At 50.8% G+C, this 262,946-nt stretch overlaps 4 protein-coding genes and 1 pseudogene across 9 annotated transcripts; 4 read left to right on the top strand and 1 right to left on the bottom strand.

The window, feature by feature from the left end:
* Positions 1-33,530: 33,530 nt before the first annotated feature.
* Positions 33,531-37,662, bottom strand: INMT (indolethylamine N-methyltransferase). The gene is made up of 3 exons (NM_001192648.1): positions 37,509-37,662; positions 35,885-36,092; positions 33,531-33,960 (listed from the first exon to the last, which is right to left on the bottom strand). The coding sequence occupies exons 1-3, from the start codon at positions 37,660-37,662 to the stop codon at positions 33,531-33,533; spliced, it is 792 nt and encodes a 263-aa protein (NP_001179577.1).
* A 17,932-nt stretch (positions 37,663-55,594) lies between these two features.
* On the top strand, positions 55,595-174,050 carry MINDY4 (MINDY lysine 48 deubiquitinase 4). The gene is given in 19 exon segments (NM_001080319.3): positions 55,595-55,719; positions 61,775-61,894; positions 67,881-68,116; positions 71,559-71,805; positions 75,992-76,419; positions 110,891-110,949; positions 117,069-117,175; positions 120,190-120,306; positions 121,474-121,562; positions 131,359-131,457; positions 133,043-133,106; positions 134,180-134,245; positions 140,629-140,696; positions 151,349-151,412; positions 154,785-154,936; positions 154,938-154,947; positions 161,237-161,417; positions 162,013-162,085; positions 173,651-174,050. Coding segments are annotated over 19 exon segments (2,292 nt in total). The 5' UTR covers positions 55,595-55,656; the 3' UTR covers positions 173,700-174,050.
* Positions 162,107-173,644, top strand: LOC132345105 (oxysterol-binding protein-related protein 9-like; annotated as a pseudogene).
* A 19,672-nt stretch (positions 174,051-193,722) lies between the features above and the next one.
* AQP1 (aquaporin 1) lies at positions 193,723-207,921 on the top strand. Its single transcript, NM_174702.3, has 4 exons — positions 193,723-194,128; positions 204,901-205,065; positions 205,363-205,443; positions 205,902-207,921. Exons 1-4 carry the CDS (start codon positions 193,739-193,741, stop codon positions 206,079-206,081), a joined length of 816 nt encoding a protein of 271 aa, NP_777127.1. The 5' UTR covers positions 193,723-193,738; the 3' UTR covers positions 206,082-207,921.
* A 21,947-nt stretch (positions 207,922-229,868) lies between these two features.
* GHRHR (growth hormone releasing hormone receptor) lies at positions 229,869-245,864 on the top strand. 6 transcript variants are annotated; one of them, XM_010804289.4, is made up of 14 exons: positions 229,869-230,037; positions 233,930-234,032; positions 234,161-234,268; positions 235,015-235,112; positions 236,263-236,360; positions 236,873-237,005; positions 238,416-238,569; positions 238,870-238,930; positions 239,500-239,569; positions 240,435-240,526; positions 240,983-241,112; positions 241,826-241,867; positions 243,889-243,993; positions 244,720-245,864. In XM_010804289.4, exons 1-14 carry the CDS (start codon positions 229,981-229,983, stop codon positions 244,786-244,788), a joined length of 1,320 nt encoding a protein of 439 aa, XP_010802591.1. In that variant the 5' UTR covers positions 229,869-229,980; the 3' UTR covers positions 244,789-245,864. The 6 variants fall into 6 exon arrangements, with proteins under 6 accessions (XP_010802591.1, XP_059741385.1, XP_010802595.1 ...); NM_181020.3 differs by having other exon boundaries at positions 229,879-230,037; positions 236,873-237,011; positions 244,720-245,781; XM_059885404.1 differs by lacking the exon at positions 229,869-230,037 and adding an exon at positions 230,530-230,600.
* The last annotated feature ends 17,082 nt before the right edge of the window (positions 245,865-262,946 follow it).

Here is a 262,946-nt window from a genome sequence, read left to right as displayed (position 1 = left end):
GCTCTAAGGATCGGAAGTGCCGGTGGCCCGAGTCCTGGTCCTGACGCAGCTCCCCAGAGAACATCAGGGCTAGAAGGACCTTAACAGTCACTCAGTTCCCACCCCACTTTGCAGATGAGAAGCCAAGACCAGTGAAGGCAGTGCGGGAAGGCCTCCCTCCTGAAGGCTGCTCCCAGGCTGCACCTCTCGCTGGTCCCTCCCTTCTCCTGGGCCAGACTCCCTCTGCTTTGGGGTAACATGTGGGTACCCCAGATGGCAAGAGCCCAAGACATAGCTCAATAAAAGGTGAGTATTCTGTGAGGCTGGTGGGGCCTGGATTCAGCCCTTTGATGGCAAAATATCAGGCCCAGTGACTGGCAGCTTGGCAGCATAACTTACCAGCTGTCAGCCCTTGGCAAAAAGCTTAACCCCCTGGGCCTCAGTCTTCTCATCTGTCAAATGGGGATAAGGATGTCTGTGATTAGACTGCCTTACATCATACCCCGGGTCATGGAAGAGGCTGGAGAAGTTCAGATTCCCAGGGGCCTGGTCTCCCTGTCAGGGTCCCTGGTCTCTGCTCGGGCCCTCTCCATGTGGGATTTGTTTGATGGCCTTCTGGGCAGACACTCTCCTGGCCCGGGGTACAGTTGAGGTGGGGTGGTGGTTCTGCCTTGTTTCATCCACCAGCGCCAGTCTGTCAGTGCTGTGGGGTAAAGTGTGCTTCCTTCCGTTTTGAGCTCTTTTCCACAGTCCTCAGCCCTTGCTGGAACATAACCTGACAATGACAAATTACAGGCCATGAAGGTTATGACAGCTGAAGACTTACACCTCCTAATTCACCCCCTTTAATCTTCCCAAGATACACAGAAAAATCAGCTGTACCGAAGGCTAGAGCTAGGCCAGAAACAAGAAACATTTAGTCAGAGCTCTAAGAAAGTCCTGAACCAGGATTCTGGGTCTCCCTGGGCCCTGCCTTCCGGTCAATATGCTTGCGTCCCAACAGTGGAGGGGCAGGGGACTGCTTTCCCCTGGGCCTTGCCCATCCATAGCTCTTTCCGTGTGACAACAGCTGTCCTTGGAGGTTTAGCTCAAGTTGGTGTAAGCACGTTATCCCACATCCCAGGGGAGGTTCAGTGACCTCTCTGGGGGGTCGTGAATTCCAGGGAGCTCATGTTCTCATGGTCACCTCTGGTCAGAGTCCCAGCTTCTGCTGGCCTCTTGTCTTGCCCTTGTCTCTCTGTTTGGCTTACATAGACCCACACATGCATTCCCCCTGGGCCCTTGACCATGGACTCGGGTGCCGCTACTCCAGCTATGTGGAAGGTCGACCATGAGACCCTTCTTCCTCTTGCTAAGTCAAGACCCTCCTGCTCCCGCTGGCTGTGCCTGGATCCGCTGCCTTGAAACTCACCCCTGCCAGGCCCTGGCCCCACTCACCCCTGCCTGGGGACAGAGGATGTGCAGAGCCCAGTGCATTGTCTGCTGGGAAATAGGGAGGGAGAGTAGTCTTCTGTTAGAAGCCCCAAAGGAGGTGCTGTGAAGAAGAACTAAAGAGCCTCTTGATGAAAGTGAAAGAGGAGAGTGAAAAAGTTGGCTTAAAACTCAGCATTCAGAAAACTAAGATCATGGCATCTGGTCCCATCACTTCATGGCAAATAGATGGGGAAACAGTGGAAACAGTGGCACACTTTATTTTGGGGGGCTCCAAAATCACTGCAGATGGTGACTACAGCCATGAAATTAAAAGATGCTTGCTCCTTGGAAGAAAAGTTATGACCAAACTAAACAGCATATGAAAAGGCAGAGACATTACTTGGCAACAAAAGTCCATATAGTCAAAGCTATGGTTTTTCCAGTAGTCATGTATGGATGTTAGAGTTGGACTATAAAGAAAGCTCAGCACCGAATAATTGATGCTTTTGAACTGTGGTGTTAGAGAAGACTCTTGAGCATCCCTTGGACAGCAAGGAGATCCAACCAGTCCATCCTAAAGGAAATCAGTCCTGAATATTCACTGGAAGGACTGATGCTGAAGCTCCAATACTTTAGCCACCTAATGTGAAGAGCTGCCTCATTGCAAAAGACCCCAACGCTAGGAAAGAATGAAGGTGGGAGGAGAAGGGGATGACAGAGGATGAGATGGTTGGATGGCATCACCAACTCAATGGATATGAGTGAGTAAACTCCAGGAGTTGGTGATGGACAGGGAGGCCTGCTGTGCTGTGGTTTATGGGGTCGCAAGGAGTCGGACACGACTGAGCAACTGAATGACTGACTGACTGCCTGGGTGTGTGTAGTGGACAGTGCCCTTCATGGGTGGGTGTGCCCAGAAGCCACCAGAGAGGCGAGACTGAGACCAGCATGGTGCATTCAGGGTACTCCTTCCCTCTGGCCTCTGGTCTACCCTGACATACCCCCATGGGTCTCAGAGCTACTCTGCTACCTGACTTTGCCTGTGTTCATCAGGGCTTTCTAGGGAAACAGAACCAGTAAGATAGGTATACACAAAAAGAGATTCATTTTGAAAAATTGGCTCACACAGACGTGGAAGCTAGAAAGTCTGAAATCCATAGATGAACTGGCAGGTTGGAAATTCAGGGGAGAGTTTGTATTGCAGTCTTGAGTCTGAAATATGCCAGGCAAGGCAGATAGACCGGAAATGCAGGCAGGGTTTCCAGGTGGCAGTCTTGAGGCCGAATTCTTTCATCTTTGGGGAAGAGTTCTTTCATCACCCCCACTTGGGGAAATTCTTTCATCTTAGTTGCTGCACGCAGGTTTTCTCTAGCTGTGGTGAGTGGGGGCTACCCTCTATCTGCCATGTGCGGGCTTATTGTGGTGGCTTCTGCTGTGGAGCTCAGGCTCTGGGGCACAGGCTTCAGGAGTTGTGCCTGGGCTCAGTAGTTGCAGCTCACAAGCTCCAGAGCATGGGCTTAAATGGTTGTGGCACACGGGCTTAGTTGCTCTGCAGCATGTGGGGTCTTCCTGGACCAGGGTTTGAACCGATGTCTCCTGCATTGTAAGTGGATTCTTAACCACTGGGCCACCAGGGAAGCCCAGTCCTTTTTAATACTAAGAAAAATTTATTTTAAAATGTAGGAATTTGTTATGCTTGTTCTGGGGAATGAGAAAGGGTTTCTCTCGACCTCTCAGGTTGGGTGGGTTCATGTGGGCATTTAAGCAAGGCTACTGTGGAGGAGACCCCAGGGGTCCTGAACCCTAGGCTTGAGTCTTCCCCCATCACACTGAACAGGCTCATGGTTTCTGGCTCTAGTTGGAAATTTGGGGGCCAAGGGCTGCAAGGAGGGTGCGACCCCTGGGTTAATTCAAGGCCTGGAGCCTGGGGTGTCTAGTTTCCCCCTCTGTATTGTTGTTCGGTTGCTGAGTCGTTTCTGACTCTTTGCGACCCCATGGACTGCAGCACACAGGCTTCCCTGACCTTCCACCTACCCCACATACAAACCCCCAGGGAGTGGTGGGTGAGGGAATACTGAGAGAGCTGCTTTTGGGTCAGACGAGGACACAGTGCACAAATAAACTCCAGCCAGGCGTTGCAGAGTCCTGGTGGGAGTCAGAGAAGAGACCAGCCCCTTAGGACTACTGAAGGCCATGCTGTATAGATAGCTTGCAGATGAGCTTGTGGCCAGCATTTCACCTCAGACTGTCTTCTCAGCAACCTCTACCCCGTGGTCACTTGGTATGAGTTAGTCCTTCCCCAGTCCTTTCTGTGGACCCAGCCCTCTGTCACCCTTTCTCTGGGAGGATGGGAAGAGGTGAACCAGGCTGATCCAGGGGGATGAGAGGAGAAGCAGAGGAAAAATTCAGGCCCCATTTTCTGGGGCTTTGAGTCCGCCCCAGTCAAGGAACAGCCCAGAATGGGGTATTGGAGGCTGCGAATATGTTGAGGAAGGGTGGAGGCCATGGGTGCTGGAACAGTCAGAGGAGAGGAGATGAGAACCCAAGGATGCATGCACTTAGTCGGTGGAGAGAAGAAGGGAAAGAGTCATTCCTATTGGCTTCAGGGAAGGTAATCACACTTTTCTTATAAGGAAGTATTTTCATGAGGAAGTGAAATCCCACATTTAAATTCTTGACTTCTGCATTTCCAAGTAGTCGACTTTGTGAGTTACCAGAAATTAAAATAATAGCAACTGAGGCATACATAGCTGAGTTCCCTGCTAGGCAAGACTCTAATCCCTTCACATAGACAGTATGATGCTGCTGCTGCTGCTGCTAAGTCACTTCAGTCGTGTCCGACTCTGTGTGACCCCATAGATGGCAGCCCACCCAGGCAAGAACACTGGAGTGGGTTGCCATTTCCTTCTCCAATGCATGAAAGTGAAAAGTGAAAGTGAAGCCGCTCAGTCATGTCCGATTCTTAGCAACCTCATGGACTGCAGCCTACCAAGCTCCTCCGTCCATGGGATTTTCCAGGCAAGAGTACTGGAGTGGGGTGCCATTGCCTTCTCCGCATAGACAGTATAGACTTACATAATTCTCACAAAACCTTACTGTTGTCTCTGTTTTAAGCATGGAGAAACTGAAGCACAGAGAGATTAAGCAGTGGGCCCAGGGTCACAGGGCCAATAGGTAATGGCCCGAGGATTCGTATCCAAGCAGTGAGGGTCAGGAAGCCATGATCTTAGCTACCATGCTAAGGTGTCTTTCTGCAGGTAGGGCCACCTAAGGTCTGTAGGTTTTTAGAAACGTCACTCTTGTTTTCTATGAAGTGAGAACTCTCCCCGTACCCAGCTCTCCTGCATTTCAGGGCCCACCTGGGCATCAATGACCTGGCCCCTTGGCTGGTCCAACCAGGAGGCTGCTTGTAAAGGGAGAACTGGAATTTCACTCAAAAGCCTTTTCTTCCCTTAAGGATGGTGCTCTCAAACTGAGCACTGGAGCCATTTATTCAGTGATAATAGGAGGTGTTTGTTCGGAGAACTGCGTCTCCTGGCACAATCTGCTAATGTTCTCTTTGGCGTGTATATAGAATGTTGACAAAGGAAATTCATATTTGTCCTGCATTTCCCTTGGCTGCTCAGGAAGGAGGAGAAATTGATTTTTGAACATAACATAAATACCATCAGAGGCTGCCCCATACTTTCATTCTGTGCAAGGTCTTATGTGTGCCTCAAAGGGGCTCAGTAGACACTGATTAAAGCTGGACAGTCCACTGTATTTATTCTAGCTGTGTGACCGTGGGTGTGTTGCTTCAGTACTCTGGGTCACAATTCTCTTTGTATAGTGGAGCTAGGCAATGGCACCCCACTCCAGTACTCTTGCCTGGAAAATCCCATGGACGAAGGAGCCTGGTAGGCTGTAGTTCATGGGGTCGCTAAGAGTCGGACATGACTGAGCGGCTTCACTTTCACTTTTCACTTTCCTGCATTGGAGAAGGAAATGGCAACCCACTCCAGTGTTCTTGCCTGGAGAATCCCAGGGTGGGCTGCCATCTATGGGGTCGCACAGAGTCGGACACGACTGAAGTGACTTAGCAGCAGCAGCAGTGGAGCTCAGAATAGGACCTATTAGAGTCTCTGCCTCCTGGGATGGCTCAGAGGGTGACATGGATTAATCAAAGCAGAAGATACTTCAGTGCCTGAACTGTGGTATACTCTCAACGAGTCTAGCTGCTATGACAGGCTTTACATAGGAAAGTGAACTCGAATGTGATCAAGATGGAGGAGGTCACCCAGGTGATCCAGACCAGAAGTGACATTGATCTTTTACAAAGACTCCTGTTATGATGAAAGTCTAGTGATAACTGGAAAATTCATATACAAAATAGAGAGGCTAACCTGGTGGTTCAGATTGTAAAGAATCTGCCTGCAATGCTTGATCCCTGGATCAGAAAGATCCCTTGGAGAAGCAAATGTCTACCCACTCCAGTATTCTTGCCTGGAGAATCCCATGGACAGAAGAGCCTGGTGGACTACAGTCCATGGGGCCGAAAAGAGTCGGACATGACTGAGCGACTAACACTTTCAACACTTCAGAGAACATCTACTTTGATTCCCTTCCTCGTAGATGTGGAACCTGAGGCTCAATGAGGGGTGAGGTGTGCTCAGCCTCCTCAGTGAAGCTCTGCTAGAGACAGAACTTGTGTCCCCCTGGATGGGGGGCTGCACTGCTTCTCCAGATTCACTTCTCTGTCCATGACTCTGAACTGATCAGAGGTTTGAAGGTCAAAGAATTGGCAGATTGCCTTTGGGAAAGGGCAAACACAAGTTAGCATGTTTGGCACTGTAGTGGTGTCAGGATTCACCTAGGGAGGGACCGAGGCCATTGGTTTAATAAGACCTATTACCCGTGTGTGTGACTAGTTAACCAGAGACTTCTTTCCAAGAGGGTCTCACCATGATTTCTGTCCTGTCCATTGAGGTCTGAACCTATGGGGCCATATGCATTTTCTAGATCATTGCAACCACAGTGGTGACATTGTAGGGTCCAGAGATGCCTTTCTGTCCAGCTCATGGGGGTGGGGGAGAAGGTGACACCAAGAGAAATATTATTTGCCTCTTAGCTAGTTGGTGATAGGTTGAAGACCAGAACCCAGAATTTCTAACTTCCCAACCAGGAATCTGGCTGCAAGAAAATAGTGCTTCTTAGCAAGCCCCCTCTAAGTGATAGTTCCAGTAATGATGCTTTAAAAAATATTGCAGAAAATCTCCCAGTTCTGGCCCTTATCAAAGATAGAGTCTGTAGACAGAGGAAAGAGGATATGATGCTCATCCAGGTTTAAAAACTATAGACACAGTGAGGAGAGAGAGATGACTCTCCAGGGGAAGGTAGCATTAGGCTGTTGGTCATCTTTGTCTGACTGGGACTGGCCCTTAGAGTTAGACGGTGTATCTTAGGCCTTCTCAAAGTGGGGAGGGGGTCCATGGATGCTGTCAGCTTGTAAACTTTGGACTATCGTCTTGCAGTGAGTACAGAAATTGAGAGTAAGCGTATGGAAATTTTTTCAGCAATTAACAGAGTAATTTTATGGTTGCTAAATCTGATAATGAAAATGTGAATGTGTATTTTGTGTATCTTTATGGTTTATTTCATTTTTTCTCAAAGTCTATTTTTATTTTATTTTAAAAATATATTATTTATTTATTTGGGTGTGCCAGGTCTCAGTTGTGGCTCTGTGGGGTCCTTCATCGCAGTGCACAGGCTCCAGCCATACTGCGTGGGCTTAATTGCTCTGCAACAAGTGGGATCCTAGTTCCCTGACCAGGAATCAAATCCCCATCACCAGCATTACAAGACAGACTCTTAACCACCTTCCACCAGGGAAGTCCCCGAAGTCTATTTTTACTGTACAGCCTTTGGGGGCACCCTCCTCCTAGCTGCCTTCCTTGACCATCCTGGGCCTAGTGATCTCCCCACTCCTGTGCTCCCCCTGAGTTTGAGCCTCAGACTGCAGCCCTGGCTCTTCTCCCCAGCTTCGTTTCTTCTAATTTGCACCCATGGGTATTCATAGACACTAATTTTAAAAAGTGTTTCATAACATAAGAAACACTCAAATATATTATCATTATTAAAAAATAAAACCAAAAGAGACAAACAGCTACTTTGGCTGTCCCAGGTCACGTCCCCAGAGAACACATTTTGTCAGTTTTCTGAGTTCCTTTTCACATCTTAAATTCTGCATTTACGTTTGAATTTTTGTATTATCTTTTGAAGTTGTTTACACAAAAGTCGTACTGCAAAGATGCACTCTCATTTAACCACGTGTCTTAGAGGTCTTTCGGTGTCAGCACTGATGTAGTAAATGTCACTTGTGTATGTCATATATGTGTGTAATCAATCCTATGGCAGAAAAATGGCAGGAAATACCATTCCTGGTAATGGTGGCCTTGTGTGCCAGAGTGGGGTACAGTGCCTTGTTAATAGAGGCATTCTCCCTTTCCGGAGGTTCACAGTTTTTGACTACACCGCAGAGAACATTTTTGCACACGCCTCTTCGTGTAACATGTGCTAGTATTTCACTGGGGCACAAACTCCAACGTGGGAATACTGAATTGGAGGATAGACATTTTCTATTTTAATAGATGCTGTTAAATTGTCCTCTACATCGCTGGCTTCCCGCTGCCTAAGACCCCTAATATCTCCACTCAGGTCTAGAGCCTTTATATCCGTCTTCATTTTGCCAATCTGATAAACAGGAAGGTGAATCTCATTCTTGCTTTAATTTGCATTTCCTTGATTACTCATGAGGCTGAGCATACTTCCATATGGTTATTAGCCACTCATAGAGGAAACGCTCACTGAATCTATTAGGTGCCGAGTAAAGATACTGTGAAAGGAGGAGAAGAGTACCTCGGCTCAGGGTGGATTGTTCTGTGAGGTCCAGGTCACGGGCTGGGTCCAGGAGGGATGCTCACAGGACCTGGTGGGGTACAGGGTGAGGAACGCATTTGTGACTCTTAGAACAATGGAGTCATACTCGAACAGAGAAAAGTGCATGCATGCTCAGTCATGTCCACCTCTTTGCAATCCCATGGACTGTAGCCTGCCAGGCTCCTCTGTCCATGGGATTTTTCCAGGCAAGAATTCTGGAGTGGGTTGTCATTTCTTCCTCCGGGGGCTCTTCCTGATGCAGGACAAGGCTGGGACTTGAACTCGAGTTCTTCTCAGCTTATAAGGTGCCACCCTAACTTGATGTCCCTGATGATGGGATCTGTCATTGTCTGGACTCTAGGGAAGATTGCAGTCTTTTGGCTGCAATTTATTTGTTATCCATTATTGCAAACTACCTCAAAAGAAATGGTTAAGACAATAGCATCATTGGTTTGCTCACACTTCTGCAGTTTGCAGAGAGCTCAACAGGGACAGATCAGTTGTTAATGGCCAGCTCTTTGAGTTGTCTATTGGGGCTGGATCACGCAAGAAGGTTTCTAAATTCGCAAAGCTGAAACCTGGGCCAAGGTGGCTGAACCAGCTGGGGCCTGGGTGGGCATTGTGCCTCATGGCCTTTCCAGGGGGCTTAGCTGAGCTTTACTGATGGCATGGTGATTTTTTACCTGGCCATTGGCTGCATAAGTAAAAGCTACCAGGTCTTCTTAATGCCCAAACTGGAAGCCCTGGAACGTCACTGATGCCTCGTTCCACCAGCTAGACCAGTCGCAGGGCCAGGGGAGGGGACATAGATTTCACTCTAGTGGAGGAGTGGCAAGGGCCAATTGCAAAAGAGCATGTGGGCTGAGAGAGACTGTTGTAACCTTTGCAAACCCCAATTTGGAACAATTAAAATCCTCTCGAAACAGACTGAAGAAAAGAGGAGAATTTATAAGGACTTGGGGTGTCTCAGAGAAGCTTAGGCCAGAAAATGCAGCAGAGGGAAGGTCTGGGTTGAAAAACCCCAGCAATCACTCACGCTGCATCCCCCTTAGCTCCCTGGGGGTGCCAAGGCCTCCCCTGCACACCCCTTTTCTCTGCTCCCCATGTTCATGGGCTCTATGAGGCTGCCTTCAGCAAGTGCCCTCAGCCCCCTGGTCCTCAACGTTCCCAGGTTGTTGTGAATCTCTGTTCCAAACCCCAGAGAGTCAGGGCATCTTTTGTTATAAATTTGGAAAATAAGGAGCTAGAGAGCGGCAAAGCCAGGTTCCCAGTCCTGGAGGCTCCATCTGATTCAGAGCCAAGGCTCATTCCAGGAGGCCCTGGATTTTGCGCCCCTCTCCCCCACAGCTCTTGCCTAGCTGAAACTTCAGGGGAGCAGAGCAGGGCGAACCCTGACAGCTGGGTCTCCTGCTAATCAGCAGCCCCCTCTGGTCCCTGCTTGCTTAGAAGGGGCAACATCCTGCCACACAGGGTGGGTGGGGGCCACTTAGAGGTGTGATTCATCTGGAGTGAAGGGTTTCAATCACCCCAGCAGGCTTTCTGTCTTCCCACTCCAGCTCCAGCGTGGGCTGGGAATACAGGGCTTCTGAGGCTAGGTGCAAAAGCGGCAGACGATAATGATCACTTTGGAGCCCCATTGGGGAAGGCAGTCCATGTTTTTGGAACTCTGATGAGAAGGCTTGTATCTCTCAGGGTGAAGCTGCCTGGCTGGGTGAGACTCCCCTGGGCTACCTCTGACCTCACATCTTCCCCCACAGTCTACACAAAAGCCTGGCTTCTAGCCTCACAGTCACACCGGCCCTACCCAGGGGCAGCTCTGCTCTAGGTTTCCAGACTCTTCCTCTTCTCTGCGGGTCCTTAGCTGATTCCTACAGCCTGGAATAGCCCCTTTGCTCAACTCTGTTCCTAAGTGTATCCTCTCCACCCTTCATGGGCTTGCAGCAAAGGTTACCTCCTCACCAATGCCTTTTTCAGATTCTCAGGAGAACTGTTCCTACCTCCCTTTGGACATCTGTCTCCTTTCAACATGGATCACAGGGATTTGGGGCACAGGCAGCAAGGCCTGGAACAATCTCATAACATCTTGTTTATACACTCAGCTACTATTTATCGAGTGCCTATTCTGTGCCAGGCACCGTTGTAGCCCTGGGGAACGGAAGAGATGAGAATCGCTGCCTTTGTGGCTGTGAGACTCTATTGTGGGAGGCAGGCCATAAACCGATGATTAAATCAAGTCATGGTAAGTCACATAGTAATCACATAGTAGGTGCTATGGGGTGAAATGAAGGAGAGGAGGGAAGATTAGAGTGCCAGGGATGGGGCAGGATGGCATAAGGATTATATTCTAATGTAAGCACGTCACTTGCCAGCTGTGTGAGTTTCAGCCAATGTCTTGATTTCACCAACTTTTAGTTGCCTTGATGGTAAAATCCAAAAAGGGCACCTAGCTCAAGTAGAAGGTCGTAGGTGAGAGGACGCCAGTGCCTGGCACATAGTAGGTGCTTCATAACTGACAACTGTCACTACTACCACCACCACCACTGCCAACAAGACTTGACAGCAAAGTTTGCCCAGATAAGCCTGCCCAGGGCAGGCAGAGGGAAAATACCTCCATCTGCTCAGATTCCAGCTCCCTGGCAGGGCACAGACTTCTCGGGGGTTCTGTTGCTTTAAGCAGATGGAAAGGGGGCTAAATCTGCTTCTGCAGCATCCCCCCTCCAACTCAGAATGCTTAACCTGACTCCCCTTCATGATTTCAGGCAGGCCTTAGTGCATCCCTGCCACTCTACGTGGGAGCTCAGTGTCTGGGAGGAGTTAATTCATCGGGTGCCAGCAGTTGGTTTTGGCTGCGGGACTGGGGAGGTCACAGATTCTGGGAGATAGAGTGCTCTGCGTGCAGCTGTGTGCACCAAGGTGACTGGAGCCCTGAGCTGGGAGGGAGGCATGTCTTTCCTGTGTGTGTGTGCGTGTGTGTATGTGTGTCAGAGAGACAGAGACAGAGAGACAGAGGTATGGGAGGAGGGGGAGATCCCATTTCTCCTCCCTGGGCCTCTGCCAGGACAAAATGAGGTGCACTGGTTTTCACCAAGGCGGACCATCACCTGGACAGCCTGTGGGTGAGGCGGGGCACATCCTCCTGGTAGGTAGAACTTGACCTTCTAGGCTCCAAGCGCCCCCCGGGCCTCTTCCACCTACAAGGTGTCTCGGGGCGGGTTAGCCAGCAGTTGGGCCAGACCGCTGCCACCTGCGGGCCTGGGGCAGTGACCACGGGGTCCAGCTCCAAGGTGGGGCCCAGATCCCACGGCCTCTCTCAGGCCCACCTGGGCCAGGACTCAATTAAGACTCACCAGACAGTCCCTTTCCCTGAGGAACATTGCTGCCAAGTTGGGGACATGGCACCTGATTTAGGGCTTCAGCTGAGTTCTCAGCCATGCAGAAGCCTGTTGCTATTCTTCAGTTAAATGATACAATTCTAACTTGATTTACACAGCCTTTTTCTTTGCTTTTTGAAATCGTGTTCCATCAACACCAGCAGCTCTTCCCACAGTCGTCTTCTTGCCCTCAAATGGTCATTGGAGGCCCCTTAGCAAGTCAAAGGACACTGGGCCCAACCTGCCACACCAGAAAACCATCGCAATATGGATGGTTTTCTTTGGGGGTCTAGTGATCCCCATTCCCCCTCGCCCATCCTGTGAACAGTGCTCTGGGCTCAGAAATAGGAAGCCCAGGGTGCTGGACTCTGGGACCAGAAGCTGGGACGCCCACGAGGGCTGAGCTGAGCAGCTGAGTTGAACCGCTCCTGGTGCTCAGGCATCTTCCGGGGTCCCAGTGGTTCACACAGAGCCTGAGTGTGGGAGTCATGCAGATGCTGGTTTCCGTTTTAATTATTTGCAGGTGAACATCCCTCTCCAGAGGCAGGAAGAGGAGGATACGGTCTCTTTTTAATTATTCAGAGCATTATTTACAAGGCCCTCTGAGCTGCAGCCCTGACCCAGGGAGATGCTGGGCTTTTCTTTTACAATTACTTGCCCAGACTGATCCTAGCAGCATCACCCTGCCCCAGCTCTGCTGCACCCCCTCCCCTCTGCTTGCATCCCCTGCTTCCTGCCTTGTGAGCAGAGCTTTGCCTAGTCCTAGGCCTGGGTGGGAGTGGCCTCGGGGCGGCAGCCAGGACCCCAGGCAGAGATGGTCCCCTCGGTGGGCCTTGAAGCCAAGTCTGATCCTGTCACGCCTCTGCTCAAGTGCAGGAAATGACTCTCACCTCCCTGAGAAGAAGGGCCTGGGCCTTACAGGGGCCCTCGAGGCTCTCCACACATGGGCATGCGTTCACACACACACACACACACACACAGACCTGCACGAACAGCATACCCTTCACACCAGGTGTGCAGGCATGTGTCCCCTGTGTGCACAAACACAGACCCTGAGTGAAAAACACACAGATATGTACACACATGCACAGACACACATGCATGCACTTGCATAAATCTGCACCTGGAACTTGCCAGCCACTCACGCTCCCCTCTCAGGGTCATTACCCCCGCTCTTCCCTCTGCCTGGGAGGCACCTGCCTAGACACCTGCCTGGCTCCCTCCCTCACCTCCTGACTTGAAGGTCACCGAGGCCCTCCCTGGCGGCCCTCCAGTGGACACCACTGTACCCCACCAGGCCCCTTGCCTTTAGTCTGGGGTGCCACCAAGATGAGATGGAGAAGGAGCCCATGCAACACGTTCCCTCCACCACCTCAATCAGGGAGCGTGCAACCCACTACACTCAAGGCCACAGAGCTGATGAGAGGTTCAGCTGTGCCTGGAATCCAGGCTTCCCAACTCCAGGGCACTGGGTCACCATTCAGCTTCAAGCCCAGAGGCTGCTCCCCCTCTTCTGGAATCTCAGTTTTCCCTGCTGTGAATTGGGTGGTTGATTCCAAGGCCTTCAAGGGGCCTGGCTGCACTGGGACTCCCCTTTCCCGCCAGCTCTTGGGAAGGCTGACAGCAGGCAAGTCCATCCATGGTGGCCTCTCCCAACCACTTTGGGATTCTGTTCCCCTTCCCCCAACCCCATCCCCAGCACCGCAATGCAGGTGTGAGGCTGTCTGAAAGCCAAATGCTGGGCTCTCTTAATGGATTTCAGAAGCTTCCTGCCTTTGCTGCCACAGTAGAAAAGATTTCTTTCTTTGTGATATTTAAAGAAAAACAAGCAGTTATGCTTTTTGAGGTATAAAAATGGACTATAACTCGGCGAGGGGAGAGATGGGTGGGTAATTTACTACTGGCAGAATTGAGAGTGCACCTCTTTCTCAGATCCAGAAGTTATCATTACAAAGAGAAGCTCGTTGTTTAATTTTCCACATTTCAGGTAGCCTACCAAGAGTGGGAAATGGATTTCTCCCTTCCTTACAGATGTGTCCCCTGATTGTCTGTAACCCTGTGGGTCGTGTCGGGTCTCAGCTGGGCTGACCTCTCCAGCGGGCATGGCTGTGTCTGCAGAGTAAGGATTTCCTGACCCTGGTCCTTCTGGGAAAGCCTCTGACCCCTACCTCCACCATAGCCATGGAGAAGCACCCTCCTTTGCTTCTGGCCCTCCCGTTCCCAAGAAAGGGGCATCAACCATCCTGACATGCCAGACCCTATTTATTCAGACCTTTCCTGCTACTCCATCTTCTTATCCGCTGAGTTAACACCCACCAGCCACCCAGTCTTTCTGATCTGGGCACCCCACCCCTGCCCATCTTCCCTCTGCCTTAGATCATACCAATCTCTTTGCCGGGATGATCAGCCCCTTCCCCACGGCCCCAACTCCAGGCCTTAACCCCTAGTCTACCTGTGGAAACCCCTCCGCGCCCACACCAGCTCCTGCAGGAGACCTTGATGACCCTCCCAGGGGCCCCAGCTCTTTCCCCTCTTTCCTGATGTTCACCCTCGCTGGGCCCCATCTCAGGGCAGCCAGCCACACCCCTGTCACACTTGCACCTTCAGCCTGGGGACTAAAGGGAGGGCCAGAAGGTACTTCCTCTAGACTAAGCTCCCCCTGGGTGCTGGGCTACTGAGGCCCCTCTTGTCCATCTGTAGGAGCGCTCAACCTCTGCTTACATAGCCCCTGGTGAGGGGGAGCTCACTGTCTTCTCCCACACCCATGCACGCACTCCCCCACCAGCCTCTCCAGTGAAAGAATGCCTGTCTCTCCTTGTGTCTAGCCCCAGCTGCCCTCCTTCAGGGAGGATTCCTGCCGCCTGAGCCCTTCCTGCTTCCCCAGACACCTTCTGATGTCTGCCATCATGAACTGAAAACTCCGTGTTTCAGCTATGTTTTGTGTGATAACAACTTCCCCCAAAACTAGAAACCAGAAACAAGAAACGTTTATTATTATTTTGTGATCCTGTGCTTTGGCTGCTCAGGGCTCCTGGCCAGTGTGGGTTTGGCTACTCTGCGATCCGCTGGTGCCTTGACATGGCCAATGAGGCCCTCACTCAGGTGTCTGGCAGTTGCTCCATATTGGCCTGGGCAATGGCAATGGCATGGCCACCAGGATCCAGAGGCCACCGGGCTTTTGCACACACTCCAAACTGCAGGGTCCCCAGAGCAGCCAGACAGGAAACAAGCTCCGGTGTCTGAGCACATTGTTTTAAAAAAGACTTTATTGTTTAGCACAGTTTTCTGTCCATCCACAGTGAAATTGAACAGAAAATAGAGAAGGTTCCCGTAGACCTCTGTCCCTGCTAGCCTCCCCTGCTGTCAACAGCCCCTGCTAGATAGGTACGTTTTTTGCAATCAGTGAATGTAGACTGGTGTGTCATTACCACTCAAATTCACAGTTTTCTTTGGGTTACTCTCGGGGTACATTCTATGGGTTTTGACAGCTGCGTATAAAGACACATCCACCATTACAGTGTCATACAGGGCAGTTTCACCGTCCTAAGTGTCTTCTGTGCTCACCCCATTAACACCTCCTTTCCCCCATCTCTGCAAAAGCTGATCCTTCTACTATCTCCATGGTTTTGCCTTCTCCAGGAAGTCATCGTAGGGTTGGAATCCTGCAGTATGTAGTCTTCTCTGGTGTGCGTTTTGTACTCCATAACATTGTTTAAGGTTCCTCCATGACTTTTAGGGCTTGAGAGATCATTATTTTTTGGCACCTCATCAATTCAGTTCAGTTCAGCCACTCAGTCGTGTCCGACTCTTTGCAATCCAGTGAATCACAGCATGCCAGGCCTCCCTGTCCATCACCAACTCCCGGAGTTCACTCAGACTCATGTCCATCAAGTCGGTGATGCCATCCAGCCATCTCATCCTCTGTCGTCCCATTCTCCTCCTGTTCCCAATCCCTCCCAGCATCAGGGTCTTTTCAAATGAGTCAACTCTTTGCATGAGGTGGCCAAAGTACTAGTTTCAGCTTTAGCATCATTCCTTCCAAAGAACACCCAGGGCTGATCTCCCTTAGAATGGACTGGTTGGATCTCCTTGCAGTCCAAGGGACTCTCAAGAGTCTTCTCCAACACCACAGTTCAAAAGCATCAATTCTTCGGCACTCGGCTTTCTTCACAGTCCAACTCTCACATCCATACATGACCACAGGAAAAACCATAGACTTGACTAGCTGGACCTTTGTTGGCAAAGTAATATCTCTGGTTTTGAATATGCTACCTAGGTTGGTCATAACTTTCCTTCCAAGGAGTAAGCGTCTTTTAATTTCATGGCCGCAATCACCATCTGCAGTGATTTTGGAGCCCCCCAAAATAAAGTCTGACACTGTTTCCACTGTTTCCCCATCTATTTCCCATGAAGTGATGGGACCAGATGCCACGATCTTAGTTTTCTGAATGTTGAGCTTTAAGCCAACTTCTTCACTCTCCTCTTTCACTTTCATCAAGGGGCTTTTTAGTTCCTCTTCACTTTCTGCCATAAGGGTGGTGTATTCGCACCTCATAGTATTCTGTTGGACCAGCTTATCTATCCCTTTACTGATGGGACATCTTGATTGCTCCCGAGTTTTGACAATTATGAATAAAGCTGGTGTATACCTCTGTGTACAGATGTTGGTTTGGACATAACATTTTTCAAGTTTCTTGGGTAAATACCAAGGAGCATGAGATGGAACAAGCCTCATGTGTAAGTTTTTTCAAGCCCCTCCTGGCACTGTATTTGCTGATGTTGTGTCAATCAAAGCAAGACATGTGACCGAGTCAACTGGTGGCGGGGAGGTGACAGGGAGAAATGGACTTACCTTCTCAATGGGAGAGAAAGCAAAGTCATTTGATGAGACAGATTGTCTGCTGGGAAGGGAAGATGTTTGGTCAGCTTTGCAGTCTATCCCGCTCATGCACACAGTTTTTGATATCTCACTCTTCTACCTGAAGCCCCAAGTTATTGAACTGGGGCCTATTTCACATGTAGAGGGAATGAGACAAAACTGCTGGATTAGATGGCTTTAGCAGCTTTGAAGACCAGAGGGCGAAGATGGCAGCAACAGTAATAGTCACTTTCACACAGGCAAGATCTTTACTCAGCAATACTCATGCATTCATACTATGAGGTGGGCACTGGGTGTGCTGCAGCGAAACAAATGTCCTCTCCAGGGTGGGAAGGGATGGACACAGAAGCAGAACAACAGGTGCAATGAAGGAGCAAGTGATGTGGTGGGGATGGAGGGTGAGGAGGGAACATGTGCTCCATTCTGGGGGGCAGGAACCCCAACCCTTGAGCTGAGCTGTGAGTGAGGGGAGGGCTGGAGAGGAGACCACTGGGAAGGAGCCCAGCTCCCCCTCTGTGACCCTTCCTCCCGCTCTGTGTCCTGTCTTCATCTCTGCATGACTATAGCAGAGCTTTGCAGCAATCTTGTTCAAGTGCAGCTCTGCTCCTGCAGGTCTGGGCTGGGACCTGAGCATCTGAATTTCTAACGAGTTCCCTGGGATGCCCATTCTGCAGCCAGAGTCCAGGGCTGTGGTAACCCCGACCCTTCTCAGGCTGGGATGTCCAGGATGAGGGCCGGGCTTGGCTGGAAGTGAGAGAGGAAGAGATCAAAGGGTCATTCTGAGCTTAGGAGGGATCACCGCTATGGGAGCATGGGAAGAAGAGCAGAGATGGGGGGTGGGGAGTCTGCGTTTGGAGCTGCTGAGTCAGAGGAGCCCAGGACAGGCAAGTGGAGGCAGCCAGACACTGTTGTCAGTAAGGTGGGAGAGCAAGTAAGGCTAAAATTCAGTTTACTTCTAGAAGGAATGAGTGGCTCTTGAACTGTCCCAATGACATATTAGTAGAGGCTGGGTGGAATGATATGTCTTTGGTGATTCAGAAGGCTTTTGTAAGTCATTCAAGACTCCAGATCTGAAGAATGTGGTCCATCAGGGGTCATGCTTTGCACTCAGAACACTCTATTATGTTCCTTGGTACCATCCTCCAACTAGTGTGCGCCCGGGCTGGAGGCTGAGAGGAGGGTCCCTTCTCTATAGTCTTGTTTCCCAGACTGGCTCTGGGCTCAGCCACAGAGGTATCATTGGAGACAGGTTAGAGATGCAAATTCTGGGCCCACCTCAGACCTAAGAACTCAGACTCTGGGTTTTATCAGAGCCCCAGTAGTTCATGAGCAAAAGAGCATTTCAGAAGCACTGGCCCAGGTGAGTAGTTCTCCAGTGGGGTTACACACTCGGATCCCCAGGAGAGTGTGATGAAATGCTGCTGCCTGCATCCCCTACCTCCAAGAGCTTCTAATGTAGTTGGTCTGGGGGAGGCCCAGGCTGCCCGAAGGTTCCAGCTCCCTGGGTGACTCTCCTGTATATCCAGGGTGGGACCCCTAGCCCAGCCCCTCCTCAGTCCTCTTTGAGGGGCTAGAGCTGGGAATGTTGGAGGGCAGGCCCTTTGGGGAAGTCACTTTGCATCTTTGGGCCTCAAGTGAAACCACCCTGTGCCCTCTGCTTTGTAGGAGCTCAGAGGAGGGCAGGTGATGTGGGGGTGGGGATGGAGGAGAGGTCAAGAGCCATGAAGGTCTGGCTGAGATTTATCTAGTTGTTTGAAACACACAGCAGCGTCAGGAGTGGCAGAATCTGTCAGGCCAGACAGGAAAACTGCTGAGTGAGGAGTTGGAGGCTCCCTCAGTTCATACCCTGAGGGCTTCCATGGGTGGTGTTATAGTCATCAAGGAGCAAGGGGAGGAGAGCCCACCAACCAGGGGTAAGAGAAGGGGGAAGGGGATGTTTCCTGGGAGGAATGCTGGACATCCGCCCTCTTTTTCCTAAAGACAGGAGTTAGGAAGTTAGGGGTGCCAACTCAAAGGTTGCCCAGAAGCCCTGGGTTTTCAGAGAGAAATCAGAAATCAGGATACATTCCTTAATGCCTCGTGCTTCAAAGTACGGCCCTTGGACCAGCAGCATCCAGATAGCCTGAGGCTTGCTGGGAATAGTGTCTCAGGCCCTGCTGCGTTGGACCTATTTGCTCAGAATCCATGGTTTGTCATGACTCCCAGATGACTCACTTCCCCTGTGATGCATATTCCTTTGCAAAGCCCTAGTCTCCTGGTTCCCAGCTGAAATGCAGTGTCCAGGACACACAGAGACAGGAGGGTTCTGGCTTCATGGAGGTTCTGCCTGTCCAAGGGGTTTCCCGGCTCCTCTGAGTGGTCTTGTCATGGGTTCAGGTCTCAGTGAGGCCTGGAAGGGCCCCAGTGAGCCAAAAAGTGGCCCAACTATGGAGTTTTCTTTCCTAAGGAGGCCCTGACAGCTGTCCTTCCTACACTTTGCCTGCCGCTTTCTGCCCTGCAGTGCCCTCTGGTGGCCATTGGGAGCCACGGCCACTGCATTGCCCCTTCCCTGCTGCCTGAACCCCAAAACCCAACTGAGGTTGGAAAGAAGACGACTTTCCTGTTGCTGCCCTCTGCCACAAGGGTCAGGGACCCCCCTGAACACGGTGGAACCCATTGGGAAAACCCTGGGCTTTAGCAGCAGGCTGGCAAATGGGTAAAGGGTCCTGGCTCAGCTCTTCCCCCTGTCACTGCCCTTTCCTTGTAGGAAGCTGTTCAGAGCTGGAACATGGGCTGGAGGAGACAGAATGAACCTGTGTAGGGAGGATGTGCAGGCTGGACTGGTTCGGGGAGCCCTGCGTGGTGACCTCAGGACAGGAGGTGGCCGCCAGGTGCTGGAGGGACTTGCAGGCTCTTACCTGTTGGGACCTGGTCCTGTGTCCAGAGGCTTGACTACATTTGCTCAGGGGGTCTGCTGTGTGGGGCATGGACTACGGTGGACAGTGGAAGCTGTGAGGGGCCCATGCCCCAGGTCAGAGAGCATTAAGGGCTTCACAAGGGAGCCAGGCTTGGTGGTGGAAGGCCAATACTCTCCCACATGTCAGAGAGAACATGTCAGCCCAGGGTCAGCAGCTGGCTGGGCTGCGAGCTGGCCGGCTGTGTGGACAAGGAGTGTCTTGAGAGACACATGACCCCGTGAAGGTGCTTCTAGAGATGTGACTCAGGTCTTCCCAAAGCTCCAGTTCTTGGTCATGTGGAGGGGGCAGCCTGACTCCCTGCTCTACCTCCCCTGGTTCCGATGACAACTCCCTGAGGCTCCATCACCTTCTTGGTCCCTAGTGACTTCACCTCACAGATATTCTGGGGGAGCACGTTTGGTTTTCCTCCTAAGCCCAGGGTGCTGGGCTGATGGGGTGACCTCAAGCAGAAAAAACAAGGGGCACAGGGTCCATGGGCTGATTGCAGACCCCTGCTCCACTTGGGTCTTCCAGGTCCCACCTGTGCCCACTCCCAGCAGCTCCATCTCCCACCCAGGTCCATCCTCACCTGGACTTTGGTGCCAGCTCTGACTCTGCAGTGGACTCCATGAGCGCCCGGGGACCAGTCACCTTTCCTCCCATGTGTCGGCTTCCCACCCAAGGGTAATAGGAGTTTCTCCTAGAAATCAACCAGATCTTATGGATGCTGTTGTCCCTGAGAACCTGCAGTTCTGTTCCTCCAGCTGAAAGGCCAGACTTCGCAGAACCAGCCCCACACTTCAGCTCATGGGTGTGCGTGTGAGCGGCACATGCTCTTGCAGGCTCTTCCCCATCCCTTCGGACTGCGCTCAACTTCCAGGGACCAGCCCCTCAGGTCTTTGCCTGAGCCTGTCTTCTCCTCAAATGCACGAATTGGCAGGCTGAAAATGCTGTCCAGTTAATACGGTACCCCTGAACAACCCCTCTGGGTATTGCTGAATAAATGTCTCAGCTCCCTGAGGATGGGTGACTTCCCAACAGGTGATTCCAGTTCCCACCATGGGGATGGCCTTGGTGACCCATCTTCATTTCTTACCCACTTGCCTGCCTTCTTTCCTTCCTTATTTCCTGTTGGTGTCTCAGTTTCTGGCTGGGGTTTATCTGTTTGGTATTATCAAAACACAGAAACGCAACAGGATGTTCAACAAATGCTCCTGGGGAGGGGGGTCTCCGTATTTCACTTCTGAGAGTAATGTTTTGAATGTAGATACTGCTGGCAGGGGTTAGATTTGGGAGAGAATGAAGCAGAGGGTCTGGGCCACAGAACAAAGAGAGAGACACGGTTGGGCAAAGAGAGACAGACAAAGACAAAGGCACAGAGAGGCCAAGCATGTGGAATAGGTCTCTCTTTGGGTTTGCTGAGAAAATGAAACCCAGAGAGGAAAACTCTGTAACATGGAAAACAGAATGCAGAAATGGCTAAAATTTCACTGACTGAGGTCAGTGAGTTTGCTGTTTATAATTGTTAGTCCTGAACTTGGTTGAATATTCCCTCCTATCTTCAATCCTGTTTCCTCTTATTTTTTAATCAATCCTTTATTGTGTGAGGATAAAAGTAAACTTAACCAGGGCCACCCAAAAGGTTGAGAAGCCTCTGTTTGCACAAATCATTTTAAAAGTGTTGACATTCATAAACAGAACACATGATTAAATTTTGTGGAATTTGCTTGCATGCACACTCACAGACACAAACACACACAGAAACTCACACACACATAACTACCAGTAAAATGCAGAAAAGATGAATGAGGGCAGTGGGTTGTATCAAAAGGACAAAGCCTGGACTACTAGTAGGTTTCAGATTGACTTCCTGGTGGGAGCCGGTCTATTTCCGACGGTATTCTGGCTGTGACAATGTTCTGGTTGTGATACTGTGTTTTGAAAGATGCTACCATTATGGGGTCATTGAAACATACACATCTCTCGGTATTATTTCCTATAGCTGCATGTGAATCTACAAAATAAAAAGTTTATGTTACAAAAAGTGTTTCCAAAGGAAAATGAAAAAAAAATGTGTCTGCAAATCTGTTCCCCAAATTTAGCTAAGCTCAGAGATTTCAGGTAGCAAACTCTGCTGTGTTTTGCAAATGGGCAAGTCTGGGGCCCTGGTCTGTAAAGCGTGCCGGGTGTGTCCCTCACCCTCATCCGCTGCCTTCTTTGTGACGAAGTGTGGAGTAGATGCTGAGACCTACTCACTCCTTGGAGATTAAGAGGCTGAAGGTGACGAGCCTTTTCCCAAGAGGGTCCTGGCAGCAAGTGACGGGGTCTAGGGGTAGATTCAAGGCCAGCGTCCAAAGCTGAAATAAAGACTCGCTTAATTTACTGTCTCCTCATCACACAATGCAGTCTAGCAGGGTCCCTGGCTGTGCTGCTCAAACTAGTGAGCCCAGGAATCACCCGGGGATCCCCCTAGATGCAGATCGTGGTTCTTGAGTTTCTACAGCTATGATACCCCACAAAATTCTCAGGAAAAGTGTTCCTACCTCCCTTTGGACATCTGTCTCCTTTCAACATGGATCACAGGGATTTGGGGCACAGGCACAAGGCCTGGAACATTCTTATAACATCTTGTTTATACACTCAGCTACTATTTATCGAGTGCCTATTCTGTGCCAGGCACCGTTGTAGCCCTGGGGAACGGAAGAGATGAGAATCGCTGCCTTTGTGGCTGTGAGACTCTGTTGTGGGAGGCAGGCCATAAACCGATGACTAAATCAAGCCATAGTAAGTCACATAGTAATCACATAGTAGGTGCTATGGGGTGAAATGAAGAAGAGGAGGGAAGATTAGAGTGCCAGGTATGGGGCAGGATGGCATAAGGATTATATTCTAATGTAAGCACGTCACTTGCCAGCTGTGTGAGTTTCAGCCAATGTCTTGATTTCACCAACTTTTAGTTGCCTTGATGGTAAAATCCAACAAGGGCACCTAGCTCAAGTAGAAGGTTGTAGGTGAGAGGACGCCAGTGCCTGGCACATAGTAGGTGCTTCATAACTGACAACTGTCACTACTACCACCACCACCACTGCCAACAAGACTTGACAGCAAAGTTTGCCCAGATAAGCCTGCCCAGGGCAGGCAGAGGGAGAATACCTCCATCTGCTCAGATTCCAGCTCCCTGGCAGGGCACAGACTTCTCGGGGGTTCTGTTGCTTTAAGCAGATGGAAAGGGGGCTAAACCTGCTTCTGCAGCATCCCCCCTCCAACTCAGAATGCTTAACCTGATTCCCTTTCATGATTTCAGGCAGGCCTTAGTGCATCCCTGCCACTCTACGTGGGAGTTCAGTGTCTGGGAGGAGTTAATTCATCGGGTGCCAGCAGTTGGTTTTGGCTGCGGGACTGGGAGGTCACAGATTCTGGGAGACAGAGTGCTCTGCGTGCAGCTGTGTGCAGCAAGGTGACTGGAGCCCTGAGCTGGGAGGGAGGCATGTCCTCTTTCCTGTGTGTGTGTGTGCGTGTGTGTATGTGTGTCAGAGAGAGAGACAGAGAGACAGAGGTATGGGAGGAGGGGGAGATCCCATTTCTCCTCCCTGGGCCTCTGCCAGGACAAAATGAGGTGCACTGGTTTTCACCAAGGCGGACCATCACCTGGACAGCCTGTGGGTGAGGCGGGGCACATCCTCCTGGTAGGTAGAACTTGACCTTCTAGGCTCCAAGCGCCCCCCGGGCCTCTTCCACCTACAAGGTGTCTCGGGGCGGGTTAGCCAGCAGTTGGGCCAGACCGCTGCCACCTGCGGGCCTGGGGCAGTGACCACGGGGTCCAGCTCCAAGGTGGGGCCCAGATCCCACGGCCTCTCTCAGGCCCACCTCTTACCAGGACTCCAATTAAGGTTTACCAGAACAGCCCCTTTTCCTGAGGAAAATTGCGCCAAGTGGGGACATGGCACCTGATTTAGGGCTTCAGCTGACTTCTCAGCCATGCAGAAGCCTGTTGCTATTCTTCAGTTACATGACATAATTCTACCTGGAATTTGCACAGCCTTTTGCTATTCTTTTTGAAAACCTGTTCCATCCACACCAGCAGCCCTTCCCGCAGTCTATCAGCCTGAGTCCTCTTCTTGCCACCAATGGTTAGTGGAGGCCCCTTGTTAAGTCAGAAGAGACTGGACCTACTGAGCTGTCCACACAGACAGCCTTGACCTTCCAGAAACCCATCTCATTGTGGAGGGGGCCTAGTGATCCCCATTCCCCCTCGCCCATCCTGTGGACAGTGTTCTGGGTTCAGAAATAGGAAGCCCAGGGTGGACTCTGGGGCCAGAAGCTGGGACCCCCACCAGGTCTGAGCTGAGTAGCTGAGGTGAACCACTCCTGGTGCTCAGGTATCTTCTGGGGTTCCAGTTGTTCACATAGAGCCTGAGTGTTGGAGTCATGCAGATGCCGGTTTCGGTTTCAATTATTTGCAGGTGAACATCCCTCTCCAGAGGCAGGAGGAGGGGAATGCAGTCTGTTTTTAATTATTCAGAGTATTATTTACAAGGCCCTCTGAGATGCAGCCCTGACCCAGGGAGACATTGGGCTTTTCTTCTACAATTACTTGCCCAGACTGATCCCAGCAGCATCACCCTGCCCCAGCTCTGCTGCACCCCCTCCCCTCTTCTCGCACCCCCTGCTTCCTGCCTTGTGAGCAGAGCTTTGCCTAGTCCTAGGCCTGGGTGGGAGTGGCCTCGGGGTGGCAGCCAGGGCCCCAGGCAGAGATGGCCCCCTCAGTGGGCCTGAAGCCAAGTCTGATCCTGTCACGCCTCTGCTCAAGTGCAGGAAATGACTCTCAACTCCTTGAGAAGAAGGGCCTGGGCCTTACAGGGGCCCTGGAGGCTCTCCACACACGGACATGCGTACACACACACACACTCATACACACATACATATGCACGTGGACCTGCACAAACGGCATACCCTTCACACTCAGGTGTGCAAGCATGTGTCTCCTGTGTACACAAACACAGAACTTAGTGTGAACAACACACAGATATGTACACACATGCACGCACACACACACACACACGCATGCACTTGCATAACCCTGAGCCAGGACCTTGCCAGCCACTCACTCTCCCCTCTCAGGGTCATTACCCCCGCTCTTCCCTCTGCCTGGGAGGCACCTGCCTAGACACCTGCCTGGCTCCCTCCCTCACCTCCTGACTTGAAGGTCACCGAGGCCCTCCCTGGCAGTCCTCCAGTGGACACCACTGTGCCCCACCAGGCCCCTTGCCTTTAGTCTGGGGTGCCACCAAGATGAGATGGAGAAGGAGCCCATGCAACACGATCCCTCCACCACCTCACATCAGGGAGCGCGCGACCCACTACACTCGAGGCCACAGAGCTGATGAGAGGCTCAGCTGTGCCTGGAATCCAGGCTTCCCAACTCCAGGGCACTGGGTCACCATTCAGCTTCAAGCCCAAAGGCTGCTCCCCCTCTTCTGGAATCTCAGTTTTCCCTGCTGTGAATTGGGTGGTTGATTCCAAGGCCTTCAAGGGGCCTGGCTGCACTGGGACTCTCCTTTCCCGCCAGCTCTTGGGAAGGCTGACAGCAGGCGGGTCCGTCCATGGGAAGGCTGACAGCAGGCGGGTCCGTCCATGGTGGCCTCTCCCAACCACTTTGGGATTCTGTCCCCCTTCCCCCCACCCCATCCCCAGCACCGCAGTGCAAGTGTGAGGGGATTATTTGGCTGTCTGAAAGCCAAATGCTGGGCTCTCTTAATGGATTTCAGAAGCTTCCTGCCTTTGCTGCCACAGTAGAAAAGATTTCCTTCTTTGTGATATTTAAAGAAAAACAAGCAGTTCTGCCTTTTGAGGTCTGAAAGGGGACTATAACTGGTAGGGAGAAAGGTGGGTGGGTAATTTACTACTGGCAGAATTGACAGCGGACCTCTTTCTCAGATCCAGAAGTTATCATTACAAAGAGAAGCTCGTTTAATTTTCCGCATTTCAGGTAGTCTACCAACAGCATGAAATGGATTTCTCCCTTCCTTACAGATTTGTCCCCTGATCGTCTGTAACTCTGTGGGTCCTGTCGGGTCTCAGCTGGGCTGACCTCTCCAGCGCGCACGTCTGTGTCTGCAGAGTAAGACTTTCCTGACCCTGGTCCTTCTGGGAAAGCCTCTGACCCCCACCTCCACCATAGCCATGGAGAAGCACCCTCCTTTGCTGCTAGCCCTCCCCTTCCCAAGGAAGGGGCATCAACCATCCTGACATGCCAGACTCTATTTATTCAGACCTTTCCTGCTACTCCATCTTCTTATCTGCTGAGTTAACACCCACCAGCCACCCAGTCTTTCTGATCTGGGCACCCCACCCCTGCCCATCTTCCCTCTGCCTTAGATCATACCAATCTCTTTGCCGGGATGATCAGCCCCTTCCCCACGGCCCCACCTCCAGGCCTTAACCCTAGTCTACCTGTGGAAACCCCTCCATGCCCACACCAGCTCCTGCAGGAGACCTTGATGACCCTCCCAGGGGCCCCAGCTCTTTCCCCTCTTTCCTGATGCTCACCCTTGCTGGGCCTCATCTCAGGGCCACCAGCCACACCCATGCCAGACTTGCATTTTCAGCCTCTGGGAGGGCTAGAAGGCACTTCCTCTAGACCAAGTTCCCCCTGGGTGCTGGGCTGCAGCGGCCCTTCTTGTCCTTCTGCAGGAGCACTCAACCTCTGCTTACATAGCCCCTGGTGATGGGGAGCTCACTCCCTTCTCCCACACCATGCACGCACTCCCCTGCCAGCCTCCTCAGTGGAAGAATGCCTGTCTTTCCTTGTGTCAAGCCCTGATCATCCTCCTCCAGGGAGGATTCCTGCCGCCTGAGCCCTTCCTGCTTCCCCAGACACCTTCTGATGTCTGCCATCATGAACTGAAAACTCCGTGTTTCAGCTATGTTTTGTGTGATAACAACTTCCCCCAAAACCAGAGACCAAAAACAAGAAATATTTATTATTATTTTGTGATCCTGTGCTTTGGCTGCTCAGGGCTCCTGGCCAGGGTGGGTTTGGCTACTCCGCATTCTGCTGGCGGCGGTTGCTCTATACTTGCTGGGGCAATGGCAATGCCATGGCCACCAGGATCCAAGGCCACTGGGCTTTTGCACATGTTCCAAACTGCAGGGTTCCCCAGAGCAGCCAGACAGGAAACAAGCTCCGGTGTATGAGCACTTTTTTTTTTTTAAAGACTTTATTGTTTAGCGCAGTTTTATGTCCACAGTGAAACTGAACAGAAAATAGAGAGGGTTCCCATAGACCTCCGTCCCTGCTGAGCCTCCAATACTATCAACAGCCCCGATACTGCTGCTAAGTCACTTCAGTCGTGTCCGACTCTGTGTGACCCCATAGATAGGTATACTTGTTGCAATCAGTGAATCTAGATTGGTGTGTCATTACCACTCAAAGTCCACAGTTTTCATTGGGTTACTCTCTGGGTATATTCTATGGGTTTTGACAGCTGCATATAAAGACACATCCACCATTACAGTGTCATACAGGGGAGTTTCACTGTCCTAAGTGTCTCCTGTGTTCACCCCATTAACACCTCCTTTCCCTCATCTCTGCAAAAGCTGATCCTTCTACCATCTGCATGGTTTTGCCTTTTCCAGGAAGTCATCATAGAGTTGGAATCCTGCAGAATGTAGCTTTTCCGATGGGCTCTTTGCACTCAGTAACATTGTTTAAGGTTCTTCCATGACTTTTAGGGCTTGAGAGATCATTCGCTGTGATTCATGGGGTCGCAAAGAGTTGGACACGACTGAGCGACTGATTTGATCTGATTATTCTCTTATTAGATGGATCAGTTTATTTATCTCTTAACCTATGGGACAAGCAATCCCTTGATTGCTTCTGAGTTTTGACAATTATGAATAAAGCTGGTGTATACCTCTGTGTACAGGTGTTGGTTTGGACATACGTTTTCAAGTTTCTTGGGTAAATACCAAGGAGCAAGAAATGGAACAAGCCCTTTGTGCAAGTTTGTTTCAAGGCCCTCCTGGCATTGTATTTGCTGATGTTCTATCCACCATGGTCCCACCACTTCATGGGAAATAGATGGGGAAACAGTGGAAACAGTGTCAGACTTTATTTTTCTGGGCTCCAAAATCACTACAGATGGTGACTGCAGCCATGAAATTAAAAGACTCTTATTCCTTGGAAGGAAAGTTATGACCAACCTAGATAGCATATTCAAAAGCAGAGACATTACTTTGCCAATAAAGGTTTATTTAGTCAAGGCTATGGTTTTTTCTGTGGTCATGTATGGATGTGAGAGTTGGACTGTGAAGAAGGCTGAGCGCCAAAGAATTGATGCTTTTGAACTGTGGTGTTGGAGAAGACTCTTGAGAGTCCCTTGGACTGCAAGGAGATCCAACCAGTCCTTTCTGGAGATCAGCCCTGGGATTTCTTTGGAAGGAATGATGCTAAAGCTGAAACTCCAGTACTTTGGCCACCTCATGTGAAGAGTTGACTCATTGGAAAAGACTCTGATGCTGGGAGGGATTGGGGGCAGGAGGAAAAGGGGACGACAGAGGATGAGATGGCTGGATGGCATCACTGACTCGATGGACATGAGTCTCAGTGAACTCTGGGAGTTGGTGATGGACAGGGAGACCTGGCGTGCTGTGATTCATGGGGTGGCAAAGAGTCGGACACGACTGAGCGACTGACCTGACCTGACCTATCCACCAAACCAAGACACCTGACTGAGTCAGACTGGGAGGAGGGAGGTGACGGGGAGAAATGGACTTGTCCTCTCAGTGGGAGGAAAAGCAAAGTCATTTGATGAGACAGATTGTCTGCTGGGAAGGGAAGATTTTTTGGTCAGCTGTAGAGTCTTCCCCGCTCATGCACACACTTTTTGATATCTCACTCTTCCACCTGAAGCACCAAATTGTTGGAGTGGGGCCCATTTGACATGTAGAGGGAATGAGACAAAACTTCTGGATTAGATGGCTTTAGTAGCTTTGAAGAGGGTGAAGTTGACAGCAACAATAAATCCATAATTGTCACTTTCACACAGGCAGGGTCTTTATTCAGCAATAGCTATGCAGTCACACTGCGTGCTGGGCACTAGGCGTGCTGCAGGGAAACAAATGTCCTCTCCAGGGTGGGAAGGAAGGGACATAGAAGCAGAATAACGGGTGCATGAAGGAACAGGTGATGTGGTGGGGGTGGATGGGTGAGGAGGGGGCATGTGCTCCATGGGAGCGGGCAGCAACCCCAACCCTTGAGCTGAGCTGTGAGTGTGAGGAGGGCTGGAGAGGAGACTACTGGGAAGGAGCCCAGCTCCCCCTCCGTGGCCTCTCTTCCCCTGTGTGTCTTGTCTTCATCTCTGCATGTCCATAGCAGAGCTTTGCAGGCTTTCATGTGTGTGAGAAGCCCCTGGGGATCTTGTTAAAGTGCAGCTCTGTTCCTGCAGGTCTGGGCTGGGACCTGTGCATCTGAATTTCTAACAAGTGCCCTGGGAGGCCCATCCTGCTGCCAGAGTCCAGGGGTGTGGGAACCCTGACCCTTCTTAGGCTGGGATGTCCATGTTCAGGGCTGGGCTCGGATGGCAGTGAGGAGAGAGGGAGACAGGAAACCCCATGGTTGTTTTCTCCTGGGACACTCAGCTGACCCCTCTGGCTACTGGAGGATGAATAAGATACAGAGTATGACAGCCCACTCACAGGGATCTCAGAACTGATGTTTAAGCATCTTTGGGTACCATTTCAAATGAGGGGAGTGATGCTAGGGGGAAAGAAAGTTCTTGCCAAATGTTAGTGAGTGAGTGAACAGAGCTAAGACTGGACACCAGGGCCCCTGACTCTTTCTTTCAGGCAGACGTCATTTATCAAATGTCTCCTGTGTGCATGCCTGTGTGCTCCAAGGAGTTCATTGGCTGGTAGAAAAGATGAAACAGACACAAACTTGGAGATATGGACATAGGACTGCTCAGGAAACCATGGCAGAATTGACGTGCGGATAATACAGCCGGGCTCAGGCAGTGACAGAGATCCGCGCAGTGGGTGGATGTCACAGCTGTTTAGGAGGTAACATCAAGAGGTCCAGGTGAGCCAGAGCGCTGACCAAGGGTGAGAGGAAGGAGGCTGGGATGGGCGAGGGCATGGCCGGAAGTATCCTCACTAGGGTGGGGACATGAGAGAGGAGCGAGGATGGGGAATGGGGCCTCTGCCTTTGGATCTGCTGAGTTAGAGGGGCTGAGGTCAGGAAAGTGAAGGCAGCTGGACACTGTAGTCGGGAGGGCAGAGAGTAGGTAAGGCTAAAATACACATAGCTGTTCTGTGGATGAACTTCTAGAAGGAATGATACTCCTAAGGACTTAGTAGTAGAGTCTGTGCAGAGAGATACATCTTTGGTGATTCAGAGGCCTTTGTGAATCGTCCAAGACCCCAGGTCTGAAGGATATGGCGGTCCATCAGGAGATGTTGCTTTGCACTTGGATCATTTTATCAAATGTTCCTCGGTGTGTGTGGTCTGTGCTTAATCACTCAGTCGTGTCAGACTCTTTGTGACCCCATAGACTATAGCCTGCCAGGCTCGTCTATCCATGGGGATTCTCCAGGCAAGAATACTGGAATGGCTTGCCATGCCCTTCTCCAAGGGATCTTCCCAACCCAGGGATCGAACTTAGGTCTCCCTCATTGCAGGTGGATTCTTTACTGTATGAGCAACCAGGGAAGCCCTATTCCTCAGTACGCCTCCCCCAAACCTAAAAAGCATATTAAAAAACAGAGACATCACTTTGCCAAAAAAGATCTGTCTAGTTAAAGCCATGGTTTTTCCCGAAGTCATGTATGGATGTGAGAGTTGGACCATAAAGAAAGCTGAGTGCCGAAGAACTGATGCTTTTGAAATGGGGTGTTGGAGAAGACTCTTGAGAGTCCCTTGGACTGCGAGGAGATCAAACCAGTTGATCCTAAAGGAAATCAATCCTGAATATTCATTGGAAGGACTGATTGCTAAAGCTGAAGCTCCAATACTTTGGCCACCTGATGCAAAGGGCTGACTCATGAGAAAAGGCCCTGATGCTGGGAAAGATTGAAGGCAGGAGGAGAGGCTGACAGAGGATGAGAAGGTTGGATGGTATCACCGACTTGATGGACACGAGTTTGAGCAAGCTCTGGGAGTTGACTGTGGATAGGGAAGCCTGGCGTGCTGCAGTCCATGGGGTCACAAACAGTTGGACACGACTGAGCAGCTGAACTGAACTCCCCCCAACTAGTGTGCGCCTAGGCTGGAGGCTGAGAGGAGGGTCCCTTCTCTATAGTCTTGTTTCCCAGACTGGCTCTGGGCTCAGCAGCAGAGATATCACCTGGGGACAGGTTAGAGATGCAAATTCTCAGCCCACCTCAGACCTACGGACTCAGACTCTGGGTTTTATCAGAGCCCTGGTGGTTCATGAGCAAAAGAGCATTTCAGAAGCACTGGCCCAGGTGAGTAGTTCTCCAATGGGGTTACACATTCGGATCTCCAGGAGAGTGTGATGAAATGCTGCTTCCTGGGTCCCTACCCCCAAACTGGAGCTTCTGATGCAGTTGGGGGAGGCCCAGGCTGCCCGAAGTTTCCAGCTCCCTGGGTGACTCTCTTGTATATCCAGGGTGGGACCCCAACCCCAGTCCCTACCCAGTCCTCTTTGAGGGTCTAGAGCTGGGAATGTTGGAGGCAGCCCCTTTGTGGAAGTCACTTTGCATCTTTGTGCCTCACGTGAAACTACCCTGTGCCCTCTGCTTTGCAGGAGCTCAGAGGAGGGCAGGTGATGTGTGGGTGGGGATGGAGCGGAGGTCCAGAGCTGTCAAGGGCTGGCTGGGGCAGGCATGTAGTTTGAAACACACACCAGCATCAGGAGCGGAAGAATCTACCAGGCCAGACAGGGAACTGCTGAGCAAGGAGTCGGAGGCTCCCTCAGTTCATACCCTGAGGGGTTCCATCTGTGGGGGAAGGTCATCAAGGAGCAGGGGGAGGAGAGCCCGCCACACCAGGGGTAACAGAAGGCAGAAGGGGTGGGGGTGTCTTCCAGGAAGAGTGCTAGGCTTCGCCCTCTCTCACCTGGAGATAGGAACCAGGAAGTTAGGGGTGCCAGCTGCAAGGAGTGCCCAGGAGTCCTGTTATTCAGGGAGAAGCAGAACAAGAGGCACTCCTTGCTGCCTACTCAAAATAATGGCCCTAAAATTAGCTGCCTAGGATAGCTTCAGGCTTGATTCTGAGAAGACAGGATCTCAGGCTCTATTACACTGGACCTACTGGATCAGATTACATTCTTTAACCAGCTTCCCAGCCGTATCACATGCACATTCTTCTGCAAAGCCCTGGTCTCCTGGGCCTCAGCTGAGATGCAGGGTCAAGGACCCACACTGACCGGAAGTTCTAGTTTCATGGAGGTGCTCACTGTCCAAGGGTTTTTGGGTTTCTCTGAGCATGCGGGTCATGGCTTCTCTGCTGGGTGAGTTTTCTAAGGAGGCCCCTGACATCTGTCTTTCCTGCACTTTGCCTGCCGTTTTCTGCCTTGCAGTGCCCTCTGGTGGCCATGGGAGCCATGGCCACCACATTGCTCCTCTGTTGCCTGAACCCCAAGACCCAACTGAGGTTGGAAGGAAGAGGACTTTCCTGTTGCTGCCCTCTGCCACAAGGCTCAGGGACTCCCCAGAACACAATGAAAGCCGTTGGGAAAACACTGGGCTTTAGCAGCAGGCTAGCAAATGGGTAAAGATTTGCTCAGGGGGTCTGCTGTGTGGGGCATGGACTACGGTGGACAGTGGGAGCTGTGAGGGGCCCATGCCCCAGTTCAGAGAGCATTATGGGCTTCACAAGGGAGCCAGGTCTGGGTGGTGGAAGGCCGGCACTCTCCTACATGCCAGAGAAAACATGTCTGCCCAGGGTCAGCAGCTGGCTGGGCTGCGAGCTGGCCAGCTGTGTGGACAAGGAGTGTCTTGAGAGACACATGACCTCATGAAGGTTCTTCTAGAGACGTGAGTCAGGTCTTCCCAAAGCTCCAATTCTTGGTCATGTGGATGGAGCTGCCTGACTCCCTGCCCTGCCTGGCCTGCTTCAGCTGACCATTCTCTGAGGTTCTATCATGATACTGGTGACAAAGTCCCAGATCCCTGAGGATGGGTGACTCTGAGGCCTCCCAACTGATGAACTGTTGCCACTCTGGTGATGAACTTGATGACCCACCTTCATCACCTGCCTGCCCTCTTTTCTTCTTTTCATTCCTGTTAGTGTTTCCTGGGATCTTTTTTCAGGTAAACTGCTGCTGCTGCTGCTAAGTCGCTTCGGTCGTGTCCGACTCTGTGCGACCCCATAGACGGCAGCCCACCAGGCTCCCCCGTCCCTGGGATTCTCCAGGCAAGAACACTGGAGTGGGTTGCCATTTCCTTCTCCAATGCATGAAAGTGAAAAGTGAAAGTGAAGTCGCTCAGTCGTGTCTGACTCTTAGTGACCCCATGGACTGCAGCCTACCAGGCTCCTCCGTCCAAGGAATTCTCCAGGCAAGAATACTAGAGTGGGTTGCCATTTCCTTCTCCAATCAGGTTAGTAGCTGCTAAGTCACTTCAGTCGTGTCCATAAAGTGAAGTCACTCAGTTGTGTCCGACTCCTAGCGACCCCATGGACTGCAGCCCACCAGGCCCCTCTGTCCATGGGATTTTCCAGGCAAGAGTACTGGAGTGGGGTGCCATCGCCTTCGCCATCTCAGGTAAACTGTTTGCTCTCAGATCCTTGTTTCAAGGTCTGCATTGGGGGGGTGTGTGACCCAAATCAAGACAGCGTCTGGCTGGGCCACTGTATTTTCCTGACTTATGGTATAGGATGAAATGGAAAGGGGTGTGGCGGATGGCCCCCTGGGCTGGGGGCAGGGAGAACTTGCTTTTCACTTGTGACCTGGGGACGTAGTACAAGATGAAGTTATGGTGTTCAGGCTGACTCTGCAGCAGGGGGCTCCAGACTTACTAGACTTTGGGACCCTGACTTCCCCCTCTGGGCAGGCCCTGTCTGCCAGACTGGCCTCAGGCCCCAGGGCCCTTGCGGGCAACCACAAAACAGAAGCCCTCGTTGAGGCAGAAGGCCTCTGAGTACTTGATGGGGCTGTACTGGCACTTTAGCACCTGGCAGCCGGCCTCCTGCAAGGCCTTCTCCACTGTCTCCTGCTCTAGCGAGAGGACAAAGAACTTCCTGGAGCCCACCATGTATTCACAGCAGCGCAGGGCCACCAAGGTGACCAGATGCCCGCCTGGCTTCAGCAGGCCAACCAGGTTCTGGATGGCTGCCCGGTAGGCGTCCACGTCACGGCAGGCGCACTCCAGGGCCAGCAGGCTCAGCACGCAGTCCGCTGCGGGCACCTGGGCAGACCCCAGAGGACGGGGCTGGTTCACATCACATGTCAGTAACCGCTTGACTGTCCTTCGGACCCGGGCCTCCTTCTCCTGCCACTTGCTCCTGTGGGGGAGGGTCAATGAGGTGACAACGACAATTAGGACGACATCCCCCATACCCTAGGGAGGGCTTCCTATGGGCCTATGGGGAAGATCATATTTCTCCCATTATATAGATGAGTAAACTGAAGCATACAGAGGTTGAGTGATTTGTTCAAGGCCACACAGCTGATAGGTGGCAGTGCATTTGACATCTGATTCCTCCTTCTCCTCTTCCTCCTCCTCCTCCTCCTTTTTTCTCTCTTTCTTTTGAATAACTCAATTTTAGCATATTGCATTATTAATTTTAAGGTGTAAAAGACATATAACAAACATTTGCCATTTCAGTCACTCTGTGCAATCCAGGGGCATTAACTGCATTCACAATGTGCGCGACTATCACTATTTCCTGCTTCCAAAACTTGTTATCCCCCCATGCTGAAACTTTGCCCCCATTATGCAATATCCCCCCATTCCTCCTCCCTGCAGCCCCTGACTGTAAATATCCTCCTTTAAACCAGCTCTTTCCCACAGCTGGGCCTTTGCTTTTGCCATCCCCTCTGCCTGGCTCTCTCTTTCTCCAGATCCTCTCATCCTTTTTCCCTCACATCTCCCAGGGAGCTGCTCAAAGTGCTCTTTCTTAGAGGAGAGGCTTTCTCTTGCCGTCTGCTGGGGACTGAATTGTATCCCCATCATATTCATATGCTGAAACCCTAACGTGTATGTGGATGTATGTGGAGATGGAGCCTTTGGCAGGTAAATAGAGGTAAATGAGATCATGAGGGGGGCCACTCATGATGGGATTTGTGCCTTTTACAAGAAGACAGACTAGAGAGCTAGCTCACTCTCCCTCTCCTTCTTCAGAGGGCATGGGAAGAATGCATCTAAAGGCCAGGAAGAGCACCCTCATCAAGTTCAAGGACTGATCCTGAGCTCCCAGCCTCCAGAACGTGAGAAATGAGTGTTTTTCAAGCCGTTGCATCTATGACATTTCGTATGACTGCTCAAGGTGAGTAAGACACCCTCCCACCTAACACAGCACCCGTACTTCTCTAGGCCCCTGCAGCTGGAGAGTCTTTTCTACAACACTGGTTTTTCCCTGAATCCCTACCTCCATCAACTTTGGGCACGTTGTGCTTTCTACTAGAATGTGAGGTCCGTGGGGCAGAGACTTTATTCACTGTGCTATTGCCAGTATCTGGAAGCGACCTGACTCTCAGAATGCTCTCTGTGAATGATGACAAGAATGTATGAAGCCCAGGCTTAGTTGATGCAGAGACCCTGTGCTCAGAGAACCTGAGGCCCTGTTCCATTTCAGGCTGCCCCTGTCTGTAATTGGGTCAGGCCCCCATGGCCCAAAGATGGGACAGGAATTTAAAATCTGTTCTTTGTCCTGCTCTAAGGTGGCCTCAAGGTCACTCTCCACATCTGGGCCTTGGTTTCCTGGACTCTGATTGATGGATTCCCCCTCTGTGAACTGGGTGGGGAAGGTGCCTGGAGGGGGTGAGTGCTGTTGGTCTCTGGGACTTGGTAGAAGTGCTGAGGAGATAGATGCGGGCAATTCCAAGAAGCCCATGTCTTCCCATAACAAGTGCCCCTCCAACACTAGGTAAAGTGGAAGCTGAACCACTAGTTTTGAGAGGAAAGAGATCTGCGTGTGCTGGAGCAATCAGGGGAGCTTCCAGGAGGAGGAGGGACTGAAAAAGATCCCACAGGATGGAAGGGATGCAAAACATGGAGGGCAAATCAGGTAACTGAAGATTAGAGCCCAGGCAACTCTGAGGCTGAAGGTGGGACTCACTCAAAGGGAGGGAAGTGCTCTGGGCCAGAGACCCAAGTGGGTTAGGAACAAGCTATAGGGAGCTGGCCAGTGATACAGGGTGGCAGGCTCAGGCTCAGGCCTGTGAGGATGGGAGACCTCTTGTGAGAAGGATGGTGACTGTGGCTACCTGTCTCCCTCGAGTTCACACACGTATTGCACGGCTGGGGACCAGTCATAGGCCCCCAGCTCCTTCTTCAGCCACTTGTCCACCTCCCGGAGGTTGAGCTCCGTGTAGTCTGACATGATGATCTCCCGGAAGACCTCGCAGGCCGAGAGCAGCTGGTAGATGGTGGGGCCTGAGCCGATGTCAATCAGGATGTCGCCTCCCATGCCTCCTGCAAGAGAAAGCGTGTTCCAGGTGTTGGGGGCAGACACCCAACTCCATGCCAGTTGTGGTGGATGGAGATGCCAGGCTGTGCCCTTTCCCCAGGGTGACTCCCAGGAGATCCGACCCTGCCTTGGGCAGTACCTGGACTGTGTGAGGATTCCAGACCCTACGCCTGGGGCTCAGAAGGGTGAGAGGGGGTTGGGGTGCAGGCTGGTACATACTGGGTCCCCCTGCTGCCTCAAGGGTTGCTATTGGAGCCCCGATAGGACAAGTCCTGCCCTTCTGGGCAGCTTTCAGATTGACTTCTTGGTAGAAGCTGTATTATTGGCAAGTCTTCTGACTCTGGGTTTAAAGCAATGGTGAGAGTGACCCCACAGCGCCCCTCCCACCTCTTTGCTGCAAGGACAGAGCTTCTGATAAAGGATGAGAGCTGAGCCAGTGGGTTCAAAACTGGCTCAACCAATCACAGAAGGCAAGAGGATCTTGTGGTGAGTTGGGGGAAGAGCAATATAAGTACATCACCTTCCTCTCCCTGCTTCCTCCCTCCATCCTCCTCCATTGAAACCAGTCCATTTTCCAAGGCTTAATCCCAGTCCTTCCTCCAGAGTCTCCTCAGATTTCTCTGTGAGCCTTAAGCTTTCATTCATCTGTATTTCTGTGGACCTTGCTTGATCCCTTTCTTGGCATCAAATACATAGAGCAAGGTTTGTTGAATGACTGAGTAACCCCCTAGTTGTTCAGTGCACTCCCTGAGCAACTGTGCAAGGCAGCCCTGCATGAACTGATTTTGAGATTTTCTACTGCCAGTGACAGGTGGTCTGACCTGGGCTGGACACCCTGGTGTCTTGCACCTCAGCCTCCTTGTGTGCATGGAGAACTTGGGTGATAATCTCTGCTGGTCCCCCCAGCCTGACAACTCAGAGCAGAAATTTGTAAACTGAGCTCTGTGGTTTGGCTTTGGGTATCCATGAACCCTCTTAATTTTGTGTAAAAGATCAAGAGTGTTTCCGTGTTGTGTATATACCAGATCTTTCATCAGGTTTTCAACGGGGCTCTTGAGCCCAGGCTATAAAGCCGCTTTTATGTTACTGAAGGGGAGGCAAGCAATATGTTCATATCTATTGTCTCCTATCCCTTCTAGCATGGGTCTCTGAACCCCACAGTTCAGGAGGTACCTTTCCATTTCACAGGGCAAGAAACTGAGATGGACTGTTAAAGATTCAGGCTTGGTTCCTGGGCTGCAAATGTCAGTGCTTGGGTTCCAGAGTGGCCAACCAGCGACAGTCCTCGTGGGTTCACAGCTGGGCTGGCTTTGCAGCATCCTAGGTGAGCAGTGTCCCAGAGGACGGGTCCCCTGCCACCAAGAGCACTTCCTGTAAGGCGCAGCCCCATCGTCTCCCTGAGATGGAGACCAGACACTCACCTGGAGAGAAAGTTTCAAAGAGATTATTCAGGTTGAATTTCAAGACTTCGTTTTCCGCTATGGTGCCTGAATCGAAGGCATAGTAGGTCTTTAAGTAGTTCTGGGGTTGGAACTCTGTCTTGTAGTCCTCTCCTTTGTACAGCTCGCCCTCCATTCTGGCTGTGGACCTTTCTGCTTCTCCCCTGCTGCGGTTACCCATTTTATCTACCCTCTCTTCCCAGGCCCTTCCTATGGGGAGTTTCATAATCTCATCGAACAGACCCTCCCTCCCAGGGAGGAGCTGGAATTACACATCACAGAGTCAGGCCATATGTTAGCTTTCTGGCTGGGGTTTATCTGTTTGGTAGTCGTCAAAACACAGAAACACCAACCGGATGGTCAACAAATGCTCCTGGCAGGGGGAGCAGGGGTGGGGGGGGTGGGGGGGTGGGGGGGTGGGGGGGGTGGGGGGTGGGGGGTGGGGGGGTGGGGGGGTGGGGGGGGTGGGGGGTGGGGGTGGGGGGGGTGGGGTGGGGGGGTGGGGGTTGGGGGGGGGTCGGTCTCAGTATTTCGCTTCTGAGAGGTGATGTTTTGAATGTAGATGATGCTGACAGGGGTTAGATTTGGGAGAGAATGAAGCAGAGGGCCTGGGCCACAGAACAAAGAGAGAGACACAAATGGGCAAAGAGAGACAGACAAAAACAAAGGCATAGAGAGGCCCAGCATCTGGAATAGGTCAAGTATCCTCTCTTTGGTTTGCTGGGAAAATGAAACCCAGAAAGGAAAACCCTGTAGCATGGAAAACAGAATGCAGAAATGGCTAAAATTTCACTGACTGAGGTCAGTGAGTTTGCTGTTTAGAACTGTTTGTCCTGAACTTGGTTAAATATTTCCTACTATCTTCAGTCCCGTTAACTCTATTTGCTTAATCAATCCTTTATTTTTCTGGGGATAAAACTAAACGTAACCAGGGCCACCCAAAAGGTTGAGAAGCCTCTGTTTGCACAATCATTTTAAAAGTGTTGGCATTCATAAACAGAACGTGATTAAGTTTTGTGGAATTTGCTTGCATGCACTCTCACACACAAACACACACAGAAACGCACACACACATAACTACTAGTAAACGTGTAAAAGATGAATGAGGGCAGTGGGTTGTATCAAAAGGGTTGCCTGCACTTCTGAGTAGGTTTCAGATTGACTTCCTGGTAGGAGCTGGTCTGTTTCTGACAGTCTCTGGTTGTGACAACTTTCTGGTTCTGATACTGTGTTTTGAAAGATGCTACCATTATCCTATCATTGAAATGTACTCAAATCTTGCTCTATTATTTCCTGCACTGCATGTGAATCTACAAAATAAAAAGTTATGTTAAAAAAAAAAGTGTTTCCAAAAGGATAAAAAACAGAAAAAAAAAAGTGTTTCCAAATCTCTTCCCAAAATTCACCTAAGATCAGAGATTTCAGGTAGCAAACTCTAATAAGTTTTGCAAATGGACAAGTCTGGAGCCCTGGTCTGAAAAGTGCTGGGTGTGTCCCTCACACTCATCCTCTGCCTTCTTTGTGACAAACTATAGAGATGTTGAGACCTATTCACTCCTTGGAGATTAGGAAGCTGAAGGTGACGAGCCTTTTCCCAAGAGGGTTCTGGCAGCAAGTGACGGGGTCTAGGAGTAGATTTAAGGCCAGCGTCCAAAGCCAAAATAAAGAATCACTCCAAATTTATTGTCTCCTCATCACACTATCGGAGAAGGCAATGGCACCCCACTCCAGCACTCTTGCCTGGAAAATCCCATGGATGGAGGAGCCTGGTAGGCTGCAGTCCATGGGGTCGTTAAGAGTCGGATGACTGAGCGACTTCACTTTCACTTTTCACTTTCCTGCATTGGAGAAGGAAATGGCAACCCACTCCAGTGTTCTTGCCTGGAGAATCCCAGGGACGGGGGAGCCTGGTGGGGTGCCGTCTATGGGGTCGCACGGAGTCGGACACGACTGAAGCGACTTAGCAGCATCACACTATGCAGTCTAGCAGGGTCCCTTGGCTGTGCTGCTCAAACTAGTGTGCCCAGGAATCACCCGGGGATCCCGGGAGATGCAGATTGTGGTTCTTGAGATTCTACAGCCTTAATAATCCCAGGTAATACTGAGGCCCCCGTGATGTGAACAGCACAGCCCTGGGTCCTACTGCCCAGAATCAACATTTATGTTTCAGTATTTGGAGTTCCCACAGAATAGAACCTCTCATTTTATTTATTGCAATTACTAAACCTGTACTCTGTGCTATTTCCACTCAGTGGGAACAGGTTGGATTACGTAATAGATGATGATAGCACAGCTTCCTGTCCCGTTGGAAGAAAATACAGTTAGACTTCTCTCCAATTTGTGAGAAAAGAATTTTATACTCAAATTAAAAAAAAAAAAAAAAGAATTTTATACTCAAATTCAATTAACATAAAATCTGGGAGGATCACAGTGATTGGTGAAACTGAGTGTATCATGTTGTCCCCAGCGGTTCTTATTATCGATGTGCCTGCAGACACGTGAACTGGCAGTGGCTTGGCAGGACTGTCGTGTCACCGTGTGTGACCCCCGTGCCTGCTCGGTGGTCCTGGCACGGGGTCAGCATCGCTTCTCCATGTCTCTTTAAACGTGCGAGAAATGTCCATTTTCCGTGCCGCCTAATACACAGTACACAGAAGTTCAAGTTAACTTGAGCTACCTGCTCCTCAAGTGGTTGACAGGTAAGAGGCTTACAGACATTCATCATTATAAATAACCTTGTAATCAATACCCCTATGTAGTCAGTTTTTTCTGTATTTTAGAGTCAGGCTTTGGGTTGGATTCCTAAACATGTGATGAATGGGTCCATGCTTTAAAGCTTCCCTGGTGGCTCAGATGGTAAATTGTCTGCCCGCAATGCGGGAGACCCGGGTTCGATTCCTGGGTCGGGAAGATCCCCTGGAGAAGGAAATGGCAATCCACTCCAGCACTCTTGCCTGGAAAATCCCATGGATGGAGGAGCCAGATAGGCTACAGTCCATGGGGTCGCAAAGAGTCAGACACAACTGAGCGACTTCACTTTCACTTTAAAGCTTTTAGTATAAATAAATTAGGTAAACACTTGCCAAATTATGTTTCTAAGAAAAACAATGCTTTTTACTTTTTAACTGTTTCAGGACAAATATTTATTTTTTCTTTAATAAAATGTGTTAAATTTTATTTTTTCCTTTGGGTTTGTTTCTACCTAAGCTTTGAAAATCCTTCCCTGTTCAGAGTTCTAAAGCTGTCTGATTGTGATAGCTTCTGTGATTGCTTATTTAAAAAAATATTTACCCATTATTTTGGTGTTTGGTGTGAGATGAGGTTCTGTGTGGCTGCTGACAATTCACTAGAGAAAAGTATGTTTACATATGCAAGCTCTGGACTATTTCTTCACCCCACAGGCTCATGTGGGAAAAAAGATAACGGGATGCTGAGATGGTAGCTTTCCTAATATGGAGAATGAGATTGATTTTTTTCTCATCTGGTTGACACTTAAGCAATTTGTTTTCTTGATAGTTACCTTGAAAATGTTCTCCTGTGTTAAATTAAGGGAGAAGTCCCCTTGAATGGAAATTTCTCTGAGTTATTCAGAAGTCACTATATAGAAAGATGTTTAAGATGAGGCAGATATTCTTAAAAGAGTCTGAGACAACCCTGGCATGAACAAAATGCTGTCAAATTGATGAAGGCAAACCTTAGGATAGTGGATCTCTACTGGGGTGGGGGATGGGGGTGTACTTTGCTGCCCTGGGGTCATCTGTCCATATCTGGAGATGTTTGATTTTTCACAGTTGGAGATGAATTATCTGGCCTGAAATGTCAGTGTTGCTGACATGGAGACACCTTTTTTTAGAACATATCCATAAAAGATTTGATTTTGAGCACATCACCCTAGCTCTGTGAAGACCCTTGGCTAGGCCAGACTCAGAATGTGAGTTGGGATGGAGAGGGCGGGCTGGTGGAGGTCAGAGGGTAGAAGTTTTGCAATGTCGGTGGAGCGGGGGAGGTTGGATCCATTCCACTGGGCAGCAGGAGGCACTGGAGGCCCCGAGTTGGGGTACACCTCGTCTGTCCATCCAGGACATCCATTGTAGCACAGTGAATGGAAGCGTGGTCTCTCTTCACCCAAGCTGGGCAGACCCTGGATGCCGAAGTCCCAATGCTGGGGTTCTGGGTACACAGATGTCCACAGTTCACTTTAGAAATATCAATAGATGCTAAGCCGAGCATCTTCCACACATCTCTCACTATTCACTCTCCATCCTTCTCCATTCTCTTGTGAACCCCAGAAGACTAACTTATGTGGACTATAATAGTGGCTCCCTTGCCCTCTGGAATTTGCTGGATACTGAAGGGAGGTAGGAAAGGGAGGTCTGGGTGTTTACTCTTCAGCATCTTTTCTTTTGGCAGTTGAGGAGGCCCTGTCTGTACAGCTCAGCCTTAGGTCAAGGGCGGACAATGGCTCCTCCTCGCTATTCCCCCTGGAGCACTTGGATGGTTGCTTTTGTGTGTTAATTTAGCTGGGCCCTGGGGCTCAGATCTGTAGTCAAACACTTTTCTGCATGTTTCTGGGAGAGTGTTTTTTGGATGAGATTAACATTTAAATTGGTGGACTTTGAGTAAAACAGACTGTGTTCCATAATGTAGGTGGGCCCCATCCAACCAGCTGAAGTCCTGAATTGAAGGACTGACCTCCCCTGAGCAAGAGTGAATTTTGCCAGCAGATGGTTCTCAGACTTGAACTGGCTGTTGAATTGGCTCTTTCTGGTTCTCCAACCTGCTAGTCTGTCCTGCAGTTTTTGGACTTGTCTGCCTCCATGATACTCCAGAATTGTGTGAGCAAACTCTTTAAATCTTTCTGTATGAATATTTGCATCCATGGTGGCTCAAATGGTAACGAATCTGCCTGCAATGAGGAGACCTGTGTTCAACCCCTGGGTTGGGAAGATCCCCTGGAGAAGGGAGTGGCTACCCACTCCAATATTCTTTCCTGGAGAATTCCATGGACCAAGGAACCTAGTGGGCTACAGTCCACGGGGTCGCAAAGAGCCAACACGACTGAGCAGCTAACACACACACACACACACACACACACACACACACACACACACACACACACACCACAGCCTGTTGATTCTGCTTCTCTGGAGGGCCCTGACTAACTAGACTAATTAGGTTATGAAACTGATTCTGAGAAATATTAAACAATTGTCCCAATACCTTTCAGCCAAGAGCATAACCTCTGCCCTCCTGGACAAAGAACAGGAGCCCCAGGCCTAGATCTGGAGAAGGTTCTGGCTGGAGTGTTCAGAGAGCCCATCCTGGGAGCAAAGCCTTTAAGTTCAAGGCTGACTGGGAGCTTGCGCTGCATGTTTGGTTCTGCCTGGATGACTTCCTCTGGGAAGGCAGATTGGGACAAGTGGCTGGACTGAGAAGGAAAGGACCTGGGAAGATGGCCCAGGGCTGAGTTTAGGGAGGCCTGAAGCCGCAGTGAAGTGTGACTTCCAACAGGTTGTCTGGGGCCAGGCGTGGGGCCATCTGTCAACCTGCAGGGCTAGACTGTTCTCTGACTTCTTCCTCCCTAACCCTCCTGCTCCCCCAGGGCCAGTGTCCTCTTAACCTTCTCCCACTCTCCTCACCAGGACATTCCCCCCACTGTTCCCTGATCAAGTGTGCAGAGTGATGTTATGGCCATGAGAGCCCAGAGGCCACTGCCCAATCACCGTGTCATTGTGATGAGGATACTTATGGTTGAGAGGCAGGCAGATGCCGAGAAACATCTTATAGATGGCTTGACTGAGGCCCTTGGCGGCTGAGGGTCCTGCCAGTGAATCTCTGACAGGACCGAGACCCTACCCAGCACTCCTGACTCCCCATGTAGGGTTTTTCTAGAACCTGGTTACAGCCACACCCCGACTCCACTACAGTACCTGTATTTGACAGAGAGGATCAGGTAGGGCTGGGCTTGGCAAACTTGGTGGCCTTCCTTGCCTCACCCCAAAGTCTTAGGAGCTGACGGAGAGTATTTGGGAACAGGCGCTGTACCTTCCCCAGAACACTTCCTGCTTTCTTGTCCAGCACTCTGCTCCAGAACCCCCTCTTGCATAAGATCTACTCGAAGAGAGGGGTAGGGCCCCACCAGCCTCCCACTTCAACCCTCACTCCCTGAAACCCCAGAGAAGACCAAGTTTCCACCTCAGCTAGCCACCCAGACACCTTCCCCCATCCTGCATCCCAGTTGGTGGAGAGATGATCAAAGGGCTGCAGAGAAGGGGGAAGGAGGGCTCCCTCTGCTCACTGGCCAGAGGTCTTGTAATGAAACTCCAGGTTAAATTTGAACCTCTCAGCCATGGACAAGAGGTCGCAGTCAAAGCCATAGTAGGGAGGGTAAGGTAGTAGATGGCCAGGTAGTCCCTCTGGGTGGGAAGTGGCTTTGGTACCAGTGGTCCCCGTGAGGCTGCCGTCCATGGGGGCCCTGGGTGTGTGCCTCCCATGCAGCTGTACAGCAGCCAGGGACACGGCTTCAGAGTCTTGACGCTGTGTGTTAAAGACAAGGAAGCCTCTGGACAATGGAATATTGGTAAATGTTTCACGTGTGTGTGTGTGCTAAGTTGCTTCAGTCGTGTCTGACTCTTTGTGACCCTATGGACTATAGTCTGCCAGGCTTCTCTGTCCACGGGATTCTCCAGGCAAGAATACTGGAGTGGGTTGCCATGCCCTGCTCCAGGGGATCTTCTCAACCCAGGGATGGAACCTGTGTCTCTTTGTCTCCAGCATTGTCAGGCAGGTTCTTTACCACTAGCACCACTTGGGAAACCCTCCTAAATGTTTCACAGTCAGCTCTAAAAAAAAGAAAAGTGCTGATATGTGGTGACTGACAGATTCCATACTGTGAATACTCCCACCATGGTTGATTTTAAGCTCCCAGTGGCTGAACAACTGGCTCACAAAATTCCCAGAAAATTAACCATTGGCTCTCATGAGCTGGTACAAGTCAGAATGAGTACACCATGGCTTCCAGACTAGGGCTGGCAGATTGAACAAGTAAAAGTATAGGATGCTTAGTTAGTTAAATTTAAGATAAACAAAATACATTTTAAAAGGATAATTGTATTCCCCAAATTGCATAGGACATATTATCTAAGTCTTAATTGTCCCTCTGAAATTCAAATATAACTAAGTGTTCTATATTCCATCTGGCATTACTCCAGCCCCTAATGGAAAGAGGCACAACCCAGGAGTCAGGGCTGCTGCTAACACATAAGGGCCTTTGTGCAAATTAAGGAAAGGTGCTCCCATAGAGAGGCAGACAGACAGACAGACAGAAATTGTAGAAAGGTATCATCTGGGCTGATTTATTGGGAAGAAATGTTCCCTCTGTCTCTGGAAGAACTATGAAAAGAAGGTGTCCCTCTGGGCAGACCGATTAGAGAAAGTTGTCCTTTCCTTCGGGCTGACTTGGTTCTCTCCCTGAGTGCCCTTCAGTCTCCTTTTCCCTGGAGACTACACCTCTGTGTGAGGTAAAACCAGCTTAGCTGGACACAGCAACCCAGACAAGAGTCAGGAGATGCAAATTCGGGTCTTGACTCTGCCATTTGTTGGCTGGGTGAACTTAGGTGAGTCTTTTCCCTTCCCTGGGTCTCATATTTCCTTTCGATGAAGTTGGAGAAATGGGACCTAATCTAATAATCTACAAAGAAGTTCTGGGAGCGGAAAATCATTGATGTGAAAGTGCTTTGAAAAGTAAAATGTTTGGTACAAACTGACTATGGGCTTTATTCCCCCAAATAAGAGTTGGAACATAAAAAAGAAATTAACGCACACACACACAAAAGAAAGTAGGGACATAAGCGGAAAGTTTAAAAAAAATAAAGTGTTGGAACAGCCCTTTGAAATTAGTACGATCTCTTTCTTGTACAGCCAGGGAGGGGGTCCTGAGAGGGTAAGTGGCTTGCCCAGAGACACATGGCAAACTGGTGACAGAGTTGGAGTGAGAATCGGGTTTCCTGACTCCTGGTCCAGTGTATCTTCCACTCCACTAGGGGTTCCCACAGGTTTGGAAGGGCATGGAAACCCCTCTTGGCCTTGGGTCTCTCCCAGTACAGGCTTGGTCAGCAACAGCAGTCCTGGCTCTTTCCGACATGTGTGTCTATTTGAATAGACCCCTCTCTGTACATGCCTCAGCCCCTTTCACATGTTCCTCAGTGGGATCTGCTGGGAATTGGATGAAAGCCTGCTCTTAAAGCTCATCGGCTCTGTCTCTCCCACCCCATTTCTAGATGCTCTGTCCTTAATGTGGCAGCTGCTTCTCAGACACTAACGGGGAAAGCTCAGAGGGGGTGTATACCATATGATGGCTGCAGGTACCCCTGCTCAAGCCCTGAGGAGAAAGGGGCTCCCGACTCTCCTTGGGCTCTCCCTGCTCTGTGAATTCTCTGTCTCACGTTGCACTCACCAGGCTCATCCCGGGTGAGGTTTATCCCTTGCCACCTCTCCTTAGAGGCAGTTTCTGTTTGGAATCTTCCTTGTCTTGTCCTCTAATCCACCTCTATGAGTTGCTCTGCATGAATCGTGCATGTTTAGCCCCTACCCTGCTCTTTATGAGGTGCTCATTATACCAAGACCGAACTCCTTCTGTGCCTGCACTGAAGGAGAGAGATAGATAACACATATACAGATCTTATGCTAATGTTAATAACTAGTACCCTCATAGCTCTTATTAAGTGTCAGCCACTTTAAAAAATATTTATTTTTTATAATTATGGTAAAATACACATGACATGAAATTTATAACTGTTTCAAGTGCACATTTGAGTTGCATCAGGTATACTCACATTGTACAATCATCACCGGCATCTACATTCATAACATGCTTTTTTCAACTTCACAAACTGAAACTCGGTACTCATTAGAAGACAACTCCCCTTGTAACCAAGCAGGACCCTATGGGGCCTTCCGGGCATAGATCACTCTCCCATATCCTCTGCTTAATTTCTTCTTTGAAGTACCCAGATAACAGCATCTGATGAATATCAACTCATTTCGTGAGTTGTTTTGCAGATGCTAAAACCACCACCAAATGGAAGAAATTAGCTACTTGATGACCATGAACATGTAGCCCCCAGACCTGCTGGCCCTAAAGACTGATAATATTAACTCCTGCAACACCGTCCTGTTACCGCACCATCAACCAACCTGAGAATTGTGCACAAGCTGACTTACATATTCTGGGACTCCTTCTTCACCCTCCCTCCCCTGAAACTCTTTAGGGAATTTGAGTGTTTTGAGCACCATCTGCCTTGGACTCATTTGAAAAGACCCTGATGCTGGGAAAGATTGAAGGCAGGAGGAGAAGGGGACCACAAAGGATGACATGGTTGGATGGCATCACCGACTCAATGGACATGAGTTTGGGTAAACTCCAGGAGTTGTGATGGACAGGGAAGCCTGGCAAGCTGCAGTCCATGGGGTCGCAAAGAGTCGGACACGACTGAGCAACTGAACTGAACTGACCCCTTGCTTGGTGCCCTGCAAAAAATGCTGCACTTTTCTTCACCACGTAACCTGGTTTCAGTAGATTGGCTTTACTGCTTGGTTAATGTTGGATCAGTCAACTTTCTTTACTGTAAAGTGACTATTTTCCCCTTGGTAATACAGAAATATCTTACAGACAGATACTTTGAGACTATAAAAAATACCCCATTCCTCACCAAATTTTACCCACTAGTTTTAGCACCCATTAATGATTTTTTTCTTTTTGGCTGTGCTGAGTGGCATGCAGGATCTTTGTTCCGCATGAGGGATTGAACCCGTGCCCCCTGGATTGGAAGCTCAGAGTCTTAACCACTGGATGGCTAGGGAAGTTCCCATTAATGATTCTTTCTTGCCTGAGTGAATTATTATTATGCTAGTTGCCGAATGGTGATTTGTTAATTCTATCATTTTTCTATTCAATACATTTATTAGTTGACATACAAATGTAAAAGGAGCTTTCCTTCTTTCTTTCTCTGCTTTGTTTCCTACTGTAAATATGGACTCATGGATTCTTCTTTTATTCCATAGGTTATGACCTATATTATTGTTATCAATTCCTTTGATGCACAGATTTGGCCAGTAGGAGTCCCTTTAAGCTGGCTGTGTGTTCTCTGACACGTCACCATCATTCTTGGAGCACTTCCTTACTGAGTTGCTCTTGTTTGTCCCTCTCGAATTAACCTAATGCTAACCAATATAATCAGGCACAGGAGTAAACACAAAGAACTGAGGGCTCTTGGCTGCTTCTTTTGCTTTGGTTCCTGAGACCCATCATGAGAAACACTGGGCTGGATGAAGCCCAAGCTGGAATCAAGATTGTGGGGAGAAATATCAATAATCTCAGATACGCAGATGACACCACCCTTATGGCAGAAAGTGAAGAAGAACTAAAGAGCCTCTTGATGAAAGTGAAAGAGGAGAGTGAAAATGTTGGCTTAAAATTCAACATTCAGAAAACTAAGATCATGGCATCTGGTCCCATCACTTCATGGCAAATAGATGGGGAAACAGTGGAAACAGTGACAGACTTTAGTTTTTTGGGCTCCAAAATCACTGCAGATGGTGACTGAAGCCATGAAATTAAAAGATTCTTGCTCCTTGGAAGAAAAGTTATGACCAACCTAGACAGCATAATAAAAAGCAGAGACATTACTTTGCCAACAAAGGTCCATCTAGTCAAAGCTATGGTTTTTCCAGTAGTCATGTATGGAACAGAGAAGGCAATGGGAACCCACTCCAGTACTCTTGCCTGGAAAATCCCATGGATGGAGGAGCCTGGTGGGCTGCCGTCTCTGAGGTCGCACAGAGTCGGACACGACTGAAGCGACTTAGTAGCAGCAGCAGCAGCATGCATGGATGTGAGAGTTGGATTATAAAGAAAGCTGAGGGCCGAAGAGTTGATGCTTTTGAATTGTGGTGTTGGAGGAGACTCTTGAGAGCTCCTTGGACTGCAAGGATATCCAACCAGTCCATCCTAAGGGAAATCAATCTTGAATATTCATTGGAAGGACTGATGCTGAAGTTGAAACTCCAATACTTTGGCCACCTGATGCAAAGAACTGACTCATTGAAAAAGACCCTGATGCTGGGAAAGATTGAAGGCAGAAGGAGAAGGGGCTGACAGAGGATGAGATAGTTGGATGGCATCACTGACTCAGTGGACATGAGTTTGAGTAAACTCTGGGAGTTGGTGATGGACAGTGATGCCTGGTATGTTGCAGTCCATAGAGTCGTAAAGGGTCGGACATGACGGAGCCACTGAACTGAATTTACCTGAGACCCATCACGTTGCCTGCCAGCTCACAAGGTGGTCCCTGAAGCAACCACCCTGAGCCTGAGTTGACCTGGGGAGGCATGGAGAGCCACGTGCTCCAAACAGCCTCCTTTGGAGCAGAAGACTTGGGCAGAGAAACCTGGGAGAAAAGAAATCCTCCAACAACCCCCAAGTACCACCTTAAAACTGAGAAGGGATCACCCTGTCTTTAGGGAGACTGGAGTGGAAGGGAAAATCCTGATGACCATCAGCTTAGAAGCACACTGTTGAAATGTTCAGACAGCCAACCTGGAGCAAGGTGCCCAAATCAGGCCACAGGAGCCAGAGACCCAGGCCTTGCTGTGTACTAAGAGGTCAGAAAACCAGGATAGGGGAGAGCAAAGAAGCAGAAGATGGAATATTGTGCAGAGCAGGAGGTGTCCCCTGGGCAGTGTTCAAGTTAGGGCTCATACAAAAATGACCATGTGTATTGGAGTAAGTGGAGAAGGCTGGTCATGGCTATCCAGGCTGTAGTCTCTGGCCAGGTAGGCTTCCAGCTTCCAGGGGGCCTGAGGAGGTGGTGATCTCAGCACACCCATTCCCAGTTTGCAGCAGGTTGGTATGGATGATCCCCCATGGGGATCATTTGTATTATTTAGACAAGATCAGGCATGTTCAGGGTGGTATAGCCTTAATGGTTTTTATTATTTAGGTTGAAAAGATAAGCTGCTGTAACAAGAGACAGGTCCATCCCCACTTTCAAAAATAAAAACAAACAAATAAATAAATAAACAAAGCCCAAATCACACTGAAGTTTAGTTCTCTTATTTGTAAACTTCTGAATTCCAGGCCACCAGGTGACTCTGTTCCACGCAGTCATTCAGGGAAGGCTGGCATCTTATTTCTGCTAGCCCCGAGGGAAGCATGCTCAAATGGAGGTGAGCACCAGAATTACATAGAGATATGGTTTCGTACCAATTGCTGGCACCAGCCTCAGAACTTCAGTAGATCCAAAGCTAAGGACTGGAAATCTGCATATCTAGCAAGTTCTCAGGTGATACTGGTGTTTTGGTGACCACAGTTTGAGAATCACTGCCCTAGGGTGCCGACTTGTGTTTATGGTCACAGCACACACCCATAGGTGCAGCTGTGCTCAGGCTTACTGGAGAGATAAGAGTATGGAAAAGGTAGGGCCTGATCTTAAAGTGCTGGCCCTCTCACTCTCTTTCCTTGGTGACCACTTAGTCCCATGGCCATGTCCAACCGCAAGAAAAGCTGGAAAATGTAGTCTGAATGGGAAGCCACTTGCTCACCTCCAAATACATTATTGCAAATGAAGGAAAGAATGGATTCTGGGGGCAATCAGTGGATTTTGTCACTGTGCTTTGAGAAAGGTTTCCATTGGCTTACCTGGACCAGCATTTTCATGTAGAATGCTTTTTAAGAGGATATTACATTGTGATTTCCAAAGGATGACATCATCTTGTTTCAATCAGGAACTATTCACTAGTTGGCACTGGCAGCTGTGTCTGAGGGTCTGGGATCTGCACTTGATGGTGAAAGCACCAGAATATGGAGTGACTGTGGAAGACTGAGGTTTTCTCCAGAGAAGGCATCTTTTATATCTGGGCAGTGTCTAAGGAGCTTTGCTCAAGAATTTCTCAGGACTATTGCAGAGTGGGTATGCAGCAAGGTGGGTTGAGGGGGGATGCTTAGTGAGAGTTGTCTGGAGAAACAGAACTAGTAGAACATATACAAATGAAAGAGAGAAATAAGAGAGATAAGCCTGCAGGGCAGGCTGGCAGTTTGGAGACCCTGGGAGGAGTCAATGTTACAGCTTGAGACAAAGGCAGTTTGAAGACAGAATGCCATCTTCCCTGGGTGGCCTCTATCTTTTCCTCTTAAGGCCTTCAGTGGATTGAATGAGTCCCACCCCATTAAGGAGAGTAATACGCTTTGCTGTTGTTCAGTCGCCCAGTCATGTCTGACTCTTTGCGACCCCATGGGTTGCAGCATGCCAGGCTTCCCTGTCCCTCAACATCTCCCGGAGTTTGCCCAAGTTCATGTTCATTGCGTTGGTGACGCCATCCAGCCATTTCATCCTCTGATGCCCTCTTCTGCTTCTGCCCTCAATCTTTCCCAGCATCAGGGACTTTTCCAATGAGTTGTCCGTTAGCATCTCAAAGTCAACTGATTTAAATGGTGATCTTATCTAAAAAAATACCTTCACAGACACATCTAGACTGATGTTTGACCAAATATCTGGGTACCATGGCCTAGCCAAGTCAGCAAGTGAAATTAACCATCACAGATGTGGAAGAGAATTGTACATACTTCTTGGCTAAGGTAGCCACATTGTCAAAATTTCACTGGATGCCTCTGCTTACCCCTCACTCTCTGCCTGGATGGTCCACTACACAGGCCTGCCTGAGTGGCCTTACTGCACATACTTGCACAGCTGGCTGGACCCCATCACTTCTGAGAGTAAGAGGGTCTGGGATGCTGTGAGCATGAAAGCCTGAGAGCCTCATTGGGGCTGTGGCAGCCCCATTTCATCAGGCCAGGTATCTGGAGCCCAGTTCTTCCCTCCCTCTGTGGTCTCATGTTGGTAGACTTGTGGATAGAGATTAGGAGGTGGCCAGTGAGACAGGGCCATGTGGAGAGTGTTTGGATAAACTTTTCCTTCATGTTGCCAAGGACAGTGGCTTGGGCTAGCTCTGACTTCTGGGAGTGGTGGTCAGGACAGTTAGGAAAGACTGAGGGTTATGTCATTAAAGGACTCTCACAATGTTCTTCCAACCCAGCTGGTTCCAACAAGCTTCACCTGGTCAGACCCTTACTCCCACCTCCCTGAGCCTGGAAAGCAGGTCTCTGGGGAGGACATGGTCATGGGGACAATGTGTGCTTCCGTTTTCTGGAACCTTCTGATCCAGGGAAATGCCCTGCCCTACCATGCCTGTTGCTGCTACTGCTGCTGCTAAGTCTCTTCAGTTGTGTCCGACTCTGTGCGATCCCACAGGCGGTAGCCCACCAGGCTCCCCGATCCCTGGGATTCTCCAGGCAAGAACACTGGAGTGGGTTGCCATTTCCTTCTCCAATGCATGAGAGTGAAAAGTGAAAGTGAAGTTGCTCAGTCGTGTCCGACTCTTAGCCACCCCATGGACTGCAGCCTACCAGGCTCCTCTGTCCATGGGATTTTCCAGGCAAGAATACTGGAGTGGGGTGCCATTGCCCCTAAGTTGGAAGGGGATCCATTCATCAGCCCCCTCTCTGGAGTATCCTGGAGGAGGCATCACATAACCTTTAATTCTCACAAACCAGTGCAGCAGTCCTGCCTCCCTGTTCCAAGGCCCTCTCCACAGCTGCTGGACTCTGTTGTCAGAGCACAGCAGGGCACCAGGCAGAGTCAGGGACCCTTTAAACTCCTTTGGTTGACTCATACAGACACAGGAGCTCATGGACTCTCAGATGAATAGAGCCACCGCCGCACATATGTACACATGTGCCTGCAGAACACTTTCTGTGTTATAAGACATCTGACTTGTCCCTCCAATGAAAAGTCCATTGAATTTCCCTCTGCTCCCCTTTCCTCCTCTACTTCCTTTTCTGCATCTCAGAGGCATAGAATTAATTAGAGGCATATTAATTATTAATATGTCTTGGTTCATGACATCCTCTCATCATTGGTCCCTGCAAGGCCATCTTTTATTAACTAACGAATTAATAGAAGTATCATGGCAAGCGCTTCTGAAACCAATATCCCTATGACTCCCAGAACACTGGCAATTACTTATACTTACCGTCATACTTATACTTAAGTATAACCTTGTGACCTTGCCTCCCACTCCCAAGGCAACTGCTGTTCTGAATAATACAGTCTTTACTCTTTACTTTTATTTTTTAAATGCAATGCTGAAGTCATGTTTCTTACAAATTTTATGATTTTTTGGCTTACTTTGTTTTAAGTTTACACAGAGATCTGTTGTATGTAATCTTTTGAGGGTTAACTTTTTCACTCACTATTCTATTGTTAAGCCCACTGAGTAGTTCACTGAATTTCTGCGTAGGCAAATAATATGACTTCTAATCACTAGTGAGGCAATGCTCGTCTTTGCTATGGCTGGTTTTAGGCTAGCAAGTGGCATGGAGAGATTGTGAGTGCATGCTCTATAGCTCTTGTTTATTTATTGGCTCCAGGAGTGGATCCCCATTTATGGAACTTGGAAAAGCATTAAAAATGATTATTATTGGTATTTATAATGATTTCTCTGGAAGAGGAAATAGCAATCACTCCAGTATTCTTGCTTGGAAAATCCCATGGACAGAGGAGCCTGGTGGGCTGCAGCCCATGGGGTTGCAAAAAGTCAGACATGACTTAGCAACTGAGTATAAATGATTAGGTGTTTATTTTGATGATATTCATTATAAGGAGTCATTTTTGAGGACCTCAAACACCACTCACATTCTGGCAGGAGAGCTAAACTCTCTTACAGTGCTTTGTGGGATTCTCCAACTGACAAGAGCACAATGTGAAAAAGTCAGGATGACTGGCTGGAATCAGTTGTAAGAAATGGGATATATGATGCAATCTACTCCCTCCCCCAGATTGCTGGCAGGGCACCCTTCACCCTTCCCCTACTGATTATCCCCTTTTATGTGGCATCTTAAAGTTATTTCACGAGGCTTGGTGGTAAAGAATCCACCTACCAATGCAGGAGACACAGGTTCAACCCCTTGGTCAGGAAAAGCCCCTGGAGCAGGAAATGGCAACTCACTCCAGTATTCTTGCCTGGAAAATTCCATGGACAGAGGAGCCTGGAGGGCTACAGTCTATGGGGTCACAAAGAGTCAGATAAGACTGAGTGATTGAGTATGACTTGCAAAGTTATCTCAAGGTAATTGTATCCCTAGGATCCAGCTACGTGTCTGGAAAAAGAATGTGTTCCTGGGCTTCTCTTGCTTAACCATTCCATTTCGATGTGTTTAAAAAAAAAAGTACCACAGTCGGGAAAATATAATACACACACACACACCAATATGTCTAGCCTAAAATTTACCTGTATTACTGATTGTTGTAATTGCCTCCTAACTCATCTCTCTGTTTCCCCACTGACCCCTCTACAGTTCATTCTCAACATTAAAGCCAGAGAGATCCTGTTAAAGCCTGCTCAAAACCCAATTTAGGAGTCTTTCCTGCTAGTCCAGAGGTTAGGAATCTGTCTGCCAATGCAGGGCACAGGGGTTTGCTCCCTGGTCCAGGAAGATCCTGCATGTGGCACAGCATAAGCCCAGGCACCACAACCATTGAGCCGGCCTGCTGCAACTACCGAAGCAACGAGGGAAGCCACTGCAATGAGAAACTCACGCACCACAAGGAAAAGTAGCCCCTGATTGCCACGATAGAGAAAGCCCAGCACAGCAACCAAGATCCGGTGCAGCCATCAATAAATAAATAATTAAAAAAAAAAAAGAAACCAAGCAAACCCCAATTCAGAGTAAAAGCCCAAGTCCTTCTGAAATCACAGGCTTTCATCATGGATCCTGCTGCCCCATTCCCTCCTGGCCTCCCTGTTTCACAAGCACTCAGGCTTGATGCGCTCTCAGGACATTTACACTTGCTGCTGCTTCTACCTGGAGAGCTCTGCGCTGAGCATCTGTGTGGCTTTTATCCTTTCTTCCGTTTTTTGCTGAAATATTGTTGTTATTATTCAGTTGCTAAGTCATGTCTGTCTCTTTTGGGGACCCCATGTATTGGAGCCCTCCAGGCTCCTCTGTCCACGGGATTTTCCAGGTGAGAATACTAGAGTGGGTTGCCATTTCTTTTTCCGGGGAATCTTCCCGATCCAGGGATTGACCCACATCTCCTGCATTGGCAGGCGGGTTCTTCACCACTGAGCCACCAGGGAAGCCTGTGACCTTTCAGTTCAGTTCAGTTCAGTCGCTCAGTCGTGTCCGACTCTTTGCGACCCCATGAATCGCAGCATGCCAGGCCTCCCTGTCCATCACCAACTCCCAGAGTTCACCCAGACTCACGTCCATCGAGTCAGTGATCCCATCCAGCCATCTCATCCTCTGTTGTCCCCTTCTCCTCCTGCCCCCAATCCCTCCCAGCATCAGAGTCTTTTCCAATGAGTCAACTCTTCGCATAGTCTTAACCTCTCTGAATCTCAGTGTCTTGTTTTTAAAGCATAGGCCAATAGTAACCACCTGGACTGGAGGCTGCAGGATTAAACATGTGATGATGTATGTAAATTCTTGCTGCTTAGTAACTGGCAGTGTCCTTATGGGAAAGCAGGCACCAAGGAGGCCAGGGACTCATCCTTTAAGTTCAGCACCAAGTCAGCAGAAAGCCCTGGGCCTCCTTTTCCCTGCAGCCCGGGCCAGCTGAGGTCAGGCAGCCTGTGGGAACCCAGGAGAAGGCGGAGGTGCTGGGGCTAGATCTCTAGGGGCCACTTCACTGTGGGTTTACTCCTTTAGGAATCAGGAGGCAGGCACTCTCCCCCATTCACACCTTGAGAGATGGGGACTCAGACTGGAACAGTAACTTGATCCAGGAAACCCAGAGGGACAAGGCCAGTGCCAGGACGCACAAGTCGGGAGCCCCTGGCCCGGTCCCTGGGATGCATGGGATTTGTGCCTTCTGGTTTCTGCTTCCCGCTCTCAGAGCAAGTTTAAAGGATGCTCCTCCCCTTTCCTCCCGTCTTCCCAACCCGCTCACTCCCAGGGGAGGGGCGGAGTTCCCGGGCCCTGCTGACACCGTCACCACGGCAACGCGGCCATACTGGCCGCAACGGACCGGGGGTCTGAGTCTTCGGCGCTGCGGCCTCGTGGCTAAAGCGGAGCATGGACACCCTCTTCGTGGAGGAGGTGGCGGCCTCCCTGATTAGGGAGTTCCTCAGCAGGAAGGTACGTGGCGCCACCCTTATAGTTATGGGAAGTTGCTTGATTGTGGGGGTGGGTGAGGGGAGCAGTCTGGAGACTCTCCGGCCCTGGAGACCTTTTGGGAGGGAACCCTTCCCCTGCCCGCTGCCTGCCCTAGAGATGACTGATGTGAGAGCCCCTTTCCCCGGACTTTGGGAACTACATTTCCCAGGAGCCCTTTCTGTGTCCGCTCACTTCCCGTAAGCAGGGACAGGATAGCGGCCGCCCTTAGAGGTATCTCTCCCTTCCCGGCTCGCGAACACCGGGCCTGCGCCCCACTCATTTTCTTAAAGTTCCCGAGGCTCTGGGAGCCCAGCAGGCCGGCATGGGTGCCCAACTCTGATGTAATCAGACTTACATCCCACTAGGCAAGAACTTCCTCCCAAAGGGAACCCAGAGGGCTAAAAAAAGTTCTTGCCAGTCAAACCCTTTAGTCCTGTTCATCAGTGGGAAGGTTCAATCGAGGTCGTTTTAAGTTCTCCTGTTATCTTGTACCGGTGGCTGTATCTTCCCTGGTGGCTCAGCTGGTGAAGAATCCACCTGCAATACAGGAGACCCCCGTTCGATTCCTGGGTCGGGAGGATACCCTGGAGAAGGGATAGGCTACCCACTCCTGTATTCTTGGGCTTCCTTGATAGCTCAGATGGTAAAGAATCCGCCTGCAATGCGGGAGACCTGGATTCGATCCCTGGGTTGGGAAGATCCCCTGGAGGAGGTCATGGCAACCCATTCCAGTATTCTTGCTTGGAGACTCCCATGGACAGAGGAGCCTGGTGGGTGGCAGTCCATGGGGTGGCAAAGAGTCCAACACGACTGAGCTACTAAACACAGCAGAGCACATTATCTTGTACCAGGAGAGTTTTCGGGGAACTCAGAAGTTGGGGCGGTCCTTGGCTGTCACCTGTCCTGACAGTGGAGGTGAAGGCGGGCTGGGGAAGAGGTTGCTGGGAGTTACACCATGTATAGTAGGAGTGTAGGGAGAGTACCCATTGCTCTTACACAAGATCTCCTGGAGAAGGAAATGGCAACCCACTCCAGGATTCTTGCCTGGGAAATCCCTTGGACAGAGGAGCCTGGCAGGCTACAGTCCATGGGGTCGCAAAGAATCTGACAAAACTTAGCGATTAAACAACAACAGAAGAGGAATAATAAGACCTGCCCATGGCAGATTTATCAGAGAAGGCGATGGCACCCCACTCCAGTGTTCTTGCCTAGAGAATCCCAGGGACGGGGGAGCCTGGTGGGCTGCCGTCTATGGGGTCGCACAGAGTTGGACACGACTGAAGCAACTTAGCAGCAGCATGGCAGATTTATAGTGACGATTAATAATGATCTACAGGCAGGTTCCAGCCACTGTATCTGGCACATAGTAGGCATTCAACATCTCTGATGTGCCCCTGTTTTGAAAGTGTCTTTCTTTGCTTTTCGAAAATATATTTTTATTTAAAATGCAACGTGGCCTCAACTGTATCTGCTCTGTTTTTATGACTAATTGACCCACCATCACCTAGTCCTGGCTACACACAGGGTATCAATGATACACCCTGTGAGGATGACCACTGCCATCATTTAAGTCTGGGCTACCGAGCAGAACTCCCTGAATGTCTTCCCTATGCCTATCCTCTCTTGAGTACAAACGAAATCCAAAATTGTCAGCTGCTGTTCGAGGCTCCCCTGTAGCCTGACCCCAGCTTACCAGCCCAGTTTCATTTCCAGCTTCTCTCACATGCTTTCCCCTGTTCCTTCCCAAGTCCCATCTCCTTCAAGAGGTCTCAGGTACCTGTGGCTGGAATAACTGGCTCATTTGTCTGAGGTCTGCTCATGGGCCCTCATGTTATAGTTTATGCATCTGCCTGTCTCACTCACTAGACAGGTTCACATTGCTGACACTGAACTGGGCAGAGCCTTTGCAGTTATCTGGTTCACCTGGCTTCCTCTCTTTCAACTTTTCGTCGGGAGACACTAAACCCCAAGAGGAGAAAGGAGTCTGTTACCCACAGTCACTCAGAAAGGCATGGAGAGCTGGGACTGCAGCCCAGATCGGCCGCTTTCTGCTCTGGGGTGGAGACTGTGGACTCTCCTTGTGGCTTGGTGCAAAGCAGGTACCTACCTACCTAACCAAGAGAGTTCCCATCCTGATGTGAGGTACCTTCCAGGTGCCTGTTTATTTTCTCAAACCCTCATAACAGTGCTGAAACACACGTATAATTATTCCCTTTCACAAAAGACTATGATCAGACTGGGAGGTGAATAAACTTGCCTGGGGTGAGCGGATCAGATCATGCCACTCCTCTGCCCAAAACCCCCGGTATGTTTCTTTTGCAATTAGAATAAATCCCAGGAAAGGCCTTGCCCAGGCCTACCAGGCTCCCTACAACCTGGCTGCCAGCTCCCCTTTGAACCTCACCTTCTACTGCTGCTTTCTTTACCCTCCATCCTACATCATGCCCAGGTATGCTGGCCTCCTCCAAGTGTGATCCCTCCACAGGGAGAATCAAGACAGTCTCCTGGCAATGGCGGCATCCACCAAGCTCGTGCCCCAGCTGCACTCTCCTGCAAGCACGTGTCCTAGCCTGCCTCCACCACCTCTTGCAAGTGGTCATGCCCTAAGCCTGTCGTTTCCATAATCTCAGTTCCAAGCATCCCATCATCCTCACTTCCAGCTCATTCCCATCAGCAGCCCAATATAAACTATTCTTCAGCCTCACTCCCATCTCCATTCCACTGTTCTTGCCAACTTTTCATGGTCCCTCAGCCCTCCTGTGGCCTCTCCCCACGTCTTACCCACACATCACCCCTCAACACCCTGCTCAGCTCCCTTGTCTGTCTCTCCCTTCTTTATATTTGGCCTACTGCTTGCTTGCACTGCTCAGCTGAATGAGGCTGGGGAAAAACACACCGTTATGTTGACGGTTTCACGATCAATTCATGGTCTCTCACTCCTGTGATGTCTCAGAGATGCCTGCCCACCTGGTTATACTTCTCCAGTCTTGTTCTTAGTCACTCAATTGTTTCTGACTCTTTGTGACCCCATGGACTGTAGCCCGCCAGGCTCCTCTGTCCATGGGATTTCCCAGGCAAGAATACTGGAGTGGGTTGCCATTGCCTTCTCCAGTCTCCAATCTTAGATGGACATTTCACACATCTCTCTCCTCAAACTCCAGAGCCCCTTCCCCCTCTTAATTTCACTGAGAAAATAGAAGCATTCATGAGAAAACTCCATCATGCCGGACCACTACAGTAACTAACCCTCTTGGGCCTGAACCATCTGCCCCATTCTCCCTCCTGCTCTTAGGAATGAGTTCTCCATCCTCTGGGTAAGGCCAAGCCCCCGCTGTGTGCCTGTCCTCTCTGTGTGCTCCAGGACACTGGTGCAGTTACCATCCTCTCTCTCTATCGAATCATACATTTTTGCCTTCTCTACTGGGTGGATCCTATCAACATGTAAACATGCTTCTACACATCCCATCTTGACCCCCAAGCCCTTCCAGCTACTAGTCTATTTTTCTTCTCCCTTTTATAGCAAAACTGTATGAAAGGACTATGTATGCCCTGATTCTAATTCTGCTCCCTGTTTTCTCAAACTTTAATCAGGCTTTTGTCCCCATCAATCCATGGAGACAGCTCTTGTCAGGTTCATCAGTGACTTCTTATTTTTAGTCTTTACATTTACTGATCTAACAATCGTGTTGAACTCAGTTGGTTATGCCCTTCTTGGAAAACTCATTCTCCTTGGCTTCTGGAGGTCACCTCCCTTTTGCTTTTCCTTCTGTACCTCTCTGGTCACTCTTTCTTGGGTTCTTGGCAAGTTCCCTGTGGCTTCCGGAGCTGTGCATGTGAAAGTTGCTCAGTTGTGACCGAGTCTTTGCAGCCCCATGGATTGTAGCCTGCCAGGCTTCTCTGTCCATGGAACTCTCCAGGCCAGAGCACTGGAGTGTGTAGCCTATCCCTTCTCCAGGGGATCTTCCCAACCCAGGGATCAAACCCAGGGCTCCCTCATTGCAGGCAGATTCTTCAGCTGAGCCACAAGGGAAGCCCAAGAATACTGGAGTGGGTAGCCTATCCCTTCTCCAGCAAATCTTCCCAACCCTGGAATTGAACTGGGGTTCCCTCATTGCAGGCAGATTCTTTACTGTCTGAGCCCCCAGGGAAGCCATGTGCGTGCCAGTGGATTTAAAGACTTAGTCTCTGACTCTCTTCTCTTCTCATTTTTTCAGCCACTTCCACCACTGTTGTGGGTTCCATTACTGTCGACATGCTGACAGTTTCCAAATGTCTGTCTCTAGCCAAGACCTCTCCTTGAACTCTTACATTCTTTCCAACTGCCTAGTTTACATTTCCACTTAGATATCCAATAAACATCTCAACTTCACACATTCAAAACTCAATTCCTGATTCTTTCTACCTCCTGCAATTTTCCCCACTTCAGTAAGTAGCATCACTAACTGTATGGTTGGCTGGGCCAAAGCCTTTAGAACTATCCCTGGCTCTTTCCTTCTTGTGCAGCTTGCATGCAGTCCATCTGTACACTTGTGGGCTTTACCATCAGAGCACATAAAGAATGTAACTACTATTTACACTTCTGCTACAACTACCCTGGTCCAAGTCACCTCCATCTTTCGTGTGAATTGTTCTATAGCTTCCTAGTCTTAATGCTTAATCCCCTGTCCCATATAGTCTGTCCTCAACCTAGAAGCCAAGCAGTCCTTTGCAAATAAATATGTTAGTTCAGAATGCTCCTTTTTCCCCAGTCCTCCAGTAGGCTTCCCATTTCACAAAAGCCAACAAGGCCTTTGCTTAGCAAGCTCTGGGCAACCTCTCTGACTTTATTTCCTGTCACTTTCCCCTAGTTTTATGGCTCTAGCTATACTGGCCTCCTTGTAGCTGCCACAGGGCCTTTGTACTTGTCATTTGGGTGAGCTCTATGAGGGTCAGGACTTTGGTCTTTTCACTCCTCTGCCTCTAGCAGACAAACTGGTGGACTAGTGGCTTGTTCCTTTCATTTCACAGATCGGAAACTGGAAAACAGGAGTGAGCACATGGATGATGGTCAGTAAATAGCTGACTAGAAACTTCCTTTTTATTCTCTTTGATTCAAGGTGGCATGCATATGTCATTTCACAAATTCTTCTTGGCCCAGCTCATGGCAGGTAGCAGTTTTTTTCTTGTTTTCCCAGCACTGAGAGCCTCTGCAAAATTCTGAACACAAAGCCTGGGGGAGCCTCTGAAGCCTGGCTCACACTGAGGTCTGGATCCATCAAGAGCAAGGGGCTCCCTTAGCGCCAGGCTGATCTGCGTGTGAGGCATCTCCCATTCTTCTGCCTTTCAGTGATCATCACTGTCTGGGGAGGTGGGCAGGCTGCAGCTGCTGTGGTTGTTTTCAAAAGAAGGAGCCAGACTCTTAAGGGGCCCCAAGGGCTGGGCCTTTTGGGAGTTCAGGGCTGGAGGATGGAAAGCAGCTGCGCTGGGACACAGCAGACATGTCCTTTGAGTCACCACGTGCTTCCTGTGAGTCTGGCTCCTGGTGTCATCTCCTCACAGTCCAGGATGGTCAGATCTCCAGCTATGTGAGTCCACTCTGTTACGCTGGACAAATCAACGCTGGCGCCCCATCTGCAAAAAGAAGGGAATGACTGTTGGCCTTTTGCTTATGTATTTCCTCCTGTTTATTTTTAAAGCTTCATATCCCGTGGCCCCAAATCTAAGCCAAACCCTGCGCTCCTGAGCCAGTGGTGGGCAGCGAGACAGTTACCTCCATTTTGCTTTCTTTTTCTCTAAAATGTGCTGACAGCTTCAGCCTGAGCTCCACCCACAGGGTGGCTGTAGGATTCGGAGTAATAATCATGAAGATGATGTCAAGTGTAAAAGTTATGTAAGAGTAAATTCTTAAGTCAGTTTTCAGTCCTCCCAATATACTGTGAGGAAGGTGGGAGAAGATGACGGTAATGAACATCAGCAGTCTTTTTGTTGATCCTCTGCGTCAGAGCTGGGAAGGTTTAGATTTAAAATGGTAAATAGTGATTTAGAGTACTTCCCTCAGGGCTTAAAGAAGACGTATGTGACCATGGACCAGGAACGCCCACGCTCCGATCTCAGCATAAACAGCAGAAACGATCTCCGAAAGGTTTTGCATCTTGAATTCCTCTACAAGGAGAACAAGGTACATACTTTCAAAGTGTGGTGGGGAGTTTTGGAACGGATTTTGGCAATGTCACAGTACTCACGAGCCCTGCCAGGTCACCAGAGACCAGTGGCTAGAGGCTTGCCGCACCTGCGGTCAGGGAGAAACAGACAAATCCCGACTGTGTGCGGGTTTCTAGCTTCTGTCTGCCCCACCCCACTGTCAGCACGCATGCACTGTATGGGGCTCATTTTTGCACCCAGGCCTGAGCCTGTTAACAATTATTCCCTGTGCTCCTTCCCTTCCAGAGAGACTATTTTTAGTAAGACTGTACTGAAGAATATAGCATTCAGTTATGCTAAAATTTTCCATTCTTTGCCTCCTGAAAAAGGAATGGTTTTCCTTCTTCAGCTCGGAGTAATAACTTTTTTCTTAAGGCCACTGTGACATTTAATTCAGGCAGATGGGGGGTTTGGGTTCAGCTAACCCAGATGTGTTGAAGTTGAGATAGCAAATGGAACAGGTACCTCCTTGGGTGGTGATGGGGGTGCTTACTTGACCCCCCTCCTCGATCCCCCCACCGTCTGTTATAAGCCTTCAGAACGCTGCATAGTTTTCTTCTGTTGTGCTTATTACGCTTATAATAGAATATTTGTGTGGGTGTTTACTTAGGATCTGCCTCCCCCACTACTCTGGACGCTTCAGGATACCGGTTGTATCCCCATACTTCACCATGATGCTTGATGATGTGGTAAATAGTGTGTATTTATGAATGAATGAATGAATGAGCAAGTGAATGAAAATATGAATGAATGAATAAAAATACCGTTCTGAATTAATTGCTCTTTCTATTAGAAGAGAGAATCTTATGATTTGACTTTTTGACCAAAAATGAGGCACCATGTGAGAGTTGTGAGTTAAGTTTTATTTGGGGCAAAGTGATGACTGCAGCCTGGGAGGCAGCGCCTCAGCGCTGAGAGACTGCGCCAAAGAGGTAGTGCCGCCGCCACTGCTAAGTCGCTTCAGTTGTGTCCGACTCTGTGCGACCTCATAGACGGCCGCCCACCAGGCTCCCCCGTCCCTGGGATTCTCCAGGCAAGAACACTGGAGTGAATTGCCATTTCCTTCTCCAATGCATGGAAGTGAAACATGAAAGTGAAGTCACTCAGTCGTGTCCCCATGGACTGCAGCCCACCAGGCTCCTCCATCCATGGGATTTTCCAGGCAAGAGTGCTGGAGTGGGTTGCCATTGCCTTCTCCGAAAGAGGTCGTGGGGAAAGGGCAATATATAAGATTTTGGTGAAGCAGGAATTCAGTGCAATCAAGCGCTTACTTTACAAGAGATTTTCTGCTAGTCACAAGGAGCTGATGTCATCATGAAGGGTTTTAATGCTTTTCTACGTATGAGGTACAAGGATTAGGATCCTGAAATCAGTTCCTAAAAATATTTCAGTATCCTGAAAATATCAGTTCCTGAAAACTGTCTTAAGACTTGTTCTACCAGTTTCCCTGGAGCACAGAGTGCCTCACTCTCCACCCTGAACTCCCTCAGGGTGTGCCAAGAGCTGCAGCAGCACAGGGGTCAATCTCCACAGAGGCAGATGGCAAATGCCCTTAGCAAGCACCAATTTATAGTTGACAGATTCAAGAACAGGCTCTCCAGCAGATGTTGCCTTGTGGGAGGGCGTAGTGACAGAGGTGGAAAGAACCTCATGGACATGTTGTTCAGCGTTTATCACAAGTGGCAGCCAGGTGAAGTCTTTCCAGAAGTCCTGGAAAGACCTTTGTGCTCTGGGTCCTGTGGTGACACGCGGGCCCCTCCATCTCCTGTACGCACTTGGTTGAAGTCCTGTAGACAGAAGACTACTGCCCAGGTAGCAGACACTCATCAGTCATCCACCAGCTCTCTTACAAGGCAGGAGAGTGCTTTGTACATTTTACAAAGATTTTTTTTCCAGAGAGAGTGAGACAGTTAAGCAGAAAATTCAATTAACCATTGTGGCACAGTGAGATTTTTGTGAAGATGCACCTTTAACCTAACTTCCCAGAAGCATCTTTGTCATTCAAGTTATTTTTATTTCTTCACTGTAGTGTGGTCTCCCTAAGGTAGCTATTATCTTAAGATCCTTAAGATATTTTCATTCAGTTCAGTTCAGTTCAGTCACTCAGTCGTGTCCAACTCTTTGAGACCCCATGAACCGCAGCATGCCAGGCCTCCCTGTCCATCACCAACTCCTGGAGTCCACCCAAACCCATGTCCATCTAGTCGGTGATGCCAACCAACCATCTCATCCTCTGTCGTCCCCTTCTCCTCCCGCCCTCAATCTTTCCCAGCATCAGGGTCTTTTCAAATGAGTCAGCTCTTCGCATCAGGTGGCCAAAGTATTGGAGTTTCAGCTTCAACATCAGTCCTTCCAATGAATACCCAGGACTGATCTCCTTTAGAATGGACAGGTTGGATCTCCTTGCAGTCCAGGGAAGAGTCTTCTCCAACACCACAGTTCAAAAATATCAATTCTTCAGCACTCAGCATTCTTTATAGTCCAACTCTCACATCCATACACGACCACTGGAAAAACCATAGCCTTGACTAGACGGACGTTTGTTGACAAAGTGATGTCTCTGCTTCTTAATATGCTGTCTAGGTTGGTCATAACTTTCCTTCCAAGGAGTAAGCGTCTTTTAATTTCATGGTTGCAATCACCGTCTGCAGTGATTTTGGAGCCCAGAAAAATAAAGTCTGTCACTGTTTCCACTGTTTCCCCATCTATCTGCCATGAAGTGATGGGACCAGATGCCATGATCTTAGGTTTCTGGATGTTGAGCTTTAAGCCAACTTTTTCACTCTCCTCTTTCACTTTCATCAAGAGGCCCTTTAGTTCTTCTTCACTTTCTGCCATAAGGGTGGTGTCATCTGCATATCTGAGGTTATTGATATTTCTCCCGGCAATCTTGATTCCAGCTTGTGCTTCCTCCAGCCCAGTGTTTCTCATGATGTACTCTGCATATAAGTTAAATAAGCAGGGTGACAATATACAACCTTGATGTACTCCTTTTCCTATTTGGAACCAGTCTGTTGTTCCATGTCCAGTTCTAACTGTTGCTTCCTGACCTGCATACCGGTTTCTCAAGAGGCAGGTCAAGTGGTCTGGTATGCCCATCTCTTTCAGAATTTTCCACAGTTTATTGTGATCCACACAGTCAAAGGCTTTGGCATAGTCAATAACACAGAAATAGGTGTTTTTCTGGAACTCTCTTGCTTTTTCGATGATCCAATGGATGTTGGGAATTTGATCTCTGGTTCCTCTGCCTTTTTTAAAACCAGCTTAAACATCTGGAAGTTCACAGTTCACGTATTCCTGAAGCCTGGCTTGGAGAATTCTCAGCATTACTTTACTAGCGTGTGAGATGAGTGCAATTGTGCAGTAGTGTGAGCATTCTTTGGCATTGCCTTTCTTTGGGATTGGAATGAAAACTGACCTTTTCCAGTTCCTGTGGCCACTGCTGAGTTTTCCAAATTTGCTGACATATTGAGTGCAGCACTTTTACAGCATCATCTTTTAGGATTTGAAATAGCTCAACTGGAATTCCATCACCTCCACTAGCTTTGTTCATATTGATGCTTCCTAAGGCCCACTTGACTTCACATTCCAGGATGTCTGGCTCTAGGTGAGTGATCACACCATCGTGATTATCTGGGTCTTGACGATATTTTTGGTACAGTTCTCCTATGTATTCTTGCCACCTCTTCTTAATATCTTCTATTTCTGTTATGTCCATACCATTTCTGTCATTTATTGAGCCCATCTTTGCATGAAATGTTCCCTTGGTATCTCTAATTTTCTTGAAGAGATCTCTAGTCTTTTCCATTCTTTATTTTCCTCTGTTTCTTTGCAGTGATCACTGAGGGAGGCTGTCTTATCTCTACTTGCTATTCTTTGGAACTCTGCATTCAAATGGATATATCTTTCCTTTTCTCCTTTGCTTTTGGCTTCTCTTCTTTTCATAGCTATTTGTAAGGCCTCCCAGACAGCCATTTTGCTTTTTTGCATTTCTTTTTCTTGGGGATGGTCTTATTTCCTGTCTCCTGTACAATGTTACGAACCTCCATCCATAGTTCATCAGGCACTCTGTCTATCAGATGTAGTCCCTTAAATCTATTTCTCACTTCCACTGTATAGTCATAAGGGACTTGATTTAGGTCATACCTGAATGGTCTAGTAGTTTTCCCCACTTTCTTCAATTTCAGTCTGAATTTGGCAATAAGGAGTTCATGATCTGAGCCACAGTCAGCTCCTGATTATTTGATTTATCCAGTAGTTATTAGCTGTTATACAATAAATTGGAGCTTATATTTTACAGGAAAATATACTCATTAATCTGTCTATGTCATCACAATTTTCACGTTCACTCAGCTCAAAACTAGAGTGATTCTGGGAAAGCCCTGTGATTTAATGTTAATTCTAGTAATTTGTTTTCCCCTTTAACTGTACCGTAGATAAAATGCCTATATAAAACTACGGTTTTGAAAAATGGTATCCGTAGATTTGTATAAAGGCTGTATCTTTATGAGCAAAATGATACGAAAAACCACAATGTATAATTCAGGTATTTAGGGCCCCAAATCTCTCATACTGAAAGGAAAATAAGAAGGTTGAAGTAAATTATGTAATGTCCCCAACCCCCCAACTCTCTTCCCTGTAAGTTTCGTTTAGACTTAGACAAAATAATTTGGGTCCTATTCTAAAAAATAAAACTGTCCCCTGATTTTGACTGCCTGATAATTCTGTTGAGTTTGGTCATAACCTGTGGGTCTTGGTCCCAGAGTTCTACTACATAGGTCAGGGAAATTGTAAGGGGGAAAGACTGGATACACCCAAGGGTTCCCTCTGTGCTAGGCTCTTTATCAGGCACTTTATCGCTCTGACAGCAAACTCTCCACCTGCCCCATGCCTGGTTGCCTTTCCGAAGGGCCTGAATGTTACCTGGCAGGTGGGGTGCTGACTGCCACATGGTCTAGCTCCTGAGACCAGCTTGGATAACTCTGTCTGTGTATATTACTTAGGTGAATGTCTAAAAGGAATCAGGGTTCTAATCTTGGCGATTCTGGTTTAGTAAGACTCAGCAAGGCCTGAGAATTTGTGTTTGAAAAAAACCTTCAAAGGTAATATTTAGTGCTGTCAGGGTAGGGGAGTACTGACACCACTTGTTTCCAAAATCTACTACCAAAGAGTTTCATTTTATCTTTTTTAAAGATTGGGACATAAACGGAGTCAATCCTGACTGCTCTCTGTGCTCTTGCACTAACCTTCTGCTGTTTGTCTCTGTCGTTCCTGTGTCCAGGGTTAGATGTAGAGTACACAAGCTAAGAAGGGGCTTCCCAGGTGGCTCAGTGGTAAAGAACCCGCCTGCGGCGCAGGAGCCACAGTAGACAAGGGTTAGATCCTCCACGGGAAGATCCCCTGGAGGAGGGCATGGCAACCCACTCCAGTATTTTGCCTGGAGAATGCCATGGACAGAGGAGCCTGGCAGGCTGCAGTCCATAGGGTCATAAAGAGTCGGACAAGACTGGTGACTTAGCACACACACACACGTAGCATACACAAAGAAATCATGCAGGGCCCAAATGTTTATAAACTTGTAGAATTAGTGATCATAAAGACTGAATTGTTTTTTTGAATGAAAGGATATATGTTTTATAAATTTATTTCCAGGCGAAAAAAACCAAGAGGAAATTTGATTAGGGGTGCCTCTGTTCATATCACATTTTATTACATTTGTTCACTGAATCTCCTGTCTCATGCATTGGATACTAGTTCTTTGAAGGTATTGATTTTATTTTCATCTCTGTTGCTCCCTAACACAGAACTTGACATATAATAAGTAGTTAGTGAATGTTTGCGGAGACAATGTATGGATGAGTAAGAAGTTGATAAACTATGTCAAAGAATTGCAGTGGCTGCTTTTCCCACCCTTCCTCTAAAACTGTAAATAAATTAAGGATTTTTTTTTCTTCCAATGATAGGCAAAGGAAAATCCTCTAAAAACAAACCTTGAACTCATTACCAGATACTTTCTGGATCACTTTGGAAATATTGGTAACAATGTTACTCAAGAAACAAGGATCCCCGAACTCTCAGTACCAAAGAAAAGTAACAAATTACCATTGAGAAGCTCAGAGACCACTCTGGTAAACATATACCACCTTGCAGATGAAGATGAGACTTGGAGAACATCATTGTCAGAAATAAGCAAAGCCAGGTATCTCTTCTCATTTATACTGTGGATTAGTTTCTTATTGCTTCTGTAACAAATAATGATAAACTCAGTGGCTGTAAATAGTGGCTGTTTCTCCAGAGAAACAGGACCAGCAGGAACCAATAAGATATATAAATGTGTATAGGTATAAATATACATTGGCTCCCCAGGTGGTGCTAGTGGCAGAGAACTTGCCTGCCAATGCAGCAAACGTTAAGAAATGTGTTCGATCCGTGAGTTGGGACGATCCCCTGGAGGATGGCATGACAACCATCCTCCAGTTTTCTTGCCTGGAGAATCCTATGGAGCCTGGAGAGCTACAGTCCACAGTCTAAAAGAGTCAGACACTACTGAAGTGACTTAGCACGCATGCATAAATATATGTGTGTATAAATGTTATGTATTTAAATAAAGATTTATTTTAAGTAATTGGTTCATGTGGTCGTAGTGGCTGGCAAGTCTGAAATCTATGTGGCAGACTAGTATGCTGGAAGCTCAGGCAGGTTTTCTGTGTTACAGTCTTGAGGCAGAATAACTTCTTTGGGAAACTTCTGTTTTTGTTCTTAAGGTCATCAACTGATTAAATGAAGCCCACTTATATTATCTAGAGTGATATCCTTTACTTAAGCAGCTGATTGTAGATATTAATCACATCTAAAACATATCTTCATAGCAACATCTGGACTAGTGTTTGACCAAACACTTGGGGAGCATAGCCTAAACAAGTTGACCTACAAAACTGAACCATCCTGATGTCCTAAAGCGACACCAATTTATTACCTTACAGTTGAGGTCAGAAGCCGAAAATTGGTCTCACTGGGCTAATGGCAAGGTGTCAGGAGGGTTGGTTCTTCCTAGAAACTTTGAGGGGAGAATCTGTTTCCTTCCCTTTTTTAAATTCTAAAGGCTGCCTCCATTCCTTGGCTTGTGGCCTTTTCCTCTGTCTTCAGAGCACATCATTACAACCCCTGCTTCCTTTGTCACATCTCCTACTGCGGACTCATCCTCCTGTCTCCCTCTAAGAAGGACCCCTGGGACTGCACTGGGCCCACCCAGTCAATCTATGGTAATATGCCCATCTCAGGACTCTTTTGATTTATTTTTTACTGGATATAATTGCTTTACAACATCGTGTGAGTTTCCTCTGTACAACATTTTGAGTCACTTGCGTGTAACATTTATCCCCTCCCTCTTCATCTCAAGAGTCTTAACATAATCATGTCTGCAGAGTCCCTTTCTTTGCCGTGTAAGGTAACATATTCACAGGTTCCAGGGTTTAGGGTGTGAACATCTTCAGGAGGCCGTCACTCAGCCTCCTGTGGCTGAGTTTTCAGAATCCCTGTCATGGAGCTTTGTTGTTTTTCTCTAGAGGCCATGGGAATGGACCACTTTGTGATGGAGGATACTTATGATTCAAAATGTGTAATTTAATTTCCATGGTTCAGGAGGTTCAAGGGCTTCCTTTGTTTGCATTTTCTTAAAGACAGGGGTATAGAATTCTGAGAGGCCACAGAACACTGGAGAGATGAAAAAAATCTGAAAAATAAGGCCTTTTAGAACTCAGAAAAAAAATGAAGTCGCATTCTTTTTTTAAAAAAACTATTTATTTATGTGGTTACACTGTGGAAAATTCTGAGAGAGATGGGCATACCAGACCACCTGTCCTGCCTCTTGAGAAACCTATATGTGGTCAGGAAGCAACAGTTAGAATTGGACATGGAACAACAGACTGGTTCCAAATAGGAAAAGGAGTATGTCAAGGCTGTATATTGTCACCCTGCTTATTTAAGTTATATGCAGGGTACATCATGAGAAACACTGGGCTGGAGGAAGCACAAGCTGGAATCAAGATTGCCGGGAGAAATATCAATAACCTCAGATATGCAGATGACACCACCCTAATGGCAGAAAGTGAAGAAGAACTAAAGGGTCTCTTGATGAAAGTGAAAGAGGAGAGTGAAAAGTTGGCTTAAAGCTCAACATTCAGAAAACTAAGATCATGGCATCTGCCATCTATCTGCCATGACTTCATGGCAGATAGATGGGGAAACAGTGGCTGACTTTATTTTTCTGGGCTCCAAAATGACTGCAGATGGCGATTGCAGCAATGAAATTAAAAGACGCTTACTCCTTGGGAGGAAAGTTATGACCAACCTAGACAGCATATTGAAAAGCAGAGACATTACTTTGCCAACAAAGGTCCGTCTAGTCAAGGCTATGGTTTTTCCAGTGGTCATGTATGGATGTGAGAGTTGGACTATAAAGAAAGCTGAGCGCTGAAGAATTGATACTTTTGAACTGTGGTGTTGGAGAAGACTCTTGAGAGTCCCTTGGACTGGAAGGAGGTCCAACCAGTCCATCCTAAAGGAGATCAGTCCTGGGTGTTCATTGGAAGGACTGATGTTGAAGCTGAAACTCCAATACTTTGGCCACCTGATGTGAAGAGCTGACTCATTTGAAAAGACCCTGATGGTGGGAAAGATTGAAGGCAGGAGAAGGGGACGACAGAGGATAAGATGGCTGGATGGCATTACCGACTCAATGGACATGAGTTTGGGTAAACTCTGGGAGTTGGTGATGGACAGGGAGGGCTGGTGTGCTGCGGTTCATGGGGTCACAAAGAGTCGGATATGACTGAGCGACTGAACTGAACTGAACTGGATCTTATCTGTGGCATGAGAATCTTCGATCTTTGTTGCAGCATGTGGGATCTAGTTCCCCAGCCAGGGATCAAACTTGGGCTCCCTGGATTGGGAGTGCGGAATCTTAGCCACTGGGCCACCAGGGAAGTCCTGCTCTCTTACTCTCTTAAACATACACACACATACACGTGCACCATCTTTTTTTCTTATTCTTTCTCTCTCTCAATGCCAAGCAACCCAGGAAAAGAAGCTGTTTCCATGCCTAACTTTGCTGAACTTTAACTGGGAACACCAAGTTTGCCAAAGGTCTCCATCCACCACCTTCAATAGTGTGCAGTAATGGGGCTCCACCCCTTTCAAGACTATACCATCCTCCCCCTTTATCCATGGGGGATACATTCCAAGCCCCCCAATAAATGCCCAGTACCCTGGTTAGTACTAAACCCTATATATACTATAGTTGGGGTGGGGTGGGGAACTATGGTATTGAAGGGCAACAGTTTTCCTTAATCACTGGGGTCTGGAAGAGACAAGGATGCTCTTTATGTTGACAGTTCAAGGAATCCTATCATCAGTCATCAACCCGGATTTTGTTTCTTGTTTCTGGCCTCATTTTGTAGGCCAGACCTGCCCAGATACAGAAGTCTTTTCTTTCCCTTACCTTTAATGATAAAGCTGGTTAGAAATCACCACAGATTTGTGAATGGGCTTACTGTGAGTGCCTGTGGACTGTGCAATTTATTATTATTGCTAGCAATTTCCTTTGAGGACTCTGTTTTAATGGAAATATCCCTTTTTTGCAGACACGACAGTCTTGATGGGGATGTACTTGGTCATTTTGTATCATCCAAAAGGTCCTCACACAAAAGTAGGCCTATAAAGACTGTCGCAGGTGAAAGCCCCACTGTGGCTTCTGCTTGGGAGAAGACGGACAAGCTTCCAATGTCAGAGCCTTCCTTGGACACGAAGAGGATGGGAGAGAAGGTCAGGCCAAAGTCTGGCCTGATTGTCCGAGGCATGATGGCCGGGCCCATTGCCAGCTCCCCACAGGTGGGCCTGATGCTTGAGCTATGAGCATGATGAGCTATGAGCTATGATGCTTGAGCCTGATGCTCTGAGCATGGAAATTGAGGACAGGCATGGCTTAAGGGGTGCCTGGGTTTATTTAGGGTGCCCCACAAGACAGCTCCAGAAGGGAGGATGTATATCATGGGATGGGCAAGAACAAGGGGCCTTTTATCATTCCCTAGCTCTACTGCCAGCTCTCTGTGGGGCCATGGCCTCATCACCTTCCCTGCCCTCAGTTTACCCATCTTATCAACTAGGTGGTTACCATGGTTCTATGTTCCTTTGCCGAGTGAGAACACATCGACCTAGGTTTATCTTTGCAGTTCAGGAGTGGGGGACCCAGCCAAGTCTACAGAACGTACTTTTTATTTTTAAAAACATGATAGTGAAAAGAGGAAAAAGAAATCCCAATCCTTATAGTTTGGTTTTGCTTAAAAAAAAAATTCTAAAAATTTAACACTGATGTTTTATAGACTCCCTTAAAGAGAGGCGATGGTAGGCTCCTGTCAGGTGGGAAACTAAAGCAAAGGAGAGAATGAATGTAAAAAGAGTTTGTAAAACTTTAAAAGAGAAACAGAACAACAAAGGAAAATCAAACACCAAACTCATAGTGTACTGTCAGTCAAATCAGGGAGCCTAAGCAAACCAAAAACAGGTCATCTGTGTCCACGCTGGTCACCCCACTCTCGGGGCAGCATGTGTACATGCAAGTGAGGCTTCAGGGGCAGCGCTGTTCTTCCAGCTCATCTGGAATTAAAGGCAAAAAGCAGTGGACCCTCTCTCCGCCCCTGCCTACATCTCGTGAGATTTTTGGACAAGGTCTTTAAAGGTCTTTTGGACACGGTCTCTTGGCCATGGTCTTGTTTGTTAGACCAGGTGTCCGACACACCTTTGAGATCTGGAATTTCATGGCTCAGAGGTGATCATGCAATTGGAAAAGGGAAAAGTTTCTTCATTGTCTTTTCAGAAAACTAGGGGTATTCTTTACTATTACATCAAAGCTAGACAAGTTGTTTCTTAATGTGGAATCTGAAACCATCCCAATGAACTTTTTGTGTGTTATCAGTTTTCATTGGTTTGTTTTGCACTTTGAATGAATCTTTTACCACCACATGGCTTAGTAACAGGATGCATTGGTCACCTGAAAGTTATTGTTTTATGAAGTTATATAGATTCTCTGAATGTTGACACATTTCATTATACAAGAAACCATAAAAAAAAGTCACATTTGTTAATGTCATCACTCAACTCATCAGAAAGTTTTTAAGTATCCAGAAGCCCTCAAGTTCATAATGGTAAACATGTTTCTCCAAATTCTGATTTTTAAGGTAACTTGTATTTGATCACTGGCAACAATATATCATTTGTTTCCCTTGAGTTCAATTTATTTTCAAGAAAATGCCTGCCAAAGACCTGTCTGAATTAACCGTAGTTCATCTGTCAGTGGTTCCATGAAACACAGTAGCAAGTTCAGCTCACAGCTCAGATGGCTGCATGTAGGGCTTTGCCTAGTCACAGCCGTCATCATCTGTATCCCACACAATGTTTATATATGTATCTCCTACTTTGTCACACAGACTATTAAAGAGATGTCTAACACAGGATCAAGATCGGAGGCAATTAACATTTTCTGTGCATCAGCAAGGACATTCTTAAGTGAAATTAGCATTTTTATTGTAAGTGCGGTTGAATACCTCGAGCACTGGTATAGTTGGGTGCCGCTGCCTTGATTCGTGCTGAAGGTCAGCAGGTTTTCCCACCAGTGCTTTTGGATCATCACTGCAAGCATCAACATGGTGAAAAACGCACATCATATCTTATTATTATAATGAAAGTAGTTTTGAGCTCTCTGAAAGGGTTTGGGCAGGGACCCCTAAGGTTGATGGGCTATACTTTGAGAACTGGTGGACCAGATGAATGTTAGGGTCCTATCGTACCATGACTTGCTTTTTTATATATGTATTTATTTGTTTGGCAGTGCTGGGTCTTAGTTGCGGCACGAGGGATCTTCGATTTTCATTGTGGCATGAGGGATCTTTAGTTGTGGCATGTGGGATCTAGTTCCCTGACCAAGAATTGAACCTGGGTCCCCTGCATTGGGAGCGCAGAGTCTTAGCCACTGGACCACCAGGCAGGTCCTGCCTACCATGACTTTCGAATCATCAAGTCTGTGCAGTTCAGTCCCCTTCAGTACTGAGGTGTGAGGGCGAGGGCTTGGACCTGCTTTACTACTGAGAGATTGCCACAAACTCCTCCCCAAAGAAGAAGCAGTTCTCCTCTGAGGTGCTTTTTTCCCCTGGGGTATCTGAATCTTGTGAAGGGACACTAAAGTGGCATTTCCCCAGGTTTTCTGGAAGGTGTTCTGTGGGCTTTTGAGTGCTTTGGCCATACAAGAGAAAAGAGCGAGGTTTGCTAGGTATTGCATCATTTTTTACTGCTAGGTCAGCTCTGCACTTTCGAAGGATGAGTAAGAGGCTGGGTTCCCTGCCCTTGGCCGGAAGTTTGGGTCTCCTTGGGAACAATGACTAATGTTTTCTTTGCTCTGTGGCAAGGAATGCCCTGGGTGGCTTTCGGAGGAGGTTTATGGTGCCTAGTAATTTCCACTGGGTGGGAACAGGACAGAATTAGATGTTCTTTTTTTGGCACAGGCTTTACCATTTGGCTCAGGATTATTTCTGGAATTGCTGAGATCCAGAAAAAGCTCAGCAGGTGTATTTTTGTCCCCTCCCTCTACTCCTCCACCTCAGACGGGTAACAACGTGAGTTCCCATTTTACTGGTTAATGATTGATAGAGAGGACACTTCAGTTGACTGCTCTGCAGTTCCTGCATTTTGAAAGTGAGCAAGACTTGATTGCTTACTAGGTATAGGTCACTGAACTGGGAAGCTCTGGGGACACCAGAGAGGAAGGAATAACGGCCTCCATCACTTGGCCTACTGGCAGGAAAGGGTAGGGCCGTGAGTATGCGGGGAGAGGGGCAAAGATACTAAGCAGTGGCGTTGTAACATTTGCTGGCTGCTTCAAGAGGTTGGCTCTGTGCTACTGCCGTACATGGGTCTGGGTCTTTCCTTTAGCCCTCACCGTGGTCTTGTGGGAAGTCAGCACTGCAGGTCCCCAATTGTTTATCCAAAACCTCTGGGCCAAATGTGCTTTGTAATTTAGATTTTTTTTTTTTTAAATTTCAGAAAGGAAATACAGTGCATAAACCACGTACCACAGAACACCTGAAGTAGGGTTTGATGTAGCATCCCATAAACAAAACATATCTGCCACAAAGCATATGAATATTCATGCTTGAAAAAAGACCACAAGGGAATTCCTATAATCCAGTGGTTAAGGTTCCTCACTTTCACTGCTGAGGGCCTGGGTTTGATCCCTGGTCAGGAAACTACGATACGCCAAGCCCCATGGTGTGGTGGGGTAAAAAAAAGACTACAAGTAACTTCATAACAATTAAAAAGAATTTGCCATAGGATTCCAACAGAAATGTTCACTTTTTAGAGGTTTTGGGGTTTAGAAATTACAGATAGCAGATTGTAGACAGATTAGATTACAGGAAGGGCAAGTGAGGAACAAAGAAGTTCAATGACTTGTCACAGGGGACATAGCTAGCAGGTGGTGATTCAGGAATTAGAATACATCTGACCCTGGATGGAGAAGGCAACGGCACCCCACTCCAGTACTCTTGCCTGGAAAATCCCATGGATGGAGGAGCCTGGTAGGCTGCAGTCCATGGGGTCGCTGAGGGTTGGACACGACTGAGCAACTTCACTTTCACGCATTGGAGAAGGAAATGGCAGCCCACTCCAGTGTTCTTGCCTGGAGACTCCCAGGGATGGGGGAGCCTGGTGGGCTGCCGTCTATGGGGTTGCACAGAGTCGGACACGACTAAAGTGACTTAGTAGTAGTAGTAGCTGACCCTGGAGCTCTCCCTAAGGGATGTGGGATGGGGCTGAGGCATGCTCCTGGGGTATATGCTCGTGGGGTGCTAGGAAAGCATGAGAGAAGTGGGGCCCCTGAGAGTCTCCTCAGAGGGTAGGTAGAATTTTAAGAGAAGGACTTGAGGATGGAAAAAGTGGGAAGGGAACATCATAGTCTTGAAGTAGGTTATTTCCCACCTCCTTCCAAGGGGATCCTCACCTCTGCTTTTGTCCTTGTCCCTTTCAGGATTCCCTCCGCAAACGCTCGCTGAGGCGGTCCCCGGCCTTGAGCAGTGCTACCCAGCCTCACAAGGAAGGGAGCCCACAAGAGCCCGAGCTCTCTACTCACACCTCCACCTGTCCCACCCCTCTGGAGGGACCAGCTTCCAGCACCGCCTCCACCTCTAGGAGCCCTCAGGGCCCGCTCAGCGAGCTAACCTGGGAAAAGCAGAGAACCTCGCCTGGCAGCCCGCCTCACCTACCAGGCAAAGGGCTGCTCCCCAGGGGGAGTGGCAGGTGGAGAGACCTTTCTGAAGACAGTCCAGCTGTGGACAGTGGCTCAGAGGCCATCAGAACCCCCCCGAAGTTCTCCCTGTCCAGTGGGAATGTCCCGAAGACGCAGGAGAGGCCGGAGAGAGCGTTCGAACGGCAGGGGAGCCAGCCCGCATCCCTCAGGTGAGCGTGCTATGCTCAGGTGATGGTTTTTCAGAGAACAGTCCAGTCCTGAGTGGCTCCTTGGGCTCTGAGTGCGGCTGGTGAAGTGGGGGAAGTGATGCTAGTCATTCCACCAGGGAGAAAATAGCCCAGAGCCCACACACTAGGAAGCTTTGGGGAGGTTTCTTTGGCTCTTACTTCTTCTCAAGGGTCAGGCTGATATGGTACAAGAGAGGTTGGAAGCTGGAGGTATGATGGTGAATCAGCTCCCACGAGGCTCCTTAAGGGGCAGTTTTTTAAAACCCTATCCCGAGTCCTTCTCTTTTATTCTTTCACAATGAACCTTGAGGATTCCTACACTGATTGATTTTTGAATGTTAAACCAACCTTATATTTCTGGAATAAAACACACTTGGCTATCATATATTAATTTTATATATTGTTTGATTTAATTTATTAGTATTTTGTATCAGGTTTTTGTATATAAATTCATGAAGGAGACTGGCTGGCAAATTTTCTTTCTTGGAACAACAGCCTTGTCAGATTTTTTATCTAGGGTACGATAGAAGTAGTTCCTCTTTTTTTTTTTTTTTTAATAGTCTTGAATAGTTAGTGTAAGATTGGTGTTATTTCTTCCTTAAATATTTGAGAGAATTTTCTGAGCATTGACTTAAAAGGTTTTAAATTATGAATTCAAATACAAATTTTTTAATTAAAATTATCTTTTTTTAATGTTTTTAAAATAACATTTATTTCTTAAAAGTTAGCATGTGCATAATAGGAAACCAAAAAACACAAGAAGCAAAAAAAAGTCATTCATAATCACAAGCAGTTTAGCATTTGTTTGTCTTTCTACGTATCATTTGTGTATTTTCACAACTAAGCATCCGTTTTTATGTATAATTAAACTTTTCTATTTCATTTTGTGTCAGTTTTGGCAAGTTGTATTTTTCCAAGGAATTTAACCATTTAATTTATATTTTAACTTCATGTATATAAAATTGTAATTATAAGATCATGGCATCTGGTCCCATCGCTTCATGGGAAATAGATGGGGAAACAGTGGAAACAGTGTCAGACTTTATTTTTTTTGGACTCCAAAATCACTGCAGATGGTGACTGCGGCCATGAAATTAAAAGACGCTTACTCCTTGGAAGGAAAGTTATGACCAACCTAGATAGCATATTCAAAAGCAGAGACATTACTTTGCCAACAAAGGTCCGTCTAGTCAAAGCTATGGTTTTTCCAGTAGTCATGTATGGATGTGAGAGTTGGACTGTGAAGAAAGCTGAGCGCCGAAGAATTGATGCTTTTGAACTGTGGTGTTGGAGAAGACTCTTGAGAGTCCCTTGGACTACTGCAAGGAGATCCAACCAGTCCATTCTAAAGGAAATCAGCCCTGGGATTTCTTTGGAAGGAATGATGCTAAAGCTGAAATTCCAGTAGTTTGGCCACCTCATGCGAAGAGTTGACTCATTGGAAAAGACTCTGATGCTGGGAGGGATTGGGGGCAGGAGGAAAAGGGGACGACAGAGGATGAGATGGCTGGATGGCATCACTGACTTGATGGACATGAGTTTGAGTGAACTCCAGGAGTTGGTGATGGACAGGGAGGCCTGGCGTGCTGCAATTCATGGGGTCGCAAAGAGTCGGACACGACTGAGCGACTGAACTAAACTGAACTGAACTGATAATGTCTTCTTATTGTCTTCAGTCTTCAAGATTGTCTCTGTTTCCATTCCTGATACTGGTAATTTGTGTTCTGTTTCTCAGCTAGTTTTTTAGTAGGGGGTTGTGAATTATATGCTTTTTCTTTTAAAGAAGTAACTTTTGGCTTTGTAGGTTTCTGTTCAGTTCAGTCGCTCAGTCGTGTCTGACTCTTTGCGACCCCATGAACCGCAGCACACCAGGCTTCCCTGTCCATCATCAACTCCCGGAGTCCACCCAAACCCATGTCCATTGAGTTGGTGATGCCATCCAACCATCTCATCCTCAGTGTTGTAGGTTTGGTTTCTAATTTATTGATTTTCACTCTTTCATTCTGCTTTCTTTGAGTTTAGTTTGCTATTATTTTCTATTTTATTGATATGTATCTTGAATTATTGATTCTCAGCCACTTTTTCTTCTTTATCCCTTCTTCCTCCTCCTCTTCTTTTTGGCATTTCTGATTTTAATTTCTAGGGGGTTTGTTGACTGCTATTCCAGAATTATTTTCAATATTTCTTATGTATATTAACTGCTCCCATTGAGTGTTTACTTAGTGCCTGACACTATACCACTTTTCATATATTATTATATAATTCTTAAACCAGCAAGAAGGTATTCCTCAATTTACAGATGAATCCAAAGCCCATCATACCTGTAAACACCATCTTATACTCTTCAGATTATTGTGTTTTTGTTTGTATGTTGTATATGTTTCAGGAAAGTGCATGTGTGCTCAGTCATATCTGACTCTTTACAACCCCATGGACTGTAGCCTGCCAGGCCTCTCTGTCCATGGAATTTTTCAGGCAAGAATACTGGAGCAGGTTGCCATTTCCTACTCCAGGGGATCTTTCTAATTCAGGGATCAAACCTGTGTCTTCTGAATCTCCTGCATTGGCAGGTGAATTCTTTACCATTGAATCACATAGGAAGCCCCTGTGTATGTTTTAAGCACTAGTAATTTACTTGCAGTGTTTTAAGCACTAGTAATTTCTGCAGGACTGGTATAAGATAGGCATCCTGGTTTGTAGTACTGCTGTTTTAATCATTTGCTGTGCATCTAATATGTGCCAGACATTGGTAGTACAAGGGAAGCTAAACCGATGTAGTCTATTAAGTCTCCTTGTGACCATGGATAAGCTGGGCCTACTTTGCCTAGACATTTTTTTGGCTAGTTTATTTGATACATATACATATAGAATTATTATAACTTTCTGTTGGAGAGACTTCTATTATTATGAAATTTCTCTTCATTTCTAGTAATGCTTATTGCCTTAATGTCTATCTAGGTATAGCTACCTCAGCTTTCCTTCGATTAGTGTTTTTATGGTATATCTTTTCCATATAGTCCATAAATATATATTTTTTCATATTTAAGGGTGCCAACTAAAAGCCTTTGGGGTTTACCAGGCTTTCCCCCTTTAAAAGCTAATTATTTAAACTGAACTAAAACAAAGCAGAACAAAAACAGGTGACCCATTTTTCCCACCTTCTACCCACCTCAGCCTTCTTCTTTTGTAATATCTTTTAAAGTCCAAGTAATGCTTTGTCTGTATCCCACACGTTAATACATTATATAATTATATAATTTAGTTAAATATTTTCTCATTCCTGTTGTGATTTATTCTTTTGACCCATGGGTTATTTAGACATGTATTGACTAATTAAAAGCCTTTGGGCTATTTTTCTGGTTATCTTTTTGTTGTTGATTTTTAGCTTATTTCTACATTGTTCATAATATATTCTCTATGATTTCAGTCCTTTTGATATTTGTTGAGATTTCTTTATGGTCTAGTGTATATTTAAAGTTTATCTCCTATGGGCAGCATGTATTTGGATTTTAAAATCTAGTCTGATAATTTTTTGCTTTAGTTGAAATAATTATTGCATTTGCATTTTCCTTTTGCTTGAAGAACTTAACTTTCTTTAGTATTTCTTTAACAGGTATGTTACATTTTTTTTCAATTTTTGTTTAGTGATGTCTTTATTTTGCCTTTATTTTTGAAGGATATTTCAATGGGTATAGAATTCTAGATTGGTGGTTTATTTTTTCAGGACTTTAAATATTTCATTCCATTGTCTTACCTTTGTATTACTCTTTTGAAGGTAGTGTGTCTTGTTTTTTTACCTCTGGCTGCTTTTTTCCCCCCCTCTTTTAAGATTTTCTCATTCTTTGATTTCAACAGAGTTACTATAATGTGCCTCAGCATGGTTTTCTTTGATGATTCTGCTTGGGATATGTAGTGAAGTGAAGTGAAAGCTGCTCAGTCGTGTGTGACTCTTTGTGACTCTATGGACTACACAGTCCATAGAATTCTCCAGGCCAGGATACTGGAGTGGGTTGCCATTCCCTTCTACAGGGGATCTCCCCATCCCAGGAATCGAACCCAGGTCTCCTTCATTGCAGGTGGGTTCTTTACCAGCTGAGCCACAATGGGATATGTAGAGCTTCCTGCAACTTGGGATTGATATCTTTCATGAGTTTTGGAAATTATTATCTATTATCTTTTCAAATATTACTTTTATCCCATTTTCTCTTTTCTCTCCTGGCCCTCCAGTTACACATAGACTAGATGGGAAAGAATGTTTTCCTATATTTTCCATCTTTTTTTTTCCTTCTCTCTCTACTTTAATCTATATATTTTCTTTTGCTCTACCTTCTGGTTCATGTTTCTTCTCTTTTGCCATGCTATTAAATACATATAATAAATTCTTAATTTAATTATGTGTCAGTTTTATAATTTCTATTTCTTTTTAAAAAATAGCAGTCTTTTGTGAGATTCTCCATCTTTTATTTTCTTGAACATATTATTCACAGTGATATTAAAGTTCTGTTTGGTCACTTCCATATCTGGATCACCTATAGGTTTATTGATACTGTCTGTTTTTCTTTCAGGTTTTGATCGTTTTGTCCTGTTTCTTTGCATTGATGAACTGATTGAATTCCAGACATTGCGTAGAAATAATTGTAGTGATTAATGTTGTCTGATTAATGTTATCTTCCTCCAAGAGAATTTAACTTTCTTTTGGTAGATATTAATCTCTCATTAGTTTTAGATTTTGTAAAATAACTTCTGTCATTTTTATTTGTCCCATAACTTTGTCCATTATCTTCTTTGTTGAACAGAAATTCTTAATTTTGACATAATTAAGAAATTTCTTGTTTGGCCTATGATTTGCATTTTTCTTTATTAAGTTCATTCTTTAGATTTCGCTGGTATTCTCTTATGTTTTTCCATTAACTTTTTAATTTTAGCTTTCACATTTAGGTATTTAATCTTGTGTATTTGTTAGGCTGAAAGACTCACTTTTATTTTTCTCCATATATTCAATAGTAAGACAGTTTTCCTAGCATCACCTACTCTACAATTTGTTCTTTACCCCATAGATTTATGGAGCTGTCTTGATTCTTTTCTAAGTTCCCATAAAGATGTTGTTGTTGTTGCTAAGTTGTGTGCAACTCTTCTGTGACTCCGTGGACCGTAGCCCGCCCAGCCCCTCTGTCCATGAGATTTCCTAGGCAAGAATACTGGAGTGGGTTGCCATTTCCTTCTCCACCCATGTAGACATGGATCTGTCTTTGATCTCTCTGAGTTTCATTTTTTTTTTTTAAATAAAAAAAACACATGACCATAGCTTTTAGTACTATGGCATTGTAGTTATAGCCTATTATCTTAGTAGGGTCAGTTCCCTACTTCTCCTTTCTTTTAGGATTGACAATACAGATCTTTATTCTCTGTTCACCCAACATGTCTAGCTTCTTTCTACATGAGGAAGAACTGGGTCATCCCCTTGCTGTAAAGGTCCTGCTGTCAACCCATCTCATGACTGTCTCTTTCTTGTCAATCAGATGTTCTGAACTCATAGTGGTTTTCTTTGACCAACTTCACCTCCACCCCATCACCTCTAGCCTATTTGATTGTTATTACAGCATCTGGCATTGCCTGAAATGGACTCTGGAGTCTGATGACCTGGACTGGCAAACCACCTCTGCCCTTTATAATAACTGTGGCCTTTGACCAGTAATCGGACCTTTGAAAGATAGTATGAACTTTGTTTTATAGGAAGAGGGAGGTGGCAGGTCAGCATGCTGCCACTGCCCCTCCCTCAGTACCAGGTGAAGCACAACTGCTGCTGCTACCCCTAAGTCACTTCAGTTGTGTCCGACTCTGTGCGACCCCATAGACTGCAGCCCACCAGGCTCCCCCGTCCCTGGGATTCTCCAGGCAAGAACACTGGAGTGGGTTGCCATTTCCTTCTCCAATGCATGAAAGTGAAAAGTGAAAGTGAAAGTGAAGTTGTGTCCGACGTTCAGCAACTCCATGGACTGCAGCCTACCAGGCTCCTCCGTCCATGGGATTTTCCAGGCAAGAGTACTGGAGTGGGGTGCCATTGCCTTCTCTGGAAGCACAACTAGGAGTGTTGAACATGTGATGTGATCACAGCGTTGATCTTTATATCAGTAAACATTTTGGGAGCTTTGTTGTTTACCTTCTACTTACTCCCTGTATGTTGAGCACCATGCTAAACACATGTGTATATTATCTCATTTGCTCTTAAGGATAATCCATTGAGGTGGATATTATTAGTTTTTTTTTCTGGTGGAGAGGGGAGTTTGTCATTAAATAGTATTCTCCTGAGTTTGGAACAAATTGCCCAATAAAACAAAGGGTATTAACTAGATTGGGGTAAAATGCATATCATCTCTGAGATTGATAATGGAAAGATAGAAGACACAGAAGACTACGAGTCCTGGCGTGCCCAGCGTGGGACAGACTTCCTCACCTCATCTCAGGCCCAAGCCACGTGGTGGGAGGGGTGGCCCTGGAAGAGCAGCTCCCTCCCAGAGGAGACAGGGTGCAGCTGATGCTCCTCTTTCCTTTCTTTCCCCAATTAGCCAATCAGACAAGACACACCTCCTTCCTCAGGATGGAGTGAATACAAAGGAGGAGAGGAAAGGTCCATGGGGTAGACCAGTAGAACTTCCTCCAAACACCCAGGACACTGTGGGAGCTGAGAACAAGCATCTTCCTTCCCCAGCAATTATTATTCCATTTTCGGTGAGAAAGCCGAGGCACAGAGGATTAAAGGAGCCTGTCAAGTTTCTGGGGAGATGCAAGTCACCTCCGTTAGGCGGCTTTGTGCTGTTGGCAGCTACGTTGCTCAAAGCTGTAGCACGCTTGGTTTGAAACCAGGGCCAAAGTAATCCCACTTGATAAATCCCAGAGGACAGTGTCTCCTGTCCTTCCCAACCCCTCTCCAGCAGTTCTGTCTGCCCATCACTTGTTTTTTTTTTATTCAATTTAGTAAACATAGGTCTAAGTTCTAGTGTGTATAATATCCTGTGAACTCTTCAGGTAGAGAGTTGTATGCATATGTAGTTCTTGTAAAACTGACAAGGGGCAGTGAGAGGACAGCAGACCTGGCTCATAGGCATGGCACATGCTCCATCACTGAGGCCTAATGAAGCTGGAGGGAAGGTGGCTACTGGGGGCCTTTGCTGGGCTATGCAACATCAGGTTCAGGGATGGCCATGGATGTTATACCTGGGGGCGGGGGAGTTAGCATGTGTCCTGGGAGAGGGGACAGGTGGAGGACAGGACCTGCTGAGATGTCAGGGAACATGCATATCTGTGCAGTCAGGCCCCTTCTGACCCTGGTTCCTGAGATCTGACTCAGTTGCTGAAGGAACTATTTTCTGCTTTGATTTTGTTTCTTTCCAGTGTCCTTTGACTTTAGAAGATACTTTAAAAATGTGTAAATCGTCTGGGCTCTCACAGTGGGGGTTGTGGCTGTTTGGGGCCACCTGTCATTTGTTGCTGGCTTATCAGGACTGCCTTGGTGTGTTTCTCTCACCATCAGTCAGATCTGCTGGGACTCTGGCCCTGACCGAGGTGATCCTGTAACCCTTGCCTCACTCTGCCTCTTCTACATGTTTGCATGTCTTGCTATCACCTACACGCCTGGCCCAGAGTAGGCCCTCTATAAACCTCACGTGCAGTACTAAGAACATATCTTCCAATTCTTTATTTACAAGTCCCAGAGCTCACTGTTTGAAGCCTGCAGTTCCCCAAGTGGCACTTGGGGAAGGTTGATAGTCTGGTTGGGAGCAGCCTCACGCGTGGTGCTCACACCACTCTCTCGGGGTACGGTGGCCGGTCATTTGTCTGAGTCTGTCAGAGTGAACCCCTGGGCCTTCTCATGGCCACTTGTACCATGCTGTGGTTGATTTTCTGCACATTAGTTCAAAGCACAACATGCCGGATGTTTGAAAATAGGAATTGTCTTCCACTTATGTTTTCCAGATGTGTGTGGGCTGTGGAAGCTGCAGCCATGTACTTTTGCCCAGTCTCCTTTGGAACCATGGGTGTAATCAGGGTCAGGAAGTTAAAAAGCACTGTTGGCCTCCCTTGGGAGTTCAACCCATGGCAGTGGCCGCAGCAGCAGTATCTAGGTTCTGAAAGATAGAGATCAGAATCGAGTCTCATTGGGCTAAAGTCAAGGTGATGGCAGGGCTGTGTTCTTTTTGGAGCCTCTAGGGGAAAAGAGGGTGACAGAGATTGGATGGCATACCTGACTCAATGGACATGAGTTTGAGCAAACTCTAGGAGATAGTGAAGGAACAGGGAAGCCAGGCGTGCTATGGTCCATGGGGTTGCAAAGAGTGGACTCGACTGAGTGATTGAACAACAGGTGAGAATCTGTTTCCTTGTCTTTTCCAGATTCAGAAGGTTACCCACCTCCCTTGCTCTGTGGCCCGTTTCTCCATCTTCCCAGCCATCAGTGTTGGCTGCGTCCTTCTCAGGCTCCCATTTCTCTGGTTCTCCCTTTTCTGCCTCCTCCTTCCCCTTTGAAGGATCCCTCTGGTTCCATTGGATTCCATCAGGAATATCCAGAATAGTCTGATCTCAAGATCAGCGGACCAGCAACCTTATCTCCAGCTGGAACCTAATTCCTTTGCCACGTAACCCAACATTTCACAGGTTCCAGAACTTAAGAAATGAGCATTATTAGGGGTGGGCATTAACCTGCCTGCTACAGAGGGCAACTGTTTTTTCTTGCAGTGTTTAAAATCTTTTTTGGTCTCCTTATGATTTTTAAAGTGCTTACTTTTAATCTTTCAGGTATCCCTTTCTACCACTCCCAGAAGAAATTGTGTTGTTTTCACCTTTTCCAGGCATTCTCCCCTGTCTTTATGTCTCTCTCTTTTTCATGTGGGTCACCTGTGGGAAGGGAACCAGGAAAGCCCGGTCAGTCCCTGGGAGCTCCGGGATTAGGCGTGGAGATGATGTCTGGCTCTGGGGCTGCCTTGGTGTGTCCAGTGAGCTCAGGGCAGTTGTGAATTTCCTGAACGCAGATGGATGTCACCTTGGGGATGGTGAATGTTTTCCCAGAAGACAAGCTTAAAGAATGATGGGAATCCATGAAATTCAAGTTTAATTTCATTGGATTTTTTTTTTTTAAAGATATTTTCAATTGAGTGTTTTAAAAGCAGAGGGGAATAGATGCTGCTTTAGGATCTGTCTCAATTCTTAACCTTATAGTTTGTCAGGGGTAGAAAGGTCCTTAGGATCCTAGCCCTTCATCTGGCAGTTGGGGAGCAGGGCTCAGGGAGCACAGGGGAGATGACTCACCTGAGCTCTTGCAAGGGTCCTACAGTCCTTCTATAAGCTCTACTCTCACTGGCTATGTTTAGAGCTTTTGCTCAAAATGTGTATGACCCTTCCTGTTCTCAGTATAAGCCTCCCACACAATTGTCACCAGTCAACACATGACATTCCTATTCCTTATGCAGTGAGTCCCTTGGTTTCAGAGAGACTTGACTTTAGACCCTAGTTCATGGAGTTAGTCCTCAAAAATCCACATCAATTCACAGAAATATTCATTTATTCAGTTAACTTATTAATGACTCTTTAATGAATGCCATAGTGTGTTATAGCCAGCTTGTCCTGGCTCACAGAGCCCACTGATGCCATGTCTGATGTCAAGCTAGTAGCTTGAACTTGGTCATGGTAGGAGTAGTTGAACCATGTTTAGCTATGCGTGCATGCTTAGTCATGTCTGACTCTCTGTGATCCCATGGACTGTAGCCCACCAGGCTCCTCTGTCCATGGAATTTTCCCAGGCAAGAATGCTGGAGTGGGTTGCCATTTTCTTACTCCAGGGGATCTTCCCGACCCAGGGATTGAACCTGTGTCTCCTGTGTCTCCTGCATTGGCACGCAGATTCTTTACCACTGCACCACCTGAGAAGCCCCAGAAAATTGGCAAATGCTGCAAATTAGCATCCCCCTCACTCACCCTGGAGAGCTGATTAACTTCTGCCAGCACTCCACCTGTGATAGGCTCCTGTGTGCCAGACACAGTTCTATCCACTGGTGATTCCATGTGGATGAAACAGACCAAGTCTCTGCTCTCGTGGAGTGTATACTTCTGGTGGGGAGAGGCAGCCAGCATATCCACCCAACAGGCAAATATACAATATACCTGTGTGCTGCAAGGAAAAGTATTAATAAATCAAGGAAGTATGAGAGCCCTGGCTTTGGGGCTGCTATTTTACAAGGGGTAGCTGGGGAAACCTTTTTTGAGAAGATGCATGAGAGGAGACCAGAAGGAAGACAGGGAACCAACTTTTGATCCCTGAAAGCAAATGTAAAGAGAGAGCAGCCATGCATAGGTCCTGGGGTTGCTTGTTCAGGCTGAGCAGAAGAGGCAGAGAGGAGGAGAGGGAGAGGGTGAGGGAGCAGGGGGATCTGGAGGCCTCTGAAGGTGCTGGCTTTACCTCTAGGTGATGGAGGAGCCTTTGGAGGTTAGGCAGAGGCAGGGCATGTGGTGACTTGAGTTAAGTAGGATCCCTCTGGTTGCTGGTTGGGGTTGAGAATAGATTCAGGAGACAAGGCTGAAAACAGGCAGGGGCGATGCAACCGTCTTCAGGAGAGCTGATGGTGGCTTGAATCGGGTAGTGGCAGTGAAGGTGATGAGACATGAGCTAGAGGAAACACACACACACACACACACACACACACGGATCTTCTGCTTTTTGAATTTAGTTTTATTCCAGTTCACTTTTACTAAAGACCTATATTAGTTAAGCAAAATAAATCCAAAGAGGATTTTCACTTTTAAGGCAAAGACAAAAAGTGAAAATAGTGATCAGCGCTTTGCACTGAGTCGTTGCAAAGGCAGCTTTCCCCGGGAACAGCCGCCAGAGCGGCACTACCAAGCCCGTTCCCCCGGAACCACCCTCTGCTCTGTGCCCGTGAGCCTCTAGGCTTGATCTCAGTTTGTTCTGTGCCCCTGTTAACAAGATGTGTCCTAAGGTCATTGCTTCTTGGCTTTGCCCCACTTCAGCCTAGGAAAGCTTTCATGGGAAGGCTTTACTTTTGAGTGGAAGGGGAACCTGTAAGTGGTTGAGTCAACAGGATTTGCCCATGGATTAGATGTGTGCATTAGAGAAAAAGAGAGGCAAGGATGACGCCAAAGTTTTTGGCTGAACAACCGGGAGATAGGGTTGCTGTTCCCTGAAATGAGGAAGACGGTGGAAGGAGCAGGGTTAGGTCATGGACGTTGGGGCACAGTCCATTGCCCACCTGTCGGGATATATTTTATCAAGCCAATTGTGTTTCTTTGTTAACTGGCCTCCCTGTGGCCTGTGAGTCAGGGACCTTGTGTCTGGAATCTGCAGATGTGAGCAGTCAGCTGTCCTGTGGTTCTTATTTCAGGCCCTGTTGATGCTGTTGCGATGCAACTGTGCATCAATTCTCTTCTCTTCTGGCCTCGGGGTCTAAGTGAAGCCGTGAAGAGGTTGTTTCTCACACCAGGACTGTTACTAGAGCCCATGTAATAGGATTGCTCACGGCTATTCTCTGAGGACAGTAAAAGCAGTTGTCTTGCCTTTAAATCGAGCGCTTATTTTTCCTGTGTTTGCAGGTAGAATGTCTGCTTTGGTCAGATCTCCAGCCCTTTCTGGTCCTCTGTGCTCCTGTCTGTAAGGGAAGGGATTGGATGGACTGCTCTTTATGGTTGTCTCCATCTCTGAGGACTTCCCTGGTGGCTCAGTGGTAAAGAATCCGCTTGCCAATGCAGGAGACATGGGTTTGATCCCTGGGTTGGGAAGATCACCTGGAAAAGGAACTGGCAACCCACGCCAGTATTCTTGGACAGAGGAGCCTGGTGGGCTCTCCGTCCTGGGGTTGCAAAGAATCAGACACAACTTAGGGACAAAAACAACCACCACAGTCTCTGTCAGCCCCTCATCCTCCATTTACACATGGCCTTGGATGTGTCCAGATCAAACTTTCACTTTATCTGAGATCCAGCAATCAGTCTTTTTGGCTGACCCCTGATGTTCATCTTGTGTAGAGAATGAGCATTCAAACTGGGTTCCTGTGCCATGGGAGTCCCTCCTGGACTGTGGGCTCCTCTGAGCTCTTGTAGTAAAATGATACAGGCAGGGCTCAGCAACCCAGATTCTCCTCCAGCCCTGAGCACGGGGATCTGTTGCTGGAGGCATGATGATCTCCTGTTCCAGCTGCAGGGTTTTGACTGGGAGGCAGGCTGGGTGCTACATGGCTTAATCCTGACACCTCTGGCCCCTTTGCCTGTTACTTGTGAATGATTTCTATCTTAGGTCAAAGTCCCAAGAACAGCTATTCTCAGACTCTGCTCCCTGGACCAGGAGCACGTGCATTGCCTGGGAATGTGTTAGGAACACAGCTTGCCTGACCTGCGGAATTGGAACTTTGGGGGTGACACCCGGCAGCGTATTTTAACAAGCCTTCCAGGTGATGGGCTGCAGGCCGAGTTTGGAGAAGCAGTGTCCTGGAAGCTCAGCCTGAGATGGAGGGTCAGGCACATGTAATCTGTCGGGGGTGTGCTCTCAGGAGAAAGGCAGTGAGGGACACATGCAAGGGCAGGGGAGGATGTGGGGGGCGGGCAGGCTCCTCCCGCAGGGAGATGAGAGTATGGACTGACCCAGAGCTGCTTCCACCTTTAAGCCAGGAGAGGGCCTATTTTTCTTGTGTCAGCCATGGGCTATGGGGGGCCCATACTGGGGGGCAGTGTGCCACCTCCTGGCTGACTTTTATGGATAGGTCTCTGGCAATGGGTGCAGCTGTGAGCCGTTAGCAGCCAACGCAGACGGCAGCTGGGATGGGGGTGACCAGGCAAGGGACTCCTTGCATGTTCCATGTCAGTCCTCATGATTCCTTCTACACTCCCCCAGCTCCCAGTGGGATAATGGAAATAGACATTTCCAAAGCTTGCTCATGGCTCTCACCTCTGGTGCATAGGATCCCCTGGTGAGGCAGGCCAAACAGGGATCATTTACAGGTGAGGAGACAGACTCCAGAGGGGCAGGCTGGAGTGAAATCTGATATAGGCCTGCAGACAGCCCCTCCCATTGAGACCCCTCAGCTCTCATTGTGAGAACACCGTGACCCATCACTGGCATCATAGCTGAACAATGCTCTGCTGTCTCAGACAGGACGTAGCTTTGAGCTTTCTTGATGTCCAGATCCGGCACTGGGGATGTGAAACGATGAGATGGCTCCCTGCTCTGAAGCCCATGCTCTATGTAATCGGGTGCTAAACTGTGGTCCTTGCAGAAGAGTGGAAGATCCAGGAGCAGATGGGGGCTCTGTTGACAGGGCAGGGCAGCCTTGGGTTGAAGAGGCTGCATTTAATGCAAAAACCTCATGGTGAGCTAGTAACACTGGGTGAGGAATAGCTGTGATTAGTCTGCCTTGTTCTGCATGGGTCTCTGCAGCCTGGGCACAGCCACTGCCTGACCACAGCATCAATGTCCCTGTCTCTGTCAAAGCCAGTAGTCAGTTCCAGGGATTCAATGACTGACATTGGGTGTGCCCCGTCCGATTTTTGGGTTTTGCAGGAGAATGGACAGTAGGTGGCAGCAGACCCGCGTCAGTCTTCAGGACCCCCAGAGACTTTGGGTGGCCCTGTTGTGAGACCCTCCTCAGGCCCCTGCCGACGAGGATGACAGCGCACTTGGGTGGGAGACAGATGAATTCGATCCAGTCCCTCCGGTTCTCACCCTGCCCGGCCTCCAGATCAGGCCTGAGCCCAGGCCTGTTTGCGTCGTGAGAGGGAACAAATGTTTCCATCTGGGGCCTGGCAGAGGCTGAGCAGAGGATGTGGCATTTGCGGTTTATTGACTGTTCCCTCTATCCGAGCATCCCGAGTCTGACAACATCTGTACTGCCTGGGACGAGAATGGAGAGAATCCCATTTTCATTTGTCTCTGCACATTCTTTGGACTTTATGTGGGACTAAGGTTTGAAATTAGCTGACTCTTGAAACATACAACACACACAGTTGCTTTCCTGTGGGCCAGAAGCCCCGTGTAGACAGGCGGCCTGCCTGGGGCTCCTGTGCTGTGCAGCTTCCCCTACATGCTGACCCCGGGGACCAGTCTTCTGGGGTGGCACGGCTGCCTTTCACACCGCCATTGGTCCCTGTGCCCAGCTGGTTGTCCTTCCCACTTCTTGCCCACATTTACACTACACGTGCATCCCCCATCCACAGTGGAATGCCACTTCTGTCTCCTCCGAATGCTGGCCTCTCCCTAGTATTGCCCAGGAGAGTAAACATGAGAACTGACTCCGGCACACATTAAGGGCCACTTGGAGCCCTCCATGAGCGGGATTGACGCTCTCTCCCCTGTGCGGTAATTAAAGCTGCCACATACCTTCAGTTCTGGGGTTTCTGAGTTTCTTTGACCCAAAGCATCCCCCAGGGCAAAGAGACTTCTCCTGACTCAAATTTCCTTTGAGATCAAGAAAGTGTGGCTAAAGAGGGAAGAGAGGTTCCACCCCCCTCCTTGGAAGGAGGAATGGTCTCATTTTGTCCATCTCGACGTCAGAATGGCAGCTCTGAGAGCCTCCCCTGCCCACGCCCGAGCCTTGCCAGCTCTGCTCCAGGCCCAGGTCCATGGCACATAGACGGAAAGATATTCCATGCAGGGGAAGCTGCTGCTGCTAGATGGAAAGAGGCCATTAATGCTCAGGGATAATTTGGGGGAGATGAGTGTCAGCAGAGGAGGTGTATGGAAACTCTTTATTTCCTGGATGCTTTTCCTTCCTCATTCCAAGATGCTTATCAGCTGGGCTATGAGCTAGCTTCCAGCAGACCTTGGCTACCAGACCAGAGAGAGGTCCATATAGAGATCAGCAACAGAGTCAGGATGAGAGTGAAACAAGGGAGGTATCTGAGGTGCGAAATTTAAGGAGGCACCTACTCTTAAGGTGTTTCACCTGTGGTGTAGTCACCTCCATCGACTTGAGACTGAGTGCCTCCTTAAATTTTGCATCCTAGGTACCTAATTCCAGCCTGTCCCATAGTGTGGCTGCTTCTGCTCCTTAGTATCACAGATAATCCTCGATAGAGCACAATGATTGATCATTCATTTTTACTTCCATGAACTCTTTGAGGGTTGGAGTGGGCTGTATTTCTTTGTTGTCATTGTTTTCCTAGCTATATCCCTGGGCCTGGAAATCTATATTGAGCAAAAGAGAGCATGTGCATCATAAGGAGAATGAAAGGGAAAATCATGCTGATATTTTTGGGACAGTGTCGTGAAACTTAAACTGATCATCTTTAATAGAATTGGAACAATCCAAACTTTATCTTCAAGTTCACTTGGTGGCTTTCATTCACTCCTTTATTTCTTATTCATATATTCATGTAACTAACCATCCATCCAACCAACCAACCAACCAACCATCCAACTCACCAACACATCAACCCACCAACCTACCAGCACAGCCCATCACAACTGTGATGTCCCGTATGGAAGTTATCTTGAATGTTGCCTTCTTTAGGAAGCCTTTCTGATCTCTTCCCTTCTCCTATACCTGGATGTGAGCCCCTTCTCGTACCTTTCACAGCACATGTCACACTGGAGAGAGCTGACAGGCTCCATGTTTCTCCTGCTGGGTTGTCAGCCATCTGAATATGGAGGTGAGTTGTCTGTGCCTCCCTCAATTTTGTTCCGAATTGTTCCAAATGTATCGGATGGAGCTAAATGATAGGCTTTGCCTTGGGGAGAGGGGGAAGTGAGTGAGATCTTCCCTTCACTGAAGGGACACATAGGAGAGTGGGACTAGTGGTTTAGCAAGCAGGGAGGTCTCCTAAAAATAGGAGGCAGCATCTGTCCTGGAGCTGGATGAATGATGCCCCTTGAGGTGCCATAGGATCTTAGAGGAGGGGGCTGTACTGGGCCAGGCCTTAGAGGCAGGGCAGGGCTGGGATAGACCAGTTGGGGGCCAGCCAAGGGCCTCACTACTGTGCCTGACATACTCGTCTCTTTTCCGTACCTTCCTCCAAGCCTGAGATTTTAGGGGGAGAAGTTTGCTCATGTCCTTGGGATCTCATTCCCAAAGACTAAAGTGGCTCCCTGGATCTTCCTCAGCCCCTCCTTTTTTTCCCTGGGGCCTGCATTGGATTCTACTGTATTCACGATATTTTTAGATGATGTGCATGTATGGTGGCTCATGGAGAAAGAGCCTAAACTTGGAACTTTCCAAAGGACTGGGAAAGGGCATTGATTTAGGACAAAAATAGGCATCTTTGTTCCCACCCTGAGTATAACTCTGATAGGGTTGGCTGGTACCTGGGGGCCTGGGGAAAAGAGCTGAAGTCTTTCACCTACCAAAGTCCACTCCATCCTGCTGGAGGGGACCTTCCGTGAGCCCTCAGCTGCTTTTCCTAAATGGTGGCTGTGATTCACCTGGGCTGCTGCTTCCACCTTGAAAAGATGGTCTCTGAGGCTGAATTCTATCGGGGGCATTCGAGGCAGAGTTCTTCAAATCACAGAGATGACTCGTCGGGGTGGTTTCCTGTATAGCTGGATTCCGTGTGTGTGCCTCATTCCAGAAAGTTCTATTTTGTTTTCTCTGCTCATTCCACAAGAAGTTACTAAAGCCATGGGATTCCTTCCATTTCCTGTTGAGGCCAGTTTCGAGGCCATGGGTCCCTCAGAAGTAGGGCCGCTTCCCGATAGAGTAAACAGTCCTTGATCTCTGTCGAAATACCTGTTATTTAATTTTATTCAGTTCAACAAAGTCTTTATGGAGCACCTCTTGCTTGTTCGAATAGTGTTGGGGAGAGAGATGCTGAAGATGTGGTTCTTGCTCCAAAGAGACCGAGACATCCAAACACATAACTGTTCCACAGAATTGAAAAAAAAAGAAAGAACGTGAGAAGGGTCTGGAGCTGGAGTGTGGATTGTTTCAGGGATAATTAAGCTGTTGATATCTATCGAATACTCATTCTGTTGTAAGATTGTAAGAGCGTTCGATGTATTACCGCATTTAATTCTGACAGTACTAGGAGGGTTATCAGTCCCATTTTACAGGTTGGAATACTGAAGCACAGAATGGCTAACCAGCCTGAGTACTTGCAGGCGGCCTGGCTCTAGGCACCTCAGTCAACCTCTATCCTGAGGCTGCTGTCTGAGGAAGGGCTGACGGGGAGCCAACCTGGGCAAGGACTGAGAGGGTTGGTCTGGCAATTCAGGGAGTGGATGCATGCCAAGCTGAGAGGCCAGTGTGAGCGAGTGTGAAGAGGTGGGCGAGGTGGTATAGCTGGAACCCAGGGCATGTGTGGGGACCAGGATGAGAGGAGACTGAAAGACTGGATGGTGCTTGAGGGCCAAGCTAAAGAGCAGTAGAGAGAAACAGAAAGTCCTCTGGCGTTTTTAGTTAGGTGGTGGTGGTTTTGTCTTTTTTTTAACTAGTTAGAGCTGTACTTCAGGAAGATTAGCCTGGGGGCGCTGCAGGACTGAGAAGGGTGACCGGGAGCAGGAGCCTGACATAGAAGGTGTGGTGGGCACTGACCCAACTGTACAGAGGGGCGAGGAGCAGGGGATCTGGGAGGAGAGTCCTTGGGACTTGGCATGCAGGGAGGTTGTAGGCCTGGAGGGCCCGGAAGGCCGGGCATGCAGACGGCAGGGAGAGGGGACTCGACGGGGGAGCACTGGGTCAGGAAGCGGAGGAGGAGGCTGTTCCTGGAGTGTCCAGTGGGGCTGTTGTTTCCACAGTCAGGAGTGAGGCAGAAACACAGTTCTGAGAGGTTGCGAGAAGGGTGTCTGGGACGGGCTGAGAGCTGAAGTCCTTAGAGGGGGTGGTCATGTCCAAGGGTCTAGGATAAAGGTGCCAGGGTCAGAGCCCTGCAGTGGGAGAGGCACATGTTTGGTGGGGTAAGGAAGAGGAGCGGTTGGAGTGGAGAAGGATTCCAGAGGTGAGGGAGGAGAGGGTCTACAGGAAGCAGGAGGTGTGGGCAGCTTCGAGCCCTTGGCTGGGAATTTGGGAAGGTCACTGGGACTGGTGATGGAGTGGCTTTGGAGAGAGCACTTTCAGTAGGGACTGGGGACAGGACGTCTCCTGCAACGGGGTGAGGACACACAGGGGGACACGGGGCTTTTTCAAAGAAGTTAGAGGGGATGGGAAGGTAGGGACAGGACGGCCGTTCAAAAGGGGAGAGGGTTAGGGAGCAGAGTCTTTGTCTCCAGGACGGGAGAGATGTGAGCGCGTCTGTAAGCCAAGGGCTGGGTGCCAGCAGCAGAGGGGAGAGGCTGATGGTTCACAGAGACCCCAAAGAGGCAGGAAGCGCGTGCTGGGGCAGGCTGGGAGTGGGCAGCGGCCACAAGAGTCAGATTAATTTTCTGCCACGCTCCACGATGATAATTGATGTCCATAATGACGGGCCCGGGGCATTACAAGTTCCCAGAGTACCTTTGAAATCCTCAGTGAAAGAGCCAATTCTGCTCAGCAGTTTTTGGGTTCTTTGAAATGTATCCCAATTAAGCAAAGCTTTGTTAAGTTACTGAGGACTGCTGTTTGGGAAACATAGCATTTTATTGTATTCTGAGACTGTGCAATGGGGCTCTCCATCTATGATATATTTGGCAACTCAGCATGGTGGATTGAAAGGGCCCAAGATTTAGAACTGGACAGACCTACCTCTTACTAACAGGGTGACCTCGAGCACAGTGTGTGTGTGTGTGTGTGTGTGTGTGTGTGTGTTTAAAAAAAATCATTACAACTTCATTTCTTCATCTAAAAAATGGGATGAGGTACCTACTTTTATGTTTATGTTATTTTTATATTGTGAAGAGTCAGCGAAATAACGTATGTAAAATGTTGGGCTTACAATAATTAATAAATACCTATGTTCTTGCCTACTGTTTAGTTACCCCAAATGCCCTGTGTCTCAAATGGATGGACACATTCCTGAATAAATGGGCATTTTGTAAGAAAGGGATGGGAAGTGAGAGATTAGAGGCAGATTATGCACGATGGTGATGGTCAAAGAGGAATGTTCAGCCCTGTTGTGTGGGTCGCAGTAGAGGACGCTGCGGCTCAGAGTGTGGGCTGGGGTCCCAGACCCGGGCTTAGGGCAGTCCCTGCTCTATAGGGGGTGGCCACCCCGTGCACTGAGGGCCCAGGGGAGGTGCGTATACACCATTCTGTTTTCCAGAAGCTCTCCCGAGGCCAGGCCTGGACAGTGGGCTGGCACAGTGAACTGCCCTTGCTTGGCCCACACAGCTGTGGTCCCTGCTCTCAAGGCTGCTGCTCAGGGCCCTAGGCTTCATTAGATTCTGTAAGGGAGTGAACAGCAACAGGAAGTCCATGATGGAGGTTGGAGCTCCTATCAGTGATGACAATGTTTCCTTTGGTCCCAGTTCACTTTGGCCTTCTCCCTTCTTATTTTGAATAAGGAGGAAAAATGGAGCAAACTCAAAAAGTCACTGATGGAAACCAAACCAAAAAGGACTCTGATGCTGGGAAAGATTGAGGGCGGGAGGAGAAGGGGGCCACAGAGGATGAGATGGTTGGATAGCATCACTGACTTGATGGGCATGAGTTTGAGCAACTCCAGGAGATAGGGAAGGACAGGGAAGCCTGGCATGCTGCAGTCCATGGGGTTGCAAAGAGTCAGATATGACTTAGCAACTGAACAACAGCAACAGCTCATCTGAGGACTGGAGACTCTTTTGCAAGGCGGCCTCATTTTTTTACTCACCTCCTCATGGAGCAATGACACATTGAGTGTTCCTGTTCCAGAAGCTACTATGCAGAGGGCAGATGAACTTATAAGGACATTTCAACAAGTGTCTAGGAACCAGTGCCAGAAGCTGCCAAGGAAATCCATCCACACCACTCTACAACCCAGAGCCTCACCTCCCACAGTGTATTAAAAGAAGAAAAGAGAAGTTGAAAGTATCCATGTTAGACAAAACCCCAAAACAGATCTGGCCTATTAAAGACGTCATGACTAATTTATGATTCTTTTTAAAGAAAATAACTCCAAAAGGATAGACTTATCAGATGCAGGAATCTGGGAGAGCTTAAACAAAGATCCTGGTTTTAAAAAGTGTTGTCATACAAATAAACCCCATGTGGATTTTGCAGGAGACTGTTCTTGTTCTTACAAATTAAGGCTATAGTAACATCTGCAACTTGCTTTCAGACAGTCCAGCAAAAAAAAAAAAAAAAAAAATGTGTGCGTATGTGTGTGTGTTTGGAGAGAGAGAGAGGGAGATGTAGAGAGGGAAAGCAAATACCGCAAAATATCAACAATTTGTCACTGTTAGTGAAGCATATACTGATGTTATTGTATTCATTCTTTCAATTTTCCCGTAGGTTTAACATTTTTCAAAATAAAAAGGGAAAATATATATGGAACAAATAGGAAAAATGAATGGTCAGTAGGATCTATTTTTTATCTCTCAGTAAAGATCACGAAGAATGTAATAGGGTCATTAAATGCTGGAATCTGGGTGAGGTGATAGTATAGACCCCAAGGCGAGCCCAGGAGCCACTGAGGGAACACCCTAACTCAGCCTCTTCTTGTTTTATGTGGGCACCCTCAAGTCCTTTGATCTCCAAGGAACCAGTGACTGTGACAGAAGCGAGAACTTGAATGTGTTTTGCGGATGCACAAAAAGCAGCCTTCATTGGTGTTGTCCTGGGGGGCACTGGGAAGCCCACTCTTACCTCCCTTCTCATATCCATCTTCCCCCACCCACGCTGCTGGGCCTGGAGTCTGCACGCCCACAGTACAAGCTGGCCGCATCTTCCCTGTCCGGACATTCTGGATGTTTTCTCGAAACTCACAGTCCTTTGATTACACCCACACCATGAGGCTCAACGTGACATTTCCAACAGGAGACTGCCCGACGTGGGTCCAGCTGCTTCATCTGGTTTTTCTATTTGTCCTGGAAAAGGCTCCAGATACATTTGGTCAACGCTCTTCCTGTTGGCCGTGCTCTGGGACCATTTCTTACCCACGCAGTCCAGCAGAGGCTGCAGTCTGTAAGTCCCTGCACGTCCACCCTGCTGGGGGCCAGGTCACCCCTGCAGAAGGGTGTGGCTGCCTGGAGAAGCAGGACTCCGGAGGGTTTTGCAGGGCGTGTGTTTTCAGTCTCCTGCGTGGTATGTTATTCACGTTTAGATCCCTAGAAACCAAGGGAGCCAGAACCTTGCCAAAGGGCTTCTTCATTCCACTTCTGCAGAAGTTTCATTATCAAGGAGAAAAGAGAATGTGCTTTGATTTTTTTTTCCTTCTTGCAAACTCTCACAGAATATTGTTACTGCATAAGGATCTGAGAAGGAATACTTGCTCTGTGCTAAAATCCAAAACCTGTACTTCCTGACTTCTGTGTGAGGAGGGTCCTTTGCACCCCCTACTTTGGGGCTCATGGAAAGTTCCAGCACAGATTCCCCACCTTTGAGCAGCTGTGTTTATCAGCGTCCCAGCTCCCACTGAATGCCTATACCTCCCAGGTTCTCCACCTGTGAGCCCCCCATGATGAGTTCCTGGGAATCCTCCTGGGAGGCAGGGGTGGGAACCCCAAGAGGGGTTAGTAAGGGCTGTCTGTCACACTCTTGTTGGTACCTGAGGACCCTCACCCCCCATGTCAAGTTCAGACACTGCCTGGAGAGGCACAGGGAGGCGGCCGAGCTGGCTGAGGGACATGGCTAATTTTAGTCCAAGGTGTGCATGTCCTGATGGGGACTGGCTCACCTAGGGAAATTCCACAGCTCTCCAGTTTTGTGTGTTTGAGTGGTATAATGCTCTAAGTTTGCAAAGCTCCCTTGGATCTAAAGCAGCGTCCCTTTCTCCTTTTTCTAAGAAAGACCCATGAAACAATAAGTCTTCTGTGTTTTTGGAGTAGGTCAAAATTTCCTGGAGATTCCTTTTGTGTGTGTGTGTGATGGGACAGTGTGCGGTGGAAGAAAGAGGGGCTCCAGGAGCCAGTCTTGGCTGGGTACAGAACTCTCTGTATGAACTTGGACAAGACAAGCACAGGGTGCCTGGGGTGGAGGAGACGCTGGGCATCTATTGGTAGGATGGGTCATCTCTGGGTGGGAATTCATGGATGAGCAAAATACAAACAAAAATGCCAAAACAAACTGCCTGGAATCAGGTTCAGATCCAGACGTTGTGGGCCTGAAACTTACACAGTTTGGGTGTCTCTTAAAGATAAAGAACTTACACCTACCACATGTTTGCAAATCTGACAAAAATAGAAGACTGTGCCAACACTAGGGCCTCGTGACAGGGCCTGTGCAAGAGGATCCCTGAAGCTTAAGTCCCATTAACTTCATGGTAAATCAGACACATTACTTTGCCAACAAACGTCTGTCTAGTCAAAGCTATGGTTTTTCCAATAGTCATGTATGGATGTGAGAGTTGGACTTTAAAGAAACCTGAGCACCGAAAAACTGATGCTTTTGAACTCTGGTGTTGGAGAAGAATCTTGAAAGTCCCTTGAGAGACTCTTGCAGACTCTTGAGAGACTGCGAGGAGATTAAACCAGTCCATGCTAAAGGAAATCAGCCCTGAATATTCATTGGAAGGACTGATGCTGAAGCTGAATCTCCAATACTTTGGCCACCTGGTGCGAAGAACTGACTCATTGGAAAAGACCCTGATGCTGGGAAAGATTGAAAGCAGGAGGAGAAGGGGATGACAGAAGATGAGACGGTTGGATGGCATCACGGACTCAATGGACATGAGTTTGAGCAAGCTCCAGGAGTTGGTGACGGACAGGGAAGCCTGGTGAGCTGCAATCCATGGGGTCGCAAAGAGTTGGACATGAGTGAGTGACTGAACTGAACTGAAATCAGATACTCTTCGGGTTGTTATTATTATTTAGTTTTCTTGCTAAGTAAGAACATTAGAACAATTCTGTAAAATTTAAATATATATCCAATCTTGAAAGAAAAGTCCCAGCTTTGAAATGAACAAATTAAGCCTAAGGAAAGATTCACTGTATTGTTACCTATGGCCCCCATTTGGTCATAGACTTGTGTGCCAAGGACTGGTCTGTGTTGGAATATTTCTGACTTTCCAAAGCTCAGTGTCCTCATTTTTGAAAATAGGGCTAAAACGTCCCTTTGCTGCTTCCCTGCAGCAAAGCTGCTTGTGAGAAATAAATAAAAAACTGGATGCTTGGGGCTGGTGCACTGGGACGACCCAGAGGGATGGTATGGGGAGGGAGGAGGGAGGAGGGTTCAGGACGGGGAACACATGTATACCTGTGGCGGATTCATTTCGATATTTGGCAAAACTAATACAATATTGTAAAGTTTAAAAATAAAATTAAAAAAAAATAATAAAATAACAGTAAAAAAAACCCAAAAAACAAAAAACTGTGCTTTCAAAGTGCTTGGTAAAGTAGAAATAAGCACCCAAATAAACACTTCTTATTGTAAGGACAAAAATTAGAACCCTTAGATTGTCACAGAAAGGACAGTGGAAGCTCAGGGCATGGGAGGATTCATCCACATCTGCTTGGAGAAAGACAAGAGCTTCAGAAAAAAGGTGTTATTCAAGTGTACACCTCCTCGCCTTTTCAAAAAGTAAGTGAACCCCAGTTTCTTTATTTTCAAATTGATATGAAGTTAACCTTGGACCCAGACAGTGTTGTTTCAAACTTGCTACTTTAGGCGCTTTTATTAATGCTTAATGCAGGGAAACGTTTTCTGAGTTCAAAATGAAAATATTTCACCCCAGAAGTTTTTTTAAGCCACCCTTTGGCTTATTTTATCAAACAGAGCTCAAGTGGGTTTAACATTTAATGGGACTCGGAAAAAGTCCCATTTTCATTGGGACAGCTCCTTCCCGGGGTGTGTTGTCCTTTATTTGGACAGTAAAGAGCAATCGTGGTGCCGAAAAGCAGCTTCTCCTAGCAGCTAAGTAAACATCTCGGCACAGCTTTCCAATCCACGATGGAGACCAGCGGCAGCTCTTATGTAATGCCTTTCAGACACCCTTTGGAACCTTCCCTTTTATAACTCCAAGTGTGACTTTGGACTTCCTGGGACAGGGCCAAGGCTGTAGAGGCCATCCTTTCCATCCTGGGCTGTCACAGGAGACTTGGGGAGGACGGAGCTGGGGGAATCTTTGTCTCTGACAGAATCATCCCCTTAGGTCTTCACTCCACTGTCGGGAGCCCTAATCAGACAGCCTTAGTAATCCCACCTGCTGGGTGTGCAGGCTGGGGCTCCTGGTGGGAGGGGGCGAGGCCCCTGTTGTGGGCCAGGTACCACCTCATGCCTCTCGCTCCAGCCCTGGTGATTGGGCTCTTCCAGCATCCCACAGGGTCTTCCCAGGTGGCTCAGAGGTAAAGAACCTGCCTGCCAATGCAGGAAACACGGATTTGCTCTCTGGGTCGGGAAGATCCCCTGGAGAAGGAAATGGCAATCCACTCTGGTATTCTTGCCTGGAGAATCAATCCCATGAACAAAGGAGCCTGGAGGGCTGTAGTCCATGGGGTCGCAAAAATTAAACAACAACAACAACAAGCGTTCCACAATGGCTGGGCTTGGCTGAGCCACACAGCCACGTGCTGGTGGACGGAGGGGAGGAGGTGAGACGAAGGGGAAGGAGGATCGTGGGCTGGCAGCATTCTGCCTGGTGAGCTGCACAGTGCGGGTGGTGAATGAGTGATTACTCAGTGATCTGGCCGCATCCCAGAGCTGTACTCCAGGGAGACCACTTGTCCTTCAAGAGGATATTTTTCTTCCCCTGGAGCCACCTCCTCTCTACCCACGTTTTCATTGCCTGTTGAGCAATGCCTGCCGCTCGGCACCAGTCACCTTGTGGAGCTGAGTTCAGCCACACCCAGGAAAGTGCAGCCTGCGAGAAGGGCAGAAAGATAGGAGTTGGGAGAGCCACAAATCCTGCTAGTGTGCATTCATTAAGGGGAGAGCGACCACCCTGACCCAGTGCATTTTGGGTCTTTAGAAAACACAGTTGGTGCCTCCAACATCCAACATGGGATAGATGAAAATGAACTGTGGTGAGAGTCTGGAGCCTAAAGTTCTGTTTTTGGCTTTGCCCCCTACACAGGGGTTCTAGGTATTAGTAAAAGCTCTCCCTCCCCTTCCCACCCCTGACAGAGTGGCAGGATTAGATTAGATGGTCTGAGTTAGCGTTTCCAACCCTTACAGAGGCATGAGCCTTATCTGGGTGAGGCTTCCCTGGTAAAGAATTCAAACGATAGAGAATCTGCCTGTAATGCGGGAGACCTCGGTTCAATCCCTGGGTCTGGAATATCCCCTGGACAAGGCACTGGCTACTCCGGACACCCCCTCAGCTTCCAGAGGGAGCATCCGTTGAATACTAGCTGTATGCCAAGGCCTTGTGCCAAATTGGGAGAATAACATGAAGGAAGGTCACAGCTAGTACAGTTTTGTTTTGCGAATTGTGTGCCCTTGAGGAACCCTCCTAGTCTGATGCTTTGGTGACCCGGGGTAAATTTCTTCTCTGTTCCTGGAATGTGCCAGAATCCAGCCCAGCTCAGGGAGGGAGAATTGTCAGACTTGGTTTTGGATCTTGCTCTGGCTCTGCACGCTTCTGGCCAAGGATGTGTGTGCCAGAGCCTGTGGGGAGGGGCGCACACAGAAAGATAGTTGAACTGAGAGATCTTCACCCCCAAAGAACAATGGTTCAGGAGGTGAGAGTACGTGTGTTCTCTCCAGCTCAATGGGCCAAGCCGATGGCTTTTCCAGGAGGATGCAGGGTCATTGGGGACCCCCCTCCCAGTCCGTTCTCACCAGGCGATCCCTATCTTTGTCCCACCTTTGTCCAGCCCGGATGAGAGAGTCTTGGGTATGCAGCCCAATTCCCAATTAAAGTCATTCACTCGTTTCAGGAAGATAATTTATTTGGGCTGAATTGTTAAGGCAGATTGCTTTCACAGTATCCAAGCAGAGTGCTTTCTCACAGGAAATGTCAGACCAGGCAGTTCTAGTCAGGTTTTCCACATCCGTAAGAGAAAAGAGAGGGGAAAAAAAAAAAAAAAGATTCCTTTCATATGTTGAAGGTCAACAGTTGGAGAACTGACAACTGCCGGGTATAAAACTGAGATGTGTACACATGATGACTTCTTGATAACCCAGCCCTTGATGAGACCTCCTGTTCTTTGACGGCTTAATTTTAAAAACGCCTGTGGATGTGGCGGCCCAGGAAGGTGGAGCTCTTCCCGAGGCTGGGACGTGGATCCCCCGGGCTGAGCACCCGGAAGGTGGAGACACTGGCGGAGCCCTCTTTCTTACTCCAGAGCACGGTTTCCTCATCTGTAAGCACAAAGGTTATGCCAGGTGACTATCCAAATGCCTTCCAAGTCTAACTCACCGTGATTCTGCACCTTGGGCCTTCTTCTGGGGGAACTTGGCTGAGCCTCTCTGGGAAGCCAGAGAGAAACGGAGAACAGGAAAATCGAAAGAAGAAATCTTTTCTTCTATGGAGAACTTTTTTTTTAAAGTTCTTTTTTTATATTAGCTTGCCCTCAGGGATCCCTCTCACTTAAGGCTAACCCCTTCTGAAGTTCAGTCTTTAATAAAAGCCTTTAAGGCCAGGTCTGTGCAGAGTCACTGTTGGGAGGACCGGAATACCGGAGTGGGTAGCCTTTCCCTTCTCCAGGGGATCTTCCCAGCCCAGGGATCAAAACCAGGTCTCCTGCATTGCAGGCGGATTCTTAACAAGAGGTGGTGGTTACACAGATTTGTGAATGCGTTATATGCCACTGGATTGTTCTCTTTAAAATGGCTATTTTTTTTTTTAAAGAAGAAAACAAAGAAAGTAAAAGTCTGGCAAAAGCAAAGTGTAAAATATAAAAGGACAAATAACTTCAAGTATATCAATAATTATATTAAAGATGAACAAATTAAACTCGCCAGTTAAAAGACAAAGACACTCAAATCAATTTTTAAAATTAGCACCATGGTATTTCATACAATACATGTGGAGAGAAGGAGAACAACTAAGCACAGGGAAACGGGGAAATAATATATCACTTGCATGCCAACCATGTAAAAGTTAATGTAGCTAAACGCTATTGGATAAAAATCAAAATAGGATAAAAAACATTATGAGTGATAAACCTACTTGTTACAGAATAACAAAAGGAGGAATTCGACATGAAAATTTAGCCCAACATGAACCTCTGTGAAATGGTTAATAATTGTCCTGCCTCAAACATTTGTGGTGAGAACTCAAGTTAATACATCAAGTGCTGAGAATAGTATCTGGCGAAGTAATTGCTATGTGTTAGCTGCAGTCCATGGGGTCACTAAGAGTCAGACATGACTGAATGACTTCACTTTCACTTTTCACTTTCATGCACTGGGGAAGGAAATGGCAGCCCACTCCAGTGTTCTTGCCTGGAGAATCCCAGGGACGGGGGAGCCTGGTGGGCTTCCATCTATGGGGTCGCACAGAGTCAGACACGACTGAAGCGACTTAGCAGCAGCACCAGCAGCAGCTGAGATGACTTAAAAGTTTTCAGTTTAATTAGTATCTCCACTCCCTCAAAAAAATGCAAGGATTTTAGAAAGCTTTAATTTGGATCATTTCCCCCTCCCAGGTTCCCTGTTTCTTACTGTCTAGTATTATCCCTTTGTTTTCAAAAACTTTCTCTAGATTAGTTGTTGTTGCCAGCTCTCATTTAGGTTTATCCAAATGTTCACAGATTTCTGTTCTGCCGTTGCTTGCATCCTGCTCTTTCCCTCTGGGTTCAATTTTCTTCTTCTGCAGTTAGTCTCTTAGTGGTTCATTCAGTGAAGGTCTGTGATGGTTCACATTTTTGGTCTTTGTCTGAAAATGTTTTCATTTTGTCCTTACCTTTAATATTTTTAATACTAAAGATGTTTTTTTGTTAAAGTAACTGCTGTGTCTAGATAATCTACCTTTCTCTAAGGTTTTTCTCATTGTCTTTAGTGTTCTGGTCGTTTCAAGATGACGTGTCTAGGTGTGCATTTTCTTACACGTGTACTGTTTGAAATTTATTATGTTTCTCTGAGGATTCATGTCTGGTATATTCTTAGCAATTATCTTTTTAATAATTTCCCCTCTCATATTCTCTTTATCCTTTCTTTCTGGAACTCCTTTTATTTTTTTTTAGCTAATTTGTTTTTTGGCTGCACCACGAAGCAAGTGGGATCTTAGGTCCCCAACCAGGGACTGAACTTGTGCCCCTGCAGTGGAGGTATAGAGTCTTAACCACTGTACCACCAGGGAAGTCCTTGGATCTCCTTTTAGATGTATATTAGGCTTAAATTTTTTCCCTGCATGTCTCTTATTTGTTCTTTCATATATTTGATCTCTGAGCTGCATTCTGAATAAATGTCATCTCATTGTTCCTAGTGAATTTATTATCTCTTCACTGTATCTAATCTCCTTTATTAAGTTTTCCAACAGTTTTCCCCCAACTTTAAAAATGTTCTAACCCATAAAAAAGTTGAAAGAATAGTACATGGAACCTACCTTCTGTAATTCTAAGATTTTTTTGGATTTGTTTTCTCTCTCCTCTACTTCCGTCGTCCACAAATACTTTTTATGGTTGATTTGAAACTAAAATTCAGATATTAAGGCTCAGTTTGCACCTCCTAAGGACAAGAATATAACCATAGCACCAGTATCACAACCAAGAAATTTCAGTAACATCCACTAATGTAAAGCCCATGATCAAATTTCTCCCAAATGGCTTCAAAATGTTCTTTGGGCTTTAGTTTTTCAACCCAGGATCCATTTAAGGTTCACTTGTATTTGGTTCCACTGTATAATCATAAGGGATTTGATTTAGGTCATACCTGAATGGTCTAGTGATTTTCCCTACTTTCTTCAATTTAAGTCTGAATTTGGCAATAAGGAGTTCATGGTCTGAGCCACAGTCAGCTCCTGGTCTTGTTTTTGCTGACTGTATAGAGCTTCTCCATCTTTGGCTGCAAAGAATATAATCAATCTTATTTCGGTGTTGACCATCTGGTGATGTCCAAGTCTTCTCTTGTGTTGTTGGAAGAGGGTGTTTGTTATGACCAGTGCATTTTCTTGGCAAAACTCTATTAGTCTTTGCCCTGCTTCATTCCGTATTGAGGCCTGGCGTGCTGCAATTCATGGGGTCACAAAGAGTCGGACACGACTGAGCGACTGATCTGATCTGATCTGTATTTGGTTACCATGTCTCTCTGATGTCTTTCAGTCTCAAATAATTTCGCTCTCGTCTCATAGAATGACCACATTCTAGACATGTCTGTTTCATTATTGGGTTTACGTTAGACAGTTTTGGTTAAGGACAATACTTACGTGATGCTGTGTACCTCCCATTGCTTCGTGTCAGGAGCACGTGATGTAAGTATTTTTGGTGATGTGGTGCTAAGTTGTGTCAGCCCTCTAGGGTTTCTGCCAATCTCTCTGTTACCATAAAGGCAATCTTCCCCTTTGGAATTAATAAGGACTCTGTAACTTTTAGGCCATGTGAATATTCTGTGCCTCAAAAACCTCTTAACCTGTGGTTTGAATATCCATTGATATTAGAAATGTAAAAAATGGCGATTTCCTAATTTTTGTCATTTTATCATTCATTTACTAGGTGGCATGTTTCATAGAGAAGAGCCTTCTGTTACCTGCCCCTGCCCCTCCTTCCTCCTCTATTAGCAGACTCATGGATTTAAAACAAAATATGTGTTTATATGGTATTATCCATCACCATCATTGTATGCCCCAAGTTTTTTCATTTTTCATGACTATATTTGCTTGTCAGAGCAGTGCATCCTTTTCTCATAGTGTCTGTTTCTTTTTGTACAATTTCCATTCCTTTGTAAAATGTTCTCTCTAATTACAGCCTCTAATCCCTATTCTCTCTAATTACAGCCTCTTTTAGATTGCTGTTCTGTTATCTCAAGTCCTTGAGAGTCCTACTTGTTGTGTCCGTTGACTTTCACTTATGGTGGATCATCTCATATATTTAACAGGGTTTTTGTTTGTTTGTTTGTTTTAAGCATATTTTTAGTTGGGACTTAAAAAAAAAAAAATCTCTCCGTCCTGGGGAAGCTAGATTGTAGAGCTCCTACTTGCTTTGTAGAAGTGTCTCTCCAGATAATTTTACATTGCTTCAGTGAGGTGTACTGGGAAATTTTATGTAAATTTCTTATATCCTGGATTCTTGTGCAACATGTTGTTGTGTTAGTCGCTTGTCCAACTCTTTGCAATCCCATGTTCTATCCATGGAATTCTCTAGGCAAGAACACTGGAGTGGGTTGCCATTGCCTTCACCAGGGGATCTTCCTGACCCAGGGATTGAACCAAGGTCTCCTGCATTGCAGGCAGATTCTTTACCATCTGAGCTAACAGGGAAGCAACATGAGTGGGATCAATTCACACTGGGTTCAGGGTTTTCATCAAATAGACTATATAGTAAGTGATCAATGTCTTTCCTCTCATGGGACAGCTTTCCTTTGTAATCATAACTAGTTTAGTCAAGTATCCAGTACTAAACACAGGGGAAAGAACAGCTCCTCGTCTGTTTTTATGCCAAGAGCTGGTGAACTATTCTGAGTGTTCGGTGCAAAAGCAGTTGAACATCTTAAAGAATAGCACAAGCCGGGTATATCAGTCCTCTCAGAGCCCGCCCACCTGGTCATGTTCCACAGCTGTGCTCAGGCTTTCTCCAAGGTATAGCTGAGGCATCTGATGCCCGCAGAGGTGGGTGTCTTGCCTAGGGGCACTCAGAGTTGGGGGATCAAGGGCAAAAACTCTGGTCTCTGAGTGGCTCTTTCTACCTACCCAAGACCCAGTTATCCAGGGACTGAGTCCTGGCTCTGTGTAACCCTGAATACCTGCAGGGCCCTAGCCTTTGCCCCTCCTAGGGGTGGGGTGTAGAGCCCACAGAGGGTCTTGGCTGGAAAACGGAGGCCTTGGTCCCAGCAGGCAAGTGGGTGTTTCCAGCCTGGCTCCCCTAGATTTATTAGATGCACACTTTGACACATGACTCTAGGTTATCTGTACAATCGCATTTTGAAAAAGTGTTTTGAATCCTTGATTTATCTTTTTGTCGTTGTTGCTCATAATAGTTTTCACTCAAAGGCAAGAACATGCTTTTAAACTGACCTTTTCAACTGTGTAATGCTTGGGCCACAAAGGGACACATGAAAGGAACAATAGCACATTCCCTAAGTGTGAGCATGACTGAAGTCTCCTCTGGTGAAGAGATTTATGGGAAGCGGCGCACAGCATCTGAGCCGGACTCTCGTGGCTGATGAATAGCCTCAGGGTGGAAGTCTCATGACCGGGAAGAGGCCCAGCTGTACCCTGCACAGCGGGAACATCATCCCTGCCCTCTCCCCGCGGCTCCTGCCAGTCTGCGTGCTCCTGCGGCTTCGCCCTGGGGAGCCAAGGGGACCACTTGGGAGGTGTAGGTTTTGTCTTCTGGTCCACAGGCAGCCATGGAGAGTTCTGGGCAGGGAAAGGAAGCATCAAATACAAGAAAGAGCAGAACAGCATTTGGAGCAGCGGCCTGGGTTTGAGCCCTGGTCTGGCACCTCTAAGTTGAGTGACCTATGTGAGCCGCCTAGCTTGTGTGAGGGTCATTCTGGTATTTGGCACCCATTTTTGGAGCAGCGACTAGGTGCTGCGCAAAAATGGACACAGGACACAGGACACAGAGGCCATCGAGAGAATCCTGTAGTCCAGTGCTCCTCCTTGGTGTTTCTCTGTCTGTACGTATTAGTTTCCCATGGCTGCTCCAGCAAATCACCCAGTAATTTGGTGGCTTAAAGCAACATGAATTTATTGTCTTGCTGTTCTGGAAGACTGAAGTCTGAAATCAGTTCCACTGTGCTAAAGCCAAGGTGTTGGCAGGGCTAGCTGTTGAACAGCTAGAATCTGTTTCCTTGCCCTTTTCCGCTCCTCATGGCCACCCTCATTTCTTGGCTTGTGGCCCCTTCCTCTGTCTTGAAAGTGCATCATTTCAACCTCTGTTTCCATTATCATCCTACCTGTTCTCTGCTGTGTCCGATCTCTTTTTCCCTCCCTCTCATAAGGACACTTGTGAGTAGGTTGGCCCCATCTGGATAATCCAGGATGCTTTCTTCCATTTCAAGATCTTTAATCTCTTTGGCAAGTTTTTTTTGCCATATCAGTTACCATTTTCCATTTCCAGGGATTAGGATGTGAACATCTTTGGGGGCATTATTATATCATTATTCAGCCTACCATGCCATGTCATATTGTAATTTGCGTCTATTTATTGTACACAGCTGGGTCTCAATGGGGCAGGGAGATAGACCTACTGGATAACTGCCACACGCTGGCTAGATGACTGAGTGAAGAAACGAATAAACGCACGCTTTGGAGTTGAGAAGAAGGTAGCATTCCAACTGGGCTGAAAAGGACGAGTGTGAGTTTGCCAAAAGATATTTGAATGGGAATGAACAGCTTGTGAAAAGGTGTAGAGGCGTGGGCTGAGAAGTTAGCATGGAGGACATGCAGGTGGAGCGGGAGGGTGCAGAGGGAGGTGGTGCTGGGGTGGTAGGTGGCCAGGTCACGGGCAGCCCCGCGCACACACTAATGGGCTTGGGTTTTGTTTTATGAGGAAACAGTATATGTCGTGTTTGCTGCCATTATCTTTGGCATTGTCAACCATGAATTGGAACTTAGCGTGGGTGCTTGGCATCTAATTCTACAAGGATTAAATCGTGTGCTGCTGCAGCTGCTGACTTATAACACCTCCCCTAAAGGAGTTCAGGAGAAAGGGTGAGGCACTCTGTGCTCTGAGAAACTGGCAGGACAGGTCTTTAGATAGTTAGATATTCTCAGGGTGGAGTTTATGAACCCAATTCTTGTCAGACTTTCTTTATAGAAAGATGCCTTTGACACTTGTGAAGAGGTAGGGCCAGCACCAAGTAGGGCATCACCCTGGGGTCAGGAAACCAGTTAGAGGGCTGTGAGAATGATCTGGGTGACAGACGAAGGGGCAGAGAGCAGAGATCGGTACCAGAGAGATGTTGGCAGTGGGATGTGCCAGAGGCATCTTTACTCCTGATATTTCCAGCTCAAAGTGGTTCAAGGTGGCTCTTACAGGCCATCTAGCACCTGCACCCAAGTCCTTGCTTTTCAGACTGGGACACAGGCGCAGCAAGGAGAGGGCCCTTTGCCTTAGTATCCAGATGAAATAGTGACAGAGGGGATAGAAGAAGTGGGACTTCGGTCCTTGTCTTCCCTTGCAGCGTGGGTCGGGGGGGGAGAGGTGGGGTCGGCGGAGGTGTCTGAGAAAGCACAGTTCTCCATTGCTGGGGACTGTCGGGGGGCACAGCCTCTCTTTTAACCACCCACCCCCACCTCCTTCTGCTGCCCCTCCATGCCTTAGATCTTCTTTCCAAGTTAACTTGTTCTTTCACCATTCCCAAGAAGGCTTGCAGAACCCTGGTAGCATAGGAATTTTGTGGTTTCGAATTGAGGAAAGTGGGCTTGGCGGAGTGGAGGAGGACACGGAAGGCTTAGGGCTGCCTGGGAGGAAGGGGGAGGCGCTCTGTATTCCAGCACCAGAGGCAGGAACCCTGGGGTCCGAAGCGATACATGCGGGGGAATTCAGTACTGTGCGTCCTCCGTGGTCTTCCACTCACGCCCCTTCATACGTCTTCAGGAGGAAGCCAATTCAATAGAACCTACTGTGGCAAGATTACAATTGTTACTTCAATCATATCTTATCCTGCAAGGATGTTGGAGGAAAATACATTTCAATGCTACGTTCAAAAGAGCTGTCATTTTTAACATAGTAAATGGAGTTTTCAAGAGGGTGATGTAATGTTGTTATTTTTTAATACATTAAAAAAAATGATGTTACTTTAGTTCAGATGAAGCATGCTGAAGGAAAAGAAAATCTAAAGAGAGCTGAAGTACAGGTGGGCTGTTTAAAGAAAGCTCTGTGTGCACATCCGTAAATCTACTAGTCAGAATCACAGAAGGTATTCTGTCTGGTGCATTCTAGAGATTTCTGAGAAACGGCTGCTGATAGCTTCACAAGAAAGCTGGGAGAAAGGAAACCAACAAAAAAATGAGATAAGAAAATCTGTGCAGTGATCGCAGGAACCTGATTCGCGTGTGTGCGTGTGTGCCTGTGCACGTGCAAGCGTTTCCCAGCAGTGCTACAGTGGCATCAGCAAAAGAGCCTGCGTTCAGTTCTTGGCAAGTGTCAAACTACAGGGTCTCTAATCCTGCGCTGGCTGGGGTGTGCTTGTGTGTGTACACAATGGAAAAGCGCCCCAGAAGTGATCTGATCCCATCTGACATGGAACCTGTGGCTCAGCGAGGGAGAGTGCTGGTACACGGCACACACAGAGCGGCAGGGCCGGGTCTGGAGAGGAGCTCCCTCCTGGAGGCCCAGCCAGTGCTCCTCCCATTCTTCTCTGTTGTTTGCATTTCTCTGGTATTCTCCTATGGTACATTGACATTTCCCTTTATTTTTTTTTTCCTCTAGGAAAAATCAGTTGTCAGTGTCCAACAAGCTCGAGGGTGATCTGGATGTGCTGCAGCTTGGTAGGTACCCTGGGGCCTCTGTGCTTGCCCCACAGGGTCCAGCGGTCTTCATTTGGTCTGTCTGGGAGGTAGTGGGTGGTGGGGCTTTCTGCTGGCTGGGACAGGGCTCCTTTTCTCCCACCTGGCCTTGGGAAGGAGGGTCTGGCCCAGAGAGTAGAGCAGGTTTCTCTCTTTTTTGGTTGATGTCCAAATCCATCTTCCACTGCCTGTCTCACCTGGAGAAATATAGAAATCTACACTTCTAGATCTACACTGGGGGAGAGGGGGCAGAGTAGCATTTTCTGCATTTAGGGGTTCTTTTAGGGTTTCTCAGAACCTATAGAAGTCTCTAGAAGACAGTGCTTATCAAAATATTAGTATGTCTCTGCTTGAAGAAGCCCATCCTTTAAAAGTTTTTACCCACATATCCTTGGGGCTTCCCTGGTGGCTCAGATGGTAAAGAATCTTCCTGCAATGCAGGAGACCTGGGTTCAATCCCTGGGTTTGGGAGATCCCCTGGAGAAGGGAAAGGCTACCCACTCCAATATTCTGGCCTGGAGAATTCCATGGGCAGAGGAGCCCGGGGAGCCATAGTCCATTGGGTCGCAAAGAGTTGTACACGACTTTGTGACTAACACACACCACCTCAGTTCAGTTCAGTTGCTCAGTCATGTCCGACTCTTTGCGACCCAATGAATTGCAGCATGCCAGGCCTCCCTGTCCATCACCAACTCCCGGAGTTCACCCAAACCCACATCCATCGAGTTGGTGACGCCATCCAGCCATCTCATCCTCCGTCGTCCCCTTTTCCTCCTGCCCCCAGTCCCTCGCAGCATCAGAGTCTTTTCCAATGAGTCAGCTCTTCTCATGAGGTGGCCAAAGTACTGGAGTTTCAGCTTTAGCATCAGTCCTTCCAAAGAACACCCAGGACTGATCTCCTTTAGAATGGACTGGTTGGATCTCTTTGCAGTCCAAGGGACTCTCAAGAGTCTTCTCCAACACCACAGTTCAAAAGCATCAGTTCTTCGGCACTCAGCCTTCTTAACAGTCCAACTTTCACATCCATACATGACCTCAGGAAAAACCATAGCCTTGACTAGACGGACCTTTGTTGGCAAAGTAATGTCTCTGCTTTTGAATATGCTATCTAGGTTGGTCATAACTTTCCTTCCAAGGAGTAAGTGTCTTTTAATTGCATGGCTGCAATCACCATCTGCAGTGATTTTGGAGCCCCAAAAAATAAAGTCTGACACTGTTTCCACTGTTTCCCCATCTATTTCCCATGAAGTGATGGGACCAGATGCCATGATCTTAGGTTTCTGAATGTTGAGCTTTAAGCCAACTTTTCCACTCTCCTCTTTCACTTTCATCAAGAGCCTTTTTAGTTCCTCTTCTCTTTCTGCCATAAGGGTGGTGTCATCTGCATATCTGAGGTTATTGATATTTCTCCTGGCAATCTTGATTCCAGCTTGTGCTTCCTCCAGCCCAGCGTTTCTCATGATGTACTCTGCCTATAAGTTAAATAAGCAGGGTGACAATATACAGCCTTGACGTACTCCTTTTCCTATTTGGAACCAGTCTGTTGTTCCATGTCCAGTTCTAACTGTTGTTTCCTGACCTGCGTACCGGTTTCTCAAGAGGCAGGTCAGGTGGTCTGGTATTCCCATCTCTTTCAGAATTTTCCACAGTTTATAGTGATCCAGACAGTCAAAGGCTTTGACATAGTCAATAACGCAGAAATAGATGTTTTTCTGGAACTCTCTTGCTTTTTCGATGATCCAGCGGATGTTGGTAATTTGATCTCTGGTTCCTCTGCCTTTTCTAAAACCAGCTTGAACATCTGGAAGTTCACGGTTCACCACCTCACTGAGGTGTAAAACACAAATCGTGAGGTGCGTCAGCTCATGCCCTTCCACCTGCGTGTGCATCTGTGTACCTCCTCTGTAGGATCTAGCCAGGAACTTGTCCATCCACTCTTTCTCTTTGAAGCCACCTTTTTCCCTCTTTCTGGAATTCTGTATCCCTCCAAGACTAATATGTTTGCAGGCCTTGGCAAAAGCCAGGAATAGAATAAAGGATGACAACCAAGGACCAGACATGAAAGGACGAGGCTTGAGTGCCATTGACCTTTGCTGTTCTCCTGGAAGCCAGCAATGTATTGATACCTTTTGGACCATTTTGGCATGCAAGAGCTGGGAGCTACTCACATCCTTTTCCTCTCCTTTTAAGCACTCCCTTTTACATGAAGGAAGAAAGCAGCTTGCCCTTTAGAAGTGACTGGCGTGAGACAGGCTGTCTGACGGTTTGCTTTGATGAAGTTGAAAGGCAGGGACTGAGCTCCGAGTGATGGAAGCAGGGGTTTGTTTATTCTACTTTGTTTTCTTCAGAGGTGACCGTTCCTCACAGGGATGGCCGGTGGGATCATTGGCCCACCCAGGAAGGGGCAGATTTCACTGGGCACATGGCTCTGCAGAGTGAAGCATGGAGCCAGAAAACGCTGGCATCTGAAACCTTTCTGTAAAGCGTTCTAAGGTTTTCTAATGAAAGCCACTCCTGTCTGGATGTAAAGTGAAGCGGTTCCCGGCCCTCAGAACCCAGAGGGCTTCTGCTGGGAGGAAGGCTTTTAGCAATTCTCTCAGAACCCAGCTCTTTGAAGTGTGTGTACTTTTCCAGAGGGAGCCCAGCCTCTCTTTGCTGGTGGCTCAGCTAACGATTTAGAGAAGGACACTGAGATAAAAGATCAGAGGTCCAGAGTCCTCTCATGGAACCCAGTTACCCTGAGAGAGTGGAGGAGAAGTTTGGGGTGGGAGAATCAGAAACAAGGAATGCAGTTTGTTTAGAGGGATAGCATTCCCTTCCTCACCCCAGTTCATCTTTCTTGGGTTCACTTCTGCCCACTTTGGTTAGCTCTTACATGCCCCGGCACAAACAGGACTGTTGAACGTGGACGGAGGTGATGAAAAGTGGTCTTGCTTTCCTGGAGGGTGGGGTTGGGTAGGATGAAGGAAGAGAGGTGTTTTCTGAAAACCACACCAAAGTAAATGACCTTCAGCTCTTCACTGCTTCAGGAGGCGATTTAGCCAAGTCTGTGGTGGGTTCCACAGTGGAGTATCATTTAGACTGGGCTTTGAAGGATGGACAAGATCTTATCAAGTAGAGATGTGAAACAAATGATGTTTGAGGCCGTCTCTGGATGTGGGTGGAGGATGAGTTTTAGGGGTAAGAGCCTGGATTTTGGGAGACTGGTGGGGGGGCTCTTGGAATAGTCTAGAAAAGAGGTGACTGGGCCCCTATCCTATCTGGGGAAATCCTCTGGGTATTTCAAGACCCTGCTCAAATATTTACCATTTATGTGAAGCTTTTCTGACCCTGTAGGCAGGATTACTTGCCTCTTCCTCTCTGCTCTTAGAACCTTTGCCCTACTCTCCATTTTAGCACTGACCTCATGTTGTATGTTTAGGGCTCTGTCTCCGTCTTTAGTTAGTGAGCTCCTTGAAGGCAAGGATGATGTTTTCATCATCTCTGGACCTCTTCTGTCCCACATACCCAGTCGCACATCACGGGTCTTCAGTAAAGTGCTTGATGAGCAAATAGAAAAATAATGACACATTGCTATAAAAGTGGAGAGGGAAAATGTGGGAGGTGGGCAGCGTTATGAGGCATTCTGGGGGCAGGATAACCTGGAGGGTAGAGCAGCATGCTGTGTGGGAGAGGGTTGAGGTTTTGGCCTGGGTCCCTGGTGGAGGGCTGGGGAGATGGATTCTATAATCAAAATAGAAGCCTGGAGGGGTTCAGTGCTGAGATTCCTGAGTCTGGGGCATTGGGGCGCTTCCAGCAGAAGACATCTTATAGTCAATGGGAACTACTGAGTGGGGACCTGGAAAAAGAGATAGACAGGCCTCTATTAAGTATTTCCAAGGTTATGTATATGTTTTCTTCCTCCAAAGGGTAAGTTAAATGGTATAGGATATAAAATCCCTGGCTTTTTTTCAACCAGACATTTGCACTGGGCCTTAAAAATAGCAACTGAAAACCATCAGCATTTGCAGCTGGGTTTGTCTGCTTGGCCAACATGTCACGCCAGAGAGCTTTGTTTTCCCCTGCGTGGCGATCCCGCCACATCTGCGCCTGCCTAACTGTCCTGAACCAGTTCTCTGTGCAGGCGCCAACCGCCTCCTGGCAGAGGCCGAGAGAGGCTGCCTTCTCCTGGGGGCTCCACCCAGTCAGCTTCCCATGGGTCCCAGCCTCCATCCTTAGACTTAGTTCATGGGCTTGAGCAGAGCACGTTTCAGCCCCGGTTCCCTTCGGGACATCCCAGATTAAACAGCAGCCTCCAAATAGGCTTAAATCCTGCCCTCTCTGGGCCTCCCAGAAGCAGTCTGGGCTGAGGCATTGCTGAGGCTTGGTGGAATCGCTCAGTTCCTCTCCCGCTCTGTTTCTGGGCCTCAGATGCCTAGGGTTGAATTAATCACACATCTCCATACCTTAATGAACATTCTCAGTTTTGATCTTTGCAAAGCTTCCCATTGTCCGCCCTCTTACTTTTCCTTCCTGATTTCATTTGAGCCCCACCCCACACTCCCATGACCCTCCTCACTATCAACCACTCCACCCTCTTGTATTTAGTGATTTCTTTTCGCTTGTGTGTGTTCTTGCAAAAATGTTTAGAGTTGCGTGCATGTGTTTATACTGGATGTAAATTGTGTTGTGTTATAAATTGCATTTTTTTTCTTACTTTTTCTATCCAGTGGCATGCTTTCAAGACCTGTGTATGTTACTGTGTGAACATCTGGTCTTTATTTCAGGTGTTTTTGTAAGACCATGGTCACAGGGTGGCTTTTCTCTAAGACCCTCACTAAAAAAGTTTCTCATTTAAATTCCAGACTTACTGGAAACTTTTGTTTCAGCCTAAAGGTAGAATCTGTCTCCTTTTCAGTGGACTGAGCCTCTAGGAGTGGGCCTCATGCTGTGCCTGGTCCTCCTCCAGGGAAGAAAAGGAGGCTGTAGAGTAAGATGTAAGGCACGTGTCCTGGGGATGTTGACCTTTGAACAGTATCTCAGAAGATGCGCGGCAGGGACCGTGACATTTCTATGGTCCTACGCACACAGGCTTATGGCAGATAATGTTGAGGTCTATACAGTGTGGTGTGCTTTTTAAGTAATCATTTAGTCTTGGGAAAAGGGTGGGAGGAAGTCTCCAGAGGCTCTCTGGAGACCAGCCTGCTGAGCTCTGCCAGCATCACTGCCTTGGGCTGTTTTCATGTGGGTCCCGCATCTGAGGGTTCTGGTAAGTGGTGCCACAGCAGGCGTAATGGCGAGAGGGAGCCTCGCCTGCCAGGAAAGGCACAGGCTGGTGTTGCCAGCACTCACTCTGGGATCTTCTCTGGGCCTCCATCACTCCAGCTGTGAGGTTGTATTTGGAATGTGACTTGGTGTCCCTTTTGGCTGGAGATCCGTGGAGGTCTGATTGGCAGGATGGCAGAGCTGTTGGGAGCTGGCCTGGGTTTATATTCTATCTCTGTAACTTTCCACCTGGGTGACTTTAGGTCAGTGACGTAACTTGTCTCAATCTCAGTTTCCTTATCTGTAAATGGGTGTGATGATAATTACTCTCTTGAGGAGAGAGTGGTGCTTGGATGATAAACATAGGTAGTGAAAACCACAATAGTGATAATCTATTATAACTGTCATTATTCTCTCAGGAAGGGCAGCACTCTCTTTCCTACTTTTGCCCTTTTCATGTTTATCCTCGGGGGGACAGATCTGTGGGTCATGTCCGCCTCTTGGAGGAATCACATCTGGGCCAGGCTTTTCCGGGACTGAGTCAACAGCTTAGGCCTAGGCCTTTGTTTCTGAATGTCCACAAGCAGAGCCTTCTAGTGGACTGAGAGCCATGTCCCAGCTGCCAGTATCCTTGGACCAGCATGGGGTGACAAGGAGCAAGGGCTCTTGGTCTGCCTTCTCCTTTCTGATGGGGGCTTGGGAGCCCCAGAGGGTCCACAGGTGGGTGGATGGTAGAGGACCCCTCCTCTCATCCCAACCCTCTCAGCACTCATCAGTGTCCTGGGTGTTAAATGGCCTCCTAATCTGTTCTCTGTGCATCATAACAAAGAGCTCACATGGCCATGGTTTTCTTTCAGAGGATGTGGGAGATGAATTGGTAAGGGAAGAAATCATCCTGTCTCCAGTCTCATCAGTGCTCAAACTGCAAGTAGTATCCAAGCCCATCGACCTCTCGGTGGCGAAGGTAGGTGTCAACTGCAAAGTGTGAGGTGATGTGTTTCTTGATTTGAACTGGTGTGAATTGGTGTGGTGTGACTTGAAGGCGTCTTGATTTGGGTTGGTGGGAGGAGATGATCTTCCTCTCTCTGCCTTCATTCATCTCGTTATAATCTCCCAGTCATTGTTGAAATGGAAATTTGCATGTGATGTGGAAATAAACATGAACGGAGAGTCAGGGAAATGGGGACCTAGTGCTGGCAGCTCCCACTCCCTCTCCGAGAGTAAAGGTGAGGATACAACATCTCTTCACTGAAACATTCCAGGATCCAGCTTTTCTTTTGGCCCAGAGCTGCTTCACCATGTCTGCACCCGCTAACTCCAGAGTTGAGCTGGGAACAGAATAATCATCCTCATTGGCACGACTCTGCTCCTGCACTGGTCCCCTGAGCGTTGCTCAGGCTGGGCAGCGGTGAGGGGAGGACAGGGGAGTGTGGCTAATGTCTCAGTGCCATCTAGGGTCATGCTAGTGGGCTCCTGGAGTCGATTCCAGGAGCTGGTCCCTGGCCTTAGCAGCCTCCTCTGCGGGGATGTCCTGAGAGTCACAGGACTTGGGGAGTTGGTTCCTGGCCTTAGCAGCCCCCTCTGCAGGGATGTCCTGAAAGTCACAGGACTCTGGGTTTCTGGCCTTAGACGCCTCCTCTGCGGGGATGTCCTGAGGCTCACAGGACTTGGGGAGCCAGTCCCTGGCCTTAGCAGCCTCCTCTGCAGGGATGTCCTGAGAGTCACAGGACTTAGGGAGTCGGTTCCTGGCCTTAGCAGCCCCCTCTGCAGGGATGTCCTGAGAGTCACAGGACTCTGGGAGCAGGTTTCTGGCCTTAGCAGCCTCCTCTGCGGGGATGTCCTGGCCTCCTCTCCATCTCCACTGCCAGAAGGCCTCACCCTTCCCTGTGGCCAGCAGTTCCTGCAAGATGGAATGAGGCTCCTGCTGTCCTCCACTGGCTTTTCAGCCAGGATTCAGGAAGAGAAAATAAAACTCCTGGGGACACAGCTGACCCTCTTCTCTTCCTACTTAGCAAGTATTTGCTGAGCACACAGGTGAAAAGTCAAAGGTTTTTCTAGAGGTTTTGTCCCTCTTCATCCCTCCCCTCTCTTTCCCTTCCTTCTTTTGAGACCACAGGGAGGGGGTCAGGCAAGGGGTCTTAAGTACTCCCACGCCTGGGAGTAAGTGCTCTGGCTGTCCTTAGCCACAGACATAGCCACAGGCTATGATTCTTTGTAGTGGGTACTATCATTTTGGGAGGGGCCCTCAGAGGCCCCTAAAGACCACCCAGTAGTAGCATCTCAAAAAACAGCAGAAAGAACTGAGACCCCCACAGAGAAAGGACAACCCAGGACACACGGCACCCACAGCAAGTGGAACCCAGGTTTCCAGGCTCGTAGCCCTGTGACCTGGCAACTGTACTATGCCTAGATGAGAGCTGTCATCCTGTGGATGAGAGAACAGACATAGGCTTCAGCCAGAAAACTCAAGTTCCTATAGTTTCTAGGCTCCCGGGAAACTCAGTCCAAATACATGGATGACTGTAGTTGGTGCAAGAAGGGGACCCAAGCCCTGATTTAGCCACCCCTCTCTCCTATGTGGTGTCAGCCCACATTTGATGACATGGGGGAAAGTGCTCGGTCACAGAGTTTTCCCCTGTACTTAACGAAAAGAAGGGCTTCCCAAGTGGCACAGCTGGTAAAGGATCTGCCTGCCAATGCAGAAGTTGTAAGAGACGTGGGTTTGATCCCTGGGTTAGGAAGATCCCTTGGAGAAGGAAATGGCAACCCACTCCAGTACTCTTGCCTGGGAAGTCCCATGGACAGAGGAACCTGGCAGGCTACAGTGTGTGGCGTCGATAAAAGTTGGACACCGTTGAGCATGCATGCACGAGAAGAAAGAACTGACCTTAGAGGGGAAAATGAGTCTGTAGGAAAGATATGACCTGGAAAGGGGCTCTGAGCATGTAGTGACAGAATCCACACGTTGGCCCCTCAGATCCTCTGGAGTGTAAAATCACGACAGAGAGAGGAGAGGCAGCCAGCATAGGGAGGGATGTCTGGGGAGAGGCTCCGCTTTCCCGTCCGAGGGCTGGTCAGTGGGGAAGTGTTGGCGCTTTCTGGGGCTCTGGAGGGTGGGGCTTGGTTTGATGGGAGAGCAATGTCAGCCAGAAGTCTGAAGAAGATAGAGCTGCGAAAAAATGGAGGGGCTGCCTTGAGAAATAGTGGGAACCCCTTCACTTGGTGGTTGGGGTGTTCAAGTTTTGGGGGCACCGGCACCACTCTCTGGCGATGTTGAGATTCTTACATGTAGGAAGGGGTTGTACCGGTGTTGGGTTGGCAAACTTTTTCCATAGAGGGCTAGATCCTGTATTTTTGGCTCTCGATCACAACCACACAACTCTGCCATTGTAATCTAAAAGTAAACACAGATAATATGTAAACACACGGGTATTGCTGTGTTTCAGTAAAACACTATTTACAAAGGAAGTAGAGGGTTGGATTTGGCCTGTGGGTCATAGTTTGCTAGAGGTTCTCAAACTTGGCTGTGCACTGGACTCATTTACAACTAAGGATCACAGCCTCTGACGCCCAGGTTGCACTTCAGTTGGTCCAGCATGGGGTCTGAGCATCAGGATTGTTCGGAGATCTGTAGGTAGTTATAATGTGCAGTCAAAAATCCCCAAGGTCCCATGTAAGACTAAAATTTTGTGTATCGAGGAACGTCTGAGGAACCTAAAAGGATTTTGGTTTGGATCAGCACAGGCTGGTTGGGTTTACAGATGTTCCAGAGGTAAGACCCTTAGGGTCAATTTTCTCTTTCCTCAAATATGATAAAAATGGGTTTGTAAAACAAAAAGGGAGTAGATGACCCTGCTGGAAAACAGACTACCCTGCTAGATAGAATTCAAGACCAGCTCCTGTGGGAACGCAAACACCCAGCCGTGTGTTGTTGTTTGCTTTTAAAACAACCAATAAAATTCTTTCTTCTTTTGACAGGACATAAAGACCATTCTGTTTGGTTCCAGCTTTTGCTGTTTCAGCGATGAGTGGAAACTTCAGAGTTTTTCCTTTAATGACTCAGTATCCTTAAAATATGGCATTGTGCAGAACAAGGCAGGTTGTTTTTAAGGGCCCCCCCGGGACCCTTCTCTGGGCCCAGCAGGGACATTGTCACCCAGGACAGAAACTTCACTGTGGCTGGCAAAGCAGGCCCGGGGAACATGACCCCTAATATAAGTGATGCGTGATGTGGGAATCCTCACTGCGAGGGAATGGGGTAGGGGCCCCTGTGTCTACTTGGGGTTACCAGAGAGGGTCCTTTAGCTGAGTACCTCGAGTGGTGATTTTACTGGAGAGCTGGAGAAAGGATGCTGGAAACAGGTGGCAGCTTGAACAAAGGGAGGCTTGTGAATACCTAGGAACTGCAGAAGGGGGCAGAAGTATCTGGTGTGAGAACCAGGAGAAGTGAGGAGGAGAGGACACAGGCAGGGAAACGTAAGTAGCTTGTGGCAGGATCTGAATGTGGCTTAAATACATTTCCCAAAAGGTGTATCTTCAGGGCCAGAAGATACTATAAAATCCAGCATCTCATCCAGATTCCATTTCTCAAGCCCCAAGAGCCTCCCCCTGCCCCACACTGCCCCAAGGAAGTGCTTCTGTCCCTACCTTGGGCAAGTCGGCACATTTTCTCGCACCCTGAGTTCAAGAGCACCTGTGGGCCCTGCTCTGACAATCCTTGTACTTGTTGATGGCTGCAGGGCTGAGCTCCTCAAGGAGCCCCCTCTCTCTGAGGCACACCTACTGGGTGCCGAGGCAGGCTACGGGCCAGGGACAATGTTGCTCACACAAGTGGAGGTGGCCCAAGGGGATCGCGTTTAGCTGAGGTGGTCAGGGAAGCCTTCCTGGAGGAGGAGGGCTTTAGGATGGGTAGATAATTGACACCCTCAGCCTGTGGACATGGAAACGTGTCTCTGGATGACTGGACATCTGTGACGATGGCCTCTGGTGGGTTGTGAAGAGTTGCTTTCCTCCCATCACACACCTCACATTCACACATCACACATACATTCCTCTAGCAATGGGTGCCAGGGTCTTTGCCATCTTCTCCCTGTGACTGAGAGTCGGCACTTCACGGAAGTAGACACCATGACAGAGACCCCTGTTTGAGGGGCCTGGGCTCCCCGTGTTCTATAACCTGTGGGCGGAGGTTGGTTCTGGAGGAACAGAAGGCTGAGCCCTGGGTCAGTTCTCACAGGCACTCAAGCGTGTCCTTCCTTGCAGGGTGGTCCCTGTGGGGTCCTGGCGGCTGTCCAGGGCTGTGTCCTGCAGAAACTCCTGTTTGAAGGAGATAGCAGTACTGACTGTGCTCGGTAAGTCAGTGCTCATTCCGGCAATATCTTCTTTTCCCAAGGCTTCTCCTCACTGTCCAGAACAAATAAGCAAGGAAACGTGTGTTTGTTCCCTGATATTTCCCGTCTTCTGGAAAGGGAAATGGAGGCTGGCTAGCAGGGCCAGCATGGGCCTGTTTAAATGACCTGCATGTGTTTGTGTCTTGTGAGCGGGCAGGCTATTTAGGTCCTGTTCCACATGAGAATCAGCAGCTGGAACAGCAGTGAAACTCAGGCCACCCTCACTGCACCCCCCCGTCACCCCCCAGCACCCCCCACCCCCCGCCAACCCAGGAATGGAGCAGCAGCTGCCTGAATCCTGTCCACACCCAGGTCACTGACCCCTGCACTGAGCCCAGGCCTCCCCTCCCTCCCCTTGTTAGCCCATCTCTGCCAGCAGCCATCTCCCCACACATGGTCCAACCAGCCCCACAGGACATGGCTTCCACCCTCGGCCATTCATTCTCCACCTCACACGCTGAGTTTCTGCACACAGCTCATTCTCACGCTCACTCTCTCAACAGATGTTTCTGGAACATTCTGTGCAGGCACAAGTGATATAGAGAGGAATAGATGCATTCTCTGTTTTCCAGGGTGCTCTGTGAGGTTGAGGGACAGAGAGAAAACCTTGATCCTACCCTGTGGTCGGTGCTCAGTTAGAAGGATTATTGAGGGGCTGGCCAGGGGCAGACCAGCTTGGCCAATTTGAAGAGGCAGCTCTCTTAACCTATAACTGCATTCCCAATTGTTTTGAGTAACCCTCAGAGTTACAGAACTTCTGGCACTTGTTCTTTTTTTTTTTTTTTTCCAGTTGAAATCTAGCATATATACTGGAGAAGGAAGTGGCAACCCATTCCAGTATTCTTGCCTGGGAAATCCCATGGTCAGAGAAGCCTGGCAGGCTATCGTCCATGGGGTCACAAGAATTGGACATGACTTAACAACTAAACCACCACCACAACATACATACAGAAGAGTACACAACTCAAGAAAGTGCACAACTCCTGTATGTTCTGTTTAATAAATTATTGCAAAATCACACACCCATGAACACATCCCCAGATGACGAAAGAAAATATTCCCAGCATTGTGGACGCATCCTACCCAGTAGACACTTCCATTCTCTTCTCCAAAGTTGTAATTAACCAGATTTGAAAATCACAGTTTAGTTCTGCCAGTTCCTGAACGCTAATTAAAGGGACTCGCTCTTGACCTAGGCATTTTGGTAGCTTTTTTTTTTTCAAAGACAACAAGGCCCATACCCCTCATTTATTCATGTTTGGTTTACTGGGAAAGATACTAGTTCTCCAGGTACCCTGTCAAGCTTGGTACAAATGAAACATGTTTTGCCAGCCTAAAGGATGTGGCCTTAGACAGGGTCCAAGTGAAGGTATCTTTTCATGCTTGGAATTTTATAATTTGTCCAATAAGATGATTTGTATAATTACTTTACGAAGTAATAATCAAGGTGTTTGATTTCAAGCTGAAAGATGCCATCCAGAGGCATAGCGTGTCTGTCAGCAGAAGCCCAGTGACATAGCATTTCCACAGCAAGGTCGGACTTTGTCCTGTTCTTCTCCCCTCTGCCTGCTCTGGGGTCCAGTCCAGTGAAGTGCTACCCATGCTGTGGTCGGGAGAGGCCCATGTAGTGCGTGATGGTCCCGGATGATCCCGACTGGCTGGGTGGGACTGGCTGAGTGAGGGGCCTCTGGCTGCCCGCTCTCAAAGGGTACAGGGACCTTCTCCAAGCACATATGCACCCCTTGTCCCCTTTCCCTCCTCGCACAGGAGAGAAACACACAGAGAGGACTTAGTAGGCATTTGGAGGGGGTGCGGGGCCAGCATGGTAACTGTGGACTTGCCCTCATGGGACCTACACCTGAATACAAGAGCCAAGACGAGTGGGAGGTCGCGGGACAGGCCAGGTGCTCAGGGCCCACCTGGGCGTGAAGAGGGTTGGGGGGTGGTGCTTGCTGGAGACGCATGGCACTTTAATCTTACTGAGATCTGGATTGTGAGCAGGACTCCCAATGGGCTTCACACACGTCCTTGCATGAACTTGTTCCTCGCTTGGTTTCTCCTTTCCCAGCAAATCCCTCAGACTCCTCCCCGGCTCCTCACTGTGCAGAAGTTGTGACTCAGGGCGGCCTTCCCCGAGCTCCCCAGATGCTGCCTGCAGGCCCCCTACCACGAGATGCCCTTTTTATCCAAGTCATCACCTGCCCATCGCCTGCACCCCGGAACTCAAGACCCCTGAGAACAGGAGTCTTCTTGGACTTCCTGATCCATAGCTCGTTCCTGGCATCCAGCCCCAGACCTAGTCCACAGAAGAGGCCCTCAGAATTTTTACTGAATGAAGGCATGGACAAATGCATTAATTATCCAGGCTGATTGGGAGGGGAGGGGATGGTATTCCAGTAAAGAGAACAGCATGTGCAGAGGCCCCAGGGCAGGGAGAGGAGCTGAGAGTTGCCTGGGGTGACCAGGGCAGAGTTGCAGAGGGGCAGGGTGAGGCCCCGGGCTGGTGGGTGGGTAAAGGCCGGGCTGCCAGAGGGCCCTCAGGGCCCAGCAGCCTGCTCAGGTCAAACCTTGGCTTTGGCCATTGTGGGAGATGTTTTATAATTCATTTCAGCCCCATCCCCTTCAGAGCTGCTTTTGAACTTGGACTTTGGGCTTCTCAGGGGAAGTTGTGGATCATTTCCCAACAGTTAGGAAGTTGGTTCCCCGAAGGGCTGTGTGTGCGCATGGCAGACTTGGTTTCTCGTCTCCCACATTACAGCCCCACTGAGGGGCTGTGACAGCCTCTGGATCCCCAGGCATGTCCTTGGGGAGGAGTTCTGCTTTCCTTCCACACCCGAGAGGGAAGCCAGGGTTTGGGAGGCAGAAAGCCATTCCGGCTAGAGGCCCAAGACAGGCTCTGGGTGGAAAGAAACACGTACCAGCTGAGAGAGGAGTTGGGGCCAGCCTTGACTGAAGGCCCTTCAGGGCCAGCTGGTGGTGCATAGCGGGAGGAGGTCGGAAGGAGCTGCTGGCTGCTGGGGTTTATGTATGGGGTGTGCCTAGTGGGAGGGAACCCCGCTCTGGGGGATGGAGGCCTGGCCAGGCTGAAGGAGGCCTGTGCAGATTGGCCAGGAGAGCTCGGCCGGCTGGCCAGACAGGGTCCCCTCCCCCAGGAGGCATGGAGGGATTCACGCTACAAAAGAGTGATTCACCTTTTTTTGGAGCCCCACAACTGAGGTGCTCCTGGTAAGTCCCTTCCCTGTTGCCTGGGGCCCTGTACTGAGAGCTGCTCTCCCCGCAGGCCTAGCAGAGTGGGCTCCCTTCTTGCTCGCCTTGATGGCCAAGTAGACGCAAGAGTGGGTGTTCTTCATGACCAGCCTAGAGGGAGGGACAGAGACCTTGGCCTAGTGACCCAGGCTCCCTTGTCTAACCAGAGCCGCTGCAAGTGCCTGAAGGGACTCAGGAAAATGTGGCTCTATGGGGCACCAGCTCGGGGAGGTCCCAGTGGTGACAGGTTGTGGGCAAGGGACACCAGCTGCCTCTACATCTTCCTCCCGTGTCTCCTCCTCCTACTGCCATGCAGTGGGCCTGACTTTGCTGAGGCATGAACCTGCCTTGGGGCTGGAAGGCGATTGAGGATCAGAGGAGAGTCCTCCTGGGTTCAGGCTAGGACTTAGGTCAGGCAAAGGCCAGGGGAGTGCAGGGCTGGCGGCTGAGGCTGGCAGCAGAGGGATGGAAGGGTGAAAGTCAGGGTTTGCTTGCAGAAGTGAGGCCTTCCAGATAAGAGGCCATAGAAAGTTGTCCATGCCAAGTGGGTGTCGGTGCACCCTGTCGGTGCCTGTGCTGAGGCTGGGGCAGTGCTCAGCTCTGGGCACTGAAACAGGTTAGCCTGTTTCAGGATGGGGGCTGCTAAAGAGAGTACTAGACTGGCCAGAGACCTGGATCACAGCCCATGGGCCAGCAAGGTTTCACTTTCTCCATTTGGGAATCTCTGTCCTGCCCAAGTCTGACTTAGTAAGGAAATGCAACCTAGTCCTTCATAAATGAAGGGCTGTGCAAGTGGGTGGGACCTGGGAATCACCTACTAAGGTATATACAGGGAAACTGAGGCTCAGAGACAGAAAGATGCTGGCCCAGGTTCACACCTGGCCTCCAAGGTAGAGCCAAGCTTGGGACGTGACACCCTGTGTCACACCATGCTGTGCCCCGCAGGAGACGCAGAGTACCAGGACAGCCAGAGAGGCCAGGAAGGGGCTGGCGCCAGGAGGCCAAGTGTCATGGGCTTAAAACACCCGAGGGCTGGGCCCCAGACAGACTCAGTGATGAAGGTATGGCTCTGTAGGTGCTGTAGTTCACAAAGGGCTTCTGGGCAGAACTCCCCTTTTTTCCTAATTTGGAAAAAAAAATGCAGAAGAGTCCAGTGAACTCCTAGGGATCTGCTGCCTCATGTGAGGAAAGTGTGACATTAGACGTCCTGCAGGAACCTCTCGCAGCCCCAGCCCCTCTGGCTGCATGGATTCATTTGTATGATCTCGACATTGATTGGGTTATTGATGTTGCTGCATGAGCTGTGTGCACTGAGCTGGGTTTGAAACTTCAGTCCTCCCTTTTGACTCTGAAATCCGAGATTTCAGAAATGATCCGGCTTAAAAAAAAAAAAAGCAGGCAAGCTCCTCTGTTCCCTCTAGGAACACCGCAGAGGCCCTCATGTCACACAGGGACAGGGACAGCATCCGCAGCTGCCACACTGGGCCCTTGGGGGTCTCTTGGACCGAGGTTGGTGGGCCTTCCTGCACTGGGTCTGCAGGTCTGGTGGGGATGCCCCCCTGCTCGCTGCCTCCCCAGCAAATGATGGGGAAACGGTTCTGTGAAAGCCGCACAAGGATGTGACTGCACCCTCCAGGGAAATCATGCTGAAGTAAAGGCTTCTTGGCAGCGGTCATGTTTTTTCTGCGGGACTGTCTGCCTTCATTAAGACTCATTCCATCAGGCCGGCAGCCGGCCTCTGCTCAATCGGGGAGGATGGAGCCGGACGGCAGGACTTGGTGTTTTTCCACTCCAGGAGGGGCCGTGCCGGCCGGCTCAGCTCGTGGGAAGCAATGGTGAGCCTCGTTCCCCTGAAGGCCTGGGACACACCATGGGCTAGGGAGCTGTCCTTCTGCCTCCACTTCCCTTCTCAACTGGGGAAGTTGAGGCCCAGAGAAGGAGGGGCGCTTGTCCAAGGCCCCTCCAGACAGTCAGTGGATCCAGGCTCAGATTCCAGATCCAGTGGTCCCCAGGCCTGCGCTGGCAGCATGTAACCCTGAAAGGGGGAAGAAAGACCCGCAGTTGCTTGCCAGCTTTCCTCTGATTCTTCTGTAGGCTCAGACTGGCGGGCATGTCAGAGTGGACAAGCGAGCCTGCTTTGAGTTAATGAGGGTGGGAGAACCATCTTTTTAATCTGAAAGACCTGGATAATTAAGCCAAACTGAGGACGTATTCCTCCCTGACCCCCATTGCCATCCCCAGACAAATCCTGCCCTTCTCCTGCGAGGAATTAGACTCTTTTAAAGAAACTTCCCTGGTGGCTTAGCTGTAAAGAATCTGCCTGCAATGCAAGAAACCCTGGGTTCAATCCCTGGGTTGGGAAGATCCCCTGGAGGAGGGCATGGCAACCCACTCTAGTACTCTTGCCTAGAAAATCCCATGGACAGAGAAGCCTGGTGGGCTACAGTCCATAGGGTCGCACAAGAGTCGGACAGGACTGAGTGACTGAGCAGCAGCAAAGAAACTTCTTTTGGTTTAGGAGCCCGGCCAGGTGCTGGGTTCGTGGTCGGGGTTGGAAGAAGGCAGTTCAGCCCCAGCCTTGCCAACAAGGTGAAGGCAGAGACTGAGTTCCCCCGGGGAAGGCGGAGGCCCAGTGATTCACCACAGCACCTCCCCACTTCCTCTGGTCATCTGCACCCACCACAGCCCTGGACACCCTGCGGCTGGTTACATGGCACAGGGCAAGGCTGGGAGGATGCTCGGGACATCTGGTCCGGTGTCTGCGTTTCTGGGTGGGGAGGTGAAGGCCAGCGACGGCAGGGGGCTTCCCCAAGTGAGCCAGGAATGGAACGCAGTCCCCACCACTGCACTTGCCCCCATGCTGCCATCTTTTGGAAAGCTTGTCTCAAAAGAAAGAGCCAGAGGAGGCCCAGGGAAGGATGGAGAGGCTAAATGGAAGCCAATGGAAAGAACCAAGACTTTGTGCAGAAACATGGACATTCAGGGGGTCTGTAACTAAAGCCTGTGAGACCAGGAAGATAGGCCCCTCCCAGGAGCCAGGTCTCTTGATGGCAATGCAGGCACAGGAGAGACAGGCTCAGAGGCAGAGGGATGCTGTGCCTGATGCCGGGGGCTCCAAACGGCGGATTCCACCTCCCATCCTCTCCTGCTTCCCTCACTGTCGTTTCACTTTGTCCAGTTTTTACTAACTGTGTGACCTTCAGTTCAGTTCAGTTCAGTCGCTCAGTCGTGTCCGACTCTTTGCGACCCCATGAATTGCAGCATGCCAGGCCTTCCTGTCCATCACCAACTCCCGGAGTTCACCCAAACTCATGTCCATTGAGTCCGTGATGCCATCCAGCCATCTCATCCTCTGTCGTCCCCTTCTCCTCTTGCCCTCAATTCCTCCCAGCATCAGAGTCTTTTCCAATGAGTCAGCTCTTCGCATGAGGTGGCCAAAGTACTGGAGTTTCAGCTTTAGCATCATTCCTTCCAAAGAACACCCAGGACTGATCTCCTTTAGAATGGACTGGTTGGATCTCCTTGCAGTCCAAGGGACTCTCAAGAGGCTTCTCCAACACCACAGTTCAAAAGCATCAATTTTTCGGCGCTCAGCTTTCTTCACAGTCCAACCCTCACATCCATACATGATTACTGGAAAAACCGTGGCCTTGACTAGACCGACCTTTGTAGGCAATGTAATGTCTCTGCTTTTCAATATGCTATCTAGGTTGGTCATAACTTTTCTTCCAAGGAGTAACCTTAGGTAAATCATTTAGGCTCTGTGCCTCAGTTTCCCCATTGTAAAAGCGGACAATAATAGTATCTCCTTCATAGGGTGGCTTTGATGATTCATGCAGTAATACGTGTGAAGTGCTCCTAACAGCTTCTAACATGATGAGTACTTATAATATATGCTGGTTTTTAAAGTCTTATTTGTGGCCACCCTGAGAAGCTCTCAATGAAGGGTTACCTGCTTCAGCGTTAGTGTGAGTGAATGTTTGGAAGCTGACCCAGTAGCTCCGTTTGGGGGTTTTCCAGCATAGACGCTCTGGGCAGAGTATACCATCTGGGCATAACTTTGCAGCACTCTTGGCTGTGTTGCAGGATTTAGGTGTGTGTGTGGTGTGTGTGCGGGATGGCCGGGGGTCCCCTGGTCACACCTGTGCTGCAGGAGGAACCTGCAGTGAGTGTGTTCAGTGAGGGTTGGAGGGAGGGCAAGGCAGAGCAGCAGTGCGGGCCAGCTCGGCTGAGGAGCAGGGGCAGGAAGAGGTGAACGTGGGTGCTCAGGAGCTGGGACTGCTGGGACTGACTGTCACCTGGATGGGGGCAGGGCCAGAAACAGGAGCTGTGGGGATGATGGAGGCCACATCCATGGGCTCTGATTCCAAAGAGATGAACGTCCAGCCCTTTCCCCTTTGTCTGACAAGCCCAGTGTTCCCGGCCCTCCGCGGTCCTTGGCGGTCGCTCCTGAGTCCCAGAGCGATGTTTCCTCACCTTTGTTTCCATAGTTGACAGTGGCCCGCAGCCAGTGCTTCCCAAGTGTCGGGTGCTGATGGCGGGGTAACTGTTTCCAGAGGAGCAGGCAGGCTTCCTGAGGCTGCAGACACCCCAGGCACTCTGAGTCTCATTTCCCAAGTGGTTGAGCGCTCGCTTGTCTCGTTGAAAGATTGCCTGGTGTCGGTGGCTTGTCGTCACTTTCACACCAGATGTCGGGGGCTCTCCGTCCTGTCAACTCTTTGGCCACAGCCAAATGTCAAGTGGGGACACTTCCATAAAGACAACAATCAAAAGGTACCATTTAACGAAGCATCCTCCACACTCCAGGCACTGGCCGTGGACCTGACGCACATCATCTCATGTAAATCGCCCAAAACGATGCAGGAGGTACGACTGCCACGGCCAGTTTAGGAAGTGGGACATGGAGGAACCCTATGTCACGTTGCCTCCCACTTTAAAGACACGGCACCACAACAGCCTAGGTGCAGACGGCCGGCTCCATGTGCCAGGTTCTAGGTTGTGAACATGTGCTGCCCCCCATGGTGACCTGCGTCCTGGTCTCCAGGTTCTCCTTTCCTACCCTGGGGAGGAAGTACAAACAGCAGTTTCCTCCCAACAGCTCAGCCTGGAGCTTAGGGTACTTGGTAACTGAACACATGGGAACTCCCTCCGTACTCCTGGGAGCCCCGGCATCAAGCCCCTTTTGTTCCTTCAGTAGCGGAACACTCAGACACTCAGCCTGCCTCTGTAGGAATTTAGCCAGGATCCAGGGCTGGGCAAGAAGCACAGTTCTGTGGAGCCCTGGAGACAGAAAGAGCGTCTGTATTTGACTGCTGCTCCTTCTCCCTTATTGACTTCATGCACTAGGGGCCTCTTGTGTGTGTGTAAGTGACTTCAGTCACGTACAACTCTTTACGACGCTATAGACGGTAGCCCACCAGGCTTCTATGTCTATGGGATTCTCCAGGCAAGAATACTGGAGTGGGTTGCCATTTCCTTCTCCAAGGGATCTTCCCAACCCAGGGATCGAACCCACATCTCTCATGTCTCCTGCATTGGCAGGCGGGTTCTTTACCACCAGCACCACCAGAGATCTCTCTGCCATTGTTGACACCACTGAGTACCTGTCCTTCTTAAACCCTTTTGGTCCTAAGATAGTACTGGCCCCTCTCCGAGATCTGCCCTTCCTGCCTCCCTCCCTGCCTCTCTCATATACTGGAGTTCCACCAGGCTCCAGCCTTGGCCCCGCCTCTGCCTGGTTCATCCTCTCTCTGGGAAATCATAGCCACTCAGAGTGCCCAGGACACCTCACAGGCTGGTGGTCCATAAACCTCTACTCAGCCCAAGCTGCTCTCCTGGGCTTTAGAGTGACAGCTTCACCTGGATGGGGGGGTGGGCATGGGGGTCCCTCGGGGGGAGGTCCCACATGCATCTCCTGTCGCCCCACTCCCCGCCCTGTGCCCACATTTCAGCTCCACCATACACTCACCCCAAACCCTGCAGTCATCATGAATCCTCCCTTTCCCACGTCTCCACACCCTGTGTCTAAGTAATTAGCAAGTCAGGCCACTTCCTGTCCACACTTTGGGTCTCATCCCCTATCAGCTGGAGGAGCACAGGGCACCTCTTTGCTTGCATGAGCCGCTGTCTCCGGGGCCCGGGTGTCAGGACTGGCCCAGCTGGGGTGGTCAGGGCGTGCCTCTGTGTGGGGTGGCAGCAGTTCTGGGCCCAGTCTTCCAGGCTCTGTCAGAACTCGCAGCCTTTTCTTGCACGCACCTCTGGGCCCTGCCAAGTCTCCAGAAGCCCCTTTGCTCCCGTGGGTGATTTTCTCAGCCTGCTCCTCCTCCAGCCCTGCTGGGGCCCCCTTCCTCTCGGCTCTTTTCTTGGTCCTCATCTGCGGAGGCCCCAGTCCCAGGTTCTGTCTGAGTCCTCTGGGTGGCAGAGGAAAAAGGACAGGCCCTCTGCCTCACGGCTGTGTCGTCTGTAACTTCTGCCACTACAGGCCTAAGCTCGCTTCCCTTTCTGTCCTCAGGCTGCAGCCTTCAAACGCTCGCAGGACCCATTGCCTGGCCTTGGCCATTGCAGACATTGTGTGGAGGGCTGGCGGCTGCGAGAGAGCCGTGGTCACACTGTAAGTGCTTCCCAGGGCTGTGTTGCTACTCTCCTACCTCGGGCGGGCTGGGCTGCAGGCGAGCTGGCTGTGTGCCTTCTCGTCATTGTGGAAATTGTCTTCTCATGCAGGCGGTCTGGGGTGAAGGACTGTGTCTGTGCTCCAGGTCAGGGGGAGCCCAGAGAGTTGCCCTGATGTGCTGGGCAGCCCTGCCCTGGGAGAGGGCCAGCCCTCCGCATGGCCCCAGTTGAGAAGGTGTCAGATCCAGGAATCCCGACCCTAGGGAGCGCTGGGGGCTATAACCCACCAGGGAAGACCCCTGGGCCCTGGCAGCCTGTTCCTCTGTATTTCTCTGATCTGAAGGCCCTGGAAAACAGCCTCTAGGCCGAGCCAGTCCCCAAAGTACCCTCCCATTTGCTGTGTCTCTCGGGCCCGTGTTCAGATGAGGAGACTCAGAGAAGTGAGAAGGCGGTGGTGGAGCCAGCACAGTCTTCTCCCTGCTTGTCCTGCTAATGGAGGACCCCACCCCCATAATCCACAGAGATGGTCTGCCGGTTCCTCAGCCTGACCCTTGAGAGTGGAAGCCTCACTTCATTCCAGCTGTGTGGCTAAGCTTTAGACAAGGGGGTCAGCCCGCTAGGGCGCAGTGGTCAGGAGAGCACAGCACTTAAGAGACTCTAAAGGCTGACTCCCAGTGCTGTTGCTTATGGGCTGTGTGACCTTGATGAATTGACTTGACTTCTCTGTGCCTAACTTGTTTACTCATCTGGGAAATAGAGGTGATAGCAATGATTGCTTAATGGAGTGATTGTGAGAATTGAATTGAGTCAGTATAAATGATATATAATAAATTGTAGTATCATTGATCAGTTTAATCATTTGTTCATATAAATAAGTGGTAAAGAGTCAGATGAAGTGCCCAGGATAAGTTCTGGCACATACTAAGCATCAGGTCAGTGTTAGGGATTATCGTCGTCACCACTGTTGTTCTCATCGAGGGCTTGTCCTTGGTACCCATGTTCCAGTTAACCTGCAAACCCTGGCCCTTAGGATATGCATGGAGAAAAATTCAATTTCTCCTCACTTTACAGATTAAGAAACAAGCCCAGAGAGGGGCAGTCCAAGGCTGCCCAGCAGGCTCATGTCATAGTGGCTCCAAACCCAAATGCCACTTCCAGTCCATGCCGCTTTTGGCTCCACGTACAGAGGCTGTGTAAACAGATGACCTCCAAAAGAGGCTGGACTTCCTCAGGTCCCTAAAAACCACGGGCAAGTGAGCATTCCTGTCTGGAAATATGCTCGTCAGTGGGTGAGAGGCAGACTTTTGGCTGCCAGGATCTGGGTTTGGTTATCCCAGGCTCTCCTTCAGCTGTCCTTTTTTTCCACTCTATATCAACCCCCTCGCCCCCCACTCCCGCCTGTTAGTGGAGTTCTCTGGACCAGCTTCGTGGGTGACTTCAAAGCGGCGAAAGCAGCACTTGGCTCCCTTCTTTCCTCTGGGCCACCTTTCTGTTTGTCCTCCCTGAGTGGCTGTGTGGTTTCACCCTGGCTCTAGGGCATGTCTTCTCTGCGAGCAGAGACTCACGCATCTTCTTTTCCTTTTTAGGGCTTCGGGAACACAGCACTTCAGTCCAACAGGGAAATACAAAGCAGATGGAGTCTTAGAAACAGTACGGCTTTCTGGAAAATTATCACGCGAACTTTGGCTTTGTTTGGGGACAGTCTCCTTTCATATAAGTAAATCCCTTGGGGCTGGGCAAGCCCTCCCTGTGCCCAGGCCAGCAGAATCCTCCACCTGGGGTTGAGGTGGGGGGCTTTCCAGTGGACTCCAGCCAGAACTGGCTTGATGGCTAAAAGGCTGACAGGAGCTCTGTCACACAGGTTGTACAGAATCTGAAGTCCCTACAGCACTCTTTTGGCTCAACCCAGCCTTCCCTGTGCCCTCTTATGTCATAGAATCCTCTCTGGGATTGCAGTGAGAGGATGCTGGGGGTGGGAGGGAGGGGAAGTGGAGAGCAGAGAAGAGCTTTGATGGACAAAGCCAGACTCGAGAAGACAAGGATGGGAAACTGTGCGACGTGTGGACATGCAGAAACTGTGACACTTTCCCACACATTAACTGCTTCACTGAGAGTTTCTCGTTTACTTTGTTTATTTCCTTTTGGACATATGTGTCCTGGGATCCTATCTGAGGATCTCACTTTGTCGAATGTTTTCTAGAAAAGTGTTTTTTTCTGACCTGCCTGAGAAAGCCCAGGAGACTCATGATCATTGCTTTGCACTGAACTCAGGACACTGCCTGCTGGGCTTAGAACTGGCTGGCGGTGGTGATCTGGTACAGGGTCACTCACCCTCTACCCGCCTGGACACCCTGCCCTCAAGGTGCTTCTCAGAAATCTGAGACTAGCCCTCAGGGTTCAGCCCTACCCATCAGCCTCACATGATATGCGGACTCCTGGGCTTTTGTCCCACGGTGTCTTGAATCCTCAGATCTCTAAAGGCAGGTCCAGTGTTGCAGCAAGGTGGCAGCCCCAGAGACCCCAAATGGACCCTGCAGCCCTTAAGTCACACATAGCTGCGGGAGCCCCTCTGCACTCCTGCTCCTGAGGTCACCGCTCTCTGATTGTAGAGTCATTCCCCGTGGGGTCCGCTAGCTACGGGAGTCAGGGCCACAGAAGCTCATCCAGCATGGGGTCCATCCACCGGGCCTGGCTAGTTCACCCTGTGTGTTTGTGTTTCTCAGCTCATCCTCCACAGTTTGACCTGCTATGAGGAGCTGGTGACTTTTCTTCAGCAGAGCATCCATCAGGTACGAACCATGGTTTAGTGTGTGGGATGTGCATTGCTCAGCTTCTGCTTTCTTTGCGGAAGAGATGCTGGTGAGCTGGGGTTGTTCCCCATTCATCCCCAGCCTGGGGCGGTGGGGTGATGCCAGCTGGGAGGCCAAGGATCTGACCTCTGTCACTGAGTCCTAGAAGTTGGGCCACAGCTACAGATAAAGGGAGCTGCCACAGCGAGGGCTGCAGAAGCAGAGCAAGGATGGAGTGGGATCAGACTAAGGGAAGCTGTGATCAGACTGTGATTATGAGAGCCTTCCCTTTGAGGGCGAGCAGCTACCTCTGCAGGTAAAAACCCCTTTGTCAGTGGGTGGGGCCCCGTATCAGCTGGGGAGGTGCCTAGGACGTGGATCCCTGGGCTGGGTTGGAGGTATGAGCACTCTTGTTGGAGACCCTAATAGTAGAGGACCTTGTGTGGTGTCTTGGGAGGCAGGGCTGGGCTGGCCAGGGCCACTAGAACATCCGTCTACTGGAGGAGAGCCATACGTCTGCTCCTAACTATGAGATGGGGCAGAACCCAGCCAGCGTTCAGAGAGCCGAGGGAACTGAGAGTGTGGCTATAGCCATGGGGCTCCAGTAGTGAAGAACATTGTCTCTGGAGCCATCTCCCTGTGTTTGCATCTAGGTTACACCCCTTGGTAGCTCTGTGACTTTGGGCACCCTAACGCACCCACTGTGCCTCAGTTTCCTCCTATGGAGCGTGAGGACGGTGACGGAGCCAGCCCCAGAGCTCCGTGCGCAGAGCGCCTGGAGCACTGGGTCCTGCGCCGAATTTCCAGTGGTCGTTAGCTTTCACTGTGGGTGTTTATCACCCTGGTTGTGATCTCTTAAGGCAACCTTGAGACAGGTTAGTTATAGTCAGGTAGAAATGGGAGGGAAGCATGGCTGAGAGGAAGCAGCCTGAGGCAAGGTTAGGGATGGACGCCCTCTGAGATTCCCAACCACCAGGCCACACAGTTCTAATGTCTATGTGCTGGGGCTGCAGGAGAGAAAGGCAACGAGGCCACGCTCTTCTGGGGCACAGGCCAATCTCCTGCTGTCCCCTCTGCCCTCGCTTCAGCTGTCCAGGCTGTGGGATCGGCCCTTTCAGGCTCCAGAGAAGGCATGAGAGCATTTGGTGGTGAGCGCAGAGGGCGGGAGGACTCATTGGTTATGGGACCAGGCTGAACACGCCTGCTGTCAGAACACCCTCCTCTGGCACAATTCCTGGAAGACGCTGAGGGTCCAGGCATAGCCCGGGGAGTGTTCTGGCCCTGACAGCACAGATGGCCCTTGGGTAGAAAAAGGGGGCCTGTACTGAGACCTGCACAGGGAGGGTGCCGTCCCTGAGGTGCCGAGCCACCTGCAGTCCACTCCCCCAGAGCTGATGCCTTGGGCATGACTTTCCCTGAGGAGAGGCCCAGAGCCTGGCCTGACCCGGAGTTAGGTGGGAGGGGGCTCTGATGTAGGAGGGGTCCTGGCCTTGGCGTTGGGAGTCCTGGGTAGGCTGTCACTTGCTGCCTGTCCCTGGCTTTCTCTGTTTCTTCATGGGCATCACCCAGTGGGCAGTCTGTCAACACAGCGCGCTCACCTCCGGCCTGGAGCAGGGGCCCTGGGACCTTCTCTGTTTTATTCCTTGGTCACGTGTGGCCTCAGGAACGTCACCAGGTTTCAGTGGCCTCATCTGGAAAATAGAAGATGGAGCAGTTGGGGGGTAACTTTTGGCTCTTTGTTGTCCAACTGTGATTCTTAAAGAAGAACCTTAAATGCATGGGAAGGAATGTCTTCCAAATTACATACGAGGCAAGCTAAACAGGCAGAAAGGACGCCTTGTATTAAACACACCAGAGCAGTGTGAGCTTACAGCAATGCATCTGAGAGACGAGCAACTCCGGACAGCATCATGTGCCTTTAGGAAAGCCAGGACCGAGGCCACCTATGTCCACACTGTCAGGTGAAGCAGAGCTGGAAGAGGGGAGCTCTGTGGAGCTACTGTGGGTCATAGTAGGGCGTGACTGCTCACATTGTCCAAAGATCTGAGGCCCTGTCATTGCCCTGATGGCCCTGGGGTGATCCTTCAGCATGAAGATCGTCTACATCCTTGTCTATAAATGGGGTCTCCCTCCTCCCTTGGCCTGTACCCCCAGGAGTTTTGATGAAGCCCAAGCCAGACAGTGAATGTGAAAGAGGTTCTGCAAGTGGGGTCCTCACAGCAGTGGGAGCTGCCTTCTTCCTGCCACACGTCTGGGCTCAGGGCAATTCTCCGTCCTCTCCTGGCATTGATCTCTGGGTGCGAGCAGTCAATATTTGGCCCTTGCTCTGGAAGGCGGTGTTTCCCGCCTGCAGTTGAATTTGTGTTTTTGCTGGAAACTGTTGAGCCATCTCAGCACTCCCCTCACCAAATTCATTTTTCATGGCCTGGGCCTAAGAGGGATTCCTCGTGCCAGGCCTGGAAATTAACACGGAGCCACGTCTGCCCAAAATAAATAGCCTCCTTACTGTGTTTTCATTACAGCTCACCCTCCTGGTGAGATGTCTGGCCACCGCCCCCTGCGAGCTGGGGGATGGTCCCGCCCCTGCCTCCTCCTGGGGTTCTCAGTGGACTCAGGTCTCTCCAGAGCCCCAACGGCTCAGGGGAATGGCCCCTTCTTCCCAAGCAGTACCAGACATTTTTCCAGACCCTGCTGGTGCGTTCCAGCCCATTTGCCTGCCTGGGCTCTCCTTTCAATGCAGGCACTTTGCCCTGTGGCCGTTCATGGCTTGGCAGCTAGAATTCGATGAGATAATTTTAATAAATGTTTTTTAAAACCAAATGGGATATTTGGTGTCATTCAGTCGTGTTCCAGCAAAGGCCAGATGCTCCGGGTGGGGGTCATGTCCAGTCTCACCTAACCTGTCCACACAGACAGGCATATCCTTGGCTCGGTGAGTGCTGCTTGGAGATGTCCCCAGGACAGTGGAAAAGGCTGGCCTGAGGATAATAATAGTTCTCTACATTTGCAGAGAGAGTTAGGCTTACAACGGGCATCTGTGTTCATTACTTCATTGCAGTCCTGCAAGTAGGGGGAAATAGGCCCTGGGAGTGCCGTGGCCTCCCCAGACAATTGGCAGAAGTATGTAGGCATTTCAGAAGGGGAAGCTGAGATCCAGAGAGCTTTGTCACTCCCTAAGGCAACAGGCAAGCCTGTAGTAGAGCCATGACAAGGGTAATCGTGGCCTGAATCCTCCCGGACCTCTGTCCCCCCCGCCCCACCCCCGTCCCCATGCAAGGATATTAGCATTACTCTTTGCAATTGTCAGAACATTTCCACCGACCTGGCCTCATAGGATGTGCCCTGTAACCCAAGGAAACATGCGACAGAGATACTCGTTATCCCCATTTTGCAAATGGGAAACTGAAGATGACAGAAGTGAAGTGACTAGCCTGAGGTCACAGAATTAGATGACACTGATTTAAGATTGTTGTTAATTCATTCACTCCATTTCTCCACACCCCCCCAAAACAAACAAACAAACAAACAAACTTAAAGTTACTTAGGAGATGCAGGAGACGCAAGTTTGAGCCTTGGGTCGGGAAGATCCCCTAGAATTGGAAATGGCAACCCACTCCAATATTCTTGCCTGGAAAATCTCATGGACACAGGATCCTGGTGGGCTTCAGTTCATGGGGTCGCAAAGAGTCAGACACTACTGAGCTCACACAGAGATAAAAAGTGATGTCCTTGGTTTTTTGTTTGTTTGTTTTTTCGGTACTTCAACTGTAATAAACCTGCCCTGTCTTGCCTCTGAGCCTTTGCATATGCTTTTCCTCTCACCTGGAACAAAGTTCCCTTCTCTTCTGATTCCTCCTTGTCCCTTGGGTTTCTGTCCAGACATTGCTTCCTAAAGAAAGCTTTCCTTGACACTCCCTCCTTCCCAAAGCCTCAGGTCTGTATTGACAGCCCTTCCTATGAGTTTCCAGAGAACCTTGTATTTCCCATCAGCATAGAGCCCCTTCCCCACCCCCCTTTTTTCAAGTTGCTTGTGATTCTTTGTTTCCTGAGTTACTTCTTGTGAGGGCAGGCCTATGTCCACCTTGTTCCCAACTTCCCAAGTAGAGCTTTAGCAGGCACATCCTCTTGGCACAAAAAGTTCATCCAGTAATTGTTTTTTTTTGGAATGACTGACGAATTAAATAGGTGAAAATAAAGATTTTATGTGTATGTAATATTTAGAAAATGCTATGCTATGCTAAGTCACTTCAGTCGTGTCCGACTCCGTGCGACCCCATAGACGGCAGCCCACCAGGCTCCCCCGTCCCTGGGATTCTCCAGGCAAGAACACTGGAGTGGGTTGCCATTTCCTCCTCCAATGCATGAAAGTGAAAAGTGAAAGTGAAGTCACTCAGTCGTGTCTGACTCTTAGCGACCCCGTGGACTGCAGCCCGCCAGGCTCCTCCATCCAATTGAACTATAGTTGATTTACAAGGTAGTTCAAGTATATGACATAGCAATTGAATATTTTTATAGATTATACTCTATTTAAAGGTATAAAATAGTGACTGTATTTCCCTGTGTTGTACAATATATTTGTGTGATATACATGATGGTTTGTGGGCTTCCCTGGTGGCTCAGATGGAAAAGAATGTGCCTGTAATGCGGGAGACCCAGGTTTGATCCCTGGATCGGGAAGATCCCCTGGAGAAGGGCATGACTACTCCGTATTCTTGCCTGGAGAATTCCATGGACATAGGAGCCTGGCAGGCTGCAGTCCACATGGGATTGCAGAGTCAGACCCGACCGAGCGACTAACACTTTCACTTTCACAAGATAGTTTGTACCTCTTAATCTCCGACCCCTTTCTTGCCCTTCCCCCTTTCCCTCTCCTCACTGATATATATCTGTGAGTCTGTTTCTGTTTTATTATTTAATTCATTTATTTTTAGATCCCACATAAAAGTGATAACATATAGTATTTGTCTTCCCCTGATAAACTCTGTATTTTGACGAAAAGAAAATATTATCAGAAGTTTGAGCTAAAATAGTTTGAGTAGTTGAATATCATATTTGGCTCTGAGCTTCCTAGCAGCCAAGGCAAAACCAAAATGGAAATACAGTAAGTTATATAATTCTCATTCTTCCAGGAAAGTAAACTTTTTTTTCAGTTTTAAGTTCAAAAAGAAACTGATCACCCATTAATAACAATGACTATTATTACAGGCAGCATCTCCAACAATAACTCACAGAAGTGGTATTGTCCCCATAGGAGGATGAGTAAGGCCTTCACACCCATTTGCAGCTGGGAGAGCGTTCCTCTAGGAAGCAAAAGTGACATAGTCCATCCTAGTCACTCATGGCCTCTGGGCCTGCCGGGCTCACTGGACAGGTGGGCCTTGAGGACCCGCACCAGACTGACTGTTAACGCAGGTGTCAGGCCCTGTTTGAAGTACTTTACCAGGGCGGTCTCACTTAATCTTCACAACAACCTCATGAGGATGGCTCCTGTTTGTATGATCCTTGTTTTACAGATGAGAAGACTGGAGACGAAAAATTAAATGTCCCTGTGGTCACATAGCTAGGAGTTGGGGTTCAGAGCCGGAATGTAAACCCAGGCAGCAGACCTCCGGCTCCAGACCAGGGTTTGAGACTAGGGGAAGGCAAGTGGGGCACTCCTCAAATTCAAAGGGGTCCCCTCAAACCTCAGTAATCAGCATAAATGACATTTTAGTGCAATAGTTAAAAACTATTAAAATTAATCTGAAAAAAGTTCATGATGAACAGCAAAAAATTTTGAAAAGACAGGCTCTGCCCTTGCACTTGCCAGGCTCACCTCACTGGCACCTCCCCACCTGACCCTCCTCCATCCTGCTCCCTGCCCAGTGCAGTTCTTAGGACCCCGTAGGAATAAGGGATTTGGAATCGGAGGGAGCCCCCTGGATTCCCAGTGGGCTGCCTGCAAGTTGTGTGACCTTGGGCCAGTTGCTCAATTTTTGAGCCCAAGTTTCCTTGCACAGCAGAGGGCAGTGAATATGGTGTTTATCATATAGGCCTGGGGTAGTTTTAGTTGTTATAATGAGCAGAAGACACTTGCATGGTAGTGGAGGCCAGCACTGTCCACGAGCTTCCAAGACTCTGAGGCTGTGGGTGTTTACTCCCTTCGGGGGCACTGCGTCTGCTCCATTGTCACTCAGGCTTGTGTGTTCCTCATCCCTTTGGGAATCTGGTTTGGGAGACCTGCATGGAGTCTGCTGTGGGGCCATCTGGCAACCTCTGGGACCCAGCTTGAAGCAGCTGGCTGGCTTGGAATCAGCCTGCTCCCCGGGGTATGGTCCCCAAGGAACCCAGAGGAGGGAGGTGCAGACACTTGATGGGTTCTCACTGCTTTCTCCTCTTTCCAGTTTGAAGCAGGCCCTTACGGATGTGTCCTGCTCACCCTGTCGGCCATCCTGTCCAGATCCACAGAGCTGTGAGTATCTTCCCCACTTAGTTCCCAGAGCTGGGCTTATCTGTCTGGTCACTGCAGAGCACACAGTGGGTGCTCAGTGAACCTGGTGGAAAGGATAAATGGGGCAGTGAACTGGGGGATCAGTAGGCTAGTCGGGGAGAGAGCAGTTTCATCCTCTGTACACGTGGGCAGCACTACCTTCTCCTCCATCTCCCCACATGTACTGGGGAGTGCAGGGGACTCAGATCCAAAAGACTCCCCCTACACCCCCTCAAGAGCTCATAGCACCCCTGGGGTCCTAGCAGCACTGCAGTGGGTGAGTACTTGAGGGTGCATGAGGACTCCCCTGGATGTGTGCAGGGCTGGACAGTTGAGGCTGGGAGCTGGGAGATGACCAAGGGCCCTGTGGACATGCTGTAGGCCAAAGCAGTCCCAAAGGCTTCCAGGTTCGTGTCTAGAGCCAACTCTGAGGGGTACACCAGGGCCTTAGAGGCTGGGGGAGCAGGGAGGTTGGGTCCCCGACTGGTACTCTGAGCATCTCTGTCAAACTCAGGCTCCCAGGCTGCCTGAGAGCTGGAGCTCTGCCATCACCCCCATTCCCTGGGTGCTTTCTAGGCCTCTTTTCCACAGTTGTCACCTGAGTGTTGTGTCACCAGGGAGGGTACCAGATTAACAGCACATTAATAGGTTTGTAAAGTAGCATCGATTACCCCATCTACTTTCAAGCAGAGCGCAGACCCCAGAGGACATGGAGAGCTAGGGGGATAAATTTTCACTTGACGGGGTAGCAGGGTGTGTATGTTGTTGGGGAAGATTTGAAAACAGCTCTGAGTAGGAGAGGTGGTAAGAGTAGCTATGGGGTGCCCAGACTGGTGGGGGGCCCGGCAGAAGGAGATGCTTGCTCCCTGATCCTGGGCCTGGGTGGGTCTTGTCCACCTTCCCCAGGCCTTGGGTGCCGGTGGGAGAACAGGGAGGCCAGAGCTCTGTAGCCTCGTGCTGCGGGCTGGCCTGCTGCTCACTGCTACTGACCTTATTAAATGCGTGTGTGTGCACTTTCTAATGGCATTTTTCTTCTAATCCTGCCATAATGATATGATTCATTCCTGGCTGGGCTCACGTGCACGGAGACCGTAAGCCGCTGCTCTGCGTTCTCCCCAGGCCTGGGTTTGCTAATCCCTGGGCTGACCGGTGTGTGGGGGACAATCTTGAGCTTCCTGACGGGAGGACCAGGCCTTTCTGCAGTCCTCTGGGCCCATTTCCCCCTCTGCATGGGGGTCCCCTGACTCTGAGGGTTGAGGTCTCTGTGCTTAGAGTGTCTCTGCTGTTGGTTCCACTTGCCAGCCTGGAAGCTGGGCCCCCTGTTCACGCGCATGCTCCTTAGGGAGCTGCTCGTGCAGCCATGTCCATCTGAGGGGCTTTCGGGGCCCCCCCATCCAGACTCTGCTTCATGTTCTCCAGAGCTCCACCAGTGGGATGGCTTCTGCCACCTCCCCGCCCCATCCAACCAAGTCAGACCCCTAGGTGCCTGCCTCAGCTGTGGTACCTGTGGGGCATCTGTTTTGGGGTAGGCTGCCCCACTGCACCAGCCCAACCTCATGCCCATGGGAAGGGACTGCCAGGCCCCTCCGCCTCCACCATGCACAGACACAGAAAGGGACATACACATACTCAGACACACACATACACATGCAGACACACAGCACTGTAGGGTCCTCTTGGCCCCAGAGAGAGTATGTAAAGATGGTCTCTCCTGCTCACGGCCCCTGAGGACCTTCCGTGTGAACCGGAGGCCTGTGGTTCTGAAACCTTCCTGGGCAACTACAGCCATCCTGGCCCCTGCCTGCCAGGAGGACCTCACAGAGACCCGCTCAAGCATTGGCCCCGGCAGTGCATTGGCGGGGTTTGTCTTACTCCTGTGGCTCCCCTTTCCCTTCTCCTAAGTAAACAGCACAGAGAGCATTCTCATCAGAAGTAAGAAGGACAGCAGCCAGCATCTAGGAAGCTTCCTACCTGCCGGGCCCTTGGCTGTAACGTTTTACACGAGACGCGTTTAATCCGCACAGCAGTCCTGTTGGGTGGCAGTTGCCACCTCTGTCAGCATCTCTTTCAGATGAGAAAACGAGGCTCTGAGAGGCGAGTCAAGTGATTTGCCCGAGAGTTACACAGCTCACCTCGGGCAGCTGGGTCCCCGACAGGACTCTCTGGGTTTGTTGTTTAAGGACTTGAACTTGGGAGTAAAACAGACTTGGTTTCATGCCTGCCTCCATACAGCTTTGAGCCCGAGTTTCTTAACTCTGTAAAATGGGGCTGATAATTCCTACCTCACGGGGTTAAATGAAGAAGTGCCTGTCGTGTGCCTGGCAGGTCTCCAGAGGGTGGAAGGTCTTGGATGGCGGCTGTGATTAGTTCCGTCCCATCCTAGCTGTGCTCAGAGCCTGTCTTATCCTGTGCTGTCCTGTCTTGCCCTCAGCCTTGGCTGGGTGCCTTGTGGTGTAGATCAGGCCATGGGGATGTCCTGCAAACGGGGGATGGGTCCTCCTTGCTGCCTGGAGACTCCTCTCTACAGAAATCCCGGTTCTGCAAACACTGCTTAAAAACCACAGGACCAGGCAAACCCAAGGGCCTCCCTGCTCTGGGGTTCAGATTTAGCTTTGCTGAATCCTTTGATACCATTTCAGGGTGATCTGGGGCATAAAGTGGGTAACCCAAAAGAGAGCGTGCAAGCCTGTCAAATCATATACATGGGGCATGACGCGGTAACCCAAAAGAGAGCACAAGTCTCTCAAATCATATGCTCTTCAGCCAGGAGAAGCAGAGCAGGGATGGCTGGGAAACACACCAAGTTCTTCACAAACATAGTGTGAGTCTGTGTGCGTGTGTGGCCGGATGTGTGTGGATGAGAGATGAGTGAGTCTGGAGGCCCGGGTGTGAGATGATGTGGGTGTGGGTGATTGTATCTGAGACTGGGAAGGGTAACTTGATTGTGTGTGTGAGAAAGTGTGAGTGTGACCAAGGGCACGGCCAACCCTCCTCCTAGCAAGGCTCTGAGATGCATGTCTGGGTCCCAGGGGAGGCTGTCACCCCAGAGTCATTTCCTCGTGTCCGTGGGCTGTCCCCAGTGCTGGGTGGAGCCAGGGTGAAGGTACCATGGACAGACAGATGCAGCAGGGTGCAGCCTGCCCCCTTCACCCCCAGAGGCTGAAAGAACCGCAGCAAAGCTGGCCTTTGAGTTTTGTTTACTCCAGGCTGAGTGCAAAGCCTTCAGAAGGCTTTATTATTTTTCTGCTTGATTTCAAGCCATCTATTTTCTTTCCTAAGATCTCGAGTTGCTTACAGTAAATCTCATGCAGGCTTTCATGTTCGCCTAGCCCCCCTGCTTTCCAAACTGCCTGGCCCAGTACTTTCCCCAGCACATTCTCAGAAACCCCAAAGATGCTCAGGGTTGTGGGGTCAAGGTCAGCTCCATGCCAGGCCTACAGAGCACAGCGCAGGGGTGTGCCAGCCCCTTGGCACAGGGAGGGCTCGGGCAACGCCCCTTGGGTGACTTAGGCCCAGGGGGTGGGGGGAGATGGCTTGTGAAGAAAACCTTTTGATTCAGTAGACCTTTGGCATTCATTACAGTGGCAACTTTGGATGCCCAAGGGCAGTCTTGAAAGTTCAGAAGAGGCAGTACTTTGTCATTTGCTGAAGTAATTTTTGGGCAGCACAAGCCAGGCACTGAGGGTGTGGAGCAGCCCCCACGCCATGTGGCTCTGTGTTCTTTGTAACCGTCTCCAACACAGTGAAAACAGCAATGCCGTGAAACAGCCTGGAACTGAAGGCCAGCCATGAGTGCCGGTTAGGCAAAGGCAAGTGACAGAAAGGCAGTTCTTACCATAAGCAGACACTATTGATTGATTCATGTCACGCCCAGGGCTTTGGGAGTGGCTGGATCTAGAAACCCAAACAGTGTCTTTGGGACTGCGTGTCCTCCCTTCTGTCTCTTCACTCTTCCTCCCTGTGTCTCTGCCATGTTCCCAGGGGAGCCTCCTGCATGGTGGGCTCCAGGGAGCCTTTTCACTGGCACCCCTCAGCCTACAGGGAGCTGTGTCATGTCCCCACTTCTGATACCTAATAGTGGCCAGGCCTGGGCTGCACCTATTGTGGGGCACGTGAACTCAGGGAGCTGCCCCCGAAGGTGGTCAACCCCTCCTCCCCCTGCCCAGACCCACCACACTGGCTGGGGAAGGGATCAGGAAGGGATGGGCTGTATGGCGAGGAACTTGAGGTGTGGGACATATCCAGGAGCTGGAGGGGGCTTGAGCTTGGGGGTGGGTTACGTCTGGGCCCGGCAGGACACCCTCAGAGATGGAGAGAAGCAGCAGCGAAGCTTCCGGTCTGGCTCAGGGGGGCTGGGCTGGCTGGTGGCTGGTGACATAGGGATTTGAACAGAGGGCTGTTCTGGTTGAGAATCACAGGATCTTGGTGGCCCCGGATGTGCTGTCCTGGTGGGAAGGGATAGACAAGATTCTCATCAGCGTTCTCCTCCACCCTCCTGTTGCACCCCCTAAACCCGAGCCCAGGAAGGGAGGTGCACACAGAACCACCCAGACTGCGTGCCCTGACTCCACCCTGAATGGAGCCTCGCCTCTCTCCCCTGTCTCTTCCAGGTGGGACATGGAGACCAAGCAAAATGGTTAATGGCCCTCCTTCCTAACATGGCAAGTTCTTTTGACTATAGGTGGGAGACTGGACGAGAGGAACTTTCTCAATGAACAGGTCACCTTTAACCTGGATTTGAATTCCAGTGGAGGCCATATTTGAAGGCAAAAGGAAAAGAGGATGGCAGAGGACGAGATGGTTAGATGGCATCACCAACTCAGTGGACATGAGTTTGAGCAAGCTCCGGGAGATAGTGAAGGACAGTGAAGTCTGGCATGCTGTTGTCCATGGGGTCACAGAGTTGGACAAGACCTAGCGACTGCTAACAACAGCAAAGGAGGAGGGGTAGTGAGTGCTTTCAGCGGTTGCATCTGAAGACAGACAGAGCCCGGGGGCTGGATGCAGAGAAGGGTGACCAAGCCCAGACCACCCCAGGGTTAGTGGCAGAGCTGGGAGGGTCTCTTGATGTCCGGTGCACCCAGCAGCCCTCCCCACTGACCCTAGGGCTACACCTGCTTGTTCCACGAAGGGCTTGCTCAGATGCCTGGGTAGAGAGGACTGGCCTCAGGAGGAGAAAGAGACCATTTACCTTTGGAAGGAATCTCCTGTTCCAGTCTAGCTTCAGCTGCTTGGGTGGGAAGCATGTTTCCGCCTGCCTCTGACCACGGCCTAGGACCCCACTTCCAGAGGCTGTTCCATAAGATGGATATGGGCAGGCTCACATCATTTAGGGTCCATCTGCTGTGCACCTGCAGGGTTAGGGCCCAGTTCTGGGTGCTGTGGGGCTGGACGGACAGTGTCACCCTGACCCTCCAAGTCCTTGCTGCTTGGAGGAGCAAGGCTGGCACCCAGAAAGCAGTGGGTATGGGGGTGGCCCTCTTTGGAAGGGGGTATCCACAGAGAGATGGGGCATCTCTCTCCTGGATCATGGGAGGTGTCTCTTTATGGAGGAGATGACATATAGCAGAGCTTGAGGGCTTCATTGGAAGGGTCGTGGCAGGCAGCAAGGATAAAGCGGTGACGGCCAGCTAAGAGGTCTTCAGGGAATGGTTCCTCCAGGTGTGGTTGGAAGGAAGGTGTGGGCACGTGGGGGGCAGACCAGGAGCGGTGAGGGGGGAAAGGGATGGGGAGGGAAGGGCTTGGACATCTCTGTTTTCTCTTTCTTCATTTAGGTCCGTCCCTCTCTCTCCATCCCCGTACCTTGCCCTGTTCCTGGGTCCCTGTCTAGCCCGTTCCTCTTTAGGGCCCCTGCCGGCAGAATGGAAATAGCACCTGTTCCCTCCCATCTGGGGAGCTGTCTGGGGTTTGCAAGTCTTTTTTATGGGCTCATCCCTTATCGCAACAACGCTTTGAGGTGGTTATTGTTATCCCTGTCAGAGGATGCCATACTGAAGGCTCAGAGGTAGAAAACAATTTACCAAAGGTCACATCACAGGTGGCAGAGGGGACCTGGCACCCAGATGTTCTGACTCATTGTCAATTCCCTGTCAACCTTCCTGAGAAAACAGCCAGTATCCACCACATCCAGATCCTTTTTAGATGTCCATGGCCACAGTTCAGTCACTGGGAGTGGAGCCTCCATCTATTCTGGGTTCTTGGCCGTGATACGAATAGTCGAAGTTCCAGGAATCGTGGCCGCTCAGTCATTGTTATTTTTTTTGTTGTTGTTGTTATGGCTGTTATCATAGGAAAAAGGAAGTGACATTTCCCAAATGTCAAGTGCTTTATATAGTTCATCTCATCCAGTTCTCACAGCAATTCTGTAATAGAAAAAGGTGTCTTCATACCCATTTTGCAGGTGGGGAAACTGAGGCTCAGAGAGGGGAGTAATCCCAGCGTCCCTGAGTTGAGAGCCCAGGTTCTCTTAGTTGTTCCACAACTGTCCTTTCACTGTTGATGTTGCCCTCAGGAGTCAATAGACGTCCCCGCAATAGGTGATGGTTTCTGGAGGCCACTGCAGGTAGCCGGGAGTGCAGTGGACGGTGCCTTATCTGGGGGAAGTTCTCCTGGGAGGGATAGGCAGGAGCTGGCCCAGTGGGGTCTGGGGGTGCCCTGGGCCTGGCGCCCCAGAGGTCAGGTGGAGGGAAGGAGGCTGGTGAGGTCCTCCTGCTAAAAATAGTTGGTTAATTACCAACTATTTTTAGGCATGATGTTTTAAATATCAGAGTCGTGGATCAGACACACTTGTTCACATCCTGGAAGGTCCCCGGAGACCTTTCTGCTCCAGGCCTCTGGTTTTATAAATGAAGACACAGGCTGAGAGCGAGGCAGTGACTTGCCCGAGGTCACCCAGCCAGGCCGGGACCCCACTGACCCCGCCTCTCGTGGATTCTGATTTTAGGTGAATTTTGGCTGTAGACCAGAACCCTATTTCTCGGCCACTTGGGCGTATCCTTCTTATTCAGAAACTTCTGCACAAAATGCCCAGATGCACACATTCACTCGTGTGTTGGGTAGGCTTTAGAGTGAAGGGATAAGCTGTGTCTCAGCCAGGGAGGGTGGCGACCAGCCGTGGGGTTGCAGGGCTCCCGTGCCTGCCTGGAGCTGGCCGACTGGGCTGACTGCTCTCATGGGTTTCAGGCTGCACTGTGTGATGTTGGTTTTAGGTCAGGGACACAGTCCTGGCCTGCTGACTCTGTATGACCCCAAGTCTCTTCACTTTCTGTACCTCAGTTACCCCATCATCACGGAAATGGTGGTTCTTGCCTGCTGGCCTCCAAGGCTTTAGGGAGGACTTTCAGGTGTTCCTGAAAGTGTCGGAGACCTCAGACCCTGCAGGTCCGAGGCTTGTGCACTGGAAGCTGCTCAGAGATAGAACCTTTGTCCCTCCAGGCCCTGTGCTGGAGGGAGGATTGGACAGAGCCAGTGGAGCTCTCAGACCAGCTTCAGCCTGAGAGTGAGCTGGCACCTGTCACTATCTCTGGGCCAGCTGCATCCTTTCTCTGGCCATTCATTCTCCCATCTGCACAATGCTGGGCCCTGGGGAATGTGCCAGCCCTGATGCCCTCTTCGTTCTGTTTCTTGGTGCAGAGCAGCATCTCAGGACCTCCCGACATAGGCAGAGCTGGGAGAAACCGTCTTTGCTGACACCCTGGGCAGAGCCCCCTCCTCTGTCAGCAGGTGGCCTGGACACCCCCAGGGTTGGGCCATTACCCCAGACCATTGATCCAGGTTCTGGCCCTTGGCTTCCAGAATGCTGAGGAGGTTGGTGGCAGGGCAATTAGGGCCAAGCCCCTCCTCGTAAGTTTCCATGCCTTCGGCAGGTCCGCTCAGGCTCCCACCACTTTGTGCTTCCTGCAATCTAAAATCCAGGCAAGTTCGTGTTCCTTGAGGGGGTCCCCAGTACAGGACAGTCTCAGGAGACAGACTTCATAGGCCCTGACTCCTCCTGGCTCCTGTCACCCAGTCTGGTGCCTGGGTCCTTGGGCTCTGCAGAACTCCCCTGGGTCCAGTGTTGTCTAGCCCCCAGGAGGACCATGGAAGTAATAAGCTGCTCATTAGACTGGAATGGTGGTCAGTCCTAGGGGAGGGCCCATTGCAACTCGAAGCTCAGAAGCTCAGAAGGTAGGGACCCTAGAGCCCTGCAGAAACCACCCCCCACAACTGATTCAGCCCCTACTCCTGGGACACTGCCTGGCCTTGAGCAAAGCCCCTCATCTTACCAAAGGGGAGACTGAGACCCGGAGAGGGGAGGTCTGTGGCCCACAGTGAACGGGGGCTAGAACTCAGGCCTGGTGCTGGCCCTGCCATGTGAATTGCCTCATCTCTGGGCAGAGCAGAAGCTGCTGTTTCTTTGCTCCGAGACTCCTCACATTCAGCTCTCCAGGGATTTCCCCTTGAGGGAGGTCTGGGCATCTAGATTTGCCAAAGTTGTAAATCTCTTAAGCCATAAGCTGCTCCTTGGCGTCTCCCAAACGCCCCGATATGAAATACAGATGTTCCTCCCTTTTAATATCTGAGTCTACTTCTAAATTTCCCATCATGTTTGCACCTAAGGATGCAATTACCATTTCCTCCCATTGTCCTCGCTGCCCGTCCCTCTGCTCTCAGCTGACGCAGGCGCTCAGCCCTGCTGGGTGAACAGGAGACTGTGAGACTATGAAGATCAGACTGCTTCTGAAAGCTTCGGGGCGGCTCGGGGCCAGCGATGCTTATCAGTCTACCCAGGACCCCTCTGAGCTTATTTTCTTCCCTTCAGAAGATGCCTGTGTATGCCACGAGGAGTATTTCCATCAATTCTTCTGCCTGAGCCAGCACCAGCTGCACGCCACCCTCGGCCATTTGTTCCCCCATCCTCCCAGCTGGTTCCTTCCAGGCCTGCTGGGCCACGTCTGGTGGGCCAGCCTCCAGGCCCCTTCCGACGGACCCCCACCTCAGCGTTTTTTGGCTGGGCCCTGCAGTGCTAACCCAGGGCCGTGTGGACCACGGACCATCCCCGTTTGACCACAGTTAGTAAAAACCACAAGAAGGGGTTCCTCTCGTGGAGTCATGGAGCTGGGGCGTCTAAGGTGGAACCAGGGTGTATGTTTTAGGTTTATGGACTTATGACAGGTCTTAGATTTAAAGCATGAAACCGAGGCCAGGTTTTTCTTCTCTTCCACCGTAAGGAAAAACAAACGTCATGGTTACTTGGCTCTTCCTACCTCTGGGCTACCTCTTGGCACTCTCTTTGGGGTGGGGATGTAGAGGGCAGGCCAGGCCATGGCCCGTGCTGGGTGGGCAGCTATAGGGGGAGCCAGCTCCCTGGCCTCACATAACACCCCTACCCCCGGTGTTAACCTCTGAGCTTCTTTCCAGGTCTATAAAAGCTCAGTCATGTCTGACTCTTTACAGCCCCATGGACTGTAGCCTGCCAGGCTCCTCTGTCTATGGAATTTTCCAGGCAAGAATACTAGAGCAGGTTGGCATTTCCTACTCCAGGGGATCTTCCTGACCCAGGGATCAAACCTACATCTCTCACGTGTCCTGCATGGGCAGGTGGATTCTTTACCACTACCGCCACCTGGGAAGCCCTTCCATTCTATAAAATATAGTAATTGCCATTTCCCCCAGTGGCTGGAGGTTTGAAAGGCTGTCCTCTATAAGTGCAGTCTGTGGCGGGGAGCTCCTTTCTTACTACCCATCCCACAGCTCTGTTGAGCAACAGTGCTTTGTGTCCTGAGGGATTTACTTTGGGGTAAAAGGAGTACTGTCTTCATGGTGAGCTTTGCATACATTACGATGGTTTTGAGATTTAGGGGCAAGGGGCTCGCCTCCTAGTGCCGACCTCACATGTGACAAGGCCACTGCTGCCATGACTCTGCGTTGTTCTGGCCCCCAGTAGCATACAGTCCCGGAAACCTCTTCCTTTCAGTTTGATGGGTTTCTTTTGGCAAAGCTGCTTTTCACCTTGTGCCTTTGCGGGCGCACCCATTCTGAAGGTGGAGCCACAGGGGTGACGTGGGCGAGGGGAATACAGGCCACTGAGACTGGCAGCTAGATCCCCCTCCAGCGCCGTCACGCATAAGCTGAGTGTCCTGGGCAAGTCAGTTCTTGGAACCTTGGTTTTCTTTCAGGATTTAGGAAACAATGATTATACTCGGCCTGATACAGAGTTTGTGCCCAGGTGGCGGTAGCTGTTGTTTTTGGACTCAAGGAGGCATTCGGGGCCATTCCTCCTATTTAACTGACTTGTAGACTGAGGACAGGGCTGGGGATGTCCAGCCCCCACTATCAGTAACTGACAGAGTGTGAATGCAGGGCGTGGATTCCGAACCCAGGGCCCTTTCTGCTGTGGCATGCATCTATCACCAACCTCTGGTTGTCCACAAAGGGCCCGATGAAGCCAGAGTGGAGGCCGTTGCCCAGAGCAGAGTGAGTCCCAGGCTCTGGCCCCGGGGTGGGCACAGAGCTCAGAAACTTGGGCTCCCGACAAAGCCAGAGTCCTGGGCCTCAGCCTGGAACCCAAGGGGAGCCCCAGCCATCCTTGAGGTTTGCCCGGCAGCCCGAGTCAGGCAGACACGTGCTAACAGCCCTTTCTTCTTGCTCTCCAGTGTCCGCCAGGACTTCGACGTCCCCACCAGCCACCTGATTGGAGCACACGGATACTGCACGCAGGTCAGTGGGGAGGGTGGTAGGGTGTGGGACAGCCTAGCACGTCTTTCCTTTCCTCTTCCTTTCTGTCTTTGCTCCTGCTAGCTCTCCCCGAGCAGCTTTCAGGTTCTGCTGGGCTTCCTCATCACAGAGACCTAGAAAGGGAATTCAGGTTAGCTTCTGGTTCTGGGCTTTGCTGTGCCCAATATGTGTGCCTGGAGCTGCAGAAGGTGCCAAAGAGACAGACCCAAGCACTGCCCAGCCAAGAGCCCTGGTATGGACGAGGGGCCCAGGTCCAGCTGTGGCGACGACGGCCCTGGCCCCCTGCATTTGTACAGGATATTGTCTTTAGGACCACCCTCCCCTCTGCATCTTCACAGAGGGGCCCTCCAGGGGCCTTGTGGAGAGCAGGGCTCCCTTAGCACAACTGCTTGTCTTCAATCCTCCCGGTCTCCCGATGATGCAAGGAAAAGGATCTGTTTAAGATCCTATCATGGCAAGCACTTCCCTGGAAGTCCAGCGGTTGAGAATCCACGCTTCCATTGCAAGAGTCACAGGTTCTAATCCCTGGTTGAGGAACTAAGATTCCACGTGCAGCAAGGTGTGGCCAAAAAATAAATAAAAATAAATTTAAGATCCTGTCATCAGGCGTCAGGACTGGGAGCCAAATGCTACACCTGACTTCTGCCTGAGCTTTTCTCTGCAAGGCAAGGCCTCCCTGAGTGGCCGCCTGGCCATGGTTAAACCTGACCCTCAGTTCTCCTCTGGGGGCAGCGTGTGTAGCACAGACTGGGCTAGGTGGAGCTTCTCTGCCTGCTGGGCCCACAAAGGACCCAGCGGTCCTAGGGGTCCTGGCTCACACATGCCAGTCCTGAAAACATACCTAGGCACTACACAAGGGCTAGTTCAGGGCCTGTGGTTTGTCTCAGGCACCCAAGGAGATGTGAGGTTGGCTGTTGCCCAGCCCCCAGAGAAAGGTTTCAGGCTGAGCGACAACCAGGAGTGGTCTAGCCCACTCTGGGTGCCTGTCCTCCCTGTGGGAGCTTCCCCACGCAGGCAGAGAGCAATGTGACCCAGGGGAGGTCACTTAAGCAGCATACAGAGGATATAGAACAGAGCCTGGGCTGAATTCTGAGCCGTGTTGGCAGTTTCACTTGTGGCATGGGCTGGGACAATTTTCTTTCCCTCGCTGAACCTTGGTCTCCTCATTTGTAGAGTGAAACACTGGGACTAGATCAGTCTTCTTCTTCTTCTTTTAAGTATTTAAGTATTTATTTGGCTGCATCGGATCTCATTTGTGGCACACAGGCTCTTTAGTTAAGGTGCATAAGCTTAGGTGCCCTGTGGCATGTGGGATCTTAGTTCCCCAACCAGGGGTTGAACCTAAGCCTCCGACATTGGAAGGTGGATTCTTAGCCACTGGACCACCAGGGAAATCCCTAGGTTCGTGCTTTTTGAACTTGGATGTGCACATGAATCCTGCAAAATCTTGTTGAAGAGTCGGCTCAGATTCAGCGGGCCTGGCCTGGGGTCCGAGGTTTTGAATTTGTCACATGCTTCCAGGAAAGGCGACGCTGCTGGCCCACGGATGACACTGAGTTGTGAGGAGCCAGGTGATCACTAGGCTTTGCCACTGTGTGAGTTTTGAGACTAGGGTCAGGGAGCAGCCTGTCACTGCTTCTCATTTTGAAAAGGCTTCCTGCTCTGAGGAAGGTTTTGGGATACCCCTCACATGGGGGTCAGGACCTGTTCTTCCCCTTGAAAACCATTTGGGAACACTTGAATGTGTCTGGAGAAGGCTGTGCCTTTCTTCGGCAGCCACTGCCCCCAAGGTGCAGTATCTCAGAGCAGACATTTCCTCCAAATTCCTTCTCGCTTCCTCTGCAAGAACACAATGAGGCCCCCTCGGCATCTCCCTTCAATAATGGCCCCTCTGCGGCCATCAGAGGGGACTCTTTTACTACCTCTGGGCCAGGGAAACGTGTTGACGGAGAGATTTATTAAGCTGCGCATCGCTCTCACAATTCAGGGGAAAACACTTCTGTGAACTCTGCCCTCCAGAGTTGATGATGGGCAAGGGCTCTTACAGCTGTTCCCACGCACCACTGGGGAGATTCCTGCGGGCTGGCCTCAGACATGCAGCAGCCCTGGCAGGAGGTAGGTCAGACAGAAGGTCCTGCCCCAGCACTGAGGCTGGGCTCGTGCAACCTTCCTTAGTGGTGCAGCAGATACTTAAATGTTCCCTTCATCTTGTGTCTCTGGATGGCCAGATGGTCCCCTGAGGGTAATGAGTGAGGGGAGAGGGAAGGGACGCCAGAAAGGGAGCCGGAAAGTGAGGGCGGGAGTCTGGCTCTGTCGCTAAGCGGCTGTGTGGCCTGGGCAAATCCTCTCCCAGCGCTGAGCCTGATTCCCCATTCCTAACAGGAGGCTGGAGCCCTGGATGCTCTGCTCAGGGAAGGCCCTTGCAGCCACCCTGGCACAGGAGGCGCTGGCTGAGGGAGATGGTCAGGGAGTCACTGCTCCACGACTCTGGTGGTTCTGGGGTTGGCAGGTGCGCTGGGTTGTCAGGTGTGCAGGAGCTGAGTCCCAAGGCCATGCTGCTGACAGGGCCAGAGACAGAGCAGGAGCCCAGGCCGGGGCCCGCCTGCCCCCACCTCCCCGCCTCTACTGGCCTCTCCTCGCCCTCCTCCCTGGAAGACCCTGCCCTCACTGATGAAATCCTAGTACAGCCTGAATCTGAGTTTCTGGTGTCTCCCCATTGTCAGCTTCCTGACGTTGAGAACATGCTCTGGTTATGTAAGATGTTATCTGTGGGGGAAGCTGGGCGAAGGGTACACAGGAACCCTCTGTGCTATTTTTACAACTTCTTTTGACTCTGTAAAATTATTTCAAAATTAAAAAGCTTATTAAGAAAAGAAAGTCCAACACTTTAGGACCCACCCAAATGTCGCTTCTCCACAAAGCGTCTCTGACTCAGTCATGTGGTCCTGCGTCCGTGTGGCCATGAGTGCTCTGTGCACACATTTTTTACAGCTCTGGTCACTTCCTACATTGTTCTTCAGGCATGCAGGCCCATACCTGATCCTCCCTACTCTAGACCCGGACGCTGGAGGTCAGGAGCCACTCTTTCCCTCCATCAGGGACACCGCCCCCTGCCCCTCAACGGGGTCCTGGGTGCAGCTGATGCTCAGTGACTGTGGAGTACGGACGGATGAGTTCCCAGAGTCGCTTTGATGAGCAGAGCTGGCAACTTCCCGGAGGGCTCAGGGGAGTGCTGGGTGCGGCCCCTCTGATGTCAGGCTCTCGCTCTCCTTGCTTTCTTCCTTCCTTCTCTTCCCTTTTTCTCTTGTTCCCCGCTTCACCTTGACAAGCCTTTCCCCTTTCTCTCACCAACAGGAACTTGTCAATCTGCTCCTGACCGGGAAGGCTGTGTCCAATGTTTTCAACGACGTGGTGGAGCTGGATTCTGGGAACGGGGACGTCACGCTCCTCAAAGGCATCTCCACACGCAGTGACATAGGCTTCCTGTCCCTCTTTGAGCACTACAAGTGTGTGCCAGGTACCCTCAGAGAGCTCGGGGCCCGGAGACCCAGGAGCCCAGCTCCTGGGGACCCTCAGGAAGGAGGGAGAAGGAGAGCTCAACTCCAGGTCCTGGGACCGGGGTCCAGTCTCAATCACAGAGGCTCCAGGAAAAGTGCGGTTTCCCTGCCATCCAAGGTTCACACCCACAGCCAGCAGACACCCGGAAAGGGACTTCAGGGGATTTGTAGCGTGACTGTGCGTCAGAACGGCCGCAGTTGTCATGTGTGTCTGTGTGGGCCAGGGGGTCTTCTCCAGTGATCAGGACCTGAGGTCTTGGGCCCCATGTTAGATTCCTAGAGCTGTCTCAACAAAGCGTCACAAGCCGGGTGGCTTAAAACCTCAGAATGTGGTGTTTCATGGCTCTGGAGGACAAGTTCTCCTAATCCAAGTCCAGAATCAAGGTGTTGACAGGGCCATGCTCCTCCTGAAATCCACAAGGAGAATCCTTCCTCGTCCCTTATAGTGTTTGATGTTTTCCAGCGATCCCTGGTGATCCTTGGCTTGTAGAGGTGTCACTACAGTCTCTGCCTCCAGTGTCACACGGCCATCTCCTCCCTCAGCTTCTCCTTCTAAGCAGACAGTCATGTGGATTGCGGGCCCACTGTACTCCACTAACCTCATCCTAGCTAAGTAACCCATAGCAGTCCTGTTTCCCAATAAAGCCACATGCTGAGGTACAGGGGGCTAGAACTTCAGCAGATCTTTTTTTGAGGGGACACAGTTCAATCGCAACAGGTCTCAGTCTGTTTGCAAGCGTTTTGGTCCCTCTACCTCCCCTCTCACTATAGCTGGAGTCTTAGAAAGGATGTGACCCCCAGGTGAAGCTGGGCAGAGGGTAGGGTGACAGTTATCTCTGGCAGCATGGGCAGAGGACCGCTGGGCCCTGTGTTCTTGTCCCTGCCTGCTGCCAAGCCTTCTCTGAGTCTCGGTCTTCCTGTTTTCAGGGAAGAATTGTTCTGTGGTCGATTTCGTGAAAGAGTTGCCCTGAGGGAATAGCAGGAGGTCTTTCTTCAATGACCAGACCCGCAGAGGTTCTTGGAGGGTCAGGATGAGGCCTCATAGATCTTATATCCCCAGAACCAGGGATGCAGAGACTGAGCCAAAGGGATGCTCAGAGCATGCCAGGTGGATGGATATGTGGGGTAGCTCAATTTCATCATGGCCTTCCTGCGTGACCACATGTTCAAGTGTGCTGTCTCCATTGAACACCACTGTTTGGGTGGTCCCATCCCCAGATCCCCTCTCAGGGTGACCCCTCACCCGCACAGACAGGAAGCAACCCCGTGGGTTCCAAAGACTTGGGGAGTAAAGAATGAGTGACTCACTCTCAGATGTGCTGATGTCAGGAAAGCACCCAGGAGTGCAGCCATGTGGTCCATGAGACGCACCAGGTACCCTGAGCCTTGGACCCTGTGTGGGCTCTGCAGGCATTCAGCCGAAATTCCACGGGCTGAGAGGTAATCTTGACCAGGCTCACAGAATCCCAAGGCTTACTAGGAGCCCTGATCTCACTTTTGTGTGGAGGGTGTTGGTCAAAATGTAAACTATTTTCCTTTGGTCTGTTGGGGGTAATTGACAGGGACAGCAGTTGGGCGTCATCCTTTCCTTGGAGTAAAATGCTGATTGCAGAAAGTCAGATCCTACAATGATCCGAATCCTCAAATCTACATGGCACCCCCACCCCAGCCCCCACTGTTTGTTTGATTGGAGATGGGTGCTCTCTCTCTCTGAAACAAGGGGTGGTTTGCTCCTCTGCCTCGGGACAGCGGCCTTGCTAAAGAAGGAACCCTGGGCCTCTCTCCTTCTCCCCAGAGCTCTGTGAGGACCAGGCGTCTGAAGGAGAAGGTGGAGGCCTGGCAGTTGACCAGAGTGCTTTCATCTCCTGTAACTCCACCCTCCATCTTTTGGTTCTGAGTTCCCCAGAGAACTCATGATTAGCCACATCAAACAGAAGGAATCCAAGGAGGTTTAGCATGCAGGCCCAGACCTGGAACCAGAGCCAGGGCCCCCACTCAGCCTGGCCTGGTCTTTTCCAACAGGCAGCCCAGATGTTGTTATGGGGAAGATCTGGTATTTGGAGCAACCTAGAAATGATGTCCACAGCAGAGCTGTTCCGATAAGGCTGAAGCCTTTCTTTCATGTAGCTGGCAAAGCCAGGCCTGCCTTCACTCACAGCCCATCCCCAGGCTTCTCGGTGCAGACTCTGGCTGGGAGCCCGAGTTCTGGGCCCTTTGAGGGTCTGTGGGGGGTGATAGGTCCTGTCAGGTGACCCACACTCCTCCCGTGCCCTGGGAGAAGCAGAGGCAACTCTGGGCCAAAAAATGCGCCCCTGTCATAAGTAACGAGCCCCTACCCTTCCCACTCCAGTCTGGCTGTGTCCTGGGGAACCTAATTTGTTCTCCATGACAACTGGACTGGCCTGGCCCATCTGACTTCCCCTTACTCCCTCCATCCTCAGGCTCAATGTGAAGGCTAGGCTGCACTGGGAAGACCAGCTCCTCCTGGCTCCCAGTGGCCATGGCGATGGGGGACTGACAGGCCAGGGAGGAAAGCACGGCACAGGGAATTTCACTTAAGGGCTTCCCCACGATCTGTAAGTCACGTTCATTGCTTGCCTTCATGGAGGGACCCGGGCAAAGACTGAGCTTGGCAGGGAGAGATCTGCCACCCTCCTCCCCTTTGTCCAGCTCCACAAACAGCACCATCTGTCCAGTTACTTGAGCCAAGAGTGCATCCAGTCCATCAAGAAGTCACGGGGCTCCCACCCTAAGTTGTTTCTCAAGTCCTCTTTCACCCCTGTCTGAGCCACCAGCCTCGCTGGTCTGAATACCTGTGTCAGCCCAGCTGGGCTCTGGCTCCTGTCCCCATCTCCTTCCAATCGGGCTCCTTCTCTGAAGCCAGTGTGATCTTTAGAAGAGTAGATTGATTGATCACATTATTCCATTGCTTAACAACCTTCCATGGATTCCCAGTCCTCTGAAACTGTTATGGGCTGAATCGTGTCTTCTCCCTGATCCTCAACACAGCATTGATTTGTTGAAGTCCTGGCTGGCAGTACCTTGGAATGTGACTATGCTTGGAGATAGGGCCATCAAAGAGGTAGCAAAGGGGAAAGAAGTCCGATGGTTGGGCCCAAATCCAGCTGACCAGTGTCCTTATAAGAAGAGGTTGGGACACAGGTACACGCTGAGGGCAGACCACTTGAAGACACGGGAAGAAGCTGTCCATCTTCATGCCAAGGAGAGGGGCCTCAGAAGAGACCACCCCTTTGACATCTTGACCTGGGACCGCCAGCCTTCAGAATTGTGAGAAAATTAATTTCTGTTGTTTGAGCTGCTCAGTCTGTGGAACTTTGTTACGCAACTCTAGCAAACTAATACAGAGACTATGTAGTCCAGACCTTGATCGATAAGGCCCTACATCCTGTCCCTGCTTTTCCCACCCTTCTGTTTTGACATCACTGTCACTTCTAAGAGGAAGCCTTTCCTAACCTCATCACTCTTATCTCAGTAGAGGTCTCCTCTTGTGGTCCCCTGCCCACCTTGTCATTCTCCATCACAAGAATCTTAATTCTTTGCTTCACAGGCCTCCTCTTGCTTTTACATATCCCATTTCATTGCTTTTGAGATGCAGACTTGCCCCACGCATGAACACTTCTGAGATTTTGATGTATAGTGGCGGTTGATGATGCGTCCGGCTTTAACCGCCAGCCTGTATTCTTTCTTAGTGACACACAACTAACGGTGACTCCCACGGCGTCTTAGATTCAGTGACACGTGGTGCGAATGTGTCTGTGTGGTTATTTGTTTACTGTCTCCACCTCATTCATGGGTAGCCCCACAAGGGAAGGCTGTTCTGAGATCCTTCACCACTGATGCCTGGGACTGAAGTATAAGTCCCGTTGAAAGAATGCGATCCTTGGAGATGGCGGACTGTCACTTTGCCTGAAGTCAAACGTTGGTCCTTTTGAATTAGGGCTTTAAAGCTGGCAGTCCGTGAATGGGTTGGAGGCATTCACATACCTCTGTCCTGCAAAAGATGCAAGAATCCATTTAAAACTACAAGTTGACCCTTGAGCCACTCAGGGGTTAATCTGCATATAATTCGTCATAGGGCCTCCATATCCGCCATTCTTCTGCATCCAGAGTCAACCGGCCATGTAACACTGTAGTAGTTACTATTGAAAAATACCCATGTATGAGTGGACCCACACGGTTCAAGCCCACGTTGTTCAAGGGTCAACTGTAATCCCTGAAGATTGTGCTGCACGTTCACCCACTGGGGCCGTGCCGGGGGACGGGAAATGTGCCCCCACCCTCCTTCCTTGCCCCAGGCCTTTGGTCAGCTACCCTAGAATCCACAGGAAGCAAATTTCATCTTTGGAAAAAAGTCACCCAATTGGAAGGGGCTCCTGAATGAGAAAACTCATTTATAAATTCCCCGGGCAGCTTTTTTTGCCCTTAATCTTTTGATCATTGCTTAGATGGCAAGCTGCCCTTTTGTCCCTCTGCTGGAAAATTCAAGGTGGCTGATTCTGCAGACGCCGGTTCCTGGCAGGCTGCACGGCACTTTTTCCTGCAGTGAGCGAGCACTGGCTTCCCAGTCTGCAGGGCTCCCTGTTCGAGGTGATGCCCTCACCAGAAAAGCCTCTTTTAACTGGAACGGAAGCCAGGTTTGCAGTGGACTTTAGGCACGTCCAGCCACGTCCCTTAAGACAACGAATTCCCCACCCCCCTCACCAAGGAGGGAGCTCTGTAGTCACACTTTACTGTTCCCAGGGGGCTGGGGTGAGGGCCAAATAGGGAGTGGGCAGGGTGCTTGGATAATGAGAAAGTGAAGACTTCGTGCAGTTCACCCTGCTACCCTCTGTCGAAGGTTCACAAGCAGGCATTTCCCCAGAGCACAGCCTCTCTGGCCGAGACATGCCAGCTCCAGGTGGGCTTTGGGAGGCCCAGTCTTCTGGGACGGGCCCCGGAGAAAGTATGCCTATCTCCCCACTGGAAAAATAATTCCCATTCTTTCCTTAATCCACAGGCTGCGGCTGTAAATACCTGAGCGTGCAAACATCTCCCCGGGGCTGGTGGGGATTAGGCCGAATCAAGCCTGGCCCATTGCACGTACAGAACTGAAGCAGCCAGGGCCCAGGGTTGGGAATCACAGGTGACAGGGAGAGAGCATGTCCAAGTCTGGCCACCAAGGGGCGGGCCAGCCACGCATCTGAGTGGGGTGGGGGCCGGGCCCCGCCTCTCCCCTTTGCAGATCCAACAACAGGAGGGCCCTGACGTTGGTCCCGGGCATCTGCCTTGCCCGCAGCCCTCCTCTACCATGAAGGTCCTCTGCTGGGGACTTTCCAAAGGACTTCCTCCTTGGGAACTTCCACCATCATTCTCCCCTTCCCTGCTTTTCCCTGATGCCTGCCATTCCCTCAAGGTCTCTGGACATTTGTCCTGGCATCACCCACTGATGCTCACCCAGAGGCCCTCCTTCCCTTCTCCCCCTGGCTCCAGCCCCACCTCTCTTCAAGCTGAATTCTTAGCTCACGTTCCGTTTCAATCACCAGGACCTTCGGTCATCAAACGTTTGCTTGTGTCAACTGATACTCCCCGCACTGCTGCTAAGGGTGTATAGTCCGTGCAAGAGGCAGGCAGACACGCTGTTGTAGGGCAGAGGGATGCGCTGTGGCAGAGGAGGGTGGGTACTTGGTACCTAGTTCCCACCCTCACCCCGGGAGCCAGAAGCGGGACGTGATGCGTGCTCTCTGACTGGGTTGTCCGGATGATGCAGGACCTGAAGGAGAAGGGAGGTGTACTCGTGGACAGGATGCAGGCCTGAGGCTTGCCCTGCTGGATTAGTTTGAGGACTGGTGAGAGGCCCTGTGTGGCTGCGGCTGGGCAGGGGAGGGTATAGGAAGAACCGGTTAGGAGGTCATTGATGGGGGCAGAGGGGCTGGACATGTGGGGGCCTTCGGTGGCAGGATGGGCAGCACCACATGCCAGCTTGCTACCAGAGATGAGGTGAGGGTGACACCTGCCTTTCAGGCTGGGGTATCTCCTTATGACTGTCTGTGGGGCAAAGGCCCTGGGAGGGATGGGCTCAGTGGGCAGGGACAGCCCTGTGTCAGTGAGCAGCATACACAGGCCGGGATCCCCCACAGGGCCTCGCTGAGGTCAGCCCAGGCCTGGGCTTGGACAGAAGATGCGCCAACCTGCTTCCCTGGGTAGCACATTGCATCGGGTATCCCCATCTGCTCCCTCTCCCTTGTCCAGGTGGGCTGCTTCCTGAAGACCCCGAGGTTCCCCATCTGGGTGGTGTGCAGCGAGAGCCACTTCAGCGTCCTCTTCAGCCAGCAGCTTGAGCTGCTGCGAGATTGGAGGGCTGAGCGGCTCTTCGACCTATACTACTATGATGGCCTGGCCAACCAGCAGGAGCAGATCCGGCTGACCGTCGGTGCGCCACCTCCCCACCCATCCTGTGCGACCGGGGAACCTCCAGACTGGTCGGGGACGCCGGCCTTAGCACGCCCACTCAGGGCAGGCAGAGAACAATGCAGACTCAACTGCTGGGACTGGGGGGTCAGAGGGCAAGTAAGAGCAGTGCCTCCTGCAGGAGGGGGCCAGCACTGGGCCTTGAGAAATGGTGGGCTTAAAGGGTGGGAGGTGAGGGGGAGACTACATAGGAAAGAGCATCATGCCAGCAAGTTTGGGTTTTTATTCTCCAGGCAAAGGGGAGCTATGGAAGGTTTTGGAGCAAGGGGAGTGATAGGATGAGATATGTTTTTGGAAAAAACTATTCTGGTAGCTGAAGTGGAGCAGGAGGGTGGGGTAGAGACTGGAGATGGGAAGCCAGTGAGTAGGTTCTGTGGTATCTGGGTCAGAGCTGACGGGCAGGAACCAGGGAGGGTCCAAATGAGAGAAGAGCGGTAGCTGCCCGAGGACTCAGGTCCGAGGAGTCAGGTCCGAGGAGTAGGGTTGTTGATGCTGACCTCAGGTGAGCCCGGGCCTGGCTGATGACCGTGTGCCTCTCTCTCTCCCTCCCTCCCCAGACACCACCCAGACCGTCCCTGAGGACAGAGACAACGGCCTCGTCCCTCCCCTTGAGCTCTGCATCAGAACCAAGTGAGTCAGGCGCATCTCTGACTTCGGAGCCTTGCCTGAGTGGTGGTGGAGGGGTGGGGGGTGGGGGGCAGCAGTGGTGGGGGGTGGCCTATAGGAAGGAGAATGGGTTCTGGGTTGTCCCCCCCTAGGAGGGGTGTGTGTGCTGGGGAATGGAGGACCCCTACAGACTGGAAAGACTCAATGCTTGGCGCTGGTTCATATGTGACACTTTGTGGTCACTGGAGCCCAGGGAGAAGCGTGTGATTTGTGAGATGACATGTCTTCAGACAGCTTGTTAAATGCCCTGCGTCAGGTGGTGGGGGTGGTGAGTTGGTGCCTCTTGAGACCCCTCCTCATTCAAGGCAGCAGCTGCCAAATTTGGTGAGTACTGTTAGGCCCCAAGGAAGAGGAACAGGTGGGGTTACCTGGTGGTGTCGGGGGTGGGGTGGCGGGGCGCTTGACTAGGATCGGAAGCGAGGAAGACCTGGCCTGGCCAGGGCGTGCTCAGACACGGCCTCCTGGAGCAGCAACGCCTTTGCGCTGGCGAGGGGCGGCCCTGGGCCTTCTGCTGGTGCAGGTGGGGCCCTCTGAACACCCAGTGGAGGCACCCTGGAGCCGCCAAGGCAGTGGGTGTCCTCCAGTCCTCTCACCCCACCCTCGGTCTTAGGGAGCCTGGGGATCAGGCCAGGGGGCTCCCTTGGCTCAGGAGTTCTCTGGCCAGGCCCAGAGCTGGGGTGGCTCTGCGGCAGGGAGGCAGGGGGAATTGCCAGCGCTCAGGCTGACCCTTTGCAGAGCCTCTGGGCGGTGACTCAGAGGCCTCAGGGTGCCATGGGAGGGGCAGGCCGGGAGGGAGGAGACCCGGATCCCAGCAGGGGAGCTGGAGAACTTGCCAGCGTGGGTCCCAGAGTTTGGATCCCGACCTTGCCGCTTTCTGTCAGTGAGCCATTGGACTTCTGTCTGTGCCTCACTTTGTCGTCTGTAAAGTGGGGTTGCTGGCCAGGCCTGGCTCACACGGCTGTCATGAAGAGTACCCAGGACATCACCAAGCGCCTTGCACAGCCCTGGTTATTATTGTCTCAGCCGCTCACGACTCCCAGTGACCTTGGGCGGAACCTCTGTTTTCCTGTTTGTGAAGTGGTGGCGGTTGGGGTGGAGGACGTGGGCCATGTCTGGGGTCCCATGTCTCTGACCGCCTGAGATCCAGGGGGCTCACCTAGGGCTGCTGCTCAGCCACCCAAAAGCCAGTGAGCCCTTAATGGAGCTGAGGAGAGAAAGTAGGCTCCACAGACACAGGAAGGGACATAGAGGAGGTGTGGGGACATCTGCCTTGTCCCCCACTCATGCGTCCATCTGCTCATCTGTCCACCTGCCTGCCCGCCGGGCTGGGGTGGAGCATTCCTGTGGGGTCATGCGCCGGCATTTCTTTCGTCGGGAGGATTAAAGGCACACGCAGCCCGCTTTCCTTTCATGTACAAAGGGCCACTCATTCGGAGTGATGAGAGATGGGCAGCAGCGGGGGAAGGAGGTGACACAGACCTTGGCGCCTCCTGCAGGACTGGGTGGGGGGCCACCGGTTATCCTTCCTGCAGGAGAGTCTGCCCAGCGGGGCTCCGGACTGCGCCCTGGACACAGGCTCTGCCCACCTCCAAACCCCTGGGCCCTTTCTCTGAAGGCCTCTTCAGGAGAGTCTGTCTCTGCAGCCCCCCTGGTGGCCCACTTCCCGAGCCTCTCCGCTGACCCTCTCTGGAGTAACTCTTCCTTTCCTGAGAATGCTTCTGCTGTAGAACTCGGCTTACCAGGTGCCTCCCAGGGGTCCAGGGATTGGGCTTTGTAGGCTCAGCCCTGATTGACAAGTGCTTGAGAATGACTTGGGGCTCTGGTCAGTCCAGAGATATCCAAGTGTGAACGTGGGCCTGAGTCTCCTCTCCCTCTTCTGTTAGCTGTCTCCTCCCAGGACCTACCCCTGCTCTGGGGTGGGGCCACGAGCCCTGGAATGAACCAGTGAAATGACGGCATGTGAAATGATCTGGAGAGGCTGCCCTGAGCCCTTGGCCTGGGGCAGGCGGTCCAGGCTGAGTCCCTGCCCCGCCCTCGTCCGTCCCTGCTCACTCTCACGGGAGCAGCCTGGGCCAGACTGAGTCCTGGCATCTCCTCCAGCAGAGCTCCTTAGTGCTTGTCACAGATAGAAAATCATCATATGTGGGCACCACACAGGGTTTGGGACAGCTGGCCTGGGGCTCCTGGTTGGCCCAGACTCCACACAGCTCCCTGATGGCTGAGGGCATCAGTGGTCCAGCATGTCTGTGTTTGTTCCCTCACAGAGAAGGTTTGCTCTAGAGCGTGGTCCCCAGGCTTCAATGGGCCTCCCCTGGAGGGGTGTGGTTAAACACAAATCCCGCACCCCCCCACCCCTACCCCCGAGTTTCTGATTCAGTCTGCCTGGGATGTGGTCTGAGAATCTGCATTTCTCGAGTTCCCAGAGGCTGTAGGTGCCGCTGTTCTAGGGCAGCCCTTTGAGAACTGATGCTCTGGTGGCTGGTGGGAGTGGTGTCCACCTCCCCCTCACCCTCCCTGGCTGCCTGGTGAGGGTCAGACGTCAAGGGAGATGCTGAGCCTCCAGCGTCTAGCCTGCTATGACACACTGGCCCTGAGGTACTTCCTTCCTGGCTCCACTGGCTGCCCCCCGCCCCCCCCAGGTCTGAGTGCTGCACCCCTGTATGGACTTTGCTGAGACCAGTTCAACATCTCCCATCACTTGCTCTACCCTAATGGGTCCTTCTGGGTAGTTAACATGGCACGACTTTTCCCAGCATCATTCCCGGAAAGCTGAGTGGGTGAGTGAGTAGAGGGAATGTGGGATTTTTCCCCCTGTGTACCCATCAGATAACATACCACTGTAATGGGAAACAGCAGGCCCAGCCTCCTGGAATCCTGTTCCAAGGGGTTGGATTACAAAGGCTTTGCATCTTGTTTTCATCCCAGATTCTCAAACAGCTCAAAGGGAGAAACTTGGGAAAGTGGCCTTCAAGGTCAGCGAGACCCACTAGAGCTGGGGCCCGGCCTCTTGGGGGATAGATCCTGCTGCCTTGATAGAAAGCAGGTATGGCCCGAGCTCAGGTCCTTTCCAAGGCCAGTTAGAGTCCAAGCACCTGCTGAAAGCAGTGAGCTCTCACGGCAGCATAGACCAACTTGAGGGCAGGTGGGATTTCTCCATCATCACTCCAACCTCATGAAACTTCTGGAGTTGACTCTATGCAAGAAACAGCTGGATGAGACTTGTGTCTTGCTCTCAGAGTTCACAAATGGACAGAAGTCAAGTTCAGAATCAACTCTGTTGTAATCCAGGAAGAGACGCACTGCCTACCCTCAGACTCAGGTCTTGTTGCCCCGTAAGAGCCTCTGACACTCACACTAACCCGCACGAGGCACGCCACATGCCTAGCCATCTGGCAGCTTGCTTGGATCCACAGAAAGGCCCTTGGACAACATCTGACATGGCCCTTCCTTCTACGGACAGGGTTCTCTAGGGTTGGGGTCTGGCCCCAGGCCACACCCCGAGTCAAGAGCGGTGCAGGGCCTGGATCTTAGGCCCATGCTGTCCCAGCCCAGTGGAAGGTCACTGAACGGGCAGGGTGACTTCCCGCCACCTGGCTTTGTTGCCATGGTGACATTGCACAAAACTAGACTGCCAGACTTTGGAGAAGAGCATCCTAATTGGAATCCACCCCAGGTCCCGGACCATCTCCACTCTCTAGTGTACGCATGCCTCGGCCTCAGAGAATCTCCTGTTACCTTTGCTTGTGTCTGTCCCCTACCCTTCTCCCTCCTCTGTTCTCTAACCATCTCAGCCAAAAAAAAAAAAAGCCTGATTTATGGTCATTTCCAAACAAGGCGCACACAGTAACTTCTCTCAAGCTTCCAGCCTCAGTAGAATGAGGAAGAGAAAATGAAACGGTTGTCAACAGGCCAGAGAAAAGAGGAAAGAACTCATAACTGGGGCCTGGGGCTGGGTCACAGATGTTTCTGTTTGGAGGATCAGACGAAAAATGGAAAATGTAATTTCAGCTGGGACGGTGCCTTTGAGGGGCTGTAGCTGAGCACTCACCTCCCTCTGCTGCTCCCCGCTACGGCCTGAGGAATCTCTGCAAACACCCTTCTTGCCTCGGTGCCGTCTTCACAGTGCCTCTCACCTGCTGAGGGAGGGTTCCCTGGGTGCTCCTGCCACCCAGCCCCGCTCTTCTGAGTCCCCTCTCTGCAGCCCACAGGCACAAGTGCCCATGGTGTTCCTTGTTCATGGGATATGTGACACCATGATGCACAGCACTGAACGGGAGTCTGGAGGCCCCAACTGAGTCCTGGCTCTGCCACTGCCACGTGGCATGACTTCCAGGTCTGGCTCCGTCTAGACCTCCATTTCCCATCCATCGATTGGGTATAATGGTGCCTTCCCTGAGCTGTTGTGAGGTTGAGAGAAAGCATTCCCTTTCCTTTGGAGACCTTGGGGGACTCACATGTGAGGTTGGCCGAGGATGGGTGGGAGGAGGCAGAAGGGAAGGGAGGGGGGAGGTGGGCCTTGGGCAGGTCTCAGTGCCCACTGGGGTCAAAGGGGAGGGGGAGTGCAGTGTGAAGACTCAGGTTTTCCTGCTGGTGCCCGGGCCTCAGCAGGGGTAGCAGGGGTAGTTGGTATGCAGGGGGCGTGGTCACTCAGCAGCACCCCTGGGAGCCAGCCCTGAGCCAGCGGTCATGGAGGGGATGGAGGCAAGTGAGACCAGAGCTGCGCGTTAGGGGCTCACAGTCTAGTAGGAGAGGGAGATGCCACGACAGTATGGTGGGGGGAGCCTGACAGCAGTTCTGAGGAAGGATACTTCTGGAAGAAGGGGTCCTAGACCTGGCCCCGAAGGATGCGGAGTGTACAGGGAAGATGGTCATTGCAGGTGGAGGTGTTGCGTGAACAGGGACCCCATCTGGGGCCTGACAGTGGGCTCTTGTCTAACACTTGGAAATGAATTGTCCGAGGAGACACACGTGCTGACAGCACAAGAGACTTTATTGGGAAGGGGCGCCCGGGCGGAGAGCAGTAGGGTAAGGGAACCCAGGAGAACTTCTCTGCCACGAGGCTCACAGTCTCGGGTCTTATGGGGGTGGGATTAGTTTCTGGGTTGTCTCTGGTAGGGTAAGGGAACCCAGGAGGACTGCTCTGCCATGAGGCTCGCAGTCTCGGGTCTTATGGGGGTGGGATTAGTTTCTGGGCTGTCTCTGGTAGGGTGAGGGAACCCAGGGGAACTTCTCTGCCACGAGGCTTGCAGTCTTGGGTCTTATGGGGGTGGGATTAGTTTCTGGGCTGTCTCTGGTAGGGTGAGGGAACCCAGGGGAACTTCTCTGCCACGAGGCTTGCAGTCTCGGGTCTTATGGGGTGGGATTAGTTTCTGGGCTGTCTCTGGTAGGGTGAGGGAACCCAGGAGAACTGCTCTGCCACGAGGCTCGCAGTCTCGGGTCTTATGGGGGTGGGATTAGTTTCTGGGTTGTCTCTGGTAGGGTAAGGGAACCCAGGAGAACTGCTCCGCCACGAGGCTCACAGTCTCGGGTCTTATGGGGTGGGATTAGTTTCTGGGTTGTCTCTGGTAGGGTAAGGGAACCCAGGAGAACTGCTCCGCCACGAGGCTCACAGTCTCGGGTCTTATGGGGTGGGATTAGTTTCTGGGCTGTCTCTAGCAGGGTGAGGGAACCCAGGAGAACTGCTCTGCCACGAGACTCTCAGTCTCGGGTCTTGTGGGGGTGGGATTAGTTTCTGGGCTGTCTCTGGCCAGTCATTCTGACCCAGGGTTCTTGCTGCTGAAGCAAACATTGCTCAGCCAAGATGGATGCCAGCGAAAAGGATTCTGGGAGGCAGTCGGACATGTGGCGTCTCCTTTTGACCTTTTCCCAAACTCTTCAGTTTAATGGTGGCTTGTTCCGTGTTCCTTACCAGGACCTCCTGTCGTAAAGTAACTCACGCGATTGGTTCCTATGGTTCCTGGCCAGGATGGGTGGTTTCAGTCTGTGTGATTCCCCTAACAGAGGGCACAGCTCTGGCCAGGCTCTCAGGTGAGAGGCAGCCCGTGGAGCTCATTGGGTAGCTGCTCTGGCTGCCAGCGGCTGGCACCTAGGATGGCATGCTGGCACACTGGATACTTGTCTGGAAATCCAAAGTGAGTGAGAGGAATTCTGGGGTATATCTCTACAGGTCAGTTCTGGTGGCTTTAAAAGCAGGCCTGCTCTCTTCTCGCTGGTACAGCAAGTCACCTTTTTTTCCTCTGAAATACACTAGTTCTGTCAGTGTTCAGAATCTGTGGAGGCAGGTTACTACTCAGTGATGGCTGCTGGAGAGGAAGGGGATTCAGTCGTGATCATGAGATGGGCCTGCCCATGACGCTGAGTGGACCTGAGCTTGGGACCACCGCATCTTCACTGAGCTCAACCCCTGAGCCAATGGTCCTTGACTGGGGGCAATTTTGTTCTGCAGGAGATATTTGGCAACATCTGGGGACATTTTGGGTTGTCCTTGGTTGGGGGGAGGGTGTCAGATGTCCTATAGTACACAAGACAGCCATCACAACAGAACTATCCAGCCCCAAATAACCACTGTGCCCACGCTGAGGAGCCCTGCTCTAAACTCACACCTTCAGCCTCCTCCTTCATAGTTGAGTGAGCTTTGATGCTGCCTGCCCACACAGATGGAGAAGGCAATGGCACCCCACTCCAGTACTCTTGCCTGGGAAATCCCATGGACGGAGGAGCCTGGTAGGCTGCAGTCCATGGGGTCGCGAAGAGTCGGACATGACTGATCGACTTCACTTTCACTTTTCACTTTCATGCACTGGAGAAGGAAATGGCAACCCACTCCAGTGTTCTTGCCTGGAGAATCCCAGGGACAGGGGAGCCTGGTGGGCTGCCGTCTATGGGGTCGCACAGAGTTGGACACGACTGAAGCGACTTAGCAGCAGCAGCCCATTCAGAAGCCACTCCATTTCACCCTTCCCTTTCTCTATCAGCCCCTGATTGCATGTTTAGAGTTCTTATTCATCCTTGTAATTGGCCTGTAGACTTTCAGAACCATCCCCCCTGGGGAACCATTCATCCCCTTCATAAACACAGCATTCCAGCGTTTCAGCTCTTTTAATTTTAAAACATTTCTGCTTTCCTGTTGTAGTTGTAAACTGCTTTCTTTCTGTGTTTCTACTACTCTCCCTGCCTCAGCACCTGTTGGCCAGGGTGCAGTAGGTTGGTTACCTCTATGGAAAGCCTGAAAGCCAACATCAACCCCACAGCCAGACCTTAGGACTCAGTGCCTGGTTGGTGTGACATGGGCGACTAGCAGCAGATGAGAGTGACTCACCCCTGCACTGAAGCCAAACTCTTTTGTCAAATTGGGAGCTCAGAGGAGAAGCTTCCGTCTGCCTGTTGGTATGGGGAGGGTGAAGCTGTGAGGGATGGAGAAGGATGAGGGAAGGGCGTTGGGGACCAGGCTGAGGGTGGATCTTATAGGGATACAGGAAGTCTGCTCTATTTCTGACTCTTCCCCTCATTCTCTCCATGACTGGAGGCAAAAATCCAGACTGGCCTTGGCAGTAGTTGCTCCTTTGCAAATCTGGGTCCCTGGTGCCTGGAGGCAGGCCGTGGGCAGGAATGTCGCTCTTTTCTCTGCCTTTCATCTGGGCATCTGGATTCAGGATGTGCTCCTAGTGTCTAAGATTTTGATAGGAACTTTACAGAAGCTGATGCTTCTCTACATTCCCTGGAAGCCACCTGCTTCCCTGGTGGCTCAGTTGGCAATGAACCTGCCTGCAATGCAGGAGATCTGGGTTTGATCCCTGAGTCAGTAAGATTCCCTGGAGTAGGGAATGGAAACCCACTCCAATATTCTTGCCTGGGAAATTCCATGGACAGAGGAGCCTGGTGGACTACAGTCCATGGGGTGGCAAAGAGTCAGACACAACTGAGTAACTAACACACACACTCCTTTACAAATTGTAACAGAACAGTACAAGGTTTTTAATGATATGTTTCAAAACTGCAAAGATGATGAACAGAGAAAGCGAATTGAAAACCTCAAGTCGCATGGTGGAATCGGGGTGGCAAAGAGGCAGACATGACTGAGTGACTAACACACAAACACACACGCTCCTCTACAAATCTTAACAGAACAGTACAAGGTTTTTATTGATGTGTTTCAAAACTGCAAAGATGATGAACAGAGAAAGTGAATTGAAAACATCAAAGTCGAGTGGTGGAATCATCGAGGCTCTGCCTTGTGTGGCTGAAGGTTGCTCAAGTGCTGTTAACCCAGTAGGTCCACATGCTCCCTTCAAACCTGTGGTCATCACAACCCTTCTCAGCTCATCTTACCTCTAGAGCCTGCTCGGTTGTGGAAGTCAGAGCTCTATCCGTCTTCCCCACCAGCTGGACCTCTATTAGCTACCCTGAGATGTCATCAGGGTCCTGCGCCAGTAGGGCAGGCAGTGGGCACTCAGGCAGTGGGCACTCTTCACCAAGGAGCAGCCTGACTCCTTCCGGGGCTGCTAAGTTGTCTCCAGACACCGTCCCAGTATCTCTCCTTTAAGCAATGATGGATGCTCTGATGCTGATGGTTCCATCAAATTAGCTCAACCCCAAAGCGTCTAATAGGTTCCTCTAGATCTATCTCAGTGCCAACAACACAGCACCTCAGGACACCATCTAAAGCACTCGGGTACCAAAGAATCACTTAATCCACATTCCAGTGGAACAGGTGATGCTGACCTTGTTGATGCACAAGGCATGACTGATGATGAAGCAGAGGTTGGGTCCGTGGAGGAGCATGAGAGGTTATCCTGCATTTCTTATCACAGGTGAGGCTTGGAATGGATCTTGTTAAGGTAGTTCTTCCAACAATTACCCTTGGGAGAAACTCTCTTCTACAAATGTATGCAAACTTTTTGCACATCCAGACCTGCCTCTGAGTATCTGAGACTGGAAGGATTCCAGGGACCAAATGGTTTGGGTGATGAAATGGTACCTCTCAGCCTTTTATTCAGGAAGAAAAGAACCAATTTGCCAGAAAACCATACAACCCCATTTTGGGTACAATCGTGCAGCATCTCTGGACGCTACCAAATGACATTGAAGGGAATGCAGAACTAGTTTTGGAGGGTTTCTTAAAATAGTTTAACATTCGTGGCTGAGCCTTTTATGCCGAGTGTTTTAACAAGAAGATGCATTCCAGTGTTCATATTTGGACCAGATTAAAATTTCCTGAACTGTCACTTGACGCGCATGACACAGGGCGGGGCTGTGCCTGGTGTCTAAGACTATGACAGCCATTACATTCTTACATTCCCTGGAGAGTTACAGAAGCCCTGCACAGGGTGGAGGCCTTGGCGGAGCTAGGAGAATGCCATATTAATTGTTCCAAAATGAGCTAGATGCAAATATTGCCACCCACACCACACCTTTATATGGGAGCAAGAAGCACAAAATTACACTAAGATTTTTGTTTTCCTCTCCAAATGACAAGAAGTCTTTTTGCTCACTTGAAGGGAAATGGAATGATGTAAAGTGTGAAAAATACTCCTTGGGGGTCGTACAGTCTTTACAGAGACCAAGAAGTTTCTGGTCATCAGGAGGAAAGTAGGTTGGAAGAACAGAATGAGTATGAATCTCCCTGCCTCTGCAAGGCTGTCCCTCTCAACTGGAAACTCAGAGTAGATGGGGTCCCGAAAGGCAGGCACAGGCATGAAGAAAGGCAAAGAGCAGAAGCCTGAGGAAGGAAGGAGAGAAATTCAGTGGGGTTCTAGGTTATTCATGAAGATGGAAAGTGCTGGCTTTATGCCGAACCGTGACTGAAAATTCATGGTACTTCTAAGCACTCGGTTGGAAAATGCAACAGTCTTACTTTGAGAGAACCTGTTCACTCCCTTCTTGCTGCAGGTGTAATCTCAGGGATACAGACAGACCTCAGACATGTTGTGGGTTCATTCCAGACCCATGCAGTAAAGCGAGTCATATGAGTTGTTGGTTTCCCAGTGCGTATGAAGGTTAGGTTTACACTATCCTGTAGTCTGTCACGTGTGCAATAGCATTATGTCTAAAAAACAATGTGCATATCTTAATTAGGAAATACTTTATTGCCACAAATGCTAAACATCATGATCTTCAATGAATCGTAATCTTTTGTAATAATGTCAGAGATCACTGATCATGGATGACCATAACAAAGATAGTAATAATGAAACAGCTTGAACTGCAGAGTAAGCCAATGCTGTTGGAAAAATGGTGCTGATAACTTGTTCGATGCAGGGTTGCCATAAACCTTCAATTTGTAAACAAACAACCCCCCCCCCCCATAGTATCTGCAAAGTGCAATAAAGAAAAGCTCAATAAAATGAGGTCTGCCTGTATTGGGCTTTCCAATGCAGATGTACAAGTAAAGTTAAGAAAAGTGCCCATTCTTCCCTCTCTGTGACAATTTCAGTATTGACTTGTAAAACTTTAGGTTTTGAAAATGTCTACTCCCCAAACCCCACACCCTGGGAAACATTTCAAAACTCCAGCCTCAGACTCCATGTTCTAGCACTGCTATTGAGGTATGCAACATCTGTTTCCTGGTTTGTATAATGTTAGGATGTACGTTTGTGTATAATGCACCCAGTGCCAGATTTTTCCGAAATATCCCACCTGCTATAAATGTGATTCCTCTCAGTCCTTTATAGAAAACTAATTCCATGTATTAATATTAAAATTAAGTGCTGGTCTCTCCTATAATAACTTTAATTTGGGGACTGAACTATTATTAAATTATATCTAACTCTGCTGAAGTGTTAGTTGCTCAGTTGTGTCCGACTCATCGCAATCCCATGGACTGTAGCCCGCCAGGTTCCTCTGTCCATGGGATTCTCCAGGCAAGAATACTGGACTGGGTTGCCATTTCCTTCTCCAGGGGATCTTCCCAATCCAGGGATCAAACCCAAGTCTCATGCATTGTGGGCAGATTCTTTACATTTGATCCACCAGGGAAGCCCCATCTAACTCAGGACTCCTATAATTATACTCACTGCTTCTTAAGGCTTCCTAAAGTAATTTTTTGAAAAAGCAAACCTGTGTTTTACTGAACTGCTCACAGCGCTTCATTAACTTCTCATGGTTTTTAGAGCAAAGGCCAGAATCCGTGCGAGGCCTACTAGGTCCTGTGTGGTGCCAGCTCTGCGGGCTCCCTATGCCCCCTGCCTACCTTTCTGGGCTCCGGCGACTGGACCCCCTTCTGTGCCTTGAAACCTCTAGGATTTCTCCATATCTGGGTCTTCCTATGTGCCTTTAAAGTGCCACCATCTAGCCCCCCTGAAGAGTGGCTGGATTCAGATGTGTGTAGATCACTCGGCTTGTCGAGGGATTTTGGGTGCGTTTGTCTTATAGGGGCCCGGTGTGTAGGTTTGTCTGTGGGTGTGGAATGGTGGTGTGGACATGATGAAACTTGAAATCCTCGAAGCCCTGGAGATGGGAGATCAGGTGAGTGAGGACAAGAGATGGTTCCCCTGTGGCCCCGCAGCCCTAACTCTGTCCCTCTGTTCTTAGGTGGAAGGGGGCATCAGTGAACTGGAACGGCTCGGAACCCATCCTGTGACCCTCTGGGGATGAGCCTCATGGCTCCAGTGCTCATTACTGGGGGTGATGGCGGAGTTCCCAGGCCTCAGGGACAAGTCTGCGCCAGCACCTGAACCAACACTGCTGCAGAAGCATCCGAAACCTCCCTGCCTCTTCTGTGAAGGGCCTGCCAGGGAGTGATTCGGACCCAGCGCGCTGCTGTGCGGCCCCTCCCAGCAGAGTTGTGACTGCCAGGGGAGGCTGGTGGGGCCCCTGCTGCCTTTTCTCTGCATCCCGCCCTTGCTCCCAGCCTCTGATGTGGGCAGCCAAGGGATCCTGGGCACTCGTTATTTCTGAGAGTTGGCTTCTATAAACCAGGAGTCAGATCTGTGCTGAGGGCCAGTGTCATTTGTTCTGTTGCTGCAAAGGAAGCATGAGGTTTGCGAGGTTCATAGCTGGGGGGGATGGTGACGGGTGGAGGGGGCCAGAGCCCTGGAGACCTGTGGGCTCGGTCATCACCTAACAAGAGTCTCTATGCGAGCCATACCCTGTGGCCCAGAGGTGTCCCTGGCTGGGCTTATGGTCTGGCCTGCCTTCTTTTGATCAGCCCCATGTCTGAGGCACCAAGCTCCATAAGCTGTGCTGACCAGGAGTAACTCAGGCCCTCTGGCATCCCATCTCAGGGCTGACCTCGATGCCTGTGAGGTCCCATGAGGACGGGCATGCGCACCTGGAGGGTAGGCTACACCTGGCAAACAGGTATGGGGAAGAGAACCTTCTAGGGAGGGCCTTTTGGCGACGAAGGACAGTCAGATGACGATGAGAAGAGGGACTAGGTGTGGTCCCCTGTGTGACTGCAGTGGGGCATGTGTGGAGAAAACCGGCTGAAATGTGGGTGGGCAGAGCTCATGGAGACCCTCACACTCCAGACTGAGGGTAGAGTAGGTGGGAAGGGTAGAGCACGTGGGAACGGGGAAGACTCCATAGTCACCCGTGAAGAGAAAATTGTACTTGGAGTCTCCTTCATTCCAATAATTTATATCCTACGGATTCCAAAGAGGAGCACAAACAAGCATAGAAATGCAATGGGAGTCTGGTGAAGAAGGAGACCAGAGAGAGTTTTGTCAAAAACGGACGCTACGGACCCCTCTGCAGTGGCTCTCAACGGTGGACTGAGCGAGAAGTAGAGCACGGTCTCCAGGAAACTCTGTCACCTGGCTGTCCACGGGGGAGTCAGCAGCTGCATCGTGGAAGAGGCCCCCCCACCCCCACCCCACCGCATGCCCGGCTGTGCCCCTCGAGTGCTTGGCTGGGATTCTGAGTGGGGCCTGCAGAGGAGAGTGTTCACACGAAGGACCAGGCACGTGCTCCTCCCACATCTGCCCTGACCCAGGGAGAACTGTAGACACTGGACTGCAGCCAGTCCCCAGCTTCCATGTCCCTCCTTAAGGCTCAGGACACAAACAGCTCGGGGGTTCTGCTCCCCCTGCAGTGCTGGGTGAAAGGAGACCCCCTTCTCTTTAAGAGCCAAGCATACAGCAGGCAAAGCTGGCGTTTGGTGGTGATAAAGAGCCTGTTTAGTGCTTTCGCGGGCTGGGTAAAGCAGTGGCGGGACTATGGGTCTTTGGGGAGCAGCAAGTAGGAGCCGGGAGGGAAGCGAGAGGCCAGGAGTGCTTTGTCCCGGCTGTGCCGAGGCCCCCGTGGGGTTTGCTGTGTAAACTCCAGTGGCCATTCACTGCAGGCGTCCAGCAGAAACGCTTCCTATATGTCCCTGAAATGTTTACGCATTTGTTTTCCTTGGCCAAGGTTAGGCCGCTCCAGCTGAGCGACCCGGGGGAGGAAGTCGGTTTCCCTGCAGCAGCCTTGTTTATCAGCCTGGGAAGGAAAAGTGTGTCTTTTCAATAAAACACTTAACCTCCTGACCAGGGCACCATTGGCGGAGCTGGAGAAATCAAAATATTCCCAGCATTGCTTGAGGAAATCAGTTCCAACAAATTACAAAAGCACTTTTTCTAGAAGCCAAGACACAGGTACAAGTGCAGTATGACGCCCCTGGCCTGGAATTTTCTGGAAAGGAAGATGAGCAAAGCCCGACACCACCCTCTTCCAGGTCCACAAATCAGAATGAGCCCACGGTGCTGCTGCCAAACCTGTAAGAATGAAATGTAGGCCCGGCCTCCTTGTACATGGCTTTCCCATCTGGGCTGCGGAGTTTTCGAGCGAGACTGTGGGTGAGGGTCCATAGTGCCCCCAAATTATATTAAAATTTTTGTGTAATTTTCTATGGAGAGAGTCTGTAGCTTACCTCACGGCTTTGATCTTGCAACAAGTCCCTCTCTTTTCCCCCAAAAGGTTAAGAACCATATCCTAGAGTTGAGTGGCCTCTCAAGGGCTGAACCTGGGCTTGGCTGCTCCCTCTCTGGCCTCCACGTGCATGGGGGAGCCAGTTTATTGAACAAGCAGACCTCTGTGGGATTCGAGCAGGAAGCAGCTTTATTCTCTCTCATTACAGTTGGCTCCCTGTATCCATGGATTCTGCACCAGTGGATACTGAGAGCCCAGCTATGGGACTTGAGCATCCTTGGGATTTGGTACCCTTGGTGCCTCCTGGACCAGTCCCCCTCGGAGACCAAGGGACGTTGTCTGCATTTCCGCTTGGATTTCTTTTCAGTGGTCTTGGTCTCTGGATGAAAGGGCAGTCTGGCTCCACTGCTCTTCTGGCAGTGTGAACAATAAGACCAGGCTGATGGCAACACTTAAGTTCATGCTCTCATCACTGGAAAGTTCCTCCTCCTCCTGCTAGTCTTATGGGAGACCTCTAACCCACAGGGATCCCTCCTGAGTCAGGCAACTCATCCCCACGCTGGAGCTCATGGAGGCGCCCAGCACTGGCCCCACCCCCACTTCGAGTGGAGTCAACTTCCCTCCTTCCCCAACTCCAGAAAGACTGGAGTCTTCCTTCTGCAGGATCCATGTTTGAACCAAGCGAAGCACCAGCACATCTTCACCTCCTCGGACCTTTTCCCCTCAGGCGGCCAGTCTTCTGCCACCTGTCGGGAGCCGTGGCATCTTACTGTCCCCAGGTGGGAGTCAAGGACAGTCCCACACTGTAGGGCTCACATGACAGGCTTTCGAGGAGTTTTCTTGAAGCCTCCCTCCCTTGGCTTCAGGAGAGGAGATGCTTTATTAGGAGGAAGTGGGGAAGGGGTTCTCAGCACACGGATGCCTCCTCAGTGAAGCCCTCGCTACCTGCTGGCCTGCTTCACTACCAGCCCAGTGCTTTCTCACCTTCTCCTGCAGCTGGCCGGTGTGATGGGCCAACCTTGGCAGAACTGTTCGCATCTGTCTCTCTAAGTTCTACACAGCAGATGCATAGGTAAGAATTTCCAGAAGAGCTGCAAGAACTCCCTGGGGATCAGAGCTGGGCCAGGGATTAGAGGGGCGTTGGGGGAAATCCTAAGATGGGGTTTCATCCAGGCCCCACCTGACTGCTCCCCAGGGTCTCTGTGTGTGTCTGAGCCTGAAGTCAGGAGCCGGGCTGGGGCCTGGCCCATCAGAGGCACTGCCGATGGAAGAATGGGCAGCCGTGGGCCCAGGTTCCTGAGAGGGCTGGGAGCGGTGAGGGGGGAGCCTTGGAAGCTCTGCCCTAGAGCTTAGTGGGGTCACAGTTTGGAAACACAGAAGTCATCCCCATAATGAAGAAGTACTGAAGGAGCGAGCAAGTGGAACGCCATATAGACACAGGGGGAAGAAGTCACATCGGGACCAGAAGGCCTGAGTTTAGTCCTGAATCACTGCTTCCTGCCTGTGTAGCTGTGAGGACTTGACCTGAGCTCTCTGGACCTGTTTCCTCATCAGTGAAGTGAGCCCTCATCAGGTCATAATGAGGACGAGGGGTGTCACCACACCGTGACAGGCAGAGCAGGGCCACACATCACAAGGGCCGGGGAAGTGTTTGCTCATCATATTTCCAGCATGAGTGAGGAGAGGCGCCTCGGCACCGTGTCTAACCACGACCATGAATCAGGATGGGTTCTGACAAGCGGAGAATTGGGTGGAAGATCCTTCCATGTGAGCCCATCAGAGTCCATGATGTTGGTTGGTCTCACTGGGGATGACGTGAGTGAGAGGCTCTGAGGATTAGGAGAGGGGGCTGAGGAGGAGATGAAGACCTGAGACAGCAGGTCCTAAGATGGGGGTGTTTTCTCTGGAGACAAGGACTGCTCAGAGCTTTCCTTCACCTTTCTCCTTGGCGGGGGCGTGGTGTGGGGCAGAGAAACGGGCACATCCAGGGCTACTGTGGTGGCCCCAGGGGAGCAGTCCTAGTGGAAAAGCAAGGAGCCAATGGTGGGGGGACCAATGCTGTGGCCTTCGCAAGTGGCGGCCATGGATGATCCTCACTGGCTACTGATTCCTTACATGATCCTGACACTTTCAGGGGGTAAAGAGGCCACTGAGTCCATCTTCAAATATTTCTCTCCCACCACCAGAGTCCTCCTCACTGCCTGCTGCTGCTACTGCTGCTAAGTCGCTTCAGTCGTGTCCAACTCTGTGCGACCCCATAGATGACAGCCTACCAGGCTCCCCCGTCCCTGGGATTCTCCAGGCAAGAACACTAGAGTGGGTTGCCATTGCCTTCTCCAATGCATGAAAGTGAAAAGTGAAAGTGAAGTCGCTCAGTCGTGTCTGACTCTTAGTGACCCCATGGACTGCAGCCCACCAGGCTCCTCCATCCATGGGATTTTCTAGGCAAGAGTACTGGAGTGGGGTTCCTCACTCCCCAATCATGCCCTAATCCTCACAGGCCTGTGGGAGCTATAATTACCAGGCAAAAATGCCAGGCATTTGTGATAATGGAGATTGCTTAATGCAGGACGAGAGATGGGCTGGACCAGTGGGCAGGCAGACTTCCCGTGGGTCGGGGTGCACACTACAAGGGCCTCCCCGTTGCTGGGGTCACTGCTCCAGCAGACCCACTTTGCATGAGATGGGGGAGAACACCCACCCTGGCCAAATACTCAGTCTGCCTTCCCACCCCTCCTTCCATGCCATTTTCATATCATGGTGTTTCATCCTGCTGTCCAGCCCACATTCCCATAAAATACCCATCCTGTTCCTCAAGAAGACACCAAAGGACTTCTCTTTACAAATGGGGGAACTGATCAGAGAGAAATCCATAATTAAGAGTCCTCCTAGAATGTTTCTCCTTCACAGGCGTCTCTTGGAAACCAAACCACCACAAAGGTCTTCAGGTGGAAAGGAGCACATATGATGGGAAGGCTTGACTCTAATCTGCCTCTAATTCTGGCTCCCCCTCTCCCTTCTCCATCTCCATGCACTCCCCGCCCTAGACCATAGCAGCTGCTTGCCAGTGAACTCCTTGCCGCCTGAGGCCTTCCCTGGTGCTCCTTGCTGCACCTGCGTCCCTGCTCTCCAGCTCCCTGTGTCCATCTGTCAAATACTGCCCATCCCTCAGGGCCTGTGGCTAAGAGCCCACCTCTAGAAGCCCTCCTGGATTACCTGGCTGAATGTCCTTGATCAGCCTCTGTCTAACAAGCCCAGAGCCCAGTGAGTGGGAGTAGGTCACACAGCTACAGGTTTCCCCCTTTAGTGTGTGTGTGTGTGCATGCCTACCACACACAACACACACACACACACACACACACACACACACACACACACACACACACACATCTATACCACACACTGTGGCTGTGTTTCCTTATCCCTGACCTGGAGGTCCTGGTCTTCACTCTCCCTCCTTCCCGCCAGCAACCTGTACCAGTCCTGTTGTGGGGGATGAAGCCCAAGGTTCATTTTCCTCTTTGAAGAAGCCCCTTCCAGCCCACACCTGCCCACTCCCTTCACGCTTTCCCCCAGCTCCAGCCCCAGTCCCTGGGTATCTGGCTGGGGAGGTGTGGGCTGCCAGGCAGCCCAGCTGCCTGAGGTGTCCAAACTGCTGAGTTAGGTGTGGTTTTGAGATTAAAGCCAGCGCTTTTCCTGTGGCCTCTGATAAGGGTGATCCTGGGTGCTTATCTGGCAAGGTCTGTTTTAGGGCCCATGGACATCTGTGAGGCTCAGCCAAGTCCCACCTCCAGGCAGAAAGGAGCCCTGGGGGGATAAGCGCCCTTCTCCCCATCTCCCCAGGCCCTGCTGGGGCACCCCGGGCAGGCAATCTCAGGCCACCAGTGGGGGACACTGGGCCCTACCCGCTCTGCACCACCCCTCCTCTGCCCCAGCACAGGGGCCAAACCTAAGGGGTGCTGTTAACAATGATGTCAGGACACTTGTGTCAACAGACTGTGCTGTGTGGGGAAGCTTAGTCTGAGGAAGAATTGTTCCATTATCAGTTGGTCTCCTGACACCCTGTTCTCCAAATTCCTGGGCTCAGATCCTTCCTGGATTTTACTGGGGGCACAGAGCTCAGAGGAGGAAACTCGTATGGGGGAGAAGTTGCTTCTTTGAAGCCTGACCCTGAAGGAGGGTAGGGGAGTTGGAGGGGTAGGGCACTCCAGGTGGGACGGGAGCAGGGCAGAGTTGCCAAGGGAAAGGGGCCTGGGGAGTCCAGGGGGTGGGGGTGAGCAGGAAGATGGAGGATTTTAGGGCTGGCTCCTGAAGGACTTTGCATGGCAAGCGAAGAAGCTTGAGCTGTCTCTGAGCACTGCAGAGCCACGGGGGGTTTCAGAGCAGGGTGGCAGTAGAGCCAAGCTGGCTTAGAAGACTAAAACTGCGACAGTGTGGAGGGCGAGGCAGCTCAGAGGAGATGCCAGCTTCCAAGCTAGGGCATGGAGAGGAGGAGCAGGAGGGTGACACCCTGCATTTTAGTGATCCAGCCTGGGGAGCAAGGTGGAATCCCTTGGGCCTGCCTGGAGTCAGGGCCCCCCTCTCCCCTGCTTCCTGGCGGGCAGACTTCAGCCATGAATAACCATCCCCTCTTTCAGCTCCCCCATCGGCACTGACGACTGCGATTCTCCTGGGAACAGTCTTTGCAAAACATGCCTGCCCTCCTGATGAAGGCTTCCTCCATCTCCTGCCTTGGCAGACCATGAAGGAGGGGGCCTCAATGTGAGGAAGTGCCCAAGCCTTTGTTCTGGCCCAGGCCACGGCTGGACCCACTGCCCATTGTTTCTAGAGCTGTTGGTGACCTTGGGCCAGCTGGACGGGACCAGTCAGCTCCCTTGGGCCTGGCCACCTCCAAATGCACATGGAAGACAGCCAGTTTGGCAGGATGGTTCTCGGTCCCTCAGTGGCCTTGGGGAGGGCCTCTGCCATGGCGGGAGGTGGGGGAGCTCAGGGCCTCATTTGTATTCTCAGAGGCTGAAGCCCCCCAGTTCTGGCCATTTGGACATTCTGGAAACTGCTCCACTCCCGAGGATCAGGAGTTTCTTAGGAAGGTAAAGAGAGCTCCCAGATCCTGGTCCCAGGTTCACGCTTCCTGCATGTCTGCTGTGTCACGGCCTCGGCTCTCTGGGACTTGTTGATCAGAGGGCCCGAGTCTATCCATCTGCTCTTCTCTCCCTGGGTTTGGGGGAATCTGTCTTGCACCCACCATGGGGTGTGCACTGTGAAAAAGGGGCCCAGACAGCTTGATTACTTGGGTTTAGATCTTAGCTCCAATGTCACCTAAGTTATAAAACAAACAAAATTAAAACCTCTCTGAATCTCAGATTCCCTCCCCGTAAAATGGGAATAATCACATCCCATGCCTCTGAAGTTTGGTGTGAGGAATAAGTGTACAGTGCTTGGATCAGAGCCCATCACCCAGTCTGGGCCTAGTAGATGCCAGTCTTTTACTGGAAGTTGGATGGGAAGGCACAGGAATTGAGGGGAGCAGGTCTCACTCACTGAGTGTCCAAGAAGGGTGACCAGGAGGAAGCTGAGAAGCAGCGAGGCCAGATGGTCCTTAACCTGTCCACTGAGCCCTGGAGGTCAGTCCCTTTCCTCATACCTTTCCAAACCCATCCCAAAATAGCTGTCCTTCTTCTCCCTTCCCCAGTTCTTACTGCATCTGAGTTAGATGGAGAAATGTCTTCCTCTCTAGTTACCCCCATAAGGCCCTCCCTCCCGACTCTGGACTTTGATCCCCTCTTGTGCCGTTTGTGAAATGAGGCACTTGGATGATGTGGCCCTAGATAGCTGGGCCCACAGTCTCAGTAGTGATCGCTTGTGTGTTAAGACCCAGACCAGCACCCGACCGGCATCTCCCTCCAACCTCCTGCTTCCAGATGAGGAAACAGAGTCTCAGAGCATCGGGGCACTCTCCCAGGGCCCCAGCCGGACAGAAGGCAGGTGCCAAGGCTTCCTATTTGCTTGCCTGCCTCCTGAAGGTCAAGTGGGCGGAGGAGAGGCTGGGCTTCCTGGAACCCCTCCTCTCCTATCTTCCCTTACTTCCTGCCCTGTCGCCAGCTCAGGCCTGAGACTCTGGGGGCGCTGGAAACATCTGCGAGTGTCCTGGTTTCTATACCAGCAAGCGATTGTGTGGGAGCCCAGCCTTTCCTTCAATTCAGGCTGCAGACTTCTCCCCTCGAGCAGCCCAGAGAGAAGGATGGGTCAGAGTCCCCGTTTGGCACCGCCCAGAAGGAAGCCTGGCCTGCCAAGGTGGGAGCAGCCATCTAGCCCCAGCGTCTCCTGCAAACCCCATTTCCTATGCCCCTTCCCCCAGTCCTCCCCATCCACTCCCTACGACTTTGGCAATCACAGAAAATGCCAAGAGCTTTTGTCCTTCTTCCCTGCTAACGCAGACACACCTTGGCTTTATTTGTCTAGATTTTCCATTTCCTTTTCTGAGAAATCATCAGAGCCCTGCACATCTCTTTTATCACAAAGAAGGCTGGGGAGAGAGGGCAAGTTCTGAATCATCATGGGAAGAGCTAGTGAGAAAGACTGTGGACCCAGCTCCCAGGTGACCCCGCTGTGCTCTATCTGACCCCGCTTCAGGCCGAGATGACCACTTGGGTTGGCCTTTCATAGGAACAAACCTGTTTACAAGTGGAGGGCCTTGGGCGGGGGCAGTGACCTCCCAAGGCCTCTTGGCGTGAGGCTGACGAAGTCTCTCTCCTCCTGGGTCCGGTCCATGGCTATGCCCATGGTCGTGTTCTGAGGCCATATTGGAGATCCTCGCTCAGCCCCAGCTCCCACCGTCCCCGGTCTGGAGCTCTCTGAGGCCACAGCCTCTCCACCTCTGGCGTGGGTGCTCCCTGAGTAGGCAGGACCCAGGCCTCCCCCTCCACACCAACTGGGATGGGAAGCAGAGATTCGGGCTGCGAAGAGAAGATAGACTCACACAGGATGTCCCAGCGTGAGGGGGGCACTGCACCATCCCACCTCTACCAGTGCCTCTCTGCGGATCTGAGCCAGCAGCGGAGAGAGGGGTGGTGGGGAACCTCCCCACCTCTGCCGTAGCTGGAAGCCCACCCGATTCCATCCCTCCTTCTGCTTGGTCTTTCCTCTCCGCAGACCACCTCCCTTCCTTTACATAAACAGATTTGTCTGCCATGTCTCCTCCTCCGGGAAGCCTTTCCTGATTATTGGGAAGAGGTGGGGTTCTTCCGCTGCCCACAGGTCCACCTCACCCCTTCCTGAGGCTCAGGCCCTGGCCTTAGCTGCCCTCTTCTGAACACTCAGGGTTGAGTGGTGAAGCCTCAGAGCTCCAGGTTTGCCTCTATTATCAGGGCCCTTGAGCCAGCTAGTGTCTGAGCCAGTAGGTGTTTGGAAGAGTCATCTCCCATGAGCATTGACCAGGCTGGGCACAAGGGGCACTGTGTCCCTCAGGGGTGCATCCCACGGGGCTGCCCAGGCTCAGTCCTTCTCATGGAAAGGCCTGCCGTGCCCCTAAAACATAGCCTGTTTCTCAAATCTCCTGATGGTGAGGGCTGCTTCATCAATTCCCTGGGCAGCCAGAATCAGGGGAAAGACTTTCTCCTGATAACAGAGAGCTGTGTCTGTTATCATAGAGTAAGAGTAAGTAAACACTTCTTTCCTTTCTTGCCATGGCTTCCAGGAAACTCCAATGGAAAATGATACTCAGTTGCGATTTCTCTCCTGTATCATGAGAAGGTTCCTTCCTTTCCGTGCTTGTATTTTAACTAGCCTCAGATCAGGAGTTTATTTTGCTTGCCTGTTTTGGTAATTCAGCTCCTTGCTGCTCAAGGTCCTGAGACAAAGGGTCTTGAGACCAGCAGCACTGGTATCATCTGGGAGCTTGTTAGAAATGCACACTCTTGGGCCCCACCAGATCCGCTGAATCAAAATCTGCATTTTAACAAGATCCCCAGGGGATTCATGTTCCCATCAAAGTCTGAGAAGCACTGATGGTCTCCTCAGATGCTTTGGGAACAGATGTAAAAGAGATCTGAAATAAGACCAGTAGTGATTCTCCCATTTCCTACCCTGATTTTTTTACCAGTGAAATTTATCTCTGCTGAAGCCTTGCTCAAGCTGGCCCCACCCTGTCACACCAGCCCTGGCTCTGATTTTGGTCCCCAGTTGTGCTGTCTAGCAGGCTTAGGTCACTGAGGGGATGGGATGGGAGTCTTCTTAAGTTGTGATCTATAGGATGAGGCAGGTGGTGGGCATGTGCCCCAGGACCGGGGACCCTCCATGGGCCAGCTTTCTGCTCCCTCATGAATCAAGGTCATCTTTCTACAGTACTGGGCTCTGGGCAGTGGCTGCTCCTGGCCACTCCCAGGAGTAATGGAATTGTCCTGGTGTGATCTTGCTGGGCTTGGGCTCCCTACCACCACCAGGATGAAGCAGGAGCACAGAAGGCTGGAGAGACTTGGGGATGGCCCCTCTGATACGTGATAGCCCCTGAAAAATAGTCCTTGAGTCCCCAGTTCTTCTGCAAAAAGCTGTTGCTGGTCAGTGTTAGGGGGCACACTTGGTCTGTGGCCCTGAAGGGCAGGGCTGGTGAAGATGGCAGCATTGCTGGGAAGTGACAGATGAAGAACCACTCACTAACCACAAGAGCTCCTCACCAGGAGCAGATGAGGGGTTCCTAGGGGGAGAAGTATCCACAGAGGAGGTCATAGCCCTCTGAAAGGGAAAATATTAAGCGCTTCCAAGGTCTGATGAAATGCAATTTTTAGGCAGCCTGTACTATCCCTTCAGATTCTGAAATTCTATGATTCAAAGTCCTCCTCCTCCAAGAAGGCTTCTATGACTTCTCCTGCCCTCACCGATCACTCTCTCCCTGCCAGCGGGCAACCTTGCCCAGGCTCTTCTCTGACTGCTTTGTACTTGTGAATCTGGGCCCCCTCAAGCAACCTGGTAACTCAAGTCTAGGTCTCCCCCTCTGCCCCGCGGTCCTTTGGCAGGGTAGAGATGAGAGGCAGATGAGAGGAAGATGCCAGTAGCCGATCCAGGTCAGTGGGTCCCTTTTCCTGCTGACTCAAAATATAGCCACTTTCAGGGCATCTGGCTCTTGAACATGGAGGGCTCAGAGGAAGCCCTCTCACCACCTCTTAACCTGCTGCCAACATTCTATTTATTCACTTTCAGGCCTGACCCTTCCTTGGACAGAGGCAGGATTGACACGAGGGGACCCGGGGTTCCTGAGTTTAGGGCAATACTGCCTCAACCTCAGATGCTGGCTCTTCAGAGGTCCCAGTGATGTCAGCCCGGAGCGGGTGGTGGGGAGGGGCGAGTCCTGCCTCTCAAGCAGCAAGTCCCTCCTGGTCACTGCGCTTGCCTGCCTGCCACTCTGATGGAGGGGGTGGTGGGGAGGGGCGAGTGCTGCCTCTCAAGCAGCGAGTCCCTCCTGATCGCTGCGCTCGCCTGCCTGCCACTCTGTTGGTGGGGAAAGGGCCTAGGCTGTGACTAGTTCACTGTGTATGACACCGCGAAAGCCACTTGAGTCTGTGGCCTCAGTTTACCTTTGTGCAATAAGGCGTTGATGACCTGAAGGCCCTCCTGTCCTAATGGCCTAGTACTCAGGAGATCAGAGATGCCCAGTCTTGGTGGCAGGGGGGCCCTGGAAAGAGTTACACAGGCACCCTGTGAGTTGACTTCCTAGGACTGACTGGTATACCTGTAAAAGAGTAGCACAAAGCAGGAGGTGTGTGTGTTGGGGTGAGGCTGCCGGTACTGGAGGCTGGGGAGTTAGGGCCCTTGCGGGGCCCAGGAGCCCAGGGCAGGGGGCCATGTCATCATTTTCTCATTAGGCAAGACAGCGATCCGCCTGTGTGAGATGATCTTGCTGGCCCTGTGGGCTCCAGGAATGTTGGCTTCACATGAATAGAATCCCCAGACTGGACCACAGAGGGAGGGGTCTCTGGTGGATGTGGACAAGGGCAGCTCTGCCTACCTCCTCCCACCATCCTAGACTCCCCCCACCAGCCCCAGCCCACAGAATTCTAGAAAAGCAAAGAGTGAAAGAGGGGGGTCCCCATAGCTGGCCTTGCCCCTTTGGGCACTGCAGGGTCTCAGCACACCCACCCTGACACTGGCTGGTGGGCTGGCAGCTGGCTGGTTCCATTCACCTTTGGACACTTGCCCAAGCTGCCCTGCACAGTGAGCTTGCTCCCCACCTGGCTGTGAGCAGAGAACTGGGTCAGACTCAGTACCCATAGCCACCCAGGGCTGGGGGGCAGAGTCCCATCTGGAGAGAAAGTGAGATAAGATAATTTCCAAGAGAGAATCCACAAAGCCGCTGTGTTACAGAAATGCCCGCTGCTGCGTTCCTCTTGCCCTTGGCTCCTCCTCTCCACCATTTAACTTCAGCTTCATGTTGAGGAGCAGAGGGAGGTCCTGGGCTTGTGAACAGCATGGGTGGCTGCAGCTGTGAAGGCTTGGAGATGCCAGAGAGGCCATGCAGATGTCCCCGGGCTCAAGATACAGGCAGCAGAGGCCACAATGTACGCGGCAGAGCGTTTCAGAGGTGCAGGGGTTTGTGGGCCATGATGTGTATCTTTACTCTGTGTGTTTGCACCTGTGTGCACGTGCAGGTGTATATATTTGGGCATGCACATGTGTTTGTATGAGTGCAACATGTGTTTTGTGTACAAAAGCCAATGTGTGTGCATTGCATATATATCCATGTGCAATGTCCATGTGTATGTGTGTACATGTGTGTGAGAATATGCTGTGTGTATGTGCACACATGCATGCAAGTCCGTTCACTGTCAGGCAGAAGGAAGGGTCATACTGGCCTGTGTTGTAGCAGCTGGGTCAGGTGTGACGTGGCAGGGCTGTCAAGAGGGATGAAGGACTCACGATGAAGGAGAGAGTCGCGGACGCCGCCCAGCCCAGGACTACGCTTTACTTGTCAGAGGGGTCAGCCTAAGTCAGCACTGCTGGAGTGTGCCCATCTCCGGCACCTCCTTGAATACTGCCTTTGGCCTCAGTGGTGGTGGTGGTGGCCATGGTGGCGCTCCAAGCCGCACTGTGAGTTTTGTGAGCTCGGGGTTCTTTTGCTTTTGTGGGTCCCTTCCTCCATAAAAAATATTAAAAGTGGAATTTGATGACTAGGTGGATATGAAGACAAATGTATTAATCGTGGTGGCGAGGCACAAGCACAGTGAAAGAAGAATTTCCCTAAAGCTCTGGAACCTGCAGGACCAAGGCAGTCACACTGTGGGGCCTGGAGCGAGCACGACGTGGCACCAGCCGGCACCTGCCCCCACTGCTAGAGCCCAGTGGTGGCGTGCTGGCTGGAAACGCCACAGAGCCGGTGAGGCTCGGGCCCTAGGAAGTGCCCAGGGGTCCCAGCAGGGCCCAGAGGAGGCCATGGCATCCAGCATGTGTGAAGGGAGCAAGAGCCAGCTGGAGCAGGGTCCAGCAACCGGGATGGTTCTCGGGAGGAGGCAGGGCCCTGGGAGATGTCATGAGGAGGAGCAGAGGCAGTGGGATCCACAGGAGGGCAGGGAGGCCTGGTGGCCAGAGGGCACCAGGGCATCTAGGCAAGGGCGGGAACAAGACAACAGGGAGCCTAGAGTCCTGGCCTGCTGGACTTACAGTGCCCACCTGGACACTCCCTCTGAGCCAATGACCAGAGGTGAGGCTGGGATGGCACAGGACATAGAAGTCAGGCTCCTCCAAAGGTACCTTCCAGATGCCCAGACACTTCCCTGAGTCCTTGCTGGAGCCCAAGGAGGAGGTGGCCTCTTGTCCAGCAGAGAAGGGAAGAGGAAGAGGCTGGGTGAGGCTGGCAGACTGGGCCTTGGCAGGAACCTGAAGACTTGCACTCTAGTCCTGGCTTAACTCTGACCCACCAAAGAACCTCGGGCATGTCACCTGGCCTCTCTGACCCTCTGTTTCCCCATGTGCAAAATGAGGGCATCAGATCCCTTGTTCTCAGAAGCCCCCACTCAAGTCTTCATGCTTTGTGATCTAACAAGGCAAAGACAGATGTTCGAGGGTACAGGGCAGGAGGGTGTGTGGGTCTTGGAGAGTCGAGTGGGAGCTGCAGGGGCAGCCAGCCCAGTGGAGCAGGGGGTGCCTTGTGTGTGCCTAGGGTGAGGAGCGGCTCCAAACCCACTTCCCTGCCAGGTACCCCGTATGCTGATGTTGGCTCCAGGTGGAGCCCCCTATCCTGCCAATGTTCTCCTGAAGGGGGTGGTCAGCAGCTTGGGAACAAATGGCACCACCAGCGTTTTCTGGAATGAGAGATGCCGCCCTCTTCGCCCGCAGGGCAGGGCTGGGGAAAACGTGACATCACTCCCTCTTGGAGGAACTTCTCCAGTCCTAGCAGAGAGGGGCATAAGGGCGTGAAGGGGGCGGGGGCTGTCCCGTGTCCTCATTCAGGCCTAGGAGCCTAGCCCACCCCCCCACCCTCCCACCAGGCAGGGGGCAATTTTCCCATACTGTCTCACTGGATCCTTTTCTGTAGCTTCAAGTAAGGTCTATTGCTGGAGAGTTGCCAAGACGTCAAAATAGAAAATCCTGCTTTCCAGAAAGAGGTCTGACACTGTCCTACTCTCCCTACCTCCCCAACAAGCCTTGATATTATACAGGGTAGGCAGGGAGGGGGTGAAGGCAGCATGAGGAGAATCGAATGGGAGGCAGTAGTTTAGAAAATTACTAAATCGTTCCGCTTCTGGTGAATCACTGGTGGCCGCTAAATCCGGTTTTGATTTAAGGGGGATCGTGTGACGCCTCAATGGCCAGGAGTTATCTGTCACACGGGGAAGAATTCACATGCTTTAAGAGGTGGGTACATTGTCTCCAGGGGGAATTGGACAGTCAGCCAGCAAAAGTTTCCAAGATCATGTCTGCAACACCCAGCCCTGCACTCAGTTCTGTGGGGGATACTGTGGATGGGGAGGGAGAAGACCCAGGCCCTTGGGCCCCACCTCACCCCACCAGGTCAGAAGGGGACAGCCCAGGCTGGGGTGAGCTCAGTGCTGTAGCTGTGGGTGCTGCTGTGGAGGAGGGGTCAGAGGAGGCTGGCATAGCGAGGAGGCTGGAAACAGGGTTCTCACGCAAACATCTGGGCAAAGTGAGCCTGGTGGCTCAGGGGCCCTGGCCTTTGTCTGGGGCTGGAAGGGGTGGTGGCAGGTGCCACACAGGGTGGTTAGTGGAGAGCCTTGAGGAGGTAGCCAAGGATTCGAGTCTCCGTTTTGGTCTCTGTACTCTGGGCTTCGGTCCTGCCTCTCCTGCCTCTTGGAGGGGAATGGCCATGCCTCCCAGGAGTGACGACTCTGTGCTGGAGCCAAATCCTTGCTTCCCAGTCAATGGGGGCAGACAGGCCCCATCTGGGCAGCCCAGGTCAAGGTCAGGGTGGTATGGTAGCCAGTGCCCTATTGAGGGGAAGAGCTACGAGGACCAGAGGGATTCTCTGGGAGTGGGCGTTCATGGCTTCTTCTCCAAGACCCACAGGGACTTTGTCCTGTATCTCCACCCTCCATCGGTGCACTCTGCCAGATTCAGAAAAGCCTGAGGGATTTTGGGAAATTCATCCAAGCTGCTGGTGAGCTGATGACTGTCACGGCCAGTCTGCTGCCTGTGTCTCCTCCCACCTCAAACTCCATCTTCCCGGTGGGCCTCCTGGAGGGAATGAAGTCATTGTTCCCCACAACTCAGCCCATGGGTGGGAAATCCCTGTGGGCCCAGAAGGGAGGGTCCATCCGCTCCTTCCTTCTGCCCTGTGATCCACAGAAGCTCCTGGCTCTGAGAGTGACAGCCTCGGCCACACCCGTGGGCGTCTTCCCCCCACACAGCCCAGGGCCAATCCTTGGCCAGTGTGTGAGTCTCTGTGCGTCCACCTCTGGACCAAGCGGAGGTCTTCCCGCTGGATCCGGTGGGGACCGGGACCAGACGGCCCTGGGAACAGCCAGCTCTGACTGGAAGGCAGGTCTCCTGGGCATGTCAGGAAGAAGAAAGCACATCTGGAAAAGCATTTGCTGAGGCTGCTGCTCCGGCAGAGCCAGACAGTGCCCAGGCCTCAGGGGCGGGGGAGGCGGGCAGCCCCCCCTTATGTAGGCTGGCTCAGGCCTGTGGGTTCTGGAGGCCGGGCCCACACCACTGCCCATGGGAGGGCCACGGAGCCTGAGCCAGGCCTCACGGAGGGGGAACTGGGTGGGGGAAGTGCTCTCCTTGGATCCCAAGCTCCCCAGCTGGTGGGGCTGCACGGGTGACTCCCAGCTTCTCCACGTACACTCTCTCCTTGATGCTCCCTTCCCCATGCGCCCCTGACCCTACCAGAATTACGCTGGGAAGTTGCAGGTGGTCCTCTCACACCTATCTCTCACCCATCCTATTGCCTGGGAAGCTGGCCTCCCCAGTCCTTGTACTTGTTCCTGGGCTAGCAGAACTGGGATTTCCTATTAGGGGCCCTGATAGGCTGGCAGAGAACCAGACTGGGGCTCCTGAGTCCCCCAGCTCTGCCATTCCTTGGCAAACCACTTACCCTCACAGCCTCCCAGGGTTGTGGTGAGGACGGGCCCTCAGATAAAGGCTGTTTCCATTTTTTCCTTCCCTGATTGGGCTGGTTTTGCGGCCAACCAGCGAGGAGGTGGAGGGGTTTGGGGCCTTTTAGGATCTGTGGCTCCCCCTTCCCCACTGGAATGGTCAGGACATGGCCACAGAGGCCCTTTTACATGACATGAGATGGCGGGCCAATGAGGAGAGATGTCTGCCATTGTTCTGGAGATGCCCGCACTCTGATGGCGCCTCCTGCTGACGGCAGTGCCTTCATCCAAAGAAAGGCAGCTGCCACGCTGGCCTCGGAGAGGGGGCAGGAAATGCAGGGGGCTGGAGGGTACTGCCCGAGGACCCTCGTATCATCCTGAGATTGGTGGCTGCCTAATTTGCCTGGGCAAATTGCTTTGTCACAGCCCCTCCACATTCCCCATCTCCTGCCCAGCTCCAGATGGACGTGGGCCTCCAGCAAGTACACACGCACACACATATGCCCCACTGTCACACGCTTGGTCACCCACACAGAGCCTGCAGGCTCATATGCTAGGCTTCAGGGGGACGAGGAGCTGGGCCACTGGGCTGTAGTTGTCCCCCCAGTGCCCGGAATGGTGTTTGGCACTTGAAAAGTGCTCAGTAATTATTTATGGGATGAATTAGTGCTTCCCAGGTGACCCTCACCCCCTGCACAGTAACACAAGATGCCTGGATCCTGACCTGGCCCATGGACACCGTCACAGAACCCGAAGCCCACACAGGCCCGTGCAGACTCCTGTTCCTGTCTCCAGAACAGGCGTGCTACGCCCCCACGCCGGCCTGTCTGGTGGTCCCTGTGGGGCTGGAGTCAGCTCTCTCCCTGCTGCCTTCCTCAAGCCATCCTGGCTGGGGCCCAGCACCTACTGGCGTCAGAACTGGTCGCTGCCCAAGCCGAGGGTGTGTGTCCCTCCTCAGTGGACATGGAGTCCAGGACTTGAAGGGAGCAGTTCTGCTCCAGAAGACCCTTCTCTGAGGTGCACCCCAACCTTGTCTTCAGAGCCTGGTCTGAGGGTAAACAGGCCATCCGCCAAAGCCTGAGAATGCGGGGATCCCGGCCACGCAGAGGGAGCTCTGGTCAGAGGCTTGGAACTGACCAGAGAACCCTTCACTGAGAGGCGTGGTGGCCACCAGGCCATGGGGCCAGGGCTAGGGAGCAAGGAGCCTCCCAGGGTGTGGAGAGCTGAGCTGGGTCTGCCCAGAGTGAAGGACGTGGAGGAGGTTCCGGGAAGTGGCCCAGTGGGGCTGGCTCCCTCTCTCAGACAGTTAATAAGGCACCAATTACCTCCGGCCACAGGGCTCTCTGCGCAGGCTGGGCCCGTCGCCACCATGCTGCCTCCCTGCCTCACGTCCACTCCATCCTGTATTTACAGACACTTAGGTGTGCTTAGGGGCACACAGCTCCCCAGAGCTCCACCCCAGAGGGCCTCCTCTCCCAGTAAACACCAGGCTGACCGCTGACCCCAGGGCGAGGGCAGCTCTGGTGCGCCACAGTCGGGCAGGAGAGAGGCCAGTGAGGGCTCGCATTATCTTCTGCAGATGGCCCCTGGACACACACAGAATTCCGAGAAGCCCTTCCCCTCACTGGGCCTCAGTTTCCCACCTGTAAAATGGGGAGAAGCCAGCATTCTCGTGGTGTAAATGAAGAAGGGCTGTGGTGAGGCAGGTAGAAGAGACCTAGGAAGACCCCTCCCTCCTGGGTCCAACCTCACCCAGGGTCCCACCTGGCTCCTCTTCTCACAGGATAATGCGTAGCAGGCTGGTGGCTCCTCACTGGGCTCCTGGCCCAGGGATCCAGTTTCTTCTCATTTCCTCGGCTGCCTCCGGGCGTCTGGTTTGGGGACGCACAGGGTAGAGGCTGGACTACGGGACAGGGTGGGGGTGTGGATGGTCTGCAGAGCAGTCCCTGCCCCTTCCCTGCTGGGGACACTGTCTGATCCCTCCCCCAACTCCTCCTGCTCGCTCATCTTTCTCTTTCAGACTCCTGCCTCTGGGTCCAGTCCTGTCTCCCCACTTTCCAGCTTGTGTCTTCACCCTGCACGCCCTCTCTGTCTCTCTTACTAAGCCAGACCCGCCTCCCTGTCTCTGCCTGGGGATCTACCCCTTTTACTTCCACTTTTGCTGATTCTGCTTCTCTGTCCATCCTTCTCTCTCTGTCTCTCTTCCTCTCTGTCTGTCTCCTTTTCCTCTTCCTTTTCTCTGGGTCTTTCCATCCCTCACTTTCATGCTCCCTCCTCCCCACTGCCAACCACAGGCCTCCCGTCTCCAGGTTATCTGCTTTTCCTTCTGTCTCCCCTAGGGTCCGCCAGCTTGACAGTCTTTGAGACCAATATCCTCACCTGCCTTCATTTCCCCGCTCCTGCCCCGAGATCATTTTCTCAAATTGCCCCAGAAGCTTGAGGGCTCCCAGAGTGGGGGCCTTCCATATCCTCACCTATCTCAGGCCGGCCCTTGACCAGAGTGTCGGGGGTGGTCACAGACAAGCTCTCTGTACCCTCTGGTGTTGCCGTGTCTCCATCAGCTGAGATCTGGCTGGTGGGGCTGGGGGCCCTGGGCTATTCCTACAGTGACATCCAGTGGCCAGGTCTGAACCAGGTGCAGGAGGCGCAGATAGCCCCTAGGAACCCCAGGACCTGTGGGCTTCAGGCTAACGTCACTCTCAAGTGGGATGGGGATGCCAGGCCAGCAGGGTCACGGTGCCCGCCTCCTGGAGAGCAACGTCCACCTGCTGATCCCTGCCGCTCACCCCGCCCTGTCCATCCAGAGGCCTGGTTTTGCCCTCCGGCACCCCCTGAGCTTTGCACACAGGGCGGGGACACCTGGATTTCTCTGGCCCCCTGAGTGGGGCCAACTTGGAGGAATTTCTCAAAGCCTATTAGAGCAGTGGCTGCCTCCTGCCTGCCTCCTCGGGCTGGGCAGGGCTGAGGGCGGAGGGAGAGAGGGAGGGAGGGGAGAGAGGAGGAAGGGAAAAAAAGTTGGCAGTCCGACAGCAGAGCTGTGTCTGCATCCATCGCTGAGAGGAGGCCTGTGTGGTGTGGGGCGGGCCAGGAGCAAGGAGAGGCCTTCCTCCCTTTGTGCTCCCCCCTTCTCCTCCCCCCGGGGCCCTATAAATAGGCCCAGCCCGGGCTGTGGCTCAGTTCTCAGAGGGAGGCGAGCACCAGGCAGCGGTCTCAAGCCAAGCCCCCTGCCAGCATGGCCAGCGAGTTCAAGAAGAAGCTCTTTTGGAGGGCGGTGGTGGCCGAGTTCCTGGCCATGATCCTCTTCATCTTCATCAGCATCGGTTCAGCCCTGGGCTTCCACTACCCAATAAAGAGCAACCAGACGACAGGTGCAGTCCAGGATAACGTGAAGGTGTCACTGGCCTTTGGGTTGAGCATCGCCACGCTGGCCCAGAGCGTGGGCCACATCAGCGGTGCCCACCTCAACCCAGCCGTCACACTGGGGCTCCTGCTCAGCTGCCAGATCAGTGTCCTCCGGGCCATCATGTACATCATTGCCCAGTGCGTGGGGGCCATCGTTGCCACTGCCATCCTCTCGGGCATCACCTCCTCTCTGCCCGACAACTCGCTTGGCCTCAATGCGGTGAGTGGGGTGGCCCCAGGCTCTGGGGGCTCTAGAATGGTGCTGAGATGGGTCCGTCTCATCCTCCACCCATTGTGCAGACGGGGACACTGAGGAACAGAGAGGATGAGAGGTTGCTGGAGGTCAAGCAGAGCTGTACCTGGAACTCAGCTATGCCTCCCGTCCAGAGCCTGTTTTCTGCCAGGCACTGTGGGAAGCTGAGACCCAGAGCATAATGGTCTTGCCAATGTCCCCTGCGGGTCTCTATTGTGGGGAATAAGCTCTGGCGGCAGCTAACAGTGGGGCCAGCGGATCCTCACCCCTGGGCTGCAGTTTCTTCCCCTCCCTCCCCTCAGCCCCGTCTGGGCAGCGGCTCCCTCCCCCACGCAGCCTGGACCCTCTTACACTCTGCCTGCTGCCCCCAGTCTCCCTGGACCACATGTCCGGCATGTCTGCAGCTGGTCACACAATCCTGTGTGAGCGAAACTCTCCCAGAGGGGCTCCCGCCTTCACACAGGCAGCCCCACCTTCACACAGGTCCTCAAACAAACTGCCTTCAAGGAAAAAGCTCCTCTTGCTCTGCTGGCTCCGGGAATGGGACAAGACGGGAGGTGAAAACAGTTTCAGGACAGCCTGCAGGTGACTTTCCTGGATTGCAGCAAAGGGTGGGTGCTGGAGCAGGGATCTAGCCTCCACTCTGATGGAGATGGACATCTTCCATCTCTGGGTCCGCTGTCTATCACCGGATGCAGAGAGGTGTGGCGCGTGTATTTGTGTCTGTGAGCAGTGTGTGCACACGTGGATGCCGGCATGGGTCTCTGAACCTGTGAAAGCTGGCTATGTTACTTCTGAAAGTGTATCTGTGAGCGTGTCGGTGCTGCGGTGTGAGTGTGTCTGGAGGTGAGTGCATACATGTGTGTGCCCACTGCTCGGGCCTGATCTGGGGGCACTCATGATAAGCAGATGTGGGCGACTGGGTGGAAGCTGTGGAAAAGAATTCCTCCCGGGCCGCTTAGCACAGCTAATTGGCCGTTGGCAGGCAGCTGCCTGCTGTCGCCGACCTGGGCTTTTCCAGACCCTCAGCCAAGTGCAAACTCAGACCTGGCTTGGGCCACAGCAGGGGGAAAAATTGGCCTGAGAGGCCGAGGAAGGCTTGGAGGAGGTCTCAGAGTGCCCGAGGAGGTGTTTTCACAGGGAGGGAGAGAGAAGGAACCAGATCAGATCTGGGCTGGCGGGACCTGGGCAGGGCAGGCGGGTGTGGGGACAGTGAGGGAGGTGGCCAGAGGCTCCACAGAGAGTGGCGGGTGATTAGACAAGCAACCGTCCTCCCGCTTCTCAGCCAAAGTCCAGATTCGGCTGCGAAGGTCCGTGCAGAGGGCAGTTGGCATGACCCTGCCAAGCAGGGATTAGCACGCCTTGTGTCACCGTGACACCTCACCCAGTCCAGGACTGAAGGTTAGCCCTTCGGGCTGGAGTTTAAACTTTAGTCAAGGAAGATGTGGTCTCCGTGGGTGTAAGGTCCTCCAGGCTTGTCTCTAGTGGGGGCAGAGCTGGGCGACCTCAGGGCATGCCCACGGAGTAGGGTCAGGATCACGTCGGGGCTCAGCTGGGTATGATGGGCAAGGGGAAGGATCCTTCCTGGGGAGGAATAGAGTCTCCCCAGGCCTTCTGGCCCCCTCTTGACCTTCCTTCTCAAGGGCGAGTCAGGCCAGGCATCTGCTGGTGACTCTGTTCTCTCACACAGGCATCCCAGGCAGGCCTGAGGAGGGCAAGCATCCCTGTGCAATCTTGATCTGGCCACACCCTGATTCAGTGTCTTTTTCCCTTGCCAGCCTCCATTTTTCCAGTCTCCCCAATACCTGAGCTGGGTGGGTTGCAAGAGAGGGAGAAAAGGGAACCCAACCCTGAGCAGGGAAGCAGACAAGTTGGGTTCAAGGCCTGGCTGCTTACTTGTTGACTTTCTTGGAGCTGAGAGCCCTCAAGTCTCCAAGAGGGGACCTAGGTCTCTTTGATATCTCTTGGCCACACCCATACTGCCAGCAAGCTCACTTTGTGGACTTGAGTTTATCTCTCTTCACAGGAGGGGCTGGCTAAGAGGAGCCCAAGAAATGCCAGGCTGAACATAAGGGCATGAACATTGTTGTGGGAGCCCAGGGACTGCCCTGGCCCCACCATGGAAGTTTGGGGTCCAGAAACACGTGTCTTGGGCTGAAGAACTCAGAAAGGGTTCAGAACACTGAGCCTGGGATCTAAAGGGACCTGGGAGGTGGCCTCAGTGCCTCAAGAAGGGCAGAGACCAGTCTGCACAGCAGGTGACATGCTCTTTCCTCCAGGCTCTGGGAGAGGTTTCCCCTAGCCCCTTGAGTCCCGGGCCTCTCCAAACCCAAACCAGTCGTTGGCATGGAGATTTTCAAGGAAAATAGGGAAAAGAAGTGGCAGGAAGTGGTTGGAGTGAGTCAGGGGGTGTCCCATGGGGATATGTTGGCGAAAACTTTCTCCTCACTGAGTCAGGGCTCAGGATATGCCCTGGAGCAACCGTGGACCTCTCTCCATCCTGCCACATCCTAGCCGGTTCTCAAAGCCAGACCCTGAGTTTATTTCTGGAGTGAAAGACAGAGGCAGCGGCAGGTGCCTGGCCTGCCCTGCCCTACTTCAGCTACTAATACAGTGTGATTTCAGGCAAGCCACCTCATCTGTGTGGTCCCAGGTCCCATCTGCAGAATGGGTATATCGCAAGGCGTGGCTGGGTGCTGGGAAGTGGAAGATGCTCTTGAACCTTGAAATTCTGATCACTCACTGCCTCTGTTCACTCTTCCCCTCTCTTGCTTGCTCACCCATGTTCGCTGTAAACATGACTTTTGCTACTGCAGACTAAATTCGGGGCTGAGTCAGGCCGCTCCCTGCTCTGAGGAGTCCATGGTCCCGAGTAAGATAAGGCCACTGCGCATCTGTCAATGATAGGGGGCAGGAGGCAGGTGTGATAAGACGTGTCAGGATACCTGGGAACTTCTGACCTCGAGCTGCGATGAGGGCCAGGAGGCCTTCAGGGAGGAGGTGTCCCGGGAGCCTAAAAGTAGAGATTCCAGAGTGGAGGGAAGGGGTTTCCAGCAGAGGAGGTCATGGCCTGAGAATCACAGGGTGTGGCTGATGCAGGGTTGGATAGGGGGTGGGTCATGGTGGGAGACTGGGGCTCTAGAGAAAAATGAGAGTTCAGGGTTCAGGTCAGTGTCTGCCTGCGTCCCAGAGCCTGTGAATTCAGCCCCTTTGGGAGCTCAGGCAGAGTGCAAACCTCCCTTTTCCGGGGTCTTTTCTCAACCCCGTTGATGCTGGGCCTAACTGCCTGGAGAACCTCTTCTACTTGTTGCATCTGGCACCTGACTTTAGCCCCAAACTTTCTGCTTCCCCAGTTTCCTAAGCCTCAGTTTCCCCAACCACAGAATGAGAGTGCCCCCGACTCCCTAACCCCTCTTCCCCATGCCACCAGTTCTTCCAGTGTTGAGGGCCCTCCGCCTCCCCCAGAGTTGAGGGTGGACTGGGGAAAGGGAAACCAGTTTTCCGATGGCCCTGTCCAGGGAGTGGGCTGGGGGCTGGGTGGTGGTGCCACAGATGGGACATGTAATTACTGTTTCCAGCCAGAGCCCAATGAGGGGGAAGGCGCAGAGAGAGGCAGAAGCTTTGCGGTGGAGACTTTCCTCACCATGGAAAATTCTGAGGCAGTTTCCCCCATTAGAGCCCTTGGAGCCGCCCTGCCAGCCCCATATCATCCATCCCGACACTGGCCCCTAACCAGGGCTTGCTCTGGGAATCCTCCTCTGAAGAGACTATGCCCTGAGAGGGGATACGGCCCACCAGGGCCCCTCAGTCTGAGGGGATTCACCTTGTTCCATTGTTCTCCCCAACCCAGGTCACAGCCTTCCCTCACTGCATTAGCTGACTGCAGGCCAATCCGATGCAGTCTCCCGCAACCTGACCTCAGGCCCACATGGTGTTCCCCACTTTCTCTAGGGCCCCACCCAGCAGGGTGCCTTTAGCCTTACCCACCGAGGGCTTTCCCCAAGCACCTCAGACATGCCCCCTGCCTGCACCTTGAAGACTGGCTTGGGCAAGCTTTCCTGGAGGCACAGGGAGCCCTTGATTCTTGCTGGCAGAGCCCCCCTGGGGGGCATGGTCCTTGCCCTCTGGAAGAACAGATGTATCTGAGCCTTGTGTGGGCTGAGCCCACACAGCTGCAGATAAGGGCAGGAAAATTCCCTCAGCCAGACCCTCTGTCCGGGTTCAGAGGGGCTCCTTAACCCAGGTGGTTCCCCGGGGGTGAGTGAGGGGCTCTCTTCACACAACCGAGGAGCTGCGGGCCAGTGGACGAGTACACCCTGAGGCTGAAAACAACTCACAAGCTGGTAGTAAAGGTGGGAAAATGCCCATCCCCATGAGCACATCCTTTCAGTGCCCGAAACCCCACCCTCAGGACAACTTGGGGCTGGTGTCTGCTCAGGCTAAAGAAAGAACTTACTATTTTAAATTGGGGAGGGACAGCTTCCAAATCAATAAGTTCCTGGTCACCAGGGCTGTGCAGGTAGGGTGTGTTGGGCAGCCATGGCTCTGGGGCATGTGGCTCTTGTGGGGGGGCAGTGGTGGGGGCCATCTAACATTCCAGGTGGGCGGGAGGCCCTATGACAGGCTCTGTGCTGTACAGAGACCGGCCGTTCACACGACCAGGTGGGAATCCTGCACTCAGGACCCTAGCCTGGAGGGTGACTGCAGGTCTTGGGGGAAGGGGTCCCATGTCAGGCAGGAAGGAATCTTAGAGACAGTTTGGGGCTATAATCTGGGCTGAGGCTTCTATTTTACTGATAAGGAAACCACGGCTCACAGACGGGTGGAGTCACTCAAGATTGTGTAGCAGGTGATGGTGGAGCAGGACTGTGACCCTAGCTGCCTGCCTACAACCCTTGAAAATCTCTGCAAATTGCACATACTTACACTGCACTGGCACACATGTGTGTGTGCACAGTCACAACGATATGATGCACATGGGCACGCACACACACACACACACGGGTGGGCGGGAAGCACCTTTTCAAGCCTGGGTGGTCCCCCTCTAGCCCTGGGACCCTAGGAGGGTGGAGGGGGGCCCCTCAATGGCACTTCTTCCTTTCCGGAGCAGGAAGCGGGGGCTGCCCCCGAGTGAAGAAAGAAGGAGGGAGGGAAGGAGGAAGCCCTTGCTTTGTGTATTGTTCCTTGTCAGGAAGGTGAAATGGCTTCTGAGAGCAAATAAAGGGCGCCTTGAGACCTGCTTCTTTCTCTCTTACTCAAGGGTGCTTCCATCCCTTCTCCTCCCCCATCCCCAGCCAGTGGTGGACCTGGACGTGGGAGCACAGCACACGGGGACAGGGTGACAACTCAGAAATGCCACTAGACACACAACACAGACACACGAGGCCACACAGAGCGCCCTCCCCCGACCTCACCCCAGAGCCCACCTCTGCAAGAGACAGCGTCCCACCTAATAGGGTTAATACGTGACTAGTTCGAGTGTCCCCCGTGGGCTGAAAAAGAGGGTATATTCTTGAATTTGAAAGTGCAGGGCGTACGGGGTTTGAATCTTCCCTGTTCTTGCTGTTTATTTTATTGACACTTCCCTCCATCAGTTTCTAAGGGAAGTTTAAACCCCTTCGCTCTGGTAGTGGATCGATCATTTTCTTTTTTGTAATTCTGTGAACTTTTGTGTCATCTATTTTTAGGTTGTATTCTTTAGTGTGTACAGGTTGAGAACTTTTATAACTGTTGGACAGACTTTTCACTTACTTAGTGTCTAATAAACCTCTTAATGTCTAAGGAAAAAGAAAAGAGTCACATCTGGACATATGTGGTCACCCAGAGACTCTGCAGAGAGCAATGCAGAGAGACACACAAAGCTGTGGATACCCAGAGGCACATGTGCACTTGAAAAAATCACCGATGGAAGGGTGATACTTGGGGAGGGGGCTCACTGAGGTCCCCCTCACTGGGATACTGAGTTCCGCAGGCAGTGGGCAGGTGGGGCGGTCCTTGATATCTTGTTCTTTAATGGATGCCCAGAGCCCCGCCAGGCCTGGTTCAGGAAGGGTGGGATCCCAGGATGCTCAGGTCATGCTGGGGTCTTGGGCCTCAGGAGTCACTTTGGTCAGTCTGCTCATGGGCAGCAGGGAGAGGAGGGTTCGAAGTTCATTGCCTGGAGAGGTCGGCTCTGTGCCACCCTGGGGCCTGGGGCACCCTGGCAGCCACAGAACATCTTCTGCCAGCTCCTCAGTCTAAGGTGGCAACAGACAGGACCTTTAGCCACATGCATAGGTAGCCAGCACCTTTGCCTGTGAGCGTAGGCAGCATCTGGCATTGCCATCTCCTTCCCAGGCCTTGACCTCCCCGTTTGTAATCTCACAGTCTTGAGCATGCTGCCCTGCAAGGTCCATAGAGACTAATACTGGCCTGCAGTCTCCCAGCTAGAAAGCAAATGAATCAGCCCTGACTCCAGAGAACTTCCCTCTAGAATGGGTAGAAATGCTAGAAAATTAACATAATCTGCCACTTCTTTTGGGGGAGAGGGGACACACCGAACAGCTTGTGGGATCTTACTTCCCTGACCAGGAATCGAACCCAGGTGCTCAGCAGTGAAAAGTGCAGAGTCCTAACCACTGGGCCTCCAAGAAATTTCCTTGTCTGCCCCTCCTGTCTCCACACAGTAAGTGTCCCTTCGAGGTCTGGGCAGGGAGGTGAGAAGGTGTCCACATTCTGTCCCCACTGAGCTCCCAGCCAGGGGTTCTGAGGCACCCGATAAGAGGCAAAAAGGTTATTTCTCTGCAAGATTTGCAGGCTGTTCAGTGAGGGCTTGATGAGTGAAAGCAGAAGTTAATTCCAGCCAGGGACCTGAGAAAACTTCTTGATGCTGAATTGGAATTGATGGAGGAATCTGAATTGGCCCTTGAGAGTGGGCTTCAGTGGGTTTGATACAAAACTGGAGAGTTTGCGTCTCTCTGATGCTTAAGATTAAATGTGTGGCTTTTCTCTTATTTATACTTGTGTTCAGAAAATTGTTACTTTTTTTAAATTTTGTTTTGTTTTGGCCTTAATTAGTGAAATATAAGACCCGGGCTAGGCAAAATGCTCTGGGGATGTACAAACTTTTTTTTCAGTAACAAGTAACCACAACTGGGATTAGCCCTATTTATGCAATGTGTCAAATTCAGTAGGTTGTAAACAGAAACATGGGCTTCTCAGGTGGCTCAGCGGTAAAGGATCTGCTTGTCAAACAGGGGATGCCGGTTCGATTCCTGGTCTGAGAAGATCCCCTGGAGAAGGAAATGGCAACCGGCTCCAGTATCCTTGCCTGGAGAATCCCATGGACAGAAGGAGCCTGGCGGGTTATCCATGGGGTCTTAAAGAGTAAGAAACGACTTAAGAGATGAAATAACAATAGTAACAAAATCGGAACATAGGGTCTGGATTTTCACTTGCTCTTTTCTGGACGTCAAATTTCAGCAGACCTTAAACTATCCATTTCAATTTGGAATGATTGATGTTTTTTTTTTTTTTTCCAGATGTAAGTAGCACAACTTCTTAGGCAGTTGAAAGAGAGGAGATCGTAGAAGCAATCAGGGGAGGCTTCCTGCTGATGGCAGTGGTGGTAATGGGTTTCAGTTCAGTTCAGTTCAGTTCAGTCGCTCAGTCGTGTCTGACTCTTTGCGACCCCATGAATCACAGCACGCCAGGCCTCCCTGTCCATCACCAACTCCCGGAGTTCACTCAAACTCACGTCCATCGAGTCAGTGATGCCATCCAGTCATCTCATCCTCTGTCGTCCCCTTCTCCTCCTGCCCCCAACCCCTCCCAGCATCAGAGTCTTTTCCAATGAGTCAACTCTTCACATCAGGCAGCCAAAGTACTGGAGTTTCAGCTTTAGCATCATTCCTTCCAAAGAAATCCCAGGGCTGATCTCCTTCAGAATGGACTGGTTGGATCTCCTTGCAGTCCAAGGGACTCTCAAGAGTCTTCTCCAACACCACAGTTCAAAAGCATCAATTCTTTGGCGCTAAGCTTTCTTCACAGTCCAACTCTCACATCCATACATGACCGCTGGAAAAACCATAGCCTTGACTAGACGGACCTTTGTTGGCAAAGTAATGTCTCTGCTTTTGAATATGCTATCTAGATTGGTCATAACTTTTCTTCCAAGGAGTAAGCGTCTTTTAGTTTCATGGCTGCAGTCACCATCTGCAGTGATTTTGGAGCCCAAACAAATAAAGTCTGACACTGTTTCCACTGTTTCCCCATCTATTTCCCATGAAGTGATGGGACTAGATGCCATGATCTTCATTTTCTGAATGTTGAGTTTTAAGCCAACTTTTTCACTCTCTTCTTTCAGCCTTCAAGAGGCTCTTTATTTCCTCTTCACTTTCTGCCATAAGGGTGGTGTCATCTGCATATCTGAGGTTACTGATATTTCTCCTGGCAGTCTTGATTCCAGCTTGTGCTTCTTCCAGCCCAGCATTTCTCATGATGTACTCTGCATATAAGTTAAATAAACAGGGTGACAATATACAGCCTTGACGAACTCCTCTTCCTATTTGGAACCGGTCTGTTGTTCCATGTCTAGTTCTAACTGTTGCTTCCTGACCTGCATATAAATGGTACTGGGTTTAGGGAGAGGAAATTTACTAACCCATGTGGTTCTGGGCAGTCAAATTCTAAGGGCTCTGGGCCGCTAGGATGAGGTATATCTTAGAGTCCCCAGGGGAGGTATCACTTCTTGTGGACTGGGCATGGCACCAGGGCCCCTGGTCTGCTCACTTTGCATGAAAAGTGATGTCCTTGGGCAGAGCAGGAGCTGAGATCCTGAGACCTGGTTAAGAACCCGGGGAGAGATGAGTTCGCCTAGACCACATCTGTGATGAGTGCAGTGGGGATGAGGAGTATGAGGCAGGAGCCACTTAGAGTGATCATTCCATTAATCAGAGTGGAAGGGCTGGTTTCAGGACTCCTGCCAGCTAGCAATTAGGCCAACCCTGGAGAGCAAAGGAGAGTGTGTGGAGGCGTGCGGGAGGAGGAGCCCTGAGCTTCCTGAGCGCTCAGACACGGAGGGCAGCGGCAGGTGTGAATGTGATGGGCATTGGTGCAAGTTGCCTGGCCTCACCAGCCTGGCCTCCGTGGAGCCTGTCTCTGCTCCAGGTGGGCCTCACTCTATTGTTCACACTCCTGAGCAGCACAGCCCCTCCTGTTCTGCCTGCCCCACCTAGTTCTGAGAATAAGAGAAAGAACCAGAACAAAGCCACAACTATCCTGAGCCCACCTGCCTCTGCAACCCTTTCCAAATGCCCCAAGACAGCCCCTCTCCCTCCACCCCATGCCTTAGAACCTCTGGCCTCCCTGGAGAATGGTGAAGGAAAAATTAGATCTACTTTACAGGTGGTGAAACTGAGGACCAGAGACGGGCAAGACCATGGTCATAGGGCCAGCAAGTAGGAGAGTAGGGACCTGAACTCAGGGTCACCTCTACAGCCCCACACTGGAGTGCAAAGAAAGCTGGGTACTTCCCAGAGGGCTGGCTGACCTGAGGGGCTGCAGCCCTGGGGTCGACCAGGAAAGGCGCGCAGAGCTTGGGCTGCAACGGAGGGGAGGGGATATGAGTCATTTTCCCTGTGATCCAGGGTGGCAGACAAAGGCGGGAAGAGAATTGTTCTTTTAAGATGGCCTCAGGGTGGGGCTGTGAAAACCTCTGAATGGTGGAGGGCTGCCCTCCACCTAGGATTCTGCAAAATGCCCTGTAGCCTTGGAGACACCCCAACCCCACTCAGGAAGAAGGTTCAAGTTCAGTCTTATTTGGACACACCAGCCCTGCCTGGGAGAAGGCAGCCTCTGGCCACATCCAGGCATATTTGTGAGTGGGCCTTGGCCCACGTGGCCCAGGTCCCCTGTGTGGGCATATTTGGCCCCTGGGACTGACCCCCAGATGGGGGGATGGTGCAGGGGCTCCTTGGGGAGGGGTCTCCTGGCTGCAGCTGCAGAGGGAGGGCTCTGGTGACCTCATGGCAGCTCCCATTCCCTTCTTTTTCCGTGAGTCATGTTTCTAAAAGTGGCCCAGGAGCAAGTGGGAGCCAGACGGTGGTGGCGGGGCCTGTGTGGCCAGGAGGGAGAAGGAGGGGGCAGATAGGGAGGGTGGGGCCCAGAGGAAATGGGAGAGAGACAGCAGAAGGGAGAGACAGACAGAGGTGGGAAGGAGACAGAGGTGGGGGCTGCGAGGAACACAGACTCAAGGGAGAGATGGACATGGGAAGCTGCGGCCAGCTAACTGCTGAAGTCCCTTTCCAGCTTTGCAGGGGATGGGGTGGAATGTTCAAGATGTGAGGGTAAGGAAAAATGTCTCCATCTGGGCCCTCCCACCCATTTGCTCCTCTTCTTCTTTGACTGTCCCTGAATGTCCCTGATCATCTCTTCCCATGTCTAGGGCTTGCCTGTCATCTATGGCCTGGTCTGGAGGTAGGTGGATGCAGAAGCACCATCCGCCTCCAGGCCTCTCTGGCCTCTGGGGAGAATGCTGTGGGACATTCTCCCACATGTTTAGGACAAGCTGGTTCTTCCTCAACAGATGTGGGAGGGGCCAAGGCCTGATGCTCACTGCTGGCTATATGTGCTTGAGTGTGGTGGATGCAATGGGCTCTGAGGGCACTGAGGATCTGGCCTTTGGTGCCCAGGCCTGGGGGCCCTGGGACTCCACCCTCACCACTCTGCTCACTGAGCCTTGCTGCCCCTCTCTCCTACAGCTGGCCCCTGGCGTGAACTCGGGCCAGGGCCTGGGCATCGAGATCATCGGGACTCTGCAGCTGGTGCTGTGCGTGCTGGCCACCACCGACCGGAGGCGCCGTGACCTCGGGGGCTCTGGGCCCCTGGCCATTGGCTTCTCTGTGGCCCTGGGACATCTGCTGGCGGTGAGCTGGGGGAACTTCCCAAGTAGGAGTGCTGGTGGGGAGGGTGGAGCCAGGCTGCTGAGGGTGTCCTGTTGAGGGCAGGGGGTGGGACTCTGACAGGGCTCATTCCACGGGTTGGGGGACCAGCTGCCCTGGAGAGGGAGGCACAGGGCCTGGCTGACCATCCTTCCAGGTCTGATGGTCACTGCCCTGTTTCCCCTCTGGTCTTATTCCTCCATGTCACCCTCTCCCTCCCTCTCCCTCTGTCTCTTTCTCTCCATCTCCTCTCCTGTTCCCCCTGACCCTTCCCTCCCACAGATAGACTACACCGGCTGCGGTATTAACCCTGCCCGGTCCTTCGGCTCCTCGGTGATTACGCACAATTTCCAGGACCACTGGGTAAGGGGTCTCAGGGCTGCCCCATGCAGGTGGGAGGGAGACTTTGGTGCCTTATGGTAGATCCACTCCCAACCCTGTGACATCATCTCCCATCACAGAGGCCCTGAGAGATGGCCAGGGGGAGGAACTCAGGAAGATGAGACCTGAGATGCAGAAGTGGTGGGTTCACATCTCAGGCAGGGCAGTGTAGGGAGCTTCCCCTTCCAGATCAGACCATGGTCTGATCATTCCAGGCATGCTGAGTTGGGTCGCACAGAAGCAAGGAGAAAATCACTACCTAAGTCCTGGCTTGGGCCAGTTGTAGGGGGTGGAGGGCTGCAGATGCTGGGGTTCAGCTCTGCCTTCTCTGTCCCAGGCACAGGTTGGGGAGCAGCTGTGCAGTGGGGGGTGGGTCGGGGCTCTCATGGGAAGCAAGTCCCATCAGATGCCCCCTGAGCACGTCTGCTGTTTGTTCCTAGATCTTCTGGGTGGGGCCGTTCATCGGAGCAGCCCTGGCAGTGCTCATCTATGACTTCATCCTGGCGCCACGCAGCAGTGACCTCACAGACCGCGTGAAGGTGTGGACCAGCGGTCAGGTGGAGGAGTATGACCTGGATGCCGACGACATCAACTCCAGGGTGGAGATGAAGCCCAAATAAGGGGGCCAGGCCTGGGCATCCACATGGAGGGTGTGGGGGGCAGGGGTGGGCAGAGGGAGGGGAGGGGTGAAATCTGTATCATAGACACTCTGACAAGCTGGCCAAAGTCACTTCCTGAAGATCCACAGGGCCTGCGTGGCCAAGCCTGATTTGGGACTGTTGCTATCACCTTCTTTCTCTTTCTCCTTTTCTCGGCTTTGGGGATCCCTGAGGACCAAGATTTTCCAATCACCCATTCCCTTGAAGTCACAAAGGAGGTGAAAGAGAGGGACCCATCTTGCTAAGTTGTCCTTTCAGAGTGTGATGGGAGGTATGCCAGAAAGCCCCCTCCATCCCCAAATTGCTCACCAGCTCACCTGCTGCAGGTGCCTGGGGCTCCTCAGTGATTGCTTTGTGCCTCCGGGAGTGGCCCTCTTTTCTGTAACATGCACGTGCCCCAAGGATGCTCTGAGGGGGAAGAGACCCCACCAAGTGCAGTGGTGGGGTCAGGGGGCAGTCAGAGCCTGTCTTTGCAGCCTGGCTGGCTTCCAGGGCTGCTCCCCCAGCTCTGGAGGTGCTGTACGACCTTGGGAACATCTCAGTCTTGGGGACTCAGTGACTCCATCTGTAAAGTGGCAGGGGTAGGGAGAGCTACGTGGGCCCGAGACCCCTCTCCAGGATTCTGTAAGTGTAGACACATTGCACATTCTGGAAGACCTAGTCTGGCTCAGCGCTGCTTCTTCCACTTGCCCAGGATATAGCTGTAACCTACACATCTATGTGAACACATGTACATAGGCACACATGTTCCAAAACGAAGAGCAATAGGTCATCCAGCCGTTGGAAGTTCCCGTTCCTAGGGGAGCAGGGCTGAGAGTGGACAGAGCCTGCTGTGGCAGAATGAAGATCATCTGAGGGAGGGGGAGGAATGTCCACGTTCCTTCACTGAGTTGTAGTTGATCTTTTCCACCTATCACTGCATCACCCTCGTCGTTATTTGGTTCTTCAGTTTCTCTTGCCAGTGCAGACACAGGTCAACATTATGTAGGGGTGTGTTGACTGAAGGACACTTGGCCATTTGAAGGTCAGCCCCTGGAGACAGATGTCCTTGCTGGACCCTTAGCGAAGGTTCCGAGCCCCCAGCTGATCCTAAGGTGGGAGGTGAAGCAGAGTCCTCTGTTATTCCAGAGGTCCTGGTTGGAGGCACTGGGGGGACGTTGGGTGACCTGCACAGGCTTCCTAGGCCATAGGCCTCCCTCTTCATTTATTTGGAGGGGAGAATTGGTCTTGACCAAATGAAGTAGCTATGGCTGCAGCCCAAGGATAGTTCTGAGCACAGTCTGTTAGTGGGGGCAGCTATCTACACATTCCATAAAATTCCACCAGGGCCAGAGTAGGTCCCCCCATGCCCCACAGCCACGATGGTGACAAACACTGAGAGACACAACACATAGGTATCTGGAAGCAGCAGGACGACCAGGAGGCCCTTAATGGTCACAACACATCATGACATCCATGCACTCTCTCCTCCATTTCGCTTCTAGTCCATTTAACAGAGAAAGAAACTGGGGTCCAGGACCCGGAGCAAGATGATGATTTGGCCAGGCCTAGCAGCCAGGGCCATGTCCCTGGACTGTTAGACTGGGCCCTCTTAGACCCAGATCCTGCATTTCTGCTTGGGTAATGGCCTGGTGTCAGGAAGGGTGAGGGGACTCTTGGAGGGGAGAGGGGGGCACTCCATCTTGTCCTGTTCTGGCTGCTGCACACAGGACCCTGCATCTGTCTGCTCTGCATATATGCCTCTTTGGAATTGGAATTTCATTATATGTTAAGAAAATAAACATAATATAGGTCATCCAGACTCCTTGGAATGAAGGTTTTCTTCTTTGGGCACCATGTTCCCACAAGGGATCTCTGGGTCTGAGAACTTGGGCCCAGTCTGAGGGGGAGCCACTGCACCCCCGGATCCCTGGTCTCACGGGGTGGACACAACCAGAGCACCATCTGAGGGACATAAGGCTCCTGCAGGATTGAAGTGTGACAGCTTGAGGGTTCCCTCTGACCCCCTCCTTAGAACAGAGCCCAGGGAGCACCAGGGACTGCCCGGGTTACACTTCCTCTGGCCCTTCTCACATTTCTGACCCACCTGCCCTGGGCCTGGGCTCTGCCTGGGGGGCTCAGCCCTGGGAGTGGAGGTGGAGATGGACTCACCCATCAGAGTGAGGTTAGTGCCAGGAGCAGGGGAGGCTGGGGAAAGGTGACGTGCAGCACTCAGTTCCTTAGGGCCTGGCGGGGGGGCGGGGGCGGGTGTGTGTGTATGTGTGTGTGTGTGTGTGAGAGAGAGAGAAGGGTTCCTCTGCTCTGAAAGCACGAGCCACATTCTGTGAGGATGGGCATCTTCCTGTGGTTTTTGTCAGGGCATCCACAGGGCAGAAGAAATCAGAGTGGCCTGACCTATGTCCCCAGGGGGACAGGAAGCCAGAAAAGGACCCCTCTGTCTGCTCCTGCCTTTACACCTGTCCTGGTGTAGCCCAAGGCTGGTGCAGGCTGGAAAGGCTCCATCAAGCCCTCTTCAGATCACAAAATCCCGTCCCACATGTGGCCCCCTGGTACTGGGGGTACAGCAGGCATACATACCCTTATTCAGTGGAGGCATAAGGATCCTCAGAGACAGGCCCGAGTCTCAGGACAGATCTTTGCCAAGCTGATATTTGGATGCAGGCCCCTCTCACACACACACACACACACACTCTTAGGGCTAGTTTCTCAAAATAGGGACAAGTACATTGGGAAACCTAGTGCCCAATAACAGAGGCCCAGAGTCTGGGAGACTCCAGGAACCACCAACTTGGATATCTCACTGGGCCACATGGGCAGGTCAGGGGTGACTGGGAAGGTCCTGGCACCCCCACTCTGCTCTAAGAGGTGCCCAGGTCCTGCCTCCCTCTGTGGGGGCGGGGCTTTGGTGATGGTGATACAGTGGCAACTTGGCCTGTGGAGGTTGTGAGGTCAGTGTGGCTGGAGCAGGCTTTCTTATCCAGTGTGCAGTGGGCTGCTATGAGTGACAGCTAGGCCCTCAGTCCATGCAAACTGCCTCTGCACCTCCCAGGCTGAGGGCAAGCTGCTATGAGTGGGAGGGTGCAGGCCAGGCCATGGAAACAGGGTCTGGGCTGGCCTGTGGCAGCTAGGCCTACCCGAGCAGGTGTGCCGAGACTCTCTCTCACAGCCCTTCTGGGCTTATCTCCTTATCTTGTCCCCATCAGACAAGATAAGGTGTGAAGCCCTCTCAGTCCCCATCAGGGGCCCTGGGCACACCCACCTCAACCCCTGCTCTTCCTTTGCCATCCTCTGACCATTCCAGAGAAGGGCCTTTCTTAGTTAATTGTTTAGTTTTAACTTCTAGAATTTTAGTGTCAGGATACAGAGCCTGAAGAAGAGGTTGAGGAACTCCCCTTGGACTTCACATACAGCTTTTCTAATCGTAACAATACCTTTGGAAGGCAGAGATAACAGCCTCCTTTTCTAGAGGATGCTAAGGGCCCTGAAGATGAAATAACTTGCCCAAGCCCACACAGTGTGTTTGTGGCCAAGCTGGGATTTGAATTTGCTCTCTCTGGCTTCAAAGATTGGGCTCTTTCTACTGTGTGGTACTGTCCCATTTGTCAAGACTCCCACTACATTTACCTCTGGGCCAGCTAGGCTTCCTTTGCCTGGAGGGTGTTGAGAGGAAAAAGTAAGGGCAAATAATAACTGACTGAAGGGGATTCCAGCACCAGGAGAAATGCCATTTATTTGGGGGCCAGCTGGATATTGTGTCTGCTTGGGGCCTATTGTTAACATCTGGCCCAAGACTGCTCCTCTGGTCCTGGCCCCACCCAGTGCCCTCAGGCCTGACTGCCCCTCTCTCTATTTGGGAGGAAAATATTTGATAAACTTGTTCATCCAGAAGTTGTCCTCTCCCACTAGCATATATGGGAAGGAGCAGGACAATGCTACACCCTGAGGGATAATAATGCACCATTCAGGCCTGGGGAAAAAGCATATGGGGCCAGGCTGCCCCAGACGCCTCATCTTCCAGCCTGTGGGTTCAGGGCTTTAGGTCCTCTTTCTCCCAAGGGTCATCCCCAACTCTGCTCATGTTCTGTCTAGCCCAGCACAGAGGGGAGGCTTTAGGAGAGTAACTGAATTGAAACAGAGCTTCTGAAGCAATCAGAACTCTTGTCTGTTTTGTTCATCAAAATTTAATGAAGAGAGTATATTTCCTGGAATGTTCTATGACTCAGCCTTGGTTCCCCGGCTGCTGAGCATTCAAGCCACTACACACATGAGGTGCTTTGATGGAGGGGCGTGGTCACCTATCACCAACCCCTCTTCCCCCAGCTGCATCCATGCTGAGACCAGATAACAGGCTGCTTCCTCCACTGGGCTCCCCATGGCTCAGGGGAGACCTGCACGGGAAGGTGGCTCAGTTGGCCCGGAAGGCTGTGCCCTCAGCACTTGGCCCAAAAGGAAGCAGGATGTAATTCAGCAGTTACTGAATCCTAGAATATTTATCCCTCCATTAAACTCACAAGAGCAAAAAGTTGTGATTTCACAATTGCCTCATCTGTTCTGAGTCACACCTTTTTGCATGATTTTCCAAAGTCCTTTACAGGGGACATCAACCAGAGACCTGTGAGTAATGCTCAGGTCAACTCAAAGTTGCCTTTTAGTCACACATATATATGACCTCCTGTATCAGGTCAGTCCTGGGTTTCTAAATATCCAGGAATCTGGGATACTTATAAACTCATATGCGCTTCCCTGGTGACTCAGTGGTAAAGAATCCACCTGCAGTGCAGTAGCCGCAGGAAACACAGGCTTGATCCCTGGGTCAGGAAGATCCCACTGGAGGGCATGGCAACCCACTCCAGTATTCTTGCCTGGAGAACCCCATGGACAGACGAGCCTGGCAGGCTATAGTCCATAACGTCACAAAGAGTTGGACACAACTGAAGTGACTGAGCACACACACACACACACACATGGACTTGTATTTTCCTTTTGATAAATCCTTCTCTTCCAGGGTGAAGGGCTCTAGAGAGGTCTATAGGAGAAGAGTTGATCTTTGGATCAAGACTGGGGTTGGTCAACTGGTCAGACATAGACGCTGTGAGACCTCAGTGGGGTTCAGTTCAGTTCAGTTCAGTTGCTCAGTCGTATCCAACTCCTTTCGGCCCCATGAATCACAGCACGCCAGGCCTCCCTGTCCATCACCAACTCCCAGAGTTTACTCAAACTCATGCCCATCAAGTCGGTGATGCCATCCAGCCACCTCATCCTCTGTCGTCCCCTTCTCCTCCTGCCCCCATTCCCTCCCAGCATCAGGGTCTTTTCCAATGAGTCAACTCTTCGCATGAGGTGGCCAAAGTATTGGAGTTTCAGCTTCAGCATCAGTCCTTCCAATGAACACCCAGGGCTGATCTCCTTTAGGATGGACTGGTTGGATCTCCTTGCAGTCCAAGGGACTCTCAAGAGTCTTCTCCAACACCATAGTTCAAAAGCATCAATTCTTCGGCTCTCAGCTTTCTTCACAGTCCAACTCTCACATCCATACATGACCACTGGAAAAACCATAGCCTTGACTAGATGGACCTTTGTTGGCAAGGTAATGTCTCTGCTTTTGAATATGCTATCTAGGTTGATCATAACTTTCCTTCCAAGGAGTAAGCATCTTTTAATTTCATGGCTGCAGTCACCATCTGCAGTGATTTTGGAGCCCAGAAAAATAAAGTCTGACACTGTTTCCACGGTTTCCCCATCTACTTCTCATTAAGTGATGGGACCAGATGTCATGATCTTCGTTTTCTGAATGTTGAGCTTTAAGCCAACTTTTTCACTCTCCTCTTTCACTTTCATCAAGAGTCTTTTTAGTTCCTCTTCACTTTCTGCCATAAGGGTGGTGTCATCTGCATATCTGAGGTTATTGATATTTCTCCTGGCAATCTTGATTCCAGCTTATGCTTCTTCCAACCCAGTGTTTCTCATGATGTACCCTGCATATAAGTTAAATAAGCAGGGTGACAATATACAGCCTTGACGTACTCCTTTTCCTATTTGGAACCAGTCTGTTGTTCCATGTCTAGTTCTAGCTGTTGCTTCCTGACCTGCATATAGGTTTCTCAAGAGGCAGGTCAGGTGGTCTGGTATTCCCATCTCTTTCAGAATTTTTCAGTGGGGTTAGAGACCCATAATTCTCCCTGAACCCAGCATCCTTGTCCATCTCCAAAGCTCATGTGAGCTCCAAAAGGGCCCAAATAAAAGGCTATGGGTGGCTTAGGGAGTCCATTTGCCACCTAGCCTCAAGGATATGGTGCCTTTTGGAGATTTGGTAGAAGCAAACAGGGCTCACTCCCTACTGGGGATCCCAGGCTGGCCCTCAGTGTCCTTGCAACCAAAGCCAGGAGCCAGTCTGGAAAATCACTGGAGGGACTGGTGCCAGGAGCCTCCACCCATAGCGTGGCCCGGCCACGTGCTGAGCCATTAGGATTTTTCCATCACTCCTGGGGGTCACACCTTCACTAGACAGGAGCCTCTCAAGGAAGGAGATAGTGATTAATGTTTTATGGTCGAGCTGCTGGGCACAACGCCTTGTTTTCTTTAGGATTAGAATACAATGAGGACGATGAGTGGAATTTGCTATCATCTGGGGGCCAGGGAGGGGCCAATTCTGGGGGCCGAGGACCCACAGGTGGTGATGTTTACTGTCCTTGGTGCCTCAAAAGGGGAAATTATGGAAGTAGGAAAGGCGAATGAGGCTCTTGCCAACAGGGCCATCATTCCTGGCCTTCAAGAGACAGTTCCCACCAACACCTCAGGCCCTGGTGTGCAGAGAGGCCGCAGGGGAAGGGAGCCCAGAAATTGTAACAAGCGTGTCCTGCTTAGATGACTCTACTTCATTTTAATAAACCATATTCTCAGTATATAGATGTGTGCGTATGCTTCTGTTTTTTCCAGTGTATTGATGAGGAATGGGGTCAGGGCAGAACTGATCTTTGGCCATGTGGGTTAGTATGGCCTCACCAATTCTTTTTTGTTTGTTTTCAAAAATATTTTTAAGTAACAAATTTTACTTAAATTGAATACTAAATGGCACCAAGTTGAGTACAAGTCAAACATATTACTAATATATATTAAATATGAACTTAGGTTTAATGAATTAGAAATATTCATTTCCTTTTAATTTCTTCCCTATTAAGTTTTTCATTTTTATTTTTTTAATTGAAATATAGTGGATTTACACAATGTTGTGTTAGTTTCAGGTGTATAGCAAAGAGATTCAGTTTTTTTATATATATATAGGGCTTCCCTGATGGATGAACAGTAAGGAATCAACCTGCCAATGCAGGAGACGTGGGTTTGGTTCTGGGTTGAGAAGATTCCTGGGAGAATGAAATGGTAACCCACTGCAGTATTGCCTGGAAAATCTCATGGACAGAGGAGCCTGGCAGGCTATACAGTCCAAGAGGTCGCAAAGAGTCGGACATGACTTAGTGATTAAACAACAGCAACATCATATATATGTATATATCCTTTTTCAGAATCTTTTCCCTTATAGATTATCAAAAATACTGAATATAGTTCTCTGTAGGTCCTTGTTGGTTATCTATTATATATATATAGTAGCATGTATGTGTTAATATTAAAAAAAACCTTCATATGTTTTGAGTTCTGCAAGTACCTCCCCCTACCCCTCACCCATAGCTGTCTGGTCTCGGGCTACCCTGGTGCTTCTCTAGTCTCTAGCCTTCCCTAGACCTCTTCGCAGTTCAGCACTTAAAGGGTTACAGTGTCATCAGCAGGATGAAAGACCTCCAAGATCTTGTCCAGCTCAACAGTTGTGGGATGCTTTTGGTAGATAAGTGCCCTTGCCACACGAGACATGTATTTTGCACATCACCTCTAGGTGGGAAAGAGTGCATTTTCTCTCTCTTTCTCTTTAAGGTGAAGTCACTCAGTCGTGTCCGACTCTTTGCGACCCCATAGACTGTAGCCTACCAGGCTCCTCTGTCCATGGGATTTTCCAGGCAATAGTACTGGAGTGGATTGCCATTTCCTTCCCCAGGGTATCTTCCCAACCCAGGGCTTGAACCCGGGTCTCCCGCATTGCAGACAGACACTTTACTGTCTGAGCCATATTTTTTTTTAGAGGTGTCTATCCAGTAAGGTCCAAATTAGAAACCGTGTGTGGTGGAGGAGAACTCATTCCTACAGTACTGTATTTGGATCATCCTCTGATCTGTCCTGAGAACCTGCCAGTGATTCTCATGGAAGAGTCACGGGACAGCTTTGTGTAGCTACACAGACCCAGTGCTCTGCTAGCTCTTGCAGCCTCATCCAGGACCAATCCCTGGCCAAAGGCTAAAGAAACCTCCTCTGCTCATGGTCATGTATCTTAAAAGATGTCCAACACCAGGTGCTATGCTCAATTTACATGAAACCTGCCTGCCCTCCATGGAGAATATGAGCCTGGGAGGGCTGGCCTGGCTGTGCTCAGGAAGGGGCAGCTGGTATACATTTTCAACAAGTACTGCTTGAGCCAATGGAACTACAATTTGGAGGGACAAAAGTATTGTTTTGGGGGAGAAAAATGAAAGAGAGGGAGGGAAAGAGCGGGGAGGGGGTAGAGATTTAGTGAATTCAACCAATGAGCTCAGTCCAAAAGAAGAAATCCCAAAGAATTAATAAACATGAAAAAATTCTCAAGGGTGGGAGCTCACCATTGACAGAACTCTCGAACATTCTGAAAAGTGGTTAACATATCCTTGACCCCTTACTTAATGTGGGTTTTATTTTTTACAAAAACTTAGCTTATATTTTTCAGACTTCCCTGGTGGCTTAGACAGTAAAGAATCTGCCTACAATGCAGGAGACCTGGGTTTGATCCCTGGGTCGGGAAGATCCCCTAGAGAATGGAATGGCTACCCACTCCCGTATTCTTGCCTGGAGAATTTCATAGACAGAGGAGCCTGGTGGGCTACAGTCCATGGGGCCACAAACAGTCGGACATGACTGAGTGATTTTCACTCACTTATATTTTCCAGAATGCAATTTAGATAACCTATGCCTCTAAGGAACTAAAAAAAAAAAAAAAAAAACCAACCAAACAACCTAAACCCATAAAACCAATAAAGTTAGTCATAATCACGTAGACATTGACAGCTGTGGGCTATGCCCAGGTCATGCTAGGTGTCAATATACTTTGGTGGCTGTGGGTGTGGTGAAGAGTGATGGCCATAAAGCAGGAATCAGTGATGCCCGAGGTGACAGTGGAACCTCCTATAGCATCTGCTTGCCACTGAATTGATGTGAACATCTCACACATTTGGGGTGATTTGTCTGAATTCCAAGGAGACTTTAAATCGCCGAGCTTGAGTTTTTGAACACAACGAAGGCACATTACCCAGACCACAGAGCAGACTGGCATGTGCTGAGTTCCAGGTAGTCCGTGTGGTACTGCCTTCTGGGAAAAGCAAGCTCCTGGGAGCCTGGTAGAGATCAGACTCCTTCCTTGCCTCGCCAAGTCAGATCTTCTTGCTTGGGCACATTACACATAACGTGGTGGTGTTTTTACCTTTTTGGCCAGTGAGAAATGCATAATAAATTATACATTTGATAAAAATGCTGGCAACCTCTATTTTCACATACCACGCTTCCTCAGCTGACATTCCTGTGAATCAGCACTGGGAGGTGAGTTCCATGCTCAAAAAGGATGGAGCTAGTTTTGTGTCTTAGGTCAAATCATTGACCTAGGCCGGTTTGGGAGGCAACCTCTCCCACAGTCCAGGGGCACATGGCCCCTCGCTGTCTATAGCCTCTGGCAGGTGTGAGCCGACAAGCATACACCTGCAATTTTGAAAGAAGTATTTGTGAGCTCCTGTTCTAGCACACTGTGTGTTCACCCATATTTCCAGGTCTTAGCAGCAAAGACAGGGACACGGGCATTTACCAGTCCCCTGTACACTCAGATCTCTCTGTCCCCTGCCTGTTTGCCTCTTTCTCTCTCCCCACTGCCTCGCTGCTCTGTATCTGCTCCACACCCTGCAAGAGGATTCCTGGGCTCTGTGGAGAGGATGACTCTGTTAAACTGTTCGTGAAGTTCCAGGATTAGCTGATGTGTCCGGGTTGTGACTGATGAGCCGGCAGCACCTTCCATCCGAGATGAACTCCAAGAATTTCCACTGCTGGCACTGCTGACCTCCCGCTCTGGGAGGAGCCGCTGCATCTGCCTCCAGGAATGTGGGGCCTCGAGACACCAAGCCTAGGAATGTTTCCATTGGGCCCAAATCTTCAGTTCCAGAAAATTCTGAGGGCTCCCAGCTCCCTGCTCACTTTTCTTTCCCTCTTTCTTCCCGTGAAGCTGCCTCAAGCTGGAGGGAAAATTCTGGAGAATTAGCTTTGAGACAAAGCTTGGCAGCCATGGGATTTTACTGACAGGTGCCATTCCTGTGGCCAGACCTGGCCTGAGTGAATGGTGTGGGCAGTTCTCCTGCCCTCTGTGGTTGCCTCAGCTCTTGACCGGTTTTCCCAGGGGCTGAGGTAATTTTGAAAAGCACATCGCCCTCTGGGAAACTCATCGTAGTAGAGATTCTGACAAGTCCTGCAATAAAGAACTTGTTGAAGCCAGTGTTCACCAAACTTATTTTTGTCCATAGAACTCTCTTTTGAAAGCAATTCGATGACTATTTTGGACAACTGATCTTCCACAGAGCACATATTGTCACTGTAGCCTGGGCGTCGTCTCTGAGGGCTCCTCAGCTTTCAGATTCCCCTATTTAAAACCTCAGGGATGGGGGTGTGCTTATTCTATGAGAACCTCTCCTGAGGGCAGGTGCAAGGGGACAGGGTGAAAGAGAGACAAGTGTTGAGTTCAGGGTGAGGGTACTGGGGCCCCTGGGGAAGGGGGAAGCAGATAAGGGTGTGTGTGTGCACGAGAGAGACTGAGAAGGAGGGGGTAGGGGAGAGACTCGGAAAGAGAGAAAAATAACCAGTTATCAGAAGACACAGATTACAAAGGTTGAGAGACACAGAGAGAGAGAGAGAGAGGGAGAGGCTAGGGGTTGGGGGTGGGCTGCTTACAGTCTGCCTGAAGGATGGGGAGGACCTTCCTCAGGGCCCGTCACTGATTAATCCCCATCCGGCCCTGTCCAGGGGGGCTTGTACTGTGGCCAGTAGCAGGCGCCTGATGTACACAGTGAAGGCTTCCTGGAAAAGAGCCTTCATGAATCATTGACTGGCCTTCATTGTGCTGGAACCAGAGGAGTCTCGTGTCCATGCCAGTCTCCCCAGGCTGTGGGCAAAGGTGGTGTGGGCTGGGGGTAAGTCCAAGCTGAACCCCATCTCATACAGAGCCTTGGAAACAGGCTGACCCAGGGCCACCAGGACGTGCTGGGCACACCGGGGCTCCCTTGTCACCAGAGCAGTGGACGTGGGCTAGGAGTCTGGGCCCAGGGTTCTGGGCTTGCCTCTGACACCCACTTCCCATGAAAGCTTGGCTTTGTTCCTTCTCTCTGGGCCTTTATTTCCCCAACTGTACAAGGAGGATTGAATTTGAGAGTTCAGGAAACCCCTCTTGGATCTAGGATTTTCTCAAAGGCTTTTCCAAATCACATGCCAGAAGGCCTCTCCCCAAGTGTGGGCCTGGGAGGGGTCTTTGTATTCAGACCCCAGCTCAGCTAAGACCCTCTGGGCTCTGCACTTGCTATGGGGGATGGGCAGAGGGATGGAGGCCTTGGTTCCATCCTGGAAGCTCCAGGATGCTTTGGGAGACCCGATTATCCCACACGGCCAGGACAGGGTCCGTCCAGCTCTAGAAGGTGCAGGACTGCACTATGCTCCTTCTTCCCAGTTGCCTGAGCCTCTCCTGGGCTGGGGCACCTGGGCACCCCTCCCCCAAATCAGTTAGGCAACAGCATGGAGGTGAGGGGAAGGTGGGTCATGGTGGGCTTTCACAGAGGCTGGCCACGGGCACCATCGTTCCCACCCCTCTCGGCCGTGATGCAGGTGCTTGAGACCCAGACCTAACCCCCTGCTGAGGGAGGGGGGGACTGGGCAGCACCCACAGACCTGGCCTTTATTCCACACATGCTGGGGCTTCTGAGGGTGGAAGCACCACCCTGCATCTCAGCCCAGCTCTTGAGGAAGCCAGATAGGTCCCTGCCCAGGGCTGAGCAAGGGGACTATTTCTCAGCCCCAATCTCATGCTCACGTGGTCCTACCCCCTCCCCCTGATGGCTGCTAATCCCTTGTGAGCTCTACAAGGCAGGTTCTGGGGTGTAATAGATTGAGGAAGGAGTCGAGAAGGGGGTGGGTAGGGTTCCTTAGCAGGCCAGGCTGGAAGTAGAAGCTGCCTGTTCTCTTGGGTGTCCTGGGACAGCCGTGTCTGCATGTGGGGACCATGGAGACTGTGGGAGCAAGCTGTGATGATGCGATGTGTGATAATGCTAGGAAGCTGAGAAGAGTCGGGGATGACAGATAGTTGACCAAATCCCCCATATCTACACTCCTGCCCTCATTAAAGAGCTGGAAAAACTGAAGCCAGAGACAAAGGCTTTTCCCTCACTCACCTGGGGGCTCTGTCCTCACTTGGACTGGAGCTCTTTCTGCTGCCTGAGCCTTCCTTAGCTCTCATCTCTGGCTGCTTTTCACTGAGGTCATTTCTTGTCTCTGCCTTGCCCTGTCCCCGTGGGGCAGCCCCGATCCATTTCTGGGAAGGCCTTTACAGCCTCCAGAATTGCTCCGAACACAGTGGGTACCTGGGCATGGTTGTCAGACTCACCTGGCTCCCTGCTCTCAGCTCGCTCAGCCTGCCCACCTGTGCACCTCCACTGGTCACGGAGAGAGGGAAATGTTTACCGAATCAAAGAGAATAGAGGAAAGGGGTGTCCAGGGGTGTCCGGGGCTGCAGGCCTTGCAGGTTGGACCTAACAAGGAGGCTGGAGGTGCTGTTTCTCTAGGCACTGAGTGAAGGGACCACAGGATAGGCAGGGAAGCTGTGGAGGAGGCTGGCTGGGGCTCTCGGAGCCTGCTCCTTTGGTTCCAGGAGGTTTGTGCCTGGGAATTTCAGGATGATCTGGGCTTTGGAGATGGAGGATCAGAAGGGAGGCTAGAGCCCTCAGAGTGGTCCATGAAGGGGCAAAGGGGAATCTCATCTACAATGTCCTGCTGTGTGTTTGGAGAAGGCAATGGCACCCCACTTCAGTACTCTTGCCTGGGAAATCCCATGGATGGAGGAGCCTGGTGGGCTGCGGTTCATGGGGTCGCTAAGAGTCAGACACGACTGAGCGACTTCACTTTCACTTTTCACTTTCATGCATTGGAGGAGGAAATGGCAACCCACTCCAGTGTTCTTGCCTGGAGAATCCCAGGGACGGGGGAGCCTGGTGGGCTGCTGTCTGTGGGGTTGCACAGAGTCGGACACGACTGAAGCGACTCAGCAGCAGTGTGTTTGCTCTGTGCAAGATTTCTCATCCATATTGCTTTGCTTGATACTCATAAATGAGCTGAGATTTAGGGATTCACTCGTTCATTTAATGGAGAAATGTTTCTGGAGATACTATTACTTGTCAAGCACTGTTCTGCGTATCAAGTATTGAACAAAGCAGACGTGCTTATATTTTAAAAATGAAGAAACTATAAGTCAGAGAGGTTAGGCAACCAGTTCAAAGTTGCACAGCCAGCAAGGGCAGAGCCAGGATTCAGAGCCATGGTCTGGGCCCAAGTTCTTTCCATTTCTCTGTACTGGTAGGAAGCACGGAGTAGAAAGGCAGTGCAGTGAGGAGGGGAGAACCTCAAACTGCCTTGCTGTGTGAGTGAAGACGGGTCACTTCCCCTCCGCTCCCAACTTTGAGGGACCTGACCAAGCCATCTGGAATTTCTCCTGGGAGGCAACAACAGAAATTAACATTTTAAATGGGGACAACTGCCAGTTTTTGAGCAAGTTCTATGCATCAGGTCCTGCAACCTTCATGGGAGTCCCTGTAGGTTCCTGAGCAGGGGGAGGGGCACAATTGAACATCCCTGAACACAGCTTGCCCCGGGCCCCTCCCAGTGCTCCAGGACCTCTGGTCCTCAGAGGACGCAGTTAAGGCTTTGGACAAACAGAAGTTACGGGCAGGGACACGGGGACATATGGTTTATAAATAAAGGGGTTGAGTGGGGCCAGGCTGGTTGCTTTGGAGAGAGTGAGGACCACACTGCAGGGAGAAGCCAAGAGAAGGCGTCAGAGGGAAGCCAGACCTTCCTTCACTCACTGCCCCTCCCAACCCAGGGTAGGCAGCTCTGGTCCAGCCCTCAGGTCCTTGAAGTGGGGACCAAGGAGGTTTCCTCCCCTAATCTTCTTGGCTCGGCGTGTCAACCTTGACTGCACCAGTTGCCCTGCTTGCAAATGAAAGCTGGGTGCCCAGAGAAGATGAGTGTGGGCTGTTGGGTAGGCAGAGAGGAGGTGGGAAGGGAGGTGGAAAGATGGGGAGGGAGGGAAGGATTTTACCAGGGGAAGGGAAGAACAGGTGGGGACATCGATATCTCACGTGGAACATATCTCTCCTTGTACATTTTAACTTTTAAAAGTTACATTAAAAATAAGATACTTATAAATAATATATGTAGCTTGGTAGAGGGTTTTAGGTCACAGGCTCTGGAATCAGACTGCCTGGATTAGAATCCAGGATCTCATATCAGTTATACGATCTCCAGCAAATCACTGGTGCCTCTGTTTCTTCATCTGTAAAATAGGCACCCACCTCACAGAGCTGTTGTGAGGATATAATGAGCTCATGGATATAATGAGTTTATTAAAGGGTCTGGCACATGGTAAATTTGATATGTGAAAGTCGCTCTGTTGTGTCCAACAGTTAGCGATCCCATGGACTATAGCCTTCCAGGCTCCTCTGTCCTTGGAATTCTTCAGGCAAGAATACTGGAGTGAGTAGCCTTTCCCTTCGCCAGGGGATCTTCCCAACCCTGGGATGGATCTCAGGTCTCCTGCATTGTGGGCAGATTCTTTACTGTCTGAGCCATCAGGGAAGGCCAAATTTGATAAAAACAGTCATTATTGTAGAGGTAAAATATAAAGTTTAATAATATAATACATATAATATAAAGAACATAATGTAATAAAGTTTAATCATATAATAAACACCCATGGCCCATCAATCATCTCCCCAGTTAGAACATTTCCAGTAATTCACACCTAGTTATGTGTCCGCTACTCTCTGAAGACCCCTTGGAGGTATATACTATCTTGAATTTCGTGTTTATCATTCCTTTTCTTAAAAAAAGGGTTTTATTATACCTGCAAGCCTAAGTGTCTAATCGATCTATTGCTTACTACTCTTCTTTTTGAGCTTTATGGAGATGGTGGCACACTGTAGATTGGAGAAGGAAATGGCAACCCACTCCAGTCTTCTTGCCTGGAGAATCCCAGGGACGGAGAAGCCTGGTGGGCTGCCATCTCTGGGGTCGCACAGAGTCGGACACGACTGAAGCGACTTAGCAGCAGCAGCAGCGCACTGTAGATAGCTTTCCAGGATGCTCCCTCCAGCTTTTGTTTCTGAGATCCATCCATATTGTCACCTGCAGCAGGAATTCATTTATTGGGAAGAACCTGCCACCCCTGGTCTCTCCGGCCACTCCTGCCCTCTCCTGACCACTGGCCACGGAGAGCCTTATGCAACACAAAGCCCACCATCAGTGGGGCTTCAGGCCTGGACCCCCACCCTGCAGCTCTCCACTGGCCTTCAGCCCCCAGCCCCGGCATCCCAGTACGATCTCTGGATACAGGGCCACATTTCAGGGGCACTGCCCCTTGTCCTGTGGTTCAGGGAGGAGTGGCTGGCCGCATGGCACTCTAGCTCTTCTTTTGACCAGCTGTGTGACCCTGGGTAGCTCTCCTGCCCTCTCTGGGCCATGATCTCCCTACTGTGAGGAGAGTGAGTGAAGGGGTCCATCCCTCCTCGGCCATGGAGTCCTTTGTCTTCTGCAGGGGATACCTTGCCCCATCCAGAAAGTCTGGTGTGCGGGTGCAGGGAAGGACGGCGTTGGGGGTGCACTTCATTTTCGCCTCTCAGTGGCTGGTGGGCGCCTTTCCTTGGTGATGATGTCCCGGAGCTCTAGGGACTCTGCTCCCAGCGCCTTTGTTGTTGATGAGTCACTAAGTTGTGTCTGACTCTTTTGCAACCCTGTGGACTGTAGCCCACCAGGCTCCCTTGTCCATGGGATGGATTTCCCCGGCAAGAGGACTGGAGTGGGCTGCTCTTCTCTTCTCCAGGGGATCTTCCAGCACCTTTAGTTAGTGGGTAATAGCCTCTTCAACCCCAAAATAAGCATGTGAAACGTTGAGTCCGAATCTTTCCGTGAATGACAGCATGCAGCTTGGGCCCCAGACAGCTCCTGGGGCTGGGAACCTGGAGACCTGGATCCCAGTCCCAACTCAGAGAACACTTTCCCAGGTGACCTCGGGTACCTCGGTTTCTCCTTCTGCAAAATAGGGACAATTACCCACACTGGGCATGTGCCAGGGACGGTTGGGCCTGTACCTCCCACACGTAGCGCCTCTCGTCAGGCCTGGCTGGAGAAAGCCTGCTCTGGGAGGAGGGCAAAGTCTGCGGGAAGTTTAAAGTTTATCAAGAAATGAGTTATCCATACACAAATCAAAGCGCGCGCCTTCTTCAGTTAGAGAACAAAGTGTCGCATTGTCTAGGTGCTGCCTGGCTGAGGGCCGGTGCGCCTCCCCCACCCTGCCACTCCCCTTGTCCCACCCTGCCCCACCCCCATTTAGCAGGTGCTCCTGCGGGGCCGTAATTTCTGCTCAGGGGAAAAATCACTTTGGGACTCTGAGATTGACCTGAAAACCTGAGAAGAGAAACGGATTTGCCTTCAGAGCCCAGAGGCTCTGGTCCTCCTCCTGATCCTGATCCTGGATGGAGACTGGGACCTGACCCAGCCCCAGCCTGAGCCCTAACCTTGACCCCAGTCTGAGCTCAGAACCTGATCCAACTCTGACCCCAAAGGGATCACAGACTGAACTATGACTCCGGACAGAGACTGAGCCCTGACCCCAGCTTCATGCAAAGCTGGGTCATAGGCACATGTGAGTGGTCATGGCTTCAGGCAGCTGGAGCTCTAGAGCCTCAGCTAAGTGATTCCCTTTCAGAGGGCCAAGGATGGGGCTTCTCTCCATAGGGATCCACGCTGAGGCCCCAGGACTCCAGCTCCTGTGCTAGCCTGTTCCTGCCCCTGAAGGAAGGACAGAGTCATGGAACAGGAAGAGGTGCTAAAACTCAGCCAGGGACAGGGCTCGCTCCAGCCTTGCTCTGGCCAAGTACCCTCTGTCTGCAGCCCACTCGAGGAAAGCAGATCAGGGCCAAATATCCAGAAAGAGCTGCATCCTGAGGCCTGTCCATCAGCTATAAGACCCCAGCCCCAGCTATGCACATGCCTGGAGCCATTTTGAGGCAAGGGCTGCTTTCTAGCCTGGCCCCTCCCACTGACATCAGGAAAAGGCAGCAGTTACTCAGCATCACCACCAGGGGGCAACAGACATAGGTGGGACTGAAAAGCCTGTGCGGCCAAGTGCCTTGGGGCTTTTGCTGTGGGTTGGAGGGATTCTCAGGGAGAAACCTGATAGTCCATTAAAAAAAACCCCACCTGCTTGTAGCGAGGACAGACTCTACCCTGACATCTACAATACCCACTGGTGACAAGGAAAACTAAACACTAGCTACTGTGATCTTAATTTTAATTTTACAAGTAGTGCACAAATACATTTTCTTAAACATTGGAATACTGGAGCAAAAGCAACTATTCCATTCCCTACAGTCTATACCTTGCCCCTTTCCTTTTTCTCCATTTTTACAATTTTGGTGTGTGAGCTTCCAGACATTAAAAAATGTGTATTTATATGTATATCTATATATGTTTATGTGCTTAATCCCTCAGTTGTGTCTGACTCTTTGCGAATCTGTAGATTGTAGCCTGCCAGGTTCCTCTGTCCATGGGGCTTCTCCAGGCAAGAATAGTGGAGTGGGTTGCCATGGCCTCCTCTAGGGTTCCTAACCCAGGGATGGAACCCAGGTATCCCACATTGCAGGAGGATTCTTTACCATCTGAGCCGTCAGGGAAGCCCCAAAGGGAATTCCCCTAACATGATAAAGGCCATATATGAAACCCACAGTGAATATCATACTCGATAATGAAAGACTGAAAGTTTTTCCTTAAGAGGAGGAACAAGACAGGATGTCTGCTTTTGCCACTTCTAGTCAGTGTGAACTAGAAGTTCCAGCCAGAATAATTAGGCCAGAAAGAAATAAAGGGCACCTAAATTGGAAAGGAAAAAATAAAATTACCTCTGTTCACAGATGACACAATTAGGTGCCCTTTATTTCTTTTTCTGGCCTAATTATTCTGGCTAGAACTTCTAGTATTACGCATCTACTTCTGCTTTATTGACTACACCAAAGCCTTTGACTGTGTGGACCACAACAAACTGTGGAAAATTCTTAAAGAGATGGGAATACCAGACCACCTGATCTGCCTCCTGAGAAATCTGTATGCAGGTCAGGAAGCAACAGTTAGAACTGGACTGGTTCCAAATTGGGAAAGGAGTATGTCAAGGTTGTATATTGTCACCCTGCTTATTTAACTTATATGCAGAGTACATCACGCGAAATTCCGGGCTGGATGAAGCACAAGCTAAAATCATGATTGCCGGAGAAATATCAATAGCCTCAGATATGCAGATGACACCACCCTTACGGTAGAAAGGGAAGAGGAGCTAAAGAGCCTCTTGATGAAAGTGAAAGAAGAGAGTGAAAAAGCTGGCTTAAAGCTCAACATTCAGAAAACTAAGATCATGGCATCTGGTCCCATCACTTTATGGTAAATAGATGTGGAAACAATGGAAACAGTGAGAGACTTTATTTTCTTGGGCTCCAGAATAACTGCAGATGATGACTACAGCCATGAAATTAAAAGATGCTTGCTCCTTGGAAGAAAAGCTATGACAAACCTAGACAGCATATTAAAATGCAGAGACATTACTTTGTCAATAAAGGTCTGTCTAGCCAAAGCTGTGGTTTTTCCAGTGGTCATGTATGGATGTGAGTGTTGGACCACTGGTGCTTTTGAACTGTGGTGTTGGAGAAGACTCTCGAGAGGCCCTTGGACTGCAAGGAGATCCAACCAATCAATCCTAAAGGAAATCAGTCCTGAATATTCATTGAAAGGACTGATGCTTGAGGTGAAGCTCCAGTACTTTGGCCACCTGATGCAAAGAATTGATTCATTAGAAAAGACCCTGATGCTGGGAAAGATTGAAGGTAGGAGGAGATGGGGATGACAGAAGATGAGATGGTTGGATAGCATTACTGACTCGACTGATCGGTCTGAGCAAGCTCCAGGAGTTGGTGATGGACAGGGAAGCCTGGCATGCTGCAGTCCATGCGGTCCGAAGAGTCAGACACGACTGAGAAACTGAACTGAAATCACTTTCTATTACTCTGCCTTATAGGGAAGCAGAAGTTCCTCAAGTATGTATTTTTGAAATCTTTCCCTGTTGATACAAATAGAATACAAATTGAAAGGGTAAACTTACCCTTTCAATTCTTTATACTAGTCTGTTGTGTGAATATACACATTTTATTTAGCTATTTCATTATCATTGGACTTCTGTGTTGTTTTCTGGGTTTTACTGCATATTACAAATGATACTGGGCTTCCCTGGTAGCTCAGTGGTAAATAATCTGCCTGCAATGCAGGAGACTCGGGTTCAATCCTTGTGTTGGACAGATCCCCTGGAGAAGGAAATGGCACCCCATGCCAGTATTCTTGCTTGCAAAATCCCATGGACAGAGGAGCCTGGTGAGCTACAGTCCATGGGTTGCAAAAGAGTTGGACGTGACTTAATGACTAAATAGCAACAACACAAATAATTCTGCCCTCTAGAACGAATATCCAGGAATAGAACTTCTGGTTTATAGGGTAGGTTCATTCATAGATATAAAAGATTATATCATACTGTCTTTTCAAAGTGTGTGTACCAATGTTCACTCTCATCTGTACAATATGGAAGTACCACTTCCCCAAATAATTCTAAACATCATATTGTCAGACATAAAATTTTAAGCAATGTGATAAGTAAAAAAGAGTAACTCATTATTTTAATTTTCATTTTCTTGAATATTAGTGATGCTGAGCATTTCTTCATCTGTTCATTGCTCCCATTTTACTTATTTTCTGAATTGCTGTTTATATCCTTTGCTCATTTTTCTATTGGGTTATTTTCCTCTTATTATTAATTTTTAGGTATTTTAAAATAAAGTTTTAATACTATATCTTTATCATTGTTTGTCACAAATATTTCTGCCAGTCTGTAGTTTGCTTGTAGTTTTATTTATGGGGTTCTTTCTTGAACATCAGATCAGATCAGTCGCTCAGTTGTGTCCGACTCTTTTCGACCCCATGAATCGCAGCACGCCAGGCCTGTCTGTCCATCACCAACTCCCGGAGTTCACTCAGACTCACGTCCATCAAGTCAGTGATGCCATCCAGCCATCTCATCCTCTGTCGTCCCCTTCTCCTCCTGCCCCCAATCCCTCCCAGCATCAGAGTATTTTCCAATGAGTCAACTCTTCGCATGAGGTGGCCAAAGTACTGGAGTTTCAGCTTTAGCATCAGTCCTTCCAAAGAAATCCCAGGGCTGATCTCCTTCAGAATGGACTGGTTGGATCTCCTTGCAGTCCAAGGGACTCTCAAGAGTCTTCTCCAACACCACAGTTCAAAAGCATCAATTCTTCCGTGCTCAGCCTTCTTCACAGTCCAACTCTCACATCCATACATGACCAATGGAAAAACCATAGCCTTGACTAGACGGACCTTTGTTGGCAAAGTAATGTCTCTGCTTTTGAATATGCTATCTAGGTTGGTCATAACTTTCCTTCCAAGGAGTAAGCATCTTTTAATTTCATGGCTTCAGTCACCATCTGCAGTGATTTTGGAGCCCAAACAAATAAAGTCTGACACTGTTTCCACTGTTTCCCCATCTATTTACCATGAAGTGGTGGGACCAGATGCCATGATCTTCGTTTTCTGAATGTTGAGCTTTAAGCCAACTTTTTCACTCTCCACTTTCATTGTCATCAAGAGGCTTTTGAGTTCCTCTTCACTTTCTGCCATAAGGGTGGTGTCATCTGCATATCTGAGGTTATTGATATTTCTCCCAGCAATCTTGATTCCAGCTTGTGCTTCATCCAGTCCAGCGTTTCTCATGATGTACTCTGCATATTCATTAAATAAGCAGGGTGACAATATACAGCCTTGACGTACTCCTTTTCCTATTTGGAACCAGTCTGTTGTTCCATGCCCAGTTCTAACTGTTGCTTCCTGACCTGCATACAAATTTCTCAAGAGGCAGATCAGGTGGTCTGGTATTCCCATCTCTTGAAGAATTTTCCACAGTTTATTGTGATCCACACAGTCAAAGGCTTTGGCATAGTCAATAAAGCAGAAATAGATGTTTTTCTGGAACTCTGTATATTTATTAATGCCAATGTGCTCAAACTTACTACTCTTTTCTTTAAGATTTCTTTTTATGTAAAAAAAGTTTCCCTTCTTCTGAGGTTGTAAAAACAAATTTGCATTTTTGGAAAAAATCTTACTGCTTTATAGCTGGGACTTTAAGCCTTTTAGAATGTATATTTCATAAATGTGAGCTAAAGAGCTAATCTTATATTTTCCATCCAAAGAATTGATTATTCTAACTTTCTTTGCTGAGAGTCCAGCTTTGTAACATGTTCTCTGTGATTTACGCTCTGTATGAGGTTCTCTGTAGGCCTTTCCTTTTCTTATTCCAGAAACCCAACAAGGAAGGTATTATGCCTGTTTTTCAATGAAAAACTGAGGTTCAGAAAGGTTAAATAACTTGCCCAAGGTCACACACGCTGTGTGTGTGAGAGAGACCTGTTTAAGTCTGCCCTTGAACTCCAAGTGGTAGAGTCAAACTCTGAACCCTGAGCAGATACAGAAATAGCTGGAGATGGAAGTACAATGACCCTGGCCGGTTCAGAAGGGACAGTGGGCCTGGGGGGAAACTTGAGGAACACACACAATTAAATCAGGGTCTCTCAACCTTAATTCTATTGACCTTTAGAGTGGACAGTTCTTTAGGTGGTTGTGGGGGGCCATCCTGTGCATGGTAGGATTTTAACAGCATCCCAGTTTTTATGGCTTTTATCTCTTACATAACATTAGTACCTTGCCACATCTCCTCCCTGCCCCTGACTGCTGGCTGTGACACTGAAAACTGTCTCTAGGCATTGACAAATAGATAATAATCAGTAGTAGCATTAATATCAGTTATTAACCCTCAGTAACACCAATTGATGTTAATTATCAACAGTGATTGATTGCAGATTTTATCCTTGGACTGTTGCCTCTCTGTAGCTAGGGGACAGAGGCTCTGGCTTTCCTTTTAAGCTACACCTGCTCAGTGCTCTGTCTCTGGCACTGCATCCTTACTCAGCCTGTCAACAGGGGGGCTCTGCTTTACCCTGCAAATGTGCAAGCTGGGCGCGATTGAGCCCTGCCCCAGGTCACGGCCAAGCACATGAAGACGCTCGCACAAGGGCAGGAGTGTCTGGGGCTGGGGGTGCCTCGTGCCTTCCTTTCAAAATATTTTTCTTTGTTGGTGATGAACACAAGTGGAAAAACACAGCCCTGCTGATGTAAAATGACTCCTCAGTCCAGATGTGGCAGGGACGAGAAGCTTCATCATTCATGATTGGCGTCAGGCTGGAAACGTGTGTGTCAGAGTCCGGCCTGACAAGCTCTGGGATTGCAGACCTGCAAACAGATGATGGGACCTGCCAGGTACTGGCACCTTCGGGATCCTTGAAGATATAATGCGATTTCTAGACGCCCCAGTGCTGTGCAGGGTTCAGGGCAATTTAGAACACTGTTTCTAGCCTGGCCGACTGAGATCCCTCATTTTAAAGTCTGAAACTATAATAAAACTGACAGGGTAATGAATATTCAAATTAATCTGAGCTGCTGTGTAGGTTCTCTTGTTTCTGCCCCTGATAACACTGGTTTTGCCCCACTCAGGATGGCTTAGCTATGTGAATCTTCTTGCATGCTTCCTGTTTTTCCCTGTTTCCATATGGACTTCCTAAGAGACTTTGACAAGCCACCATGTAAAGTCCAGAGCCTGGATCCCTTCAGACTTCACCTCGCCATCCAGACTGGTATCCTTGCTGGGAACAAAGACAAGGTTTTGCTGAAACTATTATCTTCATGACCAGCCGATGGGGATGCATGGGAACTTATGATTGTGCGTCCTTTTCTAAGATTCCTGTTGTCCAGACTCTACTGACACCCTATCCACTTCTGCTGGGTCCCCAGGGCTCCGAACTCATCCTTCAGCCCGGTGGATGAGGCTGAGATCACAACTAAACTGGGGTCCCCGAGTGTGGACTCAGGCCTTCTTTGCTGAGTCTCCTTCATTTGGGGGGCCTCAGAGGGCTGGGCTCAGAGAAGAAAATTATATAAAGAATAGTGACCTACTGGGGCAAGAGGTGTCCTGCAGCTGCCATTTGTCTGTGACCTTGGTAATGTTAGGACAGACATGGGCAGACTTACAGACGAAGTCAAGCCCTTCCCGCCAGGAATGCAGAGTTCTACCCTGAGGCTGTGGCGGAGCTGGGCATGGTGTTCTGAAATCCTGGTGAATATTCAGTGGGTTCTGTCCCCTTCACTAGCTCCTGTCTATGCAAACAGCCACCTGGGAAGGAGAAGCAGAGGGTGTGCTGGCAGCGGTGACAACAGGGGACAGTGGAAGGAACGCAGGGTCACCGAGGCTGACCCAGGCAGCTGTCGCCGAGCTCCCACCATGGACAGCAGGGTGTGGGGTGCCTGCGTCCTCTGCTTGCTGGGCCCCTTGCCGATCGTGAGTAGCCAGCTCAGACCCTCCTGCCCCTCCCACTGAGCTTGAGATCTGGGAGCCACTGGGCCATACTGGGATCCACTACCCTTCCCCGGCGCAGGAGTCTCTCTACCAAGCAGTCTGGTGGCCTGGCTTGGAGAACTCCTGACACCTGCGGTCCCCACCTCTCCTCCCCCTCCCTTCCCAGGCAGCCTGCTCATCCCTGGGGAGTTCTGACAGCAAAATGTCCTTCCTGGAGTTGAACTGAGTTCGCGTGCCCATTGCATCCCTGAGGGCCTGTCTGCATCCTCGGGGCCACAATACTCTAAACAGTACCTCAAACAGTACCTCTGCCTCCCTTTCATACCCTGAGTCTTCTCCACACCTCCTCCTCCGACAAGCTTGCAGAGCCCTCCCAGTCCCCACGATCCCCGGAGCCACTTGATTGAGTTGCTTCCTTTGAAGAGGGTGTGGCCAGGGATTGAGTGTGTCTGGGTAGTAAGTGAGAAGTTGCTCCCCCCTCCAGCTTCTGGGAGCCTCTCCTTCGAAGGGCACACCCTGGGCCCTGAGCAGCTTTCCACAATCAGGTACAGTCCCGAGGCCCAGAAGGCTGGGGAGCGGGCTGCCAGGAGGGGTGTACTTTCCCAGAGTTAGTACAAGTGACAGTGACTTGGGGACCAGGATGGGAGACACAGTCCCAGATTGGAAGCTGCAGCTCCCAGGGTCTCCTGCGAGCTCACGGGACTGAGGTTGCCCTCTTCCTCCACTGGCTTGTGTGTGAGTGTGTGTGTGTTTGACAGTGTGTGCATGTGTGTGAGTGTGTGTGTGTGTGTGAGTGTGTATGTGTGGCCGGGGCTGCACCTGCTCTTTGCACACGGCCTTTGGGCTTTGATACCGGTGCTGTGGATTTGCCATGTGACCTAGGTAAGTCCCTTCCTGAGCCTCACTTGTCTCTTTTGTAAAAGAAGAAAATAACATCTGCCCCGCTGAGCTATTGTGCCTGGAGAAGGATCTGACTTGTTGGAGGCTGGGCCTGCAGTGCATCATGGGTGACTTCTACTGCCCACCCCGCACTGCACAGAGTGGGGCCTCCTCCTTCTCATCTGTGTGCACCCCACAGGAAATGCATTATTCTAGAAGGGGGACTGAAATCCTGTGGGGGTCACTCAGTCACTGGTGCCAGGGTCAGGGTTAGCACTAAATCCCAGTCTCCTGGTGTGGGCTCTGTCCTGCACAGAGCCCAGGTCAGCTATAGCCATGGTCAGCCAGGCCAAGGCATACAGGACAACAGTCTCCCCTCAGGAGGAGTGGGGTCCTGGACACAGGCTAGATGATCCCTGATCCCAAGGTGAGTAGTTGGGGATCCAACCAGAATATTGGGATAAGTCTTGGAATGATCCACGTCTTCTCACCCCTGGCAGTTTCCACCCGTGACCACACACCTGAGTCATGAGTTGAGCTTCCCTGAATTTTTCTTCCCTTGGGAAGTGTGGTGGCTGTCTGTTTCTCCTTTTGGTGGGAGGCTTCCCACCAGGGGCCCTAGTTCCTTTGGCCTCGGTGGTCCAATGGTCAGGCCCTGAGAAGGCGTCTCAGGAAAGGATGGGATTGTAGTGGAGGGGGAGGAGGGCAGATGGAGCCCATGGTCCCATATCAGGCCCCGCCCTGTCCATCTACCCCACTGCTGTTGTGGATGTATGGGGGAGGTAAGACTGGGGTTCTCCTCTGAAGTGGCACTAGGCTCACTGAGTCCTGGGAAGAAGCCAAGAAGTGCTCCCAGATTGGAGATCCAGAGCCGGGGCTGCAGGTGGAATCTGCATGGTGAGGTCCCAGGGCCCAGGCAGGAGGTGGCAGAGCTGAGCCCAAGCTGGCTTTGGGGGACTGGGGTCAGCCGGTCAGGACAGGGGTGTCCTCCCCTGCAAGGGCGGGTCTGATGGGGGTGACCCTCCTTACTGGTCAGCGTCTCCAGGTCCTCTCCTAGCCCTCTGGCCTTGGGGTCCCTTCCATGTGGTCACCTACTGTCGACCGCCCCCATTCTAGTGTTTGACGTCTCTGACCCCAGCCACTGTCTCATACCCACTATGCTTTTGCCGTGCCTCGGTTTCTGTCAAAGGACACTAGGATTTAATGAACCACCTGCTGACATGGACTCTGTGCCAGACACTGGGGGCTTGTGTGTGCACATGTGGATGTGAGGATGGCCATGGGCAGGGCTCTCCCCTCACGCAACTCAGGTACATCTGCCCACTCTCTTGTCTGGGCACGTTCTAAAAATATGCTCCTTTCTCTTCAAACATTCAGCTCAAATGCCACCTCCTCAGTCCTTGCGAGAAGGGCCACCCTCCAGTAGTGCTTGCCTGGCCCCTGCTCAGTTTGTATTAGATATATCAGGACCAGGTGTTAACTTTCTTCCTCACCACACTGCTGCTGCTGCTAAGTCGCTTCAGTTGTGTCCAACTCCGTGGGACCCCATAGACGGCAGCCCACCAGGCTCCACCGTCCCTGGGATTCTCCAGGCAAGAACACTGGAGTGGGTTGCCATTTCCTTCTCCAATGCATGAAAGTGAAAAGTGAAAGGGAAGTCGCTCAGTCGTGTCCGACTCTTTGCGACCCCATGGACAGAGGACAGGCTCCTCTGTCCATGGGATTTTCTAGGCAAGAGTATTGGAGTGGGGTGCCGTTGCCTTCTCCACACTCTTCCCTGGTAAATCCTTGGGGACAGAAATCTACACTGATTGAATTTGATGTATATGTTGGATTCAAACTTGGGATGTGGATCCATGTTCACAGTGTAAGGAGCGTGTCTTGTAAAGCTGAGTTCCTTCTCATGTGTCTGTTTGGGGCTGTGCCCTGTTGGATGGTCAGCTTTTCTCCAGTCTGGGGGAATGGGAGGGAGAGGTGTTAAGAATTCCTGCCTTTGACTCCAGCTCCCTGGAGAACTTGTTAAAATGTGAAGTCCTAGATCCAGCCATAGATCTCTGTGTATTCTTGGCTCATTGCAGTTGATCTCTGGCTGAGTTAGAGGCACACTTTCAGAACTACTGCTAGAGGGTTTCCAGAAAAGCAGCTTGTTTCCTAGCTGATCACAGAGATCATTCCCTGTGAATGATCTGATTGTTGGGCTGCACGTCAAGGCAGGTATCCCTCCATCTATCGTCCATTACCCATCCATTTCTATGTGCATCCTATCCCCCTATCCATCCACCCATCCACCATGCATCCATGCGTCCAGTCATCCATCTTTTTATGTGTGCTAAGTTGCTTCAGTCAGACTCTTTGCGACTCCTTGGGCTGTAGCCCACCAGGCTCCTCTGTCAATGGGATTCTCCAGGCAAGGATATCAAAGTGGATTGCCATGTCCTTCTCCAGGGGATCTTCTTCCTGATCCAGTGATCTAACCCATATCTCTAACATCTCCTGCATTGGCAGGAGGGTTCTTTATCACTAGCGCCACCTGAGAAGTCCATCTATCTATATTCTGTATGTATATTCACTCATTCTACCAGCGGGCCACACAGTTACCCATTCATTCATTCATCCATGAAGACATTCATTTGCTCCTTCACCTCACTCATGGCAAGAAAAAAAAGCCACTACACGGCTGCATTGTTGAGTTGACCATCCCCATGCCATCTTCTGAAGACTTTTACTTAATGTGTCTCAGAACTGACTTCCATGAATTGAAAAGGGGAAGCCTTTGTCCAAATCTCCATTTATTCTCCCTCCCTCCTTCCCTGCTTGCCTGCCTTTCATCCAAATAGCCATTGCGTTTCTTTGATGAACCTGGTCCCTGTACCTAACTAAGAGCCCAGCTGTGGAAATGAATCAGGCTTTACCTCTGTCCTCAGATCACTTGACCAGCCAACCTAGAAGAAGCACACACTGGCTTGGCTCATGTCATTCATCCTCTGCTGCACAGGTCCTGGGCCACGTGCACCCAGAATGTGATGTCATCACTCAGCTGCGAGAGGATGAGCAAGCATGTCTACAAGCTGCCGAAGGGATGCCTAACTCCACCTTGGGTACGGGGCTGGGGAGGGAGGAGGTGGCTCGTCGTGGGTTTCTCCATCTCCTTCAGTGGCACCGCTCAGGATGGTGGACAAGCTTGTCCCCTGGGCTGAGTCCCTCCTGCTCCCACTTTGCTGTCTAGGCTGCCCTAGGATCTGGGATGGGCTGCTGTGCTGGCCGACGGCGGGCTCTGGCGAGTGGGTGAGCCTCCCCTGCCCGGCTTTCTTCTCTCACTTCAGCTCGGAGCCAGGTGAGGGGTGCTGGCGGTGGAGATGGGGGGAAGAGCCGAGGTGAGGTGGTTTCCTTGGGTGGTGGTAGAATGCGGTGGCCATGTCTTGGCTTTGGAGTCAGGCAGACCTGGATTGAGCACTGCCTTACTCCTTCTTGTCTTTAGTTATGAACTTGGATGAGTCAGTTACCCTCCCTGAGCCTCAGCTTCCTGACCTCCTGTGACCTGGGGAGAACAAGAGCCCTAGCTGCACAGAGGGTGCGGTTGGGCCTGGGAGTGCTGTGCTTGGGGTCAGGCACTGAGCACTTGTTCTCTGGGTGTGAGCGGGAGGTGTGAGCAGGAGGACTGGCCATGGGGGTGGAGAGGCAGAGTCAATCTCCCCATAAGGTGCTAACGGTTGCTTTGTCGGGGAGAGTGGAAGGGCAGCCATGCTCTGCCTCACCTGTCTGCGGTGGATGGTTCCTCCGGTGGCAGAGAGGGCCTCCTTTCTTTAGGATGCTGGGGACCCAGTTCTCTACTCTGCTCCAAGGAAACTGTTCTCTCAATTAACAGAAGGTGAGTCTGAGGCCAGAAAGGAAGGTCCCAGAAGGTGTCCCAAGCAGGCAGGACAGCAGGCCTCAGGAGAAAAGGCTCCCCTCTCTCTGCTGCAGAGATGAGCTGTCTGTGCAGACTCGACCAGGGTCACTCCCGGCTCCCCCACCTTCCTGGGGAGAGGGGGAAGTCGTCCTGATCACATCTCAGCTTCCCCGGCTCCGCTTGCCTCCTAGGGGCTGTGAAGAGGGACTGCACCATTGCAGGCTGGTCGGAGCCCTTCCCGCCTTATCCCGAGGCCTGCCCTGTGCCACTGGAGCTGCTGACTGAGGAGGTGAGAGGCTCGTCACGGATGTTTGTGTGGCCGGTAGACTGCACGATGGTAGGGGCTGCCACCTCCACTGAAGTTGGCGGGTCGGAATGTGAATGACAGCACACTTCTGGAAGATGGCTGGAAGAGAGGGAGTGAGAATTAGTAGAGAGCAACTTGCTCCAGAGTGACAGGTGGGCTACGCTGCTAGGAGGAAGAGGGAGGCAGAAGGCAGGGTGGGCAGTGTTACCTGGCCAGTGTCTCCTCGACACCCTCTCTGTGCCCCAGCTCCAGGACTGGGAGCTGGGGGTGGTTGCGGGAAACAAAGGCTCTGAGTTGTTCTGGGCAAGGACCACTGCAAAAGCTCCCTGCCCTCTCTGATCCTCAGTCTGTGGAGTGGTGTGCATGGCTGTGGGACAGCGAGGGAAACCCAATGATGGAAGTGACTCCTACCCCAGCAGCACACTCCATGCTTCCAAACTGAGCAGTGCCTTGGCAAATTGCTTCCATTCCCATAACCCCATAGCTCTCTCCCTCCAGCCCTGAAGGCAGAGCATGAGTCTGACATTCTTTCAGATAAAAAGACTGAGTCAGGGAGGGGCAGTCAGGGGTGATTGCCTGCATCCCTCAGGGGAGCTGGGTCCCTGATCAATCCCCTCCCCGAAAGGCTACACCTTCTGTCTCCATCTCTGGGATCCAGGCTGAGTTGATTGATTCAAATACTTGTTTGTGGAAAGAGCTTAGCCTTGAAGCTGTTCCTGCTCTCCCCTTTATTTGCGGATGTCGTGTTCCCAAGCTAATGAGCAAGCTGGATGTCAATAAACAAGCCCGATTTCCTCCTGAGCTTTGTCACTCCCCAGGGACGCACAGTTTCTGTGGCAGCTTCTTTCTCCCATCTCCCAGCAGCAGCTAGAGTTAAGCATCTTGATCCTCATCCTTCCCCCCCACCCCCGCTTCCCTCCCCCATCCTGTTCCCTCCCTAGCTTACAGGCTGTAAACAAACTCCAAAGGGAAAACTCCAAAGGGAGCTTGCCTTGGTCCCCACAGACACCCCAGCCTCACACCACACCGACAGTTTGGGGGTAGAATTCAAAGCATCACCTGCTTGATGGTCAAGCCTCCCTTTCCTCAGAGGCCCCGTTGCTGAGATTCCTTCTGCCTCCACCCTCCCCAGAAATCCTACTTCTCCGCGGTAAGGATCATCTACACCATGGGCCACAGCGTCTCAGCCGCGGCCCTCCTAGTGGCCATCATCATCCTGGTTGCTCTCAGGTTTGCCATCCCCATTCCCTGCTCCAGAACCTTCCCTGCCTCCCCGTCATCCACAGCACCAAACCTGATCTTCCGCCTGGTTGTCAAAGACGTTCCCAGGGCTACTGTGGTCATTTCATCTCCTCTGTGAAGCCCTTCTTGACTATTTCAAGCCTTTGGTTGCTGCCCTCCTAAAGCCTTCTCCAGCCTGGCCTGAGCTGTTGTCTCCTGGGAATGAGCCTCGTCTCTTTGATTATCCAGGGGCAGAGGGTGGGGGTCCCCTGTCATTTCTGCCTCTGTCCTCCATGTAATGAGCTCCCTGAAGGCAGGGAACTGATGTTTTCCCTCCCCTCACCTGCACTGAGCCCGGTTGTCTTACAAGTTAAAGCTGAAGCCTTACATTCAGTGCAATGGATCCAATCTGATAACAGCCAATCCAAGCCCGTGTGATTCACCTCCCTCCTTGCTCAGTCTCCCCAAGCCTGTTCTCCCTCCTTGCCTCCTGTTTTCCTCACCCCTCCCACTCCCTCCAGGAGGCTCCACTGCCCCAGGAACTACATCCACACCCAGCTGTTCATCACCTTTATCCTCAAGGCGGCAGCTGTGTTCCTGAAGGACGCCACCCTCTTTCACCAGGAGAACACGGACCACTGCAGCTTCTCCACTGTAACAGTCATGGGTGGGGGTGCTGGTGTGGGCGAGGAGGTTGGATTAGAGATGTCAGCCTGTCCAGTCCAGTGGGCTGACCCCGGGGCTCTGGCTTTGCCAAGGACAGAGCTGGAAAGCCCCCCTCCCCCTTCCCGCCCCTCCTTGGGGTCAAGTCCTAAATCCTCCTGTGCCCAGCCCCATCATTCCCTGACTCCACTCTCTGCTCCATGTTCTGTATTCTGGTTTCATTCCCATCCCGTAGCCCAGCCCAGAGCACACTTCAGTCCACTCATGCTTCCATCTCACACTTCCTCTGGGCTCTGTCTCTGCTGGGTGTGGGTGTATCAGGCGCTGGACAAAGCCAGGTCTCTTCTTCAAGAAGCACCCAGGATGCCTAAGGGGACAGATTGTACCAGATTACAGGACCATCAGGTAGAGGGAGCTGAAAGCTGGGAGAGAACAGGAGAGGGCTTCAGGGAGGAGGTGGCTTTGGAGCTCTGGGGAGGGGGGAACGGAGAGCAATGATAGGGAGACAGCAGGGAGGACCAGGGTGAAGCAGCTCTCACAGACAGGAGAAGCTGGGGCCGCTCCAGGAAACAGGGAAGTCATCATGGGGGTGGGGAGGTAGACGAATGAGAGGAGGCCAAAAATAAAAGAAGTTGGGCTGAGTGTGGGCAGCTCTTACTAGGTTTTCTGACACTGTACCGGAAATGAATAGATACATGAATGAACACGCCAACAGATGACCTTCATTCCTTAATGAAAGAAACAATAATAGTATATATACTTAGTGCTTAGGTACCAGGCATTATGCTAAATGCTTTACATGTATTGTCTCATTTTCTTTCCTATGTATATTTTCATTTTAGTTCCGTTTGTAGATGAGGGATATTTGGGAGGCCACCCAGCTGCTGAGTGCTGGGAATGGGGCCACGCACTCAGAGCACTCGCCTCTGAGCTCAGAGTCAAGCCACCCAACCGATGAGCAGAGTCACTCAGTGACTGAGTGAATGCATGGGTGCATGCATGTGTCTTCGCAGGATGGAGCTCTGCAAGAGTAATGGTGTTCCATAGCCTCAGCTCTAGGGAGAGACTTGAGCTCAGGAGGGACGGCGAGATAGTGTCAGTAAAAATAGTAGCAATTTGTATACAGGGTTTCCATTTAATCCTTATGATGAGACCATGAGTTAGGGGTTGGAAGTTTTTCGTTTTATATGTGAAAAGTTAAGGTGTGGGTGGGTTACCCAGATGATAAACTTGAAGCCAGGCTCTCTGGATCCCAAATCTGTGTTCTTCACAACCATATTATATATACTACCACATCCCCTCGGTGGTAGCCCATAGTGGAAGAGACCTGGGGGTAGGGGAGCTTTGATGGGGCTCCAGTGGGTGTCCTGGCTCTGAGGCGCCCAGGCCCCTGGCCCACAGGTCCTGTGTAAGGTTTCTGTGGCCACTTCCCATTTCGCTACCATGACCAACTTCAGCTGGCTGCTGGCAGAAGCTGTGTACCTGACCTGCCTCTTAGTCTCCACATTGCCCAGCACAAGGAGGGTCTTCTGGTGGCTGGTTCTCGCTGCCTGGGGTGAGCACGGAGGGCTGGTTTGGGCACCATGGTGGGGGGCGGGTGGAGTGGGTGGAGGATTGGGGATGACCAGGGAGCTCACACAAAGATCCTTTCAGCTCACTCATGATGACCCCAAGGCCCAGAAAGGGGAAGGATGGCTGTAGTCGTACAGCGAGTGTTGAGATCAGGACCAGGTCCCCTGCCCCTGGGCTCTCACAGGGTCCTGCCTTCACAGTGCCCTGTGTGATGCTGGTAGTGGTGGTGGGAGGTGGGCACAGGATGCAGACCCTTACTCATGGCTTTTCTGTACCCCCACAGGGCTTCCTCTGCTCTTTACCGGCATGTGGGTGGGTTGCAAGTTGGCCTTCGAAGACGTTGCGTGAGTTTGGGCTATCCCTTCATCACACCTGTACTGGGTCCTGATGAGGCTGTCCTCCAAGCTGGGATGAGAAAGGGGGGGTCCCTGGTCCTGACTTCAGGAACTCCCAGGGTTGGGTGGGGGTGGGGAGGGGTAGGAGGCACAGTCCATGGATAACACAGAAGAGGCTTGAGCCTGGGCAGGAAGGGGGCACAGGGTCTCGGGTTTCGGGATCTCAGGGGATAGGGGCTGTAAGAAGGGACCTTCCAGAATAGGGGAAGTGTTGGGGCCACAGAAAATAGCAAACATGACTGATTTTTGAGAAACTCATCCACCTTGGTGAAGGGAAAGGGTGAGCCCCTCTTGAATTAGGGTGTCCCTTTGGAAAGGGCCTAAATGTCTCGAGAAGATAAGGCTTGTTCGGGGTAAGGTGAGGCTATAAGGATCGAATTCTAGAGGGAGGAGCCTAGAGCTGTAGGTAGAGGGAAGAAAGGAGAGAGGAGCAGGGGTACCCCAGAAAAGGGCTTCTCAGCAACTGCGCTCTGTTCCCCCGCCACCCCGCCATCAGTCCAGGCCTGCCCTCTCTTCAGGTGCTGGGACCTGGACGACAGCTCCCCCTACTGGTGGATCATCAAAGGACCCATCGTCCTCTCTGTTGGGGTCAGTGCGTGAGGCCAGTGTCCTCTGCATTATTCAGCCGATCTCCCTGGGCCCAACGAGCAGCCATACACAGCAGGAAACATGACTCCAGGCTGGGAGTCAGGATACCCTGGGTTCGAGCCTGACTCCCCCACAGGTGCTCTGTGAGGCCCTCTCTGGACCTCAATGGTGAAAGTCACTCAGTTGTGTCCGACTCTTTGTGACCCCATTGACTATACAGTCCATTGAATTCTCCAGGCCAGAATACTGGAGTGGGTAGCCTTTCCCTTCTCCAGGGGATCTTCCCAACCCAGGGATTGAATCCAGGTCTCCCGCATTGCAGGTGGATTCTTTACCAGCTGAGCCACAAGGGAAGCCCATGAATAGCCCATTGGAAAAATCAGAGCTCAGGCTTCTTCTAACTCAGAATTTTGATGAGTCTGGTGGCCTGGTTGCAGATCACCTACCACTGCAGTGAGGCCTGGCTCAGGGTGTAGAAGGAGCAGCAGCTGAAACCCCTACCTTGCCCACACTCAAGGCAAAGCAGCCAGGACTGGTTTGCATGGCCTGGGTGAATGCACACATCTTTGTTGATTTTGTAATTGTGCAAAGTGAAGGCCACATGCTTTTTAGAAGAGCCTGAGAGGTGCTGGAAGCAGGATGAAAGGTATGACCTCCCACTTTTGGCCTGGGACTGGAGGAGGGGGACCCTGAGCCCAGGATCCCCTGAGTACCATGTTGGACGTCCCAGTCTCCAGGTGGCAAGGTCTCGAGCAATGACCTGCTCATCCTGTCCCTCAAAGACCTGAGGTTTCTTGTCCCCAAAGAGGTCCTACCCCAGGCCATTTGGGTCACTCCTGCCACTTGCCTGCACCTCCATTTCCAGGTGAACTTTGGGCTTTTTCTCAATATTATCCGTATCCTGCTGAGGAAACTGGAGCCAACTCAGGGCAGCCTCCACACCCAGCATCAGTACTGGTAACGTGTGTGTGTTTGTGAGTGTGCATGTGGGGGTGTGTATATGTGTTTCAGGAAATTCTGGGGACATAACTGGTGCAGGAATCAGATGGTTCTTTTTTATTCATGATTAGGCGTCCATCATCTTGGTCCTGTGCTTCTCCCCAGGTTCCCAGAGAGAATAGTTCTGGTCCCTGCCCTCCAGTGAAACACAATATAGGAAGGATGGGGGTCCCAAACAGCCAGTTAGCAACCCACATTGTGGGTGATGAGTGTGGAGATCAATTTCTATGGGAGCCTGCGGAAAGAGATCCTTTCTAAATGAATCATGGGGTTAGAGTACAATCTGGGAGGACTTTCTGGAAGAGGTGTCCTTGAATTAGACTTTGAAAGATACATACACTTGACTGGGATAAGTTGAGACCAGAGCATTTGAGAGAGGGAACAGCAGAATCCAGGCCTTGTCTTCTTCTGCAGGCGTCTCTCTAAGTCAACGCTTCTCCTCATTCCTCTGTTTGGAATCCACTATGTCATTTTCAACTTCCTGCCTGACAGTGCTGGCCTGGACATCCGCCTCCCTCTAGAACTGGGACTGGGCTCTTTCCAGGTGAGGGTCCCCACAGTACTCTCTCCTTCCCTCTGAGTCTTTGCGTAGGAGCGGGGGGTGCTGCTGTCCACAGGGGTGGTTGATTTCATGGCAGGTGAGGGTGACTAGACCAGTTATTCTTCCTTCCAGATACTCATTCATCTATTCAACTGTCCATCTGTTTGTTACTTTATATCCATCTATATCTTTATTCATTCAACTATCCCTGTATCTATCTACCCATCCATCCGTATATCCATCCGTCCACTCTATTCAACATTTTGTTGTTGTTTAGTTGCTCAGTCATGTCCGACTCTTTGCGACCCCATGGACTGCAGCATGCCAGGCCTCCCTGTCCATCACCAACTCCTGGAGCTTGCTCAAACTCATGACCATTAAGTTGGTGATGCCATCTAACCATCTCACAAATTCAGCATTTACTGAGCACCTATTATGTGCCAGGCTCTGTGCTCAATACTGGGGGATGCAGAAATAAATAAAATCAGAGAAACGGGCCATCAGGCCAGTGATAAAGCTTTGGAATGCTTGCTACGGCAATTACATATGACAATATGCCTGGCACATAGTAATGTGATGAATATGTCTACTTTGCATTTTTCCAAAGACCTGGCCCAGGTCACAGCCTGTTGGGGGTGGGGGAAAAGGTAGTAGGAAGACTACAGACATCCAAGGCCAAGCCAGGGTGATGGGGTCCTTTCTCTTTGACCTCACAGGGCTTCATTGTTGCTATCCTGTACTGCTTCCTCAACCAAGAGGTATGTGACTCAGACTACCCTTATTCTTTAAGCCTTTCCTCCCACCACTCCTAAGCCTGCCTCTCTCCTGTCCAGCCCCTGTAAATCCCACCTCAGGCCATAACTTGAGTCCTGCAATCCTTTGTGGAAATCTGTCCTGAGTTTCTGGATCAAGCTTAACCTGAATACTTCCTGTGAACATCTTTTATCCATCCTTCCTCTGGTCTTGGCCAAGCTTACTATCCATTCATCATGAGGTAGAAAAGGCCTCTCAGGGATTAGAAGAGGGATGTAGGGGCTGGGGTGGGGGCTAAAAGGGGTCCTTCCATTCTGTATTCCTAAAATTGAACATTAGAGAGAGTTACGGGAAGGAGTAAGTCAGATCCTAGAGAGACAGAGAGAAGACACAGAGGAAACAATAAAGTCTAAGGTAGACACACAAAGTCTAGGAAAATAGATTCAGGCGAAAGACAGGGAAGATGATGGAGAGCAGAGGCAGGGGTGCTGAGAGAGAGCACCTGGAAGAGATACGCAAAAAGAACAAACCAAAAAGGTGAACACACACGTGAACAGACAGAATGTCCCTGTCCTGCCCAGTCATGTCTGACTCTTTCCCTTGGGATTCCTTTGTCCATGGGATTTTCTAGGCAAGAATACTGGAATGTGTTGCCATTCCCTTCTCCAGAGGATCTTCCTGACATAGGGATCAAACCCAAGTATCCTGAATTGCAGGTAGATTTTTTTTTGGCTGTTTTTTGCCACTTTATTATTATTTTTTTGATTGAAGGATAATTGCTTTACAGAATTTTGTTTTTTTCTGTCAGACATCAGCAAGAATCAGCCATAGGTACACCCATCAGGCCTCCCTCCTGAAAGTCCCTCCCATCTCCCTCCCCATCCCACCTTCTAGGTTGTCACAGAGCCCCTGTTTGAGTTCCCTGAGTCATACAGCAAATTCCCATTGGCTACCTATTTTACATACGGTATTGTAAGTTTCCATGTTACTCTCTCCATGCAGGCAGATTCTTTACTGTCTGAGCCACCAGTAAAGTCCCTATAGACAGAATAGATGGTGCCAGTGCACTTGTAGAATCATGGAGAGATGGCAGAGAGGAGTAAATTATAACATTCAACCCAGAAGACACTTCATATTTTCCCCTTAGGACAGACTTGCTATCGGGCAGTAGTGTGAGAATTTAACTCTGTCCCAGCATTGGAGAAGGAAATGGCAACCCACTCCAGTGTTCTTGCCTGGAGAATCCCAGGGATGGGGGAGCCTGGTGGGCTGCCATCTCTGGGGTCGCACAGAGTCAGACACGACTGAAGTGACTTACCAGCTTATCAGCTGTTCTGCTAGAGAAGGCACTGGCACCCCACTCCAATACTCTTGCCTGGAAAATCCCATGGATGGAGGAGCCTGGTGGGCTGCAGTCCATGGGGTCGCTAAGAGTCAGACACGACTGAAGTGACTTAGCAGCAGCAGCAGCAGCAACAGCAGCAGCTGTTCTGCTGGAGACCTGGGTACACAGACCTGCCAGGCTCCAGCTGTGGAGCATTGCTACCCCTTACCTGACACTTCTGTCTCTTCTTGGCTCCCTCTCTTCTGACATTCTTTGCCCCCAGTAGCCTCTCTGAGTCTCCTGCAGACTTATTTGGGATCTGGGAGCAAACACAGGACTTCCATACCTGCCTGTAATGGCTCATGGGCCCTGGGCTACTTGGAGAGGACAGAGTACTTATTTTTTGGCCAGAAACTCAAGAAAACACCCATAATTGTCTTTAAGTGGTCCAAGACAAAAGCAGTACTAAAAGACAGAGAAGGAGCCAAACGGAATGGTCAGAAATACTTGCAGGAAGGAGGAAGTAGTATCCTCTAGAGGTAGTACTTAGCTGTGGCTGTGGCCAACCGTAGCTTCTCCTGCTGCAGGAAACCCCTGTCTCAGTTTCTCCTGCATGGCCTCCCCGGCACCCTCAACCCCACTGGGGCTGAATAAAGAAGTGACAGTGGGACCTTCCTAACGCCCTCCCTCTTGTTCTTGGAGGTGAGGACTGAGATCTCGCGGAGATGGCACGGCCACGATCTTGAACTTCTGCCAGCCCGGGTGACTCATATCAAGTGGACGACACCTTCACACTCGAGGGTGAAGGTGCTGACATCTGCGTGTTAGTCTGGTCACAGCCTGTGACTGGAGCCCACACCTGAACTTGGGCAGCTACCTGGGTCTACCACCCTCCACAGCGTCCCATGGGAACTCTCATGCTTCCTCCCAGCACTTCTTTCCTGTCTCATTCCTGACTCTCTTTCCCAGGTCCTTTTGTGTCCGCTGCTGTTCTTCTCATGTCCCTCCTCCTAGAATCTGGGCCATAGCCCAAGGCCAGAGGAGCCAATAAACTTGTAAATGAATAGGTACACGTTAGAGTGACCCCATCCACCTCTGCGGGGGAGGGATCTGTAAGCTTTGTTTGGACCATGATGCTGGCATGCATTTATCACATCTCAGTTCTTGTCACATCCCCATCACAGGTCTGTGCAGGGATCCTCTTGTTTAATTCATTAAAAAATATATATTCTCTTTTGTCTCTACTTCCATTCCCCTCTTCTACAGGCAAACATTCCAATGTGTTGAATGCGGATACTTGTTTCTGTGTTCTTGCAAAACACGTAGTGTTGTGTGTCTCTGTACTTTTAATTTACATAAATGCTGTCGGTTATATGCCTCATCCTGCTTCTAATGTTTTTCCTCTCAGCACAGTACTTTCAAGAGAGCCACCCGTGTTGCCGTGTGCCCATCTGGTGGCTTGTTTTGACTGCCTTATGGTGCCACCTGGTGTCACCAGCCATATGTGACCATCCCGTCTCCCCCTGCCTCTAGGTGACTGTTCCCGTGCCCTCTTGTCCCCAGGCCGGGGAGCCTTTCATCGGGACACATTCCGGGGAGTGAAAGCTGTGCCAATTCAGCCGATATGCCTTTTCTTAACACGACAGAGTGGTTCCAGATTGCACTCCAGAACTGCCAGCGAGATCTCCACTCCCACCAGCAGCTCCACCAACACTTGGCATTACCCAGCTTTTCAATGTTTGCAAGTCAAATGGGTGTACGGTGACGTCTCCTTGTTGTTTAAATCCACATTCCTCTGATAACTAATGAGCGAGCATCTCTTCTCTGCTTGTGCCTGTTAGCCTTTTAGGTTGTCCTTCTGGAAAATGCTCGAATCTCTCTCTCTACTTTTCTCTAGGGTGGAGGTTCCCGGTTCTAGGTTTTTCTCTTATGTCTTCTCCATTGCTTGCCCTCCTGTGTCCCCAGCCTGCTTCTTCCTTCCAAGTCCTCTGCCCAAGTGCTGCGCCTGAAGTAATGCAACATGCTTTTTTTCCCTTTAGTTTCAAATCAGAAAAGTAGTTCATCCTCATTGCAGGGCATTTGGGAGATATAGAAGGGATTTTAAAAGAAAATAAAAATTAGCCAGTGGGCACTTCCCTGGCAGTCCAGTGGTTAACACTTTGCCTTCCAATGCAGGGGTGCAGGTTGGATTCTTGGTTGGGGAGCAAAGATCCCACATGCCTCACAGCCAAAAACCAAAACATGAAACAGAAGCAGTATTATAACAAATTCAGTAAGGACCTTAAAAAATGGTCCATATCCAAAATAAAAGTCATTAAATTAAAATATCAGGCATAATCTCATTACCCAAAGACAATCACTACTGATATTTTTGTATGTTTCCTAAAATATTTTTCTCCTCTGCTTTCTTGAAATATCACGAGATCATGATATATTCATAAATTTCTGTCATGTCTTATATTTAAAATGAACATAAATGATATATAAAAATGGACAACAAGCACATGAAAAGATGCTCAATGTCATCAGTCATTGGGAAAATGCAAATCAAAATCATAATGAGAGCATTTTACACCCAGTAGAGTGGCTAAAATGAAAAAAAAAAAAAACAAAAAACAAGTATTCACAAGGATGTGGAGATATTGGAACTCTCATGCTTTGTTGGTGGAAATGTAAAATGGTACAATTGCTTTGGCAAAAAGTCTGGCAGTTCCTGGAAAAGTCCAACATTTAGTTACCATGTGACTTGGCATATAGGCAAAAGAATGAAAAACTCATGCCTGTACAAAACTTATACATGAATATTCATAGCAGCCTGGCTCATAACTACCAAAAGATGGAAACCCAACTGTCCATCAATTATTAAATAGATAAATAAAAGGTGATATATCCATACAACCAATAACAAAAAGGAATGAAATATGGATACATGATTCAACATGGATGACCCCTAAAAATATTGTGCTAAGTGAAATGACTTAGATATGAGATTTATTATATGATTATTTATTATATGATTTCATTTATATGAAATACTCAGAATAAGCAAATCTATAGAGACAGAAAACAAATTAGAGGTTTTCAGGATTGGGAGGATAAACTGATTACTAATGGGTACTGAGTTTCTTTTAAGGGGAATTAAATGTTCTAAAATTAGATAGTGGTAATGGTTGCACACTCTGTGAATATACTAAAGACCACTGAATTATACACTTTAAAAGGGTAAACTTTTTGACATGTGAGCTGTATCTCAATAAAATTGTTATTCAAAAAGTAAACAAATAGTTGCTGCAGAACTCTTGCAGACCTATATTCTGCTTCATAGTTTGTAAAGCCTATTTAATAGTCTTTTTAAAGCAGCAATATTTCCAGTTTTATTTCATGGATCTAATATTCTTTATTTAACCAATTAATGTTTTGCAAATATTCTACTGGTGAACTTTGCTTCTAATTTCTTAATAGTTGTGATGACAAACTTCTTTGCATGTAATTCTTCATGTACAACTCAAAAAAAATAAAAACATTAGAGTAAACCCATAAACATAGAATTTTTTAGCCAATACAACGCAGGTGATAAGTATTTTAAATCTCATTGGCAAACTGCCTCCCAGAAAAGTTGACTCAGTGTATTCTTGCACAAGCGGTGTGAATGTGATGGTCTCTCTGCTTCATTATTTCCATTAAAAGTATCTTCATCAGCTTAATAGTCAAACAGTGGTTTCCTGAAGTTTTAACTGGTGTTAGGTAGAGGTTAGTTAGCAGTTGGAAACAGTGGTTGAAGCAGAAGTTCACTTTGTGAATGATCTATTCCTTCCTTAGAGGCTTCATCTATGGCCCAAAGCTTACTTCTTGCTTCCTTCTAGTTTTTACTGGAGTTTCAAATTCCCACCACTTTTTTAGCCTCTTCCATTACAAGAATCCCCGGACTGGGACTGTATCAAGGGTTCCTATCTATGTCCTTTGATTGGCAAACCCCTCCTTTGTTGGGGCCTTAGCATCCCCATCAGTGTGGGGAAAGAAGTCGGTCAGTAAGTGACTTCTGCTGCTGCTGCTGCTAAGTCGCTTCAGTCGTGTCCGACTCTGTGCAACCCCATAGATGGCAGCCCACCAGGCTCCGCCGTCCCTGGGATTCTCCAGGCAAGAACACTGGAGTGGGTTGCCATTTCCTTCGCCGATGCATGAAAGTGAAAAGTGAAAGGGAAGTCGCTCAGTCGTGTATGACTCCCAGCGACCCCATGGACTGCAGCCTACCAGGCTCCTCCGCCCATGGGATTTTCCAGGCAAGAGTACTGGAGTTGGGTGCCATGACCTTCTCCAAGTGACTTCTGAGTTCTCTACAAAAGAGAAATTGAATTGCAGGAAACAAGATAAGTTGAGGCGAGCAATGCTTAACTTGGCCACCAGATGGCAGATGGCAGTGAAGAACCCTGGATGGGCTGACAGAACTTCCAGGATGAGGCCCCAACACTGGTGATGATGGATGCAGAACTCCCAGGGCCTGGGCGTAGTAAGCCCGGAGGGCTGATGGAGAAAGGGGCTCCTGGTCTGGCCAGCATAGGGGAGCAAGAGGCTCCTGGAGGAGGGGGGCAATGCAATACCCCTAAGCCCTTCTGACCTCAGTCTTGAGGAGTAAGAAGCTGATGAGAAGAAAAAGAGCTGAAGAGACAGGAGTGCTCACTGGAGTCTCCCTACAGGATTCACAGCAGATTGGGGTAGGGGTTCCCTGGACACCTGGTTCTGTGCAGGTAGAGTAGGATTTCCCATCATCCACTGCAGCATTTTCCTTCCAGCCATATTCTCCGCAGGTCCTAAAAGGCATTTTCTAAAGGAAAGGAAGAAACTCTACTTCCCTCCTGTTGTGTCCAGCCTGTGCTCCTCTCCATTGTGGGGAGGAGGAGTGATGGTAAAAATGAGGGGCTTGTTCCCTGTCCCGGGGAGCCCTCGGGAGTATTGAAGCTATCCCCAAAGATAAAACTTGATATAAGGATGGGTGTGCTGGGCTAACATTTTCTTGGCTGTGGGAACTCAGAGAACGAGGTGTTGGTGAGGGCAGGAGCAGTCAAGGAAGACTTCCTGGAGGAGGGGACTCGGGTTGGTTGTATAGACTCTAGAATTCCACAAGACCAAGCACCACCATCTGCTGGGCAGGAAGCAAGAATGTGGCTGATCTCAAGTTGGGTAGCAATGTTTGGAGGAAGGGTCTGCAGGACAGGATGGTGGGCATCAGACGGAGACTTCATTCTCCCCAGGAATATTCATGGGCATTCCTGTTAGAGTGCTGGGTTCTGCAGGGCCACCCATTTGCTCAGTACATGCTTAGGTGGCAGACAGCTTGTAGAGCCTAGAAACACAGCTGCAAACAGCTCCAGAACAACCCTATTCAAGGGGCTTAGGGTCTGGCTAGGGAGGATATGGGTCAGAAGATAGAACTTCTTGGGTTGGGTTAAGTAGAAACATGATGTAGTCAGTGATGTTAGGGAGCTCACTGGTCTCCAGGAGAAGAGTCAGAGGCAGTGCCCATGCCCCACCAGGGGACCACTGTGGCGAATTCCTCATTCCACCGCTTTTGGCTACAGACACAGCTGCTCATAGCAGTAACACTGGGGATAAAATGCCAGATACCCAACACGGCTGTCCTGAAAAGCCAAACTCCTCCACTGGCCTGCTTACCAAAAGCTCGATTGCACCTGGCTTCCTCTTGGTGTTCTCTTCCAAACCCAAGCCACACAGAGCTACTTCTGACGGCACGGCCTTGGCCTGCTAGTGGCAGGGGATGCTGGGGAGCCCCTGCTGACTTCTACCCAGAGAGAGTCTGCACACTGTCACAAGTTCAGACATAAGACTGACATTCAGAATGAGCTGGCCATGGACATGACAGAGTCCAACACTGGGAGGCGGTCATGCAGCTCAAACAATTGCATGATAATGGTGTACACAGGAAAAACAGAGCTCCAAAAGAAGCATCTAGAGGACCAAATCTAGCCTGGGGGAGTTCTTTAAAAAAAAGGCTTTCTGCTCTGTAACAACCTAGAGGGGTGGGATGGGGAGGGGGGTAGGAGGGAGTTCAAGAGAGAGGGGACATACGGATTCCTATGGCTGTTGTCCATAGGACACATGTATACTTATGTTGATGTTTGGCAGAAACCAACACAATAATGTAAAGCAATTATCCTTCAAGTAAAAATAAATACATTTTTAAAATATTTAAATAAAAAAGGCTTTCTGGAGAAAGTGCCATGTAAGCTGAGATTAGACCACAAGTATAAATTGGCTGGATAAGAAAGTGGGTGAAAATCCCAGATAGTGGAAATAGCATGTGCAAAGGCCCTGAGGTGGAAAGGAGCTTGTCATTTGGCAGGAACTGAAAGTAGCTACTGTGGTTATTGGAGTGAGAAAAGCCTGAGATAAGGAAGTTTGGGCAGCACCCAGCTCTTGCAGTGTCAGGGAAATCACACTGAGGAAATTTTATCTCAAGAGCTATTGGAAATGTGTGATGTAATGAAACTTCTAATTTTGCAATAATCTCTCTGACTGGTTTGGATAGGAAGACTGAATTTCCGGTGGAGACCTCAGCTGGAAGCAGGGAGGCTGAAAAGGGAGGCTTGGCTCAGGGGATGGTGGTAGGAAAGATTAGGCCAGAGTAAAGATGTCTAACTGGGTGATGAGTTAATATGTGAGGTGAAGGGAAGGGAGATTTCCAGGAAGGTTCTTCTGAAACAGGTTGCAGTGGAGAAGAGCACATTTTAAGGGGAAGATTGTGTCTTAGGAGCGTGAGCGCGACCAGTGTTGGGTGCATGGGAGACAGTTGGGCACCAGGGGGCAGGCTGGAGCTGAGAAGACAGGCCTGGCTCTGGAGTGGAGTTCCAGAGCGGTGGGAATATCGGAGGTGGTGTATTTGACTCCCGAAGGGTGAAAGTGAGTAGTGGAGACAGAGCCGCTGAACATCCCCGTGGGGAGCAGTAAACTCCAGAGCAGGCTGGAGGGAACAGCCCTAGACAGGGAGGGAATCCAGATGGACTGGGATTGGGGACGCTTTGAGCACTGCCTCGCAGCCCTGAGACCTGAGACTGGGCTTGCAAACTCATCAGTGGACTTGGGAGCACAGCTCAGGGCAGGAATGTCTGGGGCAGAGGATAGACTTGGAAAGCAGACGGGAGGGTGTTGAAAAGTGAGTGAGCCGTGAAGACACAGAGGCAGGATATGTAGACCAAGCTGGCTTGGGGCGGAGTAGGGGAGCTGAAAGGGTTTTGGGAAGGGAATGTGGGGTTCATGGGAGGGTGGTTTGTTATAAGAAGACAATCTGGATAAATGCTAATGAGCTGGATATGGGAATCACTGAAGGATAAGGGGAGGGCACGTTGTGGAGTGAGCTCACTGAAAATGTAGCCTCAGAACCCAGATGAGGGTACCTTGTCTAGGGAAGGGGGTCCCTGCCCCTGGGGATGTGGTGTGTGAGTGCAAGTTGCTTCTGTCAGGTCTGACTCTGTGTGACCCTATGGACTGTAGCCCACTAGGCTCCTCTGTCCATGGGATTCTCTAGGCAAGGATACTGCAGTGGGTTGCCATTTCCTTCTCCAGGCAATCTTCCCGATCTAGGGATGTAACCCGGGTCTCCTGCATCTACCTGCATGGGCAGGCGGGTTCTTTACCACTAGTGCCACCTGGGGAGCCCTGGGGATGTGGTGGATGCAGGCGATGGGAGGGGCAGGGTGGACGGCTGTGGAATGCTGGCCGTTCACTCTGAAGGCACGGTGATCTGCAGGGGAAGGGAGGGGAGCTGGGCGTCTTGAGGAGAAGGCAGAAGGTGGGAAGTAGCAGTGGCAGAAGGTGGGGGAACAAGCTGGCAAGAAATGTGGCGAGCTGGGCAGGTGAATTTGGAGTGACGGCACTTCCCCTGAGGAGAGTATCTGGCCCAGGGAAGGCCCAGGGGAGCCTATTGAGGGTGTAGTTTTGCCCAGAAGATTGAGGCACTAGTGGCTTCTAGGCCATGTTTGCAAATGAGGGTTTGTGTTGACGACCCTGCGATCTGAGCCAGAGGGGACAGTGAATGGAAGGTCCAGGGTAGGGAAGTGTCAGCTGTGTGGGTGGGGGCGTTGAGGAGAGAACTGGAAGGACAGGTGACAAGGTCAGAGGGGACCAGAGCTTCTGCCTGCCTTGCCCTTTGTACCCAGGGCAAGGGCTCCTCGCTGGGCGGGGGAAGAGCTGCTGGGAGTCGAGGAGGAGGGCAGGGTGGGGCAGGATGGGAGGGGCTGCTTGGCCAGGAGGCCTGGGTATTGCAGTCGCCCAGAAGAAGGCTGGGATGGAGTAGAAGGAAGACTTGGAGCCAGGGTCTCCAGGGAGGAGGGAAGGCTGGTGGTGGTGGAAAGGGGCTCAGTCAGGGAGGGGTGACACAGTGAGGAGGACAGAACACGCCGGAGGGAGACACAGGACAAAGCCCCAGACGGAGCGGACTGGGCAGGGCGGGCAGCGGGCGGGAGGAGGCCCAGGCGCTTGCCCCTCTCCAGAGCCCGCGTGTCCTGGTCCTGCCCAACTGTCCTGTGACGCCCTCACCAGCCTCTGGGGCTGCCAGCAGCTGGGCCCTGCAACCATGAGGAGCAGGACTGCTTTGGGAGGTAGAGCAGGGCCTTGGAGGACAGCGAGAAGCCAAAAGCTGTCAATGTCCGGGGCTTTTGTGGGAAGGGGCTGGTCTGTAGTGTCCCCCTCATCCGTCTGAATCTCCTGGTGTGGATATTTCTCTTCTGGGGCTCCCCCCACCCTGTCTCTGTGTGCACGTCTCTCTCCTTCTGTGCCTGTCCTTTTGTTTTTCTCTGACTCTTTCTTCTACTTTATGGGGCTCCAGCTTCCAGCTGTGGGAAGTGAAGGACCAACCCATTAGGCAGCTGGCTTGTCTCTGTGATACTGGACATCTGGGGCTAGGGTTGGCTGGAGGTGGCTGGAGCTTTGCACTTGCATCCAGATGGCCAGCTACCTGCTCTGTCAGAATCCTGGTTCCCTTTGCACACTCCCCTCAGTATGTCTCTCTCTCTTTCCTCACTGTCTTCTCTCTAGATTATTCTACCCCAGGTGTCCCTGACACAGACAGGATGCTGTGTGTGTGTGTGTGTGTGTGTGTGTGTGTGTGTGTGTGTGTGTGTAGGGAGTCTGGGGAATGACAGGTGGGACAGCACAACCCAAGTTCACGGAGCCTGTCTGCCGGCTTTCCAGGGAGCAGGTCAGGCTGGCAGGCAGGATGAGGTTGATGGGCAGTCCGTTTCCCAGCCTCAGAGATGTTGCATAAGCAGCCGCAGCCCCGCGCACATTCCCATGGTTACGGGGCTGGGAAAGGCTGGCGGTGGTGGCATCGCCATGGCACCAGCATGGCCCAGGGCTCAGCTGGCATGGTGCTGGCACACAGCAACTCTGAGTTCTCACTGGACAGATCTCTGCCAGGCAGGGCTCCTCCCAGGCATCGAGTGGCTTGTGGAGTCAGGCAGGAGGCAAGCAGCCCAGGGCCAGTTTTGGGGGAAGCCTGAAGACCCCCTTCAGCCTCTCAGCCCAGTGGCCAGAGCTCCATGGGGTGGGGGCTGGCCATGGGAGTAAATGCCCCCCATACTAGCTGGCTCAACGCAGGCAGAGCTGACTCTGTCCACAGCCCCTTCCTCAATCCTCAACCTGCAGAAATCTTGGCGTTGACCCTAGCCTCATCCTTAGGGTTCTCATCCCCTCCACACTCTCCTGCTAGGCCTGTGCCCTGGGGATCTCACAGTGGAGACCTAAGCCCAGTTTTGGGGGGAATACACACCAGGAGCTTCCCTGGTGGTTTAGACAGTAAAGAATCTGCCTGCAATGCAGAAGACCCAGGTTTGATCCCTGGGTCGGGAAGATTCCCTGGAGAAGAGAATGGTTACCCACTCCAACATTCATGCCTGGAAAATTCCGTGGGCAGAGGAGCCTGGCACGCTATATATAGTCCATGGGGTCTCAAAGAGTTGGGCATGACTGAGTGACTGACACTTTCACTTTCACATCCTGAGGATAGAGGCATATAGGATTCAGGCCAGCAGGACTGTGGGGGTTCAAATGTCAGAGGTCAGTGGGGGTCAGAGCAGTCACAGAAGTCCTCCTGAGAGGCAGTGGTATGCTGGACCCATGAGGATGAATAAGGTTTGAGGCAGGGAAAGACCCTGGGAGGAGGAGCAGCTGACATGAAGATGGGGAGGCCCAGAACCCACGACCTCTTTGATGAGATTAGGTCTTTCAAAAAAGAATATCTGTGTGTGTGTGTGTGTGTGTGTGTGTGTGTGTGTGTGTAGCGGTTTCTCCAGGTTTAGCTCTGGGCTGCTTGAGCACAGGAAGTCTCCTGGAAGGTGAGGTAGGGGAAAGTTAGAGGAAATCTCCTTAGAAAGAGCCTTACTGACGCCCTGGCACAGCCTCCAGGGAGGCTCTTAAACACGTTCCATGAGGCTCCTTCATGGCTCTCCTCCCACGCCCCAACCAGCTCGTCCTCCACACCTCCATCTGCCTGGGCACCTGGGCCAGCTCCTCCTGCTCCTCCCCAGCTCTGAGGGTCACCCTCACTAAACCAGCAGGTCCTGCACAATTCCAGGACTGATTCCTGCATCTTCACCAGGCAGTTCTGAAGCCTCAGCATCCGTCTTGTGTTCACACCCATCCTTTGTCACCAACTCCTTTGTGACAACCCTGGAACTCCTGCCACAGGGGGACCCCTCCCTGGTGGCCTCTCAGCCCTTACAGGACCTCGACCACAGGGAAGGAATAAAGCCCTCCTGGCCCTCCCCACTTTCCCATTTAACTAGGAAAGAGGAACCCAGGTTTCTTTCCGTGGCCTGCAGGACCCGGTGTGACTGGGACCTCCCACCTCCCCAGCTTCATCTTCCCTCATCTTTCTCCCCTGGGCTCTGCCCTGGCCACACTGGCCATCTCGTGGTGCCCAGAGTCACCCGGGCCCATGCTCATTCCAGAGTGACTGCTGCTTGGCACGCGCTGCCCGCCGCATCTCCCCCAGCTGCTGTCTCCACTGAGTCCTGACTTGCCGCCAGTGTCACCTCCTCGGAGGCTCATCCTAACCACCTGGTGGCATCGCTCAAGGTCATGTGGCCTCTCCATGTTTTATTTTCTTGGTGGCACTTGGCTGTGGTTGCAGTAGAGCCTCATTGTTCACAGGCGTTCTATAAAGTCACCTTGAACACTGAATTAGTAAATATGGAACCATTGCTCCTGGAAGAGAGACAGAGCTAGGCTCCCGTGAGCCTCTAGTCACCAGGTTTTGCCAACGGATCAATACATAACCTTGTTTTCCGTGTGTTTCTGTTTCTAGACACCTGATTTAATATATATGGCTGATTCATTAGCATAGAACTCACGGCCAACAGCACTATTATTCATGATTGAGAGACGCTAAGTTACCCTTGAATTTTCTCTGGAGAGCACATCACAGACGCCTTGTACCAAGGAACTCTAGACAACACTTCTGCCCTAGGCCTGGGGCCATTTATACAGTGAAACCACCAACAAAAAGCACGAAAATGTAAAGAAACATAGCTCTCAGTAAACCTCAAAGAGGACACTGTAAAGTCTGAACCGAGCCAAGATGGCAGAGGTCGTCGTGGTGGAACCCAGCTGGGGATTTGTGCATTGGGCTGTTCCAGTTCTCCTCGCCCAGATCACATCCAAGAATGACTGTGGCAGCGCTGTGAGTATTGACTGAGGGGTGCAAATACATTTCAGGGAGCAGGCAAGTCACCAACATGGAATCTGCAAATAGCGAGGATCCACTGTTTGTTATTCTTAAGCATTTCGTGTGTATTGTTGGACTTCCCTTTGCTTATTCACTGCTGTATCTTCAGCACCAAACAAGGTCAAGGTCAAGATTCACAGTAGATGCTTAATAAATATTTATTGACTGATTGTCCTGCCTCTCTCTCTTTCACATACACACAGACACACACTCACACACACACTTACATGCACTTACAACGCAGAGTACTTATCAGGTCTCGGAGCTGAGAAGATAGGGATTCTCTTTTCTGGGCACCATAGGCAAGAGAGAGAAGGAAGAGGGGGTAGGTGAGCATCCTTGTCCTAAACCTTTGCTATTCCTGGCCTCCACTCCCTACTTACAAGTCCTGGGGTTAGCTGTGTGTGCAAGTGTGTTGTTAAATCCCTCACCCCCCTGACCCCCTGCAGGAATCCATGCGGACATGCAGTACATATACAGCCTGGCTGAGGACCCCTGCGTCTGGTCCTGGGAGGATGGTGCGGGTGTGTGCATGTGGGTGCCATGCCCCTTCACAAGCACGTGTGTGAGCACGGGCTCCAGCCTGCCCCGATGAGGCCTGCTGGCTTCCTCGCAGCTGCAGAGCTTGCTGCACTGACAGGCCTGTAATCACGGGAAATTACCGAGCCCAGAGCTAAAATTAAGGCTGCTGCTGCTGCCACAGGACCTGTTTACAAAGACAAGCACCCGGAAGAGGCCTCGGGAGGCTCTGCTGGGAGCTGCAACTCCTGGGGAGGGTGAAGTGGGGACCCAGCAGAGAGGCCACAGAGAGAGGAAGCCTCTTATATTTGTCATACACCTACTAAGTGGCAGGCACTGTGCTCGTTAATTTCACACTTCAGTTTATTTCATCCTCACCGAGACCCTGCCAGGCAGGAAATGGTCCTGGGGTACCGACCCCAGACCTGGCCTTTGAGGTTGAGGAAGGAGCTTCAGGTTGTGAAGCTTGCGGCTGGCAGAGCCGGAGTCTGAACGCAGGGCTGACTGACTCCGGGACCAGGGCTGTGGGGCCCTGTGGGGCAGGGAGAGGGGAGCCCTGTGGGAGTGGGAGGCGGGTTCTCTGGTTTTCGTATTTGGTGTCTGGTGTAAGGAACACTGGAAAGAAGACCCCCATCCACCATCCTGTCTCCCTCCCGCCCGTCACGTGGTCTGTGGCATACCTCTTAATACTTTAGGGTGAAGGTGGCCCCATGGGAACCCACATATCCCTCCAGGAAGAAAACAGATGAATTGTGCATACTGACGTCAAGTCTAAGGGACCCTGTTCCACCTGCAGGGTGGCCCCACCCCCAGCACAGCCATCCGGCCTCATATGGGTGGGGCTGAGGGGACACGGCATGAAGCTATACATTGACCTGGGCTCTGGATTCCCAGCTGAGGTCTTCTCTTTTCCTTTTTCCTTTTCTGCGGCTCTCCACACACTGCTGTCCCCAGAAAGCCCTAAACATGACTCTGAGAGCTGCCCTTCTCACCCCAGCCCCCAGCCAGAGAGCAGGTTATTTGTGAACAGTGAGTGATGATTGTGGAGGGGCATTGGGTGGGGCAGGGAACTCCCTCTGCAGAGGGCAGAGCTGGACTGGCAGACAGTCATCCACGCTGTCTGGGCCAGGCTTTCTGGGTGAGCAGCAGCCTCCCCTCTCCCCAGCCCCGCCACTGTCTCAAGGAGAGCCTGGCTCACTGGCCTGGGGGCCGTGGAGAGAGAAAACTCAACCCAGAGGCCCCATGTGACGTATGTTGGCACACTACTGGACTGGCCTTCAGCCAATAAGCACTTTCATCTGACAGCAGTCAAAATATTAATAGTGCCAGGGGCTGTTCTAGGATACATACAACACTGACATACACAGACTTGCAGAGACTCCTTTGAGGAATTAGCATTATCCCCATTTTACAGATGAGAAAACTGAGGCACAGAGAGATCAAGTGGTTTGCCCACAGCCGTAGAGCTTGGTTATGAGGTGGAATTTAGACCTGGGCCGTGTGGCAGCAAAGGTCTATGCTCTATTGCCTCTTGAGTCCCCAGTCCCTTGGTCTTCCCCAAAGCAGATACACACTGCAGGCTGTATGGTGAGTGGCCATCTGGTCTCTGCCTGCTATGGCCCCTGTAGTCTCCTGCATGCAGCTTGGCTGGGCAGAAGGGCCCTGTTTGAGGGGCTGAAGCAGACTCTTGGGAGCATCTGCCACTGGGGTCTGCTCACCAGGCCTCTTGTGTCCCTGTGGGGGACTGAAGAGGACAGTGGCATGGCAACGGCCATACTCGCCCACCAGCCCTCACAATCCCGAGCTGTTCTCAAAAGGGCTGAAGGGAACCCTCCGTGAGCCTGACTGCCTGCTAGACCCCAGCCTGCGCTTCATGTGAGTTTGTTAATCATTTTTTGCGCTTGGGTTGTGACCAGCGATTAATCTGGAGAAGGAAATGGCAACCCACTCCAGTATTCTTGCCTGGGAAATCCCACAGACAGAGGAGCCTGGTGGGCTATAGTCCATGGGGTTGTGAAAGACTCGGACACGACTTAGTGACTAAATAATAACAACAACAACAGCATTTAATAGTTTCAATGAAATGGAAGAATAAAAATAGAGTGCATCTTGCCTGGTGAAGGTAGGTACTGTTTCATGAAACTTTTATTTCCATTTCACACATTTATGCTGAGTCACAGTAAAAATGAAGTAAAAAACCCAAGTTTGATGAACCTCCCAGAGGTTGCCTTCTTACTCCTTGTGTCTCATGTAGGTTCCTGCAGCCCCGCATCTGGATCAGGCCCGGCCTGGAAGTCCCCCTGATCCCCGCACTGCAGAGCCCAGCCCAGCTCCGGGCACCGGTAGGAGAGCACTCAGCTTACAGATTGAGCCATGAGCAAAGGTCTACTGTGTTGTGTAGGCCACCAGGCACCAGGATCTGTGCTGAGCATTTTGCCTGCATCACCTCTTAAGCCTCATGAAGTAAGTGGCCCTGGTCTCTGCCTTCCACAGATCAGGAAACTGAGGCTCAGTGAGCTTCATGTGCTCACTCGGTCCTGCAGCTCACACACATCAGAACTGGGTTCTGGATGGTGGACACACAGGTGCTGATGACAGGCAGGCAGTGATGAGAAGGCACCCTGACCCCTCCACCTCACCTCTGGGGACCCCTCCTCCTCCCTTCTGTACCCAAGCTCCTCGACCACCAAGTTCCCCTGAGACCCCCTCCTTCAGGGCCTGTGGGATTCTGTAGGTCTACTCTGAAGCAGTTCCTGATTTCCATGACACCAGGGTGGAGTAACTTGGGAAGCTTCCTGGGAATGTGGGGAAGGGTCCCGCCCAAGGAGAGCCTGGCCCTGACTCCAAAGTCTATTGTGCAACCTTGGGTCTACACATCTACCTCACCCAGACTTTTCCTTCCCCCATGTGCTCCATAGCTGGCACCTGAGGGCAACATGCCTTGTGTTGCTGAGGGCGAATGGTCACAGGAGCCACAATCCTTTCCAGAGCTGCTCAGAGCCCAGCAAGACTGCCCCAGGCCAAACCTCTGAACCAGGGCTTGGCACTCAGAGCTAACAGGTCACTTCCAATCCTACTTCCTTCCTTTTCAGAGGTGTGGGGACCTAGTGAGCACTGAGTTTGGAGTTAGTTGGACCTGAGTTCACACCAGGGCTGGATTCAGAGAAGAGTATGGTGCCTATTCCTCCTCTGACAAACTGTTGGTGGGAATGCAAACTAGTACAGCCACTATGGAGAACAGTGTGGAGATTCCTTAAAAAACTGGAAATAGAACTGCCTTATGATCCAGCAATCCCACTGCTGGGCATACACACTGAGGAAACCAGAAGGGAAAGAGACACGTGTACCCCAATGTTCATCGCAGCACTATTTATAATAGCCAGGACATGGAAGCAACCTAGATGTCCATCAGCAGATGAATGGATAAGAAAGCTATGGTGCATATACACAATGGAGTATTACTCAGCCATTAAAAAGAATACATTTGAATCAGTTCTAATGAGGTGGATGAAACTGGAACCTATTATACAGAGTGAAGTAAGCCAGAAAGAAAAACACCAATACAGTATACTAACGCATATATATGGAATTTAGAAAGATGCTAACAATAACCCTGTATACGAGACAGCAAAAGAGACACTGATGTATAGAACAGTCTTTTGGACGTTGTGGGAGAGGGAGAGGGTGGGATGATCTGGGAGAATGGCATTGAATCATGTATAATATCATATATGAAACGAGTTGCCAGTCCAGGTTCGATGCACGATACAGGATGCTTGGGGCTGGTGCATTGGGATGACCCAGAGGGATGGTATGAGGAGGGAGGAGAGAGGAGGGTTCAGGATGGGGAACACATGTATACCTGTGGTGGATTCATTTTGATATATGGCAAAACCAATACAATATTGTAAAATTAAAAAATAAAATAAAATAAACCCTGTTACTTCACAAATTCTCCAGTAGCTCCCCATTCTCTTCAAAGCAAAATGCTGACGGCCTTAGAATGGTTTACAAAGGGCTTCAAAGTCCTGTATGTCTCCTTCTCTGGACATATTTAGTTTCTTTTCTGGACTCACTCAGCTCTAGCCATGCTGACCTCTTGCCATTTCTGCCCCAGGGCCTTTGCACTTGCAGCTCCCTCAGTCTGGAGCCATCTTCCCTCAGATGCCCACATGGATCACTCCTTCACCTCAGTGAGGGTCCCTGATCCAAAGGCACGCTTCAGCCCCAGCTACAGCCCATGGCCTGTCTTATGTTGCCTTCTCACTTTGTATTCCTGCACACTAAATCACTTCAGTCATGTCCAACTCTTTGTGACCCTATGGACTGTAGCCCACCAGGCTCCTCTGTCCACGGGATTCTCCAGGCAAGAATACTGGAGTGGGTTGCCATGCCTTCCTTCAAGGGATCTTTCCGACTTAGGGATCAAACCCGCGTCTCTTATATTTCTTGCATTGGCAGGCAGATTCCTTACCCCTAGCACCACCTGGGAAGCCCCTCCTACTAAAATACTGTATGACTTATTCATCTACATTGTTTATCCAAAGATGTTTATCATCTATCTCTCTCCATTAGAATGTAAGCTCCACAAGGGTGGGTTTTTTTGTTTCTTTGTTCAGCGGTGCCTAACACCAAGCAGGCATCCAAAAAAAAAAAAAAAAAAAGGTGCAAAAGAACTGAGAGAGAATTAAGTATGTGTAAAGAGATATAGAATTTGAATTTCTTCCATGAAATCCCTGAATCATCCATATCAAATTCTTTGAAACCAAAATCTTCTGAAGAAGTTGGTCTTAGACTTTCCTGCTTTGCTCCAGGTCTTCATTTGGGTGAGTTTCCACTCTGACCCGGTGGCTGGCCCCAGCCGTCATCCTCCTGGGTGCCAAGCTGGGCCCTGTAAATACAAATGCAAACCAGAAAGCCACACCACGCCCCACCCACCAGCTGGTGGAGAGGCAATGACGTGTGTGTGACAGGGAAGCACCAGGGCACCCATAGAACAAGAAAGAGAGATGGAAATGGAAATCCTTTTTCCCAGACAAAGGAAATGGTTGTGTGGGTAGCTAAACTCCTTAGAGTCTATTTCCTCACAGTGGTGTTGAGTTCTAGATCAAGTGAGATGAAGAACTGGAGGCCCATCCAGTTCTGAAATGTGACATGCAGAGATTTTTGTTTTTCACTCTTCAAAAACAGGCAAGAAGCCAGGGCAGAGATCAGTAAATCCATTTCACAGATTTTGCCATGTTTATCCCTTCCTGTGTGAACTTCTTCCTCCATCCCAAATTTCAGTCTCATCCAGAGGTCCTGAGGCGAGACCCTTTCAGCTTCATCCTGCCTCCTTCCTGACTCCATCTCAAGCTGCTGCTGCTGCTAAGTCACTTCAGTCGTGTCCGACTCTGTGCGACCCCACAGACCGCAGCCCACCAGGCTCCCCCGTCCCTGGGATTCTCCAGGCAAGAACACTGGAGTGGGTTTCCATTCCCGTCTCCAATGCATGAAAGTGAAAAGTCAAAGTGAAGCTGCTCAGTCGTGTCCGACTCATTGCGACCCCACGGACTGCAGCCTACCAGGCTCCTCCATCCATGGGATTTTCCAGGCAAGACTACTGGAGTGGGGTGCCATTGCCTTCTCCACCATCTCAAGCTAGCCTTTGTCAATTAGGACACTGGGACTCAGAGAGGGAGAGTGAGCTGCTCGTGGTCACACAGAGAATTAAGAGTCTGGGCAAGGACTGGGAACCAGGCCTTCTGCCTCTCAGCCTGAGGCCCTTCCACTGCCAAACATGTGTTCTTTGGAGCCCCTGCCTTCAGCCTGGGTTCCCGGAAGATGCCATGACCTCTAACCCTGCTAAGCCTGCATCCACTCCTTCTGCACCCCTGGGGCCACCAAACTCAGGGCTGAGGGCCTGTGGGGGCTGGCTAGAGGCGTGGGAGTCGGGGTAAAGCCAGTTCTCACTGAAGCCTTTGCGTGCCTCTGCCAGGGTTCTGCATTGCCTTTCTCTGGAGAGCAGCTCTGGGCGGGGGTTGAGGGGAGGGGTTGGTGGGCATGGCCCACCCTCTTGGGGCAAACTCTCCCAAGGCTCAAGAATACAGATTTTTAGGCTCAGAGGGGCTGTTATAAAATTCACAGTCATACCTTCTCCTGACATACTGCAGAGGAGAAGCTAAGGCCCAGAGCAGGCGTGAGGCCCACCCAAGGTCCCAGGGGGCAGAGCCAGGGCCAGGCCTGGAGTCAGAGTTTTGCATCATCATCAAGTCTGATCATATCTGCTTCTTCAGGAATTCTGGTATATTTCATTTGGGCAGCATCCTGGAGTCCAGGTTTCTAGCTAGACTTACATACCTCCAATGATGGGGGACTCACTACCAGTTTGTGTTCTCTCTTGCTCTCTCTCCTTTTCTGTTCTCCTGATCTCTGGACCCAGACCTTAGAGTTCAGGCTCTCTGTTTCTGACCCTTCCTGTCTTTCCCACCGGTTCTTCTAAGGACCCTCACATGCTTGCTGTCCATCCGTGTTTACAGAGGGGACTTCCGTCCTCCTGTCACACCCTCTCCACTCTAATGAGCATACTCAGGGCCCGAGATGAGGTTTGCTCATCCTTGTCACTCATTTCTTCAAAAATTCTTACTGATTGTGTGTTCTGCTATATACCAGGTCCTTAGCACTAAGGATACACTAACGAAAACAAACATAAATGTCAGACCAGAGACGTGAACCGTCCCTGACAGAAACCCTCCATCCTCACCACACAGCCTCATGCAGCTCTGAGACCGACGGCCGGAGGGGCAGACTACCAGAAAGAGACAGATACACAGAACACAAGTATTCAGAACAAAGGTGGGAAGAGGCACGTGGAAATGCTATAAACCGCTGGGCCCATGGTCAGTACAGTTCCTCTGCCAGGAAATTACAAGGCTGTCCTTTGGCCTTCTTCTGGACTTGGAGGCCGAGCAGCCCTTGGGAGCATCTGGAACATCTGGTAGCCATCTTCTCCCACCGAGGGAGAAGGGCCAGGGCTTGAGTGGGCCGGGGGTGGGGCCAGGGAGGCCTCTTCCTTCCCCCAGATCCCTAACATCACTTCCAGACCCAGGGCGGTGTGGAACCTCCCCAGCCTCTCTTCTGGACCCTTCTGGTCTTGCCTGCCTCCTCTGGCTTCTCAGAGTGGACTGTGCCCACCCGGAGCACACTCTCTGCCAGGTCCCACGGGGATGTCAGCTCCCCTGGAGCAAGGCCAGGCTGGGGGGCAGGAGCACAAGCCGAGCTCTCATGGGAGTTCACTCTCTGGGACGTCGAGACTGGGCTGCATGGGCTGTAATGGGGTGAAGGCCTCCTGCAGGGTGGTCCAGGCTGGGAGCAGCTGCGATAGTTGGGGGCAATGGAAGAAACAGGTGGGTGGGGATGACAGAGTGGGCAACTCACATCCCAGACTGAGAGGGATCAAAGCTTGCCCTCCCCCCTACAACTGCTGTTGGGGTTAAAATGTGAGAGTGGGAGATGTTATGGGCCT

This window comes from Bos taurus, chromosome 4, assembly GCF_002263795.3.
Source record: "Bos taurus isolate L1 Dominette 01449 registration number 42190680 breed Hereford chromosome 4, ARS-UCD2.0, whole genome shotgun sequence".
In the NCBI taxonomy this organism is placed as follows: domain Eukaryota; kingdom Metazoa; phylum Chordata; class Mammalia; order Artiodactyla; family Bovidae; genus Bos; species Bos taurus.
The sequence above is the reverse complement of the archived record's forward strand: the minus strand, read 5'-3'. Positions and strand labels throughout refer to the sequence as shown.

What these genes read in the sequence shown, in the direction of transcription:
- GHRHR (NM_181020.3), top strand. Translation starts at nt 229,981, where the DNA reads ATGGACAGCAGGGTGTGGGGTGCCTGCGTCCTCTGCTTGCTGGGCCCC. An exon ending in ATCATCCTGGTTGCTCTCAG is followed by an intron (nt 236,361 to 236,872) that starts GTTTGCCATCCC and finishes CACTCCCTCCAG; the next exon opens with GAGGCTCCACTGCCCCAGGA. An exon ending in TGGGACTGGGCTCTTTCCAG is followed by an intron (nt 241,113 to 241,825) that starts GTGAGGGTCCCC and finishes TTGACCTCACAG; the next exon opens with GGCTTCATTGTTGCTATCCT.
- INMT (NM_001192648.1), bottom strand. Translation starts at nt 37,662, where the DNA reads ATGGAGGGCGAGCTGTACAAAGGAGAGGACTACAAGACAGAGTTCCAA. An exon ending in CTTTGAAACTTTCTCTCCAG is followed by an intron (nt 36,093 to 37,508) that starts GTGAGTGTCTGG and finishes TTTCTCTTGCAG; the next exon opens with GAGGCATGGGAGGCGACATC. An exon ending in TGTGAACTCGAGGGAGACAG is followed by an intron (nt 33,961 to 35,884) that starts GTAGCCACAGTC and finishes CCTCCCCCACAG; the next exon opens with GAGCAAGTGGCAGGAGAAGG.
- AQP1 (NM_174702.3), top strand. Translation starts at nt 193,739, where the DNA reads ATGGCCAGCGAGTTCAAGAAGAAGCTCTTTTGGAGGGCGGTGGTGGCC. An exon ending in CCCTGGGACATCTGCTGGCG is followed by an intron (nt 205,066 to 205,362) that starts GTGAGCTGGGGG and finishes TCCCTCCCACAG; the next exon opens with ATAGACTACACCGGCTGCGG. An exon ending in ACAATTTCCAGGACCACTGG is followed by an intron (nt 205,444 to 205,901) that starts GTAAGGGGTCTC and finishes GTTTGTTCCTAG; the next exon opens with ATCTTCTGGGTGGGGCCGTT.